Below are 269,088 nucleotides of genomic sequence, written 5' to 3' on the forward strand. Positions count from 1 at the left end.
GAAAGTTATGTTGGATTAATTCTACTGTCCTTCCTTTTCGCCTCCCCCCACCCCTCCTTTCATTCCCATTTGTCTAATTCAATGGACTTCTATTTTTCCCCTTCCTACCCTCCCTTGTTGTGGGTTAGCATCCATGTATCAGAGACAACATTTGGCCTTTGGATTTGAGGGATTGGCTTATTTCACTTAGCATGACAGTCTCCAGTTCTATCCATTTATCGACAGATCCCATAATTTCATTCTTCTTTATGGTTGTGTGTATGTATACCATATTTTCTTTATCCATTCATCTTTTGTAGGGCACCTAGGTTGGTTCCACAGTTGGGTTATTGTGAATTATGCTGCTGAAAACATTGGTGTGGCTGCATCACTGGAGTATGCTGATTTTAAGTCTTTGGGTATAGACCAAGGAGTAGGATAACTGGATCAAATGGTGGTAAGATTTTCTCTCATTCTGTAGACCCTCTCTTCACATTATTGATTATTTCCTTTGCTTTGATTCTTGATTTTACTTCTAGTACTTTAGGAATATAATTGAAGAAGTTGTTCCTAAGTCAACATGATATAGAGTTGGGCCTACTTTTGCTTCAAGTAAGTGCAGGGTGTCTGGTCTAATGTCTAGGTCCTTAATCCTCTTTGAGTTGAATTTTGTGCAGGGTGAGAGCTAGGGATTCAAATTCATTCTACTGCATATGGACTTCCAGTTTTCCCAGGACCATTTGTTGAAGAGGCTATCTTTTCTCCAATGTATGTTTATGGCGCCTTTGTCTAGTATGAGATAACGGTATTTACTTGGGTTTATCGCTGTGTCTTCTATTCTGTTCCATTGGTCTTCATGTCTGTTTGTGTGCCAATACCATGCCATTGTTGTTACTATGGCTCAGTAGTATAATTTAAAGTCTGGTGTTGTGATATCTCCTGCATCGCTTTTCTTGCTAAGGATTGCTTTGACTATTCTGGGCCTCTAATTTTTCTAAATGAATTTTACTTCTTTAACTATGGAGTTCTTTAATTCTTTGAATATATCATAATAGCTTCTTTGATGATTTTCCTTGATCAATAGGAACTAAGTTACAGTTAGATAGAAATAAAAAGTTTGGTGTGCAATTGAAAGTAGGGTGACAATATACAACAATTATGTGCTTTATATTTCAAAAAAGCAAGAAGAAAGATTCTGAATGTTTTCAACATATGGAAATGATAAGTGAGGAGAAATATTTAACATGATTGAATATTACATATACACACATATCAAAACACCACATGAAACTCCATTAATATGCAAGTTTTTGTGTTTTCATGTATCAGTTAATTTTTTTTAAAAAAACCCAACCAGCTAAATTATAAACCAGTTACAAGTTTATCAGAAAGGATCATACAAAGGTATAACTAGGCAGATTCCTCCCACAGTTGGAGGAAACAACGTCAAGGACCAGCCTCAAAGGTCACTCTTACAAAGAGGTCTGAATTTAAATGGATCATATTGTGGAGCAATTAATCACCCAAGGCAATATTAAAAACAATGAAACAATAAGCCAGCTATTAGTGGAGGTTAATTATTGAATGTGAAACCACGGAGGTAGACAGATTAATAATGAGATCAGGGAAAGATGATATCAAAAAGAGTACTTCTAACACTGCTTCATCTCGGGGTGATTGTGCACATACCCAAAGTATTGACCTTTGCGGAATAAAGTCACAGAAGGTAACATAGGCATCATTGTAGTTGTCCAAATTAGGTACAAAATATATTAACAAGCAAACAAAAACAAGTTTGAAGAGAGGTTCAATATGCAGAGTTGCTATAATATATTATTTAAAGTGTACAGTTTTCAACTTTCAACTATGAGACATACAAAGAAATAGGAACGTGTGATCCATATACAGGGGAAAAGTAGACAACAAAAACTGTCTTTTAATATAAAATTCTATAAAAGATAATTATAAGTATCATTTCAAAAATATTCATGTTTCACCTGTAATCCCAGCAGTTTGGGAGGCTAAGGCAGGAAGAAGTTAGCCTCAATCATAGTGAGACTCTAAGCACTGAGTGAGACCCCACCTCCAAATAAAAAATAAAAAGGGCTGGGGATGTTGCTCAGTGGTAAATCACACCTGGATTTAAACCCTGATGCTAAATTTTTTTAAATAATAAAAATTAAAATATTCATGTTTTCTGTAAAGAAAACAAATGTTGTTATTAAAATATCAACTTGTTTCAAACTATATTCTTTATAATAGAATCCAACTGCTTGAGTCTAAAGATTCTCCCAAGTAGTGGGTTCTAGCAGTAATATCACATTATTTATAGTACTTTTAGTATTTACATATTCATTCATCCTTGTTTTAGTCAGCTTTTTCACTGCTATGACTAAAAAATTTGACCAAAACAATTTTAGGAGGAAAATTTTAAGGGCTCACAGTTTCAGAGGTCTTAGTCTACAGAAGGACGGCTCCATTCCTTGGGGCTTCAGGTGAAGCTGAATATCATAGTGGAAGAATGTGGTAGAGGGAAGCCCCTTACATGGTGGTCAGAAAGCAGAGAAAAAAGGACATGACTCTCCAGATACAAAATATGTACCCCATAGCCACCCCCTGTTCCCACCTCCTCTGGCCACACCCTACCATTTCAGTTAATCTCATCAGGGATTAATTCACTGATTGGGTTAAGAGTCTTGCAACCCAATCATTTCTCCTCTGAATCTTCTTGCATTGTCTCTCACAAGAGCTTTTTGGGGACACCTCACATCCAAACCATAACAATCCCTAAAGAGATTTTAATTAAGCATAGGCCTCTTTCAGGTGTCTGTTCTATCATTCTGGTGTGTGTGAGAAAATGGAAAGTTAATCCAGTACCTGAAAAGTGTTAATGTTCCCTTACAAATATCTAATTTATGGCTAAAGGAGTTTAATTAATGAGTTCAAAAGGAGGCTGGTTGTTTTCCTCTTTCGTTTTAGGTATACATTGTGGTAAAGAATGTTCTGAAGCCCACATGATAGACTTGACATTTCCTCTAGGAGCTTCAATCTCCATAAACTGCCTTGACCCTAAGGCCTGATTCTCAATTGCTAATCTTCATTGTCTGCTGGAACAGACCAGCAGATCTGCCTAGTTAATAGGTAGAAAATCAGGAAACAGAAATCTTTCTCAATTCCCTTGTAGCAAGGACAAGATGTTAGAAAAATCACACACCAGAAAAGCTAGCACTTTGGTGACCTCTTGTGGGAAATTTATTAGTAGCCCACAATTAAACAGTTACAGAATGGAATCCGAAATAGCTTTTCTTCTTAAGAACAGAAATACACTGATGGGACTGCTGATAGCCCAAGGGTCTGATACAACCTAGAAATTCCTATATATACACTAAAGTATCAATAGCGTTAACCGCTACAAACACACATCAGGAGTGATTTAAAAGAACTATTAAATATATTAAAGCATCCTAAAGTCTTTTATCCATAGGATAAGAAGGAACCTTCTAACTACACACTAAATATTTGATAATGGTCAAGGAAACCAACCAAAAGAGAGTTTGGGAAGAGATTATGAATTTATCAAAGCTAAACTATCAGTGATATTATAAATGCTCACTGAATGAAATAATAGGTAACTCAAGTGAAGGAATCATCTTCATACTTACTAGTTAACATTAATATTGTTAGACCTATAATGAGTGGAGAAATGAAAACAAATTGATGCAGCTTCTGGCAAGATTCTGGTTATAGAAAGTTCCTAACTTACAATGGTACATTCAGCTTATGATTTTTTTCTTTTTACCTTATAAGAGTGCAAAAGCATACCCATACCCATTCTGTTTTTCACTCTCAGTACAGTATTCAATGACATGAGATATTCAGCACTTTATTGTAAAGCTTTGAGTTAGATAATTTTTCCATAGGCACTTTACGTGTTCTGGGTGTTTAAGGTAGGCTAGGCTAAGCTATGATGTTCAGTAGATAAGGGATATTAACTGGATTTTTAATTTATGATATTGCTAACTTATTATGGGCTTATCAGTACATGATACAAAGACAAGTTGAGGAATCTGTATATATACAGTTGATGGAATGAAGAACAAATTTGTTCATCAACAAAGTATCCATTGCTTTCACACCTAAGAGCAGGGTTCTTCAAATGGACCAGGATTCCAGTTGTAGGCTAATCATTATGGTAATTATTTTGTTTTTTTAACTAGCAAATGCTTCTTCCACATGCAATTAAAGATAAAGTCAAATTTTATTTCTGCCACATAATAATGAACCTTTCATGACTTTACAAGGTAGCTAAGTTTTTTAAAAATACTGTTAAAGAAACTTGTTTTCAGAATTTCAGATTTCTACTTTTCTTTCTTTTTCTTTTTTTCTTTTTTTTTTTTTTTTTTGTACTGGCGAATGAACCCAGGGGCAGTCAAACACTGATCCACATCCCCACATCCCCAGCTTTATTTGTATTTTATTTAGAGACAGGATCTCACTGAGTTTGTTAGGACCTCGTTAAATTGCTGAGGCTGGCTTTGAACTTGCGATCTTCCTGCCTCAGTCTCCTGAACTGCTGGGATTACGGGCATGCACCACTGGGCCTAGCAGATTTCTGATTTTCTTCTGAGTTTATTTGTTCAATTCCCTGTCATTTAATTATTTTTCATGTTCTTCATATATTAGAGATTTGAATGTAATATTACCAGTCAAGGAGGCATTAATTTTACAGTTCCATATATTTATTGATTTGCATATTGTATTTTGGTGCCTAGTTTTTGAAATATACAGAAACATGTAGATATTAACCTAAATGAATGAATTTTTTATAAAAGTCGTTTTAAACTGGATTTGTTTTAAAAATAATTTGTCTGAATTAATCCGTTTTAAGAAAACATTATAGTTCCTGTGAAAAAGAATGCATCTTAATTGTTTGGTGAAAGTGTGTTCCCATGTGAAGAGTTTGCAGAAGAGTAAATGAGTCTACAAACACATCAGAAAATAAATGAGTAGGATAACTAGCTCCCTGCTTAGTCCTGTAGCATTAAGATGAATCATGTATTGGGTTTCTTTCAGTGACTTTTGATCCTTTTGCTACTCTTTGTCACTTAGCTGATAACTTATCTCATTCATAGAGACCATTATCAGAGTAGAAGTAGATTTATATGGTTTGTTGAAACAAGAGTCGCATGACACTGATTAGGTCATCTGGCCTAACCCCACTAATGTAAACCAGCATTCCCTTCACATCAGGAGCATTAAGAAAAGGTACACTCATACATTGCTGGTGGGGTTGCAAATTAGTGCAGCCACTCTGGAAAGCAGTATGGAGATTCCTCAGAAAGCTTGGAATGGAAACACCATTTGACCCAGCTATCCCACTCCTTGGCCTATACCCAAAGGACTTAAAATCAGCATACTACAGAGATAGAGCCACATCAATGTTCATTGCTGCTCAATTCACCATAGCCAGATTGTGGAACCAATCTAGATGCCCTTCAGTTGATGAATGGATAAAGAAACTGTGGCATATATACACAATGGAATATTACTCCGCAATGAAGAATGATAAAATTATGGCATTTGCAGGAAAATGGATGAAATTGGAGAATATCATGCTAAGTGAGATAAGCCAATCTCAAAAAACTAAAGGACGAATGATCTCGCTGATAAGCGGATGAGGACATATAATGGGGGGTGGGAGGGGTTAGCGTTAGGGTTAGGGTTAGGTTTAGGGTTAGGGATAAGGAGGGTGGTAAGAATGGAGGAAGGAAGGACTGTATAGAGAGAAAAGAGGAGTGGGAGGGGTGGGGGGAAGGGGAAAAAATAACAGTATGAATCAAACAACATTACCCTATGTAAATTTATGATTACACAAATGGTATGCGTTGACTCCATGTACAAATAGAGAAACAACATGTATCCCATTTGTTTACAATAAAAAAAAGAAAAAAATCAATAGAAGCAATTTTCCCAAAGTAAAAAAAAAAAATAAAATTGTTTTTTGATGATTCTGGTTACCACAAAAATGACAACTGATAATCTGGCATGTGTAAATTTCTGGGTTCGGTGTCCAGCATCAGAGAGACAGAGACAGAGAGAACTGATGGAGGAGAAAAAGACATTGTTCTAGAACTGAAAAAGTATGAATAAAAGTAATTTTAAAAGCCCATAATTCTGCACCTTGCTAGTGGATGAGAAATAAAATCGTCAAAAGTGAATTGAATTGAAACGTCAAGCAACCAGACCTAGGGCTGTGATGGTTTTGGCATAGTTACTGGGATTCACATAACTGGCCTTTCTGCAGAATATCTCTATTTTATACATACTCAATATCACTTTTCAGAATCCCACCAAGAGGCATGTCCCTCTGAGGAATGTTTTCTTAAGAATCAGATTTATTTATAAATTTTTGATTCCAAAATTTAAGATGAACTTAAGGTTCAGTTAATTAGTTTTTCTTTTTGTCTCCTTGAAATCTAGTTATGTGATCAGTCTCATGACTCTGAATGTATTGAACTTAAATTTAAAGTATGAATATTTTATTTTGTTTTTCCCATATTTCATTGGCTCATAATAATTACACTTAATAGTGGAGTTACATATTTGTACATGCACATAATGTAACAGTATAATTTGGTCGATATCATTCCCCAGTACTTCCTTTACCCTTCCCTCCTCCCTCACTGACATTTGAATATTTTAGAAGATAGGCAAATAGAAATAAAGGCTACCAAATACAGATTTCAAAGTTAAGAACCAGATTATCTAATATAACTGAACATATGTTTCTTTAATTAAATTTGATTATAAAGCTGATAGTTTATTTAAGAGATTGTGTCTTGATTGCAAGCAATTAGAAACCATCCATTAAATAATGTTTTCCATCTTACAAGACCTGTAGTTCAACCTTGGAAGCCAGGTGTGTTAACAATTTATGGCTAAGTTTAAGAAGTAAGAATAATAATTCAAGTATTTAGTAATTGCTTTTCCCTGGCTTGGAGCATTTATCTTGGTTTACATAAGTATAATATTTTTATAATATCCTAAAACTGATGTTCATGAAGCACTTAAAACAATTTTCTTTAATTATATAAACTTCCGAAATTAAAAATAATCAGTAGATCTATAACCAGACATAATTATCTTCATATTTGTATAGTATCTTTTACTCCTTATCCAAAGATAGTCTTACTTTTACGGATGTAGTTCTAAAGCTATGTGTATCCCATGTTGGGCACATTATTTCTATGCTCATGTTTTCTGCAATCTTCAGAAGTCTCACTGTAGAGATGAACAATATTTTCTCATATTGATGTAACATCATTTATTAGTCATTTATTTTACAGTTCTATAAGCTGTTTATAATTTATTTGCTATTGAATATAATGCTGCAATGAATATCTTCATATAAAAGCTTTGAAATGGCTTTATTTTTTTAAATAATGTTATTGCATTTTTAGACCTTTATTTGTTTTACATTTATGTGGTGCTGAGGAGCAAACCCAGTGCTTCATACACGCTAGGCAAACCACTGAGCTATAGTCCCAGCCCTGGCTTTATTATTAACAATAATTTGTGCCACATTCAAGTTGGGATTTAACCCGGGGTGCTTGGACACTGAGCCACATCCCCAGCCCTAATTTGTATTTTATTTAGAGACAAGGTCTCACTGAGTTGCTCAGCACCTTGCTTTTGCTGGGGCTGGCTTTGAACTTGCAATCTTCCTGCCTCAGCCTCCCAGGTCACTGGGATTACAGATGAGCACTGTAATCCCACTGTGCTACACCTCTTTTGAAATAGTTTTGAAATGGCCAGGGTCAGAGCAAAAGAAGAGATGGCACATTCCAAAGGGTTTTCACACAGGATGGTTTCATGAAAAAATTATTTATAAGTGTGTGGGAAGGATTAAGTGTACCAACCAGTGTGGGTGAGGCACACAGAAGCTAGCAAAAGTGAGACAGCATCACCAACCCATTAAACCTGAAGTGCAAAGGGAGAGAGGCATTAAAGTTGGAACTGTGGACAAGAACATGCCCAACCACAAACTGTAACTATTGGGAACATAGTCATTGCTGAACTATGGTAAAGTGGAGAAATATGCCTCCCTCTTATCCTGCCTTCCCTTCTCCTGTTATCCCCCAATCCACTAAACCCAACCCGAAGTTAGGTGAACAGGAAGAGGTGTGCCAGGGTTTCATGGTCTGCAGAGATTGACTGGGTGGAGTACAGAACATATCCATGTGGGAAGGTGGGAGAGTAGAAAGCAATTAGCACAGAAGCCCTGTGTGTAGTTAATTTAAAAATTGACAATGTCTATGGACTCAGAAAAAACTCTATGGGGAGTCAGGTTTAAGGAGAGAACTGGAAGATAGAAGGTAAAGGATAACAAGGTTCAGAGTATATCTAAAGTTGTCAGGGTTTGTGGGAGAGGGATGTGAAGCTCACTGGAGTTAGAGAGGTAGAAAAACACTGACGTCAGGGATGGTAAAAACAGGACTTGGAGTAGAGGGTGATGTTGTGACACAGGTGTCAGAATCTTGGGTGGAAGAAGAGCTATCTTCCTAGCAAAGTCAGGTATCAGTCGTGACCCATAGGTCAAGGAACCCCCCTTCATATATACAGGGGATGTGCTGTGGGTTTCTAAGAGGGCAGCTAAAATATTTGGGTGGAAGAGCAAGCACCATATGTGTTGATTCAGAGAGGAAAGAGCAACATAAGAACAAGAGAATATTCCCAGAAGGAATTATAGTTCAGTTCATCACCTAAAGAACAAGAATGTGAGGTGCCTGAAATTAGTCTCAAAAACTATAAAGGAACCTTTGGTGTCAATTTCCAACACAGAAACATTTGACTGGAATTGTCTAATCCACACTTATCAGTTAAGTCTGGAATGGTGAGAGCCAGATAGGCTGGAAATCATGCTGTTTCACTAATAGTCCAGCCAAATCACTATTATTTCTCTTCTTCAAACTGCACAAGTTAATGTTCCTTTCACTCTTTTGGTCTTGGTTAAATTTTAAGTTCATGGGCCTGTCCAACTACCCATGCTAAAGTGGAAGACCCTCCTATTGTTCTGATCTGTATTGTCTTAATCACCTCTATTACTTTTTGCACTAGAATTTAGCTCCATAAAAGTGGAAACCTTGTTTTTCTTGTTCACCTCTGTATCTTCAGCTACTGCAGTAGTGCTTGGCACAGAGTAGATGCTCAGTAAATATTTATTAATGAATGTTTGTACTCTTTGACAGCAAAACTGTCCCAAGGGATTTATGGGCCTTTGTATTCATATCAGAATAGAAAATGACTTTTTGTGTCCAAAATCAGTAATAAGAAATCTAATATATTGGACCTTTAAATACATTAAGAAATGATCAAGTAATTTAATCATAACATGAACTTATTTGGTCCTTAATTTAAAAAAAAATTATTACTGTATATCATAGTGCTATTATTAATACATTTTATGAAATGTACACACATGTATGTCAATTCCTACTATGACCAAAGTAATTAATGAATACAAAAATTAAAAAGAGATGCTCTTGCCTTGCAATGAGTTTACAAATTAACAGAGAAGATAAAACATACTCGTATAAGATAGACATGACAAAAATGCAATTGGAGCAGAGGCGACTGAGTCAGATTACTCAGCTCAGGAACCTGAGTTTGTTCTAAGACCTGCAACTTTCCTTGAAACATCAACTCCAGAAAATAAGGCTAATAAAATAAGTCTAAAAACTTTCCTAAGCTCATATATGAATACAAAACCACATTATGTTCAACCACAAGAATGGGATCAAAACTATAATGAGTTGCACCCCATGTATATGTAATATGTCCAAATGCATTCTATTGTCATGTATATCTAAAAACAACAATTTTTTTAAAAAAGGGTAATACCAGTACATTTTCCATAATACTCTTTTGAGAATTTTAAAAAATAAAGAATATGAAATATTCAGCAAAATACAAAATACACAGCAAGGATGCACTAAATGTCAATTATTAGTACTTACAGTTCCTACTAAAAGATTCTTTGGTTTAATTAACTGCTATAAAACTCTATTTTACTTAAAGTTAAAAGTTATTTCCTGGTATTACTTTTGATAATTACAACACATTCCTATTCAACTGATTAGTTTTACTGGACAAACAATAATTACCTCTGAACTTCATGATCTATACCTCAAGAAATAAGAAAGTTATTGTTCATAAATTAACATTTTTAAAGCAAAGCAATTATATAGGAATGAGAACTTTCTCCACTAACTTCTCATCAGCTTAATGATAGGAAAAGTAAAACTGTTATTAAAAACAGAGAATCATTATTAAAACTGGAATCTTTACTAATCTGTGGAAATTTAGCCATTAAAGCTTTAATCATGAGAGTTAAAACCATTTATCTGTAGAAATATCTATTACATAATACTATTTATCATTTATTTACTTCTGGCTCTATTCGAGAACAAATGCTTTCCTCCTCAAAGTAACTGATCTTTGATCTATAAAATATGGTCTTTAACATAAATATGTGTCAAAAAATTTTAGAGAGCAAAATATTCTAGAAAAATTTTGTAATATGTCAGAATTATCTAAAACTTGGACCATTCCTCAATTACTTGAGGAAGATTTCTTCCTGGATGATTATAGCTATGTATATTTTTATGTTCATAGATGTGACATTTGGAGTATGAAATCAAAAGTTCTTTCATTCAAACATCATCATGCAGATACCTAAAATTACTTTAAAAACTTTTTATTTCAATTCATTTTACACTAATATGTATTTGAAAAATAAAAGTCAGAAGTTAATCATTCAAGTATATAATTAAAATTCAACATTAGAAGCTTTCTGATAGTGACAGAGTTGGCTGATTCTTATCCTATATTCACACACATACATTTTCTTTCTTTTTTTCTTTTTTTTTAAATTATGGTAAGGGCTAGAAAATGTGTGTGCTACAACTCTGGAACAACAATTGTAATCAAAAAGTCAAAGCTGATTTATTCCAGGCATCACTTGCCAGAAATGGTACATCAAAAAGTAGTAAAAAGTTATGAGTTTTTTTATTGCAAATAAAGTTCACATATACTTTAAAAGGAAAAGAATTGGAAAAGTGAACATCTTTAAATATCTTCAAGATTAATGGTAAGACACTCTGAATTGGCCATGTCACAGAATAGTGGAGGAATGTCTAACTTAATTACAATCTGCACATACATACACTATGTTTTTTACTGATAGTTTTCACTTTGGTTATTTATTCAGACAATATTATATTCCCCCAAATAATAATGCTTTCTTTAATGATCTTGTTTGAACCAGTTTTAAGCATACAGCTGCAGCATGTTGAATTTTTAAGAAACAAAGGCAGGCCAGTTTCATGAGTTTGGGCTTTTTATTGCATATTTGAATTTATTTTTCTTGGAAAGGAAAAATGGTTATAGCAGCACCTGGTATAGTGCCATGAACACAGTAGAGGCTTAATAAATATTTATCACTGTTGAAGTTAGAAGAAACACTGATCTGCACTCTGCATGATACATTGGATTAGGACCATATTGCTTACAAAAAGTGTAAACATTGGATGTAGCATCCAAATCTTAGACAGTTTTTGAAAATGATGATTTTTGTAGGTGGCCTAATATTCTACATAAAGAATAAAACCTTATAATTATGATTAAGATGCATTAAGATATAAAGAGTTGTTTAGAAAAGCAAACTGCAGAATAGGGAAATTCTTAACTATTACACATTGTGATCTGATTGGTCTTGGCAGGAGAGTCAGAAAGGATCTTCAGCTATAGATTAATAGGAGGGAAATGAGCCACGACTGGTGGGGGTAGGGTTAGTCTAACGGATATAACTATAGAGCTCTCCCAATTTCAACATCTAAGAGGACACACCAAACCTGAGTCCAAACCAGATCAATGTTGGTAGTCACCATCTGGAATAAGCCCAGTGGGAGCACGACACCAGGAATTGGTTATACAAGAAATGTTATTATCTTACAGTTGACAGTTTTATGTTTGTAGTGGGAGGGGTTGTCTGGGTTGTAATAAGGTCCTTGCCAGTGGACTATAGAAAGAAGAACTTTGGGATAAGATTCAGATCCCCTAGAGAGAAAAGGTTGGCAAGACTAGCCGACTTCTCAGGCCCAGACAATTTGGCTGGGATTCAAAGCTGGAATCCATTTCCCACAGAGAATGATGTGCAAACAAAGAACAGAGGCAATAGTCTAAGTACACAGTACAGTTCAGGTCAGAAACAAGGGGCTTAATATTGGTGGTCACATAGATAATTATTTCAGGGTTCACTCAATAGAAGGCTTAGGACAATAGATGAAATCCAGACTCTGTTTATTGATTGAAATGAAACTCTTAATACCCTGCCAAGCTTGGATCTCGTTTGTATAAAACTTGATGGTGCTCTGTCTGTAGGTTGACATCTCGTGGTGTCTGCTGATGGGCATTGCTATGCAAGAGCTGTCACTTTGGGGCATAAATTATTTTATCCCAGAATAAACTTAAATCTTAAACTATATTAAAATTGATCACTCATTTATTAAAATAGAACATCAGCTTCTCAAACAGAATCTTTATTTTTCTGTTCCTGGAGTATTCCAAATGTCTCAATGGCACGTAGTTATCATTCAACTGGTATTTCTTGAATTTAAGAATGAATTAGAGGGAGATCCAAGATGGCAGACTAGAGGGAAGCTGCGTTCCTTGTCGCTCTGTAACTCAGGTTTCAAGCAGAGGATATCTGTTTCTTGATTGCTCACTGTCAGGCATCTATCATCTGCCATTTGCCTGCCTCTCACCTGTCCATCACCTGCCTTACACCTATCCATCACCCAACGCACAAGGTTCACCTCCGGATCCTCCGACAACAGTCAGCAAACTGATCGCCGACCACCAGTGGAACACCAGCTGACTGCTGTTGCCTGGAAGTTCACTGTTACAGTACCTGCAGGTTTGATTACACGTGGCTGCCGCCATTTTGAGACAACAGCCAGGCCCCATAGGACTCCTGGCCAGACTGACTGAGCCCCGTCTCCAGGATCGCTAAGCCCAACCCATCACTCCCTGCCTCTGGGGCCCTCACATCGACTGACTCTCCCTGCCACCAGGACACCCAGACCAACTGTCTGTGCCCTTTCACTGGAACCCCAGACCAACTGATTGCACCCGGCCTCCAGGATCCCACAACCACACCAAACACACCAGACCTCCAGGACCCCTGCCGGACCAACCACATCCCGCCTCAAGGACCTCCAGCTGACCATGTTCACCCCTGAGCTACAGCTCCCCATTTGCCAACATATTTCGAAGCCAGAGCGGCCATCTTGGATAATCCTGGAAGCCTTAGCTCCGATCTTTGGGTGGGGCAAAACCCATCCTGAGACGCCTGCTGGAGGTTTGAAACTCATTGTCAGGTACCTCTCATGCATCAGACTACTCAACACTGGGAGGTTTCATTAGTATATGAATGTTATACTGTAGATTTTCTTTTTTCTCCTTTTTAAAAAAATTTAAGTTTTTATTTCTTTACTTCTCTTGCTCTCTTTTCCTTTTGTTTACCTGTTCCCTCAGAGTCTCTTTCTCCCTTTTTTGCATGCTAATATCCAATTTCTTTTGATTACAGTCTCACCCTTTCTATTTTCTAGAACTTCTGTATATTCTTTTCTTATCCCATTAACAGCCACATTCTACATCCCTCTGCATCCTCTTTGTCCTCCATTAGAAACTGCAGACCTTATTGCAAACCTGTTTATTTTACCAAAGATAATATTTGAACTCATTCTGTTTACTATGACAATTTTGTTATTGTCCCCATAGGGGCTATGTGGTCTAGGATTGCATAGTGTCTGATTTGGGAACTGCTAATATTGATCTCCCCTTAAAGAAAGGGTTTGGGAAGCCTATAGGGCCACTATAAGCCTATAGGGGGAAATCTGCAATACCCCAGAACTGCACTGCTAGAGGGGAAGATACATGAACAACATGAAAAAACAAGGGAAGAAAATGATCCAAACAAATCTAGATTCTATATTAATAGAATCCAATGACAGTATGTTAGAAGAAATGTCAGAAAAGGACTTCAGATTATACATGATTAAGATATTCGTGAAGCAAAGGATGAAATAAGAGAGCAAATTCAGGCAATGAATGATAATACCAATAAGCTGAAAGAGCAAGTGCAGGAAGCAAAAGATCATTTCAACAAAGATACAGAGATTCTCAAAAAAACCAAATGGAAATCCTTGAAATGAAGGAAACAATAAACCAAATAAAAAACTCAATGGAAAGCATCACCAAAAGAATACACCACTTGGAAGACAGAACCTAAGACAATGAAGACAAAATATTTAATCTTAGAAATAAAGTCGCCCAAACAGAGAAGATGGTAAGAAATCATGAACAGAATCTCCAAGAACTATGGGACATCATGAAAAGACCAAATTTAAGAATTATTGGGATTGAGGAAAGCACAGAGATACAAACCAAAGGAATGAACAACCTATTCAATGAAATAATATCAGAAAATTTCCCAAACCTGAAGAATGAAATGGAAAATCAAATACAAGAGGCTTAAAGAACACCAAATGCACAAAATCACAACAGGTTCACACCAAGGCACATTATAATGAAAATGCCTAACATTCAAAATAAAGATAGGATTTTGAAGGCTGCAAGAGAAAAGCATCAGATTACATATAGGGGGAGACCAATATGGATAGCAGCCGACTTCTCAACCCAGACTCTAAAAGCTAGAAGGGCCTGGAACAACATATTTCAAGCTCTGAAAGAACATGGTTGCCAACCAAGAATCCTATACCCAGCAAAACTAACTTTCAGATTTGAAGATGAAATAAAATCCTTCCAGGATAAACAAAAATTAAAAGAATTTACAAATAGAAACCCTGCGCTACAGAATGGACACGACAAAATATTCCATGAGTAGGAAATGAAAAACAACAATGTAGGTCAGCAAAGGGAGGAACTACCTTAGAGAAAAACCACTCAAAGGAGAAACCAAGCCAACTTAAAAACCAAAAATAAGCCAAATGACTGGGAATACAAATCACATCTCAATAATAAACCTGAATGTTAATGGCCTAAACTCATCAATCAAAAGACACAGACTGGCAGATTGGATTAAAAAGAAAGACCCAACAATATGCTACCTGCAAGAGACTCACCTCATAGAAAAAGACATCCACAGACTAAAGGTGAAAGGATGGGAAAAAAAACTACCACTCACATGGACTCAGTAAAAAAAGCGGGGGTTTCCATCCTTATATCAGATAAAGTGAACTTCAAGTCAAATTTAGTCAGAAGGGATAAAGAAGGACATTTCACACTTCTTAAGGGAACCATAAAACAGGAAGACCTAACAATAATAAATATTTATGCCCCAAACAAAGGTGCATCCCTGTACATCAAACAAATTCTTCTCAATTTCAGGAATCACATAGACCACAACACAATGATTCTGGGTGACTTTAAAGCACTGCTGTCACTACTAGATAGATCTTCCAAACAAAAACCAACCAAAGAAACCATAGAACTCAATAACATAATCAATAATCTAGACTTAATAGACATATATAGAATATTCCATCCATCAACGAGCGGATTCACTTTCTTCTCAGCAGCACATAGAACCTTCTCAAAAATACACCATATGTTATGCCACAAAGCAGCCCTTAGGAAATGCAAAAAAATAGAGATACTGCCTTGTGTTCTATCAGATCATAATGGACTGAGAATAGAAATCAATGACAAAATAAAAAACAGAAATTACTCCAACACCTGGAGACTAAATAATATGCTATTGAATGAAACATGGATAACAAAAAACATCAGGGAGGAGATAAAAAAATTCTTAGAGATCAATGAGAACAACGACACAACATATCAAAATCTCTGGGACACTATGAAAGCGGTACTAAGAGGAAAATTCATTGCATGGAGCGCATTCCAGAAAAGAATGAAAAGTCAACAACTAAATGACCTAACATTACAGCTCAAAGCCATAGAAAAAGAAGAACAGAATAACAGTGAAAGTAGTAGAAGACAGAAAATAATTAAAATCAGAGCTGAAATCAATGAAATTGAAACAAAAGAAACAATTCAAAAAAATTGACGAAACAAAAAGTTGGTTCTTTGAGAAAGTAAACAAAATAGACAAACCCTTAGTCACACTAACAAAGAGAAGGAGAGAGAAGACTCAAATTACTAAAATACATGATGCAAAAGGAAATATCACGACAGACACCACTGAGATACAGAACATAATGAGAAGCTACTTTGAAAATCTGTATTCCAACAAAATAGAAACTACCGAAGACATTGACAAATTTCTAGAGACATATGCTCCTTCCAAACTGAACCAGGAGGACATACACAATTTATACAGATCAATATCAAGCAATGAAATAGAAGAAGCCATTAAAAATCTACCATCCAAGAAAAGCCCAGGACCAGACAGATTCTTAGCCGAGTTCTATAAGACCTTCAAAGAAGAACTCATTCCAATACTTCTCAAAGTATTCCAGGAAATAGAAAAGGAGGGTACCCTACCGAACTCATTCTGTGAAGCTAATATCACCCTCATACCCAGACCAGGAAAAGACACATCAAGGAAAGAAAATTTTAGACCAATATCCTTGATGAATATAGATGCAAAGATGCTTAACAAAATATTGGCAAACCGTATCCAAAAGCATATTAAGAAAATCGTGCACCATGATCAAGTAGGGTTCATCCCTGGAATGCAAGGATGGTTCAACATTTGTAAGTCATCATGTCAATAGACTTAAGGACAAAAATCATATGGTTATTTCAATTGACGCGGAAAAAGCATTCAACAAAATACAACACCCCTTCATGCTCAAAACACTAGAAAAAATAGGGATAGTAGGAACATACCTGAACATTGTAAAGGCTATATTTATGCTAAGCTCATGGCCAACATCATTCTTAATGGAGAAAAACTGAAACCATTCCCTTAAAAAACAGGAACAAGACAGGGATGTCCTCTTTCACCACTTGTATTCAACATTATCCTCGAAACTCTAGCCAGAGCAATTAGGGAGACCAAAGAAATTAAAGGGATACAAATAGGAAAAGAGGAACTTAAGTTGTCACTATTTGCGGATGACATGATTCTATATTTAGAGGATCCAAAAACCTCCTCCAGAAAACTTCTAGACCTCATCAATGAATTCAGCAAAATAGCAGGCTATAAAATCAACATGCATAAATCTAAAGCATTTTTATATGCAAGCGACAAAACAGCTGAAAGGGAAATGAGGAAAACAACTCCATTTGCAATAGCCTCAAAAAAAATAAAATACTTGGGAATCAATCTAACCAAAGAGGTAAAAGATCTCTACAATGAAAACTACAAAACATTGAAGAAAGAAATTGAGGAAGACCTTAGAAGATGGAAAGATCTCCCATGTTCTTGGATAGGAAGAATTAATATTGTCAAAATGGCCATACTACCAAAAGTGCTATACAGATTCAATGCAATTCCAATTAAAATCCCAATGATGTACCTTGCAGAAATAGAGCAAGCAATCATGAAATTCATCTGGAAGAATAAGAAACCCAGAATAGCTAAAGCAGTCCTTAGCAGGAAGAATGAAACAGGGCATATTGCAATACCAGAACTCAAGTATACTACAAAGCAATAGTAACAAAAACGGCATGGTATTGGTACCAAAATAGACAGGTAGATCAATGGTACAGAATAGAGGACATGGACACAAACCCAAATAAATACAATTTTCTCATACTAGACAAAGGTGCCAAAAATATGCAATGGAGAAAAGATAGCCTCTTCAACAAATGGTGCTGGGAAAACTGGAAATCCATACGCAATAGAATGAAACTAAATCCCTATCTCTCACCCTGCATAAAAACCAACTCAAAATGGATCAAGGACCTTGAAATCAGAGAAGAGACCCTGAATCTTATAGCAGAAAAAGTAGGTCCAAATCTTCAACTTGTTGGCTTAGGATCAGACTTCCTTAACAGGACTCCCATAGCACAAGAAATAAAAGCAAGAATCAACAACTGGGATAGATTCAAACTAAATAGCTTTCTCTCAGCAAAGGAAACTATCAGCAATGCGAAGAGAGAGCCTACAGAGTGGGAGAATATCTTTGCCAGTCATACTTCAGATAGAGCACTAATTTCCAGAATATATAAGGAACTCAAAAAACTCTACACCAAGAATACAAATAACCCAATCAACAAATGGGCTAAAGATATGAACAGACACTTCACAGAAGAAGATCTACAAGCAATCAACAAACATATGAAAAAATGTTCACCATCTTTAGTAATAAAAGAAATGCAAATCAAAACTACACTAAGATTCCATCTCACCCCAATTAGAATGGCAATTATCAAGAATACTAGCATCAATAAGTGTTGGCGAGGATGTGGGGAAAAACGTACACTCATACATTGCTGGTGGGGCTGCAAATTAGTGCAGCCACTCTGGAAAGCAGTGAGGAGATTCCTTAGAAAACTTGAAAGGGACCTACCATTTGACCCAGCTATCTCACTCCTTGGCCTATACCCAAAGGACTTAAAATCAGCATACTACAGAGATACAGCCACATCAATGTTCATAGCTGCTCAATTCACTATAGCCAGACTGTGGAACCAACCTAGATGCCCTTCAATTGATGAATGGATAAAGAAACTGTGTCATATATATATATACAACGGAATATTACTCAGCTATAAGGAATAATAAAATTATGGCTTTTGCAGGGAAATGGATGAAATTGGAGAATATGCTAAGTGAGATAAGCCAATCTCAAAAATCCAAAAGACGAATGATCTCACTGATAAGCGAATGATGACACATAATAGGGGGTGGGGGTGCAAGAATGGAGGAAGGAGGGACTGTATAGAGGAAAAAGAGAGCTGGGAGTGGTGGGGGAAAGGAAAAAATAATGGAATGAATCAAACATCATTACCCTATGTAAATGTATGATTATGCAAATGGTATGCTGTTACTCCATGTACAAACAGAAACAACATGTATCCCATTTGTTTACAATAAAAATAAATTTAAAAATAACAAATAAAAAATAAAAAAAAGAATGAATTTGAGCTGGGGGCTCAGTGGTAGAGCACTTGCCTGGCATGTATGAGGCACTGGGTTTTATTCTCAGCACTGCATATAAATAAATGAATAAAATAAAGGTCCATCAACAAACAACTAAAAAATTTTTTAAAAATGAATTAGACTGAGGCAGGATGATTACAAGTTCAAGGACAGCCTTGGCAACCTAGGGAGACTGTCTCAAAAAAAAAAAAAAATTAAAAGGATTGTGGGTGTAGCTCAGTGATAGAGGACCTCTGGGTTCAATTCCCAATACAAACAAACAAATAATTTAAGAATGAACTAAAAATATTGTCGTGGGTCTGCAAAACTTGACCATAACTCCCCTTTCTAGTTACACTTTACCTCAATATTTTACAATCACCACAGTACTGCAATTCCAGATCAAAAATAGGGAGAGATCGATCAAAGGGGTTTTCATGACTTTATTCCATTGAAAAGGGGGAAATTTTATCAAGAAATTCAAAAGTGGAAATGACAATGGTTAATTTTGTGTGTTAACTCTACTGAGCTGCTGCATGCCCAGCTATTTGGTTCAACATTCTACTTCAGATTCTTTCAAGCAGTTTTGGATGTTTAATATTGAATTAAATAGATTGCACAAATCAAACTGCCTTCCCTTACATGGGTAGGTCTCATTCAATCAATTAAAGCCTGAATAGAATAAAAAGGCTAATTATCTCACGAATAAGAGGGAATTCCTTGTGCCACACTGCATTCAATCTGAGACATCAGTTTTTTTCCTGCCTTTGGACTCATTGAAAATCTTTCTCATCCTGGGCCTTGAACCTACCAGATTTTGACCTGGAAATACACCATTGGTTCTCCTGGACCTTCAGCTTGCCAATTTCATCTCTTGGAACATAGCCTACATAGTCACAATAACAAATTCCTTAGTACATATTTATACATACAGCTCATTAGTTCTATTTCTCTGGAGAACCCTTACTAATATAAGAAGTTGTAGGGTTGGTTAATTCAGTAGCTCAGCAGTATCAAGAACCAGATTCTTGCCATTTCTATATTCTGCCATCTTAGCAGCTAGGCTTTTTGACTTACACTAGTTCTTCTCATGAGATAAGTGGTTGTGACAGCTCTGGATATCACTCCTCACCCACCCACATCCAAATCAGAATAAGTTACTGTTTTTTGTTTGTAAAGCAAGCCTTTCTGAGAATCAACGCAGCCTATTTCCAATCTTTCATTGGCCAGAAGGATCACATGGCTCTTCTTATACCAGTTTCTGAAAAGCAGACTAGACTAAAAATACCATGATTGGCTAAGAGAATTATATTTGCCTCCTACATACAGAGGAACTGAGTCACCTTCTTTGAGTACATGACTACATAGAAGGTAAACAACTAAACATATAACAGGAAAAAGAAGGGAGAAATGGACTTTTGAGCAAACAACTTCTTGCTATACTTATCCTGATTTCAGCCTTTCATTTCAATGCAGATGGGAATCTTGAATTTTCATAATTGTTCTGAGCCTCAAAACTGTTTTTTGTCATTAAGTGGTCACCAGCTCTAGGACCCTCAACTGCTCAACTGCTTCAGAACTGAAATACTCATTGCCTGTCTTAGTCTATTCCTGCTGATGTAAGAAAATACTTTAGATTGGGTAATTTATAAATAGAAATTTATTGCTTCCAGTTCTAGAAACTGGAGGGTCCAAAATCAAGGCACCAGCAGATTAGGTGTCTAGTGAGAACCCTATCTCTACTTCAAAGATGGTGCTTTGTTGCTGTGTCCTCAGATGGTGGAAGGGATAAAGTCTATATCCTCTCATAGTGAAGGGATTTCACAGCCTTCTCTAACTACTTGATTAGAGCCGAAAAATGTCAACATAATAATATTAGGAGAGATCTACTGTGTTAAAATACATTGAAACCAGGATATCAGTAAGCTAGTTCAGAGCAGAGATGGCCAAAAAATTTTCAGCTGATGTGCTAGCTCCAGTAAATTGGTATGGAAGCATGGAGGCCATGCTGAAAATAATTCTGAACATGTATCTGGGCTTACTGAGAATAAATGATATGACTGATTAGTGATCATGGTCAACAGCAAGGCTATAGCATATATGCCATGTATTGCTATCACTAGTTAGAAACTGCAGTCAAAACCACGGGAAAGATGTAAAATATTTCAAAAGATACAGTCAGCAAAATGTCATAATGATTAACTTTGCATAAGTTAGTACAATTTCCTATTATTTTGTTCCTACCTTCTAGGGAAGTGTCATAATAAATTGCCAAATGTTAAATGAAATTAAACCTCTATCTCTTACCCTGTATAAAACTCAACTCAAAATAGATCAAGAACCTAGGAATTAAACCAGAGACCCTGTACCAAATAGAAGAAAAAGTAGGCCCAAATCTTCATCATGTTGGCTTAGGACCAGACTTTCTTAACAAGGCTCCCAAAGCACAAGAAATAAAAATAAGAATCAATAAATGGGGTGAATTCAAACTAAAAAACTTTTCCTCAGCAAAGGAAACAATGAATAATGTGAAGAGAGAACCTACAGAATGGGAGAAAATCTTTACCACATGCACTTCAGATAGAGCACTAATCCCCAGAATTTATAAAGAACTCAAAGAACTTAACACCCAAAATACAAATAACCCAATCAATAAATGGGTTAAGGAACTGAGCAGACACTTCAGAAGAAGATATACAATCAATCAACAAACATATGAAAAATGTTCAATACATCTAGTAATTAGAGAAATGCAAATCAAAAATACCCTCAGATTTCTCTTCGCTCCCATTAGAATGGCACAGATGGACAGACACACTACTAATGGAACTCTTTTACAAGCATACAATAACAATAGGTATTGGTGAGGATGTGGGGGAAAGGGTACACTCATACGTTGCTGATAGGATTGCAAGTTGGTGCAGTCAATCTGGAAAGCAGTATGGAGATTCCTCAGAAGACTTGGAATGGAATCAACATTTGACCCAGCTATCCCACTCCTTGGCCTATGCCCAAAGAACTTAAAATCAGCATACTACAGTGATGAGGCCACATCAATGTTTATAGCAGCTCAATTCACAATAGCTAAACTATGAAACCAACCTAGATGCCCTTCAAAAGATGAATGGATAAAGAAAATGTGGTATATATACACAATGGATTATTACTTAGCCATAAAGAAGAATAAAATTATGGCATTTACAGGTAAATGGATTGGGTTGGAGAATATCATGCTAAATGAGATAAGCCAATCCCCCAAAACCAAAGGCTGAATGTTTTCTCTGATAAGTGGATACTGATATATAATGGGGGCAGGGGGGCAGGGGGATAAGGGAAGAATGGAGGAACTTTGTATTGTGTAGAGGGAAATGAGGAGGGGAGGGGGCAGTGGGAAAGAAAGATGGTAGAATGAGACAAACATAATTACCCTATGTACATGTATGATTACACGAATGGTGTGACTCTACATCCTGTACAACCAGAGAAAGGAAAAGTTGTATTCCATTTGTGTACAAAGAATCAAAATGCATTCTGTTGTCATGTATAACTAAATAGAACAAACAATTTAAAAATGCCAAATCTTATTGTTACCCCTGGAAACACAGAGAATTTGAATAGTTGGGGAGTCGTGATAGAACCAGTTGAAAAATATTAAAAGGCAGAGAAATAGAAAGATGGACAGACACACTACTAATGGAACTCTTTTACATAACCTGGATTATTTTGTACCTTCTCAGACTTTAGCATAATTCGATTTTATTTAGAGATAATCTAATAAAAACTCTTCAGAAAGTAATTATATAGACCAAAGTTAAGATGGTAGACTGACCACACATATTTGTTTTCTCTTTTTCCTAAATACCTGGTAAATGGTCATAAAGAAAAAATACACACACACACACATATGCACATGTACACATGCACACACATGTGTACATATACACATATATACATACAAATATACCATCTATCTATCTGGTGAGGTGATATGCAAAATCAATAACAAATAAAGAGGACAGAAATTAAGCCCTTAATAAACAATAAATTTCATCAAATTTCTTAAAGAGATTTGCAGTACAACAGTGGTGTAGTGAGTTAAATCATGATATCCAAAGGTATGTCCATATCTTACACCCAAGAACCTGTTAATATAACCTTATTTGGAAAAAGGGTCTTTGCAAATGTAAATTAGGCTAAAGATTTAGAGATCATCCTAAATTTTCTTTTTTTTTGTAAGAGTAAGGCAGACAGGTCAGATTATACAAAAGATAAGAGTCAGAGATTGGAATGATGTGGTTATAAGCCAAGGAATGCCAACTGCACCAAAGCTGGATGAGACCAGGAATGTGTTCTCTCCTAGAGCCTCTGGTGGAAGGATGGCCCTGCTTAAGCTTTGATTTTTTTACTTCTGTCCTCCAGGCCCATAAAACAATATACTTTTATTGTTTTAAACTAGCATGTTTGTGGTGTTCTGTTGTGGCAGCATCAAGAAACCAATCTAAGTGGTATCCAAGAAAGCTGAGTAAATTGGCTTGCAGAAATAGAGAAGCTCAGAAAGCACCAATTGGAAGGAGGTAGTGCAATGTGGGGTTAAAAATGGGGGAAGTAGCTGAGAACTCTGTTGCACACCTGTAATTCCAGCGCTGTAGGAGGTTGAGGCAGGAAGATCACAAGTTTGAGATCAGCCTCAGCAACTTAGAGAAGCACCAAACAACTTAGTGAAACCCTCTCAAAATTTAAAAATAAATTTAAGAAAGGGTTGGGAATGTAGCTCAGTCGTAAAGTACCCCAGGGTCAATCCTCAGTACAAAAGGAAAAAAGAGGTGGGGGGGAACTATTGAAAATTAGTGTTAGTTGTTCCTTCTGTTGCCTTTCCCAAAAAGTGGAATGCTCAGCAGTCAGATATTTACCACTTTAGCAAAAATTTTCCAGATTCTATTTTTTATAGATATTACACTATCTGGAGAGAAGTAGAGAATGCAAAGAAGCTGTTACCATCCAAATATTCTCAAGCAACATTGATCAGTTGACAATTTCAGCCAACAACCAGTTTTTCAATGCTTTACTTTTTTTTGACAAATAACAAATAACTAAGAAAACTTGTCATGGTTTAGACTCAAAAGCTCATGTGTAAGACAATGCAAAACAGTTTAGGGGAGAAATAATTGGGTTATAGCCCTAACCTCAGTGAATTAATCCCTGATGGGATTAACTGAGCAATAACTGGAGGTAGGTGGGGTGTAGCTGGAGGAAGTGGTTCATTGGGGGCATGGCTATGGGGATATATTTTGTATCTAGAGAGTGGAATCTCTCTCTCTCTCTCTCTCTCTCTCTCTCTCTCTGCTTTCTGATCATCATGTAAGCTGCTTTCCTCTGCCACCCTTTTCTGCCATGATGTTCAGCCTCGCCTTGAGCTCGCAGGAATGGAGCCTGTTGAGACCTCTGAAACCGTGATTCTCCCAAATAAACCTTTCCTCCTCTGCAGTTTTTCTGGTTGGGTCTTTCCGTCGCAGCATCAAAAAAGCGGACTAAAACTAACCCCAAACATGGTTCCTTTGTTTTGTTTTGTTTTGTTTTTGGCAGTGGTGGGGATCAAACTCAGGGTGCTAGGCAAGCACTCTGTCACTGAGCCATGTCCCTAGCCCCTCCAAGTACTTCTCATTTATTTTATTTTAAACTACTTTACTGAGGGGGGTCACTGAAATATAAAAAGCTGTAAATATTTAATAATACAACTTGATGAGTCTGGAGATAAGTATTCACCTGAGAAACCATCACTACCATCATGGCCATAAACATATTCATGTGCTTCCAAAAACTTCCTCTCTCCTCTCTCTTTAGTGGAAAGAACACTTGGCCTAAGATCTAACCTCCTAGTGTTTCAGAGTTGGGACCTACTGAGAAACTGAACATGAATACCCCCTTAAAACCCTGATTCTTACGACCAAGTCAGAAAGATTTCAGACATGCTGCTCAGAGTAACAGAAGTGAGCTTATTGAAAGGATGGAAGAGGGGAAAAGGGGACACTCTCAAGGGATAGAATGGGTCCTCTCTGAAAGGAGAGGGACAGTGTGCCTCTTCTGTACTCTAGTTTTATTGGGGATACCAGAGAGTCCTGCCCAAGTCTACCCCTTGACTTTTGACTGACAACAAGATGACTTCAGACTTTCAAATACCCACTGTCAAAGTAGCTCCAGGTCACTGTGGCCCATGCTGACCAATTCTAATTGGATTCCTAACCATACATTCTTAGAGATTATATATTGTTAGGAGGAACTATCCTTATCTCCCAGTTTCAGGATCTGGTCACACAAGTCTCCTGGGTTTCTCCTATTGACATTATCTTCGGCCTGCATTTCCCCTGAAGAAGGGTAGTTTGCTGAGGAATGTGACATGTCCTTTCTATTTAGGCCAGGAAAGGCTGTAGGTAAAAAGCATGTAGGGGTCATCACAGTGGACCCATTTTATAGAATTATTCTCTTACCCTTGTGTTCCCACCATCCTCATCTGTCTGTCCCCTAACATTAGCAAATTTAAATATGCAACACAGTTAGCTAAGGCACTATCTACATAGGTTGATCTCCAGAACATATTTATGTTGCATAAGTTAAACTTTGTATTCTTTAATTATTACCTCTCCGTTTTGCCCTCTTCCCAGTCCCTGTCATCCACCATTCTACGCTTTGCTTCTGTGAGTTTGACTATTTTATATTCCACATAAATGTGGAACCATACATGTTTGTCTTTCTATGTGTGAATTTTTCACTTAATATAATATCCTCCAGTTTTATCCATGTTGTCACAAAGGGCAGGAATTTCTTCCTTTTTACAGCTGAGTAATATTCCACTGTATATATCTACCTTAAATCCTTTATACATTCCATCTCTCAATGGACATTTAGGTTATCAACACACAATGGGTCAAAGAAGAAATCAAAAGGTCAACTAAAAAACATTTTGAGACAAATAACTATGGAAACACAAATTTTGCACGGGATGTAATAAAAACAAACAATTCTAAGAGGGATATTGGTAGCAACAAATTCCTATGTTTAAAAGAATATAGAAAAAAGAAAAATCTTAAGTAAAAACCCAATTTTATACCTAACAGTATTTGAATAAGAACAAAGTAAGGCCCAAATCAGCAGAAGGAAAGAAATAATAAAAATTAGAGCAGAAATAAATGAAATAAACACAGGAAAAACAATACAAAATAACAAAAACTAAGAGTTTTTATCTTTGAAAAATTATGTTGACAAACCATTAGCTGGAATAAAGAAGAAAAAAAAGGAGATTCAAGTAAACAGAATTACAAATAAAAGAATAAATAATAAAGTTTATACCACAGGAATACAAAGATCATAAAAGACTACTGTGAATCTTGCATGCCAAAAAATTGTATAAGCTAGAAGAAATGAATAAATTCCTAGAAACATACCAACACTCACTCATGAAGAAATAGAAAAATTGAACAGAGTAAGAAGAATGAGTAAGAAGATCGAAGCAGTAATCTAAAAGCTCCCAACAACTGGGCGTGGTGGCACACACCTGTAATCCCAGGAGCAGGCTGTGTGTTCCTTCAGCAACCAGGCCCACGCTGGGGGGCTTAGGATCTGGGCTTCCTCCTTGGGAGTTTCCAAGTTCCTTTCTTATTCACTAGTCCCTTAATCCTAAGAGTAGTAGCTGCTTTCCACTCTCACTATCTGTATTGTTTAGAGTTCCCTATTAGTAATTAATACATCTTTTACTTAGCTCACAAATTACTTCACAATTATTATTTTTCCCCATTCAAATCACTAGTGTGTTAAATGTTTTCTTCTGATTGGACCCTGCCTAACACAATAGTCAGTAAGACACTGCATCTTTAAAATCCTGTAAAACTAAACACTAGAGATCAGATAAAACTCTTAGAAATAATATGATTGCTAAAGTAAAATGTATAATAGATGGCTAAAAGAGTAATTTAGGACAATGTCCTAGAAAATATAATAACCAGAGATGGAAAATATGGGAAGTGAGACTAAGATGTGCAAGGGGAAAAGAGAAGAGCAGTGTAATTGAATTTCTTCATTTTACAGAGTGTCAAGAGATAATGTATATATATTTGATTAAAAGTAAGTATATTATTTAAACATACAAAGATAATCCAGAGAAAATAAAATATAGTAATCTTAGTCATTAAAATGTACAAAATAACCAAAAGAAAAATTAATACATTAACTTAGTGCTTTAAATATCTTTACCCATTTATCCTCATGATGATTAAAGAATGGATTCATTATGTCCATTTTGCAGATGAGGAAAAAGAGGCTCAGAAAACTTGAGTAACTTGCCCTCAGTCACAGCACCCCACAGTCTGTGCTCTTGTCTATTTTACTATTCTACTTTCTTTATACCACTTTTCTGGGAAGAGATAGATAAAGAATGTGAAAGGTGATACTAATTGTCTTTCTTTGCAGTTGATTAAGGCAATATTTAAAATTTTAAATTTATGAAGCAAGAAATAGTGATGAGATAGAGCTGCAATTACCAGAAGAAACAAAAACAGAAACAGTTTAAAGTTTTAATTTCAGGAGCAGGTCAGTAGGAAGGAGCAGGTTGAACCAGGGAGTTGCCATTTTTCTTTGTAAGCCCGTTGGTGTCATTAACATGCCCTTTAAAAATAACTCATTCGAAACATTTTATGTAAATTTATTAATATTATAAGTGACCTCAGGTGAAAACAGAAAAAATGGGGTCATAAGCTAAATTATTTTAATGATGTTTTCTTTTCCTTTTCCTCCTCCTCCTCTTCCTCCTCCTCTTCTTCTTCTTTACATTTTACATACCAATTATATATTAAAAATATCTCAAACATGATAACAAGGAAATTCCCTTCTCACCTGTGGTAGATCTGACCCAAGTCCCTTCAGGAAGTCCTGGAAACTGCCCCCAATAGGGGTTGGGAAGACCTTATCCTCACAATTGGTAAGAGATATGAATCTGGTTCCCAATCTAGTAAACAGACATTAACATCCACAAAAGACATTATGACTCAGGAACAGTAAGGAGTGTCTAAAATGTGTGTTTTCTCCAACCCTAAGAAAAGGAGCTTTTTGGAAGGTGGATTTTTATATGTATCACTAAAACCAACTCTGGTGGTACCGACAACATTCTGTATTACATTCATTAATCTAGAAACTGAATTGTTTAGACTTGGTGTCAAATACATCTCATCAACTATATCATTTCAAGCTAGTAAGTTAAAACTCAGTAAATTAGTGTGGTTAACAAATCAGTGCACAGTGAAATGTAATATGATCTTACACAGCCTTAAACCAAGATCTTTCAGGTACTGGTAATAATACATGTTTACATGCTGCCATCTAGTGCTCTTAGCTTTAGAAACCTAGATTGAGCATATGTAGAAATGGATTATGTTAGTATTGCTGTTATTATTATAATTTAATTTTTCCTCTTAGTCTCTGTAGTCATTTCTCTTTTTTGTTGGGGTTAAGTCAATATGTTTTCCTAATAAAGTGATAATTCACATGTATACAACAAATCTAAAGACAGCTTTGTATGTTATGGAAAATTCAGTGAATTCTGATCCAGTCCTTATATATAGATTCATATGGTTTTCTTAGCATTTCAAAACATAGGACGCATGTAGGAAAGGCTCAATTACTTCAGTAAGTCATCTGCTAAATGTGAATGTCAATCAGTATTGCAAAGCAATTAGTGTTGCCTCACAAAATTCCTTGTAAAATGAGTTGAAAGAGAAGAAATATCTTTTTACCCAATATGTAACTATGAAAAAAAATGGAAAATCAGCTAGAAATGCTGATTGCATCATTGACCTCACTAGAAAGTAGAGGAAGTTCTCAGGCCCCCAAAGAGAAGAGAGGACTGAAACAAGAGTACAGTCAAGGACTGAGGGAATTCCTACGCAGGCGGGAATTTGCTGATAGCAGGAATACAGTCCTAGACTATAATGACTTCCCAAGACATAGGATATAAGGACTTGTTCACGATGGGAACTAAGATGTTTGCATAAATCTGAAACCCTCGATAGATCATACCAGGAAAGAGAAGCAAAGAAGTTTGTCAGGGCCGAAGTTCAGATGGAAAAAAGAAATTTGTCCTCCAAATTATAAACATAGCCTCTCTTTACATGAGATTTGAGTACACACACACGCACACGCACACACACACACACACACCTATTTTTTCTTTTTGGGGTACTGAAGATTGAACTTAGGGGCACTTGACCACTGAACCACATCCCCAGCCCTATTTCGTATTTTATTTAGAACAGGGTCTCACTGAGTTACTTAGCACCTCGCTTTTGCTGGGGCTGGCTTTGAATTCACTGTCCTCCTGTCTCAGTCTCCTGAGTCGCTAGGATTACAGGCATGCACCTGGCAAATTCAAATCTGTATTAACCTGATAGATTGAACATGAAGTGTAAGGTCAAAGATTATGCTAAGATACTTGATGCTCATCCGGAGTAACTGGGAAAATGTCATTGTCAAAACATGAGATGGAGAAAGCTTCAAGTGCTGTTGGAGGAGGCAGAATATAGGGGGAGTTTGGTGTTAGAAAGTTAAGTTCAAGATGTTTATCAGACATTGAAGTGAAGACATCTAGTATGCATTTATGAGTCTGAAGTTCAAGAGAGAAGAATGGGTTGGAGGGATACATTTGGCATTAGTCTGTGATGATGGAACTATAGAACTAGAAGAAATTGGGAGTAAATATGGATAAGTCCAAGAACTTATCGCTGCAACACTCCAATATGGAGACATCAAGGAGATAAGGAGTCCTAGAAGAAGAAGCAGGAAAATGTACAATCACTATAATGAATGCATTCAAAATAGCACCAAAAATATAGAAAATACTAAGGAATAAATTTAATAGTAAAAATATCACTGTATTACTTTTTGGCATTTTATTATAATTGATAAACTCTAGAATAGAAGTGATAGAGGATGAGGATATTAAAATGAATGAGACAGATGCATATTCCTGATGCCAAAAGATTCATAGGATGATAGTACATGATAAAGAACAAAAATAAGCCTGGCACAGTGGCACCATACATGTAATTCCAGCAACCTGGGACTGAAGCAAGAGGATCCCAAGTTTGAGGCGAGCCTCAGCAACTTAGCAAGATCCTACCTCAAAATAAAAAATAAATAAATAACAAGCGTTGGGGACATAGTTCAGTGGTAGAGAGCCCTGGGTTCAATTTGCAGTACCAAAATATCAAAAAAAGAAGAACAAAAATTATATGGCAGGACAAAATCAACATATGTAGACATCTTTGTAATTTGGAATATTTAGTATAGGTATGAAAGAAGGTCTGGAAGAATATGTAAAAACTATGATCAGTGATTAACATATTGTTGACTTTCAGTTCCTTCATTATAAATATCTAGATGTTTATTTTAATTTTTACTATAGCATATAAACATTATTAACAAAGTTTAGAATTTTTAATAAAGTTTATGTGGTATATATAATAGTGTGGAAATAAAGTTATAACACAATGTTAATTAAAGAAAGCAGAAATAAACATTTTACATAAAACCAAGATTAGAACATATATGGAAAACAGATTGGAAAAAAATTTGTCAAAAAAGTCAATTGTGATTCTCTTTGGGTAGTAGTATTAAGTACTTTTTCCTTTTTTTATGTTCTTTATATTTCAAATTCTCTATAACATAGTAATATTACTTTTATTTTTCCTGTTTATTATGGAAATGTTCAAAGAAGAAGTTTAATAAAATACCAGGTATCGATCAGTCAGTTTCAATAACTGTCAAAATTTAGATATATACGTGTCACCTTTCCCAAGTTTTATTTTTTAATCTGCAACATTTTAAAGCAAATCTCAGACACCTTGTTACTCTTTTATATATTTCAGTTACATGCTTACATAACAGTAATACTATTATTTCATCTAATGAAATTAAGAAAATTAATGTTATTTAATACTTAACCCTTAAGAAACATTTTCTGATTGCCTAAAACATGTCTATGCAGTTAGTTCATCTGAATCAAAATCCAAACAAGACCTACCTAGTACAACTTTTATTTTTGTAGTGTTATGGGCTGAGTTGTGCTACGTCCCCAGTCTTATGTTGAAGTCCTAACCCCCAAGTACCTCAGAAGGTGACCGTATTTGAAGACAAGATCTCTACACAGGTAGTTAAGTTAAAATGGGGTTATTAGAACGGGTCTTAATCCAATTTGACTACATCCTTAGAAGAGAAGGGTACACAAGTACAGGTGGAGACTGAGTGAAGACAGAGAGAAGGTGATCAGGCATAAGACTAGAAGAGAGACTGTGAAGACACCTTCATCATATACTTTACTCTCCAGAATTGTGAGAAAATAAGTTTCTGTTCTTTAAGACACCCAGGGTGTGCTACTTTGTTATGGCAGGTCTAGCAAACTAATACAATCACTAAAGTCAGCATCCATTCTGACTTTTTCATGGAGGATCAGCCTTGTAAAATTCATACTTAAATGGCAGCTGGGTATGGATGAAAAGTACATAAAATAATGCATAGCTTTAGAAGGAGTTCAATATGTGTCATCTATTACTCATTCAACAAATGTTCATGAAGTACCAATTAATTGATAGATACTGGGGTAAATGCGGGACATGGAGAAATTAAAATACAATGCAATGAAATATAATTTATAGAATCAGCATCTAAAATATAATAGGACATAGCAGAAGTGGCCAGAGTTAAGGTAATCGACTTCAAGATTTCAAGGATGGGCTGCATTTTGGAGAAGTAGGCATGTAGGAGGAGAGATTTTCAGGGAGAATGGACAATATGGGCATGAAAGGGTACGGACTGTTTTGAATGGTGCACATAATTCAATATATTGGGTGCCTAAAATTGCATGGTATACATAATTCAATATTTTATGAAGTTAAAACAAGAGAGATGAGAAAGAGAGAGAGAGAGAGAGAGAGAGAGAGAGAGAGAGAGAGAGAGATGAGAGACGAAATTAGTCAGGCAAGATGGAGCATCTTGAATCCCAGGCAAAGTAGATAGTCTGCTACAGATGACCTTTGAAGAATTTTCAGGAGGGTGGCATTATCAGCTTTACATTTTTAGCTAGGCCATTCATAGCAGTCTGGAGAATGGGATTTAGCAGTCAAAACTACAGTGTGGGGACTGGTAAAGGGGCCATCTTCCAAATACCCCGTGGGAAATGTTGAAGGCTGGCTTTAGGTAGTGGCAGTTGAGATGGACTGACTGTACACTGGTGATGTTAAAAAGGTAGAAAGGACGCGATTTGTTTAAAAGATGTATTCGAAATACTCTGAAGGTATCTTACTGTGAGAACAGTGGTGACTTAAAGCAAAATAAAAATTTAGAAGGGAAGTAGATTTAGATTGGAAAACAAACACTCGGCTTGGCATACATTGGACTGGTAATGCTTCCCATTGTCTCCTGATAAACTTTTGGGAAGCAAATGAGATTTCCTTTGTAAGGTGCGATGAAACCGGTGAGAACAGAAAAAACTGGCTTCCAGAGAAATATACATAACTCTCAGTGCAAATGAAGCAACAGGCGACGGTGCACTACTATCACTGCAGAAAATGGCCACTAATTCAAGAACTGGGGAATAACGCAAATAGTATTTTTCCATCCTTGGTGACTCAGAGCTAAAGATGGCGCCTGTAGCAGAAATTAGCACGGGAGAGGGGGCGTTATAAGAAGGAAAAAAATGACGTTTTTATTTTTGTTTTCAACACATAATGAGACACCTCAGCGCTGGGAGAACCATGGATGGTTTTCTTCCGCTAAGATTTTGTCTGTAGTACAACTCTTCGTTTTCCACGCTAAAAAGCATGGTTCTTTTTGTGGGCGCGAGAGCGTGGGGGGTGACAAGTCTTTTTCTTTGCTTCACTGTCTCATTCATTCATGTTTCTTATCCAGGGAGGATTCCACGAGCGCCTGCCCGTCTGGCTTTCCCTCCTGTTTATCCCGGCGCCCGTGACAGTTCTGAGGCGTACAGAGGGTACACCCGCGCATCGCCGGGTTGCCTTACAGCTCCCAGATGAGCAGATTCTTACCCACTCCAGAGCCGCGGGGGCGGGCGGCGCGCGCACGGCGCCGGAACGCGCGCCCGCTGACAGGCCGAGGACCCGCGGACCCGCGGGCCCGCGCCGCGAGGCAGCACTTCCGGGGCCTGCGCGGGGGCGGGGCTCAGAGAGGGCGCCCAGGCGCGGCCGCGGTCCAGGCCGGGCGCGTGGGCCCCACCGGTCGTCATGGGAACGGCAGCGTAGGCAGGCCTGACGTCAGCTAGCGGCGCGCTGCCCGCACTGCGGCACCCAGTTGGCTCTCAGAGCCTGAGACGTTGGCTGCTGGTCTGGCTACGCTGCTGCCTCCCTTCGGCCCGCCCTGCTTGGCGCGGGGACCGCTGCGCACCGCTTCGGCTGTCGTTTCGGTCGGAACAGACTGCTGAGCGCTCTCCTCTCCGTGAGTACCCAGCGGGTGCGCTGGCGGCCTGCCCCGGGCTCCTGGGGGTGCGGCGGCGTAGAGGCTGCGTGAGGCCGAGCGCGCTGGGCCGCAATGCGCCACCGCGGGCCGGACGCCGGGCGGGTGAGGGATGCGATCCTGGAGCCCCGCGTACTTTCCAGGTCCCCTGCTCCGCGGAGCGGGTGATGGCAGTCCTTGTCTTTCGTGCTCGCGATTCTGGCATACACGCTTTCGAGCAGGGAGGTTTTAAGTTTTTTTTTTTTTTTTTTTTTTTTTTAAGAGTCATGCAGGTGCTGAAACGCCTTTTTAAATGACATCTGGAAAATTTACATTTATAAGAAAAGAGTCAAATTGTTATGATAGAGTCGTTTCGATATCCCTAAAAATGGGGTCGGGGGTTGGACTGTGTGGGAAGAATCCCCACCAAGTGGTTACCCTGCGTTTCAGCGGTACTGTGAAAACACAGCCGCCCGCCCCTTCCCCGCCCGAAAGGGAAGCCAACAGATTTGTCACCTGTTGCGTTAAAGGATTGCTGTTATTGCCTAGGCTTTCAGGAAGAAGATTGCCTGTTATGAGGACTCAGGAAATTCTTTAAAAGAATTTTTGAAAGACATTAAGATACCAGAAGTTTTAAAACCATATTTAGAATCTCGACTATTTACGAAGACTGTCCTTGATTTTTTTTTTTAATTATGTAAACTGTGTTTTTGTTTCTTTTTTTCCTTTGCTGTAAAATACGGTTCAGGACTGAATTATCTAAGCCTCTCAGCTTTTTCTCCTCTTGGTATTTAGTCCCACGCTGTGTGATAATCAGGTGGTCAGGGAAAAAATTAAAACGAGATGAAATGGCGATCTAGTTAATTTTCCTACGTTCTGTGTCTTAGAAGCTCCTGTAAAAGACTTGGGAGGGAGACGTTTTAAAATAATGGCATATATGATATTCAGGGATGTTTTATTAAATCAGACCTTTTTGCAGATATTAATCAAGTGTCATTTATTCTATAATGTATTAACATTTAGAGATAATTATTTGTATCATACATTTGCTGTTACTAAATAATAATTATTCAATTGTGTGTTAAATGATTAGCAGTAAATAATGTAAATACATAATTTAATCACGTGTTTTATTTATTAAGTATTAAAGGGACATAAAGTAATTTTATGGAGCACCACCTGCATTATGTGATCGTTTTGCTTTCTGGTATTTCCTTTTCTCTTTACCATGGAGTAGGTGCCATTTTAATTTCCCAGGCAAGGAAAAACCAAGTCTTAGTGAAATTCAGTAGTTTGCCTCAGACCACAGATCAGTAAGTGACAAAACATGAGCTCAAGCTTGAGTCTTTTCAAGCTTGAGCTCATGTTTTCAACTATAGAGCCATAGTTATAGTTATAGTTTAAAAAAATTTTTTTTTAATGGTGATACATGGATATTAAGAGAACACAGATTTGGCTGTCCAAAAGCTAGCAGTTTGGTGGTGGTCACAGAACATTTTACTAGGGTTAATATTCAGGGTCAAAGTAAACCAATTGGTTAATGAAGATCAAGGAATCCTGGAAGCAAAAGAAGAATTTAACTGTCTCTAGAGATGATCTAGGAGAAAAGTAGAGAAGTTGTCATTTACATTTAGTGTCAAAAGACAGTTTGTTAAAGTGACAATGGAAAAAAGGCATTTCTCAGGGGGATCTATGTGTATTGGTACAAAGGCAAGAGCAGATTTGGCACATTAGAGAGTCTACTTTTTAGCATTTCTTCTCAGACGTTTCTGTTAGGGAATATGAATATAGATCTCCAGAGAAGTAGAGCATTAACTAATAATACCTACTAGTTCAAAGTATGTTTTTATTTTTTGTAGTCTTCAGTTTTATTCTTTAAAAATTCATGCATATTGTATTTTTTTAAAAAAAATTCTAATTGTAGATGAACACAATACCTTTATTTTATTTATTCATTTTATGTGATGCTGAGAATTGAACCCAGTGCCCCACACATGTAGGCAAGCGATGTACCATTGAGCTACATCCCCAGCTCCTGCATATCATATTCTTATATGGAAATTTATATGTTCATTTTAGACTCATCCTCATTTTTAAATAAATTGACAATTCAAGAATATATGTGCAGAGTACTTCCATGATCTTGAGTAACTGATATACTTTACACTGATATTTATTTGAAAATGATGGCACAAATGCTTGTGCTGACCTCTATTGTAGCATAATTTTCAGTGGCAGATACAGAGACATTTAAATTAATCATCTATGATTATGCTGCTCACAAGCATTTTTTTATTAATATAATAATGTATGCTTTTGGGAAAGTCAATCCTGAGATGGAGCTGGGTTTCTTAAAATCATGTTAAAATAGTCATTAATTTATTAGAACACTTTTAAAGACTACTGACGTACATGGTTAGGTGTTTACTGCCTTTCTAATTGTTTTTGTTCCAAATATGTAAGTATTTTATTCATATATGATCCAGTCTACTTAACCTGATTTCAGGACCCTTAATCAATTCAAATATATCCAATTCATTTCCATAAAATTGGAATAAGAGACTATAGCTTTATTGGTATAAACCTGATAAAGTAGTGGAGATACCATGGCATAAGTTAAGTGAAGAATGTTTATAATTTTCCCTTGGAACATTCATATTATAAAAATCCTTTTTGTTTTAATAGGATCCTGATTGCGTCAGTGTGTAACATTATTTCTCAATGCCTGCCATAAAGCTGAGCTATGCCCACTGGTAAGATTTTTATGAAATTTATGTACAAAATTCATATTTTACACACTTGTTTTTAAATTTGACTTGTTTTAGGGAATAGATTAATGAATAAAGTAGATGTCATTAACCAAATATTACTTTTAGAGATGGTAATAAGTTAGGTTTGGTCTCTGTGGATTTAGTCAACTCTTTTAAATCATAAAAGTACCATAAGAATTCATAACAATGAGCATGTCTGGTTTTAATAAAACTTTATTTACAAAAGCAGATGACTAGCGTGTAGGCCATGATTTGCCCACACCTGTTATGGGTCATTCATTCATTCATTCATCTTTTTTTCATTTAAAGCATGTTTATTGACCACCAAGACTAATAGCTAGGGATATAGATATACACTACATAGTATAGTGGGAGAAAGAATTATTTATGTAGATGTACATAGACCTGTGTATATTATAATATACACACATACACACGTGCGCGCGCGCACACACACACACACACACACACACACACACACACACCATTTGGGTTAAAGTCTACAATGGAAAAGAATGACCTAAGAAACAGAAAAATTTAGATGAGGTTGTCAGAAAGTGATCTGTTTTAGAGGCAACATGTAAATAGCTTAACACTAGGTGGAAGCAGCTTCATTTGCATGGGAAGGAGCTTGTTTTGATGGAGGAGCAAAAAGGGCAGCAGTATGACCAGGATGTGAGTATCTGAGGGGTGTCTGTCTTGATTTAATGCTATAGAGATGAACAGGTCACAAAGTGCAGGACCCTGAAGGGTGTATGAAGGACTCGTTTAATTTTATCCTAAGTGAAATGTGAAATCTGCAGGGTCTTAATCAGGGGAATAGCATGATACGATTTGTGTTTTAAAGGAAAATATAACTTAAGATTTGTCAAATGCTGCCTATGGGCTAGACAGATTTTAATAGTTTTTTCATCCCAAATGATCTTTGACAGAATTATTGTGATCTCAAGATAATATTGGAAATGAACTTTAGAGATGTTAAATCTAAGATCACACAACTTAGAGTAGTATATGCTATTGTGCATATGAAGTAAATGGTTGGCAAAAGAGACTTTTAGAGGAAGTGACTAAAGAGGTAAGAGGGATGTGGGTGAGTAGTAACCACAGCTAAAGGAAAAAAGTGTTTTAAGAAGTAGGGATTGTTCAGTTGTTCCAGTGTAGCTGAAGAACTCATGCAGGTATTCACAAGACTATTTTTTAATATCATAGTAGTAAAGGTTTGTGTTACAGTCGAGTTATTTAGAAAATGACATGTCTTTATCTTTTGTAGTTGAGAGTGAAGCCAAAGCAAAAACCAAAGTTCGCTTTGAAGAATTACTTAAGACCCACAATGATCTAATTCGTGAAAGAAAAAAACTGAAGAAAAAACTTGCCAAATCTAGAGAAAGCGTCCCAGTGAGTAACTGATCATTTAGTTATGGTGACTTATGTATCTGAATAAAATTATGACTTTCATATTAAAATTCCAAGGAACTTTGGAAATTAAAAAGTCTTATTTTGTGATCCATAACACATGGTAAAATAAAGTTTACATTAGAATCAACATCATTCTTAGAGTATTGAATTCTGTCTTGAGTGCTGTCCTACAAGAAGGACATAGTCACACTGGTGAGGATTATCAGAAATAATGAGAAAACTCAAAACTAGCCATATTATACATTTTTGAGGAAAATAAAGGTTTTTTTTTAAACCCAGAATGTGAAGAACTTTAAAAGTAATATCTTCAGATAGACAATGACTTATCTATATATTTACTCTGTCTGATTCTTCTCAGCAGAAAATAGGACAAATCAATGCCTTTAAGTCAATAGTTATCTTTATGCTTGAGCCACACATTTAAGTAAGGAATTTTGGATAGCACACTTAAAAGGATTAAAAATACAGAATTCAAAGCCATACTAAAACAAGTCAGCAACTATCTAACCTGATTCATGTGGTATTATGAAGAGTCTATAATAGCATCCATAGTGAACTGTTCTATACCTATCTCACCATTTCCTTTGCTCTTTCTCCTTTGAATGTAATCTCTTGTGTTCTTATACATATACAAAAATGAAGTCCTTTCTCGTCCTGCCAAATGGTACATAATCTTTCTTTGGTAGAAGTTTTTATTTATTTATTTATTTTTATCATTTATATATCCTATGTTTTGCTTGTACCAAATTTTACCCATTGTGTATGTATAAAACCTGTTTATTTTAGTATTGTGTCATCAGGTAGTCATCAGCATAACAGCATATACTCTCAAGTGAGGCAAAAATAAGTATAACTGGCCAGAATCCAGCCACAAACATGTGACAGATTATAGTAAGCTGCAGAATGGGACAGATTAGGTCTTCCATAGTGAGTACTGCTCTAAAGTACGATGTTTTCTTCTGGTGGTGCCAGTGTGCAGTGTAATAGGAAACAGTGACATGTGCAGAATAGAACATTGCATATTGGTACATGCCCCACTCCTCAGGTGGGGTCTTCACATTGCAACAAAACAGAAAGAACCCTGGAAACAGTTGTCTGCAGAATATTTTTATGAACTCACTTGGTTAAAGAAAAACCTCATATTTTCTCTCACTGTTAGAGAATTGGAATATGTGAGCCATGAGTGAGATGCAGTTTAGGCCAGGAATTCTAAATTAAGTGAATAATAAGAAAGTGGGCTGAAGTTATATCCATTTACCCAAGATCCAATTAAGATGTTGAGGACATACAGATGTGAAGTAACTAATCATAATCTACCCAACTTCTCTTAGCAAATACCAGACCTAAATAGACTTTGCATTCAGAAATAAGGATACTAGGGGAAAAAAGAGATTTTTCTAGGTCAAAAGAAGGGAATATTCCTGGAGGACTTAGAGGAAAGCAAAATATTTCTGAAATTGTTAATCCTAGGAAGTAGAAGAGGAATATCCACTTTGATTTACTAGATACCTCAGTGCTTTCTGTCTTTTAGACTGTCATTGTTTGGATTTGAAGTGTCCCCCAAAAGCTCACATGTGAGACAATGCAGGAAGGTTCAGAGGAGAAATGCTTGGGTTGTAAGAATCTTAACCCAATCAGTGAATTAATCCCTGATGTGATTAATTGAAGTGGTAGGGTGTGACTAGAGGAGGTGGGAATTGGAGCGTGGCTTTGGGGTATATATTTTGTAACTGGAGAGTGGAGTCTCTGCTTCCTGATGATGCAAGCTGCTTCCCTCTGCCACATTCTTCTGTCATGATGTTCTGCTTCACCTTGAGCCCCAAGGAATGGAGTTGACTTTCTATGGACTAAGGCCTCTGAAACTGTGTGATCTCAAATAAACTCCCTCCTTTAAAATTGTTCTGGTCAGATCTTTTAGTCACAGCAGGGAAAAAGCTGACTAAAACACAGATACTCTTCTAAACTTCTATGTATTCACACATTTGTTACAAACAACAGATTTATAAGGTTTTATCTCCATAGACCAGGAAACTGTATCATAGACTTGGAGTGTCTTGACAGAAGTTGCATAGTAAGTTGTGGAAACAGGATTCAAATACTGATAGTTTGATTGTAGAATTCACTGTCATATCTACAACTCAGCATTACTTCTTTTAATAAAAGTTGAAAAAATAATATTTCTTTGAAACAACAAGGACTTTTATGTATATAACGTAACAGGTGAACAAGGAAACAGTCTGAAATAAAATGAAGCAAGGGAAAAAAATCCATAATAAAAGAATTTATAAGAATTACAGGTTATCTTATTATGTTCCAATTACATATCAGGCTCTGTGATAAGAATTTTACAAATAACATTTCTAATAGTCATGTTAATCAAGCAGAGTAGGTATTGGGACTCTCTTTGCACATGAGAAATTTTATTTAAAAAGATGTTAAATTTTTTTCCACATCATATAGTCAGAAATCAAATAAGTGGGATTTAAGACTACACTCCCTCCAATTTTAAAGTCCATGTTCGTTCTTCAGCTGCTTCCTTAAAACTGTCTCAGACCTTAACTCATAGAATTGATATCATGGGAAAAGCTAATCAGTAATATGGGAGACAAACTTGAGGTACTCTGCATGAGAGAAATGGCCAAAACTAAAATAAATAAATAAATAAATAAATAAATAAATAGTGAGGATACATTTGACCTACAAATAAGTGTTCTCAGACAGTACTCATGAAATAGAAACCAAAACAGCATAATGAAAAAAACCTTTCTGAGGTTAAGAAAAAAAGATTTTCAAAGACATGAGTCCATTTTGCATTCTAAGTATTTATGAGATGAGAAGTGTATCTAGAAATGTTTTCTTTTTTTTTATTTCAGGATAAAAATAAATCTACAAATACCTAAACAAAAAAGCATCAAATACATTTCAAACTTCTCTATAAAAACACTGACTCCAAAGGAGAGTAGGAAAATATAGATTTTTCAGGGGAAAAGTGACCCAAGAAGTCTAGTAACCCTAGTCATTTGCAAGGGTAGTAGTAATCATATGAGCAGAGAACTTAATCAGCACTACTTCTGAAAAAAAATGTATTAAAGATGTTTATTTGAAGTTGTATATGATTATCAGACATGACTAAGTTAAGCATAGAAAATTTATGATCTGTAATTAATGAACCTTGAAATCAGTTAAATATATATAGATTCACACCATTTCTCACTTATATATGTGCCAAAAATAAACATAAAGATTTTTATTAACTATGTATATAGCGTCTCCTTGACTTAAAATGGTATTATACCTCAATAGACCCATGTAAGTTGGAAATGCATCTAATGCATCTAACCTACCAAATAGCTTGACAATGCAGTCTACTGTAGAGTATTGGTTTTTAATCCCTCATGATTGCAGGGCTGACTGGGAACTGCAGCTCATTGCTGCCCAGCATTTTGAAAGCATACTGTGCCATACATCACTAGACTGGAAAAGATTCAAATTTAAAATTGGAAGTACAATTTCTACTGAATGAGCATCTCTTTTGCACCACCATAAAGTAAAAAAAAATAAATAAATAAATAAAAATCAGACTGTCTACATGATAATGTGAAATAACAGAATTAGTTGGTTTCCAAAGATTGAACAAAGCTTTCTTGCTTGCAAAGGAAGAAAAAGTCATATAACTATTACTGCCTAGGGTATAGCTACAATTTCATCCTAGAGTTTGAAATAACTGAAATAATATGTAGCATATACTTCCTGAGTCATCAGAGGTCAGGGAAAATCATTGAAATTAGATTTTTTTAAGAGGAAGAAAAGTAATGGAATAAGAAATTTAAGAGCAAGTATTTAGTCATGAAAATAAATGTAAATGGCTTACCATTCCTATTTTAAAAAGTAGATTCTATAATTTTTAAATAATCAGATTTTCTACTTGCAAGATTCACATACCAGGCAAAATGACTATAACGTTTAAAAATGAAAGCACAAAAATATAGATGAGGAGCACTCAAAAAAACTTAGAGCTATCTCCTTTATGAACACATATTGAAAGAATAAAATAATTCTAAATAAAAGTTGAACAATTGAAATTGATCATGTTAAAATAATAATCTATGTAAATCTAATACTTCCCCTCCACATCTCAAAACGGTCTTAATTGGATATTGGTGAGTAATTAAGTTAGTGCAAATAAATTGAATAAAAGCCATATGATCATATAAAAATAACTGAAAAAAATCACTTTAAATGGAAACAAAACAGTAATTTATTTAAACAAAACAGTTTGATAATCATGTTTGTGAAAATTATGCCCCTTCTGATCCACATGTACATATGCCATACCATGTAAAATTTCATAGCTTTCCATGCTCCCTTTAAGGAGAAAGGGTATGCATCTGACCTTCATTTTCTTCTTAGGGCCCATAAAGAACATCTCTTTTCATTATGACTGTTTAATATTCTTGCTGTTTGCATAAATATGCTAGGGTATGAAACAATGATATGATAGCTTTTTTTTTTAAACTGATATTTGTGTACATCTAATTTATGCCAGGCACCATACTAAGTGCTTCCTTGCATTAACAAACTTACTTCATTCTCGTAAGAATCTTAAAATCAGTATAGATTGGAATACTGAAGCACCAGAGGTTCAGGAACTTCCCTGGGATCATACAACTAAGGTATGGGAATCCTGGTCCTTCTGATTCTGTATCTTGTAATCATGATAACTGTGCTCTACTGCCTTCCTGTTATGTATATAGTGTGGGCAAATATATGTTCTCCTAGGAGAACAAATGATCATTGGTAGTCTGAATGCTAATATTAGGAAACCTATGCAAGTCAACTGAAAGGGAACAAGGAAGAAAACTAATTGAATTAGAGTGAGAAACAGTAAGTTAGAAGATTTTGGAAAAAAAAGGTACAAGAACTAATAGATAAATACCACATAGAAACTACAGAAACCCCCAACAGATCTTAAAAATAAATTTTCCAAAAGTATATATTCATAATGAAAAAACTTGAATTTTGTTAGCAAATATTATATACTTAGACTTATACTTACCAGGTTTCTTTAAGATTTAGTTTTCACACGGTTGTGATAATCTTCACTGGACTTTTTTAGTTGACAAAATTAGACTAAAATTCATGTAGAAGAATAAAAAAGGAAGATTTCACTTAAAATTTTAAAACAAGGGATTATACCATTTCTAGATGTTTCATTATGTTGTAAATATAATTAAAAGAAATAATATTGTTTAACTTTTGAAAAAGTTCAATTAAAACCTTATTTTATATCACTGAATTACATTTCAGACAGCTTGAAAAGTTAAATGTAAAATCTAAATTAGTAGAAAAATTCTTAAATAAGAAAATAGAAATGACAAGCTGATTTAATCTTTCTGTAAGGAAAGATATTCTGGTCTTAAAAGGGATAAAAGACATCACAAATAGTCTATACGCAGAAGACTTAGTACATGTTTATTGAATGAATGAATAGGAGGTGAAGATGCTCATTTTGTCAAAAAGCAGTCAACCAATTCATTGAGAAAAATATAATATTTTTACAGTCCTAAGAGTTAATACTCTACATATAACTAACAATAATTGTTAACATGTACTGAATACTGGAATCAGAAGGACCTACTTAGTGTTTTATAGTTATTATCTGATTACTCCTCAGAACAACATTATGAGTAAGTTTTATTTCTGTTAACATGTAAAGTAGTATAATTAGATGCTATAAATATTAAGATCCTAAATAGCTAAGTAAACTCAAGGCATGAAAAATAAGTTATATGAGAAAAATAGCATTAACTAATAGAATGTAGAAATAGTTTAAGAGATTCAGAGTGGGATACTGAGATGATATTTTTGCTGACCAAATAAGTATTTAAAAGCTTATTAGTAGTAAGGTAGTGAGCAGGGCTTTTTGATACAGTGCTGATAAAAAGGTAAAGTAATATAGCACACATTAACAACTCTTCTAGGAAGATTAAAGAGGAGTATTATGAAGATGGTATTTATTGAATTTAGGTGTTTAAACACTGATGTCAGGAGGATAATGGAGATATTGATAATATAGGGAAGAGAAAGTTTTTTAGACGACAAGTAGAAAAGATGCACACTTTTATATGGGAAGAAAAGAGAAAAGATAGTTTTGGGTGTGTGGAAATTTGCATGTTGGTATCAGAAACTTCCACCTTCCCATATGATGGCTTGTATCTGTAGAAGTGAGCTAGGAAGTGGCAGCATTGGACATCAGAGGTGAGTGAAGAGAGTCTGAAGTAGCCACCATGGAGAAGGCAAGGAGGAGTGCAGGTGAACAGGTTATGTGACATAGAAGAATTGTCCAAAAGTATTGCTATCCCAGGTGGTTTTATAGACCATATTTTTATAAATAACACCAGTGGTTCAGATTTTTTCAATCTCATTATAAAATGACTAAGTTTGAACAGTGCCTGTTGCCAGACAATTCGATGGATGGTAAGTACGTGATATGGGCAAGTGATTGAACTGATGGCTCATGGAATCACAGTATCAGGAATTACATAAAAGGAGATTGATAAATAAGGAGACTATAGTGGATTAAGAACATAATAAACTATTATACTACTGTCTGGAGTAGTTTGATAACAGAATAAACAGTGTAGTTATATTTCTGGAATTGTATTTAATTTTTAATTTAAATGGGGAAATTTAAGCCATATTTTGATCATTTTCATTGCTTTTGCTATAATTGATTTTCTTTGGTTTTCTTTCTTATCATTTTATTCTTGTAACTCATTTTATATTGGTGATATCTTTGTTTCATGAGTTAAAGTTTCTAAACATATTTGCTTTTTGTACTAAATTTTAAAGGGTAGAAAATCTTCTAGGTTCTCTAGGTATTACTAATATCCATATATTTACTTTAGCATATAAGTCTAATTATTTCAGCTCTACCAAAGATAAATTTAGAACCCCAATCTTCTTAGGGGTGACTAAATATTTTTTTTATTTTGTATTAGGAATCCTAAGAAAATAAAGCAGCCAGCAAAATATATATATAGATATATAGATATATATATAATTTGATATCCAATGAAATCCACCAGCCTTCTAAATAAGAAAGATAATATGACCTATAACCAAAAAAATCGATCAATAGAAACAATGTAGGTGGAGATAGAAAAATATATAAAATAAAAAACATTATGAAAATTCTAGATATTAAAAAGTATAATATTTGAAATTACCAATAAACTGGATAGAATTAGCATATTGGAGACTACATAAAAATAATCAGGAAACTTGAAGAAATAGCAGTGTAAATTATCCAGATAAAACACAGAAAACCAGTGGTGTGCTGGAGTGACCTGTCCTGGATTTTGTGAACTGATGTGTTAAATATTAGTTTTGTAAACTGGTTGTTAAGCCATTGGTAGACTGAAATTGGCCATCATGTGGATACTTGCATAATGGAAATTGATAAACACTATACATGACAGCTTTTTATTTATACTGCCTTGCCTCCAATGGAGAGCTTATTTACCATTCTACCACTATAATCTGAAATGTTGAAGTGGAGGGGGAAAGAGCATTAGTGACTTATAGACAATATTAAGCATATTAACAATGTGTACCTGAAGTCTGAGAAAGTAGGAGTTAGAAAATATTCAAAGAAAAAAATTTGCAGGTTTTATGGAAACAGTAAACCCACAAATAATAGAAGCTCAACAAATCATAAGCACAAGAAACATGAACAAAGTCGTACCAAGGTACATGATAGTAAAATTGTTGAAAAACCAGAGAAAATAAAGACATTTTGTTGAGGAGAGTGAAGAATGATAGCAGACTTAAACTATTTCAGCTAAGAGTCAGTGGAGATATATCTTTTAAATACTGAAAGAAAAAAAATATTGCCACCTAGCCTTTATATTCGGAGACATACCTTGCAAAACTGAAGGTGAAATAAAAACCTTTTAAGTAAAAGCTGAAAGGATTCAATGTCAGTAGACCTGAAGTACAAGAAATGGTTTATTTTTAAAATGATAATAACAAAGTAGAAATGTGGTTTTATACAAAGAACCACGGGAACTAATAAGTGTACTTCAGAAATAATTTTTTCTCATTTTAAAAAATCTTTAAAAGGTAACTTTTAAGGCAAGAGTGAAAACAGGGTGGAATTTATAATATGTGTGGAAGCAAAAGGTAAGAACATAGCACAAAATATGGGAGAGAAGGTAAGTGGAAGTATATTTTAGGGTTCTGAAAATACATGGGAAGTGGCATTATTTGGTAGATTAGGATAACAATTTGTATTATAAAACATGGAACAATCACTTAAAAACGGGGAGGTAAATAGACAAAAAGTCAACAGTGTTATTATGGAATCACAAAAAGATAATGAGAGAGATGGCAGAAAGAGGAGAAAAAGAAACAGCAGTACAAATAAAAGCAAATAATAGAGTGGCATATTTAAATTCAGCTGTATCAAAAATCACTTTAAATATAAATGGTGCAAACAGATCTATTCAAGGGTAGAGATTTCAGGTTGGCATATAAATAGGACCCTGGTATATATTAACTATAAGAAACCTACTTGAAATATAAAGACACAGATAGGTTAAGTTTTCAGGAAAGACAAAAAACATAATACCATACTAATAGTAGTCAAAGCATAATTGGAGTGGTTATAGTGATATCAGAAAGAAAGTATATTTTAGAACACATAAAAAGTTACTAAGGATAAACAGGAATATTACTAAGGGTGAAGAGAAATATCTTATAATGATAAAAGTATTGTTTTCTCAGAAAGAAAATAACCCTAAAAGTACATAAACCCAGTAAAAGAACTTTAAAATACACAAAACAAAAACTAATGGAAATAAGCCAACGGACAATTCAGCAGTTATGATTACATATTTGAATACCCCTTAGAAATTGATAGAATAAGTAGTCAAAAAATCATTAAGAATATAGACAATTTCAAATCACTGTCAACAAATTTGGAACATTGTATCCAACAAATACAGAATACTCATCAATTCCTAGTGCACTGAGACAAATACCAACCTGTTCCATAAGCCAAGCCTAGATATCCAATTTTAAATATAAGCAATAAAAATTACAGATACAAAATAAAAATTTTAAATGATACAGAACATGTTTTAGACTATGACAGAATTAAACTAGAAATAACTAACCAAAAAATATCTGTCATATCTCCAAATATTTGGAATTTAAACAGGATCCTAAAATGGCCATTATATTAAAGAAGAAATCAGAAGAAAATATTTTGAACTAATGCAAAATGAAATCACAACGTATCAAAATTGTGGAGTGCTTCTAAGCAGTAGATGAAAATTTATAATACTGAAATTAAAGAGGAATAATGGCCTCAGATCTATCATTGAAGCCTTCTTAAACAATATGAAGAACAAATTAAGCCCCAAATAGAAAATGGAAATAATTAGTGTAAACAGTGAAATGAGAAACAAAAACAATAGTGAACTTTAGTAAATCAAATGCAGATACTTTCAAAAGAGGGCTGAATCGATCATCTTATGTACTGGGGATTCTAATGGCCTACCTCAGGCTTAATAATTCACTGGAGGGACCCACAGGACTCAAAAGCTGATATATTCACATAGTTTATCACAACAAAAGGATACAGATTAAAATAGCAAAGGGAAAAAGTGCATGGGGCGCACTGCAGGAGAAACCAGTAGTGTGCTCCCTATGGTGCTGCATGGTTCTTAATTCTGCCAGCAGCAATGTGTGAAAACGTGCAAAATGCTGATAATCAGGAACATTTATTCAAACCTTCTTGTTCATGGTTTTGTGTACATGTGTGAGGTTTCAGTCACAGAGGCATGCAGTGCCTGTGTGAATGATCTTAGCTACTCTGATTTCAAGCTCCCAGACCAAAAATAGATGTTTACCATAAGTCACATTACTAGTATTTGATCATACTGGTCCAGTGTGTCCCAAGGTTTCAGGCATACAAAAACGGTCTTATCAAGCATAACATTCCAAAGACTCATAGCTCAGTTTCTAGGAGTCTACCCAGAACTGGTCCTAAAAATGGACCTTATTTGGGATTTGCTGCATTTTACCAACTGAAGTCTGCTGAGTTTTTTTCAGCATAACTTCTAACTGGATATCTACCAGGAAAAAGGAAAGAAGATACAAATTACCAATATAGGAAACTGAGAGGAAAGTCACTGTAGATGCTACAGATTTTTGAAGGATAATAAGGAAGTATAATGAATAATTTTATGATGGTATATGTAGCAGCTGAGATGAAATGCATAAAATACACAAAGGGCATAAATTCCCAAATCTCATTCTAAAAGAAATATGTAAAATCCTCACAAAGAAAAGTAGTTCTAGGTGGCTTCATTGGCAAATTTCACCGAACATTTGAGGAAGAATTAATACCAATTCTGTACAAGTTCTTAACAGGTTACTCAGTAAGAGAAACTAATTCTTCACTCCTTTTTGTAGGCGATTATTACCCTGATCCATGCCTAGAAAAATATTCCAAAAAAACTGACCAATATCCCTAAAGAATACAGATCCAAACATTTTCAATGAAATATTAGGAACTCAGTCTTACCAAAAGGATAATACAAAATGACCGAGTGGGTTTTATCTCCGCAATACATTGTCAGTTCAGTGTTAGAAAAACTATTCAGTGAAATTCACCATTTCAGAAGATTAAATTAGAAAACTGTATGATCATCCTAAATATAGAAAAAGGACCTGGAAACATTCATTATCCTTTCCCGATAATTCTTCAAGAAGTTAGCAATAGGAGACTTCCTTACTTCCTTGACATCATATGCCCTCCAACTAACATGTACTTAATGGCAAAAAAGAATGCACATGCCTTAAGCTTAAGCATATGTCATCTGACCAATGCAATTATGCAATGTTTTTCAAAAAGCAAAATTGTAAAGAAAGAAGTAAAATCATCTATCTATAGACAAGATGTGTAGTAGAATATAAGATCAATGTATGAAAATAAATGTATTTCTGCATCAAATAACTTGAAATTAAAAATTTAAAAACTTTTATAATAGCAACAAAAATATATAGTGCTCAAATATTAGTGCATCAAAAATGTGCAAGAGCTGTACACTGAAAGGCCCCAAAGTGTTTAAAATAAAGATTTGCATAAATAGGTAACCAGTTCATGGTTTAGAAGAAACAATGTTAAATGTCCAATCTCTGAAAATTAATCTTTTGATTCAGTTCAATTCTAATCAAAATACTGGTAACTTTTAAAAATGAAAATCTAAATATGAAATTTATTTGGGAATATGAACCACAGACTTAAAATAATTGAAACAATTTCAGAAAGAACAAAATTGAAGAACTTACACAGTCTGGTTAGAAACCCATTATGGAGCTGTAGTGATCAAGACAGCTTGTTATTTTCATAAAGATAGGCATACATATCAGTGGAACTGAATAGAGTTTAGAAATATGCTCTATGTTATCAATAAATTCTTCCTTTCCTCCCTCTGTGCCTCCCTCTCTTCCTTCCTTTTTTTGTGCTGGGGATTGCATACAGGGCTTTGTGCATGCTAAGCAGGTGCTCTACCAATGAGCTACACCCCAGTCTGAACAATTAATTCTTCATTAAGTTGTCAAGGTTAATTCAGTGAGGGAAATGAAAAACTTTTCAACAGTAATCCTGGAGTAACCAGATATCCATGTACAACATAATAAACTATGACCATATTGTGTTTGGAAAGTAACTAGAAATGAATCAAAGACATGTAAGAACCAAAGCTACATAACTTATAGAAGAAACAGAATAAAACCTTGGTATCCTTGGGTTAGACAAAGATTGCTATGGATACAAAAGTGTAAGGTATAAAAAGAAAATGAAATAAATTGGGGTTTTCAAAAATTAAAAACATTGCTAAGAAGATGGAAGGATGAGCTATGGATTGAAAGAAAATATTTTCAAAACACCATCTGATAAAGAACATTTTAAGAACTGTTAAAACTCAGTGATATGAAAACAATCCAATGAAAATTAGACAAGAGGTATGGATGGCAAATAAGCACTTGTAAATATTCTCATTGTCATTAAGAATTAGGGATTCCTAAATTTATTAAAAAATAAAAATGTAAGAAACAGAGTCTTGCTAATAAGTTGCTTAGGGCCTTTCTAAATTGCTGAGTTTGTCATTGAACTTGTGCTCCTCCTGCCTCAGTCTCCGGAGTCACTGGGATTATAGGAATGCACCACCACACTGGCTTTAGGAGTTGACTTTATAAAGACAGAAGGTGATGGAAATCCTTAGCATGATTATTGTGGCAATATAACTATACATTTGGCAAAATTCATTTATATACTTAGTGGATTTTTTTTGTAAATCATGTCAGAATAATTTTAAAAGCAGACACACTAAAGAAAAAAATCTTAAGTGATACACATAAGTTAAAAGATGAAGGAGGGACAAAGATAAATTAGGAACATGAGTAAATGTCTTTGGACTATTCAAATTCAGTCACAACCAGATCTATGACGATATTAAACTACATAAAGTAGACATATGTTACTGTACTACAACAAAACTAGAAATTAATAACAAAAGTTTATAAATAATTTATCCCATAAAGCTGTTGAATGGAAAAAGGAAATCAAAACCACAAAAACAAGTTGTTCAAAAAGTCATGAAAATAGCCAGGCCTGGTGGTGCATGCTTGTAGTCCCAGCATCTCAGGCTGGCTGAGGCAGGAGGATTGAAAGTGCAAAGCCAGCCTCATCAATGTTGAGGCGCTAAGCAACAGTGAGACCTTGTCTCTAAATAAAATACAAAATAGGACTGGGATGTGGCTCAGTGGTTGAGTGCCTCTGAATTCAATCCCCAGTGCCCCTCACAAAAAAAGTCATGAAAATATCATTACGATCCTGTGAAATGCATGGAATATTACCAAAGATACTCCAGGAATTACATTTATTGTACTATTAAAAAGCAAAGAACTGAAAAAAGAAAAAGATTGATGACAAATACGAAGTCATATAAAATTATTATTTGTACAAAGACTGATGGATTAGAGTGAATTAAAATACAAAAAACCAAGCCTCATCTCATTAGTTTTCTAAGAGTTGCATTTTAAAAACCTTTTCTTTGAGATCATAAAATCTTTCTTCTGTTTCTAATTCTTGATTTTGTCTTTTCCCAATTATTTCCTTCAGAAGTATCTTCACAATTTCTGTAATATTGGCACTGCATTTCTGGTATTCACTGAGAAAGTAGAAAAAAATCTGTATTTTTAACATAATGGAAATTCAAGGTTATTGAGGTATGACTGTATTCATAGAAAGAACCAAAAAGATGTTTCTGAAAAGATCAACAATATTTTTCCTTGTGGAAGGCAATCAAGGATGAACTTCAGGTTTCTAATTTTTTTGTTTCAATAAATTATTTCATTTAAGCATATATCACTTTCATTTAATTATTTCATTTAAGCATATATCATTTTAAGCATATATCACTTCTAAAACAATATATGAAAATTAATTTTTTAAAAGAGGGGCCTTTTTTTTGGGTACTGAGGGTTAAATCCAGAGGTGCTCAACCACTGGGCCACATCCTTAGCCCTTTTTTATATTTTATTTAGAAATGGTTTCACTGAGTTACTTAGGGCCTCACTAATTTGCTGAGGCTGATTTGAACTTATCCTCCTGAGAGAGGCAGTTTTTGTTAGATCTGATTATGGGTGATTTTTTAGAAGTTATGGCTTCATAATTTATCACTAAAGATAGAATTGGGAAAATCTTTAAGTGAGCAAGAGTCTTGAATATGGTAAAATGTTGGATATATATTGAGCTACTATGTGTTCAGTGTTCTTTCAGCATTTTTTCCTCCTCTTTTATACGTAATGAATGTTTTCTAACTGCTTTTAAACATGGAGAATTGCAAAAATTGGGCCTCAGTATTCAGTAGTGAGCACATCCATTTTTGAGAGTTCTTCATTTTGATTTAATTTTTGTCCATTCTGATTTTCAGCGCATCGTTAAGCTTTTGTTTCTGTCACTCAGAATTTCTAACATTTATGGTTCTTTTTCATTCAGTATTCTTTTGTATTTCTTCAATATGATGACTATTTTAAATTCTTACTTGGTTTATACCATTCATATTCCTTTGGTGTTCATTTTTCTCTTTTGTCGGATTTCATGGCTCACCTTCGTTGTGCTACTTTCCTTTAGCGTTTATTAATTTTTAGTTACCCAGTCGTCTTTCTATTGAGAATCTTTCTTCTGCCTGTTGGTTATTTTTAACATAGTCTCCTTTTGCTGTTTATGGGGTGTACCTACCTGAAGCATGCTACCCTGCTAAGCTGCTTAATCCTTTGGGAGAGTCACCACATAACACAAATGAAGGTGGGAAAGAGTTGTTCATTCCAACTCCTCAGTCAGTCATCCTCAGGCATATTTGCTGCTTCTTAAGAGTACCTGACTCTGATTCTTATTGCTTCTCCAGAACCACCTGCATCTGTGGAAGTCTTTCCCTATTAATTGTATTTTTTTCTCTGATAGTTTCTTAATATATCTAACCTTGCCTACTTAAATCCTTGGAGAATTTCTCAAAATACTTATTTTACTATTAGTAACATTCCTTTGTGATTTTCAGTTTCTTGTTTTTTTTCCTATTAAAATAATATCTCATTTCAAATAATATTTAATTGAAAAAAGAATTATAACTGTATGCTTAGTTTGACACTTCATTTAATTTGATATTTAATATTTAGCAATGTTTTAGTGATATAGTTGGGCTCATTACAGGGTAATTTTAGAGCTAGAGACTTTGGTTTTTGAGTGTAATTATAGAGCAAGATAAATGACCTCTGTCTGTTTTCTCTTGGGGAACTTGAAATGTTTTACCCACAGTGACTCTTTTAGTAGTTTCTCATCTCCTAATTAGAGTTTGGATCATTCTGCCAGGGAGGAAAATAGTGTTTGAGATTTGAGCAATTAATGCACTTCTGAAAAGTCCTTAAGGACTTTTCCCCATGTTAATTTGCTAATTCATTTGATCTCCAGTTACTTTTAGAGATTACTAGATTATGTTCTAATTCTGGAACATAAACTGGAAGAATGCACATCAAAGGCTCCACAGTATTATCCCTCTGTCCCAACAGAAGATCCAAATAATGTCATCAGTGTAGAGGAAGACAAGCAAGGAAAGCCAAGTAAAAAAGTTACAAAGACTGCACAAGAAATGGAACCAGAAACTTCTGAGAATATTGTCAAACATTAGTCATTGTTTTTACCTTTATAAACTTAAACTGTGCTTAGCTAAAGCTTTGTTTTTGTGTCTTCTTCCCTAGTTCGGCACTGTTAAAAGCAGTCTTCATAATATTAAAGATACTAAAAGTGATGATGTAAGTTGTATTAACACTAATAACCCAGAGAAGAGCATGCGAGTCAGTAAAAACAAACTGAGGAATACGCATTCAGCAGCTGAAGATCCAAATAATGTCATCAGTGTAGAGGAAGACAAGCAAGGAAAGCCAAGTAAAAAAGTTACAAAGACTGCACAAGAAATGGAACCAGAAACTTCTGAGAAGGTAGATTCTGCACATCAGAAAATTCGAACAAAGTCACTGTCTGGTGTTGATCATCAAAAAAGTGATAAGACAAAGGAAGGAAAAGAAAACAATAATTTAGAAGGGGAAGAAGAACTCATGCAAGCATATCAGCTCCAGGTAGCTGAAGAAATGGCAAAGGAGATTAAGAAGAAAATAAGGAAGAAACTAAAAGAACAGTTGACTTACTTTCCCTCAGATACTTTATTGCATGATGACAAATTGAGCAGTGAAAAAAGAAAAAAGAAAAAAAAGAAAATTCCAGCCATGTCTAAAGCTGAAACAAGGTACTTTACATTGATAAATATTATTTTAATGCACTCATTATTTTCAGCTCTTGCATGACATTTGTTAGTTTAATAAAATTCTTGGTCTTTCATTTGGAGACACTGCCACTAGGAAAACAATAACGGACTTTATGCAGCACCTTAACTCAGTGCTAGAAACTTTACGAAAATTAACTCATTCATTCTTTGTTACAATCCTATAAGGAAAAGTGGTATCATCATTCTGTTTTGCTAATGAGGAAACTAAAATAAGTCACACAGGCTGAGCCAGACCTTGGCAACCTAACTCCAAAGTTTCTACCTTTACCCACTTACTTCTGCTTTTAAAATAATAGAAACCTAATTACTTCCCCCTTTTTGAGTTATAAATGCCCATTTGGATGTATGAATGTAACTTTTTCCTCCTTATACAAATCACATTTACTCATTGTACAATAGTCATTCACAGATAATCACTGTTGGCAATTTGGTATTCTAGTCTTTTTTTAAATATATGATGACTATACTTATATGATTTGGGTTTCTGTGAGTATATTCATATTTATAAGTTCTATCTTTGGAGAAAACAGTAGGATTTAAAAAATATCTTTTACCTGCCATAAGTTTTCTCTACAGTCATCAGTTAGAGAAGTAACTTGAGGTGGGAACATTCTGTATGTGACTATTCCTTGGCATTCCAGGGCAGTTTCCTCTAAAGCCCTCAGCTAAAAGTAATTCCCCTCTTACCATCGCAAGTTAAAGGACCAGTGATAACAAAGAGAAGGACAGTCCGTTTGCCACAGAGATATGTTAGTTTATGTATCAGTTACCTGTTGCTACATTAAAAAATTACCCTAGAACATAGCAGCTTAGAACAACAAACACTTATTGTTTCTCAGTTTCTGTGGTTTCAGTAGCCTGGGAATAACTTAACTGGGCACCCCTGAGTCTCACAGGGTCTCTCACAGGCAGCAATCAGGATGTTAGATGGGACTGAAGCCACTACAAACCTTGATGGGGACGATCTGTCAAGGGACATAGCCCTTAGAAGGCCTCAGAAGATCTACTTCTAAGATCAGTCATATGGATGTTGGCAGATTTCAGGTTCTGACTTGCTTTTGGCCAGAGACATCACTGCCCTACCACATGAACCTCTACATGTTCACTACTTACAACGTGGCCACTTGCTTCCCCAGAGCAAAGGGTCCAAGGGAATGAGAGCAAGAGAAAGTCACAGTCTTTTAAAGATCTCATTGTAGTGGTAGGTGACTCCACTACTTCTCACACTTAAAGAGAAGGGGATTATACAAAGAAATGAATATGAAGAGACAGGAATCATGAGGGCTGCTAAAAATACTGTAAAAACAGTGAATCTTCCTTCTTTTCTTAGCTCTCACATTGATGAGGAATTAGAAAGCCATTCTTACTATAAAGTAGAACTGTTTCACAAATTTTAATTAAAACCATGCCTTACATGATGATAGTATGCAAAGTGTAGCAGTTATCCTTAAATAATTACAAACTTTTATAGGCCAGCTTCTCTTTAAACTTGGTATGCTTTTTGGCTGCTCTTTCTTACTGTTTATTGGTTTGTATGATGCAGATTTTTATTTTAATGATAGCCTTCTGAAAATAAAGTTACACTGGAAAACACAAGGAATTAATTTTTACCTAGAAACCAGAAGTTATTTATCTGAAACCTCTTAAAAACAACAGCTGTAGAATACTTCTTTTTTTGCCTTTAAATGAAGTGACTTAGAAATTTGTTCATTAATCATTCATTTGGCATCAGAGCTTTGAGTAGTCCTATGTAAGATAGATCCATCGCTCATAAAAGATGATTTCATTTCTTCCCTGGGGTTTAGAGCTCAATTTACTGACCCTTGGGGTATATATATAACTCCTAACCTAGCATAAAATTATCCCTATAAATACCTAGTTTGATGTCTGTTCATTATATAAGAAAATATATGCATCTCCCTGCAGAAGATAATAATTTTAATATTATCCTATTTACCATTCACTCTGGTCTACCATGAATAATAATTATTATAATATTAATATATTTGTAACTTCCTGTACTTGGGTTATATTTGCAGCACATTGAACATCTCTGATGACACTGTTGAGGGTGAACAAAAGGAAGACTTTCCAGTTGGAAACATTACTTCAGATTCTCATCAAGATGATGAAATAAGCTCAGTGGAACAAAATGTGGATGATAATATGCCAGATAACACAAAATCCAAACCAAAAAAGACAAAAAAGAAGTCTAAAGCAGGTTTGTTACCCTAATTAATTGAAAAATGAGAAATGACTTGACTCTAGGAATTTTAGTTCTTAAAACTAAACCTAAAGATATAGTTTAAAATAATCACATGTACAATATTTGGTACTTGTTCTAGATTCATCTTGATTAAATCATTCATTTGTAATTAAGGGTTGCTGTGATGGATTTATATTACTTGAGTCATTTTTAGTTCTTAACTCAACCCTAGAATGATACAGACTTTGTCATTACTTTTATGGCACAGAGAATTTCTTCTTTAAACCACTGAGTTTAGAGTCCCTAAATGGTCAAGACTTAGTTGTTGAAAGATAGAAATGGTCAACAGTCAAAAAACATTTCGGATATTAAGGCTGTATCCCTCTATTAAACCTGAGGTCTACCGGGTTCTTCAGCTAATTCAACTGCTGTCTCCTCTACTGTTTCCCTTTCCCCTGTTGCTTTCTGTCTCTACCTTTTCTGATTTCTTTTATTTTTCTTTGTATATTCTTTCCCTTTTCCTACCTGTTATTGTTTTTTTTTTTTTCAGATCCCATCTAATTGGCAAAACATTGGGACAAAAATAGGCAATTTAGAATTTATTAATTTTAGTCACTTGAGGATGCAATTATTTTTTCTGATTCTTATAGTTAAATAAAAATAAAACACTTGTTGAAGCACAGTACATGTATAGAAAAGTGTATGTATCACAGTGTACTCTTTAGTGAATTTTCACATGCTGAATATACCTATAAAATCATTGTCTAAATCAAAGAACAGAACATTATTAGTTCTCAGACACTTGATTGCTCCATAGGAATAACTACTACCCTGATAGCTAACACAGATCATTTTTTGCACATTAGTATGAATAGAATTATAAATATTGTGCTTTTTTGTGCCTGTCTTCTTCACTCAGGTTATTTTTGTAAATTTATACCAGCAGTAAAGGCAGTAGACCTAATATATTCTCAGTTCTGATTTTGTACAGTGTAGATTTTCACTGTGTAAATATACCACAGTTAATTTACCTAACCTATTAGTGGTAATTTGAATTGTTTCTAGTTTTAGGCAATCACAAGTAAAGCTGAAGGAACATTCTTTTCATATCTTTTGTGAACATATGTATAAATTTTTGTTGAGTATAGTCTTAGAGTTGCTTTGTCATAGTTTATGTATATTTTTGCTTTAGTCATTACCTCGTTTTCCCTGCTTGGTTTGAGAGTTTTAGTTGTTCCACATCTTCACCAATATGTACACTGTTGGACTTCTGAATTTTTAATCATTTTTAGGAATGTATAATGATATTTCCACTTTGCTTTAACCTGATCCCCTTTAAAACTAGTGATATTGAGTATTTTCATGTTTATTAACTACTTGGATTTCACATTTATACATTTTTTTCAAGTCTTCTGAGATATAAATTCACACAAATAATTGCAAATGTCTTCCCACTTTAGGCTTCATTATTTCTTATTGGTAACTTTAGAAAAATAAATTTTTATATTACCCAGTTTACCTATTTTTTTTTTCTTCAATGGTAAGCGTTTTCTGTAATTTGTTTAAGAAATCTTCCCTAAGTCCTGAGGGTGTTTTGCTGAAAGTTTTACTGTTTAACTTTTCATGCTTAGGGTTGCAGTTCATCTGGAGTTGATTTTGTGTGTGGTGAGAAGGCAGTGATCAAGACATTTTTTTTCACATGAGTATGTAATTGACCTAGTAATTATTTACTGAAGAATGTCTTTTTCTCTTTGTATTACAGTGTCAATTTTATGATAAGTAACAAGACCATGATATATGTGAATCTGTTTCTGTAGTCTCTATTCTGTCCCATTAGACAGTTTATATAACCATTTCTTGGTTACTAAACTTTATAACAGGTCATGACAGTTAGTAGTGTACTGCAAATTATTTTTCTTCTTCAGTATTGTCTAGGCTATTATTATTATTATTATTATTATTATTTCCATGTGAATTTTAGAAGTAATTTCTCAATTACCTTCCTCCTATCCACCCTTATCCTGCCAACCAAGCTCAGATTTTCATCTAGACTGGGTAAATCTAAAAGATTCACAATATACTGACCTCTAAGTAGACTTGGCATCTTTAGAAATATTGATCTTAAAATCTATGAATTTGGTATGCATCTCCATGTATTTACATCTTATAAAATTTATCTTGGTAATATTATAAATTTTGGCAGTCTCTTCAGAGATTTATTCCTAGTAATTTGATATTTCTTAATATTGTAAAAGACTTTTTTAAAAGAAATTTTGTTTTCTATTCATTTGTTTCTATTCATATGTATTTAAATTTTAAACATAGTATCTAGTACTCTTGGTAAATTTATTCTAACAGTTTATTCTTAATTTGAATTCTCTACATGTATAGTCATTAATCTATTAGTAATGGTAATTTTATTGTTTCTTTTTCTGTTATATCTTATTCTCTTTTTTTTTCTTAATACACTGTCTAGGATTTCTATCATAGTCTTAAATAGAAGTGGCAAAAACAAGTATTTTTTTGTTACCAACCTTGACAAAAAACTTACACTATTTCACTATTGAGTATGATGTTTGCTGTGAGTTGCCTTATCAGATTAAGGAAGTTACTTTCTATCTTGCTTTGCTAAGGCTTTTATTTTTCTTTATCATTAATTGAGTTTGAATTTTATCAGGTGCATATGTGATCTTATCAACCCAATCATATAAATTTTACCCTTTTTTGTTTAAGTGTGGTTAATTGTTATTTAAATATTAAGCTATCTTTGTGTTCCTGGGAGGGTTAAAGGGATCTACTTGGTTGTAATGGATTATCTTTTTTTTTTCCCTCGAAATCCCTTTTTTGATTTGACTTGCCATTACTTTGTTTAGGATTTTTGTATCTGTGGCCGTGAAATTGTTTGTTCCTTTTCTGAAATGCCCTGAATGTAGACTTCAAAATTTTGATGGTCTCAGAAGAATTGGGAAATGTTTCATCTTTTCAGTTTTTGGAGGAAGTGTTTGTATAGATTGGCGTTATTTCTTCTTTAAATATTTGGAAGAATTTACTGATGAAACCTTTGGACTGAGATTTATAGGGAGAATTTTAATCAGATTTAGTTCCTTTAATGCATATCAGAGTCTTTACATTTTCTATTTCTTCTGGCAGCTTTGTTAGGATATAGTTTTTGAGGAATATGTCCACTTAATCCAAATTTTCAAGTTTTGAATATCTATAGCATCTGAAAGGTCATACCATTTTTTTCATTTATGATATTGTCATTTTTTTTTTTTCCCTCAAGTTTTGATCCACTCAAGGATTTTCAGTTTGAGGCTTCAAAGACCCAGCCTGTAGCTTTGATTTTTTTTAAATCATACATCTGTATACTATTTTAGTGACTTTTTTTCTATTTGTATTATTTCCTTCTTTGTACTCTGAGTTTGCTTTACTATTTTTTTTAGCTTTATGAGTTTTATAAGAAAGATTTTAGTCTTCCTTTTTTAGGCATTTAAGACTTTAAATTTCTACCTAAGTATTGCTTTAAGCTGTGTCTCTAAAATTTTTTGATGTTCTACATCTTTATTATCATTTAACCAAAAACAATTTTATTATTTTAATTTTAATTTATTTGATTATGTATTATTTAAAAGTCTCTTGCTCAGTTTTGAGCAGCAGGTGATTTTCTAGTTCTCTTTTTATTATTTGTCTTCCATTGAAAATTGACCAAACCCAAGGCCTTCTTATTTTGCCTGTGTTGTTTCAGACCTCTTTCCCTAGTGTGACATGTCCTGCTAGTACCACCTAGCCACCAGAGGATTTCAATACCTCTCCACCTTCTCTATAACCTCAGAATTCACTTTTATGAGGCAAATTGTCCATACATGTAAAACTTTGCCATCTTCCACTTTTATCACTTTACTCACAGGAAATCACTGAACATTTTGCTAGTAAACTTCTACCTGGGCCAAATCTTGATCCTCAGCCCACACCATGAATCAGAAGATACTCTCAGAGACAAAAGCAGCTGCCATTCTGTCTGTTTACCTCTGACTGAGTCAGTTTGTCCCTGTGTTCCCCCCACCCCACCTGCCAAAACTGCCCACTTTCTCTCCCTGGAATTTTAGTCCATCTAGTGTACAATGTTTCTGTAGTTTTCTGAGGGATTTAAAATAAGATTTTTGCAATTTATTTGTCTTTTTCCATTTTTTACATGAAGCATTGACCTGCTGTATCCTACTACATTCTACCCATAAGCAGAAATTCCAGTTATAAACTATTTGAATGAAATATATTACACACAGAAAACAGATAAAATTATTTTTCAACTCATTTTTTTCCTCTTCTGTTATTGATGCTTGTTTGGAACGAACATTCCTCACGCTGCTCTGATGCATTAGTAAATATATTGTTTTGCTGTGTGTACTCTGCTGCTCTCTGGCCTTTACTCTTTTCCCTTGAAGTTCCTTTGTTAATCAAGTGAAATAATCACAGATCATAAGGTTTAAGTTATATGTAAATTCAGCTGTGAGTATAGTTAATTATAACATTGATTTTCTTCTATGCATGTAGTTTCAGATGATAATGATGACATTGATGGTGATGGTGTTCATGAAATAACAAGCCGAGATAGTCCAGTTTATCCCAAATGCTTGCTCGATGATGACCTTGTCTTGGGAGTTTACATTCACCGAACTGATCGACTTAAATCAGATTTTATGATTTCTCACCCAATGGTAAAAATTCATGTGGTTGACGAGAATACTGGTCAATATGTCAAGAAAGATGATAGGTAATTTTTTTTAGTTACACAGCTAATCCTTGACATTGAAACTGTCTGCAGAAGTTGGCATTGTTAATGGGAATAGAGTTGTTTGTGTTAGAGAATGGTCTGCTAATTACAGTTGTTCATTTACTGTCTGACATTGATCAGTATGTTTTATAGAAGAAATGGAGAATATTTGTTCATTTTAAATAAAAGAGATTCTGCCAAACTAATTAATGCCACAAAACTTTGAAAATCATCCTATATTGCACTGTAGATGTCCTAGTTGTGTAATTCACATTTTTCTTTCTTTTTTTTACTTTTTTATTTTTTTGGATATTGGGGATTGAATTCAGGGGCACTCAACCACTGAGCCACATCCCCAGCCCTATTTTGTATTTTATTTAGAGACAGGGGCTCACTGAGTTACTTAGTGCCTTGCCATTGCTGAGGCTGGCTTTGAACTCGGGATTCTCCTGCCTAAGCCTCCCAAGCTATTGGGATGACAGGTGTGCACCACTGCACCCAGCTCATATTTTTCTTTTGAAATTAACATGTTACCTTTATTTGCCTCCAGTAAGGTGAATGAATCTTGAATTTTTTTTCTTAGATTATTGCTCTTGGCAATACATGCTTGAAGGCCCAGATAAAAAGTACATTAAAATAAAGGATGATTCTAGTATTCAAAAAATTATTTGTTCAGAAATGTGACAGAGGCAGAAAACATGAAAATTGTCAAAAAAGGTCTTTCATTTATTCAGTTGCCTTAGGATATACAAAGAAATTATGAGAGCTCCAAAAGTCATGTTCTTTTTTTTAATATTAATTTATTTTGCTATCTTATCACAAATTTGTTTAAAATTCTGAAGGAGTTGCTTTATTTCAACTGTATAGTGAAGGTATAATTGTGTCTCATTTTATGTTCCTGTAATAATGTGATTCTGTGAAATCAACTGATGGAATATAAATGCAAGATGATAGTACATTACTACTTTAAAGTTTTATAAATTTATAATTTTCTAGATGGACAATGAAAATAATTTTTCCTTTTGTATCATGATTGTTCATTATATCTAGTTGTATCTCTTATACGCTATAATTTTTTCTCATCTAAAAATTATGATTTTTGTTGACTTTCCTTGGACAGTGAACGACCTGTATCTTCTTACTATGAAAAAGAGAGTGTGGATTATATTCTTCCTATTATGACTCAGCCATATGATTTTAAACAATTAAAATCAAGACTTCCAGAGTGGGAAGAACAAATTATATTTAATGAAAATTTTCCCTCTTTGCTTCGAGAGTTTGATGAGAGTCCTAAAGTCATCTTGTTCTTTGAGGTATGAATTGAATTGACAGTTCAAACTAAGTTTTAGTTGATATTTAATTGTAGAAATATAAGTTGTTAAGTGTATAAGTTGTAAGTAATTCAGTAGTTCAAAAAGTAGTGTGGAATATGCTATGCAGGTACAGTTAAGACACCCTTTTTAAAAATAGTGATAGTTTTCAGTGCCAGAGTTAACCATTTGACTCATGCTATGATATTATTTAATCCTTACAGCAACCTCATGACTGTTAATTGAAGTGATAAATCTTATATATATGAGTGCAACCCTCTGTTCTGAACCCATTTCACATAAGTTCTTTTAACTGAATATTAGACTCCACCTGGATTAAAAAAGAGAAAACATAAATAGATCAGTTAACTAATACAATGGCATATATAACCAAAAATGATAAAGAACTTCTCAGATTTGAAGTGGAGGATCAGATAGTCAGAGAAAGATTTATAGAATAATCTTTGAGCTGATTTGTTATTCTAATTTTTTTTCACTGATAAGGATATTAGGTTTAGAGTACAGTAATTTCCCCCACAGTACTCCAATTTTTAAGTTAGGTAATTTGGATTTGATGATAATTTCAACCTAGAATACCACATTTCATTTCTCTATCTTATGTTCTGTCTCTGTAAGCAAAGGGAAACAGAGAACCAAACTGGATAATTTTAGTATAGGAACAAGGAACCTGGCATGACTAGAGCTAAAGATTCATTTTGTGGAGTAGCTTGTTTTTATGATCCTTGATTTTCAGATTATTTATGTTTATGATACAAATATTTTATCATTTACATCTGGGATTATGTTATGTGTAATGTATATAAAAACTCTGATTTTTAGAAAAAGAAATGTAATTTGTATCTCAAGGAACTTTTTCTTTGTCATAGAAACATGATTTGTGGGTAACGCCTATCAGGGTCCTCTCTTGTCCCTGCAAGAGACCTGTTTTATTCTTCTCAACTGAATACATCGTATTCCTTAAAAAAAAAACAAAGCAAAAAAAGGTCATTCTTATTTATTATATATCATTTTATAATCATTTTAGTAAGAGGTTTAAGAATGATAGATTATTGGATTATACATTTTGGTTACTTCTTAAGTTTTACCACAATGTATTTGCTGCCTGCTGATTTCAATTTTTAAGAGATTTTTGAGGAAAATTTCATAATATTTATCAGAAGTCTTTAAAACTGTTTTTCTATTCCAAGGTATTTATCCTAAATGACAAGTCTACAAAGATGTGTATGCAAATATATTTATTTTAGCTCTGTTTATGGCAAAAACTTTAGAGAAATAAAGGAACCTAATTTCAGTCAGTAACAGTTTAAATAAATTATGGCTTTTATTAAATTTTTGGTGTTTATAATACAGGATTTTAGGCAGCCTAGTACAGGCAGCTATTAACATGATGATATTCGTAGGTAGTAATAACAGGAGAGGTAGCCACTACATGCTCTATGAAATAGTTTGCAGAAGAGCATGGGATTTGTAGTCACATGCATACATATATTTAGTAATGCACAGAAAACGGTTTAGATTTGTATAAGCTAAATGTTAATAGTGATTATCTATAGGTCTGAATTACAAATTATTTTACCTTGCTTATGTATTTTTTCTGTATTGTCAGTGCTTTTTCACTGGGCATGTATTATATCTGAAAAATATTTAAGAATCTAAAAAAGATGGATGAATGAAACCCATATTATTGTTTAGGCAATCTTCTATAAAGTTTTAGTGTCTCAACTGAACTTTTGATAACCACAACAAATATAAAGCAATAGTGTTTGACAAGTGCCTAGAATACAACCTCTGTGGCAGGTTGGTTGCAAATTCCTGAGCTTTAACATGTGGATAGGATGAGGGTATGAAATAAATCCTCTTGAGAAGCCTAATTACAACATGTATCCAAAGAGAAAGCACCCAACTTCAGGAAGGTGATCCAAGCAAGGACTCAGAAAAAAGGTCCTGAGTTTTTAAAATAATCAACCCTTTGTAGCCTGCTCTGATACATATAAAATGACAGAGCTTAAGAATTTTTTTTTTTATTATCCTAGTTTTTTTTTTTTTTTTTTATTATGAACAAATGGGATACATGTTCTTTCTCTGTTTGTACATAGAGTAAAGGCATACCATTTGTGTAATCATACGTTTAATAGGGTGATGTTGGTTGATTCATTCTGTTATTTTTTCCCCTTCCCCCCACCCCTCCCATCCCTCTTTTCCCTCTATACAGTCCTTCCTTCCCCCATTCTTCCCCCCTCCCTAACCCTCACTCTATCCCTAAAACTAACCCCTCCCATGCCCCATTATGTATCATCATCCACTTATCAGCGAGGTCATTCTTCCTTTGGTTTTTTGAGATTGGCTTATCTCACTTAGCATGATATTCTCCAATTTCGTCCATTTGCTTGCAAATGCCATAAATTTATCATTCTTTATGGCTGAGTAATATTCCATTGTATATATATGCCACAGTTTCTTTATCCATTCATCAACTGAAGGGCATCTAGGTTGGTTCCACAATCTGGCTATAGTGAATTGAGCAGCAATGAACATTGATGTGGCTGTATCTCTGTAGTATGCTGATTTTAAGTCCTTTGGGTATAGGCCAAGGAGTGGGATAGCTGGGTCAAATGGTAGTTCCATTCCAAGTTTTCTAAGGAATCTCCATACTGCCTTCCAGAGTGGTTGCACTAATTTGCAACCCCACCAGCAATGTATGAGTGTACCTTTTTCCCCACATCCTCGCCAACACCTGTTGTTGCTTGTGTTCTTGATAATCGCCATTCTGATTGGGGTGAGATGGAATCTTAGGGTGGTTTTGATTTGCATTTCTCTTATTACTAGAGATGTTGAACATTTTTCCATATGCTTGTTGATTGTTTGTAGGTCTTCTTCTGTGAAGTGTCTGTTCATTTCCTTAGACCATTTGTCGATTGGGTTATTCGTAGTCTTGGTGTTGAGTTTTTTGAGTTCTTTATAGATTCTGGAGATTAGTGCTCTATCTGAAGTGTGATTGGCAAAGATTTTCTCCCACTCTGTAGGCTCTTTCTTCACATTGCTGATAGTGTCCTTTGCTGAGAGAAAGCTTTTTAGTTTGAATCTATCCCAGTTGTTGATTCTTGCTTTTATTTCTTGTGCTATGGGAGTCCTGTTGAGAAAGTCTGGTCCTAAGCCGACATGTTGAAGATTTGGACCTACTTTTTCTTCTATAAGATGCAGGGTCTCTGGTCTGATTCCGAGGTCCTTAATCCATTTTGAGTTTAGTTTTGTGCACGGTGAGAGATATGGGTTTATTTTCATTTTGTTGCATATGGATTTCCAATTTTCCCAGCACCATTTGTTGAAGAGGCTATCTTTTCTCCATTGCATATTTTTGGCCCCTTTGTCTAGTATGAGGAAATTATATTTCTTTGGGTTTGTGTCTGTGTCCTCTATTCTGTACCATTGATCTACCTGTCTATTTTGGTACCAATACCATGCCGTTTTTGTTACTATTGCTTTGTAGTAGAGTTGAAGTTCAGGTATTGCAATACCCCCTGCTTCATTTTTCCTGCGAAGGATTGCTTTAGCAATTCTGGGTTTCTTATTCTTCCAGATGAATTTCATGATTGCTTGTTCTACTTCTGTAAGTTACATCGTTGGGATTTGAATTGGAATTGCATTGAATCTGTATAGCACTTTTGGTAGTATGGCCATTTTGACAATATTAATTCTGCCTATCCAGGAACATGGGAGATCTTTCCATCTTCTAAGGTGTTCTTTAATTTCTTTCTTTAGTGTTCTGTAGTTCTCATTGTAGAGGTCTTTCACCTCTTTTGTGAGATTGATTCCCAAGTATTTTATTTTTTTCGAGGCTATTGTGAATGGAGTAGTTTTCCTAACTTCTCTTTCTGAAGATTCATCACTTATGTATAAAAATGCATTGGATTTATGAGCATTGATCTTGTATCCTGCTACTTTACTGAATTCACTTATGAGTTCTAAGAGTTTTCTGGTGGAATTTCCTGGTTCCTCTAAGTATATAATCATATCATCAGCAAATAGGGATAGTTTGAGTTCTTCTTTTCCAATTCGTATCCCTTTAATTTCTTTGGTCTGTCTAATTGCTCTGGCTAGAGTTTCAAGGACGATATTGAATAGGAGTGGTGAGAGAGGGCATCCCTGCCTTGTTCCAGATTTTAGGGGGAATGCTTTCAGTTTTTCACCATTAAGAATAATATTAGCCATGGGCTTAGCATAGATGGCCTTTACAATGTTAAGAAACGTTCCCACTATCCCTATTTTTTCTAGTGTTTTGAGCATGAAGGGGTGCTGTATTTTATCAAATGCTTTTTCTGCATCTATTGAAATAATCATGTGATTCTTGACTTTAAGTCTGTTGATGTGGTGAATTACATTTATTGATTTCCTGATGTTGAACCAACCTTGCGTCCCTGGGATGAAACCCACTTGATCATGATGCACTATCTTTTTAATACATTTTTGTATGCGATTTGCTAAAATTTTGTTGAGAATTTTTGCGTCGATGTTCATTAAGGATATTGGTCTGAAATTTTCTTTCCTCGATGTATCTCTGTCTGGTTTAGGTATCAGGGTGATATTGGCTTCGTAGAATGAGTTTTGGAGGGTTCCCTCCTCTTCTATTTCATGGAATACTTTGAAAAGTATTGGAATGAGCTCTTCTTTAAAGGTTTTGTAGAACTCAGCTGAGAAACCATCAGGTCCTGGACTTTTCTTTGTTGGTAGGCTTTTGATGACTTCTTCTATTTCATTACTTGAAATTGGTCTATTTAAATTGTGTATGTCCTCCTCGTTTAGTTTAGGCAATTCATAGGTCTCTAGAAACTTTTTGATATCTTCGAAATTTTCTATTTTATTGGAATATAGATTTTCAAAATAGCTTCTAATTATGTTTTGTATTTCAGTCGTGTCTGTTGTGATATTTCCTTGTTCATTCCGAATTTTGGTAATTTGGGTTTTCTCTCGTCTTCTCTTTGTTAGTGTGGCTAAAGGTTTATCAATTTTGTTTATTTTTTCGAAGAACCAACTATTTATTTTGTCAATTTTTTGTATTGTTTCTTTCGTTTCAATTTCGTTGATTTCAGCTCTGAGTTTAACTATTTCCTGTCTTCTACTACTTTTGGTGTTGGTCTGTTCTTCTTTTTCTAGGGCTTTGAGCTGCAGTGTTAGGTCGTTTATTTGTTGAGTTTTACTTCTTTTATTAAATGCGCTCCATGAAATAAATCTTCCTCTAAGTACTGCTTTCATAGTGTCCCAAAGATTTTGATACGATGTTTCTTTGTTCTCGTTTACCTCTTGGAATTTTTTAATTTCCTTCCTAATATCTTCTGTTATCCATTCCTCATATAATAGCATATTGTTTAATCTCCAGGTGTTGGAGTAGTTTCTGTTTTTTACTCTTTCATTTATCTGTAGTTTCAATCTATTATGGTCTGATAAAATACAAGGAAGTGTCTCTATCTTCTTATATTTGCTAACATTAGCTTTGTGGCATAATATATGGTCTATTTTAGAGAAGGATCCATGTGCTGCTGAGAAGAAAGTGTATTCACTCTTCGTTGGATGGTATATTCTATAAATGTCTGTTAAGTCTAAATTATTGATTGTGTTATTGAGATCTATGGTTTCTTTGTTCAATTTTTGTTTGGAAGATCTGTCCAGTGGTGAGAGAGGCGTGTTAAAATCACCTAGTATTATTGTATTGTGGTCTATTTGGTTTCTGAGATTGAGAAGGATTTGTTTGACATACATGGGTGAGCCACTGTTTGGGGCATAGATATTTATGATTGTTATGTCTTGCTGATTTATGGTTCCCTTAAGCATTATGAAATGTCCTTCTTTATCCCTTCTGATTAACTTTGGCTTGAAGTCCACTTTATCTGAAATGAGGATGGATACCCCAGCTTTTTTGCTGGGTACATGTGCATGGTAAGTTTTTTCCCATCCTTTCACCTTTAGTCTTTGGGTATCTCTTTCTAAGAGATGAGTCTCTTGCAGGCAATATATTGTTGGATCTTTCTTTTTTATCCAATCTGCCAGTCTATGTCTTTTGATTGATGAATTCAGGCCGTTAATATTCAGGGTTATTATTGAGATATGGTTTGTATTCCCGGTCATTTGACTCATTTTATTCATTTATTTGCTTATTTTTGACACGACTTGGTTCCTCTTTATTTGAGAGTTCCTTTAGGATATCTCCTCCCTTTGCTGATTTGCTTCTTTGTTTTTCATATCTTCTTCATGGAATATTTTGCTGAGAATGTTCTGTAATGCTGGCTTTCTTTTTGTATATTCTTTTAGCTTTTGTTTATCATGGAAGGATTTTATTTCATCGTCAAATCTGAAGGTAAGTTTTCCTGGGTATAAGATTCTTGGTTGGCATCCATTTTCTTTTAGGGCTTGAAAAATGTTATTCCAGGCCCTTCTAGCTTTTAAGGTCTGGATTGAAAAATCTGCTGATATCCATATTGGTTTCCCCCTGAATGTAATTTGGTTCTTTTCTCTCACAACCTTTAAGATTCTGTCTTTATTTTGTATGTTATGTATTTTCATTATAATGTGCCTTGGTGTGGGTCTGTTGTAATTTTGTGTATTTGGAGTCCTATAAGCCTCTTGAACTTGATTTTCCATTTCATTCTTCAGATTTGGGAAATTTTCTGAAATTATCTCATTGAATAGGTTGTTCATTCCTTTGGTTTGTTTCTCTAAGCCTTCCTCAATCCCAATAATTCTCAAATTTGGCCTTTTCATGATATCCCATAGTTCTTGGAGATTCTGTTCATGATTTCTTACCATCTTCTCTGTTTGTTCGACTTTGTTTTCGAGGTTAAATATTTTGTCTTCAATATCTGAGGTTCTGTCTTCCAGGTGTTCTATCCTATTGGTTGTGCTTTCTATGGAGTTCTTAATTTGGTTTATTGTTTCCTTCATTTCAAGGATTTCTGTTTGGTTTTTTTTCAATATCTCTAACTCCTTATTGAAATGGTCTTTTGCTTCCTGTATTTGCTCTTTTAACTGTCTATTGGTGCGTTCATTCAATGCCTGCATTTGCTCTTTCATTTCATCGTTTGCTTCCCTTATCATGTTGATTATGTACATTCTGAACTTCCTTTCTGACATTTCTTCTGCCATGCTGTCATTGGATTTTATTGATATAACATCCAGATTTGTTTGAGGCATTTTCTTCCCTCGTTTCCTCATGTCGTTCAGGTGTCGGTGGACTGCAGAGATGTTGCAGATTTCCTCTATTGACTTATAATGTCCCTGAAGATTGCTAGTGTATCCCCTCTTATCCTTCAGTAGCCTGAAGTCTTAGAGGAAGTTGATACTTCGGTGTTTCCCTAGGTAGCTGCCTCTCTAGGGGTGGTGGTCTTCAGGTGGGGTATATTCCCTGCTAGAGGGCAGAGGTGCCTCTACTTGTTGACCAATGGTCATCCAAAGGGGAACTAGACTGCGGGCTGAGGCAATGCCTGTTTGGGCCTGTGTCTCTGGTTTTACCGTCTTTGTGGGAAAACCTCACTCGGCGGGGAAGACCCACCGGTGGGGAGGTCTCGCTAGTCCGTTCCCCTCCTAGAGGTTCCCCTCAGTCCACAACTACCACCTGGGCAGGGCGGCCTTCCCAGGCAACGTTTCCAGGGGCCTGGACCTACCTCCTGGGCTTGGGAGCCCTGCCCTTCGCAGACTAGTCTCCTTAGGTGGCCCCTCCTCAGAGAAGCTGCCCGCAGTCCTGGAACCTTCGCTCCACCCCTCAGCTGGTCTCTGTGTAGCTCTTTCAAGAAAAGGTGCTTAGATCCCCGGCTTGGACTGTGCTTTGCACCTAATCGCCTGGCTATGCGACCCCTCCTCTGAGCAGTCACTTGGAGCCTCATACATATGCTCCAAGCCCCAGTGACCCGTCACTCGTCTCTTCCTCCAGGCAGCCACCCGGTGTTCTGTGTGGGCGCTTGGAGACCAAGCCACTCACTGCGCACCTCCACCTCCTCAGGACAGCCCCCTCCCCGTTGTTCAGGCGGTAGCTGAATCCAAATAGCTCGCCGCCCAACTCTTTCTCTGGCAGCCCCCGGAGCCCTGGCAGATTGCTCCAAAAAAAACAAAAAACCAAGCGGTGTGCTGCTCGGCCTCCTCTGCAAGGTTCCCCACTTTCCGAGTTCACTGTTCCAGTGGGGGGAGGTGTGTCTTGCTGCCTGGGCAGGGCAGCCTTCCCAGGGGCCCAGACCTACCTCCTGGGCCTGGGAGCCTCACCCTTCGTAGACAAGTCTCCTTAGGTTGTCCCTTCTTAGAGAAGCTGCCCACAGTCCTGGAACCTTCACTTCGCCCCTCAGCTTGTCTCCTTCACAGACGATTCTCCTTAGGTTAGAGAAGCTGCCCGCAGTCCTGGAAACTTCAATCCGCCATTTTTCGCTCCGCTTCGCTGTCCGTTTTTACCGCTCTGGCGGGGGAGGGGCGTCTCGCCGAGTCACTCTACTTCACAAAGTTCCCTGCCTTCCAGGGCTACTGCCCCATCCGGGACGCCTCCCCTATGGGAGAAACTCACCCGGCGGCTTTGAGTTGGTCCCAAGTCACTATCTCCTCTTTTGAATCTTGAGTCCTGGAGCAACATGAAATGCAGCCGCCCTCTAGTCCGCCATCTTGAACTCCTTTCAGAGCTTAAGAATTTTATGCCTGGTGTATTTGTGCCTAGACTGCATTTGAGGTAATTGTTTAAAATATATCCTTTATGTTTAGGTGACACATCATAATTATACATATTTATGGGTTACATTGTGACATTTCCATAAATATATACATGTATGATGATCAAGTCAGGGTAGTTGGCATATCTGTAATATATAAGGCAATTAATACTGGGCCTTGGGATTGAAATAAACCTTAATAAAATATTTATTAATAAGATATAAAGTGGCCAAAAAATGAGCCCTCAATAACCGAGTTAACTCAAAGGTGAATGGAATGAGATAAAAATGATTTTACTCTGTATAAGGAACACATTTTTAAATATCCAAATGATTCTTAAAAATGTTTAGCAATATTTTATTAGAAAATATTAAATTTTAGGTAGCTTAATATTCTGTGAAGTAATTTTTAGAATTTACTTGCAGATTGTTGATTTTTTGAGCATGGATGAAATTAAGAATAACTCTGAGGTTCAAAACCAAGAATGTGGCTTTCGGAAAATTGCCTGGGCATTTCTTAAGGTATGTTTTTCATTCATTTTAAACACGTTTAAAATAATCTCCAGATTTGGCTGCTTTTCTCAAGTCAGTTTAGTCTTATATAAGGAGTTTTACTTAAAGGAAGATTGCAATCATGAAGGGGTGTTAACACAAGCTTGAGGGAGACCCATTAAGAGTCTTAAATATTTATTGATCGCCTAATCTGTGCCAGTTCCACTTTTTTGGTCCTGGGGATGCGGCACACTAAGTAAGATACATATGGCCCTGCCATTTTTTATTCAATTCAACAGATATTTAGTAAGCCCTTTCTATGTTCTAAACCCTGTTCTAGTCAGTAGGCTTAAGACAAATTCGTTGACCTCATCAGCTTCATATTCTAACAAGAAAAATAAGCATAAAATAACTAAATAAACAAATTATTATTAATTTGTGTAAATACTGTGAAGAGTTAAGGGGTGGCTAATGAAAGAAGGGTCCTGTAGGATCAGGAAAACTTTCCTAAGGAAGAGACAATTAACTTGAGCATTAGCTAGGTGTGGGAGCAGTGGAATGAAGAGTTCTAGGAAGGGGATACAGTATATGCAAAAATCCAGTTATGAGGAACAAGATCTATTCAGATAACCAAAAAAAATGCTGCTAAGATTGGTAGACACTGAAAGAATGGTGCATGAAGAGGTTACTGAGATCAACAGGGTCTTGATTACACAGGACTTCTTAAGGCTTGGGTGCTCATGGTAGAACACTTGCCTAGCATGTGTAAAGCCCTGGTTTCAGTTCTCAGTACTGCAAATAAATAATTGGATTCATATTTATAGTTGTGTTCTTTTGAAAGAGTTGGTAAGATTTTATAATTTTTCTAATAAGAATCTCTACTCAATTCATTTTGTTTAGTAGGTGTTTTTAAATAGACCTTTTTAAGAGAGTGAACTGAAATTTTGGGAAAATATAATGATTTGTTTGAATTAGTTTAAGTATCTTAAAATGATGTTGACATTTAAAAAACTTATAATAATTTAATCATTAAAAATACAAATAATGGACAAATGGAAAATCATTTCTGTGTTTAATATGTATTTTAGTCTTTATCATTAACCAATATATATTGATCATTGCTTTGTGCAGAGTAACACTGGTTCAATAATGTAAATGTTTTATAGTCTGAAGTGGTTATTCAGATAAAAAGAGAGCTTTTAAGAAAATATTTTAGGTGTCATTTGGGTTACCTTTGTTCAAAAATGATCTGAATCTGCTTAACCAACTATATCAATGTTCTTTCCTTTACTTTATAAATCCCAGAAATTTCAGCATGTCATATTAATTCTTTATAAAGAATTTCTATCTATTGTTCTTTACTAGATGTATTTATTTTCTATGAAAGTAATATTTTATATGAATTCTTCTGTTAAGCTACTGGGAGCCAATGGAAATGCAAATATCAATTCAAAACTTCGCTTGCAACTGTACTACCCACCTACTAAACCTCGATCCCAATTAAATGTTGTTGAGGTTTTTGAATGGTGGTCCAAATGTCCAAGAAATCGTTATCCATCAACATTGTATGTAACTGTGCGAGGATTGAAAGTTCCAGACTGTGTAAGTTAATAGTACATACAAATGTATATCTTCTATGGTTGAAATTAAATGATAACATAATATGTTTTCAATTTTTAAAATGATAGGTCTCAAATTTTTTAATGGATTTTTGTAATGGAGTGCCTGCAGAGATTTTATATTAAGCTTATAAAGGTTAATATTTAAAGAGATACTTAAATGAATTTTAAGTTTTAAATGTGGATTTCAGTGTTAGAAAAATGTTGAAATTTGTTTTTTTAATTAAAGATGAAAGGATGATGGTTGAGAAATATATTTCTTCTAAAGGGTCTGATAGTAAATAATTTAGACTTTATAGACCATATAATCTCTGTCTCAATTACTCAACTTTGTAGTGTGAAAGTAGAAGTGTAGACATGGAATCAATCAATAAATAAGTGGTTATGACGTGTCCAAATAACACTTTATTTTTAATAAAATAATTTTTCAGATCAGTTGTACATTCTGTATCTGATTTTATATACTTTGGCCACAGCGTCAATTTGCATTGGTTTGAATGGAGTTAAATAAAATCTATCACTAAGAAATGAGGGTTTTTAAAATTTAGGGTTTTTATAGTATTAGTTTTGTCACTTTTTAAAAAAGATATCGTAGGATATCAGAGACATGGCAAAATATCAGGTATTGAAGAAGTGGAAATAAAAGGACAAGGTTATTAGAACTATTTCATGCAACCATTAGAATCTACTTTTTTCATTCAAACTTTTAAAATTTTTTGGTTATAGGACTTTTACTGGAAACAATGTAAAAATAAAAACAAATTTTTTTATGGATTGCATTTTGAAAACATTTCCGTATTTGTCTCCAGTAATAAAAATGTATAAATGTGTGTATATATATATATATATATTTTGCTGGGAAACATGAACATGATATAAATTTTCTCATTTGCTATACATATCTAGATAAAACCATCTTACCGCTCTATGACGGCACTACAGGAGGAGAAAGGTAAACCAGTATATTGCGAACGTCACCGTGAATCAAGTTCAGTAGACACAGATCCTGGATTAGAAGATTCAAAGGAAGTAGTAAAATGGAAACGACTTCCTGGGCAGGTGAAGTGCTTAATAATACTGATTGATTTAGATATTTACTTATTGCCTTAACCTTAGTCTTCTCATTAATTCATTTGACAAATAATAGAATGCCTAGTAGATGTATAAAAGCATTGTTTTAGGTTCTTCGTTTGGGTACCTGGGAAGTTATATTAGTTTGCTATGACTGCTGTGTAGCAAAATACCACAGGCTAAGTGACTTAAACAGCAGGTATTTTTTCATTCATTCACTTATTTATTTATTCATTTTGTGGAACAAGGATTGAACCCAGGGATGCTTTACCACTGAGCTTCATCTCCATCCCTTTTTATTTTTTATTTTGAGACAGGGTCTTGCGAAGTTTCCGAGTCTGGCTTCAAACTTGTGATCCTACTACCCTTAGCTTCCCAAGTACCTGGGATTGTAAGCAGACACTTATTTCTTACAGTTCTAGAAATAAGTGCCAAATTGGTGCTAGCCAGTTTGATTTCCTGATGAAAGTCCTCCTGGCTTATAAATGTTCTCATTGTATCCTCACATGGTGGAGAGAGAGATCATGTACCACATGTCTCTTCCTTTAGATGCAGTAATCCTATTCGTGAGGACTCTACATTTATGACCTAATTAGCTCTCAAAGGCCCCATCTCTAAAAACCATCACATTGGAGATTATGGTTTCAACATATGAATGTTGGTGGGACTCAGGCATTCACTCCATAACAAAGATTAAGGTGCCAGCAAGGCTGATAGCCTCTGTGACCTCTCCTTGGCTTGTAGATGATTGCCTTCTTGTTGCTTCTTCTCATTGTCCTTTCTTTGTGTGTGGTTATATCTGGTGTCTTGTCTATTTCTTATAAGAACACAAATCTGTTGGATTACTACACTACCCTTATGACTTCCTCTTACTTAATCATATTTTTTAAAACAGTCTTTTCTCTTAACTACTGTTACTTTAACATGAAGGCTTTAACATGAGTTGGGAAAAGGATACTATTTAGCTCATAACTATTTAGATCAAAACTTGAGTCAAAAACATAGATTTTTGATATGTAAAATACACGTCTCTTAATCTTTATGAATTCCTGAAATTTTAATAGCTTCTGGTTTTCCCAAATCACATTTTGAAAGAGATAACATACATATGCATATCCTCCTACAACAAATTGAGCAGCATTTAAATTTTTTCTTAAGTTTCCTAACTTGGTTAGTATTTTTTGCAGTGGCAAAACCTTTGGTAGTACAGTTTTGTAAATTTCTTATTTATTTCTATAAAGGATGGAGTAGTTCATTTTATACATGAGCCATGAAAGAAAGTATACAAAATCTAAATTTTACCCAAATCTCTAATATGGAAATAAGAAAGGTTATTTTCCTAGACCTCTTTATTTGCTGTTTCACATCACATTTAACTTTCTGAGAGACCAGTATTATAGATGGATTTTAAAATCACTTTGTTGGGGTGATGTTCAAACAGTTTGAACATCTCTAATCTAAATATACAAAATTCACAAAATTTTTGAATTTTAGAGATTTTTTGAGATTTTAGATTTTCAGTTTAGGGATGCTCGGCCACAAATGCCCATGCAAATATTCCAAAATCCAAAATAACTCCCAAATTTGAAATATTTCTCATTCCAACTATTTCAGATAAGGATAGTCAACCTGTAATATGGAGAGAATATGCCCTTAGGGAAAGAAATTAGTGTTGTTCACTTTCAGGTGAAAGTCTTCAAGAAAAATAAGTACAAATGTAATTTTATAGATCAGTGGTTCTCAAAGTGTAGTTTGGAACCTTTGGGAATCCTGAGACCCTTTCAAGGGAGTCCTCAAAGTTAGCCTCTTTTCATAATAATTCCAAGGCATTAGTAGTCGGTTTTACTTTCATTTTGTCTCAAGTACATGCTAGTTTTCCAGAGGCCAAATGACGTGTGGTATCTCAAGAGAGCGAATGCAGAAGCAGTTATGAAAACCTATCTTTTATTAAGCCACGTTATGGACATTTTCAAATTTGTGCAATACTTTCATTTCATGTAGTTATTTTTCATAAAAGGGTTCTTTCGTTAGCATTTAATGGATTTGTTACTATTATTTTTAAGTGAATTAAATTTTTAAAAAATTTCTCCATTTTAAATTCTAATGAAAAATTTCCAGAGATATATCTACATAAACAAAAACTTTGGGTACTTTAAATATGAAGGAGACAAATTAGAATGGGGAAAGAATGTTCATTCACAAGAGAGATTCAAGATACTAGGATGGCGGGTTTAGGGTTGGTGAAGGATTGAGCAGGGAAGGATATTTCCTATGGAAACAAAGTTGCAAATAAGTGAAAAGTGCATCTTGCATTCATTAGACTCTCCCAGCAGTTTGCTGACTGGAAAACAGAGTTTGCATAAGAGGTAAATTGTCTTGCCTGATACTTGGTTGTATGGATGTGAAAAACAACGGAGGGTTTGGGGGAAAAAAGAAACTTAATCATGTTTTCAGATAATAAATACTGGCCATGTCATGTGAAGGTCCTAAAGCAGGATACATTAGAATTAGAGAAATCTGTTGAATGGTATTTGGACATTGATATGTGAGGTGATGAGGATCTAACCTTGGGTTAGTTAATGGCAAAAATGAAAAGCAAGATGAGTACAAGATGTAGAAAATAAGACCCTGCCTGATTTAGTGAATGTCCAAGAAAGGAAGGGAGGGGGCACTGTTAAAGCTGTTGAGCATTTTTGTTTTTATTTAATTTTCATAGAATGGGATATAAGGTCAAACCCTGGAACTACAAATAACATGATAGTGGCTTCAGTGATTTTAGCTGGGTGATTAGGTGGAGTTTTCCTTGATTATACTTCCTCTAGAAGCCGCAGCAAGTGGTTGTAAAACCAAATATCTTCAGATTTTTTTTGTTTGTTTTTTTTTTGTTTTGTCTTCCATGATGTCTGATATATTATTATTTGACATTCCTAGTTGCTGCTCATAATGCTGTTTCCTGAGCTGCTAAATCTTGTTTGTACCTGGTACCTATCTGGAGAGCAAGCCTAATAGTTTTTGACTGGGCCCATTAGCCTGGACTTAACTCTCAGAATATCCTCGTTAGCTATGTTTAGCTAATAATAGATACTCATAGCTAATAGCAGAGATTGCTCATGGGGTTTCTAGGTTGATCATATTCAAAGGCATTTATAATAAGGTACAACATTCACAGCGTACAACTAAGGGCCCAGTATGTTAATTTAGTTTTTTTGTATAACAGGAAATAAAAAAGTAAGGCCCACTGAAGGTTAAAAGAGAATATTAGAGAACAAAATAAGTAGGGTTTTCCATAATAGATACTAATACCCAGAAAATTTTGTTTTCCTCTGGGAGTAGGGAATGAAACCCTAGAAATTATGAAGAAATTTTAATGAAATTAATGAATGAGAGACCAATAGGGTGTGATTGATTACTCTGAGTATCCAATAATTCTCCCGTATCCACAGGGAATGCATTTCAAGACCAGAGATAGTACTAAACCCTCCATAGGTTATCTATTCCTCTATTTATACATAACTGTAATAAAGTTTAATTTATAAACTAGGATCTGTGAAACCCCCTTATTTGCAATAAATGATTTGGTGTCACTCATTTCAGGGAATCTTTCACTAAATTTTTGTATAAGCTTAATGTTTTCTGATGCTGTCAGTTGGAACACCTTTTCTGTTCATGTCTTCAACCCACAAATTTAGTGCTTTTTCCATTTTAACTAAGCACTTATCACTCACTGTGACCATAACTTGCAGTTTGAGGTATGACACAAAATTACCACAAATTTTTTTTCATAATTTCACAGATAGAAAACTTCTTACTGTAGATTTTCGCATTCTCAGTAGATGATTTCTTTTTTATAAAGAAGTCTAGAACTTCTTTTATAAAGAAGTCTAGAAGTCTAGAACTTTTATCTCTTCCTTTAAAGGAAGTATTCTAAGACCTTTCTTTGGCATATTTGAATTGCCAATACTCTGTTTCTTTGGAGTCATTATTAATTAAAATAAGGATTACTTGACCATAAGCACTGAGATATGATAGTTAATCTGATAACCAAAAAGGCTATTAAGTGGCTAATAGGTAGCATATTGATGTATACATTGATATCTATTGTTATCTATATCATATAGATATGCAGGTTGAAGGGGTGATTCATGTTCTAGGTGGGATGGAGCAGGACAATGCTGTTTCATCACACTACTTAGAATGGTGCCAGATTTAAAACTTATGAATTGTTTATTTCTGGAATTTTCCATTTATTATTTTCAGACTCCATTTGAAACCAGAAACCTCAGAAAACAAACCACAATTAGCAGGGTGGAGAATTATGGTATATTTTAGAAGCAGCCATAGAGGATGGTTATTTTAAGAGAGAAAAAGAAAGATGAATATTTGTACACCCTGGACTTAAACTAGGTCATATGTAGTTTTAAAAATAAGTTTGTCACATTAGCAAGGGTGACTTATTAATTGCTATTATGAAACAAGAAGATCACATACATTCTTTTCTGTGCCTGTATAAAAGCAGTGTGATTGTGACAGCTTTAGACTATCAGATATTGAAATGTTTCCATTCATATTTTATATGAATTAAGAACTAGTTAGACATAAAGGACAAATCACTTAATTTTATGGAGAACCAGTTCTCTGGTTAGAAAGTGATTTACTATGATTTTTCATTATTCCACTTAACTTGCTTTTCCCTTTTTATTAAGAAAAGATACACTATAATGATTTAAATTAGCAACTAGACTTCGTATTTTTAATGTTTTCTAAGTTATGAATTTTAAATGTATGTTTTTTAGGCTTGCCGTATTCCAAACAAGCACCTCTTCTCACTGAATGCAGGAGAGCGAGGATGTTTTTGTCTTGATTTCTCCCACAATGGAAGAATATTAGCAGCAGCCTGTGCCAGCCGGGATGGATATCCGATTATATGTGAGAAATGATCCTACCTGTTTAATCTGATTATAGTCTGTATGGTGGACATTGTTTGGTTTTTAAAATTCATTGAAATCTTAATGCAAGTAATCCTCAGTACCAATAAATTAAACAGATTTCTTCAGGTAAACAAACAGTTCTTTTATACTTTTATAACTGTTCAAATATAGAGTGAAAATGCTGAAATGAAAGCTGTTAATTTTTTTAAACATATAGGTGTTTTGTAAACATTTTCTATTTTAAGTATAGAAATTTAGAAATATGATGGATTAGTAATTTTCATGGGAGATTTTAGTCTAACGTGGTTAGTCGATAGCAGTGGTAATTTGAATTATGAAAGCCCACAAACTTGTCATGCACTAGAACACTAATAATTGGATTTAACTTCTCATTATGACAGGGAGATCAGCAGAGAGGCCAAGAAAAATTTCTATAGCTTTAGAGGTTTTTTTTTCCTTAAGTGAGCATTATCATACAGTTCTGGATTTAGAAGTGTTAAATTGAGTCCCTTACTTCTGGCTCAGTAATGAAAGCAGCTCTCCTCAGGAGGAAGAAGGCAGCTCATCATGGCGTCTGCCTTAACATAGATCATGTTGAACTTCACTTGGCTTCACGTAGTTTGTTATGCCTTCTTTGATTACTCAGAATTGATTCTGTTGGGATTTATTGAATGAATATTCCTTCCCATGAAATAATAATAGATTTTTAAAAAACAAAATTTTTTGTGTAGCTCAATTACCACTGTGCTGTTTTAAAATTCACCCAAAAACGTATGTATAGTGGAAAAAGATTCTTGGGAAATATGCTTCAAGATATCAATAATAATAATAATAATTGTTTTCTTTTTTGGGTGATAGTGAAAGAATGATTTTCTAGTTTATATATTGTAAAATTTTTGTGATAGGTATGTTTCTTTATGCTTAAGTTACTTGTTAAAAGTGCTATGTATACTCATTGCTTAAATCTTAAAACAGCAGATGACACTTTGATTTTTAACTATTTATTATGATGTGTCTAAATCTGGCCTTTATTTTAGCTTATTAAATGTACAATTATTGTTTTTCACAAATTTACCAAGTATTCAGCCATTATTTCTTTAAACATTCTGTTTGTCCTTCTCTTTCTTCTTTTGGGACTCCCATTGTACCTGTGTTGGTAGAATTGGTCACAGGTCACTGAGACTTACTCATTTTTTAAAAATTATTTTATTTCTGTTCTTCAGACAGAATAATCTCAATTGACCTATCATTGTTTAGTAATTCTTTCATCAGTTAGATCTGCTGTTTAGTCCCTTTAGCAGTTGTACATTTCAACCCTAAAATTTCTGCCTTGTCTTTTTTTTTTTTAACCTTCTCCATTTCTTTATTGATATAGTCTTTTTGGGTGAAAAGTCATTGTTACACTTTACTTCTTTAGACATGGTTTTCTTTAGATCTTTGAACATATTTATAATAGTAGATTATATGTTTCTATTGAAAGAGATCAACATCTGGGCTTCTTCAATTTCTGTATGGAAGTTTTTGTCGACCTCTTTTTTCCCCTGTGTATGAACCATACTTTTCCTATTTGTTTGTTTTTCTGCATACCATAATTTTGAGCTGAAAACTAGAATTTAAAATAATACAGCAACTCTGGAAATCATGTTTCCCTTCCTATTTCCTCTCATCCATCCTCTATTTGTTTAGTGACTATCTTGGACTAATTCTGTGAAATCTTTATTCTTTGTCATGTGTTAACATTGTAGTCTATACTCAGGTTAATGGTCAGCTGATGGGTTAGGCAAATTATTTTTTAAAAAATAGCTATGAGTGGATAGGTCTGATGTCCTTGGCCAAGGAGCTTTGTGTATGTGTTGGAATATGCTTTCAGTGTTTTGGCAGACAGTTTAAAATTCTGCCTTAGCCTTCATTTCCTATTGGTGCAGAGCCTCTTCAGGTTAGCCAGAGTGAAAAAAGCCTCTTACTTTTTCTTGTCTGTACACACAGCCCTTGAAATACCTGCATGGGAATTCTTCTAGAGCTTCTGAAAGTCCCTTATGGCCATCTCATTCCCCGTTTCTTCATTTTGAGTTCTTTAGTAACGCATTTCTTAGTGCCAATCAGTATTACTGCCTTAAGCAGCTACATTGCTAAAAGATGACACATACACCCTAGAGTTATAACTTTTTATGTGAAATGAGTTTTGATCCAGGTCAAATAAAACAAAGTCCTAGGAAAGGAGTCTTTCATGGAGTTACTAAGTGGAGATGGAAACTTCAGATTTGTCCGTACTATTCAATGGCCACTAGGTTCCTGATTTTCATTGGTTTTTAAGCTGACTCAGAGTTCAGGAGAGGAAATGGGCAGGTTAAAACACTATAAATCGTGTTCTTACTGAGATTCAGCCATGTTTCCTAAAGAAATACTACTCAGATTCATGCAAACTTTGCTTGATTTTCTGAGTTCTGGAATATTTTGAGAATATTCAAAATATTCTCATTTCTCTTATGGGAGAACGTATTTTCCAAGGTCCTTATTTTACTATTTTCATTGATTTTGATTTGCTCAGTATTTTAAATGGTAATTGATTTTGCCACTAGGTGGAAGTAGAGACTTGGAAACTTTGTGGTCTTGTGGTAAGAGTAACCTTAGATTTCACTGGGTCTGAAACATAAAAGTACAGTGTTTTGCCTATCAGAATGATATGCTGCTTATTCCTTTACTCTTCTCATTTTGGTATTAGAATTTTTTCTGACAATAAAAGTTTAAATATCTTATTCAAATAATTGCAATTTTGGTTGGAGTTTTGTTGATTTTCACATAGAATAATACCTTATTTGTGAAAACCTATATTATAGACTTTTTGAAGTAAATTTTATGTAAATGTTATTTATTATTGGACTGATATTTATCAAAAATTCTTGGGGGTTGGTTTGAGAGATGAAAATGATTGATAGTATATTAAAATACTTTATACAATTTTAGCATATTAGAAAATATGTGTAAATTCTTATATCTAAAGCCAATGAAAAACTATTGTTAAGTACATTATGAAATTTTTATACTGCAAATATCTTTGGATGTATTTTTCTTATAAATAGTTCTTAACATATGTCTAAATTATAAATTGTGTATTTGGATAACATGGGTTAAATATCCTCTGTCTGGAAACCTATTAATTTCTAAATATTTTTATTAGTATATGAAATTCCTTCTGGACGTTTCATGAGAGAATTGTGTGGCCACCTCAATATCATATATGACCTTTGCTGGTCAACAGATGATCGCTATATCCTTACTTCATCTTCTGATGGTACTGCCAGGTTAGTATACTCAGGAAGTTCTGATTTTGCGTGCTGTTTGCCATGGAGGAAAGCTAAGAGAATATGAAGTGATATAGCTATTCTTATGCTTCAGTTATGTTTTACTTATGAAGGAATCATTATAAAAATGCATCATGCATACTGATTAAATAGTCATAAACTTCTTCCTTGAAGGAATTTTTCTTAAATATATTCATTTATATAATATGTACCTTTTCTGGTCCTAACCATCTTGAAATGATCATTATGTAAATTGTTTGATTAATAGCTTGAGATGAGGTTATTATACACTTGAGATTTTTCCTTTCATGTAGGAGATTCTGTCTGTGGTCTTCTGCCTTAACTGGATTCAGGAGCTAGAACCCAGTAATGCTCACTACTTAGAGATATAGTGATGTTAAGGGAATAAATATGTATGTGCTTTATGTTTTAAAGAGTTCTATAGATTGTTAGTTATTTGCATTTTCAGTATCTTCTTAAATCGTCCCCTTTCAATTTAATAAGTCTGCCAAATAAAATTTTTTAAAAAACTAAATTTTAAAGTTTAGTTTATACTGTTTTTAGATGCTTGTTTGACCTTGAATGTGTTCTAAAAATACTATTAGATAGTTTTTCAGAATACTTTATATACATCATTTAATTTGATTCCAACTATTAGACGGACACACATTCTCTCTATAGTTTAGTGACACTTAGATCTATTGTGACTTCACTCTCATTTACATTCTTTGCTTGCTTTTCTCTTAACATATCATGTGACTTCTCGCATCTGGGCCCCTTTTTCTATTAATCTTAACCTTCTTTTCTATATAAAATGTCTAATTATTAAAGATTTTATCAGTGTTGTTTAGTTTATATGTAAAAGAAAAAGATGACAGTTAATGACAATTAACTTCCCTTTCTGTTGAGCTGGGAACCTACCATTACTACCCCTTTAACAGTATCCTCAGGAACTTATCAGGGATAATATCTTCAAGAACAGCCATTCTGTCTGATGCCAGGTAGTACTAGAAGAAAATGCATAGCTCTGTGGAGGATTAACTGTATTTTGGTGAGTCAGTCACCTTAGCTCTCTTCCCTCCTACTTTATACTTACTTTTATTCAGCTCCTTTTCCCATTCCTCTGGCAGCAAATCCCAAACCTCACCATGCACCAAGTTCTTTCTACTAACTCACAGTCTTCCAACTTTCATTAGATGACTACCTTCAGTTTACTGTCAAATTTAGACAGACATGACTTTCCTTTATTTCCCCTCCTAATATATGTAAATGTACCCATCTTTATCTCTGTTCATCTCTTTTAACAAGGAAATGTGGGATGGAGTCCTTTAGAGCTAATCTTTGATCAGTATTTTAATCTCACTTTCTTGATCTATAATTCTGTTATATCTACTATTTCCTATCCCTCTGGTCTGTTTAGTATCTTCCTCTATTGAGTTGTCCTCTCATCTTAGCAGTATGCTCACCTCTTCTTATCCTTAAAAAAAAGATAATATTTTTTCTTAGTTCTTCCTGCCTCCTGCTTTCTAAACTACCACATCTTTCCACCACCCCATTTATACACTATCAAGAGTATTCTGTACAATATCTTTACTTCAGTCCAGTTGGTCTGACTTTCATTCCCAAATGCTATGTACTTCTTTCTTTAGAAGAAAGAAAGTACTTTCTTGCTTATTTTCAGATCCGTTGTCCAGTTATAACTCTTATTCTGTTAGTCTTCACTGTAGTAATTGATTATTGACCAACCTTTAAATGTCTTCAGTTCATTTTATTAACAGTTTGTTTTTATTAACAACTTCATCTATTTTCATTTTATGACTCATTCATTCTCCTCCTTCTGTTCCTTTCCCTCTGCCCATTTCCTATATTTATTCTCAAGATAAATTTTTTTGGTTTCATATGCATATTCCAGTTTCTCTCACCTTCCCAGCTTTAAATCTCACTTATATGCTAATGACTTCTGTCTCCCACTTTTATTTTGAGTTTGTCTTTCCATTATACTATACATAATATACTAGTGTGTGTGTGTGTGTGTGTGTGTGTGTGTGTGTGAATGTATATATGTATATATTTTTTTTCCCCCCCAGTGGCATTTTTATCCATTCTGTTTTCCAAACTGGAAACTCTATTCATCTATCCCATTACCACCATTTCTGTCCACATCTAATGAGCACTGAAGTTTGCCAGTTTTCTCTCCTCAAAGACTCAAAATTCTATCACATCCTTTCTGTTGTCAGTGTGTTTGCCTTATTTCAAGACCTGGTAAGTCTTCTTAAATTGTTGGTATTTCACTTTCCCAGTGTTCAGTCTCTACCTTCTCCGCCTCTGCTGTGCTAAAATCCAAACTATCTTTCATAATACTTTGACTTTAAAAAGTCCTTGAATACTTATTGCCTTTGGAAAATGTTCTGCTTACTGGGGCATAAAGACATATCCCTCATTGATCCGTCTTACATTCTTCTTTATGAACTTGCCATTTACCCTTTGCCTGACCCACACAATCTTTGGAAATACCCTTAACATCTTCTTTGGTATCTTCATGCCCTTTTACTTAAACTTCTTCCTCCTATATTTAAATACCCATCTCCTACCCTTCATGCCTAACTCATTTATTCGACAAAAATTTAAGTGCCTTTAGTGAGCCATAGTGAATTGTGGTTGTCATTTAAGAATCCATCCCAAATTTCACCATTTCTTGAGGCTGTCCTGGGTTCCCCACACAACATATGGTATGTCATAGAGAAGTATGTTTTTCTTTCTGTAACATTGTTTAGACCCTACATTGTAAAAATATTATGAAATCTTTAACTGAATGAAGAGAGAAGCAAGGACGAGGAGGTTTTTGAAAGAAGTAAAGACTACTCGCAATGAATAAGCTAAAGTCAGAAGGAAGAGAATTAGGATTGCTAATGCTCAGAAGGGGCAGTTGTGATTTTTGCCCATGTCTTCTTCTCTTTTCCTGGGAATCAGTTTCATGTTATCACTAATGTCTCCTAAGTAACAATTTCTCTCTGACTGTCTTTCTGCCAAATGACTTTGGTCTAGATCCTCTTCTTCAGCTCTTTCTAGAATAATGTGTGCGTGTGTGTTTTCACATCAACAGCTCCTAATACCATCAGAAAGACATTTCCATGAGTAAGGGCTCTCTGTAGGCCCATATGTCCCCACTATACCCAACCTCACAATGCTGTTTTAACTTTGTTATGTTTTTTTGTTCCCGTATCTTATGATTTTTGTGTATGTGCTCTTCCGGTCTCTAAAGATTTGTATTTCCATGTTCTCTGTGAGCACCCTGATATCCTTCAAACCCATTAATATATTTCTTTTGATCTTGTATTCTATAAAAACCACCACTAATAACTGGTCAGGTTTCACACAAAAATTTCATTTTTATTTTAAAAATATTATATCTACTTTAATTTCCTTGAGCTGTTTTAAAGATATGTTTGCTTCATTTCTGCCTCTTTTATAGTATTTCAAATAATGCCACTAAGATTTATTAGGAAGTAATTAAGATTTTCCTGTTTTAATTATCTTGCAAGTTAGCAGTTTTATTCTTTTAGTAAGCATCCTATTTCATGTAGCTTGTTTATTGAAATTTTTACTGTGGAGAAATGTTTATGTAGTGACACGTGCTTTATTTTCATTTGAAAGCATGTTCTTTCATCATTAGTTTGGATTCTTAGTAATTGAAGAGCGTATCCTATGTTTTAAGAAAATTCATGTTATTCTTAAATAGTCAATTTGTATTTTTCTTTACATCTTTTATAAAGGATTTAATTTGCTTTAATTCTTAGGCAGTAATTGAAAGCCTGAACTATAAATTCCCCTGATAAAAAAATAACATTCTTCTAATGCTAATAACTTAACCAAACATGTTTTTAAAATGCACTATTCCACATTCATATAGCACCTTTTTGTTGCTAGATTTTGCCTATTTTTACACATGCTAGAAATGTAAAATACCTAACAAAACAGTTTAACCTTTTGGTTTGCTCTTTGATCAAGACTGTAACAGTAATAATCTTAAATTTTGTAATAAAATCAGCCATTATTCAGAAGAAGAAATACTGAGAGTGTTGAACACAGAGTGTCCGATGTATAATAGCCTATCAGAATATTTGGTATTATTTTAATCTTTATTTGCTCAAGAATTCAGAGTAATTTCAACACAGCCTTTTAAGTCTTTGGGATCTTCATGTTTATTTATCTACATAGTCAGTTTTCTTGAAATTACAAATTAAAAATCAATAGTCAATCCTATTCTCTAAACCAGCACTTGTAAGCATTTTCCAGAAGCAAAATATGCAACATAAATGGAAAATCATTGAAGTCTCTCCCCATATTTTTAAAAATACATTGTACTAAAAGCAATACTTTACCAGCTATTCAATGTATGTTTAAACAATATCAAAAATAGGTAGTTTTTAAAAATAGATAGATATGTCCAAATACAAATATAGTTTTTAATTTTACTCTGTAGGTTATAATTAATAGATATGCTTGAGAATAAGAAATGCAAAGTGTAAAAATTTTCAACCATAAAACACATGGTCATATTTTTTGTTATAAATGTTGCTTTACATTAGTGATTGTTAGTTACTTATTTAAGGCCCATTTTCTATTGACTTTTAGATAAAAGAGATTTCTGCCTTTCAGAAATAATATGTAACTTTTTCTCCTTTTACAGGATATGGAAAAATGAAATAAACAATACAAATACTTTCAGGGTTTTACCTCATCCTTCTTTTGTTTACACTGCTAAATTTCATCCAGCTGTAAGAGAGCTAGTGGTGACAGGATGCTATGATTCTATGATACGGATATGGAAAGTTGATATGAGAGAAGATTCTGCCATATTGGTTCGACAATTTGATGCTCACAAGAGTTTTATCAACTCTGTCTGTTTTGATGCTGAAGGTATGTCAGAGAATATTTTCACAATGAGGGCTAGTTGAATGAAGAAATGATTTTAATTAATTTTCATTTTACTAATAAGCTTATTTAAGCATGAGAGGGATTTGATGTATTGATAATTATTTGTGCATATTTAGGTCCAGGTTACATGTAGGTTTGACACTGAGGAAGTTTTGTTTATATCTTTAAAATTATTATTAAATTCCTCAACAGATTCATTTCATATTACTCTTAACAATCAGTTGTGTATCAAATTTCCTTAATTATTTACTGGGATTGGTGATTATTATTCTTAGTAAGTTATTTTTAAGGACCTTTTAAGTTAAAGTATCCAGAATTAAAGGGATGTGGGGGAATCTCAAAAGAATTTAAATATATGTATTAAATGTAGCAACAGGGTTATTTAAATAGTACAGTGTTTCTCAGTTTTTTGTCACTGTGACAAATACCCAAGAAAAAGAATTTAGAAGAACAAAGATTTATTTTGACTCATAGTTTAAGAGATTTTAGTTCATGGTTGTCTGGTTTCATTGCTTTTGGCATGAGGTGAGGCAGAATATCATGGTAGGAGAGTGTGGTAGAGCAAAACTGTTCACTATAGGGAAGAGGGAAACAGAGAGAGAAAGAGGAAGGGACTAAGACATGTAGTACCATTCCAGGGCATACCTCCCAGTAACCTACTTCCTCTAATTGTCCCACTGCCTACAGTTTCCCCTACCTCCCAGTAGTCCATTCAGCTATCAGTGGATTAATCCACTGATGAAGTCAAAGCCTCTTATGTTTCAGTCATTTTCCAAAAGCCCTACCTCTGAACCTGGCTGCACTGGGGACCAAGCCTTCTATACTTGAGCTTTGGGGGCAGATCCAAATTATATCAAATACACACATGTATAAAAGAGAAATTTACAGTCATTTAAAAATTTCTCCTAGTATATGAATAATATAGATGATATTTTAAAGATGTAAAATATAGACTTAATAGATGTAAAATTTAGTTAATGTTTTCACTAACTAAAAGAAATTTATGTCTATTAGTCATTTTTTATTTCAGACACTAGGTATGTAAGCTATAGCTATAATCAATTAAAATGGGATTCAGATCAAAATGAAAATATATATCAATAATGACAATATTCATCTATAAGGATGTTAGTAAATTTGAAACATATTCATGAAAGACCCTGAGTAGAAAGATGTCTGAAAACTGTCAGAAATAGCTCCAATTATAAAAGAAATAATTTCTAAAATAATATTTAGCCATAAGATATGCAAATGTGAAAAAATGTCTCTCTAATAGGTAGAGTTGGGACCAAAGCTGCAGAAGACAGATTTTTCTTGGCTCAGAATTAAAAAGAGCATTCTGATACATGGAGCAATTCACCAGTTGAATAAGCTATTTTGTAAAATAATAAATTTACAATTAGCAAACACCCATCTATTAGTAATGGTGTATAAGAGATTCCTGAGTGACTATGAAGTTGAACTTGATGCTTAAGGTCCTATTCAACTTTAAGATAGCTTAACTCTAAAGAATTGGTGCTAAACTGTTAACACTTGTTATTTATTGTTTTATTCATTCTCTGATCATTTATAGAGTTTTCAGTGGGTTTCAGGTATTATGCTAACATTATGTATTAGAAAATAGATAATAGATAATTTTCTTAGGTTAACAAAGATCAGGAGTACAGGAGCAAGTTGAATAATTCAGTTAATTTGGCTATAGAATATGAACCATACTCTGAAATGCTCATTTCTTGTATTAAAAAGCAGGTGAGAAAGGGAAATAAGTGTCAAATAATTTAGAAGAAAATTCACTTAAAGATAATTGGGAGTTATTTTGCTTTTTGCCTTTTTTAAACTAAAATGCCTTTTACTAGCACTCTCGTGCTTTGACGGTTTCACTAGGTTAGGGTTTCCTCTCCCCAGACTTTATATCATTTGTTTTTAACTCCTGCGATATTCATTGCTGAGTTTTGGGATTTTGTTTGTTTGTTTGTTTGTTTTAAATAGGTCATCACATGTATTCAGGAGACTGCACGGGGGTGATTGTTGTTTGGAATACTTACGTCAAAGTTAATGATTTGCAGCATTCAGTGCGCCACTGGACTATAGATAAGGTATAAAATCATATCTTGTAATTTGGAAATAAATTAAAGAAATTGGGAAAAGTATTCAACCACATGACCTTAAGAAAGAACATAAAGACATTCTATCTTTTCAAAATATTAACAGCTTTTTCTCAGTCCCTAAGAAGTCATTTATCATTAACTGTTACATCTTCTTAATGATTAATCAATGACACCATAGTGAATATTTTTATTTTGCCCAGGACTTTGTGTGTGTGTGTGTGTGTGTGTGTGTGCATGTGTGGTGCTGGGGATTGAACCCAGGAACTCTTGCATGCCGGGCAAGCACTCTACTACTGAACTGCATCCTAGCCCACTTTCAGTCTTTTGTGTTGTTTTGCAGTATGGCATTAGCTGAAGTTTATGTTAAAATGAGGTATAAGTAACAACTTATATTTTCTGTAATTTATATCCTTTTTCTTGGTCTCGTAGCATCTCTCTAAAAACGGTATGATCAGTGCCTTGTCAACAGTGCTTTCTATCAGAGTCATAATTATGAGGGAGATGGGTCATTTAAACACAATAATTCTTTCATTTGAAATATGCTAATTTGGTAGGAACAAATGAAGAAGCTCTTTCTTTTGGGGGAAAGAGTATTTTTAAGATGGCCTGAAAGCAATTTTGTTGATGTGTATTTTTAATTTTTTAGTTAAAAATATAAATTAATTATTAAACTTGAGTTTATTTTATGTAAATCAATAGTTTCTCCCCAACATATTACACCTTTGTTCTTTACTTTTTTATCATAGGTTATGACAATAGCAGTCCTTTTTTGAAAAAAAAATACCCTAAGAAAAAGAATTTCCCATAAACTTTAGTTAAATTTATCAAGTATTAGATCTGTTTAAAAAATTTATTCCATTTTCACTCTTTCTTATCGGATCTGTTAGAATAATGTCTTAAGATTCATCATGTAGCCTAATTTCACACATTCTGAAAATAACTTTCTAATTACATACCAGAGAGATTGGCAAGGCTCAAAAGGCATCATTTTTAATTATTTGAGTCTACAATGCAGAATTTATTATTTGTTATAAAATCGTGTGTTTCTTTACCTTAGTGTAAATTTGCCTTAAATCTATAGCTTGGTCATTACTTGAGGCACTCAGAACTTTAAAAAGTGAGAAAATGAGCTACAATGTCATTTTAGTGGCAAATGCCATATGATAAACTGGAGAGACAGTGATTATCTCATTGACCATAGTTTAACAGCAGTGTGGGGAATGCTGAGTTATAATCATCTGTCCCTTAGGGGTGAAGCACTTATGTATTGTGGCATATGCTGTTAGCCACTCATAACACTGTCTTCAAAGCAAGGGTTATTTTAGTTTGAACATGAATGTAATCAAAGAAAATATGGAGTAATCAAAGAAAAAATATGGAGGTAACCATCAGACACAACAGGCATTAAATCTGGTAGCATCTTTCTCAAATTTATACGTAACCTTGTTCTGCAGTTTTATTTGACACTTTTGCATGTGTTCCAGTTGCTCATATCACCACCAGTACGTCTTCATCTCAAATTTGATATAGTTTAGCTCCCTGGAATCCCTATCTGTACTTTGGTTCACAGTTGTCTGTGACTCAAAAAAATAGCTGGCAGCAGATCTTACTGACAAACAGTGGTAGCAGGGGCTCAGCAGCTAATACTAGAACTGTAGCACATTATAGCCCACCATGACCAGTGCCAGCCCCCTGCTGAAGAAGTTCACAGATCCTATAAGGAGCAAAAAACAATAAGGGACCTTAAAGGGAGAAGGTAGCTAATTCAGAGTTCTGCCTGCAGGTTAATGGACTTTGATTCCTTGGACTTTAGCCTAAATAATTTTCCATTCTCAATTTGTTTCTTTCACCTACTAATATAAAAGAAGGATCTTTGGTAATATTCTTTTGCTTTTAAAAAATAAATTTTATTGTGTATTTATTAAGGTATACATAATATTAGGAGAATATATACATATAGTAAAAAGGTTACTATAGTGAAATAAATTAACACATTCATTGTGTGACATAATTTCTCTTTTTGTTATATTTGTGATAACCAACTAAAATCTACACATTAGCATGAATCTTACATTCAGTGCAATTTTACTACCTGTTGTTCTCATGATATACATAAGCTCTCTAGACATATTCATCCTATGATGTATGCTCTGACCTATATCTTCCTATTTCTTCTACCCCTGCAGCCTCTAATAACCTATTTGAATTTTTTTATTTTTTAACATTGCACACATAAGTGAGATCATGCAATAAAATTTGCAATATTTTTCTGTCTGACTTATTTTACTTAGCATAGTAAACTCCAGTCTCTTCCACATTGTGGGAAATGGGAAAGAACTTATACTTTTTTAGGGATGAATAATAGCCCCCACCTTGTGTATGTGTTTGTGGATGTGTATCACAGTTTATTCAGCCTGTGTACATATCTTGGCTATTGTGAACAGTACCCATTTATTTATTTTTGCTTTTGTGACCTGAGCTTTGGATGTGATACCCAAAACCTCATTACCAAGACTAATATTCAGAAGTTTTTCCTCTATGTTCTTTCCTATGAATTTTATGATTTCTGGTGTGAACATGGGAGTGCTGATATCTTTACAAGGTGATGATTTCATTTCCTTTATGTTTCCAAAAGAGGGACTGCTGGATCATATGGTAGTTCTCATTTTAATTTCTTTGGAAACCTCCATACCATTTTCTATATTGGTTCTACTTTCCCCCAGTACTGTAGAAGAGTTTCCTTTCCTCCACTTCCTTAACTATCTTTTGACTTTTTGATAAACATTCTGGCAGAAGTGTTATCTCATAATGGTTTTAATTTGCATGTCCCTGGTGATTAATGATTTTGAGCATCATTTTATATTCCTGTTGGACATTTTTTGTGGAAATAAATGTCTATTTAGACCTTGTGCCCAATTTTTACTCAGGTTATTTGTTTTTCCATTACTGAGTTGTAAGAGTTCTTTATAAATTTGTGGTATTAGCCCCTTATCAGATACATGGTTTAGATATAATTTTTTCCCAATCTGTAGGCCACCATTTCATTTTGTTGATTATTTACTTTGAGATGCAAAGCCTGTTTAGTTTAATGTTATCCCATTTATTTATTTTTGCTTTTGTAACCTGAGCTTTGGCTGTGATACCCAAAAACTCATTACCAAGACCAGTATTCAGAAGCTTTTCCCTTACGTTCTCTTCTATGAATTTTATAGTTTCTGGTGTTACATTTAGATCTTCTATCCCTTATGAGTTGATTTTAACATACAGTGTAAGATAATGATAATTCTTTTTGGGCAAGGCTGGTGCAGGCGGGTTCTCCTTCACTATTTGTCTTTCCTGTTATCATTAGTTGATTATCTTCTTTAGCTGCATCAAATAACTATTCCCAAGCCCCCAAAACCCTACATAAAGTTATAATCTAAATTAAATGTTTATTTCAAAATAAGAAGTCTGTAACATATGTTTTTCAAGACGAGTAGAAGTATAAGAAAAGTATGAGACTGGACTGGTAACTGAAAAGTTAAATCTGCACTTAGGTTTGAATTTATAAAAATTGGAAGTTGTTTTATATGATGTTAAACCAAAAATGCAGTGTTAGAAGATGTGTATGATATGCCTTTTGTTTTGAACTGAAAGTGAATAATATACAAAAACACATACTAATCAAATGCAGTGTTGCATATTACAAAAGTAGGTTTTGTCAGCTTAATTTTCAATCCTAAACTGCAGTTGCTGGGAATCTTTTTGTTAACAGTTTTACAGTATTCTGTATAGTGCAACTGCGAATGAGATTTTAAAATTAATTTTGTACTTTTCAGGATCCATATTTTATAATTTTTTTAAATTCATTTTAGGAAATTAAGGAAACTGAATTTAAGGGCATTCCAATAAGTTATTTGGAGGTTCATCCCAATGGAAAACGTTTATTAATCCATACCAAAGACAGTACTTTGAGAATTATGGATCTCCGAATGTAAGTATATTTTAGTATCGACAAGATAACTACTCATAGGATAAATCATGAGTCAATTTATATTTATAAAATGTAAAAGTGATTCTTAACTAGTCAGTTTTATCCCCTGTGGGTATCTGGAGACTTTTTTTAATTTGTTCTTTTCAGTTATTAATGACAGTAGAATGTATTTTGACATATAGATGGAGTATAACTTCCCATTTTGGTGGTTGTACATGATGTGGAGTTAACACTGGCCCTATATTCATTTATGAACATTAGAAAGTTATCTTATTCATTCTACTGTCTTTCCCATTCCCATTCCCCTCCCTTCCCCCTATTCCCCTCTATCCAATCTGGTGAACTCCACTCCTCCTTCCCCTACCACCTATTTCAAGTCAGCATCTGCATATCAAAGAGAACATTCAGCCTTTGGTTTTGGGGATTGGTTTATTTCACTTAGCATGATAGCCTCCATTTCCATCCACTTACTGGCAAATGCAATAATTTCATTCTTATTTTTGACTGAGTAACATTCCATTTGTATATGTACCACATTTTCTTTATCCATTCATCTGTTGAAGGGCACAACATTCATCTGTTAAGGTTCGTTCCATAGCTTAGCAATTGTGAATTGAGCTGCTAGTGGCCTCCTCACTATAGTGTGCTGATTTTAAGTCCTTTGGGTATATGCTGAGGAGTAGGATAACTGGGTCAAATGGCGGTTCCATTCCAACTTTTCTGAGAAATTTCCATCCTGCTCTCCAGAGTGGTTGTACCAATTTACAATCCTACCAGCAATGTGAGTATAGCTTTTCCCCCACATCCTCACCAACATTTATTGTTACTTGCATTCTTTATAATTGCCATTCTGACTGCAGTGAAATGGAATCTCAGGGTAGTTTTATTTTGCTTTTGTCTAATTGCTAGTGATGTTGAACATTTTTTCATATATTTGTTGACCATTTGTTTTTCTTCTTCTTGAAGTGTCTGTTCAGTTCCCTTGCCCATTTATTGATTGGAATATTTTTCTTTTTTATGTTAAGTTTTTTGAATTCTTTATATATCCTGGAGATTAATGCTCTGTCTGAGGTGCAGGTGGCACATATTTTCTCCCATTCTCTAGGCTCTCTGTTCATGTTCTTGATTGTTTTCTTTGCTGTGAAGAAGCTTTTTAGTTTGATACAATCCCTTTAGGAGTCTTGTTGAAGAATTTAGTTCCTAAGCCAACATGGTGAAGATTTGGGCCTACTTTTTCTCTAGTAGGCACATGGGTCTGATCTAATGCTTCGCTCCATGATCTACTTTGAATTGAGTTTTATGCAGGGTGAAAGATAGGGGGTCTAATTTCATTTTATTAGGTATGGATTTCCAGTTTTCCCAGCACTATTTGTTGAAAAAGACTATCTTTTCATTGGAGATATTTTTGAAGTTACTTGTAGTATCTAATAGATAAAGATCAGAGATGCTACTAAGCATCTATGACTCATAAGAAGCTACCCCCCCCACAACACAAATGTGAATAGCTCTGAGGCTAAATCTAGTCCCTTGCTTTTTATTTTCACAAAAACAAACTTCTACCTTCAACAATGGGAGAGTATCTTATCTCTATACCACTAAAGCATAATAATAGTATATAACCGAAGGAGATGACTTTTGGTTAATACATATTTTTTTGTTGGTGGTTTATTCATTTCTTGTATGTGTGGCAGGAATTGGGGGGTAATGGGATTGAGCCCAGAGGCACTTTACCACTGAGCTATAGACTAGCCTTTTAAGTTTTGAGACAGGGTTTCACTAAGTTACTGAGGCTAACCTTGAACTTGCCATCTTCCTGCTTTTGCCTCCCAAGTCTCTGGGATTATAGGTGTGCACCACCACTCCAGGCTTCTTTGTTTTTTCTAAATGAAGACAAATGAAGGGAAATTCTTTTGAAATAGAAAAGGCAGAGCAGAGTTCTAGGTAAATGCCTGGACTTTTAGTATGCTTTTGTCTTTTTGTCTTTTTAGTATGTTTAGTATGCTTTTGTTTCTGTAAAACAAATGAGACAAAGCTATTTATTAGATTTTCTTATTGTATTTAGAAAAATGTGATATTAATTTGATATTAATTGATAAGATTAATATATTAGTTTGATTCTGCAATTATCTTTTTAGTGCTGACCATTAACCTTCACTATTTACAGACTAGTTCAAGATCTTGGCATGGATTTGGGACACTGATAATAGGATTAGTCCATGAAGAATGAATAATCTACTTGCATGCCTTCAAAATAAAATAAAAATATTTAGTCAAACTAAAATACGAGACTTTCACAGATTGGAATTTGCTTATTTTTTCATGTCATGCCTGGAAGATAGTAAGCATTCGGGATATATCTTTTATACATACATTTTATATATATATATAAAATATATATATATATACACACACACACACACTTAATACATATATGCACTATACACATGTGTAAATGTATATTCACATGTATATTTAATGAATGTAAATATATAATAAAAGGATTATTTTTTCATGGCAACAATAAGGTTGATAACTGTGATTTAGTCTTCTGTTAAATTCTCCACTGAGAGGAGATGTGAGCTGAATCTTGAAGAATGGACAGAATTTAGATACGATGGAAGTTTTTCAGTAGGGTGAAAACATGAAATCAAGATCAGAAGTGGGGTCGTGTGCATTCAAGGAAGAGGAGGGTAGTACATATGAGTAGAGGTTTCTTGATGAGGAATACTGGCAGGAAATTTTAAAGAAATAGAAATTAGAACTAGATTGGAAGGCCAGGCTAAAGAGTTTGATAGTCCTTTTTAAACAATGTAAGATCGTGCCTGGGCTCTAGAGGTATACTGCTTAGAGTCAGATGCTTCTTCTCTGCCCTTTCTAACCAATTAACCTTTCTGTGCTTGTCCTTTCTCATTTCTCAAATGGGAGAAATTATTTATCATACTCGTAAGGGTTTTGTGGAGGAATAAAGTAGTTAAAACATGTACATACAACAGTAAAGCACATAGAAAGGCCTCCAGAAAAGTTTGACCCCGTGACTATAGGTCTGGAAAATCATGTTAAGAAAATAATTGTAAAATAGTACAGATATAAATATGCATACAAGATTGCTCATTGGCATCATTTTCATGGTAGAATAAAGTGGGAAACATCATAAATGTTGTATAACAATAGAAAATTTCTTAAGATAAATTTAGGCAGTGATAAATACCCATTAAAATGATAGTACAGTGAAACACATTATTACCTCATGTACATATATGACTGCATGACTGATGTGATCCTACAGTATGTACAGTCACAAAAATGAGAAATTATACTCCATTAATGATTTATCAAAATGCATCAATGCATTCTACTGTCATGTATCACTAACTAGAACAATTTACAATTTTTTTAAAAAATGATAATGCATAGTCTGTTTTTTCTGACATGGTGCTCAACTATTATTATTTATTGTTGAGTAAAAACAGACTGGTGTTTCTAATGTCCTACCAGATACATATAAGTGCTAAAACAGTGTAACTGTTATTTATAAGTGAAAAAGCCTGAAAGTTTGTACACCATATTCAATAGATGATTGGATAATGTATTTTATCTACTATTTTTTTAGGGACCAAGTAGTCCTTGTATGATTTAAAAATCCATTAGAAGAAGAATATAAAAATTCTATCCATGTTTTAGTAACCAACTCAGATGCTGCTTCCATAAAGTGATCTTTCTCTTATTAGCTAGTCTTAATTTCTTTTATCTATATCTGCAAAGCACTCTTTCTCCTCTTCTTTTGTGGGTACATTCTGTGTTCACCTTCTGATTTACATTGATACATTTCTTCTTTCTCCTGCTGAATTCTAACCTTTCTTGGTACTGGGACCAGCTCTTCTTTATTCTGCATCATCAAAGAATGTTTGTCATATGGTAGAATCTCAAAAGTAGTTTGATGAGTGCAAATTAAATAATTAAAAGTTTTTCTATCAGTAATCTTTTAAATGATTGCTTTTTTTTTTTTTTTTTTTGTCTACAGATTAGCAGCAAGGAAATTTGTAGGTGCAGCAAATTACCGTGAGAAGCTTCATAGTACTTTAACACCATGTGGGACTTTTCTCTTTGCTGGAAGTGAAGATGGCGTAGTATATGTTTGGAACCCTGAAACGGGTATTTATGGATCTTCAGAGATCTTTTTATTTTTATTTTTTTTAAGGTGGAAGGAATGGGTGGGGGCTTGAAGAAGTATGAAAATACTGCCATTTTATGGAATAATTTTTGAGAAAATTCTGATTTCAGGTTTTTAATTGTGTTTTTTAGATTGAATAGTCTTTAATGGAGCTCAGCAACACTAAACTTGTATCAAATTGTTCTTTATTGCTTTACTATCTTCATTGCATTTAGAATTGCACTTTACAATTCAAGGTTTATTCTTTTTTTGTCTATGATATAATGCTGCTCTTAGACACTTAATGACTGTAATGCAAAATACAAAGTTATGTAAGCTGAATTGTAACTAAATAGATGGTTAAACACCTCTATTTTCTTTAGAGTAACAAAAACACTCCTGCGAAAATTTTTAATGTTTGAAACTAAATTAACAATTTACCTAAATTACAATTAAATATTTTTTCAATAAACTAAACTGTTACATTGAAAAGTTTATTTAGCCTTACCTTTGCTTTTATTTATTTATTTATTTATTTATTTATTTATTTATTTATTTATTTTTGGTGGGGGTAGGGTATACCAGGAATTGAACTCAGGGGTACTCAACCACTGAGCCACATCCCCAGCCCAGTTTTGTATTTTTTTGAAGACAGATTTTCACTAAGTTGCTTAGTGCCTCACTTTTTCTGAGGCTGGCTTTGAACTCGCTATTCTCCTGCCTCAACCTTCCAAGCCACTAGGACTACAGGTGTGTGCCACCATACCTGGCCCTTACCTTTGCTTTCTAAAAGAAAAGCTAAAACTACTTGAGCATTTATTTAACTAGAAATTGAAAGAATTTTTTAAATTTCTTTAATTTCATCTCATTTATTGTTTTGTTCTTTCCTTTAGGCATTTTGACGAGGCAGCACACTAGTGAATTTTGTTTTTTTCCTATACCATATTTTAGCATCAATTCAGAAGCATCAAGTTGCTCCTGGGTTCTCTTCACTTGTGCTGTAAGCATTTTTTAGCCATAATCATGATAACCTAAACAGCCTATGGGAAAAAACAAAATAGAAAAAATTAATACCTCAGCAATCCTCCTCCAAATAGAGAATTTCTTCAGGTTTAGAGTTTTGTAATTCCTCCCCTAGTTTTTCCCAGACTTCTTTGTTAGTTGTAATTTGCTCGGCCCTGTTAGACCTCAGAATCATGTACCTCTATTCTTCCTTCCGATTACTTTATGTTTATTTTGTGTCTTGAAAAGCTCATTGAAGAGGTTGGATTAAGAAGCAGAAAGAGGAGGACCAACCGAATGTAAAATAAAGATAATTATTTAAAATACACTGAAATATGTGAGCTTCATTGTTACTATAAGTACTTTTAATAATTTGCAGAATAGTCTTGCCTATAAGAAATACCTTATACAGTACAGATTTCTCCTTTTTTTAATTTTAATTTTTATTTTTATTTAGGAGAACAAGTAGCAATGTATTCTGACCTGCCATTCAAGTCACCCATTCGAGACATTTCTTACCATCCATTTGAAAATATGGTTGCATTTTGTGCATTTGGACAGAATGAACCCATTCTTCTTTACATTTATGATTTCCATGGTAAGTCCAGTCCACATCACCCAGCGCTTGCTAAGTTAAAAATATATGTAATCTTTACATTTAGACTGGACCAGGAATCATGAGCTGTGTGAAATCTGTTTATCCGTTGAATTAACAAACCCTCATGAATATACTGTAAAAGTCAAAAAGATTAAATAGATTGTATTATTATGATGTTACATTTTATTTTGTTTTCTGTGAATGTGATTAATATGAAAGTTAAATGTTGGTGAAAGTATTTATAATGGTTGTGCTCTACGTTGGAATCACAGAAAGGTAGCTGTTACTTTCTTTGTAAGTAGGTATAAATAAGCAAAATTCACCTAAAAATTATTGGGGAATATGTTAACTAAATTTAAGAGACAAATAACATGTAGGAAGTTGAATTTTTTACTCTGTTTTTATTTTTTATTAAATCACACAGTAAGTTGTGGTTGAGAGTTTCTTAACATAAAAGTGGGGGGAAAATTAAATGTCAATGAAAATAAAATCTGGAATAAAATTCTAATGTCTGTTTTACCTCTAAAATTACACTATCCTATCATTTTGAGAATAATAAAGAAATTAAAAGTTTGAGTACATTTTTCAAGAATAGAAGGGCATTCTCGAAACTGTTTATATTTGTTATTTTTCATATATTTCTATAATTTCTATTCTGAAATTAGGATTTCACTGTTTATATTAAAACTGTCTTTCTCAAAATTACAATTCTATTTTCCTCATATATTCTTGTAAAAAAATAAAAGGTCTTTAATAGTCGTTTGATTTTTTTTTTAGAATGTTATGTATCATTTATTTTTGATAAGCTAATATGGCTTATATACATGTATAATTACATAAACACCATAAATATACAAATATGTATATAGGTAACATTAACATTAATCTAAAACTATTTGGACAGAGTAATTAAATGAGAAATTAAGTTTATTATGTTAATACATATTGAATTGATTAACTCTGTGATAAGTATAAGTTATTAGATGATTAAATTATTCACCTGAAGTTTTTTTTACCTTTTTTACCTTTTTTCACTTTTTTTTTTTTTTACCTTTTACCTTTTTTACCTTTTTTAGACATTAATTTTATTCATTTATTTATATGTGGTACGAGAATCAAACCCAGTGCCTCACACATGCTAGGCAAGCACTCTACCACTGAGCCACAACCCTAGCCCCTCTCCTGAAGTTTTTGATCATAGTATAGATAATACAATTCCTTTCCCAGTGAATTATCTTGAAAATAATATATAAAATCAAGATTCTTATTTTTAAAACCTCATTTTTGAAAAACCTGGCAGAAAAGAAAGAAATTCTGCAAGTCATATGCAAATTTATAAAATACTATTACTAATGACGAATTGTCAAGCAACACAGTACCATTTACATTCACTAGCATGTTAGCAAAAAATAAACACTGTCTGATTATAGGAATAAACAATGGATTTCTCAAAATTATCCTGTGTCCAAATCTGATGTCTAGTTTTTTTTTTCTTTTTATCCATTCTAAATCTTCACAATTACAGAGAGTTATACATAAGTACTTTATAATTGGAACTGTTATACAGGAAATAGGCAGCACAGTTATTTCCTCAGACTCTTAAGAGATTTCACAACAGTCTTCATTCAATTTCTAATTTGCTTTATAGGTTTTTGAGATTTTCACTACAAATTCAAGTTAAATTTATGCTCTTTTTTTTTTTCAAGCAGTTTATTTTTGCTTATTGACAGAAGGATTAGCCCAGGATAGTTAGGTTTGCCAGTTTGTTTTTCAGACAATAGGTATTTTGCTTAAGAAGTCCATTCTAGAAGCACAGTGAAAAGAGCAAAGTGTTGTAGCAATACAGTAACATGAAGCTTGGGCTCCTCTTTTGTTCTTCAGTGATGTTAACATAAACTTCTTGCCTTTCTGGATCTCAATTCCCTTATCTATTAAAAGGTACTGCTAGTACTAATAACTGCCCTACCTAAGAGAGTTATTTATGAGAATACTGTGAGACAGTGACTATAAAAGTGTTTTATAAACTGATAAGCACTATGTTAAGACAAATAGAAGATAAAATGAGTTGTTATCATGCCCATTCACTTGATATTAAGGGAACTTATGCTTTACTATGTTGATAAGCATCTCCATATGAAATGGAATTTAAAAAGCTTTTTTCCGCCTCTCTTTTACTCTGTTGGTCAGCCTTTTCTTTTTATTTATTAAAGTACATGCCATTCCTGGTCAATTGTATTACAAAATAAGCACATAAAGTTAAAGACACATTATATTCACATTGTCTCACTATGGAAGAGAAAGAATTTCCCTAGGCCTTTTAGAAATTAAGACATTCAAATAATAACACCTAAAATTACAATTATTTTGTACAGTATATTTAGAACATAGTTTTTGACCCATTAACACACCTTTACAAATTAAAACTCACAAAGTTTTAACACATTTTCCCAACTCTTCACTGCCTATTTTTAAAAAGAGGAAGCTTAGGAAGAAGTTAAGTAACCTCAAACCATCCAAGATTTAGCACAGTTCTTCTGAATGGTATAGCTCTATAAGAAATGAAACGTTGTTTCAGACTCTGAAATGCTTTACTCATTAAATATAGACCATAATCATCAATTCAAATTGTCTTTAAATTTTGTATTGAAAATTATAATGTTTAATTAGCCTATCACACTTTTTTATTTCTTATTTTGCCCAAAATATCTTGTCTGAAAAGTTTACATGAAATTTTAATGATATCATAGATACAGAACAGTTAAGTGACTTTTAAATATTATTTATGAGAGCTTCTGATAATCGTCAAAGAAAAAAGAGCAAGCTGATCTTTTTGTAAGTTAAATAAGCTACAAATGAGACCACAGTAGTAGCTAAATGTATCATCCATCTTTCAGTTCTAGCAAAATCTGTGAAGAGTCAGCAAGCATCTTTCCCTGTTAAGCATATGTTCAGGCTGTGGTCTTTTGAGTCTTTCATTCTACTGACTTTTTGCTTTTTTTGGTAAGAAATATGATTTTTACTTTCAGAAGGCAGTTTTATTTGCCTGATGTTGAAAGAGTTAATCATCTAGTAATACAAAATTTAGTCACAGAGTACCACAAATAATGTACTTTTAGGATTCCCATAATAATAAAAAAAAAAGTACTAGTTAGAGAAACTGCTTCTATTGAATTAATTTATGAAGCTAAACTTTAGCAGTTAATGATTTTTTATTATCAATATTTGTCTGCTTGAGTCTCTAGGATGCTGTTCTACAATTAAGAATATTTATTATACCTCCATAGCACTTTATATGTTCTAGATACTGTTTAAGCACTTACATCTATTTAAGTTTTTGCAGTAAATTTTATCATCTAGATCCCATTATTAGCCCCATTGTACAGGATCCAGGGCCTAAATCAACACAGTCTGGTCTTGAGATCCATATTCTTGTTTGATACACTAAACTGCCTTATTGGCACATTTCCTGAGTATCCAGTAAACAAACTTTATGCAATACCATTTTCCTTATGCTTCTCTATGGACTGTATTTTTCCTTGGTACTTTTTATACTTTGTAGGAGGAAAGATAGAGGTTTGTTCATTTTTAAATTACCTGTACTGTACCTGAATACTGGCATATAATGAATGTGCATATACTGTTTTAAGTAGGGTCAAATCTTAAATTTAAGAAGTTTCTTAGCATTTTTTGAAAATCCCAGGTAATGAGCCTACTTTTTCACTAGGTGGCAGTGTCTCCTCTGAACCAGTATTAACTCGAATGCTTTTTAGTCAGTGTCTTAGGCAAGATAAATCTTTATTGACCACCTATTGTGTGCTCCGATGACCATGTTGTTTTCTAATCCTTTATATTTTTTAAGTAGTTGATTAAACCTCTGGAAGAACTTTAGTCAAACTGAAAGGCAATTCTTTATGCCACTGACTTGACTTTATTAATAGAATCATGTTCATCAGTGGTCACCTGTAAAAGTGTTTTATAAACTGATAAGCATTATATTAAAACAAATAGAAGATAAAATGTGTTGTTATCATGCCTATTGTTGTAACTTTACTGTGGCATTCTTTACCAGAGGTCAAGTAACGTTACATTCCTATAAAATTTTTCAAATTCTTGCTCATTGCCTATGGAGTTTATAACACCCTGTGTTTTACATAGTACCTGAGATATTAGTAATGTGCAGTAAATTTTGCATTAAGAACTGCAAATTTTCTTGGAGAATGACATTTCCCATTAAATTTTATAAAAATATAGAATGAAGGTGTCATCAGTAAGTTCGAGGCTTATAATAATAGTGGTAGTAGTAGCTAACATTTATCAAGTGTTTACTGTGGGTCCACCACTCTTATGAGCATTTTCTCATACATCCTTCTAAAATGCTTCGAGGTAGGTATCATTATTGTCTTTATTTTGCACATAATGAAACTGAAACACGGGGAAAATTAAGTAATTTGCCTAGGGTCACACAATTGGTAGTGAAGCTACTGTTTGATTCTAAGCTGTCAGATTCCATAGCTCATGCTCTTAATGCATTAAGCTGTCTGTCAAATCTACTTAGTTTGCCTTCCTTCATCATGAATTAACTTAAATTAAGAAGATAGCTAAAGGACTGGGGTGTAACTTAGTGATAGAGTGCTTGTTCAGCAAGCATAAGTGTGCTTATCTAGTATTCTTATTAATAGTTCACCTCTTTAAAAATTTGGGGTGAAACAATTAGGATACAATAAGTCATCACATTCTCAACAAAGTGCATAATATGAATTTTCTTTAATGTGGCATTGTTTTAATGCTTTCACAATATTTTTTCAATAAAATAATATCTAGTTGAAATAAATTTAATATATGGTTTTCTTGTAATAGTGATAATGAGTGATTCAAAAGCAAACTCAGATTTTTTAGTTTTCATACTTAGACAAAATTATACCATAACAAATATAACATATCATAGTACAGAGTTTTAAATATTGATCTTAAGTCTAGTAAGAAAAAATAAGAGATAGAGATGCCACATTTTATGATATGCTGAAATTACTTCTTAGTTATAACCTAAAGAATGTATTTTAATATTTTTCACATCTTGGGATACTTTGCTTTGAAAGTTCAGGCCATTCAGGGAGTCAGGATATGTGAAAAACTACTTGATGATTTGAGCATGCACCAGAGCACCAAATTCCTCAGTCAGGCCTCTTTTTATGCTTACGTTGATGCTTTTTAAAGTGCACCAAAAAGAAAGAATTGTGCAATATAAAGTAAACAACCGCGTGGTAGGAAAGACTGGAATAAAAGTTAGAGCACTGGGGGATCTAGACAAAATTCTGTCACTTTCTCTTTGACCCTGGAAAGTAATTTAGCACTTATGCATTGGTTTTTCACCTAAAAATTAAGAATAACACCTATTATATTTTATCTCAATATTTTATCAAAGGGAAATTATCAGGCAAGGCGTGAAGCCTTGGTATTACTAGAGTTCATGGACCAGACTGCAGTAGGGAAATCCTAGCTATTTTTCATAGCAATATACATGCCACACACTTTGAATTTAATAGCTTAATGTGTGATTATTGATAATGGAATAGGAAACCAACAAGAGAATAGCATTGCTGCAGGGAATTTGTAGATAGGTTATTATATTTTAATGTGCTACTAATGGATCTGCCAAATGATGGTCAATGCTCTCCCATTTGGTTGGATATGAGACTCAAATCTGCTACATGTTCTTGTATAGCTTTTTGAACAGTTATATTAGTAACACATATATTTTACATGATATATCAGACATGTCACGGAGGGGCTGGGGGGATAGTTCAGTGGAAGAGTACTTGCCTAGTATATGCAAGGCTCTGGATTCAATCCCCTTTAACACAAAACATAAATAAATAAACATTAAATTAATTGCATCAGGGAAATATCAAATTACTAACAGGCCATTAAATATATGCATATGGGAAGCTGTCCTTATTTAGCAGAATCAGACTAGGTTGAGCCATGAGATGCAGAGGCCTGGCTTCTAGGAATGGCTGAGAAGCATGTGGCGCTGTGTGGGAGTGATTCCCTGTCTCCTTCTGGAATTTTCCCCTAAGAGAATGGCTCCCCTAATTCCACCTATCCTGTCAATCACAGAAGAAGCCTCCTGGCCCTTGTTCTCTTTAATTGTATGTTATGAATAAAGGAGACTTGGGCAAGTCGTTGTTGTAAGAGGCCAGAGCTGGTATGGCCAGATCCATCACGCTGCCTCTCATATAAAAAGAGTATTGGCTCTTGTGTGTTTATTGAGTAGATAAGTTTTTGGGGTAATAGATACAAAAACCACCAGTTAACCCTTTCCTCTTCCATACAGGACATGGCAGAGAGGACCTCCACATATGCAGGCTTCTAGAATTGAAGTGTTAATGCAGTTGAACTTGGATCTATCCACACAGTGTCATAAGATTATATGAATCAGGAAAAGTCAGACCAGCTAAAACACATAAAAAACATAGACTGTTGAATATTCTCTGCACAGAGCAAATGTTAAAGAAAGAGAAGTAGAATTCTTCCTTACTGGTAAAGGCTGGGAAACCACAGGACTACCAGTTTATAGTAATAATACTATACTTCAAAATGAAATTTATAAAGCATTTAGGTATCCTGTAAGTTGACTTTGTATAATAACAAGGCAATATATTAATAACAAATCTTGAGCAAAGGAATTAAACATTGACCCAAAGGAGATCTTACTGTTAACATAGTGTAGAAATAACATATGATGATTTTTATTTGTATTTTCCTATAAAGTCAATAATATAAGTACACATAGATTTTAATAATAGCAAACCTTGTATTTGCTTTTAATGAGAAGGGTAGTAGATTAAAATATTTTATTTCCTCCATTCTTTCTATTTAGAGATAAAATTCTCCTGAGAAAACCTTGTTTTTTTCATAATTATTTAAGACCAGAAAATGCACAAAAGCTCTGAGCTTATATAAGTCAAAGGATTGTTAGTTATTTTAAGAATTTTTTTTGGAGATGAACATAGAAGCATTTTGATGTATATAACATTCTTTCAGCAAAGAATTTCCCCCCATGTACTCTCAGTACCTTTCTCTTCCTCTGCTATCCCGCTTAGCACCTTCAACTAATTTGTTCACTTGCAGAAGGCTGAATTTCCAAGAAGGACCAGTGTCTTTGTATTCTCAGGGCCTGCTCCAGTGCTTGTACATGATGACTCTCAAAAAATGATGAACGAGAGAGGATGAGATTGTTAAAATAATGAGTTTTAAACATACAAGATTCGGTCAAAGCTAAATTTTAAACATACAAAGTTAAATTAGCACAAAGAAGAAAACAAAGAAAAAAAATGTAGTTATTTCATTGCAACATCACGCTCCAGTTATGATGTTAAAGTATTTTAGAAACCACTGAAATGTTAAAAGCATAGATCTTCAAAGGAATACCAGAGACCACCTATTATAATCTTGTTTTACAATAAAAAGCTTACAAATGGATTGAGTATGTATTTGTGGTGGGCAAGGGAGGGAAAAGCCCAAGGACTTCTAAGCAGCTTCCATTTCTAGTGTCTCAGAAAATTAGTCTTTGTGAATCTTTTGCACATTTTTCTTGCACAGAACTAGATGTGCCAAAGCAAGTGTGGTATTAATTTCACTCCGTGAAATCTAGTCAGATGACTTTTGTATCAAAAATTCCCTTTAGAAAACAGAAATAAGTATTCATAATTGCTTGGGTTTATTTTTGTTATCTGCATCCATTTAGGTAATTTTAATTCTTTCTGAAAGGCATATTAATGCCTGGGGAATTTTTTTTTTTTTTTTTTTTTTTTGGTGCTGGGGATCGAACCCAGGGCCCTGTGCTTGTAAGGCAAGCACTTTACCAACTGAGCTATATCCCCAGCCCCAAGGGGAAGTTTTTAAAACAGATAAATACATAGGTGGTGCCTTCTTTATCTTTTACTGGTTAAAAAAATTCATTTTTTAAGAGTGAAAGATAATACATTCAGCATATCATAATACTTAGAAAAAGTGATTAGGTAGGAATGGATGCAGTGGTACACACTTGTAATCCCAGCAACTTGATGGGCTGAGGGAGGAGGATGGCAAGTTCACAGCCATCCTTAACAATTTGGTGAGGCCCTAAGTAACTTAGTGAGACCTGTCTCAAAATAAATAATAAAAAGGGATGGGAATGTAGCTCAGTGGTAAAGGTCCCCTGGGTTCAACCCCCAGTTCCTAGTACCAAAAGAAAGAATGCATGAAAGGAAATGTGATTAGACAAAAAGAATAAGAAGAAAATACCCAAATCCTACTAATGTATAACATATACTAACTAGTATGTGTTCTTCTAGACCACTTCCATGTGTGTTCAGTCACTTGGAGGTTAGTTAAAGTACAGTTGTGATCAACAAGAACAAAATTCAGACAAAATGTAGGGAGTTAGAAAATACCATTAAATAGTTATAAATACCCTGCTTTACTTTCCCTTCATTGTAGGAAGAAAATTAAATATTTAACAGGCGATTTTAAAAAACAAAAGCGACAAAGACCATGAAACAGTGTGTTTTGTTGACTTACTCATCTCTAAAGCTCATCCATTTCCAAGTTCCAAATCCCAATCCAAAAATCACTTTCATTGATTCATTTGTTTTTTATAGCTTTAAAGTTTCTCTTATTCTTTAAGCAATCTTTGAATCATTGAGGGTAAAATGAAAGTTATTACTGTTCTGTAAAAAAAAAGTTCAAAATATATGCTAAAAAATAGTTGTCAATCTCACAAAAATCTGTGAAGAAATAACTACCCTTCATTTATAAAGAACAGTAATTCATATTGAGGAACATGCATCACTGAAAGTCTGGTAAGTCACTGGGTCTTCTTCAGTATTGTCCTGTGGTACTCACCATTGCCATTTGTAGGGAAAAAGCACTAGTTATTAGTAAGTTGCTCTTCCTTTACAGTGTCTTAATGAAGTAGTATGTAAACATAAAGATCTAAAATGTATGCATAATCTCAGACTCATGGTAGGTGAAACTGAGCTTAATAACTACCCAAAAAAGTTATTCTTTTGTATTGACTATATTGTTTTATAAATTACTTTTATTACAATTTAAATGTGTTTAGTATTCATATAATAATTATACTGCTATATGTGATTTTAGTGGCAAAATTCCCTTTCTGTAAGGCATAATTTATTTAAATAACTGTTGCACAGTTTTCATTATTTTAAATAATGCTTCAGTACACACACATTTGGCTACCTTGATCCTTTATTCAAATAGTTCATGGCAGGGGAGAATATCTTGAGGTTCAGTGGTCAATTAACAGGCAAAGAAAAGAGAGAGAAAGACTCAAAAATCAGAAAACAAATAAGCCAACTTAAAGATTTGAGCAGGCATTTCATTGAAGAAGCTGTAAGTTGGCAAATGAGAATGCAAAAGGTACTCAACATTGTTAGTCAATTAAGTACATCAAATTAGTAAATTAAAAACACAATAAAATAGCACTATGTATCTGTTAGAACAGCTACAATTAAAGACTGGCCAATTCAATTGACAATGTTATGGACTTACTAGAATGTTTCTACATTACTGGAAGTAGCTCTACACATCTACTAGAAGGGCAACCTGAGAGTGCTTCCTTAAATTTTGTTCCCTGTGTGCCTCCTGTTCCTAACTCTAAGTTTTAGCATTGCATAAACTGTCATATGTCACAAACTTTGCAAAGAAAGTTATATTTTTTCCTTTTATATATTTTGTCTATTTTTTGGTAAATCTGATTCCTTCTAGTCTTTTTTAAGCAGAGATAGAGGAACCCTATTATCTGTTCATTGCTTTTTAATTTTTATTATCAGTTTTTTAAAAACTTTTAATGAAGACTCAAATTTTCATGTAGTGGTCTCTATCTTATTTCTCCATAAGATCATAGTATCTGATAAAAATAATGATCTGTTTTTTAGAAATACTTAACTATACACACCCATGTTTTTGCCTGTAACTTCAGTAGTCTAAATCTCTGAAGGCTCATCCATGGGTTCCACATTTCAAGTCTTTGAGATTTCTTCCTTTCCTGTCATGGTTAGAAAGGCCTGTCATTTCAAGATTTTATAATTAAGGAAATACTTTTTAAATGATGATTTTATATATTTTTCTCCTTTGTATATACAGATAGGCATTTAAAATTCTTTCAGATTCATCTATTTTAAATGATCACATGACATAAAATATGTAAAAGCATCCTAAAAAACATAAAATACAATGCAGTGTTCTCATGACTGTGGTTGTCATCATCATCAAAAAACATTCACCTTTCAGTCATTGAGTCATCTTTCCCACTCTGGAGAATTAAATACAAAATAGAAAATAAGTTAAAAATCGAAGTCTACTTTGAAAGTGCGTACTTATGCAATGTCAATAATAAGGGAAAACAAATATTGTAAATATTCAGTAATTGTAAAATGCATTTGAAAAATTATGGTACTTCGTTAGATATTATAAAACATGGTAATTGCATCATTGTACATGTATGAAAATATTTTCATTTAATTGAGAAAGTATTAAATTATATTCACTTTATAATGTTCTTTATAAAACTATAGAAAGATTGGAAGAGATATATAGAAATACAAGAACAGGTATAGTGAGATGGATTTGTGAATTTTTTTTTATTATAACATCCCTTTTAATTCTCTTTGATCCTTGTTTTTTAATATTCTGTCTTTTATATACCTATGTTGAAAAAGTTAGGTTCCCATATCAATTTACTTGACCTTTAAGGCTCAATTACAATACTGTTTGACCTGAAATTGTGAAATAATTATATTTCATTTCTTGTGGTTTTAGTGTATCTAGTAATTTTACATTTTGTCAGTTATGTCACCTTTTTATTACCCAGTTTTTAAAATGTATTATGCAGTTTCTGATCATTTGTTGACTGCTATAGTTTCATGGCTTATTTATTTGATTGTGCTTTTACAATGATGATTTGAACTAATGATGGATTCATTTTTTTCAGTAGCCCAGCAGGAGGCTGAAATGTTCAAACGCTACAATGGAACATTTCCATTACCTGGAATACACCAAAGCCAAGATGCTTTATGTACCTGTCCTAAACTGCCTCATCAAGGCTCTTTTCAAATTGATGAATTTGTTCATACTGAAAATTCTTCAACAAAGATGCAGATAGTGAAGCAGAGACTTGAAACTGTCACAGTACGTTTAATTATTAATTATTGAAAACTTAAAACCATTTCTGTTTTTATATTGCCTTGCAAATGAATATTAATGAAGTAAGTTAATTTCTTAAAACTAGATTTTAATATACTTTGATAGTTCCTTTCTGAAGTCATTAATTATAGTAGACAAACCAAATTTAGGATAATCCATCATATTATCTTGACTTATTATTTTTGTAAAATAATGAACCCAGGACCTAGTTGTAAGGAAGGCTTTAAACCAGAACACCACACGTAGAACTTGACACATGGGTATGATTCATTCCTGGGAAAGAAAGACTATGGCCTTCTTAGCCCTGCCCAATAAGATTCCTTTGGCAAGATGAAGTTAGCAGCTTGAACCCTAGCCTGTGAACTCTCAGGGTCAGACCAATAGGACCACCTCTTGGAAAGACAGATAATATTCAAACAGTCTCTGCCTGGATGTTCAGAGTCCCATAAAGTCTTGCCTCAAACCTCATATTTCGTTCAGTGGTTCTCAAACTTTAGTGTGTATCAGAAACACTTGATAGTCTTATCAAAGCACAACTTTCCAGGGTCTATACTTAGAATTTCTGATTCAGCAGGTCTGGATGGTACTATGATTTTTCATTTCTCACTAGTGCCCAGGCAATACTGCTGGTCACCTCTGACCAGCAGTCACTGAGACCAAATGGTCTAATTCACAGTTCCAAACACTTAGGAAAAACATAATAAATAGGTATTTCATGCCATCATGTAAACTATAAGCTCCCTAAAGGAAGTTCTGATGTTGTCTTCTTTATATCCCCCAGTCTGCATAACTGATTTTCATTGAAAACTAAAATAGTTTGGGTAATCTAAGGAAAAACTAAATTCCTAAACTTCGCTTTATCACAAGTGCTATTTCTTATTTTGTCTTTAACCAATTTTTTTTTCTGTCTTCATTTCGGGGAGATCAGTCTGTACCTTAATTTTCTTTCCCAAACTTCCCCATTCTTTACATTTTTCCCAGCTCTTGACCTTCCTCCTTGGTTTTCTATTTTCCAATTGGTGTTGTCCTGTCTGCCCACCATACATCTGTGTGCTGACCACCTGCTAATAGCCTCTACAAAAAACAACCTTTACCCTCTATACCTGTGCACTATTTTTGTAGAAAGTGCTGACCAGTTATATCTTGGCCTTCCAAGTTGAGCTACAACACTTGGAAAAAAGAAAGTTTAGTTACCTCAAATATTTATTGATTACCTACTACATTGAAATTCCAGAGAACCATAAAAATATTAAATCCTTAACCTTTAGTTTGCATCAAGTCTGGTCGGTAGTGAGAAGTATTCAAACAACTATTAGGTAGAGTCTTTTAATAATACTGCATGACAGTGATGATGACCCTTTTTTTACAGACAGGAAAACTATTTCTATTCAAAAGACAGATAAAAAGTTTATAATATAAATTTGAAATAGCATATGCATAATCTCCCTTGCTATTTTTTAAAACGTTTCTAACATTATAAAAAACAGTGGTAGCTAATTGTTTTTCCATGTGTAATTATTGAGCCTCTGCTACTGTTATAAATACTGTGGTGGAATTTTGTGTGGAAACTAGTGAAAGAGAAAAAAAGAAGCAGTAGGAAGTATCTCCCAAACTAATAGAGCAGTTAATGAAAAAAAAAAATTAGTCAAAAATGTGTGTCTCGGCACTAAATTACCCTCACTGCCCAAAAAAACTGACAGGAACAGAATATTCCACTTCATTTCAGCACAGCTATATAAGAAGAATACTGAAATCCAGAAGAATAGGTTTAAGAGCTACATACAACCCTCTGGACAGTTTGAGTTCAAAATGGTAAAATTTATTGATCTCCTTTAGGGCTGAGATGGACCATTGAAAAGATTATGTACATTAAAAAAGAAAAGCAAATAAAGAGAAAGCATATCTTAAAATAATGTGTTCCAGTCAACAGAATGTTTTAGGTTTGTGTTCTTAATAAAATAGAAGAAATCGAGTTTCTGTTAATGAAAAAATGAAAAGACAGTCTGAGATTTTGATGTAAAAGTTATCTGGCTAAGGTAAAAAGAATTTAAAGAAGTTTAAAAGGCAAGGTTCAATTAATTCTACATTGCAAATGGTAAAGGGGAGAGTTGACACATAAAAATATCAGATCAGTAGTAGAGCCTAGAGAACTAATTTCAGAAACATCCTAAGGGTGCAGATAAAAAGATAGGTGGAAATAGTTAAGGCTCTACAGCTTAGGCACAGGCATAGATACACTGGCACCAACCTCCACCTGCTTTGTTACTCAGGATAAATAAATTCAGTTTTCCCCATCTATAAGATTCTATTATTTCTCTATTCTTTTTATATTTTGCAAACATTTGGGTTGACAGGATCCCTACGTTTTGTCACTTTTTTTTTTCCTTGTTTCTTGTAATTATATTTCAGTGGACTCCGAATTCCCTTTTTTTGTATAGGCTCTTCATTAATTTATAGAAGAGTCTATTACTGGAGATAATTGTTTCTTACTAAAATTGGAGCATTTTCTAATAAATTATAGTTCAGGTTTAGGATGTGATTTTGTGTGTATGTGGCGGGGGAGAATTGTATAATAAATTTAGCTCAGAGGTATTTAAAGGTATTTAAGAGGTGTTTGCTCATTAGCAAGTAAAGGACATAAAAGATAGCTCCCTGTTCTTGGGAACATTACCATGTAGTAATAATATAAATTATTTGTCTCATAGTTATACTTCACTGTATGTTGCTTCCATGGCAGTACCTAAAAGCCATTCTGCAACCCTGGTAAGACCTCACAGGTAGATATATCTCAAAGTTTTCAGATCCAAAAATGTGCTCTTACCAGTGCATCCACAGTTGCTCAGTTTGGATTACCTTTTAAAAGTAATCAATACTCCAAAAGATTGATTAATAAACCTGAAAAAAATCCATGGAAAAAAATCTTACAATGAAAGGTAGACCTTCCCAGTTGTTGGGACACTTTAAGACCATCCTCCCATTCTAAAGGTAACCTAAACTCAAGTCAGTAGATCACAGAGGTGCTTATTAAGTAGCATCATAGGAGAACAAATTGGATGAATTCAAAATGTTTAATGCCAGTTTTAAAAAGGTTGGTTAATTTTCTCTACCCCCCACAGGAGATTTCCCTTATATTGGTTATTGATAACAACTGTTTAATTATAAGTAATAATTGATGTAATATATTTCTGCCACTGTTCTATGTCTTTACATGTTTATTTAATCCTCAAACCATTCTGTAGGAAAGGAGAGGGTACTAGTATTATCCCCACTTGCCAGAAGAGGAACTCTTTCCTTTCAGTAATTAAATTACCACTCCCTCCTTTAGACACAGTATCTTAGAAATTTCTGGATAAAATGTTGATACTCTTTATTTTCAAATTTCTGTTTTTTTTTTCCTAAACTCTGTGTTGATTTTTACTATTTTTCTTTAGATCTTTACTAGGCTGATGATCTATACTGGTTAATTTTAATTGGACTTACATATTTTCGGTGTTTTCTTAGCAGAAAAGTTTCTAATTGTTCATTATGTATTGACTTATATTCTAGCTCTTTAAATACTAATCATATTCTTTACCATTCAGTAGTGTTTTTGAGATGTCATCTGGTATAAATTGTTAATATAGAAATACTAGTATTATGAATATTTTATAGAGATAATTATACTACAGTTAATTCAGGATATCTTTTAGACATATTAGTGTTCTAGTACAGAATTTTAGTATTTATTCCATATTTATTGAGAAGACAAATCTTCATTGAGGTAGACACATATGGGCCCTCACAAGTCTGTTGGTCACTGCCTTCAATTTATACTCCTTCCAACTTACTGGAAACAATGCAGAGTGATAACTGCAGGGTGATAAACTCTCCCAAATGCTGCTTTTGGTTATTACAAAGCTAATATCTGAATGCATTGAAAAGAGCTGGTACTTTATTTCAATGAAATTATGAATACTTCTTTATTGTACTGTATCTCTTTTAGGAGGTGATACGATCCTGTGCTGCAAAAGTAAGTAGTTCTTATTACCAGGAAGGTAACTTTAAACTATAGTTTCCTTTGTGCTACACCAGAGCATTGCAATGCATCCTTGTAGAGTTTAGAACTTCTACAAAAATTAATCTTGTATATACTTTCCTTAATTGGAATTGGAATTTTTCAAGGAATTGGTGGGAATCGAGAATTCAGCAAAAGTGAATCTTTAGCAAGTTATTTCACAATTTAGAAGATTTAGAAATAGTAAGTGAAAACAAGTTTAAAAAAAGGATAAAATAAAAACAAAAGAATAGAACAAACAAACAAAAAGAATACTGATTGCAGTATATTCAGTAAAGGATTAATAGGTAATTTCATTCTCTGAGCTAAATTTTATGCTTATTTATTTATTTATTTATTTATTGAGGGATGGGGTGCTGGGACTTGAACACAGATAAGCACTGCACCACTGGGCTAGTCCAATAAATTTTACATGATAATTAATACATAATAGACATCAACCAGTACAATCTGGTGGGTGTATGCTAAATAAATTTTATAAGTATTGAAATGCACACAAGTTGCAGTTAATGATATGTTGTGCTGATAATGCTCTAATTATTTATCAGTCTTTTGTACTCTTTTCCCATTTACCCATATAATAATCCTAAATGACAGATTAGATATCATTGTTATTCTAGATTTAGAAAGAAGGAGGTTACTGCTATTGTGATTTGCCCAAGAATCCAAATTTAATCTAAGAATTGTAGTATACAAAAAGGCCCTTAATATTAGACAGTGTGAACTAAAGTATATGAGATACACACAGCATGAGTCCTCCTTTTACAAACAAGACTATTTTATTTATAACTTAATTTGGTTGTTGAGAAAATAAATGAAGGAGTTGGAATGACCCTGTTTATTCAGCCTTCCCTTTTTTTACCCACTTCCAAAGTTCAATTAAACAAACATTCATTTATCAAATATAATTATATGTCACAAAGTAAAAGATGAGAAGGGAAAGAATTAGAATGGTGTTAGTGTGTTCAGAGACTGCTCCATATAGTGTCAATTCAGGAATTTTTTTTTTAATTCAATAGTACCATGTGTCAGACACACAGAATACAGGCTATTATCTTTTTCCTCATGGGGCATCTTACAGAGGAAACATATCAGAAAATACTGAACTTACCGCATCACTAAGCTGTCCAGTATCAGTCAGGACCTATCACTTTTTACCTAATTATCACAGAGTCAACAAGATATCAAATATAGACAAGGGAAGGAAGATGGAGGAAAAAAGAGAACAGGCTGTATTCTGACTTGGGCTGCAGATGTTCAGGAAATTTGTTCCTGATAGCATTGATTGGTGCAATGATTGTAGCTCCAGGATTGCTAAATCTTAACTGTATACAGTATAAAGAGCTGGTGGCAAAAAAAAAAAAAAAAAAAAAAAAAAAATTTGTCTCTAACTAGCAATTCAAAGTTATTTCACTTTTATTTTTAACTAATATGTCATGTGTACTTCTTTTGTGATGCTGTCTGAATGCCCAAAAGTAAAGCATCCTGCACACATTTAGCCAGTCTCTATGGAGAATGTCCTCTACATAAATGTGGAGGGAGAGTGAATGCTCATAAATAAAAAGGTAGAATGAATGCTCATTGAGAAAATTGATTACATATTACATTACATTGACTACATTTTTAAACAGGTTTTATTGAGATATAATTCACATACCATAATATTCATCTTTTTAAAAAGTATACAGTTCACTACTTTTTACCACATTTGAGTTGTGCAGCTATCCAGCTTTGATTTTAGAACTGTTTCATCACTCCAGAATGATCCCCATATCAGTTAGCAGTCCTTCCCAATTCCTACGTGTACACATACACATCACAAACCCATGGTAACCACTAATATACTTTCAATAGTTTTGCCCATTCAGGACATTTCATATAAATGGGATTGTATATTATGTGGTTTTTTGTAACTGGCTTCTTTTTACTCAAAATGATGTTTTAAAGGTTCTCCATTTTTAACATGTCTCAGTACTGTTTTTTTAATTGCCAAATAAGCTCAGCTGGTAGAGTGCTTGCCTCACAAGCACAAGGCCCTGAGTTCGATCCCCAGTACCGCAAAAAAAAAAAAAAAAAAAAAAAAGACTCCCTGGTATGGATATGTTACATTTTATTAATCTCTTCATCAGTGTATGAACATTTGGGTTGTTTCTACTTTTTAGCTATTAAGAATACTATTATGAAAAAAAATTTTGGACATACATTTTTATTTCTCTGGGATTTAATCTAGGTGTGGACTTGTCAACTCTTTCTTTTGACATTTTGAGGAACTGTCAAACTTTTTTCCAGTGTTCATACCATATTAGAATCCCACAAACAAGGTATTTTCTTTGGGAAAAGGTTTGTTCAAATCCTTTATCCATTTTTTCAATTGAGTTTTTTATCTTTTTTATTGTTCTGTTTAATAGTTTTTTTATATATACTAAACATGTGTTTTATCTGATGGATAATCTGCAAATGTTTTTTTCCCATTTGTATTATTTTCACTTTCTTGATGTTTTCCTTTGAAATCAGGTTTCTGAGATTCATTTTATCTTTTTTTTTGTCACTTGTTTCTCTTGTGTCACATGTAAGAAAACGTTGCCTAACCCTGTGTCTCAAAGATTTACTCTTAGGTTTTCTTCTAGGATTTTTATAATATTGGTTCTTAAATTTATTTAGGTCTGTGATTACTGTGAGTTAATTTTTACTTTGATATGATGTACAAATTCAATATCATTCTCTTGCTTGTGGCTCTGTAGTTGGTTTAGCACCACTAAAGACAATTCTTTCCCATTGAATGGTCTTGCCACTTGTCAAACGTATTTCATCTTCATAGCAGAATATATGCATTTTCTCATCTTTTAGATCCTGGATAATAAATTTTCATTAGGTTCCTATTAAATAAGTTTTTTCTTTCTTAAATCCTAGCCAGATTTCTACATTGTCGAGGCTTATTTATTTTTTTCCTACTGGAATTCTTTAAATAACTATTATTGAGTGCTTACCAAGTATTTTTCTAGGTGCTTGTAATGTAACAGTGAACAAAAACATTTTATTGTAAGGAGACAAAGAAAATAAATGAGACAATTCCAGATAATAAGTCATACAAAGAAAATAAGTCCATGGGACAAATAATGACTGCAAGTTGAGACTATTCTGAGGAGGATGATCATGGAAGGCCTCTCAGAGAGAGATCCTTAAGAAGGAACTAGTTGTTTCCTAAATTCTGATGTAGGAATAGTATTGGCATGCTCAAGGATCAGAAAGACCTGTGCTTAAGAAAATAGTGAAAGCTGGGTCCAGTGGCGCATGCTGTAATCCCAGTGGCTTGGGGGCTGAGGTAGGAGGATCGCGAGTTCAAAACCAGCCTCAGCAAAAGCAAGGCAGGTACTAAGCAACTCAGTGAGGCCCTGTCTCTAAATAAAATACAAAACAGGGCTGGGGATGTGGCTCAATGGTTGAGTGCCCATCAATCCCTAGTACCAAAAAAATAAAAAAGTAGTGAAGAAACAAGATTTCATGATAGGATAGGTGGGGTATCAGGAGTAGATCATGCAGATTCTATTAAAGGGCCTTGTCAGCATGATTAGGAATTAGAAGTAGTATTTTAATAGAGAAACAAGCCAGGGAGAATAGGAGGATGGATTGTAGGAAAATGAGTCTTCCAAACAGAGAAGCCAGCAGACTGTCGTTATTATAGTCCATAAAGAAGAGATAGTAGGCTTCTATTAGTGTAGTAATAATGAAGATGCAGGCAGTGGACAACTTTGGGATATATTTTGGGAATAGATTCATCAGGACTTGGTGATGTGTTCAATGTGGTAGAAGTGAAGGAATGAGGAATAATTTCCATGTTTTTTGTTTCAGCCATTGTTTGGGTGCTGGTAGTTCCTTTTCAATGTGAGGAGTACTGGAGTCAAGGGAGCAAGTGATAAAAGAAGAGTTTTAGATAGGAGGACAGCTTTGAGGTAGATAATGGATATATGAGTCTTGCGTTTGGTACGGAAGCCAGGTTTAAAATCTTTCTTTCTTAGAGTCTTCCTTCCTTCCTCCCTTCTTCCTTCCTCTCTCCTTCCTACCTCTCCTCCTTCCTTCTTTCCTTCCTTCTTTAAACTGAAAGATCGAATGATATCACATAGGGAGAGAGTATATTGTCCACCTGAGGCAGTGGTCCCAGACAGCATGTCAGGGAAGAGCCTAGAGAAGAGTAATTCAAGAAAGAGGAGTGAAAGACTGTTGTATACTACTGAGAGAAGAGTAAGATAAAGACAGTTGACCATTGTATTTGGCAAGATGTTGGTCTTTGGTTACTTTGATGAAAACTGTTTCATTAAATAATGGAGACAAAAGAACAAGAGAAATGGGTTGAAAATGGAACCAGCAATTTAAGCTGAGACCAGAAATATAGGCCATTCATTTAAGAAATGACTGGAGAGCAGAGAAATAGGGCAGGAGTGAGGGTAATATTAGATGGAATATTAAAGCATAGTTATCTGCAGATGGGAATAATTCAGTGGTAGTTTAAAAGTTGATAATGTACCATGGAGGATTACTGAAATCAAGTCCTTAAAAATAGTGAGAGGGGATAAAATCTTGAGTTCAGATGGAGGGTCTAGTCTGAAGAGAAGGGATTTCCATTCTTTTTTTTTTTTATTGTAAACAAATGGGATACATGTTGTTTCTCTTTTTGTACATGGCATAAAGGCATACCATTTGTATAATCATAAATTTAGATGGGGGGATTTCCGTTCTTAAAAGATAAAAATAGTTTTGATGATGGAAGAATGAGAGAGCCTTCATCTGATTGCTTTCCTGGTAGTAACTGGTATTTGGATCTTGAATGTCTACATGTGAACTTATAATTTACAAATTTCCTTGCTTCTTCCTTTGTTTGGGGTTGAATTGTAAGTGATCAGAAATGGTATTATCTGAGGTCTCTATCCATTAAGCTTTGTATGATTGCTCATAAATGGAATTAATCTGTTCTTCCCACTTTCCCAGGCATATTTATGCATATCTGTTGTGTTTTATAAATGGGCTTGTTCTGCCTTAAATTATAATTAATTTTGCCTGTTTTTTCCCAGCATTGTCTATTACTACAAAGCAACACCCCCCCCCCCCAGATAGATAGATAGATAGATAGTTGCTTCTATTCCTAATCCTTATATATCTGTATCTCCCACACCTTGTAAGCTTCGGAATTTAATCATCTTCTTTTTTTTTTTTTTAATTATCACTTACCCTTGATGAACATAAATGCAGCCAAGGCAAAGTTTATTGAATTATGTTTAGTATAAGAATTCTATAAATGTAAAGTAGTAATCTGTATTATACTCTAATCTATCTTGGAACATATTATTTACTGAAAACTTTTTTTAAAGATTTAAAAAATAGAGACTCCAGAGAAAACTACTTATTAAAAATATATTTATTTATTCAGTTGGGGCCTGGGAATATAGCTTACAGGTGGAACACTTGCTTTACATGCATGAGGCCCTGGGTTCAATTCCTAGCACCACTGAAAGAAAAGAGAAGGAACAAAAAGTATATATATATATATATATATATATATATATATATATGTATGTATATATATATATGTGTATGTGTGAGGATATTTTCATCATAAGAAAGAAAAAATCAGGTTTAGATTTGAATAGAATAATGGTTTTCAGTTGTTTGGAAAGGATTTTTTAAATAATTTTTTAAAATACAATTATTTCTTACTGGCATTCAAAACTGAATATGAGCAGATTTGAGTTTTGTTCTGACAATACGTAGAAAGCTGGCTTTACTCTACATGTGATCCATGTGGCGTGTGGGGAGCAATCAAGGAAGAGTCCAGTTTTCTGACCTGGGCAACTAGTCAGAGAGTAGTAATAACTCTACCTGAGAAAATAAATTATAGGGAAAGAATTGATTAACTCTGAACTCAGTGACCAAGAGGCAAGTTTTCGATACAGGAAACAGCATTAGGAAGCACATTAAGTAATGAAAATAAATGTTCCTGCCCAGAGTGGCTATGTGGTATGATATGAGGGAAGAAGAGAGCTAAGTGGGTCTTGCAAATACATTAATGAGTAATAGATAGTATGGCAAGACAGACAGGATTAAAAACAAAGAGAAGAGAGTTATGAATAGTGTCAGAGGCTATGTGAATGATGATTGAAAATCCAGAGTAACCTTCACTTCACATTTAGTGTTAACAGTAAAGACAAGCTTTATTGTAGCTGGTTAAGAATGAAAGATTGATTAGCAGCTGTGTACTGTTTTTCAAGGAATTTACCTTATAATGAAGCTTGAGAGAGAGAGAGAATTACAGGGAGTTTTTGTTGTTAATTTTTGTTCTAAAGTAGAAGGATCTATTCTTCTAACTTGTCCTAAAAGAGCCAGTAGAGAAGTTGAGAGTAGAATCCGAAAGAGCTTTAGGAACATCCCCAAGGGGACCAGTGAAGGTATTGATCTTGAACAGAAGCACTTCTTCCTCTGATAGAAGAAATAAGGGTAGGTGGAGGAGGTGCATTTTGTCACTGGTTTGAAAATTAGGAGTTCAGGGGATTCAGGATCACATTTTCCTTGTGAAGTTGGGCAGTAAACTAAACAGGAAAGGAGTGAAAGTCTTAGAGGAAACCAAGATCTTAATTTTTGAAGTACTCTTGGAGGAATCATATCAGTAATATTTGAACCATCAACATCTTGGTAGCTATCAGAGGCCCCCAAATATCTGATTAAATATTACAAAATAAAACTTCATAATGACTGCTTCAAATTTGACTTCTGATTTTAGTTAATATAGTAGTAATGAACTGGTTTAGGGCTAAGATTTTCTGGTACCATACCACCATAAAAAATTGTCTAGCTGGACGCTGTGGTGCACTCCTGTAATCCCAGCAGCTCAGGAGGCCGAGGCAGGAGGATCTCTAGTTCAAATCCAGCCTCAGCAACTTAGCAAGGCACTAAGTAACTCCGTGAGACGCTGTCTCTAAATAAAATATAAAAAAGGGCTAGGGATGTGGCTCAGTGGTAAAGTGCCCCTGGGTTCAATCCCTGGTACCCCACCCCGCAAAAAAAAATCTCTGATAGTTCCTTCCCAGTCTCTCACTTCTCTTCTCACTTTTCTGTCCCAGTTCATAAAGAAAACATCTGAAGGTGTAGAGATCATGTTTCTTGGTATACTATGGCCTACTCATTTGTTTGGTTTTACTAACCTAGAAATCATAGCATCATAAACTGCTATTAGAATTTATATTCTGACCAAATGTTCAACATGTCGGCTTAGAATCAGACTTACTTAACAGGACTCAGCACAAGAAATAAAAGCAAGAATCAACAACTGGCATAGATTCAAACTAAATAGCTTTCTTTCAGCAAAGGACACTATCAGCAATGTGAAGAGAGAGCCTACAGAGTGGGAGAAAATTTTTGCCACTCATACTTCAGATAGAGCACTAATTTCCAGAATATATAAAGAACTCAAAAAACTCTACACCAAGAATACAAATAACCCAATCAACAAATGGGCTAAGGAAATGAACCAGACACTTCACAGAAGAAGATGTACAAGCAATCAACAAATATATGAAAAAATGTTCAACATCTCTAGTAATAAGAGAAATGCAAATCAAAACTACCCTAAGATTCCATCTCACCCCAATTACAATGGCGATTATCAAGAATACAAGCAACAATTGATGTTGGAGAGGATGTGGGGAAAAAGGTACACTCATACATTACTGGTGGGGCTGCAAATTAGTGCAGCCACTCTGGAAAGCAGTGTGGAGATTCCTTAGAAAACTTGGAATGGACCCACCATTTGACCCAGCTATCCCCACTCCTTCGCCTATATCCAAAGGACTTAAAACAGAATACTACAGAGATACAGCTACATCAATGTTCATAGCTGCTCAATTCACAATAGCCAGACTGTGGAACCAACTTAGATGTTCTTCAATTGATGAATGGATAAAGAAACTGTGGTATATATATACAATTGAATATTATTCAGCCATAAAGAATGATAAAATTATGGCATTTGTAGGCAAATGGATGAAATTGGAGAATATCATGCTAAGTGAGATAAGCCAATCTCAAAAAACCAAAGGACCAATGATCTCACTGATAAGTGGATGATGACACATAATGGGGGGTGGGAGGGAGACAAGAATGGAGGAAGGAGGGACTGTATAGAGGGAAAAGAGGGTGGGAGGAGTGGGAGGGAATGAAAAAATAACAGAATGAATCAAACACCATTACCCTACATAAATGTATGATTACAAAAATGGTATGCCTCTACTTTATGTACAAACAGAGAAACAACATGTATCCCATTTGTTTACAATAAATAATAAATTTAAAAAAGAATTTATATTCTGAGAGTGTAAAAAAATACTTAAATATTGTGAATATTACTTTAGTTCAAGCTTTCTGTTTAACTTGCTTTTCAGTACTGGGGTTTTAATTTTTACAACAGATACATAATATGCAACAAACATTTCCTGGATATTATTGTGTTATTTTTGCCTCAAGAACTGTCTTCAGATTAAAATATTGCATTGTTCAGATTTGGTGGAAAAAACTGACAACTATCTGGGCAAAGAGATGAACTTGTGAACATAGCATAGAAACAGCATCAGAATATTCAGTTATAACTTAAAACCAATTTGAGGAGTCTTCAAAGCTTAAAATTTATTAACAATTCTATTTGTGGTGAAAGTAGCATGTAATCTGAAGTCAGCTAAAATGATTAGACTTGTATGTATATATGGAAATGAGTGTTCTATCTCTCCCTAAAATTTTAAATTTTCACTAATGACTAAGAGAAACTTTCCTTAGCTTATTTAGACTTTTGCATTCAGTTTATTTTGGGGGCAGTGAGGTTGTTAACATGTAAATGAACCCACTTCTAGAGAATTAATGTTTGCATATTTTGCATAAAGCTGCTTATACTCTAAAAGAGTAGGCAAAACAGTATTGTGATTAACTTGGCAGAAGTTCCAGGTGATTTTTTTCTTTTTACCTATTATGAATTTCATTCAAGTTTTATGCTTTAAGTGTTCTTCAATATGGAGGTACTAAACTGACTTTGGCAGACTGTGGTTTTTGTGTGAAGCAAGCAGAAAAATGTGTTGTGAAAAGAGGGTAGATCAGTATAGGGTAGACTATCTTAGCCAACCTTTCTGTTGCTGTAGAATTATTAAGCAATTCTTTTCCACAGCATATATTTCAAAAATAGATGTTGCTTCACTCTATCTAATGGTTATTATTATTTTTCTTCCTCTAAATGAAGTGGTAAATATATGGAAGCTAGCCTTGAAAATACTTTGAGTTCTAATTTCAAATCACTAATAATAACAGTTTTCACAAACCTTGGAAATTGCCTTATCTGTTCTTTTATGTTGCTACACATCACTTAATGGACATTTGAATAGCCTCTAAAGAAAGGCATCAAGAATTAACAGAATTATAAAAATACTTTGCAAGAACTTGTAATTATATTTTTCCAAACAGCATTTTATTTAAAAAGAATGACAAGTTTTTCTGTTTGAGCAGAGGCATTAAGTACATTCTTCAAACTTTGCTGGTTTGTTTTGTTTTGTTTTGTTTTGTTTTAGTGCACATAAATTCCTGAAGAGGAAAACTATAAAAGGCATTGTAGGTATTTGTGTGTGTTTTGTGTGTTTGTGAGTATCTGTGACCACACAGAGATATAGATTCATATCTCCACCATGTACCTCTGCATTTGCGACAGATAAAATGCATTTTTTGGCATGTAGGAAAATGATTTTCAAGAAACTGACAAAAGGAATTAATTAAAAGGTTAAGTTATAAATATGTCCTTTTGTATATATACTTACATTTAAAATCATAGAACTCTTGATTTATTGCATCACCATACTACATTAAATCACCTAATTACCCTTATTTATAGATGATGTTAATAGTAATATTTATATAGCACTTTAGGTTTGGGGGGTTTTGTTTGTTTATTTGTTTGTTTGTTTTTGCATTTCTGCAGATCAAACCCAGAGCTCTATGTATGCTAGGCAAGCACTCTACCATTGAGGCATACCCCCAGTCCTATTTAACCTATTTCTTATTTAATATGTCACTCAGTGTTTTATGGTTAACATGCAAATAGCACTTTATAATACCAGATGTTCATATTTATTGGCACGTCCCCAATTTTATTATCTCCATTTAAAGATGCATAAGGAAGCACAAAGATACTGATTCTGTTGTTATTTTAGATACTACATTAACATAAATAATCATCCTAATTTTGGTCAGCGTTTGATAATGGACTCAATTTTTAAAGCTGGACAATATTTTAGCACTGATGTGGTAGTTGACCTCTTTTGACTTCTTTTAAAAATAGTTCCATGTTGTATTAAATGTCATCATAACAGTTTAAGTACTTTAGAGCCATATTAGTATATGTTCTTAATTGATTTTTTTACTGAATCTGCTAAAGCTCTTAGCTCCAGGAGGAAAAGTTAATCTAAGCTATACTGTTACTATTTGAAAGAAAGGAAGCATTTACAAATATGTAAATAGTGAGTCAGATAAATTTCTTGTAACCTCAAACCATAACTATCTTATTTAGAACTCAAGAGGGAATTTTTAAATACTAGTGCAGAAGTCCACTCTGTGGTTTTGATTATTTAAACCAAAATAAGTAAATAAATAAAAAGGAGAGGAGCCATTTTCATATATTAATATTTATATGCCATAAATTATAATTTTAGTTTTTTTAATTCACCAGTTACATACGTGCAGAGAACTAAAATATTACACTGTTCCAATTTTTTAAAAAATATATCGCATTTTATCATGATTCTTGGTAATGATAAAAAAATTTTCTGACTTATTAATGAACTAAAGACTTGCTTTTTTCCTAAAATTCATTAAAATTTACAATATGAAGGTCCTCATAAACACTTCAGCTTTTTTTAGTGAACTATTATTTTCTTAAGGTAGCTATAATACATATTTCATTCCTGTGAGACCAATGTACTCAGTGAATCATAATAAGTTTTACATGTTGTGTAGAACATTATTTACTTCAGAAATTTTGCTTAATATTGTTTCTAAAGTCATGCTGGTTTTAAACAGAATAAGGTTTTCAGTGCAGTAGAAACTGTTTCACATGGCAAGTTAAGTTACAGCTGTGTTATCTGTGTCACCCTGATTTATATAAACACAAGTCTTTACAGGTGTTTTCTATGCAGTCTGTAAAAAGGAAGTACCTGCTCTTTCACTATAATGCTAGAGAAATGTGGATATGAAACATTTTACACTCTTAATTAAAAGCAGTTAAGGAGTCACTTTACTTTTTACATGGATTAAGACTATTTTATTAGTGATGATAATTTTTAATAACTAAACTTTAGAAAAACTTATTTACTTTAATATAATTAACTTTCATTATCACTGTATGCCTTTCTTGATAAAAACTATTTTGTTTTTTGTTTTGTAAACTTTTCTAACCATATAAATCATTACCACTTCTTTAACCAACCATGTGTCCTGATTTGGCTAGTAAGCAAATATTTCACATCCAGTTTTTGCATTAGTAACCCAAAAAATTACGCTGTAGTTTCTGATTTGCATTTTCTATTGCAGGTCAACAAAAATCTCTCGTTAACTTCACCACCACCAGCGTCCTCACAACAGTCTAAGTTAAAACAGTCAAACTCGCTATCCGCTCATGAGATTCTGCATCAGTTTGGTTTCACTCAGACCGGTGAGCCCCTTTCTTACTTTGACTATTCTTCTAAGTGTTCAGATATTATTTTTTTAAATGAATTCACATATTTCTCTTCAGAAATAAGGTAGCATTTTTATGGTCAGCTTTCACAGTTGATAAATTCCATTCAGTCATCCTTTTTTCCTTGAAATCACAGAAATTACTTCAAAGTAAATTTAGATTTGTCAACTTAAACGGTAGCTATTTTGAACCTGTATTCTATTAAACAGATAATAACTTAAAGGCAAATAAATGAGTTTTAAACATGTATAATTCTAAATCTAATTCAGTTTCCCAGTTGAATAAAGGAACAATAATTTACAAATAATCCTGTTTTTCATCTTAAGTAAAGTCAAAGTAGAATCAATGCATTTTTTTTTTTAAAGTAGGATGCAACTTGCAGAGATATCAAGTCCCCTCAAAGTTGGCGAATTAGTAAAATATGCAAAAAAGCTTGTTAAAAAATTACATGAATTACTGAGTTGATATGAACTGTACAATTGTAAATTTTTAGGCTAATGTTCAAATTTGAATAGGATTTTCAGATAAAGTCAAAGAAAATCATCTAAGTGAGAAGTATTTTTGCATTGAAAAATGACTTTTTCTATTCATTAGCTGTATATTTCTAACAGTAATTTTCCTGAAACTGAATTCTTTAAGAAATGTGAGCTAGCTGAAAATTACAAAACAATGACTGTTTAACAGAGATTATAAAGAAATTTGAGTTTGAAAAGATCAGCATAATTTTCTACTATGACATCTACAGTGTTAATTATCACCATGAACAAATGATATGATCAGTTATAATCAAAACAGCAAGTTTGCAAAAGGGTTTACATTTTCAAATGGTGGACAGGTAGAGAACAGAAGTAATATAGGATGTGATGTTTATAAAGGAGGAGGAGAGAAGACAGAAGTTAAAATATTAGAGGAAGAGTGAAAGAGAGAATAATAGGAATTGGCTTACAGAGAAGCTGCCTATCTACTTTCTTGGTTTCACTCCATGGAGCAGCCAGGAATGTGACCTCCTCTATTCTACCATTTTGAATCTCCTCCAAGATCAGCATAATTTTCTTAGAAATTCAGAGAATGCTATCTTTTCTAACTTGAAAGTATTTTGGAATTTACATATACAAATTATGTGAATTTTGCTGTGTTGAAGTTTTTGCTATAAAGAGAAAATATTTTGATTCAGAAGTCTTACGGTAGTGCTGGCTATCTTTTATTATATCTGTGAACCCAAGACTTCATCTGAAAACTAATAATGGTGTTTGTTTATATTATGTGTTGTTGATGTCCAGATGACACATATGAAAATACTTTGTAAACTTAAGGCACTATATGAATATAAATATTGACATTGTAAACTTGGTAAATATGTGTGAACTAGGTTTTAAAATACTGAGTTCTAAATTCGGATCATTCTAGTAATTAACCATTATCTCAAACCCCCCAAAATTTTAATTTCTCTTGTTCCAGATATCTAACAGAAGTTAGAGCAATAGTGCTGATCATTGACATTTTCATTGGTAGGTTCTCCATGTACTGCCCCTTTAGACTTATTCTTTGCACCCTAAATACATAACTGGTTTTCCTTTATACCTTGTGCTTTTAATCAGTAGGAGGGAGTTTCCTACCATATTTGTGCTAGGTCATAATTTCTGGGAACAAACTTTTTAGTCCACATTTCTGGATTAAAGACTTAGAGTATTGTGTAGATAATGAATATAAAATGCTTTTATTTTTTGTGAAGAGGAAGAGCAGAAGGATAGATAGGAAATCCTTTGAAATGGTAAGAGAGGAAGAACAGAAGATATGATAAGGGCAAGCCTTGCAGACTTCACAAGCATACATAGGATTGGCTACGTTTTCCTTTAGCTCCCCTGGCCATGTAGGCCCCAGTGGGATATCTACATCCAGGATGTCTGTCCACATACACACTATCTTAGTGGTGTTATCATTTAGCCATGTAATACATGGTTACATGACTACACCTGATTTTGGTATAGCTACTAATATACCTAACCTCACTATAAGGCATATCCTTCCTAGAAAGTTTATTAAGACAGAAAAACAATAAAAGGAGAATATGTGATCTGTATAGAAAAATGATAAAAGCAGAATGGCCAATTGCAAAATGGTCAAATTAATCTATTTTATTCATTAAAAAAAAGTCTCAGTGGAAGAAATCCTGCACCAGGAAGCAGGTAGACTGGTTTCTAGATCTGACCCTATTTCTAATTAACTGTAGAATCTTCATTAGTTTCTTCTTGGATTTCATTCACCTACCGAAGACTTTGGATTTTATTTTTCTCCTTAAACTTAACGTGATTTTATTCAGTGTTCAAATAAATTTTAAAATAAATGTTCTTGACTTTACAAATCTATTAGAATCCGAAATACAAGACTGCCAAACAAATAATATGGATTAGAGTGTTTAAAAATAAAAATATCAATTGAGAACCTATCTGAAATATATAGGTCATACCATGTTTTGCTTTGTAAAGTATAGGGAAAACCTGTTCACACTTCTAACAATTGTGTGAAGAGATATGATCCTGCTAACAATTGTGTGAAGAGATTTTAGAACAGAACTTGATATATATATATTACATATAGGTGAGTTCACTTGCTGGATGTAGCAACTCTGGTGTGGGCTTTTATGGGCTTTTATGTTCAGCCAAACATATATTGATCTTATTTATTCAAGGTAAGGTCTAGGTAATGGGGACTGCTAGAAAACTTAGCATTTCTTCCTCATGGATTTATTTTCCTGAATTTTCAGAATACTTCCTTATTCATTGTAAAATCATTTTAAGTGTCTACCTTGTCTTAGGCCCTCTATCAAAGATATAGAGTAAATATTACAATCTATGCCTTCAAGAAGCTTTTGGTTGGGTTGGGGAAACAAATGAATAGGCAGCAAACTAAGTCACAGTAATAAACAATGAAATTACAGACCATCAAAGTATCCAGCAATAAAGAGAGATTAAAGAGCTAACAGGTTGTTTCATACTACATATACAAATAGAGCTCTTGATTCTCTGCCCCCAAAACCCTGCCTTCTACTCAGCTTCCCCTACCACTTCTTAATCCCAGCACTCCATACTATCATTGACCCATTTGTTTAGGGAAACTTGGAGTCATTCTTGATTCTTTCTTTTCCCTCCACTTCCCACTTAATACTTGTCTATGGAGTTCAGTTGTTTGATCTGTCCTCCTGCAGTGATCTGTAGCCTTTTCATTCACCCTAAGTAAAATTTTTTCTTACCATACTTCAATGAGTCTCTCTCTCTCTCTCTCTCTCTCTCTCTCTCTCTCTCTCTCTCTCTCTCGCACACACACACACACACATACACATGCATTTTATTTTATCTTATTTATTTTTTAACAACACTTGAAAGAGAACTCAACATGTCTGGGAGTGGTTTGAGTTTTTGTTTAGCTGAAAATGGTGGAATGGATGTTTAGGGAAAACTGGGTCTGCAAAGGTAGATTGGGGTCAAATTGTGCTTTACTGAGAAATTCACTTTTTATTCTTTAAATAGAAGAGTTATCCAAGATATGAATATGAAAAATATGATAAAATATGCTTTTAAAAGGAATGCAACACTTCCAAATTCATTCTCTCTAGCCAGTATCACATAACAAAACCAAATAAGGACGTGTCAAGGAAATAAAACTATAGACTAATATTCCTGATGAACTTAGATGCAAAAACACTTAATATTAGCAAATCATATTGAACAACATATTTAGAAGATTGTGAGTTGGTTTTATTCCAGAGATGTAAGAATGATTTCATATATGTAAATCAATAAATGTAATTCATATAAATAAAATTAAGGACAAAGATAACTTAGTTATCTCAACAGATGCAGAGAAGAACTTTGACAAAATTCAGTACCCGTGCATGATAAAAACACTAAAGAAACTAGCGATAGAATAAACCTACCTCAACATCATAAAGGTCATATGTGAAAAACAAAGTCAGCCTATTCTAATGGGGGAAACAAAGCATTTCCTTTAAAATCTGGAATAAGACAAGGATGTCCACTCATACTGCTCCTACTTAATATAGTGCTGGAAATCCTAGTTAGAGCAATTAGGCAAAGAGGGAAATAAAAGGAATAAAAATAGGAAAGGAAGAAGTCAAATTATCACTGTTTGCAGATGGTATGATCCTATACTTAAAATATACAAAAAATTCCTCCAAAACATGTCTAGAGCCAAGAAATTAATTCAGCAAAATAGCAGGTTACAAAATTAACATACAAAAATCAATAGTTTCCTATATACCAGCAACGAATCTGCTAAGAAATCAAGAAAACAAGTCCATTCACAATAGAATCGAAAAATAAAATGAAATACCTAGAAATCAATCTAACGAACAAGGTGAAAGACCTCTACAATGAAAACTATAGAATATTGAAGAAAGAAATTGAAGAGGACCTCAGAAGATGGAAAGACCTCCCATGTTCATGGATAAGCAGAATTTATATTGTTAAAATGGCTATACTACAAAAACAGTATACAGATTCCATGCAAACCCCATCAAAATACCAATAATATTCTTTACAGAACTAGAAAAAACAGTCCTAAAATTTATTTGGAAGAATAAAAGACCCACAATAGCTAAAGTAATTCTAAGCCAAAAAAACAATGTTGGAGGCATCACAATATCTGACTTCAAATTGTAGTACAGAGCTATTAATAACAAAAACTGCATGGTGCAGGAATAAAAATCAACAACTAATCAGAACAATAAAATTTAAAAATTTTAAAAATTTTTCTTAAAAACCAGTGGAACAGAATAGAAGACACACAGACAAACCTACACATCTGATCCTTGACACAGATACAGAAAACATACATTGGAGAAAAGATAGCCTTTTTAACAATAGTGCTAAGAAAACCGGTTATCCATATGTAGAAGAATAAAACTAGATACTTATCTCTCATCCTGCACAAAAATCATCTCAAAATGGATCAGAGACCTAGGAATTAGACCAGAAACTGTGCAACTCCTAGAAGAAAACATAGGGTCAACACTTAAGCATATAGGCACAGACAACAACTTCCTCAATAGGACCTGCCAAGTTAGGACCCTGTTGTTGAGTCCTAAGTGACCCAACAAGTATATGAAAAAAATGTTCAACATAAGTAGCAACTAGGGAAATGCAAATCAATACTACATTGAGATTTCATCTCACACCAGTCAGAATGGCAGTCATCAAGAATACAAATAATAATAAATGCTGGAGAGGATGTGGAGAAAAGGGAGCACTATTAGGCTGTTGGTGGATAGTAAATTAGTGCAACCACTATGGAAATCGGAGTAGAGTTTCCTCAAAAGACAAGGAATGGAACCACTGCATGACCCAGCTATGCCACTTCTTGGTATTTACCCTGAAAAATTAAAGTCATCATACCATAGTGATTCATACGTATCTGTGTTTATAGCAGCACAATTCACAAGAGTTAAATTATAGAACCAGTCTAGGTGTCCCATCAGTGGATGATTAGATAAAATGTGGTATATATGTATATAATGAGGTTTATTCAGTCATAAAGGAAAATGAAATTATATCATTTGCCAGAAAAATGAATGGAACCAAGGACCATTATGTTAAATGAATTAAGTTAAACTCAAAAGGTCAAGGCTTATATATTTTCTCATGCAAAAGCTAGAAAGGAAAAAGGAAAAGAAAATTGGGGCAGATCTCATGGAAATCAAAGGGAGATTTATTATGCTGTTAAATGTAAGAAAATTTAACAAAAAATGTCATCATTATGTACATTTATGTACAGTGTAATGCACCATTAAAAAAAGTTGTTGAAAATTTTTTTCAAAAATACAGTTGTAAAAATTATAGCTGGTGTCTGGTTGAGACATTGGCTAGAGAAGAAAATACTCTTTAAGATATACTTACTTTGGGAACTGTTATTAGGCTGTTGTTCTAAATTCATAATAACAAAATAATAAATCAGCTAATCCTGTTAAAACTATTAACATCTTTCCTAATTTTAAAAAAAGTGAATTTGTAATTTTGACATTTTGGGTTAAATTAAAGGTTACAGCCCATATAAATGCTTCACCATGTACTGAACATGATACTTTATCTCAAAACTGTTTCCATATGTGTTTGGTATGATTATGAAAATGTATGAAATAATGACAGCAATTTAGGTTTACATAAACATTTATAGGATTTTTAATATATATATATATATATATTTGTTTTATCCTCAACAAAACTCTAAAAGGAGGGCAAATGTGTTCTTACTGAGTGAAATCATTTTAAAGTTTTAAAGATCTTAAAACTTTTATTTTTCAATTCATTTGCAGTACAAACTAAGAACTGGAGGGATTGACTAACTATAATGCACCTAGCTAATGTCAGTGACACCTAGCTCAGTACATCTCATCTCCATACCAGACTGAGTGTCCCAGAGTAGGACTTGAGAATGGAGGCAAAGTGGATTCCTTGGTCAAGACCCTTGGAAAGGGCCCTTTGTCCTTTTATTCTGCCAAGTGGTCCCTCTGACTGTGGGTATTATCTTCCTTTACTAGCTTTAGAGTTCTTTGATACATTGTAACAATACTAACATTTGGAAAAGGCATGATTTTTGAAATGAAGGTGTTAAGAAGGACATCTTAATTTCTGAGGATTAATCAATTTATATTTTATTTCACATTTAGATATATTGTATTTTGTCAGGTAATAGATTGTCTTTAAGGCTTGGGTCCAGTATAATTGACATGTTTAGTCTGTAGTCAAATCAACAGGCTCTTTTCAGAGAAATTTTATTCTGATATTTTTGTCTAAATCCAGACCCCATTCAGTCATCTCAAGAGTCCTGTAGAACTAAATTTTAGAACATGCCATCAGGCATGGTGGTAAATGCCTGTATTTCCAGCTACTAAAGAGGCTAAGTAGAAGAATTACTTGAGCCCATGAATTTAAGACCAGTGTTGGCAACATTTATATCAAAAAAAATTTTTAGATTTAGATTATTCAGTAATTAAATCAATCACTATTATGGGTGGATAGGAGAGAAAAATCAGCAGAAATGCTTATTATTGACAATGGGGTATTTGTATCATCTTGGCTTATTTATATTTGAAGGGCAGTGTATTTTGTTTTACATACTTATGTCTTTTCACAACATTGCTCTAAGTTAAATGAAGCAAAATAAAATGAATCATTTTATTAATATGACTTGTTTTCATGAAATTTTCATGTTGTCATTTTTAATTATAAATTCCTTTTTCTGCTACCTATTTTTGAGCTTAGTTGACTTTCTCACTTCAGATTAATGTCTCTATATTTTCTCCTGCATAGAATTGTTAGGATCACAAAAATATTTTAATACTTTAAAACACTTAAAATGTTATGAGAATAAAAGTAGGAAGTTATTGCAGATTCTTCCCTCCACCCCATTTAAAATCATAAATTTTCATTGTGACTAACAGAATGAAGGAAGTCCATGATTTAATAAAATGAATTAAGTGATGATTATAGGAGAGAAATATGTGAGAGGGACAAATAATGGGTATAGGAGTTGTAGAAGCATGCCAAAAAGGTGTCAAGATTAAGTAATGTTAAGAGGACAATTTTCAAACAAGTGTCTCAAACTCAAATAATCCCCCAGAATACACTTCACTTTTGAAACTTTAACTTTCCACAGAAGTACCAGCCTTAACCCATGAAATGTGATAACGTTGGGACCTTCAGATAGTTAAAATAATAGGTCAAAATTTGTGTGAGAGTTATGTGTTTGGTTGGGGGACAATCTTTTTTTTCCAAAGCTGAGAAACAACCAAAGTAACACAGAACTCCCTTTGCTAGCCTTGGTTTCCCTCAGGATATGACTGCCTCTAAAACCATGCAGCAAGAAGCATCAGAAAACTTTAAGGTACTTCATACAATTCCATTTTGCAACCTGTAGTTTCTCTGCTAACGATTCTATAGTTTTAAAAAAATCAAAATAGGAGGAAGGATACTTATTTAATCAGAAATATTTTGATAATATTTGTTCATTAATTGAAGTATTGATATGCAGAAGTGAACATCAGATTAGGAATTAATGTCAAATTTCTAATTCTCCTTTATCACCCAGCCAGCTACTCAATTTATTCAACTCCTAAATAACTTATGATAGGTCAGGCAGTGTGCTGGTGCTGGTTGTTCAGATTAAAAATTACAAACCCTGCCCTCAAGAGTCAGCAGTTTTTTATTAGAAGTTGACAAGCAGACATTCATAGCACAACATGAAGAGCCTAACTCAGGCTCAGGGGTCTGGGAAGATAAGAAAGAATTTAAAGACTCAGTGATTTCTGAATTGAGTTTTTAAAAAGAGGACTCCCTATTAAAAAGAGAGGGGCTCTAAGGCTGGGGGGTAGGAACAACTTATGAAGTTTTTCACATATAAAATGGATGTTGTTATGCCAAATTTGACTGCTTTTTACAAAGGCTAACAAGGAATGTGAAATCACTTTTTAAATGATTAAGCAAATCAATATAGGTTGTTACTCTTATCTTTTATTTCTGTAGCATGAGTTAAGTAATAGTTGCTTAATGATAAAAATGAAGACAGGATAAAATGTATATATGTCACATAGCTGTTCAGACTGACTTAACCATCTTAATCCTGTTGTCCATCTCATCTCCCAAAGATCAAGAATTACTTCCAAAGCCGATTCACAGAAAGGACATTCCATATCCTTTCTCTAACCACCCATCAACAGAATAGTCCTAGAAATGAGTCTAATTTCATATTTGGATTTTTCTGTTTACTGGCTAAACCTTCCTTGCTTGGAATTTTCCTTTAACACATGACTATTTTACTTTCCTCTTTCACAAATAAGACTTCATTTGCTAGAATTTGCTGTTGTTGTTTTCATACTTGGACTCTCTAAAACTGATGTTGGATCAATAGTTTAAAGATGCATTTGAGTAATCAGTATGGTATTATACTAATTCTGCAGTAATCCAAGTTAATCTATTAAAGTATTAATTATTAAAACTTATCCTTCATTCATAATAGAAGTCCCTATATTTTTTCATAATGTTATCTAAATTAGGTGTTTTTAAACAATATATATATAATTTACACTATATTCTATGCACATATAATTTCCTAATTTAAAAATATTTCATCAGCTAATAAATATTAATGAATTGATGGTTCTCCATCCACAGAGATATGCATTTAGTACTAATGCATTGATTATAACAGGTGTTAAATTTCTCTGCCCATCTTCTGGGGAGAATATGAGTGCAAACTTTACTCCTTGTTGAAATCAGCAGATTCAAATAATCTAGAATCTGCCCACTATTAGCCATTTTTTTTGTAGGAAACTGTTTTCTTTGATGTCTGTATGGTGTCATATGGTTCCAACCTTACAATTTTCACCCTTAATCTGTTCAAAATAGAAAAGGTACTTTATTTATTTATTTTTTTTGCATTTTTTGGTTTTTTTTTATTTTTATTATTGTTGTATACAAATGGGATACATGTTGTTTCTCTATTTGTACATGGAGTCAAGGCATACCATTTGTGTAATCATACGTTTACATAGGGCTATGATGTTTGATTCACTATTTTTTCCCTTCCCCCCTACCCTTCCCACCCCTCTTTTCCCTCTATACAGTCCTTCTTTCCTTCATTCTTACCACACTCCTTATCCCTAACCCTAAACCTAACCCTAAACCTAATGCTAACCCCTCCCACCCCCCATTATATGTCCTCATCCGCTTATCAGCGAGATCATTCGTCCTTTAGTTTTTTGAGATTGGCTTATCTCACTTAGCATGATATTCTTCAATTTCATCCATTTGCCTGCAAATGCCATAATTTTATCATTCTTCATTGCAGAGTAATATTCCATTGTATATATATGCCACAGTTTCTTTATCCATTCATCAACTGAAGGGCATCTAGGTTGGTTCCACAATCTGGCTATGGTGAATTGAGCAGCAATGAACATTGATGTGGCTGTATCTCTGTAGTATGCTGATTTTAAGTCCTTTGGGTATAGGCCAAGGAGTGGGATAGCTGGGTCAAATGGTGTTTCCATTCCAAGCTTTCTGAGGAATCTCCATACTGCTTTCCAGAGTGGCTGCACTAATTTGCAACCCCACCAGCAATGTATGAGTGTTCCTTTTTCACCACATCCTCGCCAACACCTATTGTTGCTTTTGTTCTTGATAATCGCCATTCTAATTGGGGTGAGATGAAATCTTAGGGTAGTTTTGATTTGCATTTCCCTTATTACTAGGGATGTTGAACATTTTTTCATATATCTGTTGATTGCTTGTACATCTTCTTCTGTGAAGTGTCTGTTCATTTCCTTAGCCCATTTGTTGATCGGGTTATTTGTATTCTTCGTGTAGAGTTTTTTGAGTTCTTTATAGATTCTGGAAATTAGTGCTCTGTCTGAAGTATGGTTGGCAAAGATATTCTCCCACTCTGTAGGCTCTCTCTTCACATTGTTGATAGTTTCCTTTGCTGAGAGAAAGCTTTTTAGTTTGAATCTATCCCAGTTGTTGATTCTTGCTTTTATTTCTTGTGCTATGGGAGTCCTGTTAAGGAAGTCTGATCCTAAGCCAACAAGTTGAAGATTAGTACCTACTTTTTCTTCTATAAGATGCAGGGTCTCTGGTCTGATTCCGAGGTCCTTGATCCATTTTGAGTTGAGTTTTGTGTAGGGTGAGAGATAGGGGTTTAATTTCATTCTGTTGCATATGGTTTTCCAGTTTTCCCAGCACCATTTGTTGAAGAGGCTATCTTTTCTCCATTGCATATTTTTGGACCCTTTGTCTAGTATGAGAAAATTGTATTTATTTGGGTTTGTGTCCATGTCCTTTATTCTGTACCATTGATCTACCTGTCTATTTTGGTACCAATACCATGCCGTTTTTGTTACTATTGCTCTGTAGTAGAGTTGAAGATCTGATATTGCCCCTGCTTCGTTCTTGCTACTTAGGATTGCTTTAGCTATTCTAGGTTTTTTATTCTTCCAGATGAATTTCATAATTGCTTGCTCTATTTCTGCAAGGTACATCATTGGGATTTTAATTGGAATTGCATTGAATCTGTATAGCACTTTAGGTAGTATGGCCATTTTGACAATATTAATTCTGCCTGTCCAGGAACATGGGAGATCTTTCCATCTTCTAAGGTTTTCTTTAAAGAAAAGGTACTTTAAATTTTAGCCTCATTCCTTTGTGTGTTGGTATATGTCTTTTAAGATCCTTTTAAATTTAGTTGTCAGTGCACTGTAGCATTTGCCCAGTGGTGTATTAATGAATGAAAAATAAAAATCAAGCAACTGAATATCATAAACTAAGAAATTCTCAAAATGAGATCTTACTGATTTAATGACTCTGCAAGCTATATAATTTAATCCTAACATAGCCTAAATATGACCTAAATCATTGAATTCATATAGATATTCTGATGTTTACCTTTTCCAAAACTTTTTGTTGATGTATTAATAACTTCTTAATTGTCTTATTTGTATTTTGAAGATTTATAAAATTATTTATATTTACTTTTTTTAAAAAAATTTTGGATTTAGGCAAATGGAACAGAGCTATTATAAAAACTCTAAATATAAAATCTAATCTTAGAAAATATTCAACTTTAAATGTACATAGCAAGATAATATAAACTAATCACTTTTGTCATGTGTGTCACAGAAATCTAATCATTGCCATGAGTGAACTTGAGGTTCCTGAAAGAAACCTCTCTTTTTTACTCTTCAGTTTTATTTCTGGGAATAACATTACCACTTTTTTTTTTGGTACTGGGGCTTGAACCCAGGGTCAATTTACCACTGTGCTGCATCCCCAGCACTTTGTAGTTTTTATTTTGAGACAGTCTCACTAAATTGTTTTGGGTTTTGCTAAATTGCTGAGGCTGGCTTTCACGCTGGCCTTGAACTTGCAATCCTCCTGCCTCAGCCTCCTGAGTCACTCAGCAGCTTATACCACCAATGCCCAGCACATTACCACTCTTTCAAAAAGAAACTTTGGGTTCATCTTTGCCTCCTTCTCTCTTCCTTTTTCTAACTAGTCTGTCTCAGACTCCTCCCATTTCTTTGTTCCAATTCACCAGTTGCCCCTTTTCTGTTTATAGTCTCTTTCATGTCTTCTTTGTTCCCTTTTTTCTAGTATTGATGTTTTGTGGATTTCATATCTTTTTAACTCTTTCAAAGTTCTGTTCCCCGAATTGATGTTTCCTCTGTGTTCAGTTTTTTTTCCATCAGTTTTTATTTTATTCCAGTGGTTTTTCTTTATATATCTGATGTCATTTTTAAAGATGAAGGACTGGGTGCAAATACTGTGTTTTTCTGTTGTGTGAATAGCTCCATGATCTCACTATTTTGTTCACCCAAGCGGAATGTCTTAGAAGTTTGTACATGTGATCAGGACAAATAACTGGCTGCTTGTATTTCCATTCAGGCAAGATGAATGGATCCACCTGTCAGGCTTGTCAGGATAATTGCCAGATGAGAAAAACCGGTAGCATATCAACTTGAGACACTTTCACTCTTCCCAAATGGTTTATTCAATGTTATTTTTAGAAACAATTCCACTGATTTTTTTAATCTTTTTTTTGACCTTAGGTTAATATTGGGCAGACTCCATTTTTGAGTTTTCATTCTGTGTGTTTCATATATGAGCTTTGAGTTGCTGCCCCTGGCTTTCTGTTTGTTTGCCCTTTGTCAAATATGCTAGTTACATATTCACGGCTTTTACCGTCAGCTAGCCTCTAAATCTACTGCAGCACCTCCTCCTTGTAATGTTTCCAAACAGATGTTTCTAATCACTTTTCCTCTTTTATAAATTTATTGAAATCTCTGATCTGTTTTTCTCAAGCTCAGTGGTGACCTTCACATTGCTAATTCCAATGGTCAATTCTTCATCCTTATCTTACTTGACCTATCAGCAGCAATTGACACATTTAGTCACTTCTTAATGCTTGGTTTCTGGGATACCACACTCTCTTGGTTTTCTTATCTCATTAGTCACTCCTTTTTATTCTCTTTTGCTGATTCTTCCTCTTTTCTCTCATGTCTTTACTAGGTTGTTCCACTGCAGTTTGACTATTTTATTCCCTGCATATGCTCACATCCTTGGAGATTACATGACTTTAAATAAAACTCATATTCTGATGATTCTCAAATGTTTTATATTCAACTCAGATCTCTTTTCTGAACTCTAGGTGTGCACAGTATATTACAGTAGTCTCCAGTATCATGTGATTGTTGAGTACATAAAATATAGCAAGTATGACTTAGGAACCAAATTTTTAATTTAACTTAGTTTAATTTAAAATTAAAAACTATTTGTGGCTAAGTAGGGAAAGTAACAGTTGTTGGGAAAGTAATAGTTGTTTTAATTGAATATAAGCAAATCTTTAATAATAAAAACTTCCTTGAATGTAATGTTGAAGATTTTTATGGTATTTCCCTGTCATGATTCTGAAGATGTTATTAAAATCAATTTGTCAGTTGATTCATGTTGGGATTCTAGAAATTTCAAGTCAACACATGAGAGTCTGGTACAACTTAGTGAAGAGATCAAAAATTCCTGAATTTAGATGTGTTTTCTCTTACTTTTTCTATGATTATGAGCAAGTTATTTTGTCAGTGATTTGTCATTTGGGAGCAGATGATAGAAAAATATTTATTACAAGTGAAAATTTTTAAATATGCAAATACACTTGACTTCAGGTACATTAGGGATTAATAAAAGTTTGTATCTTTATGGCGATATTCAGGATTACTTTAATCATTGAACCTTTATTTTAAATTTGTCAAATGTCCTACTCCGTGTTAGAAAGTGAAAACACTGTGTTCTTAAAATTAAACCTGGTGAATGTTTTATGTTAAAATCCATATTTCTCTGGTCCATACACATATATATATATTATTTCAAAATATAACATTTAGGAATACCAAGTAAAATATTTCTTTGACAAAGGTGATTTTTATTATATAATTTTGCAGTAGGTGACTGAAGGTTTTGACTACTGTATCAGAACATAATTTATATCATAATGAAAGCAGCCAATGTTTTATAATTTACTTCCTCCAGGATAAAGGAAACTGCCAGTAATAAGCTTTTTCAAAGGTAAGAACAAAAGGAAAAATCAAAATCTCATATGGCTACCAAAAGTGAGGTGAAGCTGGGTGTGGTGGCGCATGCCTATTATCCCAATGGCTCAGGATGCTAAAGCAGGAGGATCTGGAGTTCAGAGCCAGCCTCATCAGTTTAGTGAGGCTCTAAACAACTTAGCAAGATCCTATCTCAAAATAAAATATTTTAAAAAGGGGGACTGGGGATGTGACTCAGTGTTTAAGCATCCCTGGATTCAAACCTGGTACCAAAAGGTGAGGTGAGAGGATTAGTTATAAAATAACTAAATTATTTTGACCAGACATAACCATTGTTTTTTGTAATACTTTGAGAATAAGACTACATTTAATGCAGTCTATTTTATCATCTCAAACTGAAATTGACAGTTTTTCAACTTTTAATATAATTAGGTATGCAAAGTAATATTGTATTTTTCTAGTACATAAATTTTAATGTAGGTTTTTGTTACTTTTTCTTATAATAAACTTAATGCATACTTTTGAAGAAAATGAGTATAATTTTTAAGCCATCCCTCATTACTGTATTTTATTTTTATTTTTTCAGTATTATAAAAACAATATATCTATACAGTACATTTACCACATCTCTAATAAATGTATTTAGTTTAAAGGAAAAGGTCAAGTTTTTACTTCATATTAATTAGTTATACTTGTTCTTTCCATTGATATTAACATTTTCATACCAAATATCAATGTTCACTTCAGCCATTCTGTGATGCTGCAAAAAGTGGTGGATTTTTTTAAAAAATTAACATTTTTATTTATTAATTTTGCCTAGAGTGGGCACCACATAAAACAAGCAAGCTATTCTTCATGTCACCTACCCCAGCCAGGGGAAAGAAAACGAAAATCATCTATATTATAAAAATAATAATTCTCGTTTTCTTTCTAAAGCCCCATGTCTCAGAGTAACTTTATAAAAAATTAGATCTGTGCCAAGAAATAGTTTAGTATTTAATCATTTTAATTTGTGTCTATTTAGAGATCAGAAGAAGACCCTGGAAATTCAGAGAAAAAGACTATCTAAATTAAGTTCTCACTTATTCTTACTCGCTTAGGTTATAATCTACTAAGACTATACTCATAATAGCCCTAAGGTTTCCCTTAGAGAAGTGAAGTGCAGACTTTTGCATTTTGTGGTTTAGTCAGTTGGGTCTGGATAGTGAACAGCATGTGATATCATAGAATTTACTGGTAATGTTTTCTGGAAATGAATATCCATCACTTATTCAAATAGTCAACTAACAATGAAAATTAGGTTTAGGAACCACACCTTCTGGTAATGATAGAGATGTCTAGATAATGTTGATTTATATTTTCCAGAATTTTAAATGCACATTTTCAGGAACCTTTTTCCTTGAATGAAAAGTGAATGAAAATGTAAAGAGTCACTCTTTGTGGTGTTCTTAGTCAGCAACTTGACTTACTAGTGTGAGAGCAGAGTTGATGAGAAAGACAGAAACTGACAAATGACTAAGTGGAGTGACTGGTCATTTTTTAAAAATAATATGAAAGGTTTTCTGTTTTAAATGTTGAATAAGTAAAAAGTGAAACATTGTCCTAATTTCAATATACTTTTTTTGCTCAACTTTCCCCTCTGAAAAATATCCACTATAATTTTGTAAGGAATGAAAATTGAGAATGATTTTTTACTAACTTTCATCCTTTTTAAAAGCAGGACCAGAAATACTATATTTAATAAAAATACTCTAATGAAAGATGTTCGTCAGTTTAAAAACTGAACACTTTATTACACTTTCAAAAAGTTAATTCTTGCAGTTCATCAAGCAATGTTTATAAAAAACCTACTCTGTGACAGGAACTCAGCCAAGTTCTGAGCAAAAATAGAACATGAAAGCCTTTACATTTTATGACTATTAAATTTGAGAAAGAAGGGCTGGGGAGATGGTTCAGCTGATAGAGTGCTTGCCTCGCAAACACAAGGCCCTGAGTTCGATCAGCAAAGCTTGTTTTTGTGGGGGAATGTCCCTTGTTTTCCTCTTTTATTTTCCTTTTCCATTTAGTAGTGACCTCATGAAGTTGTATCATGTCAGTCTTTTTAATATGTATTTTAAAGTCAAGATTTAAAAGTAGTAGAAACACTTTTTAAACATCGTTGTTTGAAAGTTATAAATTCGCAGCATAATAGGCTGAACATTCACTGAACTTTTACAAGGAAAAAAGTTAATAGCATAATAAGCATATTGTTAAAATCTGACTTTTCTTTATTTTGAGTTATGGGAAATTTCTTCCAAATCATGTTTATGCTTAAAGTTTAAATGTATAATTTTTCCCTAGAATTTAAATTATATCTTTAATAAATGGTCCGGATATAATGTTTTCTCACCTTCCAATTTTTTTACTACCTTACCAGTGTAATAAACTGCTTTTTTTCATCATTAAATCCTGTCTTGTGTTAACTCTGTTCATATTTTGTTTTGTTTTTGAAATATGAAGAATGTTTAATTCTTATACATTCAGGTTCTGGAAATGTAAGATCATTCATATATTCAGTAAGTATAATAAATAAATAAAAATAGAAAAAATAACAAGGAAGCAAAGGTGTTAGCTTTCTATTACTGGGACAAAATACCTTAGATAATGAATTTATAAAAAGTAAAGATTTACTTTGGCACTCCGTCATAATTGGTTGACCTCTTTGATTTTGAGCCTGTGTCATGTAGTCAGTCTTTCATCAGTGTGATCAAAATACCTGAGAACAACTTAGAAGAGGAAAAAATTATTTTGGCTCACAGTTTCAGAGGATTCAATCCATGGTTGTCTGGCTCCATTGCAGGGTGTGGCAGAGGAAATACTCAGTTCATGGCAGCCAGGAGGCAGAAAGAGAGCAGGGAAAGATAAACCCTTCCAGGGTGTGCCACTAGTATACTACTTCCTCCTCCTTGGTCCCACTTCCCAGTTATCTTTTTGCATTATTAATCCATCAAATGAATTAATCCACTGATGAGTCTAGAGCCCTCATGATCAAATTATTTCCTAAAGACCCCACCTCCAGACATTGCTTCACTGGGGACCAACTTTCAACTCATGAACTTTTGGGGGAACATTCCAGATGGCAAATCATAATAGCAAGGAAGCACATGATGGCTGAAGCATAAGTATAAATTAAGGAATCATGGACATATGTGTGATATTTGAATACACAGATGTTAATGAGATGTTGGAAGAAGTTATTAAGTAAAAAGAAATAAAGAGATGAAAAACTAATGAGAGTGACAATTGAGGGATATCTTTGGATATTTGTGACCCAAAAAGATGGTAAGGGAAAAAGTTGAGGAAACAGGAAAATCCAGGAAGCTTCTTGTGGTAGTGTACATCATTGTTTTTAGTTCTTCACTGCAGTAACAAATCTTCATAAAAATGAAACAATTATAATATTGTGCCCTTTCATCCTCTTTGTAATTGTGATATTTCAAGTATAATAAGGTTGTTAAAATATAATTAATATTAGGATTAAAGACAGACACTAAATTATATTTGAATGATTGAACACAATGAATTGAAGTTTATTGGCCTTTCCAGTATAAAAAATGAGTGGCAGTTTGTATTAGAAACATATGACTTTCCTCAGACTAGATATCTAGAGCATGTCTCAAAGGATGTGGTTTGAACAGACTCAATCTCCTAGTACAGTTTAATGAGGAAATTTAGTCCAATACTAAAAATTGTGTACAGTTTTTGGTTTTAAAATAGAAATGAGTACAATAGGAATTTGATTGTTGGTTTAAAATTCAATTAAAGATCTGCTAGCTTTCTGTACTTGTTGGATCAGTGAATTTCATATTTGACTAATATTTGAGATTCAAAAACACAGATCATGTACACTAGCATATCCCTTGGAGATCTTCTCAGAAGGAAGATCTAGGATATTGATTAATTTATTGGGATACTACTAAATTGTCCTTTCAAGTATATTTTTTCCTAATTGTAAAGGAACAAAAACTAATGAGAGAATACAGCTCATATACTTAATTTGGCATAGTAATTTTCCCAGATAATTAATATTTTAACCATAAATATAGTAAATTTATTGTCAATACACATGTAAAATATGATAATAATTGCTCACTCATGTATTAATTTTTGAGCTTTCTCTTATTTTTAGGAAAGTGGTTGATAAGTCCAGTGTTAGGAAAGGAGTGTTTTGTTTGTTTGCAAGTAATGATGAGAAATTTTCTCAGGAAAAAAAGCCTGCTTTGCCTATATACAGGATCATGCAGTGTTCAAAATCATTGAAGATTTACATGCCTACTATATGATCTTTATATGTCTATTTAGGGCCTATAATATTTTTTCTACAACTTTAGTTGAAAACTTTTTTAAGCCACAAGTTGAAAAAATAAAAGATGTTTCTAAATTCACCACATTTGCTTTTCTTTCAGAAAACTTTATCGTACACCTGGTAAAAATAGGTATATTTTCCTATATAAGAACAATACAATTATCATATCTTAAAAATTAATGATAATTCTGAAAAATCATCTAATCAATAATTCATATTGAGATTTCCCTAATTTTATAAAAACATGTCTTGAGCAAATTTTTGTGTACTTACTTTATCCAAGATCTAATCTACATTTACATTTACACTGACTGGTATGTCATTTTAGTCTTATTTAATTTCAATTAATCTAAAATCTTTGTTTTTTTATGATATTAACTTTTTAAAAGAATCTGATACTGGGCTAATTCTCTTACAAAATGTTCCATGTTTGAATCTTCCTATTTCATCATAAGCAGGCTGAACTCTTGGTCATAATACTATGAGTGATACATTCTTTTTTGCATCATATCAGGTGGCATGTAATGTTAGGTGTTTCTACTATTGGTGTTGCCAAGTTCAGTCTTTGATTAAGATGGTAAAAATAAAATATACCCTTTGCAATAGTTCAGTAGTCTGGGATAATGCCTTGAGACCATGTGAACATGTGACTGCCCTGTCCCCTAACATCCTTGCTTAGTGGTTTCAGTATCCATTGAGGATCCTTGCAGGAATTAATTATCACAGTGGGGAGGGATACAAAAATGATGGTTTTCTAATGCTGGCCTTCTTCCACTTTATTGGCTGGCATTCTTCAAACAAGCAGTGATTGCTTTTTATTCTTCTTTCCCATCTCTCTGTTATTAGTCTTTTTCTTTCATATACTTTTTATACTTCTTTAGTATTCTTTTCTTGAAAATTTTTTCATCAGTTCTTGGCCTTGAACCCAGCCTTGTGTTTGCTAAGAAAGCACTTCACCACTGGGTTAAATCCCCAGCCCTTTTTATATTGAAACAGAGTCTTACTGAAGTCACCCAGGCTGGTCTCAAACTTGTGATCCTCCTGCCTCAGCAGCCCAAATCGCTGGATTACAGGCATGTGCCATCACACCTAGCTACAAAAGTAGTCTTGAACAGATGGAAAGACATCCTTCTCCTGTGACAAGTCAATGTAACATCAGTGTCAATTCTCCCCCAAGATAATATATTAATTTAATGTGATTCCAATTTTAAAACAAGGTGTTTTTCATCAACACTAGACAAATTGATCCTAAAATTCATATAGGAGAGCATGCAAGAATACCTAGAAAATCCTGAGGGGGAGAGGAAGGAGAGCAAACAGTAGAATAAACACAACATAATATTAATACTTATTTTAAAATCTTCTGTAATTAAAACAGTGCAGTGTTGACAAATGAGTAAATATGTTGATTAGTAGAAGAGATAAAAATGTTTATAAAAAGACCCACATACATTTTAGTAGATGAAAAGGAAGAGTTTTTATCCATGGTATTGGGACCACTAGGTAGATATTTTGAAAAATAGTAGCATCCATACCTCACAACATAAACCAGAATAGTAAATTCTTATTAGGTCAGAGATATAAATGCTAAAAATGAAGTTATACCAATCCTAAAAGAAAACATGGTAAATTCCTCAGTAAACTTAGGAATGGGGAAATCTATTTAAAAAAAAAAAAAAAAAAAAAAAAGCTTTTGCACTACACAGTCAAAAGCCAAATGGCAGTGTGTGAAAGATATTTGCAACCTTTATTATTGATAGATGAAAAGTCTCCTTGTTATGTAAACCAAAGCATACAAATATAAAAGTAATATGCTCAATGACTTTTTTAGAACTTGGTTTCCTAGATATGTTCACTGAAAAGTTTAGACTTAGCAATAACTTAAAAAGTCTCTGAGTATACCCAAGTCCCAGATGTTAGTTTTTGTTTTTGTTTTGTTTTTTGTTGTTTTTGTTTTGTGGTGCTGGGGATTGAACCCAGGGCCTTGTGCTTTACAGGTAAGCACTCTATGAACTGAGCTGTATCCCCAGCCTCAGGTGTTGGTTTTAATTCCATTATCTGTTAATAGTACCAAAGCTCTTTGAAGAAATGACAATTCCAATTCTATGAGGAAATCTTAGGGTGAACCTAGGACATTATAAGTCCTTACTTATGTGCTCAAAAGCTTAGTGTTTTATATCAAAGGGCATGAGAACAGGCATAAAGCAACTCTCCTGTGCCACATGTGGAGACAGTTAGAGCAACAAAAGAAAATGGTTAGTAGTCAGGTACAGTGGCATATGCCTGCAATCCCAGCTACTTGGGAGACTGAGGCAAGAGAATCATAAGTTCAAGGCCAGTCTGGACAACTTAGCAAGATCCTATCAGAATAAAATTTAAAAGGGCTTGGGATATAGCTCAGTTTCTAGCATGCACAAGGCCCTGGATCCAACCTGAGTACCACAAAAAAAGGCAGAGGGACTACTTTGTGCATTTCAGTAAAATTAAATGTTTCTTTATTCTGTTTGGCACATTGCTTACATTTATCACATTTTTTATCTTCAAAATTGCTCATGTAAATGGAATACTGTCAGGCTGGGGATATGGCTCTATGGTAGAGTGTTTGCCTAGTATGCACAAGTTCAATCCTCATCCCCTCTAAATGAGTGCTCTCATATCTTCTAACTTGCTTGAATATGTAAAGTATTGAATTTTATATATTATATTTTATGCTTTTTAAATTTTTTCTCATTGATTTTGTTAGTATTAGCCCTGATTCTTTTGAACTTTCTAGATATAAAATTGTGTTATGTAAACCAAAGCATACAAATCAGGTCAATCGAGGGGTCCATGGTAGAAGTCTGTTGGGGAAGAGCAGGTTGTAAAGTCATCTGGGGGTGGGTGCTTCTATGAGAGAGAAACAAAAGACATGAGTGCTTAAATGAGATTAATTCAAAATAAATGTTGCAGCATCTGGAGCATGTCAATGAATATCATGAAGATGACAGAAGTCAATCATCTATCACCAGGTTGTGGAACAACTGAGAAGTTTTTCCCATGCAAGGCATGACAAAGGCTGGAGAGGACAAGTCCTGTATTTGGGAACCTTAACATTGTCCAAGTTATCAAGAATGTGAACACAACATTTGACTCTTAATGTCATTGATGTCCCCAGAGAATATAGCTAAACTACTTAATGTCATCTGATTTTTGTAAAATATCCTTTTATTATATGACCTGTGTTTAGTAGAGATCTCTATATTTCTGTTACTTAGGGCTAGATAATAATACTAGCAAACAGAGATCTAAGCCTGCCTGCGTAGCTTAGGAAGATCTATAGGTCTTAAACTGACTAAAATTTTCTAACTCTCAGTTTTCTCTTGATAGTTATCAGGCACATTTGCCTAAGAATCTGTCTTTTGTAGCTTCCACTCTTTATTTTAGTGGGCTAACACAAGTGTATATTTTAAGTTTCTTTTAAATGCCCAAGAACGGCTATGTTTTGGTTTTAACTTTTGCTAGATGTTTAAGATCAAGCTGGTCAAATTGACTTGTTACTGTCTTAAGAGTCAGCTGAGTTCCCACAGGGGTCACTCATGGGGAACTTGAGAGCAGCTTCTTAGCTCCTTTAGTGCCATTTGCTAGGTAGGGTGTCCTTGATGAGATGGTTTCCCTTGGAAGCATCAGGAATGTCTCCCTTTTTCAATGACCCTCCTCTGCAACAGGTGCACTGATTGGCTTTTCATTCTCTAGTTGTCTCATCAATCTCCCTGATTGGGAGGTCGTGTGACCCAGAGTTGCAAAGCTCCTTAGAGAAGTCCTTTTGTTCACTGGATTCAGGCTGACTCTGAGGTCAAGAGCCAAATACTGGTTTTTCTTGGCCTCTGTATTTAATCTCAATCTCTAAGTTTGATCTTAACCATCCAGCAAGTCAATCTCACCAGTCATAAAGTAAGAGTACTGGACTTTAACTTCAGTGTCTATAACTTTACAGTTATTAACCCTTTTCTTTAAGTGGAATCTGTGTTAGTACTGGAAGTTACCACTATGTACTATTTCTTCTGTAGGTAATGGCTTATTATCACAAGTTACCTAGGTTGTGTGTTCTTGAAGCAGTACCTCTGAAAAACTAACAGGTAGCAGTTTTACAAAGTGAAATTAGCAAGAGTAAAAATATATTTAGCTTGCGTAATAGCTGTCTTGAATTTTGGCTGAGCATTTTGATTACATTATATCCCCTGTTTGAGATCACAGTAATTTTACAACAAGAACCAATCATTTGACTATAACTTTAAATAAGCTGAAGTCTGGCTTATTTTGGAGCCACTCTAACATACAGTAAGCTGGGAGGCAGAACCTTATCTGGGGTAAGGCGGGGCTCTTCACAAATCTTAAGTGTTCTAATTCTGATGCTGATCTTTGACTTCCTTAAATATCATTTTAAGTTTACATATATTGTTTCCTGAGTGTATTTGAACATTAGTAAACACAATTTAACATTATATCCAAAACACAAATAAAGAAAGGCTGAGAGAGCTTTTTTTTAAATTTATTTTTGTAAACAAATGGGATACATCTTGTTTCTCTATTAGTACATGAAGTAGAGGCATACCATTTGTGTAATCATACACTTACATAGGGTAATAGTTTTTGATTCATTCTGTTGTTTTTTTTTCCTTCCCCCCACCCCTCCCACACCTCTTTTCCCTCTATACAGTCTCTCCTTCCTCCATTCTTGACCCCCCTCACACCCCACCATTATGTGTCATCATCTGCTTATCAGCAAGATCATTCATCCTTTGGTTTTTTGAGATTGAATTATCTCACTTAGCATATTCTCCAATTTCATCCATTTGCCAGCAAATGCCATAATTTTATTCTTCTTTATGGCTGAGTAATATTCCATTGTGTATATATACCACAGTTTCTTTATCTGGGCATCTAGGTTGGTTCCACAGTCTGGCTATTGTGAATTGAGCAGCAATGAACATTGATGTGGCTGTATCTCTGTAGTATGCTGATTTTAAGTCCTTTGGGTATAGGCCGAGGAGTGGGACAGCTGGGTCAAATGGTGGTTCCATTCCAAGTTTTCTTGGTATCTCCACTCTGCATTCCAGAGTGGCTGCATTAATTTACAGCCCCATCAGCAATGTATGAGTGTACCTTTTTCCCCACATCCTCGCCAACACCTATTGTTGCTTGTATTCTTGATAATCGCCATTCTAATTGGGGTGAGATGAAATCTTAGGGTAGTTTTGATTTGCATTTCCCTAATTACTAGGGATGTTGAACATTTTCTCATATATCTGTTGATTACTTGTACATCTTCTTCTGTGAAGTGTCTGTTCATTTCCTTAGCCCATTTGTTGATTGGGTTATTTGTATTCTTCGTGTAGAGTTTTTTGAGTTCTTTGTATATTCTGGAAATTAGTGCTCTATCTGAAGTATGAGTGGCAAAGATTTTCTCCCACTCTGTAGGCTCTCTCTTCACATTGCTGATAGTTTCCTTTGCTGAGAGAAAGCTTTTTAGTTTGAATCTATCCCAGTTATTCATTCTTGCTTTTATTTCTTGTGCTATGGGAGTCCTGTTAAGGAGTTCTGATCCTACGCCGACATGTTGAAGATTTGGACCTACTTTTTCTTCTATAAGATGCAGGGTCTCTGGTCTGATTCTGAGGTCCTTGATCCATTTTGAGTTGATTTCTTTGATGTCTTATATTCCTATCAGCTAAGAAGTTTAGGAGCTCTGTAATGGCCTTTGGATATTTCTCCTTCATAGCCAAATGTTTGACTTGGTCAAAAAACATAAGGTTACCAATTTACGATTGAGCTTGTGGGCTAACATAAGCACCACACCCTGTAAGGATGTCCAACATTAAGGGGATATTGTATGCCAAATTATTACATGCTATCTGTTCTGCTTCCTTCTCATAGGAGGCTTTCCGTTTCAAAAATTGCGGGCAAGTTAAACAGGCTTTAAGAACATTAAGCCAATCAAAGGGAGTTTGAAAATTAGCAGACCATTGGTTAAGCTTCTTCAAAGTAAGGGAAGTCAGGACCAGAATCTTGTGATGCCTTCCTAAGGAGGGCTAGGGCTGGGAGTGGGGTGGGGATCCAAGGCCTTTCACCCTCATCAGGGCCCAAATTGACAGGGTATGCTGCAAATGGATTCTTAGGAGAGAAAGAAGACCCTTTTAAATCTCCCAGCTTCACGTCCAGAGGGAGCCGAGATGGCAATTCATTCTAAGGGTACAGGGGGGAAAAGCAGAAGGCGGGAGGCCTTTGTTATTATCAGTTTCCTCCACCTCATCCTCAGAAGTTACAACGCTTGAAGTGGAGGCCTGAAAGGTCACTTTCTTGTCAGTAAAGAACCCTCATCCAAATTGGGGGTCCCAAATGTTTTCAGGGCTGATCCATGGTGCAGTGATTACCGATTTGTCCCAAAAACAGTTGAGATCTTTTGGTTTCACATTAAGCCCGTGTTGCGAGAGAAGTGCCTTTAAGGCAACAAGTTGTGCTCGCTGAGGGGAGGGGGGGACAGATTTCCCGTTGTTATGGAATGGAACTACATGAAAGGGTGGTGTTGAGTTGTGGATTGGAGTAAATGAATCTCTCAAGGACAAAGAGAAGGACTGTGAGGTAACCTGCAATGAGTGTCCCTAAGCCTAAGATAGGGGACCAGTGGGAGGACAAAGGGAGCCTATCTTCCGACATACAAAGAGGTGTTTAGGATCCAATGTCTTGTGTTTAGTGGGGGACTTCCGTGGGTCATTAGGTTACGGCCATATACCCACACCATGTCTCCGGTAGAAATCTCCACAGAGGGAGATGTGGTTCCGAATTCTGGAAAGATGAATCCCTATGTGAATTTGCTAGGAGAACCGGAAGTGAAAGTGGGGCTGCAGGCAGAAAGGCGCCCCATACAAGCAGCGGTGTGTACCTATTCTTGGGGATCAGGACAATACAAGGAAGAAAGGGGGAAGAGGGGTCCTGTGCTCACCCTCACAGGACCGTCAGCACACAAAACACACAGAGGCCCTTACTGAATCGGGGGACTCGCCAATCCCGAGGTGTGTGCGTAGTCGATGCACGTTGGGCACCAGATGTTGCACAGTCAAGACCCAGACTCCAGGAGTTGGGTGGAAGCAAGCTTGTGGCGAGCAGCTTGCAAACTTGTTTATTTTGGGAACAGCTATACGTTTTATATGTTTCTTGCCCAATCACAGTGTGTCATGGGGGATCAGACCACCAGGTTCCTATACGGGTTCCCTTGGTAACTCTGAGTCAATTTGGGGCAGTTGTGTGCTTTCCTAGGTGGAAACGCTCCTCTCCACAAGTTTTCCTTACACTTTTGAGATGTTCACTGCTGCCAGCCAAGAACTAGGATTTCTCCCAACATTGAAACTTGAGTTTCAGTCATAGTACTGCTGCTCCTTACTTGTGTGACCTTGAAAATGTTAGCTACCTTCTAATTTCTGAAAGCCACTATTTTCTTTCTTTAAAATGGGGTCCTCTTTGTTGTTTAATTACCTATCTTAAAATTCTTAATTCTTCATTTTTGTTTGCTTCATTTTGGTTTAATAGATAACTCTTTTTCTCACATTGACATCCGTGGTATTACCAGTTCTCATTTATTTGGTCTTTTTCATGTTACTAAAATCCCTTAAAGAGAGTTGTTCATTTTCTTTGCCTCCTCATGTTTTCGCGTTACCAACTGTACTGATGGAGATTTGAGCTGTGCCAAAAACAGAAACAAGCCTATCCAATTTATATCCCTGTCCTAGGATAGATAGTTAATAAATGTATTTATTACTGTTAGGGTCAGGAAGGTAACCAATAGCAGAACTGAAACACAGGTAAAAAAATAAAAACAAATCCAATCATAGGCAAAGAAAAAAAGAATGTACTAAATTGACCAAAAACAAAGAAAGAGACAAAAATAGCAACAGCAATATAACTAAATGGAAGCAGAGTTTAGTGTCTAGTTATTGTATACAAGGTTGGTAATGATAATCACTCTGACCATAATATTGGGAAAACCTCACATAGCCAGCACATCCTCAAGCATTCTGATGACTAAATGACTACTGCTGCTCACACTTAACACTGCATTATAGCTTATGGATCTGGTGGGTATGGCATAGGAGGGGATGCATTCATTCAGTTAATATTTGAGTCAACTCTTAAGGGCCTTCTGTGTTTTGGACATTTGGATTGTATACTCTATTTATGGAAATGAATAAAATCATGCACACAAAAGGGTCTGAAGGGTTTGTGGCTTAGAAGTGTTATCATAGATGTGGATACAAAGAAGTCTAAATAAAATAAATTACAAAGAGAATTGAGCCCTACTCCATAAAGGAGTAAAGGCCAGCTGTCACTTTAATGCGTTGGAGCATTTACAGAGATAGAATCACAACAGAAGAGCAAGCCTCCGTAGGCAGGATAACTGCCAGGAGAGTGAGAAGTGAGCTGAGGACCATGTGGGCCACCACAGTAGATTGGAATCTGAAAGATCCCAAATGTGAATCAGTCTTCTTCACCCGCCATTTCTCCCCCAGAGGACTTTTGTGGCATAAGCAGTAACTCCAGGAACTGGGAGAAAGGCAGGGTTCTCATGATCTCTATGAGTTTAAGTACCATAGTCCTCCTAGGAGGAATAACTTATTTCTGGAATACTTCAAATAATAGGTTTACTAAAGTTAGCTATAGTAATAACAGCCCACCCCAACCTAAGCCAACTCCTGATTTGAATAAAGAAATCCACCTTTCACCATATTTTTCTGAAAGAGAGAATGGTGACCCCTTCCTGAGGAGAGATTTTTAAATTTCATTCTCTACTGATGATATGTCAAACAGTTCTAACCTATAGTCAGAACTTATGAGGCTTGTGAATAAAGCAGAAATAAGTGCCCACAATCAAGAGAAAGTACAATCAATGAAAGGAATCCCATAGATGATGGAAATGTTGGAATTAACAGATAAAACTTTTAAAATAATTGATGCATATATTGAATAATTTATGAGGAAACATGGTCAAAATGAATGACAAGATTGAGAATTTCAGTAGAGAAATGGAAATCCCCCAAAGAGTCTAGTGGAAATTCTAGACCTGAAGAGTATGATGGATTACATGAAAATTCATTAGATTGGTCTATTAACAGATAGGACTCATTAAAAGAAAGGATCACTGAATTCTGGGACCAGACAATTGAAATCATGAGAATTATCCAAATTGAAGCACAGGGTTTAGGGAGCCCTGGGAGGAAGAAAGAGAGTATGAGATCTGTGTGTCCTTGTAAAATGGACTAATGTGTAATAGGATTTTCAGGACAATAGAGGAAATGAGTTTTAAAAATATTTGAAGAAATAATGGGCTAGGAGTTTTCTAACTCTAATAAATGATTTTTAACCTCTAGATATTAAAAGCTAAGCAAATCCCAAGAAGGAGATAAATATTTACACACACACATAAATACATACATGCATGCATACATACATGTAAAATGACATCTAGGCATATCTTAATTAAAATGAAGAAAATGAAACATAAAGAGAAAATTGCAAAAGCAGCCAGAGGGAAAGGAATGCACATTGAGGGAAATAATAAGAATCATGCCTGCCTTCTCATAAGAAGAAAATGGAATGAAATCACTTTCTGAAAGAAAATAACTGTCAACCCTAGATTTCATTACACATCAAGAACATCCTTCCTAAGGGAATATCCACCAAAGACCTCAGGAAAAAAGCCGTAACCACATTTTTCACTACAAGAGATTCAACCAAAGGTTCATCAGTCTGAAGCAAAATCATCTCATTTGAAAGCCTGAACCTGCAGGAGGGAATGAAAAACACTAGAGAGGACAAATATTGGCAAACATAAAAGACTGTATTCTTTGAAATTCTCTGAAAGACTTAACTTTAAAATAAGTAGACTGACAATATATTGTCACATTTGTAACATAGAAGTATAAGAAGCAGTGAATAAAGGGTGGTGGAGTAAATGTAGGAATACTGGTTTAAGGTGCTTGTATTATCCTTTAAGTGGAAAATCCTAATTCAAAGTATACTGTAATAAATTAAGGGTATATGTGTTATCTATAGATTAATCATTAAAACTATGAAGTCGTATAGCTAAAAATCCATTAGGGGATATAAAATAGAATAGTAAACATTGAATTATTCAAAAAGAATAGAAATAAAATGCAGTAAAATAGTAAGATGGCAACTGGGTGCAGTGGTGCTCACCTGTAATCCCAGCTACCTGGGAAGCCAAGGCAGGAGGATTCCAAGTTTGAGGTCAGCCTCAGAAACTTGGTGGGAACCTGTGTCAAAATAAAAAAATTTTAGAGACTAGGAATGTAACTTAATGGTAAATCCTCCCCCCGACCCCCACCCGGGTCCCATCCCCAGTACTGAAAACATAAAAAAGAATAGCAAGATTAGGTAAATTTAAAGCCATACCATTAATTATTATAAATGTAAATCGTCCAAACATTGAAAGGCAGAGATTCTCAGGCTGGACAGTACAGCAGTAATATGTCTTGGCAGATTGATTTTTATTTATTTAAATGTTTTTTCTTTATTCTATAGATATTCTGTAATCTTAAGTTCATTTGAAAGTTTTCTAAATTTAAAATATTCCATGACAACTTGGATATTTTAACTATATTCCTGCACAATTAGTATTTTAATGAACATATGTATTTGTATTGTACAATATAAACTCAGTTGTGTTCATTTATTTCATGTTTCCCAGAAAATAATGTTCTTTTGAGAAACAACCAATAGGATGTGTGTGTATGTGTATATATGAATATGTGTGTATACACACACACACACACACACACACACACAGATGGATTTACTTTAAGGAATAATGGAAGCTAGCAAGTCCAAAATCTGCAGGCCAGGAAGGAATTATAGTTCAAGTTCAAAGGCAGTCTGTCTGCAGAATTCCCTCCCAGGAGAGGTCAGTGATTTTCTAAGACCTTCAAATGACTGGATGAGGTCCACTTACATAATGGAGGTCCATCTACTTTCTTAGGGTGTACTGATTTAAATATTAATCCCATCCAAAAACAAAATATCCAGAATCATGTTTGATCAAATATCTGGGTACCATGGTCTAGTCAGGTTGACACATAAAATTGACCATTATAGTAAACTACTTAATATGAATTTTTGCAATATTGTTATATTTTAATAAAAGTGAAATGAGATACAAATGCAGATTTTTAAGTAAATTTTACTTAAAATGGGAAGCTATTTTGGGGACATTTTCCCCAAGCTTATTCCAATTTGTTTATTTTTTTTACTGCAACTTTGGATAAAAATATTTTATTTCCCAACAGTATTATTTCCATTTGCAATCTAAATTAAAACTAAGATTATAACTTTGGGTAACCACTTTTTAAAAATTCAAGTTTCCAATATTCTTATCTTGCAAATTAAGCTAAAATATGTAGTTTTTATCCTTGGGATTATATAAGCCGAGGATATTGATTTTGGGGTTTTGTTTTGTCATTTAAAGTTACTTTTTATTTCCAACTAAAGTTACTTTCTAATTGGAGAAGAATTTTAAAATTCATAATCAGCTTAGGTCAGTTTTATAGCAGTCAGGTTACAATAGTGAGAACACACATGTAGATGTTGCTAATTCCTGAACCCCATGGTGTGAGCCCTCTCATTTGAAAGCATCTTGTGCCAGACTGCACTCAGTGGTTACAACTAGGAGGGTTGCAGACATCAGGGCTGGGGAAGTGGGAATTTCACCATTTGTTCTGTGTACCTCTGTATTATTAAAATGTTCGAACAAGAATCTTCATTACTTGGATCTTGGGTCTGGGGATGTAGCTCAGTGGTAGGGCATGTGATTAGCACGTATGGAGCCCTGGGTTCTATCCCCAACATTTGAAAAAAAAAAAAAAAAACTGCACTATTTGAATGTTATCTAATATTTTCTAATGTTTTACTTGTCTTTTTTTTAAGCTTTTCACTCAAAACCAGTGTTCCTCCATGATTTAAATCTTTGCATTAAAACTACCTTAAACTTACCTTAAAGACTTATTACACTTAAGACAGAACCCAGTATCCCAGTATTTTTTCAAAACAGGATATCTCTGTTTTATTGGACTCAATCATAATTTATTAATCTTTTAGCACTGAGTGCCAGGGAGCCTCTTACTAAATATTTGTTGATTGGATGAAGGTAGCTAGTATTATAAAGTACTATACTTCACTAACAATAAAAATTTAAAGAAATTTTTAAATGAAACAAAAACTGTATTTTTAAAAAATGGTTCATGGTGCATTGTTCATTTTGAATATATTCTTTCAAGTTGTAAAAAGCAATTGCTTGTGTTGATCTCGTTTAATCCCTTTTCATACTTCATGTTAAATGCTTGTGAAAGAAAGGAACTAATACTTTGTTTGAACTAGGAATTTTGCTAATTACTATTAACAGACATTGTAGTTCTCACTTCTAACAGGTCTTTAGTGTTAAACTATTCTAATATCCTCACTCTTGTAAGTTTGCTGATGGACAGAGATTGGAAACTAAATGAGACCAGTGCCTGTGTTCATTTTTAACTTGAGCTTGACTTTGAACCAGTATCTTACAAATGAGATACAGTGTGTTATATTCTTGAAGGCTGCTTATTACAAAGAAATGTAGTAGAGGACCTTGAGAACAAAAAGATAAATCCATACATGATAAAAGGATATTTCTCAAGATTAGCCATCAGTGTTATCATTTTAAAGGAGAGAATCAGGGAACTTTCTTTTTCCTCAGATACTCCGTGGTGGTTGAATAAATAATAGAATATGTCATAGTAGGAAGTCAGATCAAAGAGAAATTCAAATAGATTTATTTATTCTTTTGAGAAAATAAGGAAGCAGTGATTCCTTTCATGGCCTTTATGATATTTTATTATGAAACTTGATGACCTCAAGTCAGAAATAAACCTTTCATGGAGGAAATGCAGCAGAGTCCAGATAATGGTGTAATTTTGAGCTGGAAGCAAGATATGGCACATCTGCCACTATTGCTGGAGGCCACTTGAATGGGGAAACTGTCTTAGCTAACCTTAAGTAGGGTGTCTTAGCTTAACTCACCAACTGTTCCTGACCAAAGAATTCATGATATAACTTGAAAGGATCCTGCCAGCTGAGTGAGGCCTTTTTCTTGTAAACTGTATGAGGCATGTCTTACTGATATAAATGTTTTCAAAATAAAATGAAGAGGCATAATAACCCAATATTCACAATTCTTTTCTTTCCATAGGGATTATCAGCATAGAAAGAAGGCCTTGTAACCATCAAGTAGATTCACCTCCAACGGTAAGGCAGCTTCTTTTCTGCATTGTTAAAACTGTAAGAAACTACAGAATCGTGCTGGTTACAGTGACACAAAGCACTATTGTAGAAGACTCTTATATTCTCTTTTTGGCCAAAAGTTATGTCCCTGCAAGGAAATTAATGTCATGTTTTCCAAATAATGAAGAAAAACTTTGTAATTTTTGCAAAGATATAGGAAAATAAGATAGAGTATTTTTACCGATTTTTTTTTTTACCTTACCTTAAAATAGCTTATAGTTTTGGCAAAGTAGTGTAAATCTTTATGCAAATCAGTTTAAGCTTTTTTTTTAAAAATGAGTGCTATTTCATACATTAGTATTATTTACAGTGAATATTGTATGTCAGTAAAAGAATGCCATAATGCTTTATTTCTCTTACTTTGTTTTATTATTATAAAAGTGAAATCTTATTTTTTAATCCCTCTTCTGTTACTACCAGACAATGAAAGTACTTAATCACTTACTATAGTTAAAAATATATATTATAAAAGGAAAACAACTATATTTCCCTTTTAATCTCTAAGTATATTTTTATGAATTATACATAAGTTTCTGATTTCCAGTTGAAAGATTCTTAAGATGATAAAACTTGAGTACCTTACCTTTCCTTCAATATAATGTTCTTATTCTATCTATACAGTAAGTTTTAGAGTTCTTCATTCAATTCACTATTTCCTGTTGTGAAAAAACTTTCAGTGATACCTTTTTTAAGAAAATAAAGACTATATTAAACTTTATTTGAACTTTATTGATGATTAATAATTGCCTCACTAGAAAATTTAACTCTATTTTCTATTTGTAATAAATCCACACAACTGATTGACATAACATGGTTGATTACTTAATATATGATGCTCCAGAAAAAACTGGTTTATCAGAAATTAGTCATTGGCATAATCATAAAAATTACTTGGCTGTATGTGTTTCAGTTATCTTTTAGTAAGTATGCAAAAAAGTAGACATGACATTATGTAAGTTTTACTCTTTAATATTAAGAAATACAGATTAGCAATTAAGAAATTTATTTTTAATATATTTGAATCATATACTCCATCATTGGATTATTTTACATACTTCCAAAATTCATTTTATTCCTGTAGGCTTCCCTGTGTCATCTGTGTTTACATTCTTAATTTTGTTTGTACATTCAGGAACTAAGGAAAGTAAAGCCTGACACAGTTTTCTCTTTCACCCTGTAGGCTGATTGTAGATTCCCAGGTTAATTAAATGATGAAGTAATAGAACCAAGTTCACATGAACCCATGAGAAATAATGGTATTTATATTTATAGCAGTGACTTAATGATCAAAGAATTACTCTATGAATTAGGAACTAAGTGTCATGCATAATAGTTAAGATATTACTTATCTTTTTTTTGTTATGCTTTTCCATTTGGGTTAGGAAATGATAGCTCCTAATATATTAACACTGTTTTAATTCTATACAATCCATAAGTTGTTTAGTTTGTTTGTTTGTTTTTTAATTTTGTGTGTTGCAGTGGTGATGATCCAACCCAGAGCTTCATGCATGCTGGTCTAGCATTCTACCACTGAGCTATACCCCCAGCCTTGATAAGTTTTAAAGTACTTGGTATTTGCATGCATTCCCCAAACACCCATTAGTTCCCTAGGTTTTCAATTGAACCCAGGTTCCTTTTGATGTGTATTTCTGAGGTAGGTCTATAATTCTCCTTCTGTCTCTTTACTACCATCTAAGGCTGTTCTACCCCTCCTCCATGGTCCCCCAGCTTGCTGACAGTTAGCCTTGGCCCTTTCTCCATGACTTCTAAATGGAGACACAAGTCTATTCCTTACCTGATGCCCCCAAGTCTGCTGAACCGGTAATCTGATTTTCACAGAAATATAATTATACTCAATATTCAGAGTAAGGGATAAGAAGGAGTCTCTCAGAAAATTGAACAAAGTGAGATATTTGTAATTCTAAACTTTGTACTGTCCTGGCCTGAAAAGGAGAGATAACCATGAGTCAAGTAACTCCTTGAACCTGTGGGAAAAAAACAGAAAGGGAGTTGACCAGGATTTCAGAATGGCTGAGGCCAGGGTCCTGAATGACTTCCTGACCATGTATGTATCTAACCCTCAGTTTCCAGCTTACATCTTTCCCCATTATCACTCCCTCTTCCCTTTTGCTCCAAGTGTTGAGGAATGGCTCATGTCTAGGAGAGTGCTAAATGCCAATTGCAGTTATTCAGCAGGTGAAGGAAATAAGTAAGAATTTCTCAAGCCTCTCTTTTAGGGAATGCTGTGTTTCTTGATGGTCCAAGTTAGAATTCTAAATGGACTATTCAGTAAATATATGGTTATAGGGGATAGTTTGATCCTATAGCACTATAATATAATGGCAGTGACCCTTAAGTAAATATAGATTAGCTAAGAACAAAACCACCTCTATTCCTTTGTTGTGTTCCCTCTTTCTCTTCTTAATTTACTTATTTCCTTTTTTGTATTTTATTTATTACATGAACTTTGAATATTTTTTGGAGGGGGTATTGGAATTTGTTTTCTTTTTGACATAAATAGTACCCTGCCTATTTTTGAGATGTCTTTAATAGAGGTGAAAAAGAATATCCCCGCATGACATGACCTTATCCTTCAAAAAGAATCATACCTCTCTTTTTAAGTGGCTATCATCTCTTCTTTTTTGCATACCGAACTCTTAATTTTGTTCATATCTAAGAGTACATTTTTCAAATTTTTTTTTCAAGAAATATAAAATTGGAGATGAATTATCTACACATATATTTAAAAATATCTCTCGATTGTCTTTGCATAAGGTCAATTTTTTATTATTTTGACATTTCCTATTTGACTAAGAACATTGTGGAAACTGGTCATCTTTGCCTTCTGGCATTTAGTGTTGCAGGAGAGACCCTAGACATCAGCTGGATGGTAATTTTTTTGCACAGATAGCCTGTTCAGGCTGCTCATCTATTATAGATTTTATTTTCTTTATACCTAATGTCCTAGCTCAGTTTTAATGACCAAAAGGATTACCTTCTTCTCACTGAGTAATTTCCACTCAGATGCTACACTGTTAATAGGAAATTCAAATAAGACTTGAGACAATCACAATATTAGATTATTTGAAAAGAATTAAATCTTGCCGCTTTAAGAACTAGCTCCTGCACCTGCTTATAGGCAGTATATTATCAGCCTCAGATTAATCAAAGGTCACTGTCTGAATCCTGAAAGACAGGTGTAAAAGTTAGTTAAGAGTTAAATCAGCTCAGGTTTGAGTACTGTGTTTACTTTAAATGAAGGACTTATTTGCAAATCAAAGAGAAAGCACAGCCAGCATAAGGAAATGTTCCCCAAGTTAAAACATACCTGCCTTTTAATGTATAATCATATGCATAGCAGAGTTCACATCTTTTCATATTTTCTGACATAATTAATATTCCTGTAGGACATTAAAACATAGTAAACCATGCTGAATATATATAAAGCATTTTTAGTAATTTGAGGAGTATTGTTTTTCAATCTCTTCCAGTGAAAACTGATATAATGAATTCAGATAGCATCAGTATGGACTATTCTAATTGATTTCTTAAATTTTTGTAAATTTTCTACATTTCAAATCCTTTACCAACTAATATTACTCTTTATTCTTAATTTATTCAGTGATGTTCTAAACCTGTTAGAATAATTTTTCTTTTTAACAGATGGATTTTTGACAGTTTATAAAAACACAGCTTGCACTTTCACAGAAGCCTACACATCTACCACAGTAGTTCAAATAATATCCAGACAGTCTGGATTTTATTAAGATTATACCAAATATGGAATATTTGCTGTTTGTCTAAAGTCTTTTCTTAATTATTAGAATTTAAAATGCTCTTGGTCTGTTTGTAATTTAAATATTTATTCATTATTGTTATGAGACCAATTTTGCAAGCGTTTAGTACATTCATTCTGCAATTATACCCCTTCTAAGGGCTGATTGATATTTTTTGTCATATTATTATCAGTTGTAAATATGTGTAAGACTTAATTTGTCACCTTGAAAATATTTCTGAGATATTCATGATGTTGGTTGCTCTTAACACTAAATTTATTCATAAAGGTACTGATCCAAATCATGTAAGTTAAATTTTACTCTGAATCTCTTCTAGATTACAAGGTATCTGCTGAATCACAGCCTCTGCAACAGGAGTCCCCTGTGTTTCTCCTTTGCTTGCAAAGCAATAAACCTTCTTTTTCTTTTTCTCAAAAAAAAAAAAAAAAAAAAAAAAGATATCTGTGCTTTTTTGCAACATTTTGAGTTGTTAGATTGTTATTGTTTTGCCCTTTCTTCAGGTTTACAACATGGTTATCTACTACATTTTTATACTTTGTATAATATACTTGATATATAATTTATATAAAACATGGCTGTTTCATGTTTTAATATAATATTTTGGACAGCTTGTTTATGGATAAATGCATGAATTCAAGTGAAATGTCTTCAAAGGGCACACTTTATTTTCTCCAATCTAGCATTTTCCAGGAATTCATAATATGTAAACTGGGATGAATGTGCCCCTATAAAACTCATAAAATAGAACCTATGTCCAATCTCTTCCTGTATGTAATTGCAGGGTGGGGAGGGAACTCATAAACTCTAACTTTTATAACTTAAGTCATAAAAGAATCTTTTTCACTTATCAATAAAGTAACAATTCAAAGCAGTTCCATTGAAATTCAAACATAAATGCAAACTATATTCATTTTTAAAAATGACTTGTAGCTATCCATACTATAACATTTTTCTTAAATGTCTGCACATTGGATTTTTCTCCAGACACTGTAAATAATGAAGCATATATTATTTTTCCTGCATTAGTATGCTCCACTGATGTTTATGTTTTTCTTAGACTTCCCCCAATTCTTTTTGGCTTTGCTAAATTCTAAATTTTTTTCATTATTTAGAGAGTACTTTATTAGTTTCTGTAATCAAATCCACATAGATAAGACCTTACATATTTAGTACGATGTATTACCCCTGTACAAATAGAAAAAAATTAAGTTTAACGTTTCTAGACAAATATGGTTGTTAATTTCTGTACAATGCCAACTCAACATGGTAAGCTGGGATAATTTTTCTAAAGTTGACAGCACAGCTAGTTTCCAAAAATTTAAATTTTATATATATATATATATATATATATATATATGTATATATATATAAATATAAATATATATATTGGTCTCTATATATAGAGACCAATAATAGCAGTATGTTATGTATCAATAGCAGCAACAGCTTTTCCAGGTTCTGCAGTCATCTGAACAAAATTATAGAGACATGCAGCACACTCCATTATCTAATTTTTTTTTATCTGACAAGCTTAAAATTCTGAAAATTTCATGTTATTGGAGGCCGTTGTAGTAACAGTGGCATGGACTCAATTTATTTTCTCAATTATCAGCAGATAGGTATACAGTATGCTCATGACAGAACTCTACCAGATGCTACATATGTAGTGCCTATGCACTACACACACACACACACACACACACACACACACATATTTCTATATATACATATATGTGTGTGTGTATATACACATACATTGTGTGTGTCTGTGTGTGTGTGTATGTGTGTGTGTGTACATGGTTTTCTGTGTCTTTATAAAATATGTCTTTGGGTATCCCTTGATCTTACTAGAAAAATGACCTGTAAACAGTTAAATCCTAATATATGAGATGAATAACTGAAGTTCAAAGCAATAATGAAAAGGATGTCATGTCCCTAAGGCAGTTTGCACACAATATAGCAACATGAAATAGGATGAATACCACAGGGATTCCTAGGACTGAAGTGGTTTGGAAAGACTATTTAGAACAGACTTTTAACTGGATCTTAAAAGAAGGATGGGACTTTAAAAGGAATAGGACATTCTAGACCAGAGTAACAGTGTAACCAAAGATTATAACAGAAGGAAAGTACCTACAGTTTATAGACCACTGAAGCAGAGTAGATGAGATAGGAAAAAATTAGAAAAGATGATTTGGGCATGATTTGTAAGGATGACTGGGTATTAGATTAACAATGAAGAACCATCAGTATAAACATTAGTAAAGTATTTGAGTGTGAGAAAAATATGATCAAGGGGGATGTTTTTAAATTTCAGAGAATTTGAATCTAATTCTTTTATTGGTACATATTATTTAAGCAGAATGTTGGGCTAAATTATGGCATATTCTTATATTCATAAAAACATGATTCTGATTTGACTCCCCAGTACCTCCCCACCTGTCCCTCTACCCTGCCCCAGACCTTGATCTCCGCACTACTTGGTATCCTTTCTACTTTTATGGCATCCCTTTTATTTTCCTGGTTTTTCCGTCTAGCTTCCACATATGAAGGAAAAACACACTTTTTTTTCTCCACACCTGACTTATTTCACTCAAAATTATGTTCTCCAGTTGCATCCATTTTCCTGAAAATGACATAATTTTGTTCTTTATGGCTAAATAAAACTTACTGTGTATATATACCACATTTTCTTTATTCATTCATCTATTAATGAACACCTAGGCTTTTTCCATAACTTAACTGTTGTGAATTGTGCTATGATAGATGGGTATGAATGTATCCCTAAGTATGCTGACCTAATTCTTTTGGATAAAAAAGGAGTGGTATAGCTGGATCATATGGTACTTCTATTTTAAGCTTCCTGAGGAACCTCCATACTGATTTCCATAGTGGTGTACTATTTTATATTCCCAACAGTGTATGAGTTACTTCTTTCTTCATCCTTGCCTGTACTTACTGTAGTTGTATTCTTGATGATTACCATTCCAACTGGAATAAGATAGAATCTCAGTATAGTTTTGATTTGTATTTTTCTGATGGATGGCTAAAGACATTGAACATTTTTCACATAATTGTTGGATATTTGTACTTCTTTGGAGAAGTATCTGTTCCACATATTTGCCCATTTATTAATGGGATTATTTGAGGGGTTTTAGTATTGTTTTATTTTGTTTTTTAGTTCTCTAAATATTCTGGATATTAACCCTCTGTCAGAAGAGTAGCTGTAAAACATTTTCTCCCATTCTACAAGTTGTCTCTTCACTATTAATCGTTTACTTTGCTGTGAAGCTTTTTATTTTGATGTCATCCCATTTATTGATTTTTGCTCTTATTTCCTGAGCTATAAGGATTCTGTTCAGGAAGTCTTTATCTTTGCTGGTATGTTCAAGTGCAAAAATGTCTGGTCTTAATTCTGATTCATTTTGAGTTGACTTTTGTACAGAGTGAGAGATAAGGATCTGTTTCATTCTTCTACATATGGATATCCAATTTTCCCAGCACCTTTTGCTAAAGAGGCTATCTTTTCTCCAATATGTGTTTTGGGCACATTTATCAAGAATTCAGAGAACTGTACTTATGTGGGTTTGTCTTTGTGTCTTCTACTCTGTTTCATTGGTCTACATGTCTGTTTTTTATATCAATACCTTGTTGTTTTTGTTATCACAGCTCTGTAGTATAATTTGAAATCAAGTATTGTGATGCCTCCAATGTTGCTCTTTTTGCTTAGGGATTGCAATGACTATTCTGGGTCTTTTTTCCTTCCACATGAATTTTAGGATTGATTTTCCTAGTTCTGTGAAGAATATCATCGATGTTTTGATGGAGCTTTTACTGAATCTGTAGATCACTTATGGTAATATTAATTCTGCCTATCCATGAACATGGGGGCCTGTCCATCTTCTAGGATCTTCTTCAGTTTCTTTTTTCAGTGTTCTGTAATTTTATTGTAGAGGTTTTACACCTCCTTGATTAGGTTTATTGCTAAGTTTAGGGGATGGTTAATGTTTGTTTTTTTGTTTGACGCTATTGTGAATGGAATTGTTTTCCTAGTTTTTTTTCTCAGTGGATTCTTAGAAAAAAAAACTATTAATTTTTATATGCTGGTCTTGTATTCTGTCACTTCGCTGAATTTATTTATCAGCTATAGAAGTCCTCTGCTGGTACCTCTAGGGTCTTCTAAGTATAGGATCATGCAAATGGGAACAATTTGCCTTCTTTCTTTCTTATTTGTATCTCTCTTTCTTTCCTATTTGCTTATTTCTCTTGTCTAATTTCTCTGTCTAAAATTTCAAGCATTATATTGAATAGGAGTGGTGATAGTAAACATTCTTTGCTAATTGAATTCAGGAGCACATTAAAAGGATCATACACCATGATCAAGTCAGTTTCATCCCAGAAATGCAAGGATGGTTCAACCTATAAAAATCAATAAATGTAATAATACACCACCTAAATAGAAACAAGGACAAATACCATATGATCATCTTAATAGATGCATAAAAAGCTTTCAACAAAATTCAGTACCCCTTCATTATAAAAAATCCCTAAAGAAAGTAAGGATAGAAGGAACTCATCTCAAAATAATAAAGGCTATATATGACAAGGCCAACATAGAATGTGGAAAAATTGAAAGTATTTCCTCTAAAAGTCAGGAACGAGGTAAGAGAATAATGTTTTAAAAGATTCAACTCATGAAATGAAAGCAGGTGGGTGGAGAAAGGAAGAAGGTAAATGAGCTGTGAAGCTACTGAAATCCATGTTTAAGGTGATAATAGTCTGAGTAAGAAATCATGGAAATGGAAATGAAAAAGATTAGAAGTTTAGAAGTTATTAAACTATATTTCTCTTTAAAGTCTACATTCAGAAGGTTAGAGGACAAACCCCCATAAGAAAACACATGGGGAGAGAAGAGACAGGAGATCAGGAATAGTGTAACATCTTGAAAACTAATGAGGAGTACAGAAGTAGGAAGAGTTTTTGTTTGGAAGAGTACAAGCAGGACCCTAGACAAGGAAGCTGGTTTCACACTAGGAGGTGTGATGAATCAGAATTAATTGAGGAAGCCTGTTATGAGAAGATGATGGAAAATAGAAGAGTAGTTAATTTTGCCTTGTGTATATGTTGCTGACCTATTTCAGAAAGAAAAGAAAGCATTATACCAAAAGAGCTGCCATGATACTAATCTATTTAGAATGTACAGTAAATATTTCCTTTTTTCATAATTTTTAAAACTAAAAATCAAAATTTGGTAGTTTCCATTCAAACTAAACATATTTCAGATGAAAGGAAAGATCCAGAATATGAATGGGGCAGGAGAAAGATGTAAACTGCACTTTCTTGCATTTGACAGAAGAATACAGGTCAGTTGTGGAAAGGTCTTTTACCAAGGAACTTAACTTTTCTAATTGGTAAAGTGAGGAAGGTGGAAGAAATTGATCTTAAAGTACACTTTCAGGTCTTTTAGTTCTGTAAATTTTTTCCTTCTGCTTGTATTGCTCCAGGGCAACATATTAAAGCTAATCATCCTTTGAATGGTCGATGGTCATTTCACTCATTCTTCTGTTCTCAGGACTCAGAATCTACTTCCAGGTATACATATGGTAGTTCAGTTTACCAAATCAAGCAACACCCAACACCATTGTTGCTATTGGAAATTTCATGCTGCTTAATAAGTAAGTAGTCATAGGCCAGTTGTCTTCAGTGGATCAAAACCTAAGACCCAGCCTGCTATGGTGGTGTGCTTCTGTAATCCAAGCTACTTGGGAGGCAGAAACAGGACCACTACCTCCTTGGCAACACTCTGACCCTGTCCCCCCAAAAAAAGTCCCTTCAAGACTGCAGGACCTGATCTTGCCACCAGTGTTTGATGAAATGATGCCGGACATCTGGATGTGGTATCCAGATAGCTGTGCAGTTCAGCCAGAGCACTGAAGTGTAGAGTGTGTAGTGCAGTGTGAAAGAGGGATGGCGCTGCTCAGGTCAGGTGTGCTATTGAACCAACACCCATCTGTTTTGTTCATTTCATATTTCACTAGATTTCCTAATACAAGGAACAGGATGCTTAGTTATATACCCTTGGTAGAAGTTGAAGAATAAATCTGGGCAATTCAAAAGAGCATAAATATTTTTAAAACAGTACTTATAAGCATAGAGAACCTGAAGAAATTAAAATCATTCAACTTTAGACTCTCGGTAATTTAAATCTTAAAGATTTAAGTGCTGAGTACAGTGTCTGGCACAGAGCAATCAGGTAGCCACTAACCATTGCTGTATTACCCTCAGTACAACGCTATGCTTCTTTCCTTGCTGGATTCCATCAAATTGTTTTTGACATACTGTCAAGCCTTTCAAAATTCTCTCTCCAAAACCATAAAGCTAACATATTTTATAATGTTCCTTATAAATCATCTTTATTCAAAACATTAGAAAAACATTAAGCAGTACACAAAATCAAAATAGCAATTATTTCTTTACCTTCCAGCCATTTAAGTTTTTACACGTTTTGTTTGGGAGGTATTATTACTTAATAGTAATTTCAGTTTTATATGGTTTTTAAACAAAGCTTTCACTGCATATCTTTTAAAATAGGATTTGGTGATTACTTAAACTTTTTCTTTCCCAAAAAGTAAAATAAAATTTGGTTACCTTAAGGAAGCATTGAAATGTCTATAGCAGAAACCAAACTTTAAGTTGGTCATGTCATGAAACAAAGAAATCATTGAGAAAAGAAAAAAAAAATTAACATTCCTCATTACAGGAATATAATTTTCCTTTTTGGTAGAAATTTAAACAAAAGTTATCAAACTAGCTGTTTTTCCTTAAATGAACATCAACCACCTGTATACTAATATTCCATATATTCTTATTTTGTCATACGCAAGTCTACAAAATTCCATCTTCCTATAATGTTCTTTATTCTGCCATCATCTCAGTGTTCCCAGCAGTGAAATCAATTTTTTGACAGATGGCCCCATAGCAGTCACTAACACAGACACCTCTTGGTATAACCACATAATTGTCTCACAGATTAGCTAGATGCTTGAAGATTAAGTGAGATAAATCCCTAGAGGAAGTAAGACTTGTTCTGTTATTATTGAAACTTAATAAAGTTTTCTTGTCACCATATCAGTGGCTGATTATATCTTATGGCACCATGGGTACACTTCTGTGGGAGCATGTTTATATTTAGATGATATTTTACCAGACCTGGAAATAAATGTTTGTCTTCAGAAATAGAGTTGAAGTTAGTAGATCTTTACTTGCTTTTGAAAACATTGTCATATTTATGATTATAGGTTTTCCATAGAAATGTTTTACTATAATATACTATTCTATGATCATTTGAAGAGCTTCAAGAACTGAATAATAATAATTAGACCTAACATTTATTGAGTACTTCTTGTGTACCAGACATTGTGGAAAGTGTTTTATGTAGACGATTTCACTTAGATATCCTACTTTTTTTTTTTAATTTAAAGAATGCTATATTTTTATAGAAGGAAGTAATAAAGAGGTAACTCATAAAGTACTTACTTCCTATAAGGTTCCCTGAATTTGTTAATATTTCTTTTTTTTATTTTTTTTATTGTAAACAAATGGGATACATGTTGTTTCTCTGTTTGTACATAGCATAAAGGCATACCATTTGTGTAATCGTAAATTTACATAGGGTAATGTTGTTTGATTCATTCTGTTATTTTTTCCCTTCCCCCCACCCCTCCCACCACTCTTTTCCCTCTATACAGTCCTTCCTTCCTCCATTCTTGCCCCCCTCCCTAACCCTAACTCTAACCCTAACACTAACCCCTCCCACCCCCCATTATGTGTCCTCATCCACTTATTAGCGATATCATTTGTCCTTTGGTTTTTTGAGATTGGCTTATCTCACTTAGCATGATATTCTCCAATTTCATCCATTTTCCTGCAAATGCCATAATTTTATCATTCTTTATGGCTGAGTAATATTCCATTGTATATATATACCACAGTTTCTTTATCCATTCATCAATTGAAGGACATCTAGGTTGGTTCCACAATCTGGCTATTGTGAACTGAGCAGCTATGAACATTGATGTGGCTGTATCTCTGTAATATGCTGAATTTAGATATCATACTTCTATAAGATATTCTTATCACCCCTTGTCAATGGGAAAAACAATATGAAGGGTTTATAAGGGTCATATAGAAACATTTAGATTTAATGCATTAATGCATTATAATACACTAACCAAATACCTTAACTCTTTAAAACCAAAATCAACTTACATGAATAAATTCTTAATGTCACTCAGTAGAACAAGGCAGATTTTGTGGAAATTAGTAGTAGTTCAGGTGATAATAACAGTAGTTAACATTTGTGAAACCATTTGTATTTTTAAAAATTCTGCTACATGTTATGTGTTATCCCATCTATTTTGTGTAACATCACTGTACCACTTAATGAAATTAGGCAGAGGGTGTAGTGACAAAGGCTGTAGATAGTTGAACTCCACTGGAAGGCTGAACAAAATGACAACAAAAAGGGTCATGAAAACCTTGACTTGAGATAGCCCAGTACAGATTCCTACATCTTAATAAATCTACCAGGAAAGTTATCTAAAATATTGCTTGGAATACATCCCATCCACCCACTAAGAAGTTTCAGACAGATAATGGTTTGAGGTTAGTGAATAGAATCTTAGTTGATTTCTTAGGAAGAGTAACACTTCAGTTTTAATAACTGTGGGTGGTTTAAAGATACATAAGTAGCAAGAGAGTAATCTGGATGTGAGAAGGGGATCTTGGGGTTTGGTGGGAAGAAAGGGGCCCAGAAGCTGTGGTTTTTCTAGTGCACTGGCAGAATCACCTGTGACCTTGAGAAAGGAAATTACAAACACCTGCTACACTTCAAACTATGCTACCCACATGCCACAGACAGCTGTCTGAAGAACAGGAGTAAAGGAATGAGAAGGTAGTTATGGGTGGCACCCAAAAATTAGGTGAGGGGGCTCCTCCTGCTCTTCCTTGAGACCTACTTGGAAATCTCACTGATTCTTAGGTATTCCCACTAATACCTAAGTGTGAATGATTCCCCAGATAATGTTCTAATCTTAGTTTTTCTCTCCTTTATCCATTCAACTAGAAAACTCTTTACAATCAGTTCTTAGGCTGTTAATGTTTGGTCACCTAGAAAACCAAAAACTGAGTACAGCTCAGTAAAATTTCTGCCTTCCCCCACGGCCTTCACTGGGTCTTGCCACTTTAATTTGCTGTCTCTGGTGTCACCAGCTGCTTGGTTCTTACCAACAATACCTTGGTAATGTATTAGGCTAATCTGATTCTTTCATGTCCCACATATGTTGCTTTCTCCATCCATTGTATTTCCACAGTCTGATCTTTTATTCCATTATCAGAGCCAGCCAGATCAGGATTACCCTCTCGGACATGGAAAGCTGTAGTCTCTTTGTCTGTATTTTTGCTTGTACTGTTGCTTTTTCATCATAAGCAACTTTACCTTCAATAACAATCTATGATTTTTATAACATCTTTATTTAAATATAGTTGACAGAGCATAGAATTCTCCTTTTCAAGATACACTTCAGTGGTTTTTAATGTTTAGAGAATTACACAGCCATCACCACCATCTGTTTTTAAAATGTATTCCTTGCCCCCTCAAAAAAATCCCATATCCATTAGCAGTAACCTCCCTCCATTTCTTACATTAGATTTCTTATCTAAGAAACCATTGCCTGATCCAACCAAGGTTACAAAGATTACATTCTATATTGCCTTATGAAAGTTTTATAAATATTTTAGGAATAGAATTGCTGCATCATAACATTTGAGGAACTGCCAAAATATTTTCCAAAGTACCAAAATTGCTTTAAAATCCCCTCAAGTGAATGAGGGTTCCAGTTTTTCCACATCCCACTTATTACTTTTTTTTTAAATCTTCTAAGTTTGATTTGCATTTCCCTAATGACTAAAGGTGTGAGCATCTTTTGAAGTGCTGTGTATATGTCCACTTTGGGGAAATGTCTAATTCAAACCCTTTACCTCTCTTCTAAATGAGCAAATTATATTTTATTAAATTATATAACTTAGATATATTTTAAATTAACATATTGTATGTGTAAGATATTCAGAGCTTATTTTCTCAAACCTAGATATAAATTTTTGGAGTTGAGGTTACAAGACATACTTAGTTTAGAAATTATGGTCATATTTATTGCTGTGGGTAATACAGAAAGCACTAGTTATTTTATCACACTCGATAAACTTTTGGGAGTTGAATAATAATTATACTTAACTCTCTTAATTGAGTTCTTACTATGTGCCAGACATACAGTATATGAATTTTTCTATTAATTATATAAAATTGTATTATTTGTATTATTCATATCTAATTAAGTTTATCTTTTTATTACTGACATAAGAATTCTTTATGAACTCTAGATATAGGTTCTTATTAAATACACAATACAGGTTCTTATTAAATACACAAATTTAATGGATACAAGTTCTTATTAAATACACAATTCAATAAATATTTTCTCCCATCCCATAGGTTTTCTTTTCTTTTTCTTCATTATATTCTTTGAAGCACAAAAATTTTGATAAATTCTAATCTATCTACTTTTTTCACTTGTACTTTAGATTTCCTATCTAAGAAACCATTGCCTGATCCAACCAAGTTTTCAAAGATTACATTCTATATTGCCTTATGAAAGTTTTATAAATATTTTAGTTCTTTTAAGCCATTTTTAGTTAATTTTTATGTAATATGAGTTATGGATCCAACTTTTGTTCTGCATGTGGCAGTCCAGTTTTGTAGCCCTATTTATTCAAAAAAGTGGGGTTTTTTTCCTCATTTTACAATCTTAGTCCCCTTCATGAAAATTAGTTGACCATGAATGTAAGGGTTTATAGCTAGATTTTCAGTGTATTCACATTGATTCGTATGCATGTCCTTATGTCACCTTTATACTGTTTTATTTTCTATATCTTTGTGGAAATTTTTTAATCAGAGTGTTTCCTCCAACTTTGTCCTTTTTAGAAATTGTTTCAGTTATTGTAGGTTCCTTGAATCTTATTATCATCTCCTCTTGTTTTTCTGGTATGCACAAGTGAGTACATTTGATGGTGTCCCATTAGTCTCTGAGGCTTTCTTCATTTTAGTTCACTAATTTTCTTTCTGTTCCTCAGACTAGATAGTTTCAATTTACTTATCTTGAAGTTCACTGAATCTTTCCTCTACAACTTCAGATCTACTGTCGTATCTCTCTAGAAAATATTGTTCTTTTCAACCCTGGAGTATTATTCAGTTCAGAATTTGGGGGAATTTTTAAAATACCCTTTCTACTGACATTTTCTATTTGGTGAGATATTATTCTCATACTGTCTCAATTGTTTAGACAGTTTTTTCTTTACGTCTTTGAACATCTTTATATTACTAATTCAAAATCTTTTGTCTAGTAAATTCAACATCTGGATTTTCTCAGAAATAATTTCTGCTAACATTTTGGCTCCATTTTCCTGTTTCTTTGTGCTTTTCATGGTTTTTTTGTTGGTAACTGGACATTTGAGGTAATATAATGTGGCAAACATGGAAATCAAGTTCTCTAGTCCCAACTCATCACCACCTAAGGTAGATGCATGTTAAACAGTTGCCATTGATTGTTTTTGACAAATGCTCTAGGGGTACAATCTTTCATATAGCGTACTCCTGAGTCATGTCTAATGAAATTACCCCTGAAAATAGAGATTTTCAGGGAGCTGCTCCACAGTCATAGAGGGATGCTTCTCTGGGGATGGAACTTTGGAGGCACTCTAAACCCATTCTGTCCTCTGCACTGACTGCTAGGCAACTAGATTTCACAGCCATTGAATTTCTGAGACTGTCGACTTTCAAAGTTGCCAGAAGCTGGCAAGGAAGTAATGGGCATGGGTCAACTTAAAATACAAAGCTTGCTATTTTACCAGAATTCAGCTGTTTTTTCTTTCAAATGCAACCATTGGTTTGTTGCAAGCCTTTGGTTAGTTTTCAGATTTCTGATGAAGTTGATTTAGAAAAATTCTGACAGTGTTCTTAATTTCATGCAGGAGCCAATTTTTATGATTCCACCATTCTAGAAATGATTCCCTTCTGCTTGTTTGTTCTGAAGCTCAGAGTTTTCCATTTGCTTCTTAATATTCGGTTTGCTACTTTCTATCTTGCTAAGTAAAATCATTTTTAGTAATTTTTAGAGTCCCCTACTCAATAGTCTATATTTCCAAACTGTGTATCAAAATTAGGATTATATGCTAAAGTGAAATATCTTATCCTTTCTGTTACTATATCTGCATCTTCTTCTCCATTAAACCAAACACTCATAAGCATGTATATGAACTTTTCCAACAATATTTGGATTGGCATTGAAATTAGAAATATATAGGCCTCAGTGTTTTCATGACACGAGCAGTTAATTATTGATGTCTGACTGCTATCTTTTTCATATAAAGATACTATTCAAGATTTATGTTTGTCAGCTTTCTATTATTGTAAACAATTTCCCAAGATAATAACTTAAAAGAGGGAAACATTTACTTGGGCTCACGATCTTAGCACTCTTGCTTTTGGACCTGGAGTAAGACCATGCATCATGGAAGAAGTACATGGTAGAGAGAGCTGCTCATCTCCTGGCAGCCAGGAAGCAAAAAGAAATTGATACCCCACAAATTCTTTAAGGGCATGCGCACAACAACATAAGATGGCTCACTAGTTCCCATCTTTTTTTTTTTTTTTTTTTTTCTTGTGGTTCTGGGGATTGAACCCAGGGACTTGTACATGTGAGGCAAGCACTCTACCAACTGAGCTACATCTCCAGCCAGGTCCCATCTTTTAAAGGTTCTACCACCTCCCTGTAGCACCATGGGCTGCACACCAATCTAACACATAGGAGTTTTAGGGGAGACACATATCCAAATCATTGCATTCTGCCCCTGATTCCCAAAGGCTTATGTCTGTCTCATAATGCAAAATGCATTCAATCTGTTTCCAAGAATCTCCAGTCTTAGCTATGCCAACTTTGCTGGTCCAGTGTCTCCTCTGAGACTCAAGGGAAACATAGCCATGAGCCCCTGTAAAAGTCAAGACAAGTTATACACTTCCAAGATACAACAGCACAGGTAAACATTTCCAATCTAAAAGTAGTAAATAGGCATGGAATGTAGGAATTAGATCAAAGGAAGGTCAATAAAAGATATATTTTAGAACCATTTTTGGCATATGACCTGAATAAACACTTCTGAAAAGAAGAAATACAAAAGGTGAATAAATATATGGGGAAAATTCTCAATATCATTAGCAATCAAGGAAATGCAATCAAAACTGTAATGAGATACCATCTTTCCCCAGTTAGAATGATTATTATGAAAAATCTCATAATAATGGTTGCTAGTGAGAGTGTGAATAAAAAGGAACCCTGTGAACAGTTGGTAGGAATATAAATTAGTACAACCACCATGGAAAATGGTATGGAGATTCCTCAAAGAAGCACAAATAGAACTACCATCCAGCAGTCACATTCCTGAGTACATATCCAAGTGAAATGAAATCAGCATACAAAAGAGATACCACTAACCCATATTTATTGCAGCACTGTTCGCAATAGCTAAGATATGTAATCAACCTAGGTACCTATCAACAGATGAGTAGACAAAGAAAATGTGATATATATATAAATAGAGAGATATGTCTGTATATACATCTATCTATACACACACACAATGGAGTATTCAGCCATAAAAAGAATGAAATTCTGTTGTTCGCAGCAAAATGGATGGTACTGGAGGACATCAAAGTATAACATTAAGCATAATAAACCAGTACAGAAAGACAAGTATTCTTGAGAATATGTGGAAACTGAAAGGAAAATTAATAAAAAGTTAACCTTAAAGTAAAAGAGGGATGCTTAGGGATTAGGAGGGGGAACAAGACTAAAGAAGGGTGTATGGACATAATTAATTCATGATATATGCATATATGGAATACCATAATAAATTGCACTAATCTACACAATAAAAAATTAAATTTTTTACAAGAAACTTTTCAATAAAACACTGATGATTCACTATAACAAAGTGTATGAGTTGTGATTTCCAGTAAGAAAAGATTTAATTGGTAGCTATTATATTTGAGCTACTGTAACAAAATACCATAGACCAAGTGACTTATAAACAACAGAAAATTCTTATGGTTCTGGAGGCTAGGAAATCAAGCCTGAAATCAAGGTGCTGGCATATTCTGTGTCTGATGAGGGCCTATTTCCTAGATCACAGATGATATCTTCTCTGTATCTTCACAGGGTGAAAGGGGCAAGGAAACATTGCAGCCATGATTGTGACCTTGCAACATGGCTTTGAGAAAGAGAATCTAAGCACATATGGTCCTCAATTAAAATGGTTTAACTTTAGGGTGGTGTTGAAACAGTACCCTTATGACTGTTCTGTTCTTTGCTTTCAGTACAATATTCACTGTATTACTTAAGACAGTCAAGACTTTGTTATAAAGTAGGACTTATGTTATATGATTTTGCCCAAATTTAGGCTAATATAATTATGCTTTAGTCAATTTAAGGTAGGACAGGATAAGCAGTGATGTTTGATAAATTAGGTATATTAAATATATTTTCAACTTAGGGCTTATTGGAATATAATCCCATTATAAATCAAGGAGCTCTGTAAACAAAGTAGGTTTTGTGAAATAACTCATTTCCCAGACCTATTTTTACTGACATGGGCACATTAGCTCATGTCTATAACTTTTGTACAGAAAGATTTCAAAACTACTCTGTCAGCTCAAGAGGCAGATAATATTGCTGAGGATAATTCTGTCCTGCCTACATGAAAACCACTCTGGGGAAGAAATGGTACATTACAGAAATACTTATCAGGAGAATGATCAAGACATTTTCTGTAGTAAGACCTGACAGACAAGGTGGAAGATAAAGCTAATATTAATTCAAAACAAACCTCTTGATGGAACTATGCTTCCCAACTTTTTTACAGTTTTACATTATTATAAACATTGAGATAAGAACATCTTAATTGTAGATGGAGAAGTTATGATTTATTCAGAATCTACATCAAATTTAGACAAGTAATGAAGTTTGCTATGTAAAATATGACCCTCAGAAAAGAATAAATGGTTTTCATTCAAGAAGATAAAAGCACAGTGCATAGAAACACACACTGGAACACAAGCAGATTCTCATAAACCACGTGTTTTTTGTCTTGTGCCTCCAGTATGTTAAGAGAATAGTAATAGCCAAATGGTCAAATTGTAGTGTCAAAATGTGAACCATTGACACATTAAACACTGGTTCCTTGCTGTATAACACCACCATACTTAAATGCCAATAGAGATATAATGGAGATGTGCTCTACAGACTTTTCCAGTATTCTAGAGAATGTATCCTTACCAACCATCACCCTCCCAAGGATGCTGGTTGTGAGGTTTGATGACAAAGACATTGTTTCCACATCAAGAGATTTGTAGTTCCCAGGCAGAATGATTTTAAGGAATTCATCTGTTACCATTAGTTTGTGGGACTGCTCTAGTCTACTTGGGGCTGCCATACCCCCAAAATACCATAAACTGGGTGACTTACATACATTTTCTTTCTCACAGCCTTGGAGCCAAGACCAAGATGCTGACAGGATTGATTCTTCTGAGGCCTATCTTGGTTTGTAGATAGTCACCTTCTCATTATGTCCCCACACAACCTTTTTCTCTGTCATATATGCTCCTGCTGTCTCTTCCTTTTCTTATAAAGACACTCGTCCCATTGATCAGGAATCTACCCTCATGACCTCATTCAACCATAATTGCTTCCTTAAAGGCCATATTTACAAGTACAGTATTGAGGGTGTAATTCAGTCCATAACATTCATACACTGTAGAACATCAATGTTGGTAAGTCTTGCCAGGTGACTTGACGTATGTATTTAGTTATGTAAGAGAATATAGTAATCAGTGGATACTGTAATAGGAAAAATGTATTTTGGGACCTTATACAAGTTTTTGTGGACCCCTGTAACAATGAAGGGATTCTTTGATCAACAAATCCTCATGAAATATCCAGTAAAAGTTTCTAAACTTCAGTTTGAAGAGCTCCAGATTGCTAGTAGTCCCCACAGTGATAAGCCTGATATGGAACTTCCTAAATGATTCTAGTGCCTGAACTGACTGCCTCCTGTTCTCCTTTCCAGCAGCCCACCTAGGACTCAGATAAATAAGCATACATTGATCTTGTCTTTGCATAAGACTCATTAAGGTTGTGGTATCTCAGTATGGCAGAGCCGGGATGAGGAACAATAGGAACAAACCCATGTCTTGGGACTGGGGTTTTGTGTGTCATGAAAGGGACTCAGTGGGCCTGCAGGTGATCCAGGACAGTTGGTGTTCTTAGCATAAGGAACTCTTTTTGTGCCACTATCCAAAAATGCATTTTAACCTTCTTTCCTCTTTGCTTCTTTTTCCCCATAGGTGATTCTAGACAAAGGTGGCCTATAAATAGGTTTGGTTTTGTGAGAAAAAGAAAAATCTGGGTTATAAGTCTTGATCATACCACTTACTAATTTATTTGACTTACTAGTTTATTTAACTTTAATTTACCAGTTATTATTTGTACATCAAATTCCTCCTTTGTCCAGTGAAAATAAGAATATCTACCCTCAGAGTTTTCATGTGGGCTTAATAAGATAATACACAAGCACCTACCATGAAGTTCAGAACAGGTATTCAGTTTTTAAAATTAGTTTTTCTCTTTCATGGTAGTGCCAAGTGGGAGAATGAAGACAAGGATAACAGGAGAAGGAAGAACAAAGGGAAAAATTAAAGTTTCTACTTTCACATAAGGTTTAGCATCATCATACTATAAGAGATTTATTTATAAACCTTAATGTCCTGCACTGCATGATGTAAATTAGGTACTATGCTAGGTAGTACTATAAGCATTGCATTTGAACCATTTAGATTATCATTACTGCCCTTATACCAAATAGTGACAAGTTAATTCCAAACTGATTAATTAAAATCACCTGTTGATATGTTAATAAATCTTACTGTTTTTAAAGGTACCAGAACTGTTTTGTGAACACTAATAGAATCCCCTTCCATCTTTCCATTGGCAATATTATTGAGTCTGAACTCCTTTGCCATTCATGATCTGACCCCTACTTCCTCCCTCAGCCCTAACCTCCCTCACCCTGCATCTTGACACTCACCCACAATGCCAGGCTCCCTTTATACTGAACTATTTTGAGTTTGTCTTTGCTGGACTCTCATACATGTGGTGAAATCTGGCTGAGATACACTTCCCCTCACTACCCAGTGAATTCCTGATTATTTTTTAGTTTTCCTGCAAATGCTTAATGAAATATCTCTTGTAGATATTGTCCTATTTACCAGGTATAGTTAATAAAGCAGCAGGCACATTAAGATTTCAGTAGTTAAGTGAATGAATCAGTACTCAATCTAATTGCAAATGATTACAATGATTTTCTATTTCATCTATAGTTGTGTAAGCTGTATATTTGCAAACCCTTTCTAAATAAGGGGAAAAAAGTAGAATAAGTATATTCTTCAGATCTAATATGGATCAAGTACTTCAGATCTAATATGGATCAAGATCTCCCTTCCTTCAACTGCTATGAGGGATTTTTAAGTGCCGGTGCAGCCACTACCATACCATTTTTGACTTGAGTTTTTCCAAAGGAAAAAAAATCAAATAAAATGATTACTATAATAATACAAAGAAGAAAATTCTCACAGAAAGAACTTTCCTATTAAATTTGGACCTAGTGAAAGTGAAAGTAAGCTTAGAAGGATGTTTTCAAAGATAGAAGATTTAGATTGTTTACATAAAACACCAAAAACTATGTTTTTCTAGAGAAACATCTCAAAAAGAGACATTAACAGTAAACCAAGCGATCACAACAAAATTGTGCAATCAGGTTGTTCCATTGAGCTTTTCCTTTTTGTAAAACTATTAACCTTCTGAAGAATTTTCTTTCAGGTGCATCTGCTTGCACAGAGAACAGGATCTAAAGGTGTAGTATAAAACACTTCTAAGAAAGTGAATGGTGTGTGAGCTTTTTTTTATTTGCTTCTCAAGTAATTTACTTTAAAAAATTTAACATCTGCTATTTTGAAGCTAATCTTAGTGTGTTGGATGTTCTTAACCATTTCACAGTCCCACAGTCTTTTATCTTGCTGCTCCTGCTGTCTTCCCACCACCCCTGGTTCCATTAGCAAACCCTGAGACAGCCTCAGACTTACCCAAGTACTGCTTTGGTTTCAGCTGCTCTTCTGCAAGAGGAAGTGAGTGTTGGGGGTTTCTCTGTGGCACAGTTGTGATAAAGCTGTGGTGGTCTTATCTCTCTTTTAGGTAGTGGCTCTTTATGACTATACAGCGAGCCGATCAGATGAACTAACCATCCATCGTGGAGACATTATCCGAGTGTTTTTCAAAGATAATGAAGACTGGTGGTATGGCAGCATAGGAAAGGGACAGGAAGGTTATTTTCCAGCTAATCATGTGGCTAGTGAAAGTAAGTTTTATGCTCCCTTCCTGGTTTACTAATATGGTCTAACTGATAGTCCAAGATCTTATCATTTTCTACCCTTTAGTTTACTGTCTTTGTAATCTTTGCATACATTTGCCAATGGGTATTGCTTTTCATACTCATGATGCAAACAAAACAAAACAAAACAAAAAACTAAAAAGAAAAAAGAGGAGGTACTATTATGTCCCAGAACTACTGCATTCTGTATTTGGAATGTTTGCTGATTGCACTCATCATCCCAGGGACCTGCCCTGTGGCTTCAGCTTTCTCCCTTAGCTCCTTTTACCCTGCCATTGACTTCACACAGTTTCATCAGCTCAGTGACTCCTCAGCTGACCAGCGTCCTCAGAACCCAACGTCCTCAGTTCTCCAACCCCCACTCTTCGATTTTGCACACCTCAGTCCTAGCTGGTTACCTGCTAAAACAAAAGGACAATAGGTTGTTTCATCTCAAGTACATTAAACCTTCCTCTGTGAAAGAAAAAAATGAACTAGAGAAGAAATTCCAAATACAATTTCTGAAAGCTATAGATTCATAGCCAGGCCTTGAGAGGTGAAAATAGAACTGACAGAACCTGAAAATAAAGACAATAATTGTTTTAGAAAGGGGAAATGTATGGTAATGCTTCTTCAGAAGAACGCCTCCTGTCAGCAGTTAGCTTGCAGTGTGGAGAAAGCACAACACCCAGGGGCCATGAAGACTACCTTCTAATACTAGCTCAGCAACTTACAAGGAGGTGCCACAGTTTCCTCTTGTGAAACAAAGAAATTGAGCTATATCAATTCTAACTTTCTTCCAGAAACACAGAAATCACATGATTCTGATTTGAAATGTAGTAAATGGAGAACACTGTTTAAATATTTTTTGTTAAGTCTTCTGTTTCCACAAAGAAGTAATTGTTACAAATAATGGTTGGTTTTCAGGCTAGTCTGTGAAACCCCATCTAACCCAAACCATGACTGAACAAAGGTACTATTGATTCCTAACCTAAGTTCTGAATTTTGAGAGCAAAAGAGATGGGAGAAAGGAGAATTTGTTTTCTCCTTGATTACTGAGTGCTGGTCTAAGTTTAGATAGAACTATCTTTTGCACCTTCGTACCACTGTCTGTACCCTAATCATTCCCAGTGCCCTTCTGCCCATTTTCTCAAGTGACCTCAAGTCTCATTGCAGATCCTTTCCCCAGCTTACCTGCCCCTTCAGCAAACTCCTCCCCTTTACAATGCTATGTATCTCCAAATTACCTACTTCCCTCTCTGGCAACATAATTCTTAATTATTTCTGTGCCACTTTTTAAATTATTTTTTTCCTAAATAACAAATGGCTGCTAGCTTTTAAATGTACTTCTCTTATAGGTATATATTTATGTTTAAAAGAGAACACATATGGAGAAAACTTAAGATGGAGTGGAAGGGAGAAATTTTAGGACAGGCTAATAACTGAGTACATGTAAGACAGCATTTAAGTCAAATAAACTCAGTACTTCTAACTTCCAGATTGTCAAAAATATCCATGTTTGCCTTCCTCTCCTTCTCAGTAATAGCTCTTGCACAGAATTGATAGCCAAGGTTAAAAAGGGGTAACTCCTGTTTAGAAATAAAGAGCTGCCATATAATCATAACCACTTTGGAGGATTTGGTAATTTTAACTAGGTATTATAATCCATTGTTCCCTTAAGAGTCAAGTGAAAACATTTACACTTTTTTTTTTCATTTGGAAATATAAGAAGGTTGTGTGTTTTCACAGATGGTGGTATTAGGTGCTTTAACTTCAGTTTAAAGCAATAACCTCTTAGGCTTACAAGTCTTGACAGGTTAGATATTTGGTCTAAAGTGAGTTAAATCTAATAAAATTTGTTTTTCTTTCATAATAATCAAGTCAAATCTCTGAAACATATTACAGTGATGGTTGATGGTTGCACACAGAATTAATTTCTTGTCTCAAGACCATCCTGCAAATGACAAAATTCCTTATTATATCCCAGAATAATTGATGTTTTCTTTTGGCATCAGTCACTGTTTCTTGAAAAAGCACTATAAAGGCCAAAATAAATGGGAGTAGTGGGGGGAAATCTTAGAATACCCACGAATATAATAATTCTCACACTTCATCAGAAGTTATTTCCTTTCCCTTTTATTCTGCTTTTTACTTGGGTTTAACAAAAACTGAACTGCCTGGTTTTTACACTTGAAAAAAAGACTCTCAGCAGCATATTCCACTCTAAAAATAGTAAGAGGAATTATCCCTGATCTTTATCTGAAGCCAAATATGCAAAGCAAATAATCTAAAGGAGTCTATATATATATATGAACAGAATCTGTACCCACTGTTCAATTGAGAACCATCTCCTTTAAGAGAACAGTACGGTGGCAGAAGATTACACCATTATTATGAAGGACTTATTCTCTTTGTATCTTAAGCCACTGGAAAGAAGAACATGATCAGCTTCCCTTAATCATATCTAACACCCTTTTCTGTAAGAGATAAAGAAACCCAATAATAATACCAACCCATATCCAAAGCCAGCTAATATATCTTACAATCTTAGTTGTATAGTTTTGATCAAATATAGTTTAACATTTTCTCCAATTCAGAGTTTCTTTTAACCAAAATAGATTTTTGTTTTAACTCTTTAAAATTCCCACATAGCTCTATGGATTCAATATCCTATGTAGATTTCATTGATGATATAGATTGGAATAGTAGATTGTAAGACTCTAAGATTCAACACTATAGATTCAACATCATTTATAGTCCTAAATCCATGCTTACTCATTTCATTCTGTCTTCCCAATTTATCTTGTCCCTGCACCTCTGCCTGGTAAAAACCTGCCTATTCAAAGTCCATCACACCCCCACATCTTCCTTTCAGCATTTTTAATCTCCATATCACTTTGTCTTTGTTGTTACTATCTTTCAAATAATACCACATTTTATTTTATATTGCAGTCACTTATGAACATGTCTATCCTTGACCAGATTGTAAGCTCCTTGAGAGCAAAACTGTCTTTTGATCATCTTTCTATCTCCAAAGTACCTAGCAGTCAACCTTACATACAACAGGTTCCTGGTGAATGTGTATTGAGATAAAATGAAGTAAGCATCTCTCTGACCATATTGTAAGTGAGAATGGTACTATCCTGCTGATTAAAATTGTTCAATCATAACTAATGTTTAAGACTACAAATTGGCATCATGAATAAGTGCTACATAGCTTGTTGCTATATCAAGGAATTGAACACTGAGTCCTCTTTAATTTCATATCTGCCCCCTCTATTCCTGTTACCCTCCTCGAAACAGTGCTTCTCAATTTATATACATGAATTACTTTTTCACTTCCAGCCCTATATCAAGAACTGCCTCCAGAGATAAAGGAGCGATCCCCTCCTTTAACCCCCAAGGAAAAAACCAAAACAGAAAAGCCCTCAGCAACTCCAAAGGTAATTGTTCTCAAAAATATGTGTTGCATATTAGTTTTTTTCACTCTCTCTGCATAAAATGTTCCTAATGTTCATGCTTGTAATCCTTCATTGTTCACATTACTATTTTTTTGATCTTTGCACCAACGTTATGAAATACATAAGGCAAATGTTGTTATAGCCATTTTCCAGATAAGGAAACTAAGGAGGCTCAGAGAAAATAAGTAGATCCCCCAAGTCACAGTCTTAGTTATGAAATGTTTTCCCAAAGTAGAACTCATGATATTAAGTATGATGCTGTTTCCACTCTATACTTGTTTCTTCAACTTTGATAACTGCTGCTACTGTCAGCCCCACCTAGGAGGTACACATTTAAGCTAGAGGTCACTGGAGTCCACACAGTAAATGTGTTCTCTCTTTCTGGAGTATTCCTTTTACTTGCCAGTAATCTAAAACACTTTCAAGTTTAACTGAATATGGATGTGTTATTAGTCAGATAAATGTGGGATATTTCTTTTTTGTTGTTGTTTTGTTTTGTCTGTGCCATCAGATTCCTCAGGGATATCATTCACTATTCTTTGGATTTTAGTAGTACTTCAGTGGAAAGATTTAATAAGCAGTGTCCCATCATGTATATATTGCTTATTATACTTGTTTTGTTAAGTGATAGTGGCTCTTGCCTTAGTCTGAGTAGCCTTACTGTTTCTTGACTGGTGAACTGACAGATATACCTTTTTTTTTTTTACAAATATCTTCAAGAAACATCATTATAATATCATGATAAAGTTATTTTGTCAGTTGAACCTGTCATGTATCATTCAGCCTTTGAACCTGTATTTATTGAGTTCCTACTTCCAGGCCAAATATTTTTAGTCCCCACCAAAACAGGAGTGAATAGACAAGATACTTGCCCTTCAGGAGCCCACAAGCTAATGGATGAGAAACTAGTGAGCAGGAAATTCCAGCAGACCCGGAACTATAAGGAGACCGTAGGCACAATACATTGGGAACACACTGGAAGAAAGCCTTTAATAAAATCTACTCTGGGGAGTCAAGAGTTCCCAGAGAGTTCAAGTGCTTGGCTTGAGACTTCTAAGATGGAAAAACATGTTCTGTGTAGATGAACTTAGAAAAACAATTGAGGGGAAAAAAATTCATAATACCTTATTTCAGTGACGTATGGTATGCAATGATTAGGTCTGAAGAACATGGAACATGGGTCTAATGGAGAGAGGACAAGAGAAATGCAGGAACCAGGTCATGGTGAACCTAGTGTACTGTGCTAAAACGCTTTGATTTTATCCTCCAGGCAATGGGGATTACTTGAAGGAGCTAACCCAGGGAGTGACATAAAAGGATTTGCATGTTAAAGAGATCATTTTAGGACCTGGGGATGTAACTCAGTGACAGAGTGCTTGCATGTGTGAGTCCCTGGGTTGGATCTGCAGCACTAGAGGTGGGGGTAGGTATTGTCTAGTGACAGCATAGTGGTTGGATAAGAGGTAACTAAGACCTAGTGCAAGGAAATTAGTTAGGAATCCATAGAAATAAAATATAAAAACCTGAACTAGTGCGAATAGAGGGGTCGGGAAATAAGGTATAATTGCCAGAATTTTCTGATTCAGTGGCTGTGATTAGTGAAGGAATGTAGGATTTTTCTAAGGATCCTAGCTTATTATATAGCTGAATAGATGGTGTTACTGCAGGAATTACTAAGCGAGCAAGGAAGATTTGAGGAGATAGAGACAAGGGACAATAAAGAGTAGGAGATAAGCTCAGTTTTAGACATCTCAATTTATTAGTGTCTGTAGTGCTACCAGATAGAAATATTTACCAAGGGTCAGAAATGCAGGATTGAATTTTGAGACAAGATTGAGCTTCAAAATCAAATGAAGAGTAATTAGTATATTCATTGTATTATATCAGTAGGTAGAAGCTTGTAATAGAGACAATGGCTCAGAAAGAGTGTTGTCAAGTTCTAAGAGACAGCCAAAGGTAAAACTCAGTTGAACACTAGTGTAAGGGAATTCAAAGAAAAAGAAAATGATTAAGAAAAATAGTTAAAAGAAAGAAAAAAAAAATGTGCCTTGGAAGCTAGGAAAGGTTCAAGGACAGTATAGTCATAAATAGCCAAGCACGTAGTACTCAAGAGGATCCTGGTAGCTCTGCACCAGTATCAGTGGAGTAATGAGGATTAAGGGTAGATTAAAAATTGAATGGAACCTCAGCAAGGGAACTCATGGATGTCATTCTCAACACTTCACTTAAAAGAATTAAAAGAGATTGAACAGTGTTTAGAAGGGTGACCGGGCATTTAGGAGTGAATTTTTTTTTTAAATATTGGAGAGACATATAAAATTATATATTAAGGAGACAAAGCCAATGAACATGTTCAAGATCCATAAAAGACACCAACAATACAGGTGGATCTTGGAGGAAGTAGGAAGGTTTTTTTGTTGTTGTTTTGTTTTATTTTTTAATCAGAAAGAGGTTGATAGATGAGCTTTGACTTAGAAGACTAGTTCTCACTTAATGGTGATTTTTGCCTCGCAGGAGACATTTGGCAATGTTTAGCGACATTTTTTGTTATTTCACCTAGAAGGAGGGGGGGTACTACTGGCATCTAGTGGATAGAGGTCATGGATGTTGCTAAACCTTCTAGAATGCAGAGGACAGCTCCCTTCAACAAAGAAATATCTAGCAAAAAATGTCAGCAGCGCTGAGCTTAGAGCAATACCTTTCTAAGGCAAGTAAATATGTATGATAATGAAAATAAGTTGATATAGTTGAAGTACAGAAATTAAGAATATCTTTGTGTTCTCCAAAATAGAAATCAAAGTCCACTTCTAATATAAGGGACAAAGGAATGAGATAGGGTCTCAAGAGAAAAAGAGACCATTTGAATTACCTCCAAGGAAAGTAGGAGCAGGAGCTCATTTGGGAAACGTAAAAAGATTTCTCAATAATTCTGGGAACTGCTGTTTGGATACCATAAAAATGTAGTTTCACAATTCTCTGTTGTATTTTTTTTTCTTCAGTGGTGCTCAGTATCTTGAGCATAGGAGTGGAGAAGGCAAATTCAGTTTGATATGGATTTGAACTTGTGTGTATGTTAAAGGAACCAGAGGGTAAAAGATTTGATAGCCTTGGTAAGAGTCACTGGGGTGATATACCATAAAGGATCAGTCAGATTGAAGAAGATGGAGAATCAAGAGAAGATTGACAGACTTAGAAAACTAGGTTCCCTGCAAGGTTGCAGAAAGCTGTCCCTAGAGGTGAGGCATAGAGGTGTACAGTAAAGGATTTAGCAAGCTACAGCAACTGTGGTGTTTTTAAGGCCAGAAACTCTCTTGCGTATTTAATATTTCATGTATCAAGCACTCCAGGTTATGATTGATAGAGTGTGCATCAGAACTGAAGTGAAATTAAAGGATACATTATTAAAATTGAGCTGGTTGAGGAACTAGGACCCAGAGTATTGGACAGCTTATTCTCTTCAAATTAACATTCCAAGGTGATAGAAGGAATTGGTTTATAGAGGAAACTGATGAAGCAGGAGCCATATGTCCTTAATTATTGTGTTAGAGCAGAGGTCTCATCCTTGGCCCATGTTGCAGTCACCTAAGGAATTAAAAAATTCTGAATACTGGTGACCATCACCACACCCCACAGATTGATTTAATTGGTCTAGAATGGAACGACAGTTTTCCAGGTGATTTTAATGTGGCAGTCAACACTAAGAACCATAGTGTTAGAGTGACCACAGGTCCAAATGTGGGTAGCAGCCACAAAGATGAGTAGAGGGTGTTATAGCGAGGTGTTAGACATCTGAAGAGAAGTGCTTTGGAAGTGCAGTAGCCTAAAATCAGCAGAAGAGAGCTAAGAGGAAGCCAGTGTTAACTCCTGGCTTCCATGGTTCACAGTTGGATATGTGCAAAAACAACCTGCGCTACAAGGAACTGAAAGAAAGGGAAAATGATTTCTTAGTATAACAACAGTTTCAAGTAACAGCAAGAATATAAAGTGATGGTTGCCTACAACAATTTGAGTACTACAAAGAATACAGTCAAAAGAACTGGCAAGGCAAGAATTGAAATTCAACTATCTACAAATGTTACATGTGTAAAATTACCCATTGTTCAGAATTTGGCATCAGATTTAAGAATTTAGGCAGATGCTTGTCTTATCAGGCTGTTATAACAAATCTGCAATAGACCAATGGCTTAAACAACAAACATATATTTCTTACAGCTCTAGAGAATGGGAAATCCAAACTCAAGGTGCTGATAGATCCAGGGTCTGATGAAGGCCAGCTTTCTGGTTTTCAGCTCTGTTGCATTCTCACAAGGCAGAGGGCAGAGAGAGAAATCTCTCTTGTGTCTCTTCTTATTAAAGCACTAATCTCATTCTTGAGGACTCCACCCTCATGACCTCATTACCTCCCAAAACTATCACATGGAGGGTTAGAATTTCAACATATGATTTCATGGAGAAACAAGCATGCAACTCAACTCGTAATAATGCTAATTTGTACACCCTAAAAACATTTAATGCAGTGGAATCATCCATAACATTGGCATGGGGAGTCATGATAGCTAACATGTTTAGTCTATATCAAAAACTACATGCAATATTATGAAAATATGGTCTTTACTTGTGGTGACTTACTGATATCCCTGACTCCGCATCATGCTGAAATCAAGGCTTTCTAACCCCACCTCTAAACGTATTCTTATTCAGTACCCATGAATTAATTCTGCCTGAGCCAGAGGAAATTAAAGGCACTCCTGCTATTTGAATACTGTAATGTTGATATTGTCCTTCCTCTTCCTGTCTCCTAGAAGAAGAGATATATTCAAGATTCTGACACATTTACCAACAGAGCAGGTGTGTTCCTCTGTGATCCCCAGTGTGCCTGTGTTCCGGAGGATAGAGACCTCTTACTCAATTCCAAGATTCCCCAATTCTCACTACTGAGCCACTCCTCTACTTAGATGGATTCTCAGCATCATGGTCTCAGTTTACAGTGTAGTTGATTTGGGGATTTTGTGTGACTTTTTTCCTTATAGACTGATCTCCATGCTTCAGACATACCTTTACATTCATCTTAGCAGATCAGTTCTTCAGATAACTATCTTGACCCTTCACTGTCTACTTCAGGCTAATCTCACTGATGTCCAAACCCTAATTCTAATAGAGCTCAAGGAACTTATAGACATGCAAAATAAATAAAATAAAAAAGCACTGTGACACAAACCTGGCCAATTGTGCAGGTAAAGACAATATGCATCATTGACTAGGTGGGTGGAGGAAATAAATAAATAACTTTTAAAAATAAAAAACAGGTAAGGCTGGGGACAGAGCTAACATGCACGAGGCCGTGATTTCAATCCCCAGCAGTGAAAAAATAATAATAGAGAAATAAAATAGGTAAAACAAAAATGTTCAGAGGATAATACATTTAGGCAAAGGAATAGTTAAGCCCTCATGGAGGGAATGAAACTTGAATCAGGCTTTGAAGTTTAAAATACATGGATTTCTTTAGTTGAAGAAAATTATTTGATCTGCTTTAACTGAATCCATGAGTTAGAATAGAATTCTACAGGGGGCTGAGTTGTTCAGTATAGAGCACTTGTGTGGCATGCACAAGGCCCTGGATTTGATCCCTGGTCCTGCAGGAAAAAGAATGACTCGGGGAAGTGGTAGGGGGAGAGAAGTGGGGAGGAGGAAGAGAGAATTCTGCACTTATTTCTTCTCCTAAGATATAGTATATGTATATTAGACTGTTTTACTTCCCTGTAGGACAAAGTGTAAGAAATGATCTGTTTACGTAAAAAGAAGTCCCTGAGAAACATAATGTAGGCCCCATTAAAATGCTGTTGTTACATGGAGTTATGAAGCTAACAGCAAACCCTTGAGAAATATGACACTGAACTTCCTTAGTACCTGGCTAGTTACATTTTAAGTTTAGTTCCTTTATCAAAATATTTATGATTTGATTTGATCAAGATCCTGCCTTATAAGCCTACCAGATGTTTAAATTCATGTGCAAGTTTTATTATCACATGTGAGATACATTTCTTAGAAAGAACTTGAAAAGTAATCTCTTATAAATGACTTGGATTGTGTAGCGTCTGAGTTCATAGAATTGTAGAATTAATGTCAGGGAAAAGATGTTAGAGATCATCCCTGATGATTCTAGTCAACTCCTTCATTTTAGAAATGAAAATTGAGATCCAGAAAGTTAAGAGATTCATTCAAAATGACCCTGCTAATTAGAATAATGGCCTCAGTACTCTCAGGCCAGTTCCCTTCTTCCTCCACCCACCTAGTCAATGATGCATATTGTCTTTACCTGTACAATTGGCCAGGTTTGTGTCACAGTGCTTTTTTACATTCCTCTTTTATGTTTGTTTCATTGTGCCCTTTTTCATGTGGAAGTTCTAAATAGTGTGTTCTGTATGCTTTTCACTTTTGTTTTTGAGACAGTCTTGATGTATTGCCCAGGCTGGCTGCAAATTCCTGGGTTCTAGCAATCCTCCTGCTTCAGCCTGCTGAGTAGCTGGACTAGTCTCATATCTGTGCCCAGTCCTGTGCTTTTTTTCCTAAAAGAAAAAAGGAAAGAAACCTCTTTCTTTTTAAAAATTATTTTTATTCAAACTGTAGAATAAGAAGCAAAATTATGCCTTTTAACAGCTAGGTAGCTGCCACCTCTCAAAAATTTATCCAAATGGAGCACACCTGCTCTATTGGTAAATGTGCCGGGCATGTTCCAGCATTTCATCTGGCTTATTGAAATGTTGGTGGGTGATGGCAACATTGGTTGCTGATGCTTCCACTGCACAAGGAGGGAGCGAGGTTTGAATTATTCCTGAGGGTAGGCCGGAGAGTCCCCAGACAAATCAGTAACTACTTATACAACAAGGGAGTAGGAGTAGGAGAGTGTCTTCCTCGAGGCTCATTCCAGAACATTTTTACCAGTACATGCTATAAACTTCCATCTAATAGAAAAGAGAATATTGGTGCTACCAGAGAGAAAAGAAACTTGGAAGCTTTGGGGAGAAACAAAGTAGTGGTGACAGCTGGATTTTATTCTTTGTTTATATTTCAGACTCTTTTCATTTGTTTATTTTTTTGCTTTTTAGACCTTTCATTTATTTTTCTTTTTTATTTATTGGTACATTATTATAATCATATGTACTAGTGGTATTCATTATGCTATATTCATACATTAACATAACATTATTTGATCAGTCTCATTTCCCAGTACCTTCCCTTCCCCTGCTTTCTCTCCCACTGATCAACAAGTGATGCTATGTCCATGTGCAAATATACCACAATGAATCTTGCTCATATATATAATGTTCTAATTAAAATTAACAATAATCGAAGAGATGAGTAGAAATCATTGGACCTTTTATTTTTATTTATTTATTTATTTATTTTGTGCTGGGGGTTGAACTCAGGGCCTTGTGCTTACAAGGCAAGCACTCTACCGACTGAGCTATCTCCCCAGCCCTGGACCTTTTATTTTTGTTAGCCTAATTATTAATCTATATGATTCATTAATTTGGAGAGGAAAAGTATTGTTAATTTTTAAAATTTGTTTAAATTTTTTAAAGTTCTTCTACTATAAAAGTAATGTATACTCATGCTTTTAAAACTTCAGCCAATAAAGAGTAGTATAAAATGAAAAATAAGCCTTTGCCATGCTGTCACATTCATTCTAACAGTTTCTCACATATCCTTCTAAAAAGTATTCTCTGCATGTAAGAACATACATACCTATATTAATGTTGACTTGTTTTTATGAAACTAGGATTGTTCTTGATATTCTTTTTTATCAATATATCTCTGATATATTTTTGAATTATGTCAAGTTACTAAAATATATCAGGTGCAGTGGCACACACATATACTCCCAGCCACTTGAGATTCTGAGGCAGGAGGATCTTAAGTTTGAGACCAGCCTGGGCAACTTAGCAAGACCCTGTCTCATAAAATAAAAAGGAATGGAAATGTAGTTCAGCGTAGAGCACTTGCTTAGCATGTACAATGCCCTGGGTTTATTCCCCATAACCACCAAAAAAAAAAAAAAAAAATTGCTCAGATTTTTTTTTTTAATTTCTGAACATGCTTAGTTTGTTTTTCTCTATTTCCATCTAAAAAACAAAACTCATAGTTGAACGGTTCCTTTTACTTTGTGTTCAACATTGATACAACTAAGTGTGTTTTTGTATAATTGCCAGATGTAGAATAATAATTATGCATAGGAATGTTAGATTATTTCTGAAAATGTGGAGTAATTACTATGATGTTTTACTTATGTACTTTTCTAAAAACTCAATATATATATAATAATTATTGGTTTTACTATTCTAGGATAATTATAAAAATAATCCATTATAGCTTATCTTCACATGAGGAGAAGAGTGTTTTGATTATTTTCAGTATTTTACTAGACATGTCGAGTCAATAAGAGCAAGCTGGCTTAATTCAAAAGGGCTGACTCCTCAACCAAAGTACACACTCTAATTATATTCAGATACAGCTGTTTTCTTATCTAATCCAAAACAAGAAAAGAGAACCCAAAAGGGGACAATTCCATGGTAGTTCCTCTTCCAGCCAAACATACCTACACAAAATGTTAGGTTAATGGTTCTGTCAACCTCTTAGAAAAACAGTAGACAATAAATAGATTACCTTCAATATTCATGGGTTTCTCAAACCTCTTGGACAAACAGTAGGCAATAAATAGATTACCTTCAGTATTTATGGGTTTCTCTCAGTCTTCAGAGTACGTAAAATTGTGCTGTATAACACTGTTGTCAAAAATCATTTTATATAGCCAGGGACAGTGGTACATGTCTTTAATATGAGCGACTCAGGAGACTGAAGCAGGAGGATCACAAGTTCAAGGCCATCCTCAGCAACGTAGCAAGACCCTGTCTCAAAATTTAAAAAATAAAAAAAAAGGATATAACTTAGTGTTAGAACATACCTGGGTTCAATTCCTAATACTGTGACTAATAAGAAGAATAAATAAATCATTTTACGTAGAAAAAAAAATTCCAAATGCTGTTCCTGACCAGAAGTAAATTCACATGATTCTCAATCCTAATAATAATGACTGTATTATTGTGTTAAGACCAACAACAAATTTATAATAAACGTTGTTGATTTTTTGGTGTGGTAAAATGGATTTTCCAAATATAGAAAATTAGTTACTATACAAAATCTTTGAAAACAAATTCACAGTTATTGCCTTCTTCCTTTTGCTAAAGAATAACATGTATTTAGGACTAGGGATGTGGTTCAGTGGTAAAGTGCTTGACTGAGTTGCCAAGGCTCCAGGTTCAATCCCAGCACCACCAAAAAAATAATAATAATAATAATATGTATTTATATTTTACATTAGTTTTTATTTTTACTTCAGTAATTCTGTTTGTCAGAGAAAATGTAGTGAATTAGCTCTAATTTTTTATATATATTAAATAAAAATTAACGTATGCTTAGATCTACTTTAAAGTTCCAGGAATATTTGAAGTTTTCTTCCTTTCTCAGAAGAGAACTAAATCAAAACTAACAGTATATAGTTAGGATAGTGATAAAAGTGAACTAAAATCTTAATTATAAGGAAATTAAAGCTGTTTTTAGTATTCCATGAGAATTTCAATGCAGACAACACTGATGTTTTTTTCTTTCATTATAATTGATTTAAGTAACTTTGTAACAACTATTTTAACAAAAAAGTTTTTTTAAAATGTATATTAATTTTATATAAGTGCTATTTATATTTGAAATAACATGTGAGTCTAAGGTCTAGAGAAAGAACATTCCCACAAAGAAAGGAGGTGGGACTCCATTGAGAAGACAGCAGCAGAACCAATGAGAGTCACCTCGCACCCAGATTCCACTCCCAATATTGAAGGCCTACATGTACTACATGGAGGGATGCCAAAAGCTTCCAGAGGTTCATGGAGCATCTCTCCTACCCTGATAGGGACCCACAGAGTCTTAACTCTTGAAAGTTTAGGGGCTAGTTTTGCTGCTCCTTCCCTTTTTACTTTTATACATGTGCTCTGCCATTGTATTGGGATGTGTACCTCAACCCCTGCATTCTCCTTTGAGGCAGTTGTTCTCCATGTTTCCAGGACTCTGTGACCCTCAACAGAGTGATATGCAAGCAACTTGTCTTCTCATTCTGTCTAGCCTGGGGCAGGACCCAAAGGGTTGCCAGGGGTTCTGAAATAAAGGGGCTATGAGAGAGTCCCTCTGTAGCGTTACCCCAAAACTATATTTAAAGAATTTTTCTTGATGTCTTTCTCACCCCATTAATTAAATTTTATACAAATTAATATACAGGTGAAATTATTTTCCTATTTAGTAACCCGCCTTTTAATTACTTCTTATTTGAGTCTGAATTCAGCTTCTATCACATCTCATTTTCTTATACAGATCTTCCATTTAAACTCAGAGAATGGTATAAATTCTTAATAAAGATTTCATGATTTTTCTAATAAACAGTGATAAGTTTAGAGGGCATTTTTCACATTTCTCAGTGTTATAAGCAGTGAACATTTTGTGCTTTTATAAAAAGCATTGATAGACTTATCTAAGGGAAGTATCTTTGAATGATGACTATATTTAAAGTATAAAAGAAGTGATATTACACTGGATCAAGTGTGTACCACTTGGCCCAGCACACTCTCTGACATGCTCTGTTGTTTGATAGAATAATATCGTATTTGCTGCTCGTGATATTTTCAAAGAATAACCTAAATGTCAGTAACATTTCTCTGAAAATGTGTTACAGATCTAAAGTGCGAAAGATATAATTGGGAGAACTTCCCACCAATCATTCTGTCATAAATTGTCCTTTAGATAGTGGCAGAATTGATTATCAGTCACTCTGTCTTCTGACTTGACAAGCAGCATGACCTTTTTCTGGAAGTTCTCTAAGAGTGTAGCTCTGCCGTCCTCTTGCTTTGTCAGCCACTCTATTTGAGGGTTTCTCAGCCTTGGCACTATTGGCATTTGGGACTGATAAGGCTTCACTATTGGGGAAATGTTCATTGTAGGATGTTTAACAGCATCATTGGCCTGTACTCACAAGATGCCAGAAGCATCTCTTCCCAGTCATTATAATTAAAAATAAGTTCCATACATTGCCAAATTTCCCCTAAGGGTCAAAATAATCCCCCTAACTCCCAAGTTAAGAATCATTGTTCTATTTTAATAGAAACATATGTGATATATATATTAGAATAAGAGTTTTTCCATTAAATTACAATTTTTTTCATTTTAAGATTTTGTTAATAAAATTTTGCTCTTATTATTGCATTACCTGCAAGGGTAGGAGCAGTGATGTTGAAGTTATAGAGCCCTCTGCCTAAAAACAACAGCTTGGGCTACAGCTTAGTGGTAGAACACTTGCCTAATGTGTATGAAGCCCTGGACAAGGGTGGGGGTTGTCACATAAAGATGGATCCAGCTGTTTGAGGCTCCAGGTGATGAGTAGATACAAAATATGTCAATTAATTTTAAATATCTATTGACTACTGTTTATTTCCTTTGCTTAAGAAATTAACTATGCTCATCTTTGTATAAACAATGGAAAATTAACCATGTGCTAATGTTCTGGTTATTATTACTGTGGTTATAATGATCACTATTTTGACATGGTTCTCCTTTAGGTAACATAAAAAGGGAAGAACCTAGTGTCTCTTATCCAGACAAAGCATTCATACAATAATATCTTTTTCAAACTATTGGAAGAAATTTGCTTTAATAACTTTTACTTAAACTTTTTTGTACTTATAAGTCTTTTCTCTTTCTAAAACCTGTTACTGCTTCCCCACCACTGTAGATGTATTGAGTAGTGCCTCTTGCATACTTATCTTAACACAGAGGATTTCCTGGTGATGCCACTGACCTGATTTGGGAAGAACTATTCTCTAGTGATGGGGATTAGTAGTAGGGATAGTTCAGATCCAAAAGAGGAAATGAATTATCTAAATGATAGCTCAGTTTGCAGGAATTGTAAAATATGGGGTGACGTTCTGGTGTTTCCTGCAATCTTGGTTATCTACAAGATTTCATTCTTCCCAAACCAGATCATTTGAGAATGCTGGGAAATAAGTGCATGGAAACAGCTTTATTTAGCAGTTTGATGCCAGAGCATGAAGAGCACTTGGAATGTGTAACTCATTTCACCAGCCCCCAGCCTAAGAGCAAACTGTCCATTTTTCTCACTTCTGCTCTGGTGTTTAATCATTGCTTTAAAAAAAAATCACATTTGCCTGTCTCTATGTTGGGTTTGTGATTGATTGCATCAGTGAGGCCATGGTCTTTGTCATCTTTTTTTTTTTTTTTCTTTCCGTTTGACTCATACCCCAGTTCTCTGTGGCACCTGATCAAAAAATAATTTCTGAAGCTGCTAACCTCTTATTCCAAGTTAACTTTGGCTCCTGCTTTCTTGAAGAGATGCCATCTAAAATGAACTCCCTCAAATTTTCAACCCACTTTATCTATATTTCTATAATTTTACTCTCCTTCTGTGACTGTTTTGGGGTATGGAAAAAAGAAGTGACCTTTCTATGGCAGACCTCTCTACTTGAGTTTTTGATCATTTTTCCCTCTCACATTCTTCTGGCCCTTACCCATAATTCCCCATCCTCTCTCCCCCACCTGCTTTGGCATCTTCATTGCTTAATCATTTAAAACATATTGAATGCCTGTTCTTTTTCTAGGCACTATGTTAGAATAGAGCCTGGATGGTGAAATGGTCAATAAATCAGAAGTAGATCTGCATTTAATCTAATGGGTGAAAGTGACTTTAGTGTTAAAGTGTCACAAAACTAAACATATAAACAATAAAAGGATAGTGGTGGGAAACTCGGAGGCCATTTGTTGAGAAATAGGTGAATTGGTTTTTAAGAGGAACCATATAGTTTTTAAGGAATACATTTGAATAGCACATGCAGCCAGGCATGGTGGCACACACCTATTATCCCAGCGGCTCCAGAGCCTGAGGCAGGAAGATCAGAAGTTCAAAGCCAGTCTCAGCAATTAGGCAAGGCCTAAGCAACTTAGTGAAACCCTGTCTCTAAATAAAATGTAAAAAGGGCTGGGAATGTGGCTTGGTGGTTAAGTGCCCCTGAGTTTAATCTCCAGTAACCAAAAAAAGAAAGAAAGAAAAAGAGAGAGCATGTGCAAAAGTCTAACCTGGCTCAATATTGCATCATGACTGGAGATTAGGATGCAAGGTTGAAAGGAGAAAGAGTTGAACCTGAAAAAAATGAACAGAATCAAGAGGGTCCTTGTATGTCATATTAAAGAGCAGGAATTTATTCTGAGGATAGGAGGAAGCCATTTGAAGCATCCTAAAGCTCATTCTAGGTCTGGGTATGTAGCTCAACAGTAGAGCATGTGTTTAGTTTTTGTGCTTAGCATTGGTTCAGTCCCTGACACCAACAAAGACCAAATAAGCTCATCTAGAAACTCTGTAAATATTGAAAAAAGCAGCTGGGTTCCATGGCGTAAGCCTTTAATCAAAACCAGCAGCTCGGGAGACTAAGGCTGGAAGATCTTGAATTCGAAGCCAGCCTCAGCCTAAGAGAGGCACTAAGCAATTCACTGAGACCCTGCCTCTAAATAAAAACACAAATTAGGACTGGGGATGTGACTCAGTAGTCGAGTATCCCTGAGTTCAATCCCTGGTACCCCCAAAAAGCATAGATTGGAAAAAGCAGTTAGGAAATAAGACCAGTGGGGGCTGTTGCAATAATCCAAGCCAGAAATAATGAGGAGCAAGAATTTGGTGACTAAATCCATGTGAAGGAAAAGAATTGTAGGGTTTTCATTTGAACATCTAAGAATTTAAAACACAGAATGTGTGCAGTAGCCAGTTGCAGATATCTTGCAGGCCTGAGACTCAGGAGAGATTTGCTAGAAGCTCAGGTTTACAAGGTGTTTTGATGAAATGGATGAATCAAGTGTGTTTTCAGATAAACTGTTGTGCTGAAACTAGCTTAACTGAAAAGCAAAACAATTGCCCAGTCATTTTGAAGAAAACACAAGATCCCAGTTCAGACTTTTTATTTGGAAATCCTTAGCGTAAATGTACTTGTTACATAGGAATAGAGGAGTTTAGAGAAGGAAAAGGGTAAATGTAGAAGGCAGGCCTAAAGGAACATGAATATTTTAAGAGCGAACTGAAGACAGAGAACTTGGGGAGAATGGTGCTGTATAAAAGCTACTGCCTGATACATCCTCTGCTCTCTGCCCATAGCAGTCTCCATTCTTCCATTGTCCAGTCTGTAATGTGCCTTTTACCTGCCTGCTGGAGATACCTTCTTAAAATAGAAAGAAAGTCATGTGATATGTCAGCACAGAAATCAACTTTAGTTGGTTCTGTATTTTTCATGGAGTCCAGTTCTCTTTTAAGTTTTTAATGTAGGTCTTACTGCTCAATGGTAGAAGTTTTGATCTGTTTTTCCTTATCTTCCAAACCATCCTTCTGAATATGTTGCCTTTAAAGACATATCCCTCAAACCTTTGCTCACTCTACTTTCTCAAATTGTTACCTTTTTTTCCTTCTCCAGTTATCAGAATGTCATTCACCCCCTCAGATCTAGTTAGATGCTCTGTCCTCTGAATCCTTCTCAAAAACCTCCATTCCTAAGTTAAGGCCTCTCTTCCTTTATTTCCATGCATTTTCCCCCCCTAGTTGGTTATTTACACACCTTTTCCTCATGGTCAGAGAACAGGGGCTCCTGCTCACTCAGGTTTGCATCCATAGGGTGTCTAACACAGTGCAAAGCTCTTAGAGTGGGACTCCGTATGTATTAGGTTTTGGTTTTGGCATGATAAGTATCCAAAACTATAATCATGAAATCAAAGTGGTCTTTGCTCTGTTACAAATATGGTTCTAGAAATCACATCTCAATGCAGAGGATTTTTTTTAAAGGGAGAGTATTATAGTTGAAGGATTTAGCATCAAATAAATCAGATACATCATCAGTAATAAATTCTAAAATCAAAATCAACTCCAAACTAGATGAATATATCAAACTTTGCTCCTTGAAACAGAATTTAGCAATCAAGGAAACCTTGTAAGAGCTCACCTAGTCTAGTGGTTTTCAAACTGTTGTCTATAGAGGGCTCTCAGGATAGGACTGGGTACTCAGGGGGTGCCAGGCCATGCAAACCCTAATTTCACCTAGAGTGATTTTATTTTCTCATGTTTATTTATATATGAGACTTTCAAACAAAGTCGTATTGGAAAGAAGTTTGCTATTACATCAGTTTGAAAACACTAGCATAACCTTCAGACTACTTCTGTATTGTTGGAACTCTGGGCCTCCATTTCCTCATCTGCAAAATAAGAGAATGGTGCTATGATAGCTTGTGCTTTTATGCTAAGCCCCCTTATTCCTTTCCAAGGGAAAAAAAAAAAAAACCAAGAGAGGTTAAGTGACTTACTCAGGCCTCACAGAGTTACTAACAGAACCAGAACTAGAATTTAACTACCAACCTTGACATTTTTCCTCTCATGCATCATTTTTTTAAAAATTCCTAAAAAGCAGATATAAGCAAACTATAGATATTATTTAGAAAAGATAGATATATGAGCACATATATAAGCTGCATATTAAAATGAGCTATACCATGTAATATATTTGCCTTATTTAAAGCTGGTATGCTAGCTACAACCTGCATTGATTAAACATTTACCTGATTTTATGTTCATTCTCCAAGTTTATAGAAATATTTGGGTTAGTTGTTTGCATGGCCCATTTCTCTTTTATGAAGCAATTTATGAGTTGTTTTCTTCTTGATAAATCTTCACATAATCAGTGGAAGCATTTAAAATCATTTCATTAATCATTCTTTCATGTTTAAGTCTCATTGCATCTAAATTGAAAAGCATCCCTAAGAAGTTGTGAGGTTTTGGGAAGTAAGAGTCTCTAGATTCTGCTCCTTTCATTCATCTTCTTCACTTTGCTCATCTTCCTCTCTTCATCCCCTCCTCTCCAAATCAAGGGTATCCATGAAGAGGAAACGAAGTCACAAAACAACTGTCTGAGAGGTGTGTGTGGAAAGGAGGGAAAGAAGGGCAGTCATGCTCCTTGGCCTTGTTGATGTTGGGGGGCATTTATGGGCTGATCGCATTGCAGCCTTGGGGGCTTTTTTGTTTAAAGATAAAATAAAACAGCTCACAGAGACACCTCCTTCTTCCCCCTCCTTCTGCCTCCATGAGTCACTACCCATATGGCGCTGCTGCTGAGACCAAGGAATGAGTGAGTAAAGGTGTTTAGAAGTGAAGTATTGGTCCTAATTAAATAAGTGTCCTTTGCAAATAAGTGTTAAAACTTTGAAATATGGATCCCTTACTAATTTAGAATTTATAGGATTTGAAGATAGGCTAAGGCATCTTTTACATTATAAAAAAGGAATTGGGTGTGTCAGTCATAGTAATGTAGTAATATGGTAGAAAAGATGGCAGGGAACAACCTACCTAAAACAAACTTTCTAAGGATATCACAGCATCCATTGCAAATGAACAAACTGTTACAGGCAGGATTGGTAAGACCTGCCCATGGCAACATGGTATAGCTTTGACTTAACAGTGATGCATAATGCAGTCTGACTTCTCTCCCCTGGACCTCTTGAATAGGTTCAAATTGATAATAACATCTGATCAGAGCTATATGTCAAGTTCTTTTCTTAAAAAATCTGGTAGTTTTACCAAGTTTCATATACATGACATCTATCTGTGGTAAGATGTTGCACTTATCATGAGCACAGACACAGAAATATTTATTTCATGTAAAGAATAAAGCATCTTACCTTTAATTTGATTACTGTGTTTAGAATTTATTTCATAAGCCTGTAAAGGAACCAGAGAAATTATGTTGATGATTAATGCTTTGTGAGTTAAGTTTTGATGGTTTTCTTTGCTTGTTGCTCTATTGGATGAGAGCAGACAGACTATTCTGCAATTTGCGTTAATCCTTGAATTTGAAATTTTCCATTTGTATGTACTTCTTTCCAAAACATATTTCAACTGAGTCTAATCAACTTCCCTAGAGAAAAATCCATGAGTCTTTGGTTCTTTTGTTGTTGGGGGTCACTTACTACAATACCCACCTTTAACCTCTAAGTCTTCTCATTCTTTAATTCTTTATTAATTGCTTGATTTAAAGTTATATGGCTAATAATAATAATCACATAATTAGGGTGCAGAAAAGCATAACATCCTCTTGAAATCTTTATGATAAGCAAAGTAATACTTGTTTAAAAATACTCAGTGCCAAATCTTGCAGAAATCTAATTTCAAAGGAGGATATCTAAAAGGCACAATGAACTTCTTTAGAGATAACACTGGGAAAGCATTAGTTACTAATCAAAACCGAAAGAAAATGTTGTAATCCTTTTCTTTCATTTCATTTTATTTTGTTTTGTTTTCTGAATTTTTAAATTTAAATAATTATGTAGATGTCTACCTCATATATAATTGAAAATTTTAATAACAATATATATTTTCTTGGGAAATATGAAATGAATCCTTTCCATAACATCTAATTTTCTCTTTAAAAAAACTTTTGCAATCTGTTTTATAGCAACATTGGATTGATTTATAAAATACTATTTATCATTCAAATACTGTTTCCCACAGTACACTTTCATTTGGAGCTCATATTTATTCTAGAAGCATCCAACACTCAAGAGTATAATTTGGTACCACAGAAAGTACTTATTTGTTTTTCTCACAAAGTTGCCATTAATAAAACAAGATACACTAAACACATTTTGTAAAAGATTTAAAGAACTTTCAAATTCAAAATCTTGCACACAGTTCCATAAGAATCACTATAAAAATATGGAAACTACTGAAGATAACAAAGGAAAGATGCAATGTTGAAAGATAAGGTTAGCACTTTTGTAATACACCACATAATATTAGATTTATAATATACCACAAAATATTTAGACTGATAAACAAGCCATATTTTTTGCCATACATCTGAAAGCCGATTTTGTTTATAAAGAGGGCTTACAATATCAGGAGAACTGCTTCCTTGGTTTTCCAGAAGAGTGAATATTTTTCTTGATAGACATTGCATTCTGACATAGACATTCTTATTCAGAACGGGTATGTTCTCTCCTCATTCAGGAAGTTGGTAGGTTTTCAGCATGTGAATATTGACTGGGTTTTCTTCCCTCATTTTTGACTAACTACTTTTCTTCTTCCACAGCAGTCAGTCAATAAGGACAAGTCCCAGGATTTCAGACTGGGCTCACAATCAGTGACACAGTAAGCAACTTTTCTTTCTAAATAATTTGCAGTGATAAATAGTTAAGGTTTGTGTCTGTTTTTTGTTACTGTTTTTTAGGATAATTTCTCCATTTCCTATTTTCTTTGTGTATGATCATACTACAAGTTAAAATTCAGATAAATGATTTTGAAATGAGTTTAACGAGTTTACACTGAAGTGAAAATTTGTTGGACCTTGAGAATGTGTCTTATTTCAAAACCATAATAATTGACATTAAATAATAGCACACTAAACTTTCAAGGACCTGTTTTGTCATTTACTTTTGTTTGAGTAACATATTGAAATAATATCAGCTGAAAAGAAGTGATATGGTAAAGTAAATATGCCTCAATATAGGCATTAAATAAAAAGAATAATACTCAACTCATCATCATTGTATATTGTCTCTAACTGCTTAACAAGTTTGAGTAACTTATTTCGAGGTATTTAAAAGATCTCTGGGGAAGGTTTTATATATAGATATATTTGGAACTTACTATGTCACAATATATAAAAAGAAAATCTATCTAATCTCAAAAAATTTTACATCAAAACCTTCCCAAAATATTTCTCAATTTTTGTCATTTAAGATTATCTTTTGGACCTAATATTAAGCCCAAACTGCACATTCATACTATATTACTAACAAACTATAACATGAGTGTAATGACTGTGATGTGCCCTCCACCGCCCCCAACATACACATGGGTGCATGCTTACTGACATGTGCACACACAATCCCTGCTGAATTTCCTGCAGGAAAGCATTAATTCAAATTAACCCTGCTATGTACTTTGAGACTTTGAAGAATAATTTGTCTCTCCTTCAAAAAGTTCTGATTCAAATTACAGTAGTTTACTGGAATTGTCAAATAAAGCCATGCAGTTTTTCACAAGACAGTATTTCATTCTACAGATGCAAGATGTGTAATTTTTAAATGGGTTTTAAAAGAGTCACAAAATTATAACCTAGATGATACCTTAGAAATTCTTTCTATAACCTCTGTTTTTGTAGTAGAGCAAAGCACACACTTAATCAGAGCATGGACCAAGACCTAAATCTCCTGATTCTCAGACTACTTGGTTTTTTGTTTGTCTCTTCTTTAACTGGATTCAGTATCCTTAGGAAGGTATCATTTTGTAGGGTTTTTTTTTTGTTGTTGTTGTTGTTGAAAGATAAGATCTACTTGATAAATATATATTTAGCCCTGTATAGCTTCAGAGTACATTCACCCGTGTTTTCACATTTGATCCTCACAACATCCCTGAGAGAGAGACTGTATAGTATCCTGACCCCTGTTTTACCAATAGAGAAAAAAAGATCTGAAAACCTATGACCTGGGTTCCTGGATGTGGTATGTGGCAGATGCAGTACCAGAACACAGGTCCTCTTGATTCCAGGCTGCTCTTCTTTCCTTGCTCTCCCTCCACCTGTCCCACAGTACAGACACATACCCCAGGTCTCTCAGTTTTTTGTTTTTATCTGCCAAGTATGTTTTTAGTTCTAATTTATGAAAATTTAAATTTTACATAATAGTAGATAGTATAGTCACTGACCCTAAAGCGCTTATACCCAATGACAAATTACACATATAGAAAACAAACTGATAGAAGGACTGACTGTTTCAGCAACCAAATCAATAACTATATTAATACCTTTGAGGAACAATGATCTGTCTTTGAACATGTTTTATAAATTTTTTTAGAACTTGGGCTGGGGAATGTAGTTCAGTGGTAGAACACTTGCCTCGCTTGTCCGTGAGGCCCTGAGTTTAATCCCCAGGACTTCAAAAACAAAAACAAAGAAACAAAACTTTTTACTAAATATTATGTAAATGAAAGCGTGTATAGACATATACCACACTCTGACTGAATTGAGTAGCTATTCTCAGTTGATACACAGATCCATACCATGCCCTCCAAATTAAAGTTCAGTGTCATAGACATCTCAGTTTTTAAAGGTTGTCAGGGTAGCTTAGCTTCTCTTTTTGCATAGAACTCACGTAAGAATTTTCTGGAATTTTTTAGTTTCATAAGAAAATTGGGTATGTCCATATGCACCAGTTTATCTAAAGTCTTTGGACTCTCCCTGTACTTATAATTTCTTAGAAGTAAGAATGAATTAAGTTGTCAAGTTGATGATAGAATACTGTAGCCTGGTATATACAAATGAGTCCATTGTACCCCAGTAAATGGACAAAGGTTAATTTTTTGTTTGTTTCTTATCCTATTCTTTTTGTGTGTATGTGTGTGGCGGCGGGGGGGGGGGGGGGGGTCCAGTCACTTTTGTGCACACTTACATTCATTTTAATAAAGCCACACTTTATTTTTAGGATATCAAGGAGAAACTTTTATAGCTTAATTTTCTTGAAAGTCTTGAATTTTCACCTTTTGTACTTCATGTATGTTCTTCATTTATTAACTGATGCCCAAGTTGGAGTTTGTAATGAAGTTTCTATAAAATCCTTAATAAGTAATACTAGTATTCCCTAGTTAAAATCCTTAATAAGTAATACTAGAATTCCCTAGGTATTCACATATTCTATATTGAGTTTTGTTGAGTTTTGTTTTTCTGGTTTTTAACATTAGAAGGCTTTATGCCACTAAAAGCTTTGGTCAGAGAGATTAATTCAGATGATCAATCTTACTGAAGTCCTTTATTTTTAAATGCTCAAATGCCAACTAAATAAATGAACTATATAGCACAGCCATCAGTACCAAGTAACCCATCACCTCTCCACTATATATATTTATCCATCTTTATTTATTTATTTATAACATTCCTATTCTAGGCTTATTTCTTTTTTCTACATAAGGATCACTTGCAACTTTTCTAAGTTGTTTATTATCCAATTTTCAGCCTTTATCTTGCTCGTCATCCTCGTTTCTGAAACCAAAACCATCCATTGTCCCATGTGACACCACAGAGTACTCAGCTCTGAGCTTGGTGCATTGAGAGATATAAAAAAGTATCACAGGGAAGATGAGGAAATAGAAGGAAACAAAGTATATAATTGGGTAGAAAATGGTGTGAAACATGTTGTAATTACAGAAAAAGAGGAGTCAAGTCGCTTGGGAAGGCCGTAGGGGGGAGTAAGGCTTAAATTGAGCTTTGACATCAATGGGGCATTTGCTTGTGATGCAGGAAGGAAGCAGGTATTTCAGACTGAAGAAGCAAATCACAGTAAAGATAGGAGAAGCTAGCAAAGGGGGAGCGGGGGTGGGAGGAAAATCACTAATTGGTGGTTTGGGGTTGGGGATTTGCAAAGAGAGAAAAATATCAGGCTAGAAATTATGCTCTTAAAGAATCTAGTGTGAGGGAATTTGGGAGCAGCAGATGATGGGAAGGTGAGACTAGGAGACATATCATGCTGCATTTGCCCAGCATTTTACATGAGCAAACCAGGCTCATGTATAGTCAGGAATTTGGTCTTGTTCTAGACTTTGATGCTGCTAATAGAAAGAGGAAAATCAGGAACATTATTTCCAGGTGAACAGTAGTGGTTCATTTGTGAGAATCAATCCAGTGAAGGAAATGTTGATCATCTATTCTCTGCACTAGGCATCTGTTCTCTGTACCTAGGTATTGTGCTAGATGCTGAAATGCACTAATAAATGGTATACAGTATGCATCTTGGAGGAGTGCTCAGTGTGGCAAGGAAAATAGACTTCCTTCATTTGTGTACTCATTTGCTAAGTTGAGATTTACTGAACATCTACCATGTCTCAATGTTCTAGGCACTAGGAACACAACAGTAAACACAAAAATCCTGGCCATAGAGAACTAACATTTTGCTGGGCACTGTACCTTACATTTGTAATCCCAGCAGCTAGGGAGGCTGAGGCAGGAGGATTGCAAGTTCAAAGCCAGCCTCAACAAAATGAGGCCCTAAGCAACTCAGGGAGACCCTGTCTCTAAATAAAATACAAAATAGACCTGGGGATATGGCTCAGTGGTTGAGTATCCCTGAATTGAATTCCTGGTACCAAAAATTAAAAAGATAAAAAGATAACATTTTGTTTGCTTATATGTAAAAGAAGTTAAATGTCTATGGAGAAAAATAAACCATGGGTAGGGAGAGGAAAATATAAAGCCTGCAGTTGTAAATAGGAGTGATAGAGAAGATCTCACTAAGAAGAGTGGAAGGAAAAAGGGAAATGAGTGATGTGAACATGTGAACATGTGGAGAGCAAGTGTTAAGAACCCTGAGACAGGAGCATACCTGGTATCCAAAGGAACAGAAAGGAAATTGCTGGAGTTTCTGGAGTAAAGTAAGCTATTAGGAAAGAGTATATGAGATCAGGAAAAGTAGCAAGACCTTATAAACTATTGTAAGACTTTTGACTTTTACACTAAATGAAATAGGAGGCCATTAAAAGAGGAAATGACTTAGAATTTAACAAGATCATTCTGACATTTCAGGTAAGTATAGCCATTTATGGACATGTATGAAACCAGAGAAACCAGTTAACATAATATTGAAGTTGACAGTACCTTGAAAAAGAGTGGTAACGATGGAATCAGTAAGAAGAGATCAAATTTTGTGTACACATGTATATTTCTAATACTTTTAATGAGATATACTAGATGTACAATAAATTGCACATATTTAAAGTATAGTGTAAGTTTGACATAGGTACACCCCCATGAACCACCACAAGTAAATCTCCTCAAGAGTTCTCACATTCTTTTTATAATCTCTCTCTTCTACTGCTTCCCTTCCCTAACTTTCATCCCCTTGCAATTACCAATCATTTCTTTCTCACTTTCTAAAGTTTTAAATACCACAATTTGTTTTACTCCTTTGCCTATTGATGGGTCTTTGGATTGTTTCCAGCTTGAAGTCATTACAAATAAAACTTATATTCACATTTGTGTTCAAGTCTTTTTGTGAACATTTGCTTTCAGTTTTCTTGGGCAAAATATATGGGAATGGTATAGCTGGATCATATAGTTGGTTTATGCTTAACTTTTTAAGAAACTACCACATTGTTTTCCAAATATGTTTTCTATTTGATCATACCATTTTACAGTCCTACCAGTATGTATGAGAGTTCCACTTCCTCACCAATACATGGTATGGTCAGTCTTTGTAATTTTAGCCATTCTAATGTATAGATGTATCTCATTGTGGTTTGAATTTGCATATCTAACAACTAATAATGTCTAACATTGTTTTATGTGCTTATCTTCCACACATATATCTTCTTTGGTCAAATGTCTGTTCAAATCTTTTGCCCAATTTTTATTAGGTTGTTTTAATATTACTAAGTTTTGAAAGCAATTATACATTCTGTTTTTTTACTCTCAGATATGTGATTTGTAGATATTTTTCTCAGTCTCTGGTTTGCCTTTTTATTCTCTGAACAGTGGTTTTTGCAGAGCAGACTTTTTTATTTTGATGAAATCCACTTTCATCAATTACTTTCTTTTATAAATTATACTATAGTATCTAAGAAACCTTTGTCAACCCAAAAGTTTTCTCCTATGTTTTCTTGTAGAAGTTTTACAGTTGGAGTTAGTTTTTGTGCACAGTTTGAGGTTTGGAGCAGAATTCTCATTTTATGTTTTTTCTTTCATTTTTTTTTTCTTTTTTTGATTGTTATTTTTTGTTTTGGGGATTCTTATTTGTTTTTTACATTTGGATATGCAGTTGTTCTCATGTCATTTTGTTGAAAAATAATCCTATCTCAACTTAATGAATGGCCTTGGCATACTTATTGAAAGTCAATATCTGTGCAGGTCTATATTTGGACTATTTTTGATACACTTCCCTGCGATGACCACATTATGCTACTATCACATTATCTTGATTAAGATAGTTTTATAATATGTTTTGAAATCAAGTAGTATTAGTCCTCCAGGTTTTTCCTTTTCCAAGTTGGCTTGGCTATTTAAGGTTTTTTTGCATTTCCACATAATTTTGGAAATCAGCTTGTCAATTTCTGCAGGAATGCCTACTGGAATTTCAGCTGCTATTGCATTAAATCCATAACTAGTTTTGGAAAAATAGACATGTTAACAAATTTCTCTTAATTCTACACTATCCTTAATTTCTCTCAGTGAAGTTTTGTAGTTTTCAGTGTATTGGTCTTGAATGTATTTGGTTGATCTGTTCCTATATATTTCATGTAGAAATAAATTGCTTTTAAATTTCAATTTATGATTGTTCGTTGCTAGTTTATAGAAATGCTACTGGTTGCTGAATATTGATTTTGCATTGTGCCATCTTACTAACCTCACTTGTCAGTATTAGTAGTTTTTTAGTAGATTCTCCCAGATTTTTTACATAGACCATCATGCAAAACAAAACTGTTCTATTTCTTCCTTCACAATCTGGTGGTTCTTTATTTCCTTTTCTTGCCTTATTGCACTGGAAAAATTTCAGTATGAAGTTGACTGGAAATGATAAGAGAGCACATTCTTGTCTTGTTCCTGGTTTTGTGGGAAATGAGTAGGAAAGCATTCAGTCTCATTATTAAAGAACAATGTTACCATATGTTTTTTATAAATACCTTTTACCAATAGTTTTCTTCATTTGTTAGTTTGTTGGCAGTTTTTAGCAGGAATAGATGTTAGATTCTTGTCAAATGCTTTTCCTACATCTATTAAGTACTGTCTGCCCTTTGTATCCATGGGTTTTGTATCTGCTGGTTCCACATCTGTTGAAGATCAAAAATATTTGAGAGAAAAAAATTACACCTGTACTGAAAATATATAGACTATTTTCTTGTCATTATTCCCTATACAATGTAGTATAAGAACTGCACAGCATTTACATTGTAATCATTGCTATAAGTAATCTAGAGATGATTTAAAGTAGGGTGTGCATAGGTTATATGCAAATACCATCATTTTTTATAAGGGACTTGAGCATTTGCAGATCCCATAAGGGATTTGGAAGGACAACAGTAATCATATAATTTTTCTTTTTTAATTTTTTAATAAAGTGGATTACATTAATTTTTTTCAAACACTAATAACCAATCTTCCATTTGTGGGACAAATTCTACTCAATAGTGGTGTGTTATCCTTTTTATAAATTGTTGAATTGATTTGATAAATTTTATTTAGAATTATATACATTTTGTTTGTGAAGAACATGGATCTGTAGTTTTCTTTTCCTGTAATGTCTCAGTCTAGTTTTGATAATGGGATAATACTGGTCTCCTGGAATGAGTTGGAAAGAATTCCCAGTTTTTCAGTTTTATGGAAGAATATTTATAGATGTAATATTACTTCTTCTTTACTGATATTTTCTATTTACTACAGTGGCATAGCCACATCAATGTTTATACAGTGTTTTACTTCTTTACTGATATTTTCCATTTAGTATGACATTGTTCTCATACTTTCATTCTTTAGAAATGATTTCCTTTATAATTTGTGGATTTCGAGTTTTAGTCCTATATGTCCAGTGTCTGGGCTTTCTCAGGGAGAACTTTTGTTCATTGCTAGTGGGAACAGGCACTGTTCTGGCCTACGGTAATGTCCTCAGGTGCATGTGCTTGTTAGTACTCTGCTGAGTACGTGAAGAGGAACCTTTGCAGATCTTCAGGCTCTCTCACCATGAAGTTCTCTTCCTCTCCTTTTGTCATTCTGTGAACTCTAGCCAACTTGAACTCCCCAGAGTCTCAGCTCTCATTAAGGTAGTCTCCTTCCTAGGACCTTACCTGGAAATTCTCAAGACACCACATTGTATGCTTATCATATTCATTTTCCTTCTTTGAGGGATCATTGTCCTTAATTGCTTGTGAGTCAGTATCTTGAAAATTATTGTTTCTTATATTTTGTCTAGCTTTTCTTGTTGTTGTTTTAGATGAAAGGTAAATCTGGTCCTGATTGCACCATTTTGGCTTTCAGCAAAAGGTCAGATTTTATATGTATTTGCAAGGCAGCTTTTTAATAGATTGGCAGAGATGAAAAGAGAACAGGATCACTACTGTCTGATCTTCCCCTGTGATCAGGAAAAGTTAAAAATGTATGGCAGCATTTTAAGCTTCTACAACCATATAGAGATGGGGTGAACAAGAAAAGAACAACCTAGAAATCAAGGGGGATAGTAGGAGCTAAGACATAAAAATGTGGAAGTTCATGGCACACCCTCTGGCCAACAAATGTATACACCTGGCAGAGAGGTCAGAAACCAGGGCTGTGAGCCACATAGAGTCCTGATATCTTTAGTTAAGTCCTCAGTGTGTATGTGTGTGATTTTATTATTCATCCAAATACTAGAAGCTTTGACCTATAAGAAATGGAAATGTCTGACTTTCCTTGAAAATAATTCAAAATTCTAGACCACAGTTCTGCATTTTCTCATGACATCTATCAGCTGGAGTTGAAATAGTGAAGTTTCCCCTTTACATGGGTCATCTGTTCTCCAGTTTGCCACAGTCCACTATATTGTTATTGCTGTTAGTATTATCCTTGACTTGCTTCCCTTATTACCTTATCACCCTGGCTTCCACAGACATTTGAGCTTTTACTTCAGAGCTCGTATATTGTTTCCTTGGAGATAAAGCTGAAAGGGTGAACTTCATTAGGTTTTATTCTTATAATTTGTAACCTTTCCATTCTCACTCATCTTGACTTCTTTTAATTACTTCATTTAATTACTTCTAGGGCTGCCATAAAGGAATACCACAAACTTGGGGGTAGATTAAAAAATGTGATATATATACACAATAGAGTATTACTCAGCTGTAAAGAAGAATTAACTTTATGACATTTGCCAGCAAATAGATGGATCTGGAGACTATCATGCTAAGTGTAGTAAGCCAGTCCCAAAAAAACCAAAGGTCAAATGTTTTCTCTAATAGGTGAAAGCTAACCCACAATAAGGGGGATAGGGGAGGAGAAGAATAGAAGTGCAGTAGATTAGATATTGAGGAATGGAGGAAAGGGAGCGGGGATAAGCAAAGGAAAGACAGTGGAATAAATCTGACATAGTTTTGCCATGTACATATATGAAAACAACGCAGTAAATCCTACCACCATTTATATCCATAAGAATGGGACTCTAACTAGAATAAGATATATTCCATGCTTGTATAATTATATCAAAATGGATTCTGCTGTCATATATGACTAAAAAGAACCAATAAGAAAAACAATGTGCTTAGAAGGAAAATCTAAATTAATTAAATTTTCAAAACTTGTTAACTACACATTCAGATCTGCTGGCATAATATGTATGACCATAGCTATATTCAATAATATTTTATGCTACTTATAAGAATAAAGGTATACAATTTTGATACTACTCTGTAGTATTACAATAACAATTCAGTTTCTACATATGTAAAATCTGTTGATAGGATATGATGGCAAACCTTAATACATGTAGTTATAGAAAAACATCCATTTTTCAAATGTTTCGTTTGACAGATCCTCTGTATTGTGTCTTATTAGAGAAAGGTCTAACAATGAGAGGCAGTTTTTAAATTAGTGTCAATATTTGCAAAAATCATGTAGGCATCTCATTTGTCATTACTATACATGTTGTAAATGATGTAGTTTAACTTTAAATGTGGTTTTTAATAATTTTCTATGAAAAAATTAAAAATGAAAAAGACACTTGTCATTATTGGGTTAGGGCCCTACCCTCATGACCTTCTTTAACTTTAATTACCTCCCTAAGGGTCCCTGTCTCCAAATGCAGTCACATTAGGGGTTAGGGCTTTAACATGAATTTTGAGAGAATATAGTTTCACCTATAAGAACCCTGTTCAGTCCTACTAATTACCAGATTTTGAAATTCTTACATCTTCTTTAAGCTCTACTTCAGTGTTTCCCATCATTCCTGGACATTCTAAAGGAAAGATGTGATCTCCTTTTTTCAGTTTCCCCTGTTTCATTGTTTTTATGTTCTTTTTCCTAACATAAATGCACCACTATGTATTCCCATGTAACTACAGTTACATGGTTTTGTTACCATTGGGTTATTTGAAAGGCTCCATTGCCCATTCAACAAGTCAGGATGTTATAGCTCTCATATGCACAAACTTCCTTCTCTTCTTTCTGGCTTTGAAGAATATTCTGTATGTTTACATGTGTATGTGTGTGTGTTTCCATCTAAGTTGATAAAACTTTTTGGGTTTCTCAAGCATCAAATGTTTTTTCAGAGAACAGATGAAATTTGTTTTATTCTTCTCCCTTCATGGAGGTTAAGAGGCAACTCTGTCTCCCATAGATAATCCCTTTTACAATTCTACCACACAGTCTTCTTACTCAGATCCTCACACTTATCCTCCTTTTCATTCCCACTGCCCCTTCCCCAGATCAAAGCTTCCTCTGAATTATGTCAGCAGCTTTCTTAAACTGCTCCTTGTCCCTGTCTTTCACTCCTGTAGTTCTGAAATGGGCAAAGAACAGAGCCGTGAGGACCGAGGACACAGAACGGACTTGCAGGTGAAGAAGAATGAGCAAACAAGCCGAAAAGTCACCCTAATAGAGGTAAGAGGAAAACCAAAAGTTGTGTTGTACAGTCAGTAGAGAAAGACTTAGGAAGGTACGGTCAGTAATGACAAATGCCAGAGAGAAGAGAAGTGATACAAGGACTGATAAATGCCTTTTGGGATTTATGGCCAACAGGCCATTTGTGGCCTTGGAGTAGATAGTTGGGTTTTTTGTTTGTTTGTTACTGGGGATCCAACCAAGAGGCTTAGTCACAGGGTCACATCTCCAGCCCTTTTCATTTTTTTTTATTTTGAGACAGGGTCTCACTAAGTTGCTTAGGGCCTTTCTAAGTTGCTGAGGCTGACCTTGAACTTGCAATCCTCCTGCCTCAGCTTCCCAAATCACTGGGATTACAGGTGTGTGCCACCACACCCAACTGGAAAAGATAGTTTTGATGGAGAGTCCTGGAAACATAAATTAAGTGTCATTAACCTCAATGGAAAAGACTGTCAGAATATCCTTCCTTTTCAAAACTCCAAAGGAAAGACTGAGCAGTAACTAGTAGGAAGCCCTGGGTATGAAGAAGATCCTTGTAAAGAGGCTGGTGACAAGAACATTCACAAACTCAGAGAGTAGAACCACCTGTGGAGGAGCCCTTCAAGGTGTGGGAACCTGGGCATAACCCCTGAGTCCTGAAAAAAGACGAAATTGTGTTCGCCTCTGAGATGGGAGAGTGGAGAGGTGTGTTTGAATGACATTTTCTGGTAGGGCATGAAGGACTTGGGAATAAAATCCTAGCAAAAGATCTTATTTTCTCTTTAAGTAGAAGTAAAATTGGCCTGCCTGGTCTCAGTACCCCATGCCTGTAATTTCGTCAACTCAGGAGGTGCAAGCAGGAGGATTACAAGTTTGAGTCCAGCTTGGGCAATTTAACCTGGCCCTCAGCAACTCAGTGAGACAATCTTAAAATAAAAAATGAAAAGGGCTTGGGATGTAGCTCAGTGGTAAAGTGCCCCTGGGTTCAATCCCCAGTATCCCAAAAAAAGAAAGAAATCAAGTTGATTTGTTGAACGTGAAATGTTATAGCCCTCTGTTCATGTCCACATGTACGATTTTATCACTCTCCTGAAACTGAATTCAAATTTCCCATAAGTATTCTTCATTTTTTTTGTTGTTGTTGTTTTTTCTTTTTGTTTGTGTGTGGTACTGGGGACTGAACCAGCGTTGAACTGCATCCCCAGTCCTTTTTATTTTTTATTTTGAGACAGTCTCACTAAATTGCCCAAATTAGCCTCAAACTTGATCCTCCTTACTCAGCCTCCTGAGTAGCTGGTAGCCATCAGCTCAACTCCATAAAGTATTTTTATTTTTTTGTTTTTGTTTTTGTTTCAGGGCTGAGGACTGAACTCAGGGCCTTGTGCATACTAGGCAGGCCTCTGCCACTGAGCTAAATTCCCAACCCCTCCATAAAGTATTTTTTAATTTCATTTGTAGCCCCAGGTACAGTGGCACATGACTGTAATCCCTGCTACTCAGGAAGCTAAGGCAGGAGAGTCTGAAGTTCAAGGACAGCCTGGGCAACTAAAAAGGGTGGGCTGTAGCTTGGTGGTATAGCACCCTGATTCAAAAATATTTTAATTGTAAAAAAATAAAATGTAATTGTACAGAAAGCATATATATGAATAGTTGTATAATCATGGGTTAAACATTGATACCAGAATTAGAAAACATTGAGATGTTGAGATGTGTCTGTGCTGTTGCTGAGGCAGGTCTCAAACTCCTAGAGTTAAGTGATCATCCTGTTTCAGCCTCCTACATAGCTAGGACTACAGGCGTATACTTCTGTCCCCAGCTAGGAAACATTTTGAAACTGATTTTTAAATTTAAGTAATAGAAACTTTAAAATTAGGCATTTCAAAAAGAAAAAAAGGCCATAAAATTCTTAAATGAACAATAACCTGGAATGGAGAAGATATACATGCATACAGGATTTATACCCATAACACACAGAAAGCTCTAAGATACTAAGGAAAAGAAATGCATCCATAGAAAAATTGTCAAAGGATGTACACAGGACAAAGAAGTAAGTGGTAATGAACATGAACAGTGTTTACCTTCCAGTGATCAAATTTAATGCAAATTAAAATCATAAAATAACATGTTTTTCCCCCTCACAAAATGGTAGCAAATTTCAAAACTCAGGATATCCAGTACTGACAAAAATATGGGTAAGTGGGTATCCTTTTACACTGTTGGTAATAGTATAAGATTGACCTGTTCTTTGTGAAGGACAGTTTGTTACATTTTTTAATGAAAAGTTCTCAAAATTTGTATATAGCCAGGCACAATGGTGAATGCCTATAGTCCCAATGACTGGGGAGGCTAAGGCAGGAGGATCATTTGAGGCCAGCTGTCCATTCATAACATGACTCCATCACAGAACAAACAAAAAGTTTATGTACTTTGACCTGACAGTTTTAATTTAAGGAGTCTACTGTAGGAAGATACTCAAGTACAAATGGAAAGATTTGGTTAAAAGTTGATAAAAATCAGAAAAGGTGTTTTAAGAACAGAATTTAAAAAGCTCAACTTTCATGAATAAAGGACTGATTAAGTTATATATTTAAATGACTAGTTTCATGTGGTCATTATTATATTATGGAAGTGTTTTATGGACATGGAAAAGAGTATAATAGATCTTAAGTTAAAAAGATGAATATAAAATAGTTTTATGTTATAGACATAAAATACTGAAAAATATACATCAGAAGATGGTAGTTATCTGAGTGGTGAGATTGTAGTGATTTCTTTATTTATGTACTTTCTTATTTGTCTACTCATGTATACATACTACTTTATCATTTCTTTGAAAATGGAAGTAATTTCAGAAATTCTATAATATAGTCTCTTCTTTCTACTCTTAAGACACCAAGGTCTCAGTCACAAGCACCAAGTATCTGAACTAGGATGAGGTCTCCTGGCTCTAAGTTCAGGATGGTTGTTACCCATCATTTGTTATCTCTGATTAGACTGCAAGGTTGTAGTGCTTGTGGGCAGAGGTCGGAACACGTACACATTTTCTCCCAGCACCTACGTGGTGTCTGACCACAAAAGCTCACCTTCAGGGAATATATATTGGATTGAATTTCTTGTGGGATAGGACCCAGGATTTTTCTGAATCTTATTTTTTACATATAAAACACACACGCACACACACACACACACACACACACACACCTATTTTTATATTCATTTTCATAATCTTGCTACACAGATTTCTTTTTTCTTTTCATCTGAAATACCTTTAAAAATGCCCTTGCTTTGTTACTTCTTCCTCTGTTAGCTGTGGGGACACTTACGCCTCCAAGAAGGAAGGATCTGGATTTGTTCCTGTCGTTTAGGTTAGATGATCTCTCTTTCCCTCTTAAGCAAACCCCTGCTGTCTCACAGCTCGCAGGTGACTGTGCTGTCAGCAGATGTCATGCCAAGCACCACTCTTGCTTTTCAGTAGTCAGAGGTGCACACTTGACTATCTCTGCTCTTGTACCTTTATTCTGTCCCTTTTCTCCCCTTCATGGGTAGCCTTTGTCATTTTCTGTCCAATGTGTTTCTTCCTGCTCTTAGTCAGAATCATTTTTCTTAAAGATGTTCTCTTTGCTGCCTACTTCAGCTTTTTCTAGTGAAATTTCTTTTTGGTTCCCCCTCCTGAGGGTCCTTCTGGCTTCTCTGTTTACGTCTCACAGTGCAGTCTCCACCTGATTAATTTAACTTGTCCTACATATTCTGCACCTGCAGGATCCATCTCACTAATTTCCAGCTGTTCTTCTCCCCTTGTCTCCCCTTCCCTTTTCTGTTTTTCTTCTTCTTTTTTCTCCTACCACTACCACGAGCTCCTCCTCTCATTTTGTTTTGTGTTGTTCTTCCTCTAAGATCCTTCTACCTTCCTCTGTCCTTTGCAGAAGTTTTTAGGGTCTCTATGTGACTTGTGCCCTGCACCAATTTGAATTTAAAAACACTTTCTTTTCCATTTTTACCAGACCCTAACTTAAGTTTTACATAATTTTCCTGTGTAGATGCAGGGATGGCCCCTGCTGATCTTGTATCTTGTCATGCCATATCTATATTATTTTTTTATACTCAGCTTCAGGTGCTTTCATGAGCTATCTTGAACATATTTTGGGGCTTCTATATGTAATACAAGCTTACCCATGTAGCTCCATCTAACAAAGTTAAAATCAGAAAACTTGTACTGACAATTTTTTTCTCTTTATGTAAATTTTTCTTGCATGAAAAAATAATGTCACCATTTACTTAAGATTGGACCTGTTCCTAAAAGCACAGATGTTCACTGACCTGCCTGAGCCCTAGGGAGAGCGCTTAAGTAGTGGTCTGCTCCACCCTTTCCTGCCACGTATGCCAACCAGAGCTTTTCTCAGGAGTGTTCAATGGAGTTCAGTCACCTTCACCATCTTGCCCTCTTTCCAAGCTCCAGCTAGCTTGTTTCTAAGGGCCACCAAGTTATGGCCTCCCTGTTTAGAGGGAAGACTGCAACAGATACTGTCCACATGTTTCACAGTGCTGTGTGGGTAATTACACTAAAAAGTCCAGGTTCAGCTCACTCATTTACAGTGCCCTACTTGTGGAGCGCCTACCATGTGATCCCTAAAGAAGCAGCTTCTTGTCTCATCTGCATACTGGTTCTTGATTTCATTAATGATATAATTTGTTTTATAGTAAAGTTGCATCTAGGTGCATGGTTAGCCATAGTATCTTGGTCAAAATTGAAATGAATTTTGAAAAATAATAATTGACCCAATTGTAAAAGTAGACATAGCCATAGACTGAATAAAAGAACACTATTTAATGAAGTGGTCTATATCTTTTCTAATCACTAACACTGAAGTATCATCCATAATGATTTTTTTCATTGAAAGAAGAACTTTACATACTCTAATTATCTGCCCTTAATTTCTGAAAGTTACCCAGAGTTTGTAGTTCTTCAAGTTTCTATATGAGAAGTTTATTTTTTACTATATAATTGGTCAATGCTGAAACAGGCCTTAAATTGTTAATGACACAATGAAACAATATGTTTGAGAGAGAAGCTGTAAGATAGGTAACTAGTATTTTCATTTTATTTAGTCGTGTGTGTGTGTGTGTGTGTGTGTGTGTGTGTGTTATATAATGTCTTTTTCTTACTTGTACTGTTGCCTGGGCACACTAACATATGTTGTGACCCAAAGACATGTTTAGTACTTTTTGTGTACTTTTCTCCTTAGTAAAGAGTTGAAGAAGAATGAAGACACAATCAAATACACAGAAATGAAATGACAAACCAAATGACATTCCTCTTTAGAGTTCAGAATTTTCAGATACAGAGGAAGAAAGGAAGAATCCACTACTTCTTATCCTTATGAAAAATCAGAAGAGGTGGGTGGAGAAATCAATGTGGCCTTTGAGTGTAATTGTTACAAATTATTGTTGTAATTGTTGTTGGTCAAAGTGTTGGTTCTTGTATTATCGGTGATTGCATCAAAATTGCATTACCACTGTTGGAAAACCAATAAAGAAAAAAATGTCATTGCTTCTCAGCAAATGTGAATAAAAAGTGTTTGCATTGTTAGAATGTCTGTTAAGTAATCATTCAATATTATTGTATCTGTAATGTGGTTATATGTGTGATGTTATGCTCAGAATATGAAGTGTTTGCTTTTGAAACTAATGTTATTTAAAAGATAAGCAGCTTCAGAATATTGTGTATTCAAAATGGTCCCAGTGACAAAGGCATTAAAAGAAACAGTCTGCTTTGTAGAATTAAAATTTTGTGTTTCTTTTGAGTGAATCTTATATGTAATTTGATACACCTAATCTAAAAGTGACTTTTGACTGAACTGACAACAGTGTTCCAGATTTCTTTATTTTAAAAAAAAGGCAGTTCATATTTAAGAATATAAGTAATTTGTATATTTGCATTATTATTTATTTTTAATATTTGTTTTTAAATTATTATATTGCATTATTTATTTTTTAGTTCCAAAATAACAATGTCATTACTATGCGACTATACTTTTTGAAGTTTGGTATAATAGGAAAATTCATTTTTTTGTTCTTGACTCTTCTTTCTCAGTTATATGCTATCAATAAAATATTTAGCCCCAAGAAGATCAAAACTAATATAAAATTAGAAAAACTTATTTACCAAATTAGACAATTGATTCCATTAAAATAAGAAGTGAGAAAAAGTGTTGGGCATTGAGGTGTAAATTTCGTCCAGATGTATACCCAGTGTGAAATTTCTAGTAAAAATATATTTGGTTTTATTCCTGCACATGTTGTAGAAGCATAAAAATTGGTAAACATGACCCTGCTGTGAGACCTTTTTTTTTTTTTTTTTTTTTTTTCCCAAACAAACAAAAAAAGGCATTTCAAAAGTGTTGAGCAGTATTGACGCCTGCTGAAGCCCTCAGCCATCAGCACAGAGGTCTGTTCTGGTCCTGCCAAGTTTTCGTTGTTCTGGATGCTTACAGCTGGGCATGGGCAGCTTGAGTCACTCTTGTATAAGCTTGTTTTTTTTTTTCCTCTCTTGTTGTGAATGCACTTGATAATTTAAAAATAAAGATGTTTGTCTCTCTGCAGTTTCAACTCATGATTTTGAGATGTGCGTCGATTTTCTGATTTTGGTTTTGAATTAATCAATGATTTCGACAGGTAGTAGAAATACTTTAAATCAAGACAAATGAAAAAATATATCAGGGGAAGTGAAACATTTGCTAATATCTTGGTGTTCATGTGAAAAATGAAATAAAGGATTATTTTTATATTGTAGCTACTTAAAACTAACCCATGAGGCAAGCACCAAGAAAAGTTGATCCTACTCAATGACCAGTTAGTTCTTTTCTACTTTGTCCTGCCGATGATGTAAGATTAGCACTATGTTCATGAATAGAAGAGCTCAGTAAGACATCTTTTTCACACCCTCTGAATTGAGATGGGGTATGGGACTTAACAGTAGCCCCCAAGTAATAGGTCCAGATTTTAGTCCCACAGGAGATAAGACACCAGAATCTATTTTATGATTTATAACTATACATTTCTTAGTAACTAACTGACTTCCTTTATTTATCTTTATTCTTAAATTATTGAACTTCATTCCATCATCTCTCTTCTTTAAGCAGTAGTTTTATACTATCTTCTCTATCTAAATAATTTTAAACCATGCATAGAAATATATTCCCTAATTATTGATTCAAATCTATTTTGAACAAATTAAGGTTTTTTCAGTATCAAAATTATACTGTGAACAGGACTTGTAAAGCTAGAATAAAAATCATTTTCAGAAGATTTAAAACATAAACTGTTTGATACCACAAATGCAAATTTATGTTGAAAACGCACACTTGAAATCAAATTAATAGTCAACTTTTCGCAGGACTTCTATCACATAAAAGCAAATACTTTGATTTTGTGCATAAGTTATAGAAAATTTTGTTAAAGGAAGACATTTTCTTTTTAAGAAATTTAAGACTATATCTGCAAAATAACTTTTTATTATATAGCTTTATATAACATGTCACTTTAGTCACATATTTAACTCACAAATATTCTTCAGAAGTTAAGAAAGTTTAGAAATTGTAACAAAAGTTAGTGAACTTATACTTTATATGTATTTAAATTGTTCCCGTTTGAGGGCCATGTCTATTAAATAAATTATGGAAATATTTTTAAACAATCCAAATTTTAAGCTATACATGTATCTGTGTTAACTTAATTGAAATTAACTATAGAAAATATTCCCTATATCTTCACTTTGCTTTTGCACATGGTCTTATGTAAAATACTCTCCACAAATCTGTGAAGTAAATAAAATCTTCCCTAACCTGCAAATAAGGAAACCAAGGCTCTGAAGTAGCTTGTACAAGTGCTCGTGGTCTGTAAATATCATTGCTACCTATAAATGCAGGTTTATCAGACTCCACTGGAGATTTCTGAAGTATTGAATCTCAGTTGCTATGGACAGAAAAGCCAGTAAATGCTTGAAGTTGGTGACTACTGCATTCACAAGAGTAACTAAAAAAAATCAGTCCACCCAGAGTCTAGAAACATCTAATATGTTTGTAATGCAACAATGACCTAAAAAAAGGAAGTATGTCTGAGTGAAAATTGTCTTTTAAACTGATCATTTGTTTATCACATAATTATTTTGATAAGTCTTTACTCCATAATATAGTCCTTATGTCTTAAGAAATAGTTTCCATAGATTCAAACTAATTACATGTACAGTAACACTTTTTTCAAAAACCAGAAAAGGCGCCATTCCAGTCATATAAGAGATAATAAAACATCAAGAAGTATGTCAATCAAAAGGCTGTGTTGACTGGAGAACTCCGTCTATGGATGGACCCAATTATCTGCAGGAGAATTGAACGTCAGCATCATTTAGGCTTAACAATGGGCTAACTGGGCAAACGCAGACAGCTACTCTCTACAGAGACCCAGGAAGCAAACTTGGTAATGAGGCACTTCATTCATCATATCTTTCTGCTCTAATTATTAAGGTGAATAGGAAATACTTTAAGCTAAGGCGGGAACTGGATAACATAAAAACATTTGTTTTGTAAACACAAAGAATGCTATTTTTCTAATGATCCCCTTCAAATCTACATTAAGCATACGTTGTAAGTGCCCTTTATTTTAAAGTTGCTCTTCTATTACCTCAAATTTATACTGGTTATGAATGGGTTTTCTCTCAGAAAAGTTGGGGAAGCTAGTACTGTAAAGAATCTACAATTTTTATTTCTCCTGTCTGGAAAAGAGGGTCCTGTATATACCACATCAAACATAGCTGGTGTTCTCCCTTTTTCCACTTAGTTCAAAAATGATCTAACTATATACTTCAGCCTCATTTCTAAAAGTAATGAACAATCTGATGCTTATTTATTGGAGTTCATATCTTCTTAAATCATCACTGGAGTCTTGTCAAGAATGATGAAACAATTTCACAAGAATCTTTAAGATTGGTCTATATAACATTTATTTACATAAACTCATCTGTTGTCCATCAAAGGATGATGGTTCTTTAAAATCTCTTGGGGTGGAGATGATTTACTTACTGAAAATAAAAAAATAAAAATAAGAGCACAAAAGGAAGGAAAAGTAAGAATTTGAGGAAAATACTCGTTGCCAGAGCAAAAAATCAACTGAAGCTTGCAAAAATAGTCATGAGACTAAAGAAAGTTCGTTCCCTGGAGAAAACTTGGTAGATTCAATTTGGTTTTTCAGCTGAGAATCATTTCTTTTTTCTATTAAATTTGTTCACAAGGCCATTTTATATAAATGTTCCACATAATCTTTTTTCTGAACTATAATCCTCTAAGATAAATGAAAAGATGTTTAAGTGTGATAATGTTTTTAACCAACCCTGCCTGTTACATAGAAGTTAATGTTCAGAAGTATCTGCAGATGCTACTTTTAGCAACTAAATATTTCCATGGTGGTAAAGAATATCAGTAAAATCTATGCACTTTAAGAACATCACATTCTTATACTTATCATGTGTGCAGGCAGACTACATAATAAACTAGTCTATAACAGCTGTAAATTCTGAGGATTTATCTAACCACAATACATTGAAATGGGGAAATGGGTCTATATTAAACTATGCAAGATGCTGCTGGAGCTTTGCCATTTCTGCAACATCCTGTAATTAATTTATCATGACAGGTCTGGCAAACTGAAACATCCAATACACTTGCGACAGACTGTTACACTACAGTTGTTACAGATCCTGCAAGCATGTGAAGTGAAGGTAGATTTTTCTTCCAAACATGAGATTAGGGTTATTATATTTATCTTTAGAATTCCCTGTAGTCAAGGACAGACCTATCACCCTTGCACCTTAAATTAAGACTATCTGGAATATGGAAAAGATCTTGGACTTGGTCTGCTCTCTGCCATGTGTGTTCTTTTCCTGAAGAGGGACAGCCCTGGGCAGGGGGATGATACAGCCTGGTCAACCCTTCCCATGCATGTGTGTGTCTCCCCTGGGTGGTTTGAAGCTCAGCTCTCTCTTGGTAGTGTCTTGGATACATCCTTTTCCATAAACAAGGCTCACAAGGCCATCTCCTCCAAGATTGTGACAAAGTACAAATAGATCCTAACACTAAGTTCATTCTCATTTCCTAATAGTGTAAGAAAGTGATCTTCTCTTAACTTGATGTGTGTGGTTGATACACAAGATCTCACAGTTGATGTTGAGGATGAATTTGTAGTAAAGAAGCTTCTTTGCTAAGGAAGTGGAGCTACCTCCTACGAAACTCACATTGTACAAATGTCCACTGTCTTACCTGTTTGCTGGGGAAGATCAGAATTCCTCAGTCTACAAATGAGGGATTCACGGGTGTCTGGAACCCTTGAATCTGGAAGTTTCAGTGAGAGAAAGGTGTCATGGAATGGTCCATGGTGGTGAAGTATAAGCAATTTAATTTCTGTTTATCCTTATATTGAAAATGGATCCTATCTGACCTGAGAAGTTTGTTCCTTGGGCCTAAGTTTTACAGGAAAAGCAAGCAGCAGAAACCCAAACTAAATAAACAGGGGCTGGGAGGGTTGAACAAGAGACAATGGTGAAAAAGCTTTTGTGTCCTCCACTCTCCTCTGCCTGAAGCTTCACAGCCCTTTTGTATGAAATTTTGGAAATGAAACGGAGGATGGGGTAAGTGGGGAGTTCAAAAAAATACAAATGAAAACTCTTTCACCACTCCAGGATCACAAACCAGTGGCATGGCCCTGCCTCCTAATGCCGATTCCCAGCTATTTACCTTGGTGACACTTTCAATCACTAGGTAAGGAGCTGCATTATTAAATCCTAATTCTGAAAAGTCTTTCATTTTCTGAACCTTATACACAACTAAAAGTAATGTTTCTTGTAGAACATGGCCTACATTCAGACCCCTTTAAAGCTAGTTTATCACAAGTGACGATGAGTGAGTGAGGATAGTAAGAAAAAATGTAAATGAGTCAATGAGAGGATTCCTATGCATGCATGGAGGGAGAATTGGGATTTTTAATTGTTTTTTGACAACTGGGCACCAATGATGATTAATTCTATTTGTATATCAAGCACTAGAATGGACTACTTTCCTAAATATATTTTGATAATTTAGGATCCTTAATTTTAACACTTAAATTTGTGTGTGTGTGTGTGTGTGTGTGTTTTACACATTTGCTTCTTCACCAGCTAATTCTTGTATGCCTGTTGGTCAAGGCCTGAACAGAAAATGGATAGACAGTTGAACCAAGAATTCAGCTCTTCTATTTCCCATTGAAATTGTCCCACCTGTATTGCCGCTGTCACCCTACAGTGGTTTCCAGAAGACTTCTACATATCATTGCCAGACTCGAGCCTCAGAATAGTCTTTATTAGACAGAAAAGTCATTATCCCACCTCCTTTTTTTTTTTCTAACTACTCACAACAAGATTTAATGACCTACCCGACAACTATTGAGCAGCACCCAAGGTCCTCCTCCAAACAAGAAAATTCTACTGACATCTGAAAAAAATGTGGAAATAAATTATCAGGAAAGCAATCTATGTTCCCTGTACAAGAGGCAACTATAAATTAATAAGACCCATTTGTATATATGACTTGGAATCAATTTATGATCTCTTCCTGTACTCAGTTATTTTAAAAAGTGTGTTTTAGCTGCAGTCTTGTATTTGAATATATATTTTTTAACATGCAAGAACCTAAAATGTAAAGGTGTAGCAGAGTCCAAATAAGAGCATATAAAAACAAAATTATGTTTCGTACATAGGGGAGGGAGTTGTGCAGAAAGTCCCTTTTCCAAAAACCTTTTTTATGAACCAGGTAAAATGAAATTATTTCATGCATTATATATTTAAGCCAAGTGGTTATGGTTCAAATGCAAATAAATTGCATTTTCTACAAATAGGCAATAAATTCCCATTTGACTTAAAACTTTTTATTAGATAACTCGCTAACTTGGAAATACCACAATACAGTTCCTAAAATGCAAAAATGACTTAAAACTCTTCACTGACAACCCGTTCCTAAGTCCACTGGCTTTTCCTATGAGCTTAGAATAATTCCTACAAATCTCCTGCACTCTGATATCACAGGAAACTAAAATGAAATTTAATCACCTGGAAGTGACAGCAAAAGTAAGAAACTTGACTGATGTCTTGAAGAAAGGCCAAGCTGCTCAACATGGTAGACAGAGACTTTGGTGTGCTGTTGTTTCCTCTACAGTTTCATTGACTTCCTGTGGAAATCCACTGTTCACTGCTAAAAGACCACACTGCTGTTCTCCAAGGACCTTGAGCACATCAAGCCTTTGAGTTTGTCTCATTATTAGAAGCATCTTTCCATCAATGCCTTTGCTGGGTATTGCCTTTGGGATTTCGTCTCAAAAGTCACATGCACTAATTATTAGCTGGGGGAGTGACCTCCTCACTGTTTTCTCATAGGGTCTTATAGCTAATGTCTGTGAAGACACTTAGCAAATGACATTGAAACTGACACCCTTATAAAGGGTGAAACTCAAGAAAGCTGGAAATGGTGTCATACACATCTTTGTATGCCCAGAACCTACCACTGATTCAGCACACAGTAGGAGGTCAGAAATGCTGCCCGGATCTGGATTGGACGCCAATAGAAAGGTTAAAAAGTCATTGAATCATTAATATTCTCAATCTATCAGTCAACCTGTATTAACATTTCTTCTATGCCTGAGAGTTCTTAAAAATCTGCACTTATGATATTCTCAGTTGATATATAATGTTTTTAAAAGTTCAAAATGTCCAGCAAAAATCAGGAATTTATAGAAGGAATCTAAGAATATTTCATTAGTCATTCTACCACTCCTTTCTCTAGTCACAACTTTTCCTTTTTTTCCATTCCTTCTTCCCTTTCTCATACTCTGCCCTTTCCTGTTTTGTTTAGTTTTTGTTTTATCTTCCATTTTCCTTTTTTAATTCTTTTCTGCCTGATGTCAATTAGTGGCTTTAACTGAACTCAATATTAAACCATTAAAACCATTTCTGATGGCCTTTTCAGTCTTGCCCCTGAAAGCCAGGGAATCCAGATGGAGGGTCCATCTAGGCAGTGACTTTGGGTGCCACAGCTCATGCCCCTAGTTCAACCTAAGCAACTCTCATTTACATAAAAACACAATCTTAAAATGTGCATGTAATCTTCCTTTATGTCCTTTGCTTTTTTTATTGAGGCAAATTAACCAGAAGGTTAAGTCTGATTTGCATAATACTTTGCATTCCCATTCATCTGAGGGTAAAAATCCTCCAAAAGCCTTCTAATGTGTATATGAACCTTATAGCTGTTATCTTGACCATTATTTTCTTCACAATTTTTGTAGTTTTCTGAGAGAAAATTTTCCCAGATTCATAAAAGTTCATAGTACCACCATTGCTGAGTCTGAGCATCTGGTTATAAGGATTCACAGCTCCTAGTTGTTTTGCTCACACCATGAAGTGACCCAGCCCTTTTCGTCACATATTTTTGTCACCTGAAAGCTTCAGACAGTTCTTTGTTCAACAAACAAACCCAATATCAAGCCAAGAAGTGTTGCCCCCTGAAGACCTCAGGGCAGAGGCAGAGGGACCCGAGTCGCACTCAGACCTGGCTGACCAATGGAACATGACACCTTTGGGCACAGATTAAACCAAACCAGGTCTACGTAAGGTCTGGCCCCTGGGGCTCAGCCTTCTGTGGGACTCACCTTGGAGGTGCTGGGGGACACCTTCGACTTCCAAGAGCTGTGCTCCCAGCTTCAGAGCTTGTACTTTTTAGGATTAGTTTAACCACTTCCAAATATGAATATGGTATTCTGGTGGGTTCCTTGAGAACCAAGGCCACTGTGGGCAACCTGGAGGTGGCACTAACCCTGACTGCACAGCGCAGGAAATGCGAGTTGGGCATTTATCCCATTAAATAAATCTCCATTAACAGCAGATCAATCCACTCAAAAATTCATTTAACCACTTTAGTAAGCTATAACCATTCAATTCACAAAATAATTGCTATTATTCAAATTCACTTTGGCCTATGTAGAGAGTCATAATTTAGCAGGAAAAGAAAAGGTGATTATTATCCTAATTACCCATAATTACAGACTAACTTTTGCAATAACTAGCTTTTGCTGAGCACAAACTAGATAAACTGGGCCCCTCGTAAGGGGTTTTGTATATATTAGCTCACTTAATTTTCAAAATAAAATTATTATTCCCATTTAAATATAAAACAGAACCACCCTGGAGCCCAGAAAGGCTAAGCAATATGTATAAGACCACACAGCTTTTGAGCTAGAGTTATCAGGATCAAATTTCCAGTTTATCTGACTCCAAAATTCTCCTCTTCATCCATAGTTTACCAGCCTCAAGTTTACATACTCTATTTTCTTTTTAAATGAACTGACTTCTTTTTAAAAATGTTTGTTCCACTAACAGTTGACAAACAGCAGCTTCCTCCTGCAAAAAAGTAAGAAAGCCAAACACTTAATATTTTCCAATTTCTGTATTATTTGTGGAACAACCCATTTTCAAAAAAAAACAGATTGATCAAAATTTAAGCCATGGCCTCATTACAAGAGTGGATTTGCTTCTCATCCTTCCACCCCCGTGTTTACCCTAGTGCTGGCACAACAGCAGGACATTCAATAAAAACTGAGCAAAAGCAGACCCAGGACCAGAGACTTATTTTCTACATATGGACAAATTGTCAGAGGATGAATTGCATGTAGGGATATTAGCATATGGAAACTACAACAGGGTCACATCCTGTTACAAAGGTGAGCAGCTTCTCTGCGCATTTTTCTGTTTCCTATAGGAAAACTACCTACTCCCGCCCCACCCTGCCTGGACTCAGCTGCAGCCTTCGCATCTTTGAAACTCTTCCATTTCCTTTATTTACAATCAAATTTGTTTGCAAGGCCCCAGAACCTTCTGACTTCCAGCTGGTAGTAGGTGCAAACAAAAGCAAGACAAACACATATTGTGTCTGCTCTGGAAACAGACTCACTTCTAGGTAGTTGAAAGGACTCCCTGGGCACCTGGAACTCAGGTGGGGGCATACCAGTGTTTCAAGTGAAACCTGCCTGTGTTTCCCCTTTCCTCTCTGGTGCAGGCACTTGGGAGGTGGATGTACAGAAGTGTGACTGGAGTCTCCCAGGTGTTCGCATCTGGGTGTGTGCAGCAATGAAGGGCAGGCTATGCCCAGAAACTTCTTTGACCCTGAGCTTCACTGAGGTTCCCAAGAACATACCTCAGATTTACACATCTATTTCCTAAAAAGCATTCTTCTCCTGGGCTAACGCCGAGAATCCAGCTTCCTATGGTTGTTCTGAGCTGCAGAGCTACAGGTCATCTATGGAGCCCACCCTTTGAGAACCCCATGCACTTAGTGAGGAAATCCTGTTCCCACCCTCTGGCGGCTATGGAGTGGGGCCTCTGGTTCCCTCCAACACTGATCGCTCCAGTTACCTTGGGTGTCCATGGAGGTTACAGCACGTCAACACTTCCATTACAAATCTTTCCTCGTCAGCCTCCCTTGTAAGTGACTCATAACATGAGCACAAATCATCATGTGGTCTTAACCCTGGAAGGAAGAAAAGGTAGCCTGGTTAACAAGAAAGGAATGTCTGCAAGTAGATCACTATTAGTGAATTGTCTTCAGACTCAAAACACCAGACGGACTGTGGCAGCACTTTTTCTAGCCTCATGCGCGGTTTTAAAACTCTCATAAGTGGAAAAATGATCTGAATCAGAAAGAAGGGTAATTAGTGAAGTGCCTGAAAAGTAAAATGGGCTTATAAAATTACAATGGAGGGCTCAGGTGTTTTGTTTGAGTTTCCATCTGCTGAGAAATGACGAAAGCTTCACACCTTACACAATATTTCCCGTTTTCTTCATTCTTCCAAATTTGTTTTATTCGAAGTTCAATTTTAAACACTGGCAAATCAAGTAAGAAGGAAGCCCATTTTCTTATGGCTCCACCTAGTAACAGAGACCCAGGACAGAAATCAAGAATCTTCATTCCCAGCACCATAGGGGGAAAATAGACAAGATTTATGCAAAACTTCAAAGGAAGCCCCTCCCTACACACACCTCCCCACTGTGTGGGTTTTTCCTTCATCCCACTTGGGTTTTTAGGTGAACATAATTGTGCTTTTGTCTTGGACTTGGCTCACCCCACTACACTCTATTCCGAGATCCCCTGGCCTGAAGCCCGGGGTGGGGCTTTGCCCTCAGTACTGTAAATAATGGTAATTGCCTTTACAAACTAAAAAAAAAAAAAAAAAAAAAAGTTGCTGTTTTTTTTTCCCCCAAGGCCAAGAATATCCAAAGTCTAGAATATGCTATAGCCCCTTGTCTGCAAATCTATCAGAATGTGGGTGGGGATTATAGAGTATCTCCCTCACGGGATGACCCAAGTGAAAAGGACGTCACCAACTCTCAGCCACCCGATGGCCCCCACAGGGCCTGGGACTTCTCCCCTTCCAGGTTATAGGAGTGACATCAGAACAAATGAATAGGTTAAATATTGAAGGACAACATGTATGTGTGAATTCTATTGAAGCAGAAGCATATTCTAGGGGCTGGCTCTGGTGGAAAGGCGTAGCTCCTCACGGAGGCCGCAGTATTTCCAAAGCACTCGCTCCTTTTGTATCTGTCTGGTTGACAGCACCTGTTGTTCGGATGAAGCTGTCATGCATCCAAGCTCTGCCTCGTTGGATGTCACCATGGTGCGGAGGTTATGATTCCCACAGTATCTTAGTATTTTATTTCATGCACAATCACTAGCAGCTGCTATCTATTTCTAAAATGAATTAATGAAAATTCAATTTTTTTCAATTCAATAGCTTTTGGCCAAACAGATATGAGGTTCATTCAAAGGGTCTGATCTACGATTGGGAGACATTGCTTTCCAGGCCACAGAGTTCCTTTGATAATCTTACTTCCAGATTAACTGGTTTGAGTGCAGAGACCTTAACATCTGGACAGATGCCTGTTACCCAGCAAGGCCTCATTTCAAAGGCCATGTCAAGGCCAAAGACACAAAGTGGTAAGCTCCCTGGGCAGATGTGATCATTGGATGTTTACTTAGACTCCCTCGAAGGAAGTGTCAGAGTTGTCTCCATGCCATTTTTCCATTCTGAAGTCAAATTGCCTCTCGGTGACTGCAAGAGTTATTGAGGTCATGCTCTGTTCTCGTGCCATGGTGTGTTCCCAACATTTAAATCATCAAGGATGTTCATCTGTGAGGCTCCTTGTGCTAAGAGGGAATGATTTATGAGTATCTACCAGAAAGAGAAGACACCTGATCAGGAGACTAACATTTCATTTACAAGCTCTTTCCCTGGTTCAGGACCCTGCTGAGGATGCAGAGAACTCAGGGGAAGCTAAGGAGTCCAGCCCGCAGTGCTGGGGCCTTCCCCTAGAGTGCTAATCAGCAGCAGCAAACTTTCCTCCTCTCACCAGGAGGGCTCACTGTTTAGGAGGTAATTCCTTCTATACACTTGGCCTCTTTCCAAAAGTTTAACTCTTACAGAGGTTCTGAGAGCTATGCATGTAACCAGCTGGGTGTTTTGCCTACTCTTTTGTGGAGAATTGCTCTCATCCTTTTGTGACCCCTCAGTTCATTCCCTCATACATGCTTCCTTCAAACTGCCAGAGATAGCACTCCGCATGGGGTCTGTCAGTCTGGACTCCACATGAATTCAGTCCCTCCAGAGGGACTCTCCAAATGACTAATGTCTTTGCACACAATTATGAAGAGTAACCCCAGATAAAAGATGGTGGGAGTCTTTTGGGTTGGACAACAAGTAAACCAGCCCTGAACAGGAAGGCTCTACAGAGCCCCGTCTTGTGAAAGTTTTCAATCTAGGATGCAGGATAGGATTTCCTCTCTGCTGCTTGCTTACTCTCCAAAATAACTTGTTTGATGGTGATGGAAAAGAAAAAGCTGAAGACAAACAGGAATTGGTTTTCTAGGTCAGGTAGTGTAAAACTTATTAACTCCTGAGAATCCAGCGCAGTCCCGTTTCAAGGCAGACCCCCACCACAAGCCATCCCCGCCTAGATGTCTCCTGATAAAACAAGAAGTGCCTGAGTCTTGGCAACAAAGCTGGAGCCTGGCCATAATGGTTCAGAACTTTTTTCTCTGAAATAGTCTAGTTCCTTCTAGCCTTGCAGGCAACGCTGGTTGGAAGTACTGTTCCCCTCCATTTGGATAGAATTGCTTCAGAACATGCAGAAGGGAAAGAATTGTTTTCTAAGCCATGACTCTTGACTCGAGTTCATCTAGGAAAAGAAAGGGTTAAGCGCACTGAGTAAAACATTGTCAATCACCAGTGACTGCCATCGAGATGAAAAACAGGCTGCACCTGTACACAGGCAATTTAAGAGCTTCTGGTCAGCTCTTTTTCTCTGGTGCTTTGTTCTGCCAGCTGCCTCTGTGCTTTGGATGCAGGTGGAAGCATGGACTTTGCTATCTATAAAAAAATTTAATGGTAAAGATCAACTTCCGCTTCACCTCCCCAGGGATCAAAGTTTTTTACTTTTTTTTTTTTTTCCTTTTCCTGAAAGACTGGTAGAGCAAAGCTCAGAAAATGGGTAGTTGTTGAGGCTCCCATTGACCCCCAGACAAGTAGCAGGGATCTCTGATGGTTTCTGATTTTCCCTTCCCAGGAAATAAAAGAAGCATGGAAATGTTCCATTTACTTTGGGAGGAGGGCTGGAGAAGGATGACTGAGAAGCCTCGACCTCCATCCTAAGCCTGCTGTGTTCGGGGCATGTGGTGACCACACGGAAGGGACAGGCTCGGTGGCCATGAGTGAGAAGCACAGGCTCATTGTAGCACCCTTCCACCAGTGCTGGTAGGGTGTCACAAATTTTGCATCTGGCCAGATAAACTTCCATTACACAATCAATGATCTGTAAAGTGTGTGGGTGGAAAAGAAGCTGAAAAATTCAGTGCTCTAAATTAAGAAGAAATATGTCTCACAGATGACAATATCAACATTCTTGTACTGATTCAACAAACATGTATAATCTACAGTGTGCCAGGAACTAAGTTGCTTGTTAGACCTATACAGTGATGGTTACAGGTCAAACTGTGTCTCTGTCCCTTTAAAGAAAAGGAAAGTTGGACACAAAGAGACTCCAGGGACTTGTGCACAGAGGAGAGGCCACAAGAGGACGCAGTCAGAAGGCAACCATCTGCAAGCCAACATGAGAGACAGCAGCATAAACCAAACTACAGACAGCTTGGTCTTGGACTTTGAGCTCTCAGGACTGCAAGAAATAAATATCTGCTGTTAGGTCACTTGAACTGTGGTCTTCTGTATGGCAGCCCTAGAGACTAACACAGAGGGAACAGGACAAGGCCCTTGTCATGGCTGAACATACAATCTTTTGAAGAACGCAAATCTCATGCCCACTTAGGCAAAGGAGAAAGGGAGGTGACTGTTGACACTTTTAAACATTGCCTAGACAGCCAGAGTCAATAAAAGAGGCAGGACCAGGAATTCCAGCTTATCTTGTGATGTATTTCATTACAGCACATGTGGTCGTTACCCAATATATTTAAAGCAAGGGTTAAACAGTATTATCACTCAGCTTCAACAAGAGAAAACAAGAAATCCTGCACTAATCAACTGATGGAGGAGGGAGGAAATCTGGCAGATCTGACCGAAAAGGTTAAATGGAAAAGAACCGGGTGGCTAAATGCACATCACATGCAAACACATCACCAGTGTGTGGGCTTCAGCATTACCAGTAGCAGCAAAGGAAATCTGTATATTTTTATAATCACTACACAGGCGCTTATTTTAGATTGTTTTCTTGAAAGTTGTTAGCTGTTTCTTTTTAACCTTTCTCCCCCGTAGACTTACGGCCTCAAAGGAAGCATAATGCAAGATGAAAATACAGAAGTTGCTAGTTGGTGTTCAACAGGTTAAAACAGAGCTGAAAATAGCTTCTAGGCATGTCATATGGTTGGCTGACTATTTAATCCTCTGATCTGGAGGAGAAATTGAAGTGCTTTAGTCTGAATATCTACCAACTGTCCGTGAGGCTTTACTGTCCTTATGATTTTTCGGTATGGTCATTGGGGGAACTGAGCTTCGCATTCCCAAAGAAAAGTACAAATTTCTTGTATGCCAACCAGATGAAACTGTGACATGGGTGTGTGATTTCTGTTGTGTGAATGGTATTGCTCACTGTATGATTCAGATATTGTGATTCTGCCCAGACAGGCAAGGACCCCTGTGTGTGGAGAAATGGAGATGGACAAGGTCTCAAATAAAGGGAGAGGACTCACTTATTTGGAAGCCCATATGACTCTGAGGGTAGGGTGCAGACAACAGGATGGAACCTGGGATGAGCACTGAGCAGAGAAGTCCGATGCAAGCAGCAGGGTTAAAATCTCATTCCTGGTCTTTTGTAGGGTTGCCAAATAAAATATGAGACTCAAGTCAAATCAGAATTTCAGATAAACAACAAATTGTCTTCGGTACAAGTATGTCCTATGCAACATTTGGAACATGCAATATTTGGTACAAATTATACTAAAGAATTCTGTTATGTACATGAAATTCAAATTTAACTGGGTACCCTATAGTTTTATTTGCAAAATCTAGAAATGCTGTCTGAAGGGCAAATACCATTTTCAGCGTGGAAGGGAAGAACAATCTGTTTCCTATTTGTGGAGATGGGTCTAGAGCTGGATCATGTTGTCTGAGAAGCTATCTCCTTCTTTCAAGGTGAGAACTGAGCAATCCTTCTGCATGGTATTGGGTCCCAAAACCAGCAGTTTGCAAAAAGATCAGAGAACTGTAAAGCATAAACCTGAGGGCTTCCAATCTTATATATCCTTGGCTTACTAATGTTTTCTACTCCTTCGGCACTCAGTCTTCCTGGAATTTCTAGACCACCTCACCTAGGTGAAGGTAACAAACTAAGGAAAGAATTTCTGGCCACACTTTGACGGGAGCATTAAAAATAAATCGCAGTCCCCACGAGGGACCAATGTTGAAAACAAGGAAACAAGATTGGAGCCATTTGTTTACCTCTTTCGACCTGAAAGGTTCTAGACTTGTTTTACGGAGCGAGCAAATACCTTCCCCAAATGCAAAAGCTCCCTGGTTCTGCTGGAATCCGAACCTGTATCTTCAGCCAAGGAATTCCTTAATTTATCAACCAGTATTTATAGAGGACCCTTCATGGGTCAAACACCATGGGAATACAAAAACCCACAGGTGTCACCTTCATCCGGTAGCTTATGGTCTCCTGGGGGATCCTGATGTCACTCCTCCTAAACTCAGCCCTGGGCCTGGACCTCGCACTCATTGGCATTGCCTCACGGAGGTTCCTCACAAGGCATCATGGTTCTCGCTGCTTGTGCTATCACCTGGAATAACCTCTTTAGTTCATCTGCGTGTTTATCATGTATCTCTGAATTAGGATGAAAGCACCAGGAAAGAAACCACTTCATCCTTTATTCACCATTGTGTCTCCAAAGCCCAGAACAGTACCTGGTGTGGTGCGCCCTTAACATTTATTTAAAGAATATATAAGGAGGATATGACCATGTGACCTGACCTGTCCTTGCAATCTGTGACTTATGTAGAAAGATCTTACATGCTGGAAATTGCCAGTTAGGGAAGATATTAGGTATATCTTCCACAGATAACAAGCACGGATAACATGTTCTGTTTTCTCATGGAGATATCCGGTACCCTATCTGTTTTCCTTACTGTGGGCAGGGGCTTGATAAGTCATCCACATTGGGAACCTGGAAATTCACTTTGCTCCTCCTCTCTTTCCCTTCCTTTCATGGAAACCATAACTCAGTACTGGTAGATGTAGTGAAATGGCCCCTCACCTCTCTCTCCTCCTCCAAGTGTATTATTCAGGATCCTCAAGGGAAGTAGAGCCCAGTGGAAGAGAGATGGAGATGGAAATGGGGCCAGAAATAGACTTGTTTTAAGGAACTGGCTCACACAATTGTGGAAGCTACCCATTTGCAGGATAGGCTGGACAGGCTGTCAACAGGAGTTGACATAGTTCTAAGCCTGGTCTGGCAGGGTTCCTTCCTCTTGGGGGTGGCCAAAGTAGGGAAGGAGGTCTTTCGTCTTTTCTCTAATGGCTTCAACTAATTGAATCAGTGTACTCACACCAGGGAAAGTCATATGCTTTACTCAAAGATTTCAGTGTCAGCCACATCTAAAAAAATACTTTGCACCAACATCTTGATGGGTTGCTGACCAACCAGCCTAGCCAAGTTAACACAGATGGCTCTCTCCCTCTGTCCCAAACTCCTCCACTGTGGTTTCAGCACTACAGAGGATAGACAGCAAGAAACTGCGTCAAAATTTTTTAAAAATACATAATTAAGGAACTGGGAATGTGACTCAGTGGTAGAGCACTTGCCTAGCATGTGTGAGGCACTGGGTTCGATTCTCAGCACCACATAAAAAATGAATAAAAGTATTGTGTCCAACTACAACTAAAAAAAAAAATTTCAAAAAAGCCCACATAATTAAAAAAAAAAAAGACTCCTGGCCACTAGGTTGCCTAACAGGGCCAGCACTAGAGAGACACAAGTAAGGCACCTCAGGCAAAAAATTCAGGTGACCACATCAGTAGACAAGAGGAATATGGTTAGTGCTCCTGCATCCAGTCACTGCTGCAATGGGGGGTGCCCGTCAGGAGTCTAGCCATGTACGTTTCACTTTTGCAGATGGAGTAGCCATCACATAGCTCTAGAGTCACTACCTGAAGGAACAGAAGCTCCTGGCACAACTAGGGTGGGCTCTTCCAAAAATGGCAGCACTAAAGGTTGCCCTTCATTCCTAGAAGTCAGCCTACAGTTCGCTTCTCTTGCTCTTCCAAAGACTTGAAAATGACCCTATTCCTATACCCTATTCCTATATTATACCACTTTCTGGTTCACATACCCAGAGATGTCTGTTTCCTGCAATTGAACCCGCCAACTTCCATCATCTCTCTCATATTCATCCCCTCCTTTCAGCTCCACCATTCTTCCCTTATTCCTTTATAGCTCCCCTTCCTTCTCTATCCTGGTTTCCAGACCAACAGTCAACTCACATTCTACATTCAATTCTTTCTCTACATTCTTTACTCCCCACCCAGATGGACTTGTCCTCTTCCTTAGAGGGCTCCCACTTGACCATGTAGAGCCAACTAGTGCCCATAGATGCAGTTAACATTTGCATGTCCTGTGGAAAATACAATGTCAAAAATTCAACATGGAAAGTCTATAAAATCTCTTTAAGTACTCAGAAGTTTTACATTCCTTTCCACCTCTGTCTCTACTGACTTCTTCACTTCTTGATTTCCCACATTCCACATATTATTGCAGAACTTTTTGTGTGTGGAAGACCTTTCTGAACAGTAGCATGCAAAGCAAACTCTTTGATTAGAAAGTCCTGCATCCTCTGCCACACTGTTCAGTAGTCCCCAGGTTCATTCTTTCTTGTCTACTTGCTATTCTCCTTCTCTCTCAGATAGAAAAGGAAATTCATCAATTTTCTAATGTACTTCATTTCTTCCACTTTCTCCATGTAGACTTTTTTCTGTCTTTCTATACTCAATTGATTTATCAAAGTTTTCTTCCTATAAAATAACATTACCACCCAAAGAAGACTTCTGCTAGAACTCAGTTTGGGAATATGAACTGGCAAGACCTGGATTACTCTAAGTTATGGAATCAAGGTAGTACTGAGAGTTCATGAAAACGATCTGAAAGATGAAAAAACATGGGCAAGGAGAGGAAAAAGGAAAATTCTAGAAACCATAGAAGTCAGGATACTATATGATGTAGTCTGGCCAATGAGAATTACTAGAAAGGAGAGGAATGGACTTACAAGAATAAAAATATCTGATGTTCAATTAAAAGATGGTACAGGAGAACCAGGTAGTGTTTTGAAGCTAGGACTCTGGGACTTTATTAAACTCTAGCTTTATCAAGAAAATACAACTCCTCAGCTGGCTTGTTAAACTACATTGACATGTTCAAGGGGATTTTGTTTATCTTTCTTGAAAATATATGATGTTGTAGCTCAGTGGGAATTTTAGCAAGGTGATGGATTTTGCTTCAGCATGTCTCTCTTGATTTGTACAAACGGAACTGTCAGTTGGGACCTTTTTTTGTTTTCCCTGATTTTTATCTTCTTACTATTTTGCCTCTTTTTAACAGGAGCCCGAGAACAAGGTTTAAATGAGGAAACTGGGACTTTAAACTTAAGTGTGTGTGTGTGTGTGTGTGTGTGTGTGTGTGTGTGTACAAATCTTCATGATGTTTGCCGAGTTTGGGCACCAAAACTTGGAAAATGTGACAATAAAGAACAAAAATATTGACAAAAAAAACATAGCTTTACCACTAACTAACTGCATGATTGGCAAGTGCTTAGTCTCTTTAAGTTTCAGTTTCTTTTTTTGTAAAAAGGGATGATAATTGTTAAAGGAAAAAGTTTATCTCCAATGACTATTGCATGATTAAATATAGCATACTATTATGGTTTAGATCCAGGAATGTCCCCTGAAAAGCTTATGTATTAGACAATGCAGCAATGTTCAAAGGTAAAATGATTACATCATGAGGCTGTAATCTCATCAGTGGATTAATAATAGTTCATAATTTGAATGACTACTGGGTGGCAACTGTAGGCAGGTGGGTGTAGCTGGGGGAAGTAGGTTGCTGGGGATGCATGAACTTGGGGAATAATCTTGTCTCTGGCTCCTCTTTCTTTCTCTGCTTCCCAGCTGCTATGAGGCAAGTGGTTTTCTTCCGCCTTGTTGTTACGCCATGTTGTTCTATCTTTCTTCAGGCCCAGAGCAATGGTGTGGGCCAACTATGGACTGAGGCCTCTAAAACTGTGAGGCCAAAATAAACCTTTCCTCCTCTACATTGTTCTTCTTAGGTATTTTGGTCCCAGCAACAAAAAATCTGACTAACACACATATGAAAAGTGTCTGGTAAAATAACTTATGGGTTCTCTGGCAGGTTGGTTGTGATGATGATGATGCAAATAACGACCTCAAGTTGCTGTTACCACTGCCGGGCCAACCCCCATTACCTCCCCAAACTTCAGTAGAAGTTCTATAGGCTTGTTTCAGATTATTTGTTCTGGTTGATGCAATGATGAAAACAAGTGCAAGTGAATTCATAAACCAACCTAATGCAGCATAACCAATTGCTCCTGGACACTAGTTACCCAGCTCCTTGGGGAGGAGAAGAAATCTAGGGGTGAGACTTTTGAGTTTAGGAATGGAGGACTGAGCTAATTGCACCTGGATCTGAAAGAGCAGAGAGAATCCAACTTTGAGCAGTCACTGTGGAGATGGCTGCTGCCCAATCAATGGGCAGCCCTTCCCCACTTGTTTCTGGCAGCAGTCCTGTGCTGAGGATTCTGAAACCATGCCCAAGCTTAATTTCAGCTTGGCAGTTGTTTTCGTCTGTTTTTCTTGCTATCATAGAATAACTGAGCCTGGGTAATTTATAAAGGAAAGAAGTTTATTTTGACTCATGTTTCTGAAAGCTAGGTATCACATCTCCTCTCCTTCTGATGAGGGCCTCATGATGCATGATGGGAAAAGAGAAGGGCAAGGGGGTGCACGTGAAAGAGAAAAAAACATGAGATCATTCCCACAGTAATTGATCAGGTCCCTCAAGAGTGGGAGCTCACTACCTAAAGAATTAACCCAGGTCCCTGAGAAAGGCACGAATTCATTTATGACAACAGTACCCCCATTACTATTCAATTATGGCAGAGGACCTTGGTTGAAGCAAACTCCTAACATGATCCAGAAGTGTTCTAGGTTGGGGCTCAGCAAACTGGCCAAGGGCCAAATTCAGCCTACAATCTGTTTCTGTATGTCACCTGAGCTAAGAATGCTTTGTACATTTTCAAATGGTTGAAGAAATTAACTTAAAAGGATAGTATTTGATGATATGTGAAAATGATACTTAATTATCATTAATTAATTGCACTATTCACAACTGAAGTTTTGTTTGTCTGTTTGTTTGTTTGTTTTTGTTTTTTGCAGTGCTGGGGATTGAACCCAGGGTCTTGGGCTTGTGAGGCAAGCACTCTACCAACTGAGTTATATCCCCAGCCCCACAACTGAAGTTTTGAAACAGGTCAGTAAAAAATTGTGGAAAATATTTTTTGCTCTTATATATATGTACATACAATTCTAGATTTTGTCTTGACCCAGAAAACTTTAAATATGTACTACCTGGTCTTTTATATAAAAAATCAGCTGACCCTGCATTATGTCATCAAGAGAAACCAAATCTGTCACCACATTGTGCCTTTCTGCTCTCACTCTCAGGTCTGGACTATTTTTAACTTTATTTTGCCATAGAAAAATAGTGGATGGGAGGCTAAGAGGCCTATGAATTGATTTTCTATCTTTGGATAGAATAAGTAGTCCTTAGGGTGGGTATGGGTGATGTGCACCTGTAATCCCAGTAGTTTGGGAGGCTGAGACAGGAGGATCATGAGTTCAAGGCCAGTCCCAGCAGCTGAGTGAGAACTTGTCTCAAAATAAAATATTTTTTTAAAAAGGAGGTTAGGGATGTGACTTAGTGGTTATGTACCCCTGGGCTCAAACCTTAGTACCAAAAAAAAAAAAAAAAAAAAAAAAATCCCTTAGCAAAAAGTACATTAGTAACTCAATAATGCATGCCTGATTGAATTCTTGTTTTTATCAAACACTAAAATGAGTCAGTAACTCTCATTGTCTCCTGCTTTAGTGACTAAAGTATAAGGTAGGCCCACATTTGTTCTAATGATGCAACTTTTTTAGTGTTTCTTCAAGCATTGTGGTGTCTGCCAATTCTGCTATAACTAATTTTTATTCTTTTATTTAAAAAAAATTTTTTTTCTGCCTACTAACACCCACTACTCCTCTCTGACTAATTGCAGACATCTGAAGAGGATTTGTTTTCTCAGCACCATGTAGGATTTGGATACATTATTTGCCTTTTGGTGAAGTACTGTTGAGCCAATGGCCTTTTTCTCCACTCCTTCAAGAATGCACGGTATCTTCCCGGTTCCCAGAGTCCCTCAATAACTTCACAGAGAACCTTTTCTTCAGAAAAGCTCTGTGAACTCTGTTTGTGTTCAATTTCCCCCATAATTAAATTCTAATATTAATAGAGTTTATCTTTATTTCTTATTGATCTTCAATTGGTAGCACTCAGACTTTCTCAGGCCCACCCCTCTGTCAAGTTCTGCAGCTAATGATCTGTTAACAAACACATAAGAGCTTTAGTGGAGTTGCCTTTTACAAAAGAAACCTGCGGAGTTCTTTTAGAGGAGAAAATGTCCTTTACAAAATGGATAATAATACCTTAATTATATGTTCTGGGGACTTGGGTTTTCTTCATCAGATTTTCCTAGGGTTTGCACAACAGGAACAATGTTCCTCCTTTTCTGAAACTTTCTTTCCTGAAGCCTATTTACTCATTGAGCAATAATTTACTTTATTTTTCTTAATTGATTTTACAAAAGCCGAGTAAGCACTTTGTGACCAAACAATAGAGTTACACAGGAAAGCATCCCTCCCTGGTTCCTCCAGTCTCACTTTGCTGGGTTGATCATGGATGACACAGGAGTTCTTCCATGGGTTTCTCCAGATTCACATAGGCCCAGACGAATGTGGAGTTATTGTTCTACATTTACAGAAAATAGGGGCATACAGTATATATCACTCAGAAATCATAATTGATCTGTATGAATCTCACTCATTCTTCTTAATAGTATGTGTAATTCCACAGCCAGCTATTGATGCCCCTGTTGATACACTTTCAATTTAACCAAGTTTACTTTACATAAAATAAATGCGAGACATTTTGATAAAGGGTGGTGACAGAAAAATGAATAACAGACTACCTTGATGACAAGGGTCCCCTAGGGGAGATCAACAAATGATTACATGTGAACCCCGAGTCTGGCAATGAGCTGTCCACATTTGTGTGGGGAAGGGATGGAGAACTTGGAGGGGGATTCACATTCCCCTGGAGATGAGTCTGACGAGCCAGGGGGGAAGGTTCAGGCATAGGGATCAGCATGTGCAAAGCCAAGCAGGTTACAAGCTGCCCACACTCTCCTTCCCGGCTCGGGGACTGTGCCTGTGTGGGGGTAGCTGACGAGGCAGGATGGCAAGGGTGGCACAGAAGTGAATGGACTTGTGCACTAAGCGGGAGAAGCTGCATGCATCCTGTGGGTGAGGTAAGAAAGGGACGTGCACGTGATTAACAGGAGAGTCCAGTGATATTTCTGGAAAGACTTATAGGCCATCTGGAGGCAAGGTGATCAGTGGAATTTGGTCACCAGAGGAGAGTGGACTGAGGCAGGGCAGTGATGGAACAACAGAGGGGAAGGAGATGATCAGAATTAGCTTTCTAGGGAGACCCTAGCAAAACGTTTGGGTATACTGAAGGGCTGGTGGTCCAGGTGGACTTCAGCTCAGGCAGCCAGATGTAGCCATGGAAAGGAACTCAGGCGGAGGGCAAGTGTACCGGGGAAAGGAATGACAGTCATTTTGCACATGGAGTCTGAAGTGCCTGTAGAATGACGTGGGTTCTTTAAACATTTTCCAGATATGTGGTGGTGATGGCTTTCCTCAATTACCTTCATTTAACCCTGCCACAGGTTTTTGGTTTTCACAAAGCAAAACAAATGAAACTCTCAGTAAGGTTCTAACCAATGACTCCTATCCCATGGGGTGGAGCTATAGCAACTGGGACTTGGGACTACACAGGCTGTGCCTCGATGAATTCATAGCGGACAAATTACAAAACTATGGCCCACGGGTAGCTCAGTGAGCAAGTGGCATCCTTCTTTTGGATCCAGGACACTCCAGAAGGCATGGCTGCGAAAGTGGCACCACCCCATTGGGGAAGCTCCTGTGTGCAGCTCCTAGTCTGTCCCTAGTGAGAGTGTCCTCTGAATTGACCATTTTCATCAATGAGCTCCTGATGACCTAATCCAATAAATAGCTATCATTGCACATCTTCTTTTATTCAGTAAACACAAAATATTCTACTCCGTGCCAAGGACACTGGACAGCTGGAGACTAGCTGGAAGCAAGGTTTTCTTTCAAGGTGGTCTCAGACCAACTGGGGAGTCTGAAAGTGACAGCTTGAGTCCCACCCCCTCACAATGACTGCTTCCATACAGAGGTACAAAGTTTAGTGGTGTGACCAAAGAAAAAACTAGTGTGGATGTTGTTACCGCACGGTTCACAGAGCATAGGCAGAGAGGACTCTGGGTAAATAAAATTCCACCCATGAGATAGACAGGGTTCCAGAAATATCTTCCTCAGAGAAGGAGGCTATGGTTCCCAGAATGACCAGGGAACCTGATCCACCAGAATTATCAGGAAAACTTTTAAGGTCCCACTAAGGGAGATAATTGCAATTTAAAAAATCTGACCATGTAGGGAAAGTTACAGAATGCAGAACACATAATTTATCCTTGGAAACCACTGTTTGTTTCTTTCTTTCTTTCTTTCTTTCTTTCTTTCTTTCTTTCTTTCTTTCTTTCTTTCAACACTCACACATTAATACTGTGAAATAGAAGGCCCAGAGGGATTTGGCAGGAGGGGGAGATTAACATAGAAGGGGCAAAACTGCTTCAACTGGGTATTTTCTGGGTTGTTCAGAACAAATACCTCTAGGAGGAGATGATCCTTGGGGTTGGAGAGGAAGAGAAGGAACTTAAAACTGGGGTAGGTTGGGGAGAGTGGATGGGAAGAAGGGTCTCCAGGGCAGGGACAGATAAAGCAAGAACCACCTGCTAACTGATCTGATGGAGGCCAAGTCCTTTAGGAACTGTGGTGTCTGCAATATCATGTTGCTTCCTACTATGTGCTGTCTTAGTCCTCCACAAGTCACTAGTGAAGCTTTATTAACCACTAATCAGGGCCAACCTGGTGGTACCAATGCCCTGGGGAAAGGAGAGGGTACAGAGATACAAAAGTGAGATATTGGGACTACCAAATGGTTTGAGAAAATCGTCCATGGCAGAGTGGGATAATAGAAAAAGAAAAAAAAAAAAAAAATTCAAGGAAAATCTAAGGATACCTTCTTCCCTTTAGCCCCCGAATCCCCAAAGGCATTTAGGAGGGAAATGAAATTCCTTTGGAAATATGCGTCATGGAAACTAAATTCCTTCATGGGATTGGAGTGACTTCTCTGATTTCAATAAACCGAAGACTTGAGAAGAAAGCCAGTCATTCTCCCTTATCCAAGGTTTTACTTTCCATGCTTTCAGTTACCCACAGTCAACTGTGGTTCGAAATGTTACATGGAAAATTCCAGAAATAGGTAGTTTTTAAGTTTTACATTGTTTAGCATTCTGAGTATTACCATAACATGTGATCCCCCTCTGTCATACCTCAAATGGGAATCCTCACTTCATCCAGTGTATACATGCTTCAAACTCTACCCACCCATTTATCACTTAGCATCTACCCTGGTCATCAGATTGGGGTAGCACAGGGTTTGTGTTCAAGTACTGTCAGGGACCAAGAAGTTCTCATTCTGAGAACATTCTGACCTTTACAATAAGCAGCAGCGCCCCTCCCCCCCCCTCCTGGCTGATAATTCTGACAGTATGGCGCCTATGGCGCCCACGGCTTCTCTTCCGGGACTTCACCTTCCCGCAGGCGCGAACTTCACCTTCCCGCCAGCGCGAATTTGCACCCTATCAGGAACCCAGCAGAAGAACACAACCAACCAGCCTGCACCTCGTCATACCCCTCATTCCCTCAGCATAAATACCCGTGAGAACAATAAAAATTTGCAGCTTGATCAGAATTCCTGTCTTGCTGTCTCTCCCTGCATCTCTTGTCCCTTCATTCCTTCTCTCTTAGGTTTGCCGTCCGCGTTGATGTCCCGCGGGTCGGGACAAAGTACATCTTATTTTAATTAATAATGACCCCAAAGCACAAGAATAATCATACCAGTAATTGAGACTTCCTCTAAGTAAAATGGAGAAATTTATTCTCAATAAGGAGAAAAAAAAATCTGCATGCTAAGGTTACTAAGATCTATAATACGAGATATGTTGAGAGAAAGACATATTCACATAACTTTTATTATAGTACGTTATTATAGTACTATTTTATCATTAGTTTTTGTAGTCACTGTGCCTAACTTATGAACTGAACATCGTAACAAGTATGTGTAGGAAAAAGTATAGTAGATACAGGATTTTGCACTACCAGGCATTTCTGGCATTTTCTGGGGGTCTCAGAACATATCCCTGCAAATAAGCAGGGACCACCGTATAAATGCAACTTTCCTTTCTATGTCTTATCTGTCCCTGACAATTCTGTTCCTAAGGTCTGGGATGGAGTTGTGCTCAGATGGCTCTGATCTGCTGAAAGCTTGGGGATTCCTGCCATAGACCATGTTGATGGGGGAATTTCAAGGAAATATTTTCTCTTTGAGAAGGCTCCCTTTGGTGGCAGAATGGTGGCAGGTTGATGGGGCAGAGATTTGAGTGGGAAGTCAAGTCATCAGAACTAACAGGGACCTGAGAGGTGCTCGCCACTGGCATTATGCTAGGCACAGTTTGAGTTTCAGAGGAGGAACCGAGATCCCTCCCTCAGTTGAAATATTCCAATATTTCCTGAATTTTCAACAAAATATGAAAAGAAATTTAAAGACTGCAGTGCTTACAAAAGTAAGATTTAAAATGTAGCATTTAAAATGTATGCTTAATTCAAGTTAAGAATAGGCAAACCCTTTAGGGCTTCTTTCCTCCCTTACGGATGCATCCTGTGTTCCAATTTTAAGGGACAAAATGTAACAATTTCTGAACACAATAAAAGGAATTGCCTCTAAGCCTACAGCCCCCCCCACACCTCCCTTTTTAATGTAAATGTGGGCAATACCAGGAAATGAGCTGGACACATTATTTGCACTGGGTCTTCATATTTCCACTCTGTCTATTTGGAGTCTTGGGTAAACATGCCCTCAGCCACAGAGCATGGCCCTGTGTGAGCGACCCAGCCTCTTCAATAAAGCACCTCTTCTCCACGTTTTGATTAGCATCTCTCAAGTCCATTGTCATCTTCTGCAGCCAGAAAACAAAGACACCGTACTGGAACTTAAAACAGTAAGATTCTTACACAGGAAAAGCCTTTGATACCTAATTCTTTACCAAACATCAAGAGGAAACTTGTATTCCAAGGATCTTCTCACTTGTCCCTGGGCATTTCATACATAATTCACAAGTGTGCATTTATTATGTGAAACTGTACTACATATGCTGTGCATATATAAATGTATTAATAGCATGTAATCCTTCTGCTGTAGCATGCAGTAAGGGAGGTACTACATATAAATGCATGCCTCACAGTACCAGAGTTACCCATCATGTACCATTTGTTCTATTCATAATGCTATTCAAAATGCTAATTGTCATTTTTTTTTTTTTTTTCAAAGTTCAGGCATTTGTTTCGGAAGAACAAGGCCAAAGCCCACATTGTTTCAACAGTATGGCCAGCTGCTGGCTTTTCCACAATGAACTGCATTGTTGGGTAAATGGAGTCCCTCAGGTGAATGTAATTATGCAAATCCTTCCCTAACTACCCTCCTCTCTCTGCCCTCTCCCTGAGGCCGCCCAGCACTGGGCACACTGTCACATTGCATTACTGGAGGCCTCACTTGTTTTCTGGGAGTGTCCTCCCCACATGCTATGGTCTGATCTCGAGAGAGAACCTGCTAGTGGCTCTGACCCCAAAGGCCTGCTGCCCTCATGGAAGATCAAGTCCTTCTTGCCAGCTAACTTGTGTCTTTACCCTGTGTCAAGCCTTGGATAACATTCCCTCTCTTTCTCAAACCTGGACTATTCTGATCAAGGCAGCCTGCTAGGGGATAATTCTAAGGTCAGAGGCAAGAGAGATGGGGTGGGGCTTCTTTGCTGAAGATCCTGGATGTTATATAAATAAATGGTCAAGTATTGTTCACACATGCAGAATTACCCTTCCTCATCCACTCAAGAACCATCCTATGTAGTTATGCAATTGTGTAGTTACTGAATATTGGTACTCCCTAACCTGAGATTGGGAACACTCAGCTACATCATTTATTGACAGTACTTTAGACATAACTAGAAATAAGGAACCTGGACAAAAAACTCTCTTGAAAGTCCCCACCTCCTTTAATTTACGTGAGTCACTCGGTACACAGGGTCATTTTTTCCATATTTTTGATTATTTCCCATAGTCACTAAAATAGAATTCTGTCTACTGGTGGCCCTGCATAAGTGCAAGAGAACTCTGCTTAAATTAACTTTTGTTTACTTCCTTGAACTAGTTTAGTGAGATAAAAATGTTTTAATTATCACCTGTATTATTCATGAATAGTATTTCATTTCTCAACATTCTGTAAATTGTACTCTTTGCTAAGTATTGCCTAAATAACTTGAGAATTTTGAATAGAATGTAAAATATTATGACAGTGATCCAAATAATACTTTTTTTTCTGAAGAGAATAAGATGTAAGGAAGTTAAAAACATGAGACCACCAATTATGGAATTCATTTGCTTTAAAGCTAACTCAGCCTCAAAGAGTTGTCCTCCATTCTTGTCCTTCAAGACTGACATATTTTACATCCCAGAGGCTCTGCAAAATTTGCCAGCAAAGGCATGAGACTGAGCCTGGGGTGGCAGAAGAGAAGGGGACAGGGAACTGCCCTTCACGATGGAGGTTGTAAGGGAGGAGACCGGCTGTTATTTGCACAGAAGCCCTGTGACTATTGTGGGATGGAATCGGAGAAAGTAGGAAAGTAGGTGGGGAATAAGTAAACAGGGTTCTTTGTATTTCTAAACTTTTCCTGAATCCTGTGGTTCCTCTTTTAAAAAAAAAGAAAAAGGGATCTGGACTCTGGTAATAAAATATAATTTTGCAAAATCTTCCATAGTAATTCAAGGGACACTAGGTTTAGGTATACAAAAGAAGCATAAATTTAGGTAACATAACCTTCTACAGCTATAGGCAAGATTTGTTAAAGGATTTCTATCACATGTAGGAAATGTAGAATAGATTTTCTAACCTAACCGTTTAATACCATCCAGACCATCACATTTACAATTTTTCGTTACAAACAAATGTCACATAATGACACTTGGTCAGATTTTAATGGAACTGGGAGATCCCCCTTGCCTACTGACATTGTGGCCGTCCTTTTATTGCCTTCCTTAGCTGCAGTACTGGGATTGAACTCAGGGGTGTTTCACCAGAGAGCTACATTCCCAACCCCTTTTATTTTTTTAATTTGGAGCGAGATCTCATTGAAGTTGCCCAGGCTGGCCTGGAATTTGTGATCCTCTTGCCTCAGCCTCCCATGTAGCTGGGATTATGGGCCTGTGCCACCACAGTGGGCTATGTTGTTGACATCATGATGTCATAGCCTAACGCATTGTGGTGATGCTAGTGTTAAAAAACCCGCTATGTTGCCAGTCCTATACGACTATGCACAGTACATCGGACTTGATAATGATAACAAATGATGTGACTGATTAATTTATTATGTTATACATTTTATCATTATTTTAGAGTGTATACCTTCTACTCATAAGCAAACAGTTTACTATAGAACAGGATGCTGTTCCTAAAGATTTCTTTAAATCCCTTTAATTCTCTTTAGTGTCAGGATTCCTATTGGAAATTTTTCTCATTTCTTGCAAATGCCTGGTACATTGTGAAAAGTTACATTGCGGGGCAAAAGAAAAAATTTAAATAATGAAAAAAGAATTTTATTAAAAAAAGATGACCTCAGTGAGGCAGGTAAGGAATTGCTTTTGATATTCTATATATAAAACAGTTTTGCATCTTTTCAACTGATTAAGTTGTAGGGGAGAAAAAGTAACATCTTTTCCTCACCCTTCCCTGGATTGTGGCTGAGAATCTATAACCATAGTTGGATTAGCAAGACAGAAACTTATAAATTTATTTCATATCACAATCCAAACAAATGTTGTCCCTGCTAATTTGAATTTGAGAAGTGTTGTGGTTTGGATATGGGTTTTCCCTTCTGAAACTTATGGTGAAATTTAATGTCCATTATGAGATACTAAGAGGTGGGACAACTGGGACCTTTAAGATGTGATTAGGGCTCTGTCCTCATGAATGATGAATCCATTCATGCAATTAATGGGTGAAAGGGTTAGTGGGCTATTTTGATAGTGGGTCTGTGTTATAGCCAGTTCAGCTAGGTCTCTCACCACCGGTACGTCCCATGGGGTTTGAAGGCTGTGCCGGTAAAAAAATGTCATCTTGAGATGCAGCCCTTTGACCTTGGACCAGCACCATAAGCCAAAATAAACAACTTTTCTTTATAACCGACCAGTTTGTGGTATTGTGTTATTTGCAGCAGAAAATGAACAAAGAAAGAAAGGGACAAGAAGAACCTTTTGTCATTCTCTCTACGGGTTCTATGGACAGAGATCCAGGAGAGTTGACCTTGTCAAGAGTATCTACCCTCTGCCAGCTTTGTATCATTTGTCCCACGATCTCATCTCAGGTTCCAGAGTGAGAGGAGTGTATCAGTTGACCCACAATGGGCACAGAAACAGTAGGGGAGGAAAAAAAAAAATCTTTTGTTTCCATAGTAAGTTCAAGGTTATGACCCTATAACAAAAAATAAGCAATCAAAAGAAAAGCATGCAAATTTATTTAATATAAGTTTTATGTGTCCCAAGAGTCTTCAGAAATGAGGACCCCACGAAACAGGGGAACTGAGGGGTTTTGACACTAAGTTGATGAAGCAGTGGACAAACAAGGGGAAGCTTAACTGAACAAAGAGGCTCTGATCCCTTGGCACAAACTTTGAGGACCCCACAAGACCTGTTCATCCAGATTCTTCCGGGCGTCTGGGTCTTTGAGGATAAGGATGTCCCCTTTCTCTGGGCAAAGTCAGGGCACCTCTGGAATGAGAGTTTCATGACCTGCTTCAGGGAAGAAGGCTGAGGGGAGGATCAGAGAGACCTTCCTGCTTTGACTTTTCCTCAAATGCCAAGGAGCCACGGTTAGCATGGCGTGTCCTCTGCCCCATTGCTGGGCTGGGATTTAAAACCATGCACCTCAGCAGAGTTTACACAGTTACAGTTCTTGCCCTGTTCCAGTTTACTGTTCATTTCAGTTTCTATAAGGGAATATATTCCTGATTTTTTGTTTGTTTTGATATGCAATCAACCTTCGTTTATTATTTCTCTGGGTCACAACTCCATGAAGAGAGAGAATTTCATGGATCTCTGACAGTCTCTTTCAGCTGGTTTCTTTCTTGTTCTCTCTCTTTCTTTTTGTGTGTTTGTGTTGTATGTTTTACTTAGTTGGAACTATATTGATGGATACTTAGAGTGATGGCGTTTTTTATTGATGCATTATAATTCTACATAATATTGGGATTCATTTTGGTTTATTTGTATATGCACATAATATAATTTGATCTATCTCATTTTCCAGTACCTTCCCTTTCCTTCTCTTCTTTCCTCCCCCAAGTCACATGTTCTGCTCTACTGATCTCCCATTTATTATTATTGCTATTATTTTAATTAGTGCATTATAGTGATATATATATAAACAGGATCCAGTGTGCCATCTTATTACATGGATATGTTTGTTTGTTTTTGCTTGTTTGTTTTCTTGAGACAGAATCTCCCTACATTGCCTAGGCTGTCCTCAAACTTCTGGGCTCAAGTGATTCTTCTGACTCAGCCTCCCCAGGAGCTGGGACTACCCATGTGCACCACTGCATCCTGCAGGGAGTAAATTCTTTACCGAGAACCAAGTTATATTAGCTCTGAACTACAGAACAGAAAATGATCTGTCAATCTCAGATCAGAACTGTACTGATCAGATGTTTCTGTGAGGCCCACAGTTAGTTATTTATATAAAACACACAATGCAGTAACAGCTCACCAACAGCCACGGCTCACTCCAGTGCCCATTTTCAGAATCTCCACAGCAGAGTCCAGGAGCGTCAGGGGAGGCATGGGTGGGAGATGTACCTTTGAATACTGTCCTCCGAAAGCTAAATTGTACTTTGTCTTTTAAGATGTTCTAAAACCATCAATGTGAGCGCTTAAAGAAAGGAAAACAAAATCCACATCTCAACCCGAAAGACTTTAATAACCTGTCAAAATGACAGTTTTGGAACGACAGAAATATGCAGCAGGAAATAGAAGTCATTTTCTTCTGTTGTCTTCTTCTTCTTCTTTTTTTTTTTTTTTGATAAAATCTTTTTTATTTTTACAGACTGCACTGTCTTCTTGGGCTTAGGTATTGAAAGGCAACAGGCTCTTGGAGTTTTTCCCACTTGAGGAGGCAAAGTAGGTACAGCTGGAACTCTGGTGTCTCTTCCACCCACCGCTGTCAGCTCAGGAACACTGCTGCCCATTGATCCCAAGCCAGAGCAGTGGTTTCTAGGGTTGTTAGAGAGGGCTTTGGCTGCCAGGCTAACAGCAATGCAAAGCTTAGAAATGACAGTCGGACAATGGGAAAATTCTGTCATGTTATTATTTGTCATGAAAACAGGAAAGCATGTTCCCTGATGCCAGGAGCAAAATCCTACAGCAGGCGGGGTCAGCCACTTTGCTCTCTCCATGCTGATCAAACTCAGCACCAAAGCAAACAGAAAAGCGTATAGTGGATGGGAAGGAGGAGGAAGTCCTTCCAAAGGTCAAATTTTCCTGTTTTCTTAGAAAAAGTCTAACTAGGGTGGGGTGCATTGTTATCAGATAAAGTCCAATGTAGCAGCATGTACAGCAGAGTGACTAATATAATGATGATTAATATACAAAGTGCCAATAAGTGACTCAATCCTCAATCCCTATTCAGAAGGTTTTATCACATGGGTTTTTGCAGCTTGCATGGAAATGTGAACAATCATTTACCCAAATAATCTCCCATGTGGATGTAGAAAGAGGATGTCCTTAGGCATCTCCTAAAATAAATAAATAAGCAAACAAATAAATAAGTGTTTTTTAGTGTTTTCCTATTTATCGTTGTTATCCCTATTCCAGCAACATCCAGGGTCAATTAAAAGCTACTCATCTCTCCATGAACAATGATGAAGGGGACTCTTCTGGAAGAGCCTGGAAGGGTTAAATGGTTTCATTCACTCAGTCCTCAGCATTGCCCATGCATTCTGATTGCTGTTAGGAATATAAGGCAAAAGTAAGAAGCATTTGAAAGATGAATAAAGTAAACCCCAACTATTCTTCCTTTTGAAAATTCTCTTCTAATGTTAGTTCATATGTATGCTTTTTATTTGTGGTAGCTCATTTAATATGTGCAAACGGATATACTCTACTTTCTTTCAGTGAACATTCCATAGTAAGCATTTTTCCTAGCTTTTTGTAGGCTACCTAGTATTTCCAATGGTTGCATTGTGCCATCATTTAATTGATGTCCTGTTGTTGAATTGTAGCTTTTCTTCCTGTCTTTCTTCTTTCCAACTTCTTAGTTTCCAACACTGTTTTCTCAATATTGGAAATTATATTCTTTCTTATTTATTTTGGCTTTTTTTGTATATCAAGTTTTCAGAAGTGGGATTACTGTGTCAAGACAAATGAGACTTCTTATTGTTCTTTATATATATTATTAAATTGTTTTACAAAATATTTGTAGCAAGTGATATTGCCTGAAATAGTAGACAAATGTATCAAATTCCACAAGCTTCTTAAAACAGTTCAAATTACCCACAATTCCCACTGTTATTTTCGTGTGAATAATTTTGTTTTCAGCCTGGTTCATAATTTTAAGTCCTTTTTTAAAAAGCAAATTATGATTCCTCTTATTCAAACCATTTGTTTACTGGGATTTTTATGTTTTCCTTTCCATTTTGTATGAATTTTTAAAATAACAAAGAATTCACTGTTTTATTTTTGCTGTGTGCAGTTTTCAAAGTCTTTTGCATGCCTTCCTACTTTGATTATGGAAGATGTTTTTTGGAGATGAGGTTTACTAGGTCTTTTCTGTTAAATTTGTTGATTTCTAATTTTATGATCAAGTCTATTAGAGCTAAAAGTAGTCTATTTAGGTGTTTGATATTCAACTTTTTTTCCTAAAAATTAAAATAATATTTAGTTTTTCACTGTATTATACTGTGTGATGTAAGTATAAATGGATTTTCTGTTCTAATTGCTTATCACTAACCATCGCCCCTTTTCTGTCTGGTCATTTTATAAGACCTCCCTGGTGATACATTAAATTCTGAAAACTGTAAATCTACCCAAACCTGAGGCTGCACATATATTTATTGTTACTTTGGAATATAGGGCAGTACTGGAATATAAGGCTCTTCTTTTTCGTCTTTTTCTTTCTAGAATATTCCTTGATATATTTGTCTCTTCCTTTGTTTAAATGAAATCTAAAATCACATTATCAGATTAAAAAGCATCCTGTGGGGATCTGATGACCTTGCTTTAAACCTGAGTAATTCCATCCTGAGCTATTTGGGATAAGGGGGCAAATGGTAACTGGGGTATTTTAGCAATGTATATCCTGAGTTATACTAGACTACATGGGTTTTTGGCTCAGAATAGCCTAAAGCATTCGTGAACTGAGAAGTTCCCCATAAATTATAGCCAAGGAGAGGGCTCCAAATCCATACCAGAGGGAAATGTCAGAGGTCTAAGGAGAGCCAGTTACCTTGAAAGGGAGAAAGAATATCAAGAAATGCAGAACCAAGGAGCAAGAATAAGTCAAAAAACAGCTGCCACGACCTTAGAGCATACCTAGCTCTCAGTGCTTCCTCCTGGTACTCTCATACCTACAACTCCATTGGATTTCCCTCTTTATTAGCAGTCTCAGTATAGGCCTGGACTGATCCCTGTGCATTTTATAAACTAGAAACAAACTGTGTAATTCTGTACAAATTGTCTGCATCAAAGAAATCCAAGTATCGCTCAGATTTGCAGTGTTTGACATGTTCTGTAGGAACCATAGACAAATTGACAGCCTCTCATTTCAGTTGCCTAATTCTTTCCACCCTCCTCTGGTACTGAGGATTGAACCCAGGGGTATTATCCTGCTTAGCTACATCCCTAGTCCCTTTTATTTATTTATTTTTTTTTTTTTTTTTTTTTTTTTTTTTTTTGAGACAGGGCCTCAATAAGTTGCCCAAGCTGGCCTTGAACTTGCAATATTCCTGCCTCAGTCTCCCAAATCTCTGGGATCATAGGTGTGTGCCACCATACCCAGTTCATTACATATTTTTGAATATGCTGAAGAAACATTTACTTCATAAATTCTGCAATATTTTGTTTTGAAATGTATACTCTTTTGAAGTCATAGTATTTACCTTTATCTTTTTATCCCACTTCGAAATTGCTTTAAAAAAAAATCCAAAAGACATGTGATACTTTCTTAACTATAAACACTGTTTGCTAGGAATACAATATTTTCAACAAAAAATTTTAGGTATCTTCTATTTTCTGAAATCTAAATCAAGATAAAGAGACCATAATATGCCAGATAATTTCCCTATAAATGTACCTTTACTCAAACATTGCTGTATGAATACATTGTATTTATGAATATTTTCTGCAATTTTCTCCAGAACCCTTTATTTACATTATAAATTCTTATAAGTGATAACTCTATGGGTAAATATTTAAAAGAAGAGTCATGAAGAACTAAATCCTTCTAATCCTGTATTCCAATGTTAGATCTCAATACCAGGGTTCTTTGAAACTTCAATGTTATCTGTACAATTCTCGTTTGAAAGTGCTTCACTGCTCGATCTTTTGGGAAAAGCTGATGTAGGCACTTATGTTCTATCCACCACATTCCTTTGAGGTAACTTCTCTTTCCTCTAGTTCTAGCCCTGAGATCCAAAAGGTAGCAGTCATCATTTATGTACTTCCGCATCCTTGGCTATAGCGACTATTCATTCAACAGAACCAACACAACATACATAGAATCCTAAGGCACTGATTGTAGTGCTTGATCCTGGGAAAGCCACATTACTGACCCTCTGGGTTCTTTGCACTGATCCCTTGAGGTACTCATGTCTGTATGACTGTGCCCCTGGTTTTGCAGTGATTTGCATCTAAGAGCTCCCATCTGTGACTCAAATTTTCTGTCCCAGGCTACTGGGGATATTAGTTTTACATATTATCTACAAACAGTGTAGAATGTTAAAAGCACCAGGAATGTATGCTTCTTGGGTGAACTTTAGCCAATGATAACTGACGCAGGAGTCTAAAAGCCCAGGAACTTAACTTGTGTCTAGACAAATTTGAAACTCCATTTATGCATTATGGCTTCCTTGCAGAACCAGGTTGAAGCTGGTTTTTTATCTGCAATCACCCTTGCTTGACTTCTCCCCACTTCCCTATCCTATTCCCTGCAAACCCCCATTTCCCTTTTTCTAAAAGCACTTCATTATAAATGACACTTGCACACATAGCCTCATCACAGGCTCTGTTCAAGGAATCTGACCCAAGCCAGGGTTGACTCAGCCTGGGTCACTAAGAAGACTGACAACCTGCCTCTGGAAAGTAGAAAGCTCATCAGGATGTGAATCGGTAGTTGTTGGTGGTTTGAGTGTATAAAACTGACCCACAGAAAGAAGTCAAAAAACCCTGGTGGTATTGCAGGCTCTGCTTCCAGTTGTATTTGAGGTTATCTCCATTCCTACTCTTTGGAAGAAGTGGTTGAGATAGTTAAATTAGGTTCTTGTCATTTGCATCCAAGAAAATCCTGACTAATGTGGTCAAGACTGCAGAGCTTTCCAATGCTCAAGCCTCTCTTCATGGAAAAAGACACAGTCCCACATAATTTTGCACATGATTTCAGGGGTTCTCCTAGATTCTTTATGGTCCAGCCCCACCTATGTTAGCATCATATGTACACTGATGATTTCATAAGTATTAAACTCTCATGGGTTGCTCTTTACTCCTCCAGGCAATAGAGCTTGTCTTGCTGGGTAATCTTAGAAACTTTTAAGAAAAATAACCAGGGTTTTTGTTTTTTATGTTTCTCCCCAAATAAACACGGTTACCAATAAGGAAATCACAACTGATCAAGTCAATTAATAAGGAACTTAAAAAGGTGCATGTGCTACACAGTACATATACAAAATTGTGAAAATGTCCACAAAAACAGAAAGCTCATGAAAACACCTGGGTAGAAGAGGAAGAGATTGTACTTTTTCTTTGCTTGGGAGAAAGTGTTTACAGTATTGCAAGATTAATAGAACCCTGATTATGTTCCATGATCCGCCTACCTGATTTATGCATTTTGTCACATCTGTCACGTATCCAAAAAGAAAAATCCATTTCTCCCAAGTCAGCACCTGTACTCTGCCAGCCCGGCACCTTTTAGTGGCCCATTGCCCGCTTGACACGAAGTACATTGTGTCAGACAGATGAACACTACCAACTCCACAGTGGCAGAGGCTGCCCCACTTCTTTTCTTAGTCCTGACCCAGTGTTTAACTGCATCTCACATTCTTTTCTCTGAGCCTTCAAATCTCCCCTCTGGCATCAAGGAACCCCTGGGGTGTGAGCTCCAGGTCAGTTGACATTTCCTTCACCTCTCCTCGCTATAGCAAATGCTCAGGAATGTGCTGGAACTCTCTAGCACTAGTCGCTTGCCCCTAGTGAACAGGCAGGAAGGCAGGGTTTCTATCAGAAGCAAGTTGGAAGGATCAAAGAAGTTTTTCATGCCTGGCAGAATCCTCACTGTAAGATGATAGTAACATATAGGTACAGCTCTGTGTTCCATTGAGAAATTTTTGGGATATAGAAAGTTGTACCTCCATCTGACTGTGTTATCTTCTGCTTCATGAAAAATTAAAAAATGTGTTATTTTTTCATAGACGGTATCCCTTTTTTCCATGGGATAACTCCCAAGACGCCTAGCGGAGAGTTCTAAACTCTATGTACTCTATACTTTTTCCTATACTTACATACCTAGATGAAGTTTAGGTTATAAATTAACCACAGTAAGAGAGTAACAACAATAACATAATAATCATAACAACGTACTATAATAAAAGTTATTTAAAACTTATGAATTATTTCTGGAATGTTCCATTTAATATTTTTGGACTGTTGTTGACTTCAGGTAACATAAACCACAGAAAGTAAAACCACAGATGAGGAAGGGGACAACTGTATTTTTATAAATTTAATCTTCTATTTATAATTCTTAGAAAAAAAGAAAGAAAGGATAATAGGAAGAAAGAAAGAATAAAAGGGAAAGGAAAGGGAAGGAAGGGGGAAAAAGAGAAAGGAAGAAAAACAGGAAGGCAGGCAGGTTGACTTTACATGTGGTAAGTCTACAACATCATCTTTCTGTCGTCATACCATTCTCATTTTGACAGGCACACGTTAAATTTAAATTCTGCCGTTACGTCTTTGTCTTCACGGAAGCTCGTTTTGCCTGATGATAGCTTCCCTCCTAGCTAGTTTTCAAGAATAGATTGCTGTGTTGCCTTCTCCCCTTTCAACTACATAGTCATAGGTTGCTGCATAACAAACCTAGCAACTGAAGACCATATGCATTCCTTACACAACTACATGTTCAGCACTCAGTCACTAGCACGCAGCTGGGTTTCTTCCTCAGGTTGCACAGGGCTGAAGTCTAGTGTAGCTGGGATTGAGTTCTTATCTGGAGGCTCTGGGGATGATCTGCTTTCAAGCTCCTTCAGGCTGATGACAGAATTAAGTTCTTTGTGATTGGTTAGGTCTCAGGTCCCCATTTCCTGGTGACTCTCAGGTGGGGGCAACTGTCAGCTTCTAGAAGCTTCTTTCTGGCCCTGGCACAAGGCCCCTGACATCCTCAAAGCTAGCAACACACACAAATCCCCTCACACTTTGAACATCTCTGCTCTTTCCACTACTTTCTGGAGAAAATTCTTTGCTTTGCTTTATTTATTTTGTGATGCTTGAAATCAAATCCAGGGCTTCATGCCTACGAGGCAAGTACTCCACTGCTGAGCTACACTCCGACACCAAAATGTGTACTAAAGGACTTACCTGCCTAGGCCAGGCTCACCAGTACAATCTTCATTAAGGCAACTGATTGGGAGAGTTGTTTTATCTGAAAAATCTCCTAGTAGTTCTTAAAGTAGTGTCTGAATAACTAGGGCACAGGTATCTTGAAGACAAGGGGCCATGTTTAGAATTCTGCCTACTACCTCTAACAACTAGAAGAACTTTGTCCCCTTTTAGTTCTGGATGAATATGGATATGTCTGTATCCCAGAACTGGCATGAGTATTTTTTTCTTAGGGTAACCAGCTTTTGGGGTTACTGGCTGCTTACCATTTGGATTTTTTTCTGCTGTGCTTCCTTAACATCTTTGTCTTGTCTGAGTGGGAGGCTTAGAGATTTCTACTATTTTTTGTGGGTCTAAAAATTATTTTACAAAATATTTTGACATTTACACAGGGCCTACTTATGTTGGGGTGGAGAGCCTTTTGGAATATGTAGTCCCCTCTACTGACAGATTCAATGGTAATGGATTCTTTATTAATTACTGAATCAATCTTTGTGTGCATTTATTATTTATTAACCAGTGATATGGCAACAGAATGGACACCAGCTCTGAAGCTCCAGGGTAGCTGAACAGCAGCCCTGTTCTACTCCAGTACATAGGAGGCACTGTATTAAGAGCACTGGGAGATAGGAAGATAAAAACAAAAATATCCAATGCACAAATCTTGGAAGAAAGATGAGGTATGTATGTAAAGGATAGAGAGAAAAATGAAATACTTTGTGAGGTTTATGAGGTCAGAGGAAACAAAGATTATTTTTAGTCAAAGAATCCAGAAGGTTCCTTGGGCTGCAGCTCATGAGGTGAGGCAGGTGGACAGTAGGCATTCTAGGCCTTTCACAATCTCAGCAAGAGAAGAAGCATTTATCAAGATCCTGCTTAAGTTCCCTCTGTAACACACATGTTAATGCTCTGGCAAAATATGAAAGCTACTTTTATGCCCAAGGCAGTAGTAAGTCTGTTTTCTGAGTTAGAACTGATTTTGATTACTTAAAAATAATCCATAGCATGAAGACATCAGATTTATGACATCAAGAGACTCAGAGACTAGCCAGCAGATCAACTATTGCTATATTCCACTCTACCTAAAATAGTAGCATAAAATCCTCAGATATCATCACTCTAGCTCTCCATCTGCTCACAAGATTTCTTTGTTCCAGGCCTCCCACCTTTGCTGAGCAATCCAGTAACACAGTATTGTTTCCGTAAAGGCATTTCTGTTCTAAAGGGGAAGATGTGCTGATCTTTTCAGGGTAAAAATGGCTGGAGTGGTGATTGTTTTCATAGATTGTTATGGTTTGGATCTGGAATGTGTCCAAAAGTCTCATGTTTGAAGCCTTGGTCCCCAGTGGGGCAGTGTTCAGAGGTGGAGCTTTTAGGAAATGATGGGGTCATGATGGATCAAACCTCATCAGATTAATCCATTTGATGGATTAGTAATTTAAATCAACCACTGGGAGGTGGTGGAAACTGTAGGCAGGTGGGGCACAGATGGAGGAATTAGGTCATTGGGGGGTGTGCCTTGGGGACAATATCTCGTCCCTGGCTCCTTCCCTTCTCTCTGCTTCTGGGCTGCCCTGCGCTGAGCAGCTTTCCTTTGCCAAACCCTTCCACCATGAGAATCGGTCTTACCTCAGACCCAAAGTAATGGAATCAAACAAGGACTCAGACTTCTGAAACCATGAACCAAAATAAACCTTTCCTCATCTGAGTTGTGTCAGATATTTTGGTGACAGTGATGAAAAGCCAATACATAGTTTATTCACAGAATGACTACATTTATTCAGCTCCCTCAGCAATGTGACTCTTCCCATCAAGAGACGGCGGCCATGGCCAGTCTCCATGACACTCAGCTGATCTGATGACTTGCTTCGACCAACAGAAGGCAAAAGAAATGACACTGGGTCATCTGAGGCCAGTCACCATAGCTATCCCTTGGCAACTCAGCTGAGTCACTGTGTGAACAAGCACAGGTAGCCCATCTGAACGCATCCAGAAGCAGAGCGAGAGGAGAGTTGTTTGAGGGAACCCAGCTGAGGTCAGCAGAACCACAGATTCACAAGATACAATCAATGATGGTTATTTTAAGATATTTAAATTTTGGGTTGCTTTGTTATAGTATGATAGTTCCACTTCTCTTCTGAGGTAAGTTAAAAAGGCAAGTCCCACTCTGCTTTTAGGAGCAACATCAAAATTGTAACCTGAGACAACAGTTTCTCACAGAGCCTTGCAAGAATAACATAATCCATTTGTTTCAATGGTGCACCAATTATCTTTCTGTAATATGTACACACGAAGTTTGTGTGCTATACTTAAGATACTTATTAAAAGCCACAATATTTTATTTCCATCTTTTTTCTAAGAGAAAAACCAACCAAACCCAAAAAAAAACATTAAATGTATGATGAGTTTCAGGGGCTTCAGACCACCAAAAGGAAATTTAATGAAGGGTCTCTAATTTTTCAAAATACTCTAGTGATGCCATTCATATGGCATGAACCAAATTTTTGAAATGATAATAAAACAGGTTTTTCATTCTTTTTAATTTTTTGGAATTACAGGCATGTGCCAAAATACCTAGCTTATAAACAATGTTAATAAGGTATTTTTTAGACCATTTGCTATAGTTTGGATCTTGAATGTCCTGCAAAGACTCATGTGTTAAATGCTTAGTCTCCAGGGTATGCTTCTGGGAGGTGGTAGAAGTTGGTTTTTTTTTTTTTTTTCTTCTTTTTGCAGAACCGACGATTGAACCCTGGTCTTTTGCATGCCAGGAAGCTCTCTACTACTAAGCTACATCCCCAACACTTTTTATTTTCTTTAAACCAGGTCTCGTTAAATTGCTGAGTCTGGGCTCAAACTTGTGATCTTCCTGCCTCAGTCTCCTGAGTACTGGGATTACAGGGATGCATCATATGATATATGTGGGGAAACCTTAAAGAGGTGGGGCCCAGTGGAAGATTTAGGTCATTTGGGGTATGTCTTTGAAGGGGATTGTGGGACAATGGCCGCCTCCTCACCCTGTTTCGTTCCCTACCTCATGATGAAGTGAGCAGTTTTACTCTGCCATGTGCTTCCATGTGATGTGCTCTTGCCACAGGCCCAAATCAATAGGGCCACCAGTAATGAATTAGAATCTCCGAAACTGTGAGCCAGTTTTCTCTTCATAAGTTGATTATCTCAAGTATTTCATTATAGTGACAGCACATTATACTGCCTAACACAGTATTTAAACCTTATGATTTTAAGAAATACATATGACCAGTTCCCCCTTCCATTTTACACATAAACTGAGACTCTGAGATTAAGTTGTTTTGCGTAATGGAAGAGGCAGAATATGTTTCCGTTACCATCGACACCAAACCCAAGCTTTCCCCATGTGTTCATTAATGATCAATGGTTTGTAATTTGATAGCATGTTTTATATAAGACCTTCAAAATATTAATTACTTCTTGCACAAAATCTGTCTCTAATGTGGAACATAACGAGTAGAAAAATCATTAACTTCAAACAATAAGCCATTTAATAAAAAAAAAAAAATTCACCTCTGTAGTCCTACTTGCACGCTCAGCTTTCAAGTGTTTATTACTTACCTCACTGCTGATACTGTGATCAGTTCACTTTTCCCCATAACTTATTTTTTCCCAGTGCTGGGGATCGAACCCAGAGCTTTGCCCATGTTGTCATGGAGATCTATCACCGAGCTAAGTTGCAGCCTTTTTCTCAACATTTTATTATGAGTATTTTAAACACTCAGAGAGGTTGAAGTTTAAAGCAGACACCCACACGCTCCCTGCTAGACACTACAATTAATGCTTAACAGTATTTGCTGTCTTGTATCATCAATCCATCTACCATTCCTATCCATCCACTAATCTATCCATATTCACCTTTAATCACACAGAATGGTAGCCCAGGACAAAAGACAGTTAAAAGTATTGCTGGGTGAGCAAAGATTTGCCACTATCCCTTGACACCAGGGTCTGCAGACAAAACCACTGATGATCTGAAAAGTTAACTTCAAAGGAAGGATGTCAATAAAAGCACCAATTGCAATCAGTTGCAAAATGACTTAGGTAGTCTGCATGGAAGCATTGCCCACCTGCTCATAGAAAGGGCTGGCAAGAATTGCAACTCCTGCCCACTGGTCCAGAGAACGCTTCTTTACTGAAACTCTAATTCTGAGTCCTATGCTGGGTCTTTTTTCCTTTTAACTTCTGGGACTTCCCTCTCAATAGGGAAATAAACAAAGATAAAAGGCAAGAAGAGGAATCATCAACTTATAGGATGTAGAATGGCAGAAGACAGCCTTGTGACTCTGCCAAAGGGGACAGGTGTCCAGAATAAAGGGTAAAATCCATTGCATAGAGAAAACTAAAAGACACATATTGTGATGGAGAGAGGAGGCAAAGCAAGTCCCGAAGAATGACCCAGCTGTTGGAAGAAAGAACATACAACGGAAGTCTGGAAGCGCAGCCCTTGACATGCTCCACTACTGTTTTAAAGCCATAGTAGGGCCCACATAGCGCTAGGATTGATTTTACTCTCAAGCACATGCTTGTTGTGCCTCATTCTACCACATAGTGGGCAATTAGTCACCAACTTTATGAATGGATTTGAGATTTGTGGCTTAGGAAGCCCCACAGGTTGCAGTAGGGTGGGGTAAGCTCTCTTCCGCTTGATTATGGCCTCTGACAGCTTCTCCTGTAAGTGTAGTCCAGAGGCCCCTCCTCCCCCTGCTAAAACCACAAGCGGGGTTTGGAAAATGCTACACCTACAGGAGAACACCTAGAGGAAAGCGACTAGATGAATGGAAAGAGGATGGAAAAAGAGCTGGGGAGGGATTAGCCAACTGTCTTGCAGTATAAAAACTCTGCTCCCCCAAAATGTATTATCGTAGTACATTCGTCACAGATTTCCCTACAGACAAGATTACTCTGACCTTGTCCTGAAAAATGAGGCCAATGATAGTTTGTAGAAAAAATTTCAAAAATTAAGCCCAGGCATAAGACAATGGCAATCATGTCATGCTAGTTCCTAGGGAGATAATAACCAGAGTGAGAGAGGAATGGGACATCTGAGGGAGCACTGAGTGGGAAGGGCTGAAGAACCAGAGTGGCTGGGTGGTAACAGCATCTGAACCCTAAGGATGAAAGGCTACTTGGGGTGACTGAACCATCATATCTGTCCTGCAATCCCAGGTGACCTTTTATTTCCCCACTAAACCTGAATACTGTGGCCAATGAACCCCACCCCCCACCTTTCTTTTTCTTGTACACTTGCCTGACAGACCCCAGCTGAGACCACTTGAGTCCAAATGTGCCTTTGGTCTTAGAGAACTTAAGTAGCTCAAATAACTGGACTAGAGACCTCCCGTAATTCCAAGTGTGTTAGCATCCTGGAGCCTGTGTTTGAGTGACAGGAGAAGAAGGAGCTATAAAATCCTCTTTCGCACCTCCATGTCCTTCCTCTTGGTAATTATTGGATCATAGCTACGTAAGAGATAATCCAGCTGGGTGCAGTGTCGCACACCGGTAATCCCAGGGACTTGGGAGGCTGAGGCAGGAGGATTGTGAGTTCAAAGCCAGCCTCAGCAATGTCAAGGTACTAAGCAACTCTGTGAGACCCTGTCTCTAAATAAAATACAAAATAGGACTGGGGATGTGGCTCAGTGGTTGAGTGCCCCAGAATTCAATCCCTAGTACCCCCCAAAAAAGAGATAATCCAACTAAATAATTGATTAAATAGGCCTGTTTATAGTCAGCAGTAATAAGACCAAAGGAGGAACCTCGATTTGATTCCTGGTTAACCTCCCTTTTTGCTCTTTTTAGCGCTATCTCCCCTCCCGCACCTCACTTTCATCTATTTTTCCAAGTGAGTGCTGTATCCTTGGATGCCAGTTGACTTGAGGATGACAAATCTTGTCATCATGGTATTTAAAAGGGGATTTCAGAAAAGTAGGAATTGCTGGGCCAGATGAGTCCTGGGAGCTGCCATGGTATTGTGTGCTTCCTTTTATTGTGTTCATCGTCACCCTTGAAGATAGGTATTTCTCTCCAGAGTGTGAGATCCATGAGGCAGAAACTGTATCCCTAGAATCTAACATAGAATACTCACCCGCTCCTGCCACAATTCTCCCATTATCTGTTCAATAAAGGACTTATTATGGGCTAGCACTGTGCCCAGGGAAGACTGTAATAGTACAGAGGTACTCAAAGAGTGCATCTTGGACCAGTAGCATTGCTTGGGAATTTGTTAGATATACATTCTCAGGTCCCAATCCAGACTCAGGAATGTGCTATGGTGTGAATCTCAGAAAGCTCTGTTCATAACCCTTCAGGTGATGTGATGCATGCTCAAGTTGACCACTGCAGTAGTGATTACTTCATGTGTTAGTCAGATTTCTGTTACTGTGACAAAATACTTAAGGTAGAGGTTTATTTTGGCTCCTGATATCAGAGTTTTGGTCCATGGTCTTTTGACCCTGTTGCTTTGGGCCTGTGGTGGCATAGCACATGTGGCAGAGGAGGTCTGTTGACCTCATGGCAGCTGGAAAGCAAAGACAGGAAATAGGCTGGGGTTCCCATTTCCCCTTCAAAGACATGGCTGGAATAACCCAGCTCTCTCCCACTAGGCCCTCTGCCAAAGGTTACACCACCTCTCAACAGCACCATGGGCTGGAGATCAAGCTGTTAACACTTGAGACTTTGAGGGACATTCCACATCCAAACCATAGCAACTTTTATGCAGTGTGAAACTATAACACCAGCATGTGGGTGTTGCCAGAAGCTCTTAGAGTAACCCAGTGGTTCTCAAATTGACCACACTGTGTGTGTGTGTGTGTGTGTGTGTGTGTGTGTGTGTGTGTGTCCCTCAGGATCAGCATGCTAAAGGTGCTCTATCACTGAACTACACCTCCAGCCCCTCTGACTGTACTTCAGTAGCACCTGGGGTGCTTTCCAAAAAGTGCTGATGCCTGGTTTCTTTCCCAGGAGACTGTTTCAATGGGTTCTGAGTGTGACTTAGGCATCAAGTTTTAGAAATTTTCTCAGGTGACTCTGATATGTAGCCAAGACTGAGGACTACTGAGATATTTGGAAAACTGGAAGGGAAATGGGGAACTGAAACTTAACCCACTGAAGGAAGTCAAAGCATAAGGTCGAATCACATGAAGTTGTTGTCATTTATAGGCAAATTCATCAAATATTGGCAATTTCATTTGTTTAACCTACTAGATGTTTTCAATTCCCAAGTAGAAGCAGTCATGGCATTTAATTAACAAAAGGACTCAGTAAATGGAGAAATCATAAACCTCGTGTGTCTGAAGCAGGATCTGTTATCTTCACTCCAGTACTGCTCTTGTGAGTTCTTACTAAACTCTTCTTCTAGACATGAGATCACAAATTTTTCCTATAAAGGACCAGATAGTAAATATTTTAGGCTTTGCAGGCCACCTGGTCTCTTTTGCAACTACTGAACTCTGCCACTGAGGCAGGTAGCTAGCCACAGACAATATGGAAAAGAAAGGTATGATGGTTTTACAGAGAAATATATTTATTAGAAGAGTCAGTGGACGAGATTTGGCCAGGACAATACACCCCTGATCTAGAGTATCAGTTTTCCATAAGTGTTAGAAAGTAGGTGTAAGTTGCCTTAGACTTTTTTATGATGAAACAGCTGGTTAGTTGACTTGTGATACAGATTAGTTATAGGATACACAGAGAATTTCTGTATACTGAGTAGCTTTTAAGTGACACAACCAAGTGTAGTGTTCCTTGGACTCCATTTAAGCAGCAATTGTGCAGCTTGAGAATCTCGATGGAAGGAGACCCAAAGTTTGGAAACCCCCTTTCCCTTTGTCTACTTGGTGTTTAGCAAATGTTATTAAATGCATTATCTTCATGAGCAATGCTTACTTCAAGCAATCCTCTAAAACCACTGCAGTTTCCCATTTCTTAATATTTTACTTAAGTTAGAGGTGTAAGAACTGGATGGAGTCTATGGCTGAGCTGGTCCAAACTCACTTAGAGGATGAAGTGGTTGACTATAATCACAGGTAGGATAGAGGTGAGACCACACTGGGATGCCAACTCACATTCACTCATGGGTTTTCTGAATATTTATTTAGCACCTACTTCATGTTGGGCATTGGGATAGACACTGGACCTAGAAGGGGTTCCCACCTTGGAGAATTTTGAACACACATTAACTCATGAGCCATAGTTAAGCACATGACTCTGATGCGCTTGGATAAGGCACAGAACACGTGTTTGTTTCATTTTAATAAAAAGGCAGGGGTCCTTTCTAAAAATTTCTGCTGGTCAGTTCCAAATTCTGCCTTTGTATTATGGTATCATCAATTTTAAGACTGTAGATTTAATAACTGTTTTCAAAGAGAAGCAAATCAGACTGTGTTAAAGATAAAGCCTAAAGTCAGAATGTTTAAAACATGAAAAAGGATATATTTCAAGTTAAAGAAATATACCATTAACTTTCTTTCTTAATACTGTTGGGGGCATCCAAGAAAATCTTTCTCCATCCATAATTACATATGTTGTTTATATATAAACATGTATATATACTTTTTTGAATTCTGCCTTGCATAGGAAGTGCTCAGCAGATAATTATTAAATAAATGAATGAAATAGGTTCTAACTGAATAAATGAATAAGTTAGTTCTGTCCACTGTTAGCTATCTGGGACCATTAAAGAACAGGTGATAGATTTACAGTCTTTAGAACAGTGATCAAATGAAAATAAATCCTTACTCGTCCTTAGCATCTGCCCCTAAATACAGGCTAAAAGTGATTTGCTAACCTATATGTTCATTTCAGAGGATGTTTTCTAACAGGAAAACATCACAATTCCCTCCTAAGTATTCCAATGTCTTTGGGCTCCTGAAGCTTTCTTTGAATTTTGTTTGTCTTTGATCTGTTTGCTTTGTAACTATATACAGGATTAAATACTTCCTCCATTTAAATAGAAATCCCAGAGCACAGAGGTGTAAAGTGACTTGAACGAGGGTTTTTGGCAAGTTGATTAGAGACTAGTTTAGAACCAAGGACTTATGAATTTAAAAATTTTTTTGCTGTTTTTTTTTTTTGTTTGTTTCCACACTAAACTTTTTGAGATATCTATTTCCTTTTGCCAGAACATGTACAATAGAATCAAAAAAGATGTTCAGATATACTGAGAATAAAATTATGTTTCCTCATACTGTAAAAATCAACCAAAGACAGATCTGAAGGCCAAGGTTAGTTTTAATTACCAACATCTGTGACATTATGATTCTTTGGATTTAAGAAATCTTATAGTTAGGGTCTTTAAAATGTTCTAATGTTGTATAGACCAATGGACATTTTAATTAAAAAAAAATATGGGTGCCCCAGACACTGAAAGTTATTGAAAAATATTTAGGCAGAAACCACAGGGTTGGGGAGTAACAGATTTTTTCCTAAGGCAGGGTTTTTTTTAGTGTGGTTCTCTCAGACCAACTGTGTTTCAGTCACCTGGAAGTTTGCTAAACACTTGACTCCATCTTCAAAATTGCTGAGGAAGAGGTCAAGAATCTCCATTTTAAATAAATCCCCCAAGTATTTCTGATGTCCAATAAAGTCTGCGAACCACTAACTGTATGAATGTGCTCCAGATTAAAGGAGTGAAATAAATATAAAATCATGTTGAAAACACCTTTCAGAACAAACGTAGACAAGATTCCTAAATGGGAAAAATACCAAAATATAATCAAGGATTATACCATACAAAAAGTCATGGGTGATTTGGTTGGAAAATGACAAAGAAGGTTTTAGATAAATTATTGGTAGAAAATATTCTGCTCTAAAGGAGAAAAGTGTTAACGCAATCAGTTCTTCCTGAACAAATTACTTTGTTGACTATAAAATGGGGGAAATTTTTTAATGAACTTCAGGTTAAAAAATAGTTTTTCAGTAAAATTTTCTAGGATTAAAGCACATTTTATTTTGAAATTAAGAAGCAATAGGAAATATATGATGTAAGCCCAATTAACTGGGTATGAAATTCAGACTGTAATTATCTGTATCTGCTAATCTCAGGCTTAATATTATATCATCCATGATAAAGGATTTGAGCAGGATTATTCATATAAATCAGTTATAAATTAATTGTTTTACTTCCCTGCCTACTATTCATGACTCCCCATATATCTAAGGACAAAGCTCAAGCTCAGTTTACACAGCTCCCCTGCCTTGTTATCTTTTCCTTTTCTCCAAGTTTCCCTTTCATTCTGACCACTTGGACACCATTATTCTTCTCCATGCCAGACATCTTCCCTCCCACTCTTCTTTCCTAGCATACAGTGAACACTTAATAAATACTGTGTCATGTCATTACTGACAATGAAGAAAACAAATATGCATAATATACATTTCAGATAAAAAACCAGGAAGATTTAAGGAAAAACATGCCCTATCTTTCCTATATACATTTGTATAAAAAGCGTTGCTATACATTAGAATGATTATAAATATTTCAAGAAGATAGGATTCATTTATATATGACTTAATTTTAAGACAGAAAGTAGATCTAACACACAATTGGGGACATGGGCCTCAGGAGCCTTCCCTTCTCCATTGCTGGGTAACAGACTTTTTTTTGCTTTGATCATGGTAACTTAGCTAATTGACAGGTCCTGCACCAAATACAGAGATTAAGAAGGCATTGACTGTCTCATGTAATCTTCATGATGCCAAACAACCTTAAGGAGTATTTTTATCTTCAATGTTAGTAAAATATAAGTAAAATGAAGTTAGAGGAAATCAAACTCATAAAAAGTCATAGAGCTGGTAAAGAAAGGACAAAGTTTGAATTAAACCCAAGATTGGTCAGGCTACAAAACTGATTTTCTTTTCATAAAGCAATGTAATGAGCTCCTTAGATATCTAAGGTCCCTTGCAGTTCTATTATTATATAATTTCTAAAGAAACAAGGAAGTTCTTTCCTGGACATCTATCTATCCATCCCAACTAGAGGCTTAGAACGAATCACTTGTCTCAGTTTCTTTCCTGTTCTCTGGATATAATGTGTAGCTGCCAGCTTCGCACATAGTAACTCATTTCAGTAGTAAAAATTCTATTTCTATTTATTATACTACCTGAATTTGTGCTGTAGAGAGAAAAATCATTAAAAGTAATAATAAAGGCCTTCTGCCATGTGAAAGCACAGCAAAAAGTGCCATCTATGAACCCGGAAGTGGGCCCTTACCAGACCCTGACTTGATCAGAGCCCTGGTCTTAGACTTTCTAGCTCCCAGAACTAAAAAACAAAGAACTTGGGCAATAACTTAGAAGCCTCTGATCACTGCCTCCTGAAGCCACTAGAATTTGAACAATCTTTCACTTCACCTTTCCTGTGATTATGTTTTAAATATAGATAAACATTCACAGAAGTTTTATTTGTTTTTATGGTGCTGAGATTGAACCCAGAGCCTCATGCATGGTTAGCTCTCCCTCTACCACTAAGCAACTGCTACCTGCCAGGTCCCCTGAAAGAATATTTAGTCCTTTGCTCCCACATCTATCATCTCTAATAACTTACTTGTCACACCAAGATGATCTACAAGCAAATTATTTGAGTTAAATCGTTTGCGATTCTCAGTATATGACCTTACTGCTGGCTACCTGATGAATTTGATGAAAGCTAACTTTCCTGTAGTTGTGACTTAAAATTTATCCCCAGTCAAGAGTATTCCTTATTATAAAAACCCTCAGATTGTTGAAAACTTGTCCCACGGTTATTTTACCATAAATCACCTTCACATTCCACATGCTTTTATAGATGGAGAAACATGTTTTAGCGATGACTATGAAGTGAATATTATTTGAGTGTTAGCATTTGCATATAAATCTATTTATTGACTAGTTATTATATTAACTAGCTATTCCATCAAAGCGTTTAGATTTTAAGATTCTAGTTTTTGAGTTACATACCTGTTGAGAAAGGAAATGCGTACTTCGATTTTGTATAATATTGAGTTCATTCTTGCCATTAATTTATGTTAATATTTATAAAGTGACTCCTAAGTTTAAGTTCACTATTGGCCCTCCTATGCCCTGTCAATATTTGGAGTATGAGTGTGATGGCAGAATCTGACCTGATTGTGAAATAAAATTATAAAAACATTATGGTAAGAGTCCAATGCCTGGGGGAAGGGGTCAGTTCCCCAGGAAGCCTAATTAACCATGGGTCCCTAACTTTTGCATTGTCAATAACTGCCCTAAGAGTCTGACTACTCCCTCCTGAAATGTAATAGACGTCTGTGAAAAGAGTTTTCTTCTTACCTGTTCTGTGAGCATGCTTTATGTTAGAGACCCTGCACAAGGCCTTCAGCCACACAGATTAGGAATTAAAAAGGAAAAAGTCCCAATGATAGGATGGGTCTAAGATGATGTCAAATAACCTATAAATATTGTGAGAAACTGTGGATCAGGGCTCAGAATTTGGAGTTTTTGTTTTCCTTTGGGCCTGCCGGCGTAAAATAAAGTTCTCCTCTCTGAGTGCTGCTTGCTGCTTCTCGACCAATCTGTTTCCGGCAACCTGAGTACTTGTGTAAATGAACTCTTTTTGCATCATCCCAAGTGAAAAACTGCTAGAACCCTTACTGATACATTTTGAAAGATTCTTCCCAATTGTCACTACAACTATTTAATAAATGATTTAACTTGGTTTGCTTGTTCTTCTTTCTCCATAGTAATGATTCTTGGCTTCTTCAAATGAAGCTCTGATGGTATGCAAATTTTTAA

At 35.4% G+C, this 269,088-nt stretch overlaps 1 protein-coding gene across 12 annotated transcripts; it reads left to right on the forward strand.

Annotated features, from left to right (window-relative positions):
- The first annotated feature begins 33,450 nt into the window (after nt 1-33,450).
- On the forward strand, nt 33,451-218,828 carry Ahi1 (Abelson helper integration site 1). Of its 12 annotated transcripts, XR_007109403.1 has the most exons (27): nt 33,451-33,607; nt 36,290-36,357; nt 37,646-37,770; nt 53,122-53,666; nt 55,745-55,926; nt 60,463-60,682; nt 61,803-61,995; nt 71,115-71,210; nt 72,597-72,782; nt 73,706-73,858; nt 78,664-78,796; nt 81,977-82,100; nt 86,791-87,020; nt 89,028-89,134; nt 93,001-93,119; nt 97,141-97,271; nt 98,729-98,869; nt 109,866-110,062; nt 114,060-114,086; nt 125,736-125,856; nt 157,600-157,655; nt 179,902-180,064; nt 183,422-183,519; nt 201,762-201,820; nt 212,174-212,276; nt 217,499-217,649; nt 218,640-218,828. XR_007109403.1 is itself a non-coding variant. In XM_047557598.1 (26 exons), the coding sequence occupies exons 2-26, from the start codon at nt 36,348-36,350 to the stop codon at nt 217,499-217,501; spliced, it is 3,522 nt and encodes a 1,173-aa protein (XP_047413554.1). In that variant the 5' UTR covers nt 33,451-33,607; nt 36,290-36,347; the 3' UTR covers nt 217,502-218,614. The 12 variants fall into 12 exon arrangements, 10 of the variants coding, with proteins under 10 accessions (XP_047413554.1, XP_047413557.1, XP_047413558.1 ...); XM_047557598.1 differs by lacking the exon at nt 218,640-218,828 and having other exon boundaries at nt 217,499-218,614; XM_047557601.1 differs by lacking the exon at nt 218,640-218,828 and having other exon boundaries at nt 201,765-201,820; nt 217,499-218,614.
- Nucleotides 218,829-269,088: the final 50,260 nt, after the last annotated feature.

The sequence above is a fragment of the Sciurus carolinensis genome, chromosome 7 (assembly GCF_902686445.1).
Source record: "Sciurus carolinensis chromosome 7, mSciCar1.2, whole genome shotgun sequence".
Lineage (NCBI taxonomy): Eukaryota > Metazoa > Chordata > Mammalia > Rodentia > Sciuridae > Sciurus > Sciurus carolinensis.

Coding starts and splice junctions, on each gene's coding strand:
- Ahi1 (XM_047557598.1), top strand. Junction 110,063..114,059: donor AGAGACTTGAAACTGTCACA/GTACGTTTAATT, acceptor TATCTCTTTTAG/GAGGTGATACGATCCTGTGC. Junction 114,087..125,735: donor TACGATCCTGTGCTGCAAAA/GTAAGTAGTTCT, acceptor TTTCTATTGCAG/GTCAACAAAAATCTCTCGTT.